Raw genomic sequence first — 288,358 nt, 5'->3', positions numbered from 1 at the left:
ACCGCTTTATCCACATTAGGGTCGCGGGGAGTGCTGGAGCCTATCCCAGCTGACTCGGGCGAAGGCAGGGGACACCCAGGACAGGTCGCCAGTCTGTCGCAGGGCTACATATACAGACAAACAATCACACTCGCATTCACACCTACGGGCAATTTAGAGTACTCAGTTAACCTCAGCATGTTTTTGGACTGTGGGAGGAAGCCGGAGTACCCGGAGAAAACCCACGCATGCACAGGGAGAACATGCAAACTCCATGCAGAAAGATCCCAGGCCCACCCCGGGATTCGAACCAGGGACCTTCTTGCCGCAAGGCGAAAGTGCTAACCACTACTCCACTGAGCAGCCCTGCATTAGATCAGTAGTATGGAATTCTAACACACATTTTATGAGTTTTCAGTGCAATGCTAATAGGACGTTGAATAAAAAAGTCCAGTTAATACAGTTCTTGGTGCTAGACAATTTGTTGTGTGTAGTGGTGTAAAAATTAGCTAATAAAGTTTGTAAATATTTACATTGTATTTGTGATGCACATATGATCTCCAAAACTGGTTCTTATCAGCAATTCAAATAAAGTGTTTCTGACTGTTTTTTTACCAAGTGGCATTATGCTGCAGACAGATGATTCCACCAAATGAGAGAGCTTAAAGAAAAGCTTTACAAATCCAGCACAGGTGTGTAGTTAGCTACAAGAATAATCACATAGCTTCACTCTGTTTGCATTTGAGAGTCCTCATCATAGACCAGCAAGGACGTGACGGGAACTTTTTACTCCTTAGACTGATGGGAGCTCCAGTTTGTTTCTCAAATGCCAGTCAGCATTTGTTCATATCGAAATCAATCCTGTCTCAGCTAAAAAAAAAAGCTCTTTTTTTTCCCCCAGCTGACAGCTTCTAGATCTGCCATAAGCACTTATCTGTAAGCGGCATTACAAACAAGACAAACCAAAGCAAATAAATCTACAGAAAATTACATTCTTCCCAGTCCTTGCACTTGAGCCAAACTTTTCTGTGAGCTGCTGATTGTCAGGGGACTTAGTGTATGCTGTCTGGCTGCAGCTGTTCCCCACCCAGGGGATTTCAGGTCTAATCTGTCAGGTGCATGCCCAAGCATTTCTTTATCAACTTTATCAATAACGGTGCAGCATTGCCGGGGCAACAGGGAGAGGGGTGGCCAATAGCCAATCCTTTGCTCTGGAGCAGACAATAATTACTCAGCCTCTCCGGCATTGGGAGGGGCTTTAATATTGCTATCATCTATGACAAAAAAAAAAAAATACCCCCAACAAACATCCATTTATTTATCTCCGTTATACAAATAAATCTTGTTGTCTAGTTTTGCAGGTTCAACGTTACTAGGTAAAAGATCTATACCATAACAAGCATGCAAGAGTGAGTTTTCCATCACCTTGCTTCAAAAACATAAAACTCCTGAACCTGTTTCTAAAACAAAAAAATAAGGAAAAGACTTGTTTTTGTGATGATGATTAATGATGATTATTTTTCTGTTTTGTGACTTCAATGCGCTATTGAAAATGGAAAAATAAGTTGTTCTTGCTCTAAGTGGACACACCCACAGGCCTTTATGTTGAAATCAATTTCACATTAATCTTAATATTTGTCTCCAGCAAACAAAGCAACAACATCAAAGCCTCATCTATTTCAATATGCTCTCGGTCAAAACAATGCTGACAGTCCACTGCATTTTTCCACTTCGAAGAGGGGGATTTGAGGCCATCATTCTAGTTTTACCACTCGTGCTGTAATGTCTCTTTGCCGGCATCTTGATTTGAGATGAAATAAATTTTGTGGAAGCCTGAACAACCTGGGTTTGTCTGTCTGTGTCTCGCTCTCCCATTTGCACCTCTCCAGATCCTTTTTAAGAGTGCGAGTGTGGGGAATTTAAACATTTTGGCTTGGTGGGAAACTCTAAAAAAATTGGCTATTAAAATAAACTCCCAGGTCCTTCAGTGATCAGTTTTTTAAAGATTTATATAACACAACTGCATTAGGACTGTATAAATGATTGCAAGAATTTACAAGGAAATCAGTGAATTTCAAAAGAGCAAGCAAGCTGAACAGTTAGCAAAGTGGCAAACTTTCAGAACTGCTTTTTATTTCTGCCTAAAATTCTCTTCAATTGACGGAAATGATGTGCATCCTTGAAAATAAAGTGCCAGGGGGAGAACATAGGAAAATAGAAAGCAAACTTCGGAAGCTGACTGACAAGCACCAGCATATTCCCACATTTCTAACTTGTTACCCTCCAGGTTGTGATTATCGAGTATACAACAGAAGCAAGAGCGCCACTGTGCAAAATCTCTTAAATGTCAAATGATCTCAAATTGCAACACCTCTCAATAGTTACGCTATTTCCGAGTTTACAAGTGGTGTAGTGGAGTAGCATTTTGTGTCATGAAAAACTGACTTTTTGATTTTTTTAGAGACACTATATTGAAAATGCAAGCCTAAAAGTAAAATCTAAATACATGCATTGCTTCATGCACTAATAGAATTGCCAAATGAACATTTAAAAAACCTGATTGTGAGACTTCACAAAGATGGAGGGAGGGTTGGAAGATGGGTGAACAAGTAAAAGTCACTCAAAACAGCTGTAGCTGAAATGACGGGGTGTAGAATGAGCCGTACCAATAATCAGAGCCACACCATGACACCATGGACACCAACGACTTTCACAGTCTGCTTAGGAATAAAAAGATGGACAAATACCTTTGACTTGCCATGGGTGTTATAGATGGAAACTGGATTTTATGTGACTGTGTGAAAGACATCGGATAGCATGAACCTCTACAGATGCCATCCAAGTAGTCCAACTAAACTGCAAGATAAAACGTTGCTAAAACCCTGATGGATATTGGAGGCGCATTCTCCTGTCGGATGAGACCAAGATTAATCTGTTTAGTTCAGTTGGGGTCATGAACCTGGCCAGGACTGCCACAGTGAATGGACATTCCCCACAGTGAAGCACAGAGGTAGCAGTGTGATGTTGCGGGGCTCCATGAGTGCAAAAGGTGTTGGAGATGACATTTATCGATCGCACCATGAATGATTGTGGATATACCAAAATACTGGCTGACAAAATGACTCCCAGTCTACAGACGTTTGGCAGAGAAGAAATATTTCAGCACGATAGCGATCCAAAGCACACTGCCAAAATCACACAAGAGTTTCTTGTGAAAACGGTGAAAACTGTGACCTGGACAAGTATGTCGCTGGACTGGAATCCAATACAACATCTTTGGGGTGTTTTACAGAGAAAGGTCGAGCAACACAACCCCTCCAGCAAACAGACGGCAAAAAATAGTCCCCGAGCAAAGGCAGAGCATCTCTTCAGAAATCTCTCCTTGCAGAGGAGGATTGGATCCGTCTTTCTTCCAACTTCTGACTCCCTACTGTGGAGCCTGTATTTTTAATAAAGCAAATCTAAACTGTGAGATTTTCAATTTTGCATAAACACCCTACTGTTCAACTTAGAAATAATGCCTTTACTAATTTAGTAGTGATACGCTTTTGAATTATTCAAGATTTAACTGATATTGCACAGGAAGGCATTCACTTCTATTGTAAACTGTATGTCACCAGGCATTCAGTGCTGCTTTACTTACAAAGGGCACACAGATTCACTTTCTTGTTACACTTCTTTGGTGCGATCAAAACTTCAGTTTGCTTTTAGTATACAATTCTAAACAATATTCTTCCAGTCCATGTTAAACCCCCAACATTCACACAAACAAATGCAATCTGGCTCAATCACTCGTGGAATCCAAACAATAATGTGATACCTGTTTGAACAGGCATTGTGTCTGCACAAGACATCTGCCATCCTTGGAGGAGAATGTGATCCTGTGAGAAAAGAGCCTCATTTCAGTGCTTCAGATATGACACAGTGCATGAAAGATATTTTTCACGGAAGCCCGTTCATCTCTGCATATGTAACCTTTCCCTGAGATGCTAGACTATGTTGAGTGTGAGGCAAGAGGAAATCTTTAGAAAATGGAATGAATGCATCGACATAAAATCTCGTGGGACGGTAAAAGGAAAATCAATGACAATAGATGTCAGCCGAACTGCAAATTGTATGCTATCATGTGTATTTAACTGTTGTTTCATATACCACGACTTCATGGTGCAATTAATGCTTAGCGATAGAGAATCAATACAAATATGATGTGGATAAAACTTCCTATCCACACGTTTTTTGTAATGAGATGCTGTATGCATCAGTGATTTGCAATGTTTGACTCCTGCTCCTGCTTGGCTGTTGTATAGTATTAAAATAAAACAGAGGCACAAACTCAAGCCAGAATTTTAGTGTTGCTTACCAGTTATGTGCTACTACGTGTTGATGATCTTTTTATGGTCGATCATCCTAAAAATGCAATATTTTTCAATCAATATATTCATAATCACGCAAACTGCATTTGCAAATAGGAAAACAAGAGATATTGCAAGATCAAGAAGAAATCTTATAAATACCCATGAAAGGTTTTGCTTATCCTCTTCTATCTTTTGTCGCTTAAGTATAGCCAAGTGTGAATAAATTAGCCCCCTGTATCCATGTTGGAGAAAACTGCCATAAATTGATGTACTGGTTTTGCCACATCCATGATGCATCACATACGAGGTCCTGTTTAGAGCATCGATGAACTCTGAGGAAATGTGTCTGTAATTTATGACTCAATAACAAGGGACTTCTATTCATATCAGCTCTTTTGATCTATTGCTTGTAGATGATTGGATTGGCTATAATGGGAATAGACAGAGCAGAGTCAAGCATGAACACACGCTGTCATGATGACAAAAAGCAGTGTACCAGTAAAAAGGATTTTTTTTTTCTTCTCTCATAGTGACCAATGACAGACTAACAATTCATAAATAAGGGCTAATTTGTTTCAGGTTACAAGACAAACTTGTTATCTCCTCTGTTAGCTCTTTGGGAATAAATGGAGAGTGTTTTTTTTTTTTTTTTTTAACAAATGATTTGGAGAGCAGCAAGATGATTTGATCAGAAATTGGAGCAGCGCAGACAAAAGGAGGGGAAAAGCACACGAAAAGGACACGAGGCAATGGGCTGGCTGCTATCTCACTCTCCAGCTGCATGCTCAGGAAACTCTCTGGAACACAAAGGTAGGATAGCGGATGGTGAACAGCCCGAGGAAGCGTTACACCCAAATGCATCCCAGTTGCCATATGAATTATTCCAGCTCCACTGTTTTCACAGGGTTTGGAAAACAACAAAAAGACTTTAAAGCAGGCCTGAAAGATGAGTGGATGCATACTTGGATAAAGGATGTGGGGAAAAGTGAAGTACAATAACTCCAGTGGGCTACAAACATGAACACAGCACTCAGTCATTGGAATGAAGGGCAGAGAAGAGAGAGAAGCCTTCCGTCCCAGTGTCCCAGGTTATTTATTTTTTCATTGACACATGACTGATGCATCACAGAGAATAGAAAAATACCAAACATGTGTGGGTGAGATGGTGCAAATTCTAAAGGGACTGCAAAAAATGTGACAAAGAACAGAATTCATACACTACAGTTTTCACAGTTATACATTATGCTTTGGGTCAGAGACCTTCAGGCGAACAGAAGTAAGTATACAGACGCTATTTGCAACTACTATCTATATATAAATATACTGGTGGTTAGCACTTTCGCCTTGCAGCTAGAAGATCCCCGGTTTGCATCCCCCGCCGGGATCTTTCTGCATAGAGTTTGCATGTTCTCCCTGTGCATGCGTGGGTTTTCTCCGGGTGCTCCGGCTTCCTCCCACAGTCCAAAAACACGCTGAGGTTAATTGATGATTCTAGACTGTCAGTGTGTGTGTGATTGTTTTTCTCCATACGTAGCCGTGTGATAGACTGGCTACCTGTCCTGACTCTAGCCCCATAATGACAATTAAGCGGTATAAAGATAATGGATGGATGGATACATAAATATAGGAAAAGGTGGGAGACAAAGAATAAGAAAGACATTGCTGAAACAGAAAAAAAAAATGCAATTATTAACTCCTGATCTCACGGTTTGCATCCATTCTCTTCCATATATGTTGTAAAACTGCAATGCCCAGTGAGTTTCTTGTACAAGCTATGCAGAGAGGTTTGACACTGGGACTTGTTACCTGGATGTTTCTTTGTACATAACTGCCCACAAGTGCTCCCCTGATCCGTTTGCCTGAACAAAGGTCCGCCTGTACGGGTGGAAAGAAAACGTGCACATCCAAGTGTGTTCATGGTATCCTTTGTATTCTGACATGATAATCCTTACCACACCTTGCAAAGCTTTTCAGCCGGGTGGATACATTAGGGCCGTTGCCTCCGTTCTTTAGCTCAGCTGTGGTTAAGACGGGTTTAGATCTGTGCTGTTTGGGTCAAAGTCACGTGCTCAGTCATCACTGAATCCTCAGAAGCTGCAGTTTAAATCGCACCTGGTTTAGTGCGAGTCTCCTGTGTGTAAACGTGTAACTCAAGTCTGCTGCAGATGTAGTTTAACTGAGGTCTAAGTTCATGCAGGTTTGTATAAAGACAGATTCACAGCGTTTTCATAAACTTCTTAAAATCTTTTAAAATAAGTCAGTGAAAATCGAATTCTCTTGTGCCTTGCCAACATGTCAATATGTTCTTTTTAAATATGCATTAGTGAACACATCTTGAGTGAAATAAGTAGCCAACATCAAGGCTGAGCTTTTCGACCCTGAAACTATATCCTACTGACGACAGTGTCAAAATTGTAGATTTAGACTTATATGCTTTAACAATTAACAAACCTAAAGAACCAATCATGTAATTTTTTGGAGGGTGGATCTTTCTGTATCAATATCTTTCAGAATCAGGTTCGTGTTTGAACAGGTGTGACTGAATTAGTCCACTATTACAACCCACGTGTGGCATTTTGAGAAGTTCTACAGTGTCTGAGCAGAGTCATGAGGTGAGCTGGTGTGCTCGAGCTGCAGTGCGTGGGAGGGGATGGAGGAAAATCGAAGGCAGTGAAATATTGTTTCCAGAGAGGAAACAAACACAGATGAATATTAGAGGCTTCAGCTCAATACTATATTCAAGTGAAACACTTGTATAATTGTATAACACTCACTTTCTTCATATTTCATTTCTGATGTCAAGGTTACAAAGTATTATTTATGAAGTGCTACCTGCAAGGTGAAGTTTATGAGTAGAAGTTTATAAGTAATGCATGAGCCATGTAAACAAATACACGTGCCTTATGTATCTTTAGGTCAGTTCTCACTGCTGTATACAAATTATTGATGGTGCAGAGTGAAAGGAAACGCGGGGGGGGGGGGCTGCTGTGATGTTCCTCAGACTGAAGCATTTGGAACAATATTACTCATTGGTTGTGATAATCAGCTACCACATCATGCTCTCTCAACATGATGCTTTCAGAATGAGGAGACAGTTTCTCATTCATGTGATTCATCAGTGGGACTAAATTCTACATCAGCGCTGCATCATGTTTTCACATCTCCTTCACGGCTGAAAATCTCAGTGATCATGCACACAGCACAGATCGTGGTGTGCAGTCATGTTCACTTGTCCTGAGTAATTTCACAATAACACAGGAACATGTACAACAGAGGAAACATCACTCAACACAATGTACCTTACAGTAATACCATTAACAGTGATAATTCCGTTTTAGCACATAAGGAAGCCTTCAAACTTATAATTTCTTCCCAGTGCACTACACAATGCCGAGGTTCTTTGACGCGTTTGTGTTCGGTAACTCAGACAACCAGTTTAGCTGCAGTTGAACCTGAGCTCATTTCAATGCAGCAATTAAATTTGACCTTGTGGCTGCCTTTTAATCCCCTGCAAGCTCTGGATTTTCTGGACCCGTTCAAAACCGCAGCCGAGCTTAGTAAAAGAGCAGCAGGCTCCTCTATTTTTTTTTTCCTTCAATACGCCGGAAATGTGTGCAGAAAATAGATGAAGTGCGTCGTATGCATATTCAACATGCATGTGCATTCACAGGGTAAAATACAGCGGAACAATATTTTACAAGGGAAAATTAGTATGCTGACGAATCACTCAGGTTAAAATGTAGGTGTGTAAATCCATTAGCAATGTAAATGCAATTAAGGAATAGTCAAGATGTTTTTATCAAGTGGAAAGTGACAATGACTATTCAAAATCTAGGAAGCTACAGGTCATTAGTAATGTGTGAATTTGTGCGCTGAGAGAAGCGAGTAAATCATGATGTTTGTTTGAATTGGCAGTTCTGTGTAGGTGCACCTGTTTTTTTTTCTGCAACCTTGAACTGCATCTTGTGCCACTAAAAGTTAAATAACACATATTCCATCAGTGGAGATGGTGTTTGCTCAATGGGATGATTAAATTTATGCCACGTGATGAAGCATGTGTATTTTCAGAGATCCTGAAGAGAGAACAGATCATAACCCCTGTCCGTATCCATAGATGGGCTGTTGCAATGCATGTGGATGTCTCAGTTATTAATTTCTTGTGTTATTTTGTCCAGGCTCCTTGCATGTCAAGTAAGTACACCTTGAACTTAGAATTTTTTTAACCAAAACATTTATTCTAAGTTCAGTAATAATAAACCTTCAGTGTTTTTGGCCTCAGATTTTTCTTTTTTGGTTATTGTTATTGTTGTTATTATATAATTTTTACATTTTCCACGAGTGTGTGAGGGTCCACATGATGCAAATTTCATTATCTCACCATGTCCTTGAGAGTCCATGCAGACGTCTCCACACATTCTGCAGAGCAGAATTTGTGCTCAAATGGACTACACTATTAACAAAGTACAATAGTGTGCACGCTCAACATTAGTGTGTATTCATGGAATATGTAGGTACAACCTACTGTGCACACATACATGCAACAGAGTGTCCAAATCAGGCTTCCCCAGGCTTGAAAGTAGCATAATCACAACAACTACATGTCAGTGGGTGTCCAGAAAGAGTAATTGAGGCCTAACAAGCATAAAGTGGCTTTACTGCTGTTCACTAAATAGCTCCATTGTATGTGCTATTTGTGTGCTAGGCCATAATGTGCAATGTTCAAAAAAATAATGTTATACAAGGAAAAACACAAAGAACTTTGTGCAATTTGTGTTTGAATTACTTCTGCCCAAGAGCTAAATGGCTAAACAATCAAAGTTAAAAAAAAAAAAGAAGATTTCTTGTGATTGCGTGTTTTTTTCTTTCTTTTTTTAAAAGCCCATGAAGACATAAACTTAAAAACAAAATAGACAGAAAACACAAAACTACACACAGTAAGAGGAATGACTTAGATCCAGAGAGAGATAAGGAGTATTAAGGAATTTGTTTTGCTGAAGAGCAATGTCTCCAAAGCCTGACAAAAAGCAATCTGATGCCATGTCATCTGAGTCTGACCGAGTCATAATCGGGGCAATTTAAACAAATATTCATATCAACAACAGGCACAGGTGTCTGTTAGAAAGTGCTCAAACTGCTATCAAGCCATCACGTGTGCTACTATACCTGCATTTTTAATTCCCCTCATCTACAGGCCCAGAGATAAATGCGTTTATAATTATAAGGCTCTCAGTCAAATTGTTCTTTTTATTCTGCAGTCTTTTGTTGTTTGAAAAGCGTACTTTAGATAACCCTTCAGGGTCATGATGAATCTAATACAAATGGCAGCAGTTTGACAAAAACTCAGATACAAGTCAGGTGGCAGATTGAAATCACAAAGCAAAGGGAGCAAAATATATGCAGAAGAGCCAAAGAATATATACAAAAGACAAAACATTATAACCGCTCACAGATGTAGTGAATAATGTTCATTATCTGATAATAACAGCTCATGCCAATGTCTGGGTTATGCAGGAGAAGAGGAAAGGTGTATAGATCAGAATGAGAACTGCAGTACCATTATGGCGAGATGACTGTCAGAGCCCCTCCAAAACAGCTAGATAGAGCTGGGCGATAAATCGAATTAATTTGATTAATTCACGTTTTTAAAACCTGACGATTTGAAAATTTGCCAAATTGTAAAATCGAGGCGAGCTTAAATATATAACAATACAGATTCTTCTTCTGCCTTTCACGACTTGTGCACTGGCGTTTGCTTCCGCCTCTCATCTCCTTCCGCCAAAACACTCACACCCCCCTCATGGCGGACACAACAGCAGACGAAGAGTTGGTCGCGAGAAAAGGGCCTCATGTTACATCGATTATATGGAAGTGGTTCGGCTTTGACAAGACTGACACAGATCGAACTACAGTCATGTGCAAGGTTTTCAAAGGTACTGTGAAAACGAAGAGTAGCAGCCCAACTAACCTCTTTCAGTCCCTCTGGCAGAGGCATCCTAAAGAATGGGAAGAGTGCTCACAGCTACAGGAGTGCAGCATGGCTAGCACTAGCCATAGCAAACAGACCGCAAAGAAACAACAAAAATCGATTAAAATCGTAATCGTCCAAGATGACTAAAAAAATAAAAAAATAAAAAATCGAGATTTTATTTTTTTGGCCATATCACCCAGCCCTACAGCTAGACTACATGTCATCAGAGGTCTAAGGACAGTGAACTGGCAACAGGTGTTTTGAGAGATGTTCTGGAACAGGTCAGGGCCATGTTTCCCAAAAGCCTCATTAAACAAGGATGAGCTTAGCCTACAGACTTAATGTATGGCCTTTTCTCACAGAACCAAACAACGGCACCACTGCTGTCTGAAATACTTTTTTTAAGGGCTTGTGCTGTGCCACAATGGTTTGGTACTGCAAAAACTCAGTGCACTGGACAAAGTTCATATTAGTTGAAGTTTGGCTGCTGTGCACTGTGATGAATATCCATGTGGACATCCATCCATCCATCCATTATCTATACACTCCGTAACTCTCATTAGGTTTGTGGGGGGGCTTGAGTCTGTCCCAGCTGACTTAGGGACAGTTCACCAGTCTGTCACAAGGCTGCATACACAGACAAGCAATCACAGTTGCATTCACACCTACAGACAATTTAGAGTCACCAATTAACCTCAGCATGTTTTTGGACTGTAGGAGGAAGCCGAAGTACTTGGAGAAAACCTATGCATGCACAGGCAGAACGTGCAAACTCCACGCAGAAAGATGGACGAAGAGGGAAGAATGAAGAGCACTGTGAAGGAAAGGTTCGCTTTCCTCTTCAACAGCGAGGTGCTCAGCGACGTGCATTTTCTGGTGGGCAAAGGGATGGGGGTTCAGAGGGTACTGGTGCACAGGTTGGTTCAGGCTGTGGGGAGTGCAGTGTTTGATGTCACATTCAACGGAGGGATGGCGACCACAGCCATGGAGCTCGAGCTTCCTGATGTCGAAATAGCTGCCTTTCTGTCTTTGCTGAAGTTTCTCTAATCTGATGACGGAACAAACCAGAGATCTTCTAGCTGCGAGGCTAAAGTGCGAACCACCGCACCACCTTGCAGCCCCCATGTGGACAAGTGAAGGCAAAATTCAGAGAAACTCTGAATTCCCTGAATCATATGATACAAGTTTGCTTTTGTAGCAATATCTCTGGAGGTCTTGGCTTAGTTTTATGTGTCTCCTAAATATATCTATAGACCTAATGGAATTTCTTAATTGAGGTAAAGAAGTATAGTTTTCATTTAAAACTAAATTTTATATTCACTCACTATTGTAGAATAATGCCACCTGTTTTGTTCTGCCCTTTGCGACTTCCACGAGCAGTACGATGAGCACAAACAGTGTTCTAATGAGGCATTACAATATACATATGGTCATGGTAGATGACATACTTTTCAGAAAAAAAAGTCCTAATCTGCAGCAGCTCATCTTCCACCTCGCAGGTCTTAATGGATGTGTTGCTACCATTTTGGTCTCTGGTACCACAGGGAGCATTCAGAGGTGTCAGAGAGTCCGTGCTTCAGGCTGGTCAGAGCAGTTTTGAAGCACAGAAGACCAACAGCTAATGAGGCAGGTGTGATCATAATGTTTTGGCTGATCAGTTAATTCAGCCATGCAGATGAGATGGTTCTGCATGATTGAATTAATCAGCTCTCAGGCTGGGTAACAGGGTCTGATACTCTCATATAGTTTCCAAAGCACACCTTTACTGAGGTTGAATTTAATGAAACTTTCTGGGAATTATTGGTAGTGTGTGAGGATCCTTTGTCTGACTTTTGCTTTCAGTTATTTTATATTTTAGACACCTGCAGAGGAGATGTGAATGTGAGTGCCCTGTGCTCTATTTGTCTTTGCAACTTTACTACTTGCTGTTAGTCATATCCTGGGGGAAATTATTCAACACTATTAAGAGCTTTATTTTTGTGAAGTATTAAAACAAAGACTGCAAAGCTATATTTTCTTCAAAGCTTAGGTTTATTGAGGTTAGAGTGAGAAATACTTTTAATACTCATCCTGATTCAACAAATATCAAATATCCTGCACTTTATCTGCATTTTACAATGATAAATATCTTATGAATAAGTGAACTTATCAACATAAAATAAAAGTCACCTCGCAGACAAATCACAAAAATTCAAAAACATACAATCCTGCAAGTGATCTATGCAAGAAGTCCTAAAATTTAAGCCCAACATTCATCGTCTCCAGGAGCCAAAAGACACAAAGACATTAGCACCATTTTAACTTCTTTTGCAATGAGCTTAACAATAAATTTGATCCAAAATGTTAAAATGATTGAAGTGTAATGTCATGGTGAGCCAGGGAACAATCTGGCTCATGGGGCCTTACAAAATGTTTCAGACAGAAGAATGCATGCAAATTTACCACAATTTCTTTCGAAACGGAAAAATCCAATTCAAGATTACAGTCACAAGCCTTTGTCCAAAAAATTATTCTTCAACCTCAACTATCTTGGAGCTGAGCCAGCCGGTCCCTTATGTTAACTCCCCCTGATATGTTTTCTCAGGCAGAACATATACCCCAAGGCTGTGTGTGACCCCGAACAACCTCTACCAAACAACTGCACACTGCACTATTAAAAACAAAAGACCCCCAGTTGAAGTGCCGTCTTTCTATACATTGTTTTGCCTTGAGGGAGCCTCAGATCACGGACTAAACTCTTGGATTTAAAGTGCATGGATACAAATTAAAAAACAGCCACTGTAACTGAAAACTGAAGCAATGAAACACAAGAAAAAAAGGATAATACCATTAGCATTAGCATGCTAACATGCTTGCAGTGATAACATTCTCATGTGTAACAGGTGTAGATTGGTATTTTAGCATGCCAACACTCATTAATTTGTCCGGCTAAGTTTCATGGCAGTGTCTTTAGTTATGCAATGATCTGTTTATAAGTGAAATCATCCTAAAGACCATTAATTTCTGTACTAAATATAATATAACGGCACCTCATGCAACAATTGTCAAGAAGTTTTAGTCCAAATTACAAATACCAACTTTATGTCGATGCCAGAAACAACTTTAGAAGATCACCAAAGTCATCAGAACTCCCTCACTGAGGACCATGGATGTCTATATAAAATTACACTGGAGTGTGTCCAATACTTGAGTTGAGATATTTCAGTCTGGACCAAACTAGCAGACCAGCACACTGACCAGATGGCATTTCCATCCATAGAGACACTGCACTGGCATGGATTAAAAAGTCACAGCAAGTCATTAAAGTGGAGTATATGTAATTTCCTTACACATTTTCTGCTCGCAGTGGGTGAAGGAATCGTATAGCTGTGTTGACAAGTTGTGAATCTCAGTTAACCACTAAGACTGAATAAAAGGAGAAAGTGCTGAGTGACTGCACGGAGGTGAGATCTAGAAGTGTCGTATGATATCAGCACTCAGGGAAAAAGCTATAGGGGTGCTGGATACAAACACCAGGATTTTGAATTAGATATTACCAGCTCAAGGCAACTGGTGGAAGAAATGGAAGTAGAAAAGTTGTGATGATTTGTTCAAGTTAAATCTTGAAAGGCTTAAGAATATTTTGGGAGCCCGGCTAAGCAAAGGGAAGCACAGATGGGAGGTGACAAGAAGTTGGACAAAGTGCCAGAGGGGGTTCCTGATCCCTCGGGGGATGTTGTGCAATACAGGCCATGTACAAAATGTGGTTGTTTGGGATTAAACAGTCTTGGATGTCTGGGTATGAGTCACGGCAGAGTTGTCACTGAGAATACAAGCAGTTTCAAAGCAAGCGAGAAACCAAGAACTCACAGTAGCATCTAATAAAAACAATACTGTTTTTCATATTGTAGGAAGGTCCAATTATAGCATCGTATAATGGGCACCCTCAAAAGCACACTGGATGGGATTCATTGGGTTTATTCAGTGGGGTAGGAAATATGAAGATATGAGAGATTTCACTGATTGGGGAGAGTTTAGATGAGGTCTGAAAGTGAAGTTGAGGAGAGAAATGTACTTGCTGTAATGTCATACTGTGCAGAGGTCTGTGAAAATATTCAAGTTATAGGGCGCTTTTTGAGTTGGTGGAGCTGCAGAGACTTCAAAGGACTAGAAAGCAGTAAAGCAATTAAGTTCTCATATGCAGTTTGGTTTTCGCTACAAAATCATGAACCTTTTATTCTGTAGACTCCACTGTACAGCCCTCTACATGCAGGACATTGTCTTTCAGCAAAAGATACGATTTAATAGGATGATGGACAACGTCATATTATCTAATCTTATTTGTGTTCAGTGTAATCCATTACTTGGTTCAGTGGAGAATCAATAAGAAATAATTGCATGGACTTATAATGATGTTTTGTCATTTGTGCTCCAGGCAGTTATATTCTTGGAGATAAGGCTCATTGGTTACATGGAGGTTCATTGGCACTAGTCATTACACTTGTAATGGTTTTGATCCAGCAATGTCACTGATGCTGCAGACACCAAACAAACACCAGCTTTCACAAGATTGTCTCATCATGCAAAGTCTTCTTTGGAATGTTCCCCGCTTATAAAGTTAACATTGGGTTTAATCCCCTGGTTTCCTGAATGCCATGCCAGAGCAGGATAAGATGACATGGCTGTCTGGCTGGAAGACAGCTCGCAGACGCCTCTCATGTCAGTTTGTCACAGCGAGTTTGATGGCGCTTCAGGTGACAGGTAGGCAGTCTGGGAGGAGTGAGAACTGCCTCTTCTAAAGTGGCTTTGCAGCCATGGTGACACTCTGAGCTGATCTACAGCTTCGGATCTTTACCCCGCTTTATCTTCTAACCTTTGCATCTTTTGGATTTACTAACAAACTGTTTTCTGTCCATTTTAAATACTCATTTGATTCTTTATTCATCTCTTTGCTCAGAGCAATTCTCTTTTTTCACCCTCACACAGTTAAAACTGTCCTCCAGCCTGTTTTGTGGGCCACTGAACCTGTGCGCTGGAGCAGTTGTGGGTTTATGGCCTTGCTCAAAGACACCTCAGTGGTGGCAAGTGTTTCTCTTTAACCACCCACTTTTATTCTGCCAGTACAAGGACTGAAACAACCATCCCTGCGGCCACACGCCTGCATCTGTAACCCTTCGGTCAGAGTGTACAGCATATGAGAGCACAGTGAACACTAAGAATTTCCACGGTTAAAAAAAATAAATACATTCAGGTCAAACCAAGAAATTATACATAGAAAATGTTATATGATAGGACTCCTACATTCGCACACACTAATGTACAAAACAGTAGCACACATGAAATAAATAAATGATTTATGCCCTGCTGCTGCAGCTTATACTACTGAGGCTGGTTATTTTCTAAGGGTCTGAAGTATTATCAAGAATAACTGGGTTGAAAAATGACAGCTTTTTCTCCATCCATTTTCTAAAACATACCATCACACTCACTTTGCTGTGGGACTAGGTTTTTTTTTTTTTATGTGTACCTTGTAAATTTTGCATAAGAAAGCCTCAGATGGAGAGAATAAGCATGTCATCACATTTCTTCCTATACAATAATGTTTCTGAGACTTTTCTTCTCCTATACACTTCGTTAATTTACTTAGAATGGAGCAGAGCGGAACGGAGTGACTAGATCATGCCACTTCATGAGCACGGAGACCTTTTTGTCGAAGTCTTGTGAGACGATGAAAACAAGCCGATTCAGTGAGCTATACCGACTGACAAGGCAGTGATTTTTGCAGACTTGAGGAGTCATTAAAGTTGCTCCCAAAACTGAAGCTTTGTTTGCCTATGCTCATTATTCTTTGTCTGGAAGACGGCGGTATAAACAGAGCTCCGAAGACGGTTCTGTTTATTCACTACAGCTGGGTCACTACTTCAGTCACAACATGCTCATCAGGATATTTAACTCCACAGACTGGTCAACCGGAGAAACCAAAACGGTGTCTTTGGTCTGTGTTGGAACAAACATTTCAAATGAATTAATGAAAGGGAAGGAATTCAAAGCAATTGTCAGTGGACAAAGCCTAAATAAACAGAACTGAATCAAGTGAATACACATTTTAAGCTCATGAAATTCTACAAGAGGAAGTTCGTTTGTGATTTCTGCACCACATCTCACATGGACCACACAGTTGTTTGATTCTAGCTGCCGTCTATGTGACTGGAGGCTTCGGGTAAGAAACATGAGACTCCACAATGACAGCCCAGCAACCATTTGTTCGTGTCCATTGTGTGCGTCACTAATCTTTTATTAATGTTCATGTATATTCAAGTATGGGTGGCAGCTTCAGTATTTACTGCACCTCCATAAGATTAGTCTCATTAAAGACGGAATGCTGACCTTGGTATAACACAAATGGATCTTTAAGAGACAGGCTCTTCCATCACAGTGAAATGGAGCACTCCCCATCTCACAATACTGCTATTAAGTTTCATCAAGGCTCATTACATGCTGACTCTATGTCATCTCCTGTGCGCTGTAAAACCCCTCCTTGCAAACACACAGTGCCACAATAACATCACACATCCGTGCCATTGTTGCTGCTGAGTGCCTCCTCCAGCAGAAGGTAATTCTTTTTGAGGTCTCCTGTATAGATAAATGTACAGCCAAATATCCTCTGTCAGGGCATATGACCTGCATAGTGTAACTGTGCATGACATCTGTTTTTAAAGTGTCCTCAAGAATGCACTTTTGAAAACATTCAATCTCTAACATCTGCAGTACAGTGTTAGTGTCACAGTGCAATAATCAGAAACCAACACCGAGGTTTAATCTTTCTTTGTTCGTAATCGAATACAAGGTAAAATTGCGCCCCATTCACTCTCTGATTGATGCCATAAGAGAATTATATTCCTTGACTGGTGCATTCAAGGGGGACTAGCAGAGCAGCACATTGGTGAGGGAGGCTGAAATAGAGAGAGAGAGGGTGAGTGAGGGAGACAGGCAGGATGGTGGGCAGACACAGCAGCATGCTTATATGATCTTGACCCAGCAGTCGATAGGGAAGGGCGGTGAAACCTGATTACAGACAGCCCACATCCCAGCCTGCTGATTTCATTTCCCTCACTCCGTTCAGTCGGGTAAAAGACAGAGGTGTGATGTTCTGCACCAGTACACTGCACTGGCTTGATTAAACTTTAAGCTCTTTTTGCTCAGGTGTGATGCCGGCCGATGTACACATCTGTTTCGCCGTCAGGTATTACCCCATTTCTATTTCACACGAACGAAACAAAGGGTGCGCGTCTTTGTTCCTTCTGTGGCCCTTAATTTGTACTTGATCTCCCTTGTGAAAGAACTGAATGTGCTGTATGTTTTGAAAATGTCCATGTGACACTGGGAACTAGAGAATCAGTGGCTTAATAGATATAGTAAAAGGATCCTTTGTAAGTGCAGGCTGTCACAGAACTCTATTCACCTGAATGGAGCTGAACAAGGTGATGAAACAAGATGAAGTCAAACAGTGTTTGAAGGTGGTGGGATGGACATCCAGCTGCCTGATGAGGTTTGAATTAAAGCCCATCACATCACATAAAGAGCACTTCGCACACCTAAACTGTCTACCTAGTGTCACCTCCGGCTCTTTTTCCCCTCGGCTGCACACACAACTTACATTTGTCTAAGCAGCCTGTCACTGCCATTGTCTTTGCATCCAGGACTTCCATATGTGCTAATTATTCACATTCCTCTATGCAGAAAAGCCCCTCACAGTCGGCGGTAGATAAAAGAGCTTTGCACCCCCACAAAGACAATCTTATTGAAACTCAATGTTTTTAATTATTCTCGCACTAATCAACAGGACATCAGTGAACTGCACATTTGCATGAGCCACAAGAAAAACATGCTCAAACCAGTAAAAACACAACATCTCCATGAAGGAGGTTTTCAGCCCAATATACAATGAGCCATCTGTGCAATACAATTTCAGTAAAAGACAGTCTACACACATCAACGTTACGGACAGTAACTAAAGTGCCCACTTCTTATGAGCCATCAAATCAGTGAGTGAATAAAATTAATGCGAGACCATCTAAATTTATATGCAAAATTCATCTCCCCATATTTTTCCACTCACTGACAAAACTCATTTTAATACCCATCCTTCTCTCCTTTTAACAGGCAAAATGCTTTCACATATGGCAGCACATTTCTCCAAGTATGAGTCTAACTCTCTGTGCCTCCACAATGAACAGTTTTGTTCCATTCTCTACAATTTACCAATCTCCCCCGCTGGCCTTATTTGAGTGCTTTTACAATTTGGTCCTGTATTAGTGGAATTTACAATTTCTTCAGATAACGCCGTGGGTTTGCTCAGCTGAGGCTTTTGCTTTTTTTCCATTACCGAAATGCCATCATCACGTTACTGTCATTGTGTCGTCTCACTGGCCTCGTGCAGGAGGACATTCGATTTTACTCTTTTCCTTAAAACGAGACTATACAATTTGAAATAACACTATAATCCTCTGAAAAACGAGCACTTGAATTAAAAGGTGAAAAAACACGGTGTATTTCAAATCAGTGCCTACAATATTCTTTGATGCTGCAGCTTTACTTAGTTTGGTGTGACCGGTAAAATTGTGGATGATGCTTATAATTCTATTTGTTCTTCAGTTGCAAACATTTTTGCATGAAATAGATTTTAAAAAAATGTAAGAGGAATCCTGGAAAAAAAGAGAACAAATTCAACATAGAGTAATCTTGGATTTGACACAATGGCTGTTGCTAAGTAGAAACTGTGTGATCTTATTTTAAATGAAGAAAAGGAAACATTGTGTAATTGTCCACATCTACCACAGATACAATCTTAGTTCATGTTACAGCCTTGTGCCAAAGAAACAACAAAGCAATCTTACAAATTTCAGGTGAAGTGCAGCATCAGAGAAAACATGAAGCACTTGGTCCCCCCTCCAAATTGCTTTTTATTTACTGAAATTACTCAAAACAGCTCTCCGAGTTTAAACTATGCGTTTCAAATTTGGTTTTATTCAGAAGTTAAAGAAGACAGAGGCTACAAAAATTCTAAGCTGGAACTGGCAGACTTTCAGATTTTTTTGCAGTAATGTAACAAACAGTCAGGTCCTTAAGGGTTTGGACAGTGATACAACTGTCATCATTTTTCTTCTATAATTTAAGTGCAGACTTTCAGCTTTAATGTGAGATGTTTGGCATAAATATTGCATTCAAGAATTACAGGCATTTCTTTACATAGTCCCACCATTTTCAAAGTAATTGGACACTTGACTGGTAGACAGTTTCATGGCCAGGTGTGGTGTCTTTCCTCATTATTTCATGACAAATTAAAGAGATAACCTGTCTAAAGCCGATTCAAAGTGTTAGATTTGCATTTGGTAGCTGTTCATCAAAACTATATGCAGTCCAAAGAGGTGTCGAAGCAAGTGATGGAGGACATCATTAGGCTGAAAAACAAAACAGACCTATCAGAGAGAATGCAGAAACTTTAGCACTATCCAAGTCTTTCTAAGAAGGAATCCGCCATTGAGTTCAGCAGCAACAAAATAGAAAGAAGACCACTGAAGACACCTAATGTGGACGCTTGCAGAATTCTTTCCTTAGTGGGAAAAAAAAAAGTCCCTTCACAACATCTAGCCAAGCCAAGAACATCGCCAGGGAAGGTAGCTGTATCACTATCAAAGTCTGAAATCAAGAAACTCCTTGAATGTGAATGAGGGAAACCAGCAGCGGAAAGGTCAGATTCAACTAGCAACAAAACATCTAAAAAAGCATTCCCAGTTCTGAAACAAGATTGAAACCAAGATGAACTTGTAGCAGAATGAAAAGACTGTGGAGAAGGACAGCAAGGTCTCAAGGTCGAAAGCAGACCAAATCATCTGTCAAACATGGTGTTTATTGATGATGTGACTGCTGACTGAGGCGGCAGGATGAATTCTGAAGCATACAGAGCTATACTTTCTGCTCAGACTCAGTCGAACGCTGCAAAACTGATAGGACAGCGATTCACAGCACAGATGGATAATGACCCAAAACATACAGCTAAAGATACCCAAAAGCTTATTAAGGCAAAGAAATGGAATATTCTTTAACAGCTGGGTCAGTCACCCGACCTCAGCCAAACTAAGCACGATTTCCACTTCCTAAAGACAAAACTGAAAGCAGACACTCACTAAAAAGCAGCAGCTGAAGGGGACTGCAGCAAAGACCTGGCAAAGCATCTCAAGCATTTGGTGCCGTCCTTGGGTTCCAGACTTTGGGCAGTTATTGACTGCAAAGGATTTGCATCTAAGTATTAAAAATAATCCTTATATTTATAATCATGCTAGTTTGGTGAATTACTTTTGAGCCTGTGAAAACAGACGGACTCCGTAAAAAATGGCTTTAATTGGCTCATGTCATGTTTGACTTATCCTGCTAAAATGATTAAGGCAACAGCGTAACAATGCCACTGAGGCACAAACTCTACAGGAACCCCTATTAAACCTGTATTTTAAAAAATATGGAAAACTGCACAGAAATTCGACAGTTTTTTTTTGTTTTTTGTTTTTTTTGCCTGAGCTTGGCTTCAAAAACTGACACCTTCAACTTACACACCAGTATTGTCGTTGTCTTAGCTTCGTGCACTTTCTTTGACTCCAGCTACAGAATATTGTGACATCTACTCAACAACCAGATCCAAAACAGCACACACACTCCATCAGCTCAGAGTAGCTTGGCTGCTTCTGTCTCTTTTCTCAGGAAGCTGCGGCATCCTCAAGGAAAGGCGTTATTTAAATTTAAACATTAAATTCCACATAAATGCTGAGTACACATTGTTTTAGAAACACAATAAAATATGATCTTCACTTGGTTATCATGCTGCTAATATTTATGCTTGTCATGGCAAAGGCCAGCAGCTTTTGTGACAGTTACAGCGATACAAATAGCAATACAAATTATGTAATAATGTAATATCTTTTGATACACTGTCGTCATCTGCTGGATGGGACCAGAGGAGACGGCTAATGAGGTAAAGTGAAATAAACAGACTGAATAAAGTCTGAGCTCAAAGTATTCTAGTTTTATTTCTCTTGTAATAATAAGACATACATTGGACTTAATGGAATACTTTATATCTTTAAAGGGTGAAATAGGGTGACTAAAAGACGAAAGAAATATAAACTGGAAAACCCTCATTTGTGTGAGGTGTTGATGGGCTGCTCAGTCAATCACTCATAGAGGACATTTTTACTGCATTTTCTGAACTCCAGTATCAAGCAGTATAACAATAATTTTAGGTAATGTAAAAAAAAAAGCCTAAAAGTGATATATTTACCTCTGTTTTTGTGGCTAGATGGGCGCTGCACATGCTTCTTCCATTGACCAGCTGCCTGGTATAGATATGGTACAGTTCCAAAGTCTTTCTGGCCCATGGTTGCACAGTACTTTGCTTGCCAAACCCATCTAAAACACAGTAATTATAACATTGTGTCTCATATGGAACGATTACTGAGTGAGTGTCAATGCAAAGTAGCTTGGAAAATGTGTGCTAATTTGATGGACCACAGTCTTGTAATTTTGAGGCACAGCAGAAAACAGAACGGCGGTGTGAAGAGTTCCTGTGGAGAGACTGGCGTCCTGCCACTGATTTTTCTGTTCGTTTTGTTCTCAATATTGAAGGCTCGACAGCATGAACACACAATAGCATGCAAAACTAAAACTGGAGACGGCTTGTGAAAGTGAGAGCGGGGTTTGCAGCATGTTTTAGACGCTCGCTAAGCAAGTTTTCCATCAATAATCGATCAATGATCACTGCATAAAGTTTGCATTGTGAGCTTGTCAAGACAGAGCATTACTCTGGAGAGAATAGTGTTGTTCTGCCAGGCGCTTTAGTTCAAACTAAAAATCTATTGGAAGGACTGCTATTACATTTATTTATTCATTTAGTTATAATGATGTTTGCAACTTTATCCAACATCTGATTTCTAACCGAAATATATGGCTGAGCGAGCATCAACTTCAACAAAACAAAATCTTCAAGAACACACAGCAGTTACAGAAGTTAAAAAAGTGCGATTTTCTGACCTAGAGAGATTAAAAACATAACACCAAGCTGAATCTGCATAACAGGGCATTGGTCAAACAAATAATTTACTGAAAATGCCCTTTGTGTTACTGTAATTTTCTCTGAGAGTCTGGTTGTTGAGAAAATGGGTTTCTTCAATTCCTACTTTAGATAATTACCCAGGGTGAATGGCAGCCACTCCAACACCTCTGTCAAACTCGGAGGCTACTAATGAGGAGAGCACCACACTTTCACCCGGAATATATTAGCATTCCATATGAGGACACTGTCAGCCTCTGTTCCCAACTATCCACCACCACTGTCCTTAGAAAAGTATTTTTTCTTCCTCGTCTCTCATTTCACCTAATTCTTTGCATATTCGTCATTAGATGTGCAATTTCAGACTGCCAGTCCAAGCAGTGTCTAGCATGGTTTGAGGCTAAAATCAATACAGAAGTACCCTAAAGATGACACAAAGAAAAGCCTTGGCTCCAAATGACTCACATTCAAAAAGCGGCAACTTCTCTCTTGAGTTAGGTCATAAGTCATTTTTGAAATGAGTCACAGTCACAACACCTGAATATAGGCAGTCTTTCATTTTGGAAAATTATTGTTCTGTTAAGAACATTTGAAGGTTCATAGAAGGTTTTGATGTTTGCCCATGTGATTGCTAATTAACCAGCTTGGTTCACAGTTTGCTCGCCTGCCGCTCATTTCCAGGCTACACTGGCACTGTGGATCTGGTTAAGAAGTTAGCCTTACAAGACTCACAGGAATCTGTCGACAATATGTTGGTCAACTTAATGTTTGTATTTGACACCTGCCCTGTTAGCACAACGTAGCTAATGTTAGCCCATGTGAGAATCAGTCAGTGTTTCAGTAAGCTAGGAGTGACTTTGATGCTGGAACTCTTGTGCTTGTTTCTCGGTCATGAAATACACAACCCTGTTCCACAAAATTGTGTCCCAGCGATGTTGCATTCTCAGTTACTTTTTGAAAGAAACTAAATATTTTAGACTTCTAGTTTGAAAAGCATAAGTTGGCACAGGCCTTAATACCCAGCAATCCTGCATTTGTGTCCCATGCAGAAACATAATTCTTAGACTTAAGCTCCATTTTTACTTGCAGTCTGGTAAGATTTTCGCACCAAAAATAAATAGGAATATACTTTCACAATGAGAAGCACATGTTAGAAGTTGGAGGCACCAAGCTTACTCTGTTAGGCTTGTATCATGGTTTGAATTGAAATATGACCTTGCAATACATTTTTGAAGCTTCTCCTCAAAGAGTTTGATTTACCAGAGGAAGGAGTCTTGCTCCATCTGAAATATGATTGTTTGACTGAAAAGGACCAACAGTAAAGCAATAAATAACCAGCAAAGATTTGTTTATTTGAAATGTAGTTGTGGCACATCAGGGACAAAGATGATCTGGCAGAAAGTATATTTCCCCCAAAACGTAATTGAGTTTGTTGTACTGGCTTGTAAATTTATGGAGATAAGCTTGAACTTACACCCTACACTCAAACTGGTTCCAGTACAAACTGAAATAATTTTCATGTACAATCTATGCTCCAGTCATGTTCTTCATAGATGGCGGCAATTGTCCTCATCCTGCAGCATGTTTACTGTGGACTTCTGTAGCACTGGCTAACAATCAGAAGGAAATTACCCTTCGGCACTGTATATTTTGTTAATACAGCTGCTGAAAGTTTTTTTTTCTCAGTCAAATCAGTGTGCAGCCAGTACAGATCTGAAAAGCGTACAAATACGTGAGGATCATTTTCAGGAGTTCTCAATTTTTACTTCCACTCGAAGCTGTTGTAAGCAATGTAAACAAGCACAATCTATAAAAGAAGGGCGATGTCATTACTAGCATTATGAAATGATCCTTGGCTGAAATGTAACACATCAACCCGCAATGCCATGGTTGCCTTGGAGACTGGACAGTTATTATTAATCTGAAAGGTCCAGAAATCAAAAGCTTTAACAGCTAAGCCGCACCAACAAGGGATATTGTGTACTGAACAAAAGACTTTGTTGGAAAAACAAGCAAGCACTTATTTTTTATATTTATTATCGAGCAATCACTTTAAAAAAAAAAGCATAATTTGCTACTTTCGCTGCAAAAAATTCCATCATCCATGCAGTGCTACGTCCCCCACAGTCAGAATTTAGCCTCAATTATCTGTGACAGACTGATTTTGATCAGTCAGAGTATTTAGCTAGTCATTTTTGGAAAGGGAACAACTAAAGAATTATCGAGAAAATGTATTATTATATTGTACCACAGTAATGGATTTTTTGCATGCTCTCTATGTTCTGCTGCTAGCTATATTAAGAAATAAGATTATCAAAACAATCGTATGCTTTGGGACAAAGTGCCTCATCATTCCCTTTATTTTTCTCCTTTTTTTTTATAGCTGCCCTATATGTGTTCCACTTTCTGGTTTTTCAAAGGAATAAAAAGGACAATGGAAGAGCAGACCTTCGGTTGCTTTTGTGTGCAGCTGTCACGGTTCAGGTCTGGACCACAGGATAAAGGGCCCAAATGCAGACACACAGGCAGCGAAACGACTTGAATTGTGGAAATGATGACTATGACAAATGTTTATAGGTGGATGTGCACAGGTTTGGATGCAAGTCTTGAAAACAAAAAGAGGCATGGCGATGACACAAAGGCAATGCGGCAAACAGGACAATCAGGCATGGAGCAAGTGGAGAGGGCTGGTTGGAGGGAATGACTGGGGAGTGAGGACCAGGTGTAGTGGGTGTGGAAGGCAGGTGAATGGGGAAGAGAGAGGTGGGGGAGAGGTCAGGTGGAAGGGCGAGCAGGAAACTTCAGCAGCCCGAGGACTTAGGAGCGGCAGAGGATGAAGGCTCATACAGAGGAGGAAGATAGGTTGCTTGGGCATGCTGCCAGGAAACTGAGGATATTGAAGTCTTAGGTGGATAATGACCGGAAGGCAGGGCAAATAGGCGGGGTTGGTGTGGAGGACGACAGGTGGCAGGGAAAATGGGCAGAACCACTCTGGATGGCAGCCAGGAGATTGCACAGGAAGGCCACAGTGGAAGGTATCCAAGAGACGAGAATTGTGACAGGAGTTGTTTCAGTATCCATATTACCATATCATATAGAAAGCTAGAAAAAGATTTAGTATGTTCCAGTGCATAGCATGTCAAATTTAGTGTGCCAAAAATGCCAGAATGCCCTGCTGCATCTGGTTGGATTTGACAGTGTGGAAGCCAACATGCTGTTCTGGCCATTCCTCCGCACAGTTACATCATGGTGTCTTGTGCGAGTATAAACAAGATTGAGTTGATAAAAGTGCACAGTGGATTACAGTTCATTTCACACTGCAGCCTGCAACAGTCACAGTTTAAGGTGCAATATTATGACTAAGTAGTATGTCCCAGTTGTATGCGTACTGCATGAAACACTGCGTACTCGATCCTATTTCTTATGTAAGCATGTTGGCCCATTTTATTTGCATAGTTATTAAATGAACCAGGTACAGACTTAAAGATTTACTTGTACTGTTGACCATATGAATTTTCTAGTGATTGTTGGAGGCATTTAAGCACACCGAGCTGACTTTTAATCATTATACAGATTGACTCTGCAGTGTGGGCCAAACTAGACAGCGTACTTACAGAATATATTTGAATAAATGTGTAATATCAACACCTTTTGAATTTTCTTTTGAAATTAGAGAAATACACCGAGAGAAAATAATTCAGACAAATTACAGTTCATCTACATAAAACACTCTTTTTCAGTCAGGGATGAAAACACGATGAGTTTATCTTCTATAAAGGCCAAGGACTAATCCATGACCATTATTTAACCGGAAACACCTTCAGTCGTGCTGAATGCATCTACTATGCATAACAGAGAACTCAAAGGCCTATGTGACAAGGATAAATTGCTTCCAGGGAAAGAAGTAGAAGTGTTTGGGCCATTGAGAGTCTGCAGAGTCACCAAGAGTTGATGCCGTGACACATTATTATTTAAAAAATACATACTGTGTGGGTTCAGACAAAACCCAGGGTCATTCCTTTCACTCTTAGCTGCACTTCAAGTACATGGCTGTTTAGAGATTTTAAAGTCTTTGTCAAACAGTGAAAATCACTCTTTTGTTGCATTCATTAATGGAAGTTGCAAGTGTTGTATATGCATAATTGTCCCTGGAAATATGTGTGTGTTGACAGTTCCTACAAACTCACTTTACAAGGTTTTCTCCAGCACCACAATATATAACTACATATTCTCTACAGAAAAATAACTGGCTTTAAATTATTAGCAGTCGTACTTGATTTGATCCAGACATCCTTGGTGAGCGCTGGACTTCCTACTGTGTCATTAAGTTGTCATCATGGCATATTTTCTCTTCATTATTAGGTGCCAACTTAGTCAGTTTTTACAGGAAGCAATTATTGTAATGCCATATTACTTTATGTTGTCATAACTACAAGATTAAATAGTTATTTTTCATCTGTTATATAATGAAAGGCTGCAGCAGATGTTTACTATGTCAAAGGCTTCTTGACCAAATGCAACCATAGATGTTACAAAGTATCCGATTGAACACATTACAAAATAAGACACCTCCTACATTTAGCCCGGTGTAGTAACTTGTTAGTTTGAAACAAGGCTGTACAAACCTTTCACACAATCCTGACCTGAATAATGACCTCTGTCTTCCTTCAACTCACCAGTTTGCTTCCCAACTCCCACCGGAGTGGTGAAAAGAAATTTATTTTTTCAAAGGCGACAGAGGAAACCATCCATGCAGTAGTTATACCAGACCAAGGTGACCATATTATTCGTCTCTGTGCTCCCTTCTAGAAGCAGCATGTCAGGATTATAGACACATTATAGGTTCAGTCTCTCTGCAGGCTCAAACCTCTTTCAAATTCATACACATGGCAAACTCTCCAAAGGTAGATGGAGCCATGTGAGCGTGACTGATGGGAGCGCAACCAGCCATAAGGGGCACACTCTGGCAAAAAACAAATTCCCCTCTTCTGCTATCATCCAATAGGAAAAAACAATAATGCAGGCAGGAGAAGGTTAGCCCTGACACACTCGAGTTGTCTCTGGTGAGGGAATGAGAGCAGTTTGAAGAGCAGAACCTCAGCGGAGCCGTCTCCGACCTGGGGCTTCTCGCTGTGTGTGTTGCGAGTGTCCGGGCTCAGATGTGTGTTTGGTGGGAGGTGAAGAGAACACGCAGGCGACACCAGCGAGGTTTGTGGGAGCACAGAGTAAATGATAACCACCAGAGACCGGAACGGTGTGGATAGAAGAAGATCACAGTTTTCGTTTCAGAAAGCACCTTAAATTTATCTCCCGAATTTGGACTTGCGCTTTCAGGGCCAGCTGTGGCAGGAACAGGAACTGTGAACACCTCGACACAAATTTGCAAAAAAACGAAAGTCAGAAAGCAGGCAGTGGGGACAAATGCAGGAAAAGACAGGCTGAGTTTTCCTGCAGCTGAGAAGACTTCTTCCATCCACCGTTTTATGGGCTTGAGGCTGCTTGGCTGAGGGTTTGCTGTCAGTATAGTATTAACAGCACTCTGAATTGTTAGCAATTTAAATCTATGGTAGGTTTTACAACGCACATCAAACATTACACTCCCACATAAATAGATAATTGCGGCTAGAAAAGCGGATATATCCAAAGCAGCTGACTCCACTGTATATTTGGCATCAATTCATTATGTGGCTAAAAATCTGTTTCTGAAGTGAACTACTGTTATGGTGTGGCTCAAGGGATTGATTACATGTAATTTCATAGTGCGCTTAATAATGTTAGAGTCTAGTGACCTTGCAGAGCCAGTGCAAGCAGTTCTGGCATGACACATACGCAGCTGAATTGTGAAGGCCAACAGCACAATTACAAAGACTCGGCATGTGGATTCAGCATCTGTGACTTTCTGAACCAAACATTCCTCCGCATGCCACTGCTCTGTATATCCACATCCTCACATCACACCTGCCTCTCCAACTACTCTCATTAGAGCTGACATGATTAATCAATAAATTGCTCCGTTGTCAATTATTATGTTTTGAAAACCAATTAATAAGAGGAGTCCCTGATTCTACAATGATTCTTAAATGTGCATATTTCCTAGTTTCTTTGATTGTCTAAGGTAGTAAACTAAATATGTCTTGTTAGTGGACAAAACTAAATGTCTGAGGAAGTCATTTCAACATTTTATAGACTAAATAACTAATCGATTGATCTAGAAAATCACTGACAGATTAACTGACAGTGACAATAATCAGTAGTCGCAGCCCTGCTACTCATAACATAATCAGTATCTTGCTAATCCCTCTCAACTGCCTGTCTGTTTTGCTTTTGTGTCTCAGGTTTGCAAACAGGACTGAGTTAAAGTATTGGTGCACAAATCAAGATTTAAAGTGCAAGTGCAAGATACAATCCCTGTGTGGATGCTCCTCAGTCAGGTGTTAAAAAGTGGCACATCAAAACTCATCTTTCCAGTCTTGCAAAATAGAGAGTCCTACAATGTCATAATGTTCACATACCATGCCTCCTTTAATGGAGTGATTTTGTGTTTTTGGGTGGAAATGAATTAAAAGTTAATTGTGCAATAAACCACAAGAACTTGCTCTACTTTGTGACCCTCAAGCTCTCTGTTCCCACAAAGGTCAACCATTGTCAGGACGGAGTTCATCAAAGTTGAAGCTGACACGAGACGTTCACGCAGATTCACTTTGTCCCTGTGAGTGAATGCACTCAAATTGGCAATTCTATTAAACTAATAGGCCATTTAACCGTTTTGCATGCTGACCATGCCTTTAATGAGCATCTCCAAACAAGGAACCTTGTATGGAAGAAATTCATTATTGTTTAATCACCCGAAGCCCAAACTCAGGCCTGGTGCAGACGGGTATAATCTTAAAAAATAAATAAATAAGCCCAGACTTCAGGCCAACTTCTGCTAAAAAAACAAAACAAAAAAAGAATTCTTCTTGATGTAGTCTCATGGCACAAATGTGCATACAACAAAAATATGAATTTATACCACCAAAATGTTACCAAAGCCACAATAAAGTCGCCTTCACGTCATCAGCATTTCACTTTCCGTACTAATATGTACAAGGAGTTTTTCAAGGTAAACTGGAAATGTTCACTTCAATACTGTGTTTCAGTTCCACCACATTCCTTTGGGTATTGTATGTCAAAGAAATAAACACATTTGCAGTACTGATCCCTTGTTAAAATAGCTTGACCTTGTTTCATAAAGAGGTGAAAGGGAAAAGCCAGCGTGAAAGGGAAGCGGTTACTACAAAGCAACCGTTTCAGTGCATCAGTATATGAGGATCACGGGTCAAGGTTAATCAACCTTGTTGTCGTGTGCATGTTCTGGGATCAGCCGCTCGAGGCCACAACAACAACAACAACAACAACAACAACAACAACAACAACAACCTGGTAGCCTTGCATAAGCGCCTGAGGCAGGGGGAGGATGGATCAACAGGAGTGAGGGTAAGGGGCAAGGACAAAGCCATTAAGTGTCGATTCGTCCCCCTACGTTCATCCATAGCTGCATATAAGTACATCAGGTTGTTATTGACTCAGTCTAAATTGACTTGGTAATTTTCTGAGAACCGCAGCACCAACAAGGAATAATAATGAAGGGAAGACAGAAGACAGACTGGGAAAGCAGAAAAAAGGAAAGGAAGGACAAAACTTATCAATAAGCAATTAATTCTAATAGGCAGTTTGGAGTTTGGCGTATGCAATATTAATCTCAAGTGCAACATCTGCATTGAAGCGTGTGATAGTCATCACCTCTGAAATAATCTCTTCTTTACTGTGTTTGAAGTTAGATTAATTTTGGTCAATGTAGTGTGAAATAATGACTAATAAACACATAATTCAGCTAAATAGAATGAAATTAACAGCTTTAAGCAGCAGTTAGTTGCTTTAATCTTTGGGTTCATATAGAAAGAAAATGGAGCTGATTACCAACCTGTAAAAGCCTTTTTTATGCAGTTATTTGAAAAAACACTGACTGCATTGTCGAGCTAGGATTATAACACGGGGAATATGTTTTATTTATTCAAAAGCTGTGGAGGAGATTCACTTTGAATTGGCCAGAGGCTGTGTATCCCTCCTGATATGGTAATCTCATCATCATTCTTTCATGCTAGATTCATTATTTAAATATTTCATGTTTGCTTGTTTGTCTTCGACTGCTTATACAGTACGACTATGACGAGATCTGCACTTGAGTTCAAGGAACAGACTCTTTAGCCACTTAAAGTTCAGCCACCACTTCATCGCATTTGTAAAAATGTATGTGTGTATAATGGGCTCTAAATGTTATTGTACAATGAGAGAAGTACATCATTTTAATTAGCTCATCTTTGCTGTGTAATAGTTGCTCTTTTATTTCTGTTCTACACCACTGATAGCTCATTAATTGACCTTTTTTTTTTGCTATAGCTGTGCCATTTAATTAGAAGTTACAGTATGTGGGAAAGAAAAGATTTTATCAATATCAAATAATTCTCAGTGTGCAAAGTGGATGCAAACATCAGCAAATGCTGACTGGGTCGACTAAAGCCTGTGGAAACTCTTCCAGAATGACAAACCCCCCATTCATAACGGGTCAGTGAATGATTTGATGAGTGTGAAAAGTATATGAATCATATGCAATGACCTTCTTAGGCACCAGATCTCAACCCAGTTAGACACCTATGGGAGATTTTGGACTGATGTGTTAAACAGCTCTCCACCACTACCATCAAAACATCAAATGAGGGAATATTTTTCAGGAAAAAAAAAAAAGATTCTCATCCCTCGAGTGGAGTTCCAGAGACTTGAAGAAACATTGCAGCCCAAAAACTTACTGAGACACTTTGTGTTGGTTTTCCCTTTCATTTGTCACCACTCTGTTGCTAGTTCACATATATGGATAGTTAGCATGTGCCAGATTTATGGCTGCTTCCACTCCCACTGCTTTTTTCTCCCTGCCCTGTGCACAAGTACAAAAGTGCAGAAGACTCTCTGGAATTAAGCTGCACGGATCAATATTGGTCACTTTTGCTAGTTTCTGATTTAAAAACATAGATCTATGTATGTTCATTTTTCTTGCACATCCAAAACAGGCCACTAGTGAAGCATTTGGAGATATTTGCTGAATCTGACCAAAAAGTGTTATTATATTTATACATTCTAATCACATACTCCACCTTTAAGAAGAAGGTTAAATACACAGTAATATATGAGAAATATACTGCAAATATAAATTCTATGATTGTATTTCTACTAGTTGTTGTATTTTTACTTTAATTTTCATTACAGTTTCTTATGGTACCCGTTTATTGTCTCGGTGAGCCACACAATGCATACTAGTAGGGTTGTATTGCCTGCTTTTCATTCCATAAAATTGAGGTCTAGGCTATTTTATACAAATGAAGAGTTTTGAGTGTCATCCAACACCTCTGGAAACATCTGAGAACTTTAAAAGCAAATGTTGTTATTCTAAAATGAAGACGAATTCAGCAACTGTGTAAATTATTTCTGACTTCAAATGTTTTCAGAAACACATTTCATTGAACTGTTTATGCACTAAAAGAGAAAGTTTCCGAGCAAGCCGCCATGTTGGTTAAGTTTAATGAGGTTTATGGAGCAATGAGGAATATTAAAAGATCATTTAAACAAAAAAAAAGAGAAATTCTTACTTTTTAAATAAATGTCTTAATTTCCAGTGCAAGGTAAGTGGAAGTACAGAAGAATAATACTAATTTTAAAATCAGGGGAAGTGTATTAGGCATGCAATTACAAACCACTTAGCCTCCTACTTGTATTTTCTAACATTCCAGGTAATGAAAAATGTAGGCTCAAGTAATTATTTACACTCGTAACACTTTGGCTTCCATTAAGGAATGTCATTTTATTTTATTTTTTATTTAGAGCAGCTTAAACCATCACTGATGACGGTAAAATAATTTGTTCAATGCTCCTGGATCTCACAAGGCTATCTGATACATTAAATCTTGATATTCCCATTTATTGACTTTCCAAATATATTTTCTACAATAAAATTCCCCATGGTTTAAATCTGACCTGCACAACCATCTTTTTGTACTGAAAAGACTTTCTGTTCTTGGTCCGGTTCTGCTCCTTTCTGTCTTGGAACACTAATTTCAGCTGTATGCAGATGACACAGTTATACTGTATATGTGTCTGGCAGAGCTACTTTGAGAGTTTCCACACAGCTGTTACATCAGTTACAGTCTATAGTAGTGCAGTTTGATGTTTTGAAAACTCATGTCTCACTCTCAACATGAAGAAAACTCTCAGTTTGCCCTTTTCCCCCTGGGGCTTGATCATCGATTAAATCCAAAGATTAACAGGCAATGTACTGAACAGGTTCCAGAGGTGAAATATCTCAGATTTATGTTATGTTAGATTTTTCAGGGAATTTTGTTAGAATGATCTCACTCACTTGGTTTTTTTTTCTCACTACACTAAAGCTCCAGAGAAATGACGAGAGCAAAGAGCAATCTTCAGCTCACTGCAGATTTATTGCCTCAACAAGGAACACAATACATCAATCTGCTCGAGTTCAACTTGATGTTACAATTAAAATACAGTTCTTTTATACAGATTTGGAAGCTACTGTGTGCATCATACAAACCATCACTTCTGACAGACCTCAAGACCTCTCAGGCTTTACATGCAACACTGTGCTGAATCTGTTCAAAGCTTTTCCTGTCTGCTACTCACATAAAGTGCAGCCCTGTCACACAGCTGTGAAAGGGTCACGGTGACCCATCTACGCATTGAAAAGCACAAGAAAAAAACCCTTCACTTAAAGGTTATTCCGTCTCAAATCAAATTGTCATTTATATGCTTGTGTGGCGGATTTTGTTTGGAGAATTTATGTTCTTAATAACAAAAAATACTGATGCATTTTTTAAACCTTATGATCTACTGAAGCATCAAGTCAGATTTTATAGAAAAAACTTTTCTATAAACTTAGAAGTCAAATTAATTCAGATGACAGTACTTTTTTTGCAATATAACAAGTCCTTGGTCATCTGCTTGCATTGTATGATGCCAGAATCAGCTGCTGACACAAATTTTTTGCAGAATCCACAGCTTTCAGTTTTCTCCTCTGGATGATGAAGTGGCCTTTTTCATGCCCAAATCTCTCAAAGTAAAAGCTTGTGAGCCTCTTCTGCCTCCCAACCCTCTGTCTGCTGATGGTGCACTTGTTGTGGGACACTCACAAGAGAAGAAGTGCATTTGGTTTTCTTCTCTTAATGATGAAGTGGCTGCTTTGCTGCTCCTCAGTCTGCTGGTTGAAATTTAACTGTCTCCAAGTCTTTCACTCCAGCATGGACATACTGCACAATGATGAGAGAAAAATACACCAATTTGCTAAACAATCCTTCTCTGGATGATAACACTGATCCAAACTGTCTCCGTCAGCCTCAGAAGGTTCCCTTCCTTCTAGTCCTACACCTGCTGCTTCACATGGGGACACTCGCGAAAACAAGCACCCATGGTTTTCTTCTCTGGGTGATGAAGTGGCCTGTTGGATGTCCAAATCTATCAGTGTAACAGCTTATGGGAATCAACTGCCTCTGAGAGCTTCACCTACTGATGCCGAGATGGACATGTGCCACACTGGTGAGAAGAAATACCCAGATCTGACAACAATCAGACTTCCCTCTCTGGACTGTAATGACACTGGTCCAAAGTGTCTCCAGCTGTTGCCTCGAGAGCTTCTCTGCCTTCACCTCTTCTGGCTCTGCTTCACACGGAAGACCCTCTTCAGAACAAGTACCCACATGTGGAAAAGATGGGGTTGCCACTTCTGGATAATGAGGTGACTGATTTGATGTCCTCAAAACTACTGACTGCCATTCTTTTTCCTCCAAGTCCAAATCCTGATGGAATTTCAAACCTTGTAAACAAGAAATACCTTGATTTATCTGCAGTTCATAATTCTGGTCTTGAGTCGATGATAATGAAATAAATTAGAAAGCATGTGCTTGTTTATTTTTTAAAAAGTGAAGTTTGTGAAAAATAAATTAAGAAGTCAACATTATAAACAGGGATTCACAAAACTTCACTTGTGAGTTATTCCATCGCACATTATCAGAGGCTTCATGTCTGACCATTTCTAATTTGCTTGAAATGTTTTTTTTTATTATAAACTATGAATAAATGAAATGGTATCTGAGAAAATTTAGATATATGGACCACTTTCTGATATATTTTTGCTTTTAAATTACATGCTACACAAGATAATATTACACAAAACTACACGACAAGCCTGCTCCAAAACAATTTTTATGACTACAAAGTGGTCCAAATAGCTAAAATACGCCCTGGTAAACATATGTACACTACCATTCAAAAGTTTGGGGTCATCCAGACAATTTCATGTTTTCCATGAAAACTCACACTTTTATTCATGTGCTAACATAACTGCACAAGGGTTTTCTAATCATCACTTAGCTTTTCAACACCATTAGCTAACACAATGTAGCATTAGAACACAGGAGTGATGGTTGCTGGAAATGTTCCTCTGTACCTCTATGGAGATATTCCATTAAAAATCAGCTGTTTCCATCTAGAATAGACATTCACCACATTATTAATGTCTAGATTGTATTTCTGATTAATTCAATGTTATCGTCATTGAAAAAAAAAAGATTTTCTTTCAAAACTAAGGACATTTCTAAATAACCCTAAACTTAGATCAATCTGTTAATCTTAGATTGATCTATATATTCTTGTTCTAGTGGTACAACTTATCATAGCATGACAAAATATTTTTTAAGTTACGTTTAGATAAACCCCAAGCACAGCAACTAACCTGCAGAACTTAGAATGATTTCTGACAGGCAGGTTAAACTCAACATGTGACGGGGCTCAGTTACATTCATGAATGATCTGCGGCTCTTAGTTTATATTTTGTGCTGTCTCATGTATTTTGCTGTTGAGGTTTACGGGCATCGCAAAGCATCCGAGGCTACAAATTGTTGTGTGTGATGTCGGTTCATGAGACATACTTGTTCATAAAAAAAGAAATAGCAAATAAAATGCTGACTGTTACATAGAAATGCCAGTTTTTGATATTTCTGCAGCCATTGGAGGCTAGACGAATTTTAAATTTAGATACAGAAATTACATTTGAAAAAAATTTTAAGCTGCATATCTTTTCTGCTGCGTGCTTTTCACAGAACTCGGTGTCAACATTGTCCTCGACAGAATGTACAATCTGTCCAAACTCTCCACAGTGAGGTCTGTGTGCAAAGGGAAAATACACTGTGTATATGTGATTTGCATTTTCTACCTTCTAGCTTAGATGGTGAGCTGAACAAAAATATATTAGTTTGGTCTTACATCCTGAAGAATTTCAGATATACATTTTTCTTTGTGCACATTTCCGAACCAAAGCATTTACTGCCATTCTACCAACTAATGTGCGTGTTTGTGTGTCTGCCTCCATACACGTGCATGCATGTGTGTGGTCTTACCTATTGTAGCTGTCTGCACCAAGAAACTAGCTGTCACATCTGATCAGGAAGCATATCACTCATGTTTTCCAGATTTAATTAGTAGAGCCTGGGCAAAGCTGCCCTTGGGAAGCCAGTTTTCCTTTTTCTTAATTGCTGCATTAATTAGATCAGAAAAGCACATTGTGTTCACCCACTTCAAAGCTGACATTACTGAAGCATCTTATGATTGTAGGCGTGTCTCTGCATGTAAATATGAAGGATAAGAAGAAAATAATTACACCTTCAAGAGGGCGGGGGACTCGGGTCAGAGGGGAAAACCAAAGTCTAATCTACAAGTTCCTCAGCAGCTACAGGTGACACGTTTAAATTATCATACATGTTCCATTAGGAGTCGATCTTGCGTCTGTTCTGTACCTCAATAAGACATTGCAAAGGCAAACCAACCGTATGTTATGATTCTGTTTCATTTGAGTTGTTCAGCATTCACAGGTCTACACGTTTGCCATATCTAATCATGCTCCAAAACCCAAACAGAATATTGAAAAGGGGATTACACTCCGTGAACCCACAGAGATAACAGCTCACACTTTGCTTGGGCCCATTACAGCCAGATGATAAAAGCCCACAAAAGTGCCAGGTGAAACCAGCTGGCTGCACACGCAGATCCTGCACGCAGATTTCTGTTTAGCTTTTAACAAGTCAGTTAAATTTCCTGTGCACCATCTTCAGCACAAGTCCTTGCTATAAAATAACCTCCTGTCAACCAGATTGTCTTCTCCTGTGATGTACATGTGTAATAATACTGCTGCTGCAGGTTTCCAAGGTAAAGAAATCATATTCCTTAGTGCTAAGTTCAGTTAAAAAAAAAAATCCATGCCATCACTTTATGACTACAACTGAAGACTGAGCTTTACACAGTAACACCTGAGAATGCTTTAATTAAGAATTTTAGAGTTACCGCATTGTAACATCATTTGTTCTTTCAATTCAATGCTGTATTTACAGGACATTTTGTTTCTTGCGATGATGCTTCATATGAGGTTTTTTTTTCCAGTTTTGTTGTTTAGTCAGATTTTGACTAAGCCTGCAGCTCTGTTTTCCAAGGGAGGTCCAGAGGAACAGTTGCTGCAGCCTGAAGTAGTAGAAGACCTCTAGCACTGCTTCAGGGCAGCAAAATTCAGTCTGCAACAATGACTGTATATAAAGAAGGACGTGACCCACAGGTTTGCTCAAGAGCAGTTATGAAGCTCAGTTTCATGAGTCTGGTTGTTGCCACCTTAGCAATGTCTGGTTTCTTGCTCATCAAAAAATGGCCAAAGAGGTGAAGGGTGAGTGGACCTGAGGTGAGGTATGCAAACATCTCTGACCCATGGACTGTCCTACATGGACTCAAGGTGGCCACATTCTTACTTATACAGAATTTTAAGCCTTAATAAAATGGGTGACTTGTATAAAAAGCTCTTGTACAGCTGTCAGGAATGTGGAAATTAGCTATAGAGACCAAAAGCATTTTTGTACCATGTTGTAAACATATTTTTTCTGGTGAAAAGTTAGCTATTTTAACATGACGGTCTATGGGGATTGATTGGCTTTTGCAGTGAGCCCCAAGTGGCCACTTGAGGAACTGCAGATTTTGACAGTTCACATTGGCTTCATTTTTCAGCCTTCATATCCATCTTAATTAAATGACTGCCCCGTTGTTCTTCTAGGGATATCACAATGCACCAGTTGAAGATGACCTACTACATAATATATTTTTCAGGTAGGAGGAAAGCGCAAGTGGATTTTTATAATGTGCTCATGTTTGTTATCTCTTCTGAGTACTCGACTTTATTCTAATGCTTTTCCTGCTTCTTTTCTTCCCCTGTATTAAATATGGGTAAAATGGAGGCTTAAGACATGCCTCAGTGCTCTCACAGCCTTATCACTCATCCTGGAGCAAATTAAGCTCATTATAATCCATTAGTGAGTGTCTTAGGGTTCCCTGTAGGCTGAGAGGAAGCATCTCTCATCTCAAACCTCAGTGAAAGGCTGGTAGCCTTCAGAAATATCATAAAGCCTAATATTTTCTGAAATTGCTGGTGAGGCTGTGGGAGCAGTGTCACTAGACTGCAAAAAGCATCATCTATTGAATAGCGGGACCAGATGGATGATAAGAGTTACAAGCACGTGGTTAAGTCTATTGTGTGTACAGGCCTGTCTTAGACTTAAGAACTGGAAAGTAACAATTTTGCACCTCGACATCCACACATATAGTGGATAAGAGAGTCGCCTCTCTGATGTGTTGTGGACTTACATGTAAAACATGAGCTCCGAGCTGTCCTTCACACATACCCTTATAATTGACTCAATTAGCAATCCTCGCTGTCCCAATTCTCAAGCCCAGGGACTTGAGGGAAATATGTTCAAGTTATTCCATCTAAACCTTTGCCCGCCTACAAAGGCAGACTGCCTGAAAACTGCCAAGAAATTAGTCCCAGTGCTGCGATCAAGCTACAACTCAGCTGGAGAGAATAAGTGGAGATCCAACAGTCTTGTCATGTTCTATTTTGTACTCTCCTACCCTCCTCTTCTCACACTTCTCTCACTCGTTTTAAAGTGCCATGCCCGTAGCTGTCCAATGCAATGCCTCATTATCAAGTTCACCCCCTATCTCCATCTCCACTGTCAGTGTATTCATCACACAGCAGGCCCTACTCCCTGTTAACACGGATGTAAAATTGCAGAAATATGGCTCAAACTCTGCCTTACTGCTAAATTGCCTTCCACAAGTTATTGGAGATCAGTGCTTTCCTCAGGTATGGAGACAAACTCCAGCCATTTTGTAACAAAAGATTGGCACAAAAAAACCATACATAACAATGTAAAATCAAAACTCACACCAAATACTTGAAAGGACACAGTGGCTGGGAGAATTTCAATTGTGATATTTGCTGAGAGATCATTAAACATTCATTATGCAAGGTGATTTTTAACTGTGGCCTACAGGTTAGACTGTTAAAACTGCCTTAAAAAAGGACCAGTTGAGTTAAGATAAATAAAATAAAAAATTCTGGGCAATTTTCTTTGCAACAAGTCCTTCTTCAGTCTGAAAAATACAGTATTTAATACCAAGCACTGATTTAAGTAAGTCATCGCTCACCCTCCTTTTGCCTCGTAGTCGCCTATAGACACTATGCAATAACACGTGTGTATGTGTGCGTATCTCTATAACAAAACAACAAGATACGAGCTGTTTCTAGCTTCCATCATCATGGACAATGTGGGATCACTGGACAATGAAATGGATGAAGCAATGGCCCTGGTGAGGAATCAAAGAGACTTTGATGAGCGTACCGTTACATGTTTCACAGAAACATGATGATTGTTACCACTGACAACTTAGAAACGGTTCAGGCAGACAGGAATAAACCTGACAGTGGCAAACAAAGAGGCAGGTGGTTGACTTCTTCTATTAACAACAAATGGCAACCCTGTCTCCAAGAAATTACATTCCTATACATCTAAACTGCCTTTGTGATAACGTTTTGAGGGAAACGTATTTTCTGCCGGATATATTTCAAAATGAAATTACGTTTCCCTCAAACTGAAATTGAGAATGCAGTTTAGTTGTATAGAAAACCTAATTTTGTGGAGACAGCATTGCAAGGGGTGCCACCCCGGTCATATTCCGAAAAAGATATGGCATGGGGCTACACTTTCAGTTTTCACATGCTCTCTCGATTGTTCCTTAGATAACTCACCTTTATTAAATTGGTAACTGCAGGGGATATTATCCAGTCCGCTACTGCAGGACTCCAGACTATGCATTTCGTGTTTTTTTATATCCTTGTAAAAGTTTTTACAACTTTCACATATATGAGCAGCTTTGTAAAAAGCAATTTCTCTGTCGTATTTTAAGCGTAGCCTTGATTATAAAGACACCAGTCAGTATCTGGTGCAGAAAATGACACTGTCCTCTATAAGAAAGCATAGCAGTGTAAGGTTTTGTTCAGGCTAAAACTGACAATACCGATCTGATTGTCTCCTCCAGTTAACCTCTCAGTGCATCTTCTGCGATGTGTCTGAGGAATCAGTCGCCTCTGAAAATACTTTGGAATTTCTGTTGATTTGCATGGAGCTCCATCAGCCATCATTTTTAGCATCATTTTCTATGCAGATGACACCTATTTATAGTTGTATGTTTCAAATGACAAAATGTTTACTCTGCTGATACTTTTGTGTGTCAATGGGCACCGGAAATTCTGTTCTAAGAGATGAGATGAAGAGTTTATTACTGGCCAGGAACATGGGTTTTATTGGTAAAAGAAATGTGTTTCTTATGCTCATTGGAGAAATTTGTCCAGGATAACAACATTTCTCTTTATTATTAATGTTCTTCATAATTTTTTACCCTGGACTATCATATTAAAAAACAACACTCAACTCGACTAGTTGTTGATATTAGTTGTTTCCATAGTGTTGGTATCAATGAATAAGCAAAAAAGTCACATGTAAAATATAAATAATTTCTGCAACTGGCATTCATAAAACACTTTTACCTTTCAATAACCAGAAAGTTCTTCATTTACAAAGCTTTCTATAAGAGATTTGCAAAAACATCCTTTTCAAACACGCTGTATGATTCTTTCTTCTGATCATCTTTAACTCTTGTGATGCTTAACGGTGTGAAGCCCTACTTGATATCTCTAAAAGAAACAATAACAGGGAATAAGTGCTGACTAAGTTTATCTTCATTAACTTATATAGTGAAATGAAAGGTCAGACATTACAAATGAAGCCTGATTCGCTATACTGTGAATTTATATTTCAGAAGCCATCTCTGTAAATCATGTCTGGACATGTTCATTATACAGGAGTGTGACAAGTTAGAACAAACTATGGCCTCACCCAACAGATTTATCAAAGGATTTGCATGAGTTGCATTAAAGACAGTGGTCGAAGGGTATGACTGAAACATATTTGCTTCATTTGTGTTTTAATGAATAGTATAATAAGCCTTCTTTTATGATCTTTTAATCTTTCTCCTTTCTAGAAATCAATAGTCATTTTATGATTAATGGTCATATCAAAGGAGTGTATGGGCTCTACGGAAAGTCAATGCGCCTTGCAAGGCTGACTTTGTAGCAACGCTCCTGAATGTGATTATGCTCAAATCAAAGGTTATAAACATGCATCACCACATGGCTCCTTATCTCTCAGCGGAGAATAACTTAAGCCTCAGATGAAACATTGCTCTCATGCATCAGGATCTGGGAGCAACATGATGTAAGTCCACAGTCACAGTTCTTTTGGACTGTATGTCACTCATCTTGTTTTTATTATAGTTGAATTTGATAGTTTAAAGAACTTGGTTTGTTTTTATTCGGCTGTCTCAATAACATGCCACTGGCAATGTTTTTTTAAAAAAAAAAAAAAAAAGGTCCCTTATCACAGTCATGTACCAGCCTGTGTGTCACTTATATTTAGTTGCTACAGTCACCCTGTATGACCTGCATGGTTTTCCTTTCGTTTATAACTAGGTTGTGCAGCTGTTTCAGTTCAAGACTCACAAACTATGATCAAAACATGGAAACACACAGAGGAGTGACAGGGAAGGAGTCCAAGCTACCTCTCTATTACATGCCATGACCGTAATGGCTTACCTAAGATGTTGACACACTCTGATTGGTGCAAATATAGGATCCAGTGTCTTTTAAAGTTTTAGCCATGCTCGGAACTAAAACTGGATGTCTTGGCCTCTACTGCTTTTGTTGTTGACATCCTTTGCCCCTTGTGTGCGTGTGTGTGTGTGTGTGTGTGTGTATTTTAACGTGACACCATTAAAATAGTAGCAATAATAATAAGTAATAATTTGAGAGAGGTCACGTAATTAGTATTCATTCAATGGTAATGAGAAATAGCTGAGACATTTTCACTGAATCACAATGGTAGGTCTTAGATATTATATTCTGAATCACAAAGCTGCCAGCATGTGCACAGATTTCCATCACAAGTGAACAACTATTTAAATAAAGAAAAACAATAAAGCAGTAGGGAACATATTGTTATATCTGGCTGTTTTTCCTTCCCTTCTCTGTTCTTGCACCGATGGTTTAAAGGTCTTTGATAATAACAGGTATGAACACCCTTTCAGAAAGCAAAAACAATGGGGGCAGTTGACTGCGGGTTTTTAATTAGATTCCATTAGCTAAATAATTGCATCAGGAATGCTCATAATGAACTCTAATTACTTGTGGAGGCCTAAATGAGAAAATCAGTGGCGGGCAGTGGTGGGTAAGGGAGAGTTCAGGCATGCTGCAGGTGACTCTCCTTGGGGAAATTTCCGGGACAAATGACTCAAGGTTCATGTTCACTTCTCCATATTCTGACCGGGAAAATGCGCAACCACTGGCTGAAACTATGCAGCATTGTTGTGCTGTTTCACTTGTTTATAATGCCTGTCTATGCCGCTTTTCTGTTTGTGTGTGGAAAGGTAATTCACAGGATTCTACTGTTTTCTTCTTTTATATATTGTCAATCATTTCATTCCTCAACACTACTTCGAGGTCTCCCTGACTCTTCGGCTGTATCCTACGGCTAAATGCCCTGCGGCGCTCCCAGGTTGGCTAGCTCCTTCCATCTCCTCAAGCTCTGTGTCTTTGTGTACTTTCTGCCTTGTTATGCTGTCAGAACAGGAGATTAGTCATTCAATCAGGCTGAAGAGGAGTCTTTTTGCAGATAAGACCCATGCTGAAGGAGCTCCTTCTCCACACCGCTCCATATGTCGCTTGAGATTGGCTCCCTGCTTATCGACACACGACATTTGCATCTTTCCTACTATTTCTTCTCCTTTCTCTCACTATCTCTTCGTCCCTCCCTGAACTATCAGAATTACACAGTTATTTTCCTCCCCTCTCCAACTGCTTCTCATTCCGCTCCCATCCAGCTATCTTCAACAAATGCCCTGTCAAATTTTGCTTTTATCTAGTATTAGGGGTTGGAGATATGAATGGATGTTCGCTTCTCTTTATTTACAGCCAGTACAGTCAATTAAATCTGTTTCATATTCAGAAACTGAAAAACTGAAAAGACATAAGAGCAAAATTCTCGAGCCTGCAGCCATGCATGGCCCCCCTCTGCATATTACAGGCAGCCATTTTTGCCTAAGTGACTGCTCAGCAGGCCTCAGTTATGCATGACAGAATAGAATGACAGATAGAAATACATGTGCAACTTGCATGGAAACAAACGGTTTCAACAGCAAAAATCAGAGGGCATTTTAAAGGCGTTTCTAAAAAGACATTTTTCTCATGTGATGTTCTTCTGTATATATGGAGTCACACAAGTAAGCGTGTGTGTATCTTCGCCCTGTCAGCTTGTTTGCCACAGAAAAAGCTGACTAACTCAGAATTAAGCGACTGAAGTCAACCCATAAAGTAGCATCTGCTGTCAGGCCACCATCAAACCGCCATGATTGACACGGCAGCTTTTCAAGCACTCCATTGTGCTTTCTAGATTCCTGTCATCATCCGCACATGACATGATAGCTTTCACCAGCCAGCACCAGCTAGGCAACTAACTCATTTTGTTTGCAAATGAAAATAAAATTGGTGGCTCTAGTCGGGGGGAACATAAATTAGACGGTTTTTATTGGCGATCATAAATAGCAGTTGATAGCAGACGTGCCTCCATCATCCCACACCAAACGAAGATATCTTGCAAATCAAAGGCAACGGAAGCCACAGCCAACACTTGCGTCTGTTCACATCTACTTCTCACCCACTCACGGATATTCATTAGGCTTGTATCTTGGCGAGATAAACATTACCTATAAATACAGAAACAGTGGCAAATATATATATACACTTTTCAGGGATCATATTTTTTCTCTAAACCTTCCATGGTGCATTATGGAAATAAAGCTCCTATGGGATTCATGTGCAGCTTTCCCTTGAGGATGGAAACTGGTCCAAGCTAAGGATTCCTAAGACAAGGCACCTGATGTTGCTTTCTAATTGCATTTAGACCTGTACATTCTCATTCTAGGGACAACTGACCAACATCACACGCATGAACCTTGCTCTTCCCTTTTCTGCTGTTCTACCTCCATCCAATATTCCTCTTGGACCTACTGCTTACCTTCTGGTCGTGCCTCTCTCTCTCCCTGGGCTGTGTGACATGAAATATGATGCCATGTGCAGAGAAAGGCCCAAACAGGGCAATTTGTCAGAGTTAGAGATGTACAGGAGTAAGGACGGAGAGTACAGCCTGAACAGCCTCCTCAATGGACCAGACTACTGTAGGTAATCAGTGGTAGCAGCATATAATTTCTGTTTGTTAGCCTGCATCTCAAAAATGACTCCTCCATTACAGAAACGTGGCGGGGCATACATGCACAATACAGAACCGCAGACATGCGTGCACATAAATTCATCCTCTGTCAATCTCGCTTGCATTTACCATTCACCTCGCTCTTCTTCTGCCTCTTTCTCTCTCACACTTGCTGCTTTCTCTCTTCATCGCCCAGTGTTTCTTTGTTTACTTCCCTTGCCCTATCTCCCGAACCCTTTCTGTTTTCCCTTCTGAGTCGCTCTCCTTCTAATCTTTATTTCCCTCGCATCCGCTGTCTGCGCTGCCAGTTCAGAGAACACAAAGACACCAGTCTGCCTAAACAAAACACAAGTAGCCTAAAGACCACTGCAGCCCCAGTGTGCTTTATTGCTGACATGTAAAATGAGTCCATATTCTCCCCACTCTCATCAAAATAAGCCCAAAGCAAGAATAACAGACAAAGTGACCTGTTTGTTCTTCTTCAGCCTCTTAGCATAACCTCTCTGTGACTTGCATCAACAATACTATGGATTATTTGGCTGCATTTGCCAAGTCTGCAAAGCTGACAGTATAAGAATGAGTAGAGGACAAAGGGATGAGGATAGCTGCAAAGGAATCTACTGTCATACTAGCAGCTCTGCAAAGCCGTACAGTACAGTAGTAAAATGCTATCATAAGCATGGTAACATTCTCACTGCAGGTGTGTTTCCACAACACATTTTATGTGCAATTTCAAGAATTGCAGGAGAAAAACAAGTAGTGAAATTGAAAAACCTTCCCTGGTTTCGGAAAATAAAAGTTAGTTGATTTTTTTAGCTTTTCAGAAAAGAGTGTATGCGCATCATGGGTGATTGAAATTCCTTTTTCAAATAAGTTCTCACCTAGCAAACTTTAAATCTACATGACTGATCAGCTGCTTCTGTTTCTTTTGTTATCTTCACCTCCAGACAGCATGAAACGTGGCCGATTCCAGCTAACGTGACAGAATAATTACAAGTTCTCTGACTGAAAAACAATTCTTGAATGGTTCTAACAGTTTTTCTCTCTTTGATGACCACACTTGGGTTTCTGTCTTCTTCTTCAACGCTTTTTGAAAGTTGGAAAACAACTGGTTTTGTTTCCGACTTCATCTACTCTGTTTATTACCATTATGCACAACGTAGCCTATATCGCTACCTTCTAACACTATGAAGCCCAGTTTACTCACTTCTAAGCAGCTGCAGAAAAGCCTATTCTTATTTTGTGTGACATTTTAAAAATTTCTTTCAAATTCACCTGAAAATTAAATGGAAACATGGCCAATATGGCAATGACACACTAATGCTTAGCAGGTAATGTTTATTATTGCCACCATCCTAGTTTATATGTTAGCATGCTAAAATCTGCTAACTGTGCTCCACACTACCTATAGCTGAGGCTAATGGGAATTTGATTACTTTTCTAATTACTACTAATTGTGTCTTAGCTTGGATGATTAAATTCTGTTTTTGTACATCTGGAGTGCAGTAGCTGTGACATCGGCATGGAACTTGGCTGCATGTCCTCTGCTGGTGTGAATGTTTTTTTTAGAGTATTGAAAAAAAGGTCATGTCTTCATTCTTCTTCACAACTAGAATGCAGCTTGCTTTTTTTTTTAATTTGACACATCATCCATACATACATACATATGACCTGGTTGTTACCACAGCAACTAATGCAAATACCTTAACATCCAATTTGGCTTGATAGCTTGCAAATTGCAATATGGACAGTCAGTCTTAAAGGTCAAATTTGAGAAACAAATCGGATTTGCCAGAAGCAAAGTGGCAGTAATTTGTCTAATATTCATGAAATTATATAATAAGAAACATGGTGACAAGCCGGCTACTGTAAATTCTTTAAATCAAGTACAGAAATTATATTGTAATTGGAATGTGATAATTATTCTGCGGCTTTAGTGCTAAAATGCAATAAATAATGTTTAGCATGCATTTTTGAAGATATACAGCAAAGTCTTCACCCTTTACAATCAAATTCCACATGCTTACTACCAGCCATGAGTATTCCCATGTTTATAGCATTCTGGACACAGCTTTTATGCAATATTATGTAATTTAGGGTTTTGTATCTGCACTGAGCGCTGATAGAGGGCAATTAGGCATGAAACCTGGTCGTAAGCAAGACAAATTAGTCGGGGAAAGGAAAATGTGATCCTGAATATCATCACCCATTTAATTTAATGGCACCTTCCTGTTAATCGTATTTAATTTGCCACAATGTCTTACTTATGTCTGACGAATCGTATGGACGCTCGCAATTAAAGCTGACAATATTATGTTCAAGAAAGCGTCAGTTGGTCATGTGCAGCCTGCACCGGGATAAGATGTGCACGGCCAATTGATAGTTCATGTGTGAACTCCATCCAAACATATTCATCCATCAAAGTCAGTCGCGGCGGAAAGGCCCAACCACCGAAAGGGCACTTTTGTATGGATTTTGTGCTGTTGTGGAAGGAAACTGGCTAATGAATCTCAATGACTTGCAATTACAGCTGCTGTAGTTACATGCCAGAAACTGCCAGGCATGTCGAGAAGACAGGCGAGCTGCCGTTACTGCAACAGGAGTCCTTCCCCAGGTGTTCTGCTGCGTTGTGTGGAGAGGCTTCTTATTAAAATCCCATCTCAACTATGCGGAGTACGGATCCTGGAGGTGTCTGTACAAACTACGTGAAAATTTAATCAGCGGTGTCTGTCCAAAGTGACGGCACTTACCCTTTGAAAGCGTCATATATTATTTATTCATGTATGCTGCACCACAGATGTCCTGCTGACCTTTGAATTGCCCGCCACTTGATCGTTTCATTTGAATATACTCAACTGACAAAGAAAATACGACTTAGCTTCACGCAGTACTGTTGAATTTTTATAGCACTAAATATATATGTCATACAGGATTTTTACCAGTTGCAGTCAAATTGCATTGTTGCTTGTTTGCACAGCTTTGCTTGTGCGCTAACATGGGAATTTGATGCTCTCAGTCAGGGAGAGTATAAATAAGGTTTAAAATTTATGCTAAACAGTACCTGGACTAACTACTTGGTGTGCCAGCGCTGCAGATAAGGATTGCACATGTTCATACATCAAAGAATCTCTTCCTCGTAATGGCTGCCTACTCATTAATGTCCACAACATGTAAAACATCCAAACTCAGCCTATATCACTAATGAGGCGAGAAACTGTCATTGGATGAAGATTGCGAGTGATCCTATATTCTGTTGCAAGATCACAACAACTGTATTTCATCTTCAGGATATATGCAGCACTGGAAAAAGAAAAACTCACATACACATTAAACTAGTCCGCTTCCATGGATGCGAGTTAAGCTAAATTGTCTTTTTTAATAAAATAGCTCCCAGCTAAGCTGGAGGTCAAGCAGGAATAATTCAGTAACATCTCAGCACACATAAAATAAGGGTCTGGAATTTCCAACGTACTTAATTAAAAGTTCAACTAGATTTCATTTCAATTGCAACGCAGTTCAGTTGTGTCTTTTACTTTGTTTGTTCTTGTCGATATCAGAAGGCTGTACTACGTAGCAAGTCATGATCATGCACTGCTGCTTCTGTCAACAAACTGTTATAATGGAGAACAGTGAGAAAAAACACTGACAATTGTAAAAAAGCGCTGCTACTGCAAATGACGAAAGGCAGAAATGCTTGTAGAAAACTATTAAACGTGCATAATGTATTTATTTTATCGATCAATGCAGCTAAACATTTCTATATAATAGAAAAAGGCATCAAACTGTAAACTTCATATATGTAAACATGATATTGTATTGAAGTGCATTTAATCTGACACTGTCTCATAATGCAAGATATCATTTTAATTTTTGGTCAAATCAAAGTGAAATCAAAGTTCCTGACTGAACATTCTCTGTAATAAACACCAATAGAATAATCAGTTTTCTAATCTGTGTTCTTTCAGCTGCAGTTCCAGAGGTGTAAATGAACCAAACATAAAATCACTTCTTTTTTTTCTTTTTTTTTTTTTACGATTACTGCATCACCAACTAAATACATGTCAGGTTCCCGTGGCAACATGATGGGTATATTGTGTGATACTGTAACTACACGGCTTCATTCAGTGATATCAGTAACACACAGCTCGACAGGTTTGCAGATTAACCATATATCGTCAGCTGAGAATCTGTGTTGCTCGTAGAGAATCGTCAAGAAAAATATTTCAAAAAGGAGGTGCTTATTAAAGCCAATTTAAATCACAACTCTCAACATAACCTGCACCAGGTTAGCTCTGCAGCATCAGTTACCATGGTGATGTAGCAGGTTATGAGAGAGCTACCGTTGTGATACTGAAAACTCTGACTTTTAAACATACCTCATTTTGTAGCATAGCCCTCCGACACTGAACTGCTCAGTTTCCTGTCTACACCAAAGAATTGTGGGTAATGAAGTTTTTACAGTCACATATTTTCAAATCTCCAAATGCCAACATGTAGTGTCACAATGAGACTGCTTCAAAGGAAGAAAATGCAGATGTTTCAAATCTATCACCTCACGTATAAATCCAATCTCACTATTTGCAGGAATCTATTTTCCAGAAAACACACGCCTGTCAAGACTACCGGTGAGTCAACACAGACTGGAGGGGCAGCAAAGTATATGCTGTGCGCACCCATAATGCATATTTACTTCACACGGCCAATCACAAGCACACACTTGGTGACTTGACAAATTGTCCGGCTCCTGCGCTGGAGGATCAGGGACCTATTTTCGTTGCACACGTGTCATTTATCAAATATTCCTTGTTGATATGCTGTATGTCTGCAAGCGGGATACATCCACCAGACTAGCACCACGCAGCTATGAAATTTTGCCATCTGTGTTACATATTGTCAAGGCGGTGACAGAAATGGATTCTGATGGGACATACTGGGTACAGAGCACATCACAAAACTGTATCTTTGAGAGATCGTACTGCGTCACTGCTATCCACAAACCCACAACTCTGCATGAGGACTATGAGGTCCTTTATCTTTCTTGTAAATCATAATATCTGTTGCTAAATCATAACCTTCTCTCTGAAATATGTTTTGTTGCTCTTTACGCTCATTCACACATGCAACACAAGATGAATTGTCAAGACAAGGGGTAAAATGACAAGGTATGCTTTGCAAGAACCCAGAATATAAACCATAAAACAAGTTTAAAATTTATTGATGTGTTTAGTGACCTCTCTCAATGCAATCAAGGTGCACAGCATTTTCAGTGTGAATGTGTGTAGTTGAATAACTGATGACATTTCTGTCAGAGCTTGTTTGAGCTAGCCAAGGTTCGAGACAGGAGAGAACAGAGCAGAGACATAGAAAGGGTTTGGTGGAATGGAAATACAGAGAAAGTTGGTGAAATGACTGAAAAAGGTCAGAAGGAGAAGCAGAGGGAATGAGAACAAGAATGAATGAGGGGGGGGGACAAGAAAGAAAAAAAAAGATTCACCAGGATCTGCACAGGCCCAGCAGCAGCTGTCACTAGACTTGTGCCACTCCCCGCAGCGCCACGACTGAGCCCAATGAGGAATAATGAGCTTTAGAAATCCACAAAGGTCACTCACTGTAAAGATCTCCCTCCTCACTCCAGCCCAATCAGAAAGGCCACCACCAGAGCTCAAAAAGAAAATTCTATAGTTAGGAGATGGGGTGAAAAAGTGGGAGGAAAAAATCCCTAAAAAGGGGGAAAGCAGAGCCAAGCACTCTAAAGAGGATCTTCACCTTTATTTGACAACCTGAGAGCAGAGGAGCAGCAGGGGGCTACACTGGAAAGATGAGAGGAGAGAAATGAAGAGGGAAAGAGGAAAAGAGGCAATGAAAAAGGAGGGAAGGAAAACATTAAGGATGGCACTGGGAGATTGTGCACGAAAAGAAAGGCAGAGATTGTTGAAGTGAGACAGTGTAAGACCTTGGTGGTGCAGACAGAGAGGGAGAGATGATAGGATTGGAATCATTAGAGAAAGAGCAGTGCAAGTGTGAAAATATGCTATAAAGCATAAAATGTGTGAAAGAAACCAATATCAGTGAAGACACACAGAGCTCCTTTAATCCTAGGTAAGAGTTCTGTCCTTCCACTCCTTTACCCCATCTGTACTCGATGGGAATTGGAAAAGAAAAAGGGAGGAAGGAATGAATATATTATCTTTATCCTGCAATAAATCATTCAGGGACATATGGCACTTAATTGTCCCACTTGAACTTTACGACAGTTGAACTATTCAGTGCTATAATAATGCAATAGATTTTAAAGCCCCTATATGCAATTAATGTGCAGCACTCTTTCTGCACAACTCTGAGGGTTTATATGCTTTGCATTCCAATTGCAGCTGATGCAGTCTGCATTTGAAAGCACAAAACTTGGGCTGCAATTCCAGTATAGACTAAGTGTAAAACTGTGCACATTCCCGCATTTTGTATGGAAAAATAAGACGTTTTAAGAGTTGTGGGATGAAGACAAAATCACATAACACACCTGAAAATATCAGCTACATTTAAAGAAATAGTTTGACATTTTGGGAAATGTGCTTTGACTCGAGATTTGTCCTCGTGCAGAGTCAGATCAGATCAGTTCCACTTTCTTGTCTACATGCTGAGTTCTGTATCAAGAAACAGATCAAGTTTAGCTCATCACAAAGGTCAGAATACGGCTGGCACCAGGCTAGCTGTTTCCTACACTTCCATTCTTTATGCTAAGCTAAGCTATTTGGCTGTTGATTCCAGCTTTATAATCAAAGTATAGATATGACTTTGGAACCAATCTGACCATCTGAACTATTAGCAAAGAAATGACAAAACTTTTTTTCCCGCCTCAATTGGACCAAAATGTTTTTGTAGGTTAGCAGTTAGCCATACAGGGGTCCAACTCAGTGCAAATATGCATATCTGCACCATTTCATATGTAGAGCGAAGTCCTTGACCAAGGCCAATGTGCTTGCTCATAATTACAAGTGATCCAGGCTGCATCTTGATTTAATGGATTCTTCCTTTCACCCATGCTCCTCATTTCCAAGTTTCATGAAATTCAGTGAGGTAGTCTTAGCATAATCTTACTGGCAGACATACAAATGCTTCAGTTGTGCCTTGGCAGAGAATAACACCTCAGACAGGTGTAACCACATTTCTTGTGTACCTGCTCTTGCCTGCGGGCACATGTCTGGCATCTAATAGGGGGCATCTCGCTTTTACAGAGTAGTGTCCATGCAGTCAGAAACAACAATTTGAAATCCGTGCAGCACAGCTGTAAATGGCGAAACATGCGGGTCGACGTGATTCCACTGTTTGTCCAATTCTCATTAAGCTGTTTAATTTAGCCTCTATTTAGACAGCATTAAGTATTAATGTCTGGAAGAAATCTGAGGTGTCCAGAAAAGCTGCCACGTTCATGCAAATTGGAAACTCAAACAGCCTGGTGAGTGAATCCATTCAGTCGAGGATAGGGAGGGTTCATACTGAAGACTGAGTAAAGGAGAGAGATGCCAGTCATTTATTGTACTGCCCATTTGAAATGTTTGTCTCAAGGTTAGTCATCCATGATGCTGCCAAACCACAGCAAGGGAAGAAAATATTGTGGAAGATTTTCCCAGATTATCTCCAACAAATACTCAACGGACCTCTACACATTGCCAACACTTCATCACACTAATGCTCATGGAAATTCTGAGGGTGTACAGTACTGTAGTCACAGTTCAGTGACTTTACTCCTATATACATACAACATGTGTTGTTTGCACCTTTTAAATCAATGCAATTAAAGTCTCCATTCTTCAGAAGGTTAGTGAGATTTCAAACCTTTGAAATGTGACATGCGGCAAAACAAAAAGCAATTTTTCCTCCTCCGTCAAGTGCTCAGTTTGAAAATGACAAGAGTACAATAGACAAAATCCCACCAAATATTTCTCTTGCTGCTGTATCTGTGAAATAGCTCAACAGGAACATTCAAAACAATGGTGCAGCTGTGCAGAAGGCCTCGTGATGAATCACTGCTCCTGGTTTGATCTCAATCCATTTGTCACTGTTCATCTTTAAAGTACACTCATTGCTAAGTTTGAATGTTATACTATTAGCAAAGTAAAGCCTTCATTTACCAGGGGTCACACTTGAAATTGCTTTATGTAGTGAAAACATTAGTATTATAGTGAATGAAACTTAACTCGCAGCTCTAGTCAGTGTCAGTATTTGTTGGGTGAGCTCTTTTTTTATTTCATTTAGTATGTTTTTTTGTAGTACAGTGCATTTTTAGTATATTACTATTCACTACTAGATCATTTAACTTAATTATTTTGATTAATGTCCCTTCTATTGTGGTATTGTAACAACCAATGTTGTAGAATACTGCCCATGATGACGGCAGTATTGCATGTTTGTACAACTAAACAGTGACCAAACAGGTTAGATAGACTGAACAGAAGACAAGCTTGTGCTTTGGTGATCAAAAAAAAAAAAAAAATCTAAAGTCCTAAATGTCCGAATTGTAATTAGAAGGTGAGAACACAGACATACTGCAGACCTTGTTTTCTCAGCTCAAGTCTGACGCAGTTGAGTCCAAGTCTCAGTTATACAGCTCTGGTTTGAACATATCAGAGAGCTGACAGGATTCTTCAATAAACTCAGGCTAAAGTTTTCGGTGAAAAAAATCACACTTTATTTAGTGTGTTGCGCCTGCAAACACGCCTCTTCCCCAGAGATCTTTTGTAAACCGGACCAAACAGAGACAAGGTAAAGGTAATCTAAAGTACACACACAGTTCTTCTCATAAAGAAACTGCCTGTAAAGAAACACAAACGATTCCATCGGCCAGCTGTTTACATAGCCGTATATTGCCATTAAAAATAACACTCGTTATTGCAGGTGGGAGGATGACTACAGCTCACATTTTGACCTCAAGCATGACATCAGCATTAGATAAGTTTAAATTTCTAACCCCGCTTGCTGTGGCCATTTAACCTGCTCTGCTGAACAAAGCTGCTTTGATTCAACTTGCTTCAAGTGCCTTTGTTCCTCTGCCTCCTCCAGAGAGTGTGGTATCTGCTTATCAGCTGATTCATCATGGACGTATTTAGGGTGAGTATATGACTGTTTCAGATGATGATGGTTCCTTTCATCATACTCCAAAGTTGCTGTGCGCTTTTTCAGAGAAATGCTGTCAGCGAAATACTAGCACTACTATTTCTTCCAAGAGAAGGGGACAGGATTGTCATTTTGATTTCCCATATTGCAATTTCGCTATTTTGGTATATTCTGTACACACCACATCTATTGCATTTTCAGTTTGTTTGATTGCCTCCTCTGCTGTTCCTCCAGAGGTTTATTTTTTTTCCTCATTTTTTCCTTTTAAACATCTTTTTTTTTTCTCATCCAAAGTGACAATCTCAGAAAAGGGGGTGTCATATACTGCGAACAGCATAACGCTGTTGGAGGCAAATTTGTGATTTGTAAGATTGGGCTGCAGAAATATACTGAATGAAGAGACATGAATTCACTGATGAAGGAGCAGTGGTAGTGACAGGCGAGGACACCATTTCTGACAGAGCAGAGGTGTGTCACATTTAACTTAAGGGAAATGGCACCATTTGTGCATCATTTTACCAAAACAAAAAGCTATAAAAATAGGCATCAAACATGGTACAGTCCCATCTGATTTGGCCTTTAGTACATTATCTGTCTCTTTGCTGAAATTACAGACTGTACAGCTTCTTGCTCAAACATCTGCGGCTTCATTTTTTTCTACCTACATTGATTGAGTCTTACTGAATCCCTTGTACACAGAAAAAAAAAATCAATCAATCAATCTAGTTTCACCACAGAATGTGTTATCAGGGTCAGGGCTCTTAGTATGCAATATTTGGATGGGTTTAATACACACAATTCTGTACATAGTTTACATTAGAGGTTAAGTCCGGGAATGAAAGACAAAGTGAGGGTATACAACCTGATTAGCTAGAAAGACACTGATGAGGTGAAGGAACCGAGAGCAGAGGGGGGAAATAATAATGAGTTAGACGGCCGAGTATGAGGATGCCCACTGATATATGCTGAGGCATGTACTGTCCTCCAGTTGAGTCCAGGATGACTTTTTGCTATGGCACACTGCAGCATTCCTAATGATTCAAACAACAGAAGTGCTTAGATCATCACAAGTGTACTTTTACACAACACACTCATCCAAAGTTCGCGCTGGCTAAAAACACCCACAACACCCACAGACCACATGAGTCGACGCAACACTGACACGCAGGTTTAAAAAAAAAAGATCCCCTTTGAATGAAATGTCAGCAGATGAAATGAGGGATCTTGGCGCAACAATTTTAAATTACTTTACTTCAAATCTCTCCAGAGGCAAGCCCGTAAGTCAAGCTTGTGCAGCTTCAACAGCCATTAATTTCTGACTGGTAAAAGAGAGAAATGGTAGGATTAGAGATCATTTCTCATATTTTCTAATAAATGATGATAATTTTCAGTACGTGTAGACTGGTGGAAAAGGAAGACATCCAGCTTTAATGCATCTTTGCAAGTCTACCACATTAAAACCCTGATGAGCATCAGCCCTCCAGATGGTTTTCCTTTACTTGGTTTGTTTGGGTTTGCGATATGTTCACCGTTAAGCCATCTGATTGCCCAGGAAGCCACTCTGGAGAGTTTTTCTTGATCAATACAGTTGTTTTCTTTCTGTCTTTACTTTTCTTTTTTTCTGTGAGACAGCTGCATGATTTCAGAGCTCATCATGGAGCTCATGTAAATTCAGTTTCAGTGCGGATTGTCGGGTTAAAGGTTCCTTTTTGTTGAATCCTTGTTAGGCTTTATTTATTCAGGAGCTCCGCTTAGGATCAAGATCTCTTTTACAAAGAAGACCAGGGAACAAAGAAGAGACAAGTCAATCAGGCAAAACAATTGTCACATATCACAAAACAGTTGTAAATACTCTTGAAAAATCAGTGAGTACTTAAGAAATGGTCACAACAATATGTGCGTTTAACTTCTAAACACTTGGGTTTGTTTTCCGGTACATAGGTATAATGTTTTCTTTTAATTAATTCTTTTTTTCCCATACAAAGGAGAACCAGCTGTTGTACTATTATGTTCTTACTTGATTAACACAAGTTGTGGCAAGATGCACACATTTAATGCCCACATCTCCACGAAAGAATCGCAAAAAGAGCAATGTGGTTGACAGAGTTAACACCAGAACTGTGAGCATACCGCCCACCACATGTGTCCAGAGCATATAGTCACACTGATCAGTCAATGAAGAGGAACTAAGTAGAAATGCAGTAATGCAGTTCTTTACTAAATCAATACAACACCTTCTTTACCTTTGTGATCATGCATAAACAACATGCATAGTTGTCTTCAAGTAGAACATAGCCGGACATACAGTTACCTTAATAAATGTAACAGCCTTTTTTATTTGTACTTTACACGTGCCTTTTTTAAAAAAAAATACAATGTCTCTTAGAGGTCGTATTTACTTTCGTTTACCATCATCAGCACCACCACAGAAGGTGGGGTGAAGTCATGTATCTGGAAAAGGTGGCATGCAATGCAAATTGGAATTAGAACAACAGCGAGAGTTCCCAGGATCAAGCTAAAACACAGAGCAAGCAGCATGTAGACGAAATCAATTTTCAATGTGACCGAGTCATGTTTCTACTATGAAAATTATATTGCAGATGATGTAATGTTTTCTGTATTTTACATGTGGTGGTTTGGTAGTTTGCAAGTCAGAAAACATTGGGAGGAAAGTTGCTTTTTATGCCCCATGACACGTGAAAGGTGGGGTTATATTCAGCTATGTTCAAGTAAATGTTGGGAGCCGCAGAAATGAATGTAATTTTATTCTAGTGAAATTCAAAGCTGGCCAGTTCTCACAAACCAAACACATGCAAATACACATCAAGTCCTCACCTGCACACTCCTATAAACACACACATTAGTTTAACTGCAAAAAGAAAGAGCAGACACGTGTAGGGTAATTACAGCAGCATGCGGGAACATCTGCATGCATTATCACCTTGGAGTCATTCATCAAACACTCAGAGCGGTTCCAAAATACGCCGTATTTGTAACACACACAAACATAGACACACAGCATGCATAACTACAGACACACATCCTCTCACTAAGCAGTTCGAGGGGAAGGAAGGAGATGGGTGCAAACCAACTCTTGCCAGGTCAAGAAAGTAGATTCAAATTTTGGGAGGAAGGACTGTGAAAAATGGAGCAGTTATCGGAGGAAAAGAAGAACATTAGCGACTGGACACTGCAGCTCTTAGCCTCAGGAGTGATCACAGCCACCACACTGAGATAAGCCTGGGAGAGGTCAATAAGGAAAACCATTAGCTGACAAATGACCACCACTATAATGCCATTATAAACTAGGCCTACAGGAATCAGAGGGCACATATCAAGACATGAAAAGGAGCAACAACAGGCCCGCACATTAAAACTAATGCTTCCCATTGATAATCTCCTGCTTCTTACTATGAAATCATCATTAAGTTGCACTGCTCAGATATAAATGTGGCATTTAGGTCATTCTGGTGCTTTAATTTATGCTTGAGAACTCTACACAGGTCAACCAGTCCTCACTTATGGGATGTGTATGAGGCAGTGTCTGGGAAAATTATTTTCTCCCCTCGCTTTCTGCGTCTTTCGGTTTGCGTCATGATAAATATCAGGGGAGGCAAATAAAATCCTGAAAAACGGCTTCCGTCTGGATAAACCCGATGGGATCTTCCCGTTATTCAGGGCACCTCTGTGGCCTTGTTTACACATTCTGCCCGCTCACCGACAGCCCCGATCGAGAACTAATGCTGTCATTTGCACCTATTGTTCACACTCCCCACACCTCGCCTCCTCCATCCATATGTCCTGTCCCCTCGTGTTGCGGTTTTCCTCACAGCCTCTAGCCTCTCGGTATCTCCTCCTCCCAACCTGCCTCCTTTCCCAACCTTCCTTCACTGACTTTTAAATGAGGAAAGCACCCAATGGATATATCACTAACTCCATTAAGCAGAAACTGTTAGCCTTAAGGTACAAACTATGAGTATGTGCCTAGCGTGTGTGTGTGCACATGTGTGTGTGCATGCTTGTTTGTGTGTGGGAAAGAAGGGGAGAGAAGGCAGAAAAGGGCAAAGACGGGAGGTAATGAGTGTGCAATGGTGTGTGTGTGTGTGTGTGTGTGAGTGGATGCATGTGTGGGCGGGCTGCAGTCACATACCACTGAGGTCAAATTTGCATAGACTTGAACATAAGCACCCACATTCCCCTTTTCCATTCATCTAAGGTGGAATAGCCATTAAATTAATGACCTGGTCTCTCCACCTGCACGTGTGTGTGTACAGTAGGACTAGGTGTGTGTGTGCGTGTGTGAATAATGCATGTGGGTGGGTAGAAGCAAAACAAGCACCTCAAATAATGTAAATTATGATATGAATGATGAGTAGGGATAAAAGAAAAACAGACAAAGGTAAGTCCGCCTTTAAAACGAAAAGAAAAAAAGTCAAAATGAGCAACATATGATTTATGGAACACTTCACAAAAGCCCTGGGTCTGGCTTTTTAACATGAATGAATCATGTTTATCTGTCAGCACAGACACACCCCATTAGTTACGGGTGCGGGACTGGATGATAATCCGTTTCATGTGTTTTTCTTCTGTCTCCTGGGAAATCCTGCCTACATATCACTTTGAGAATCTTCAAGAAGCTTGAACATTACGGATCAGTGGCAGGCAACAAGGTGGAAAGTCCCACTATTCACTCCTCTACTACCCCATGCATAACAAATCAATATTAGTGCCACCAACTTGTTATCTCAATGGTGGTGTATGATGTAACAGAGGATGCACTAAAGGTAGAAGAGATGCATTGTCGTACATTAATGGGGATTTAATTTGAGATATTTCCAAAACCACACTCGTTGAACCAAAAAAAATATATTTTCTTGGAGCTCAACTGTAGCTAGTATTCATATAAATGAGGAAAGCCAGTCAAGCTAAACTGTTTGGACTTTGGAGGTACATTTTGTTTGTCTACACCCCCAACATATACTGATAGCAACTGCCCTGCAACATCTGGTGTCAATACCAATGTGAGGAGCAAAAATCCTTATTCTTTTGTTTTATTTTCAGTTTCCATACAGTAAAGACTGAGTGTGTCATTTGGAGATTTTTTTTAAAATCTCTTTTAACCACACAAACAGCTTAATCCATGCTCTTTTTTGAGTATGTCCTCTTCAGAAGGTCATAAAACACCCACGGGTGAGCAGGCTACAGACAAACTTTTAAGTGGATGATGATTTTAAAACTTCTTTCTTTTGGTTAAAAAAACAAGTCTGAGTATGATGGTAGACTCTATGTGCCCTGATAAAATAATAACTGATGTATGAAAGTCAGCTCAATGCATTTGGACACTTCTACGTGTATTGCATTACAGTTTAGTTCAATATGTATCTATTCTGTGCATTGTCTAATTTTCATTAAGCCGCCTCCTTCCATTCAAAAATGTTGCTTTACTGTCATGTTTAGCCTCCACTCTGCAAAACGGTGTGTGTGCAAAGTTTGACTCTCAAAAGGGAAAAGTTTCCTTGTGCTCACTTTAATTCCGAGTTAAATATTACAACAACTACAAGCATAATTTTTGCAATATCACAGCTTGTTTGCAAGTCAAACACAGTCCGGTGTGCAACTTTCAGAATGGGAATTTGACACCTCCATTAAAAATGGACCTCAGCAGGAGAGGGAATGAGCAATATTTTTTCATATGTCCTGGATTATTCAGCGAGCGATGAACAAGAAGATCTTTTTAATGAGGAAAAGCCATATCAGGCACAAATTGTTCCAGGTAGAGACATAGCAATATAGCAACTAAACCACTCAACTTCCCACTTTATTCCCTCCATGGTATGCTACTTTCTATGACAGTATTTACAGTTTTACTAAGGGAGGGAAAGAAATAAAGAATATGGGAAAAAGTTGTTTGCTTCTTCTTCTTCTTTCCAAACCTTTAGGGCCCCTTAGTCTGTCAAGCAAATGGGAGGGCAGAACATCGGTTCCACTTACAAACCGACTGAAGCACAACGCAGCTATGTCCAATTATGGGAGGAGCAAATTAAAAGTGCAAATTGCGGTGTAAAAATTTCAGAGTCAAATTTAAATGTAAAACTTGAAGCCAGGGTGCGTGGAGCATTCTAATGAAGCAATTGAAGAGGATTAATATGTTGGGTAATTGCCGGATCTCTTTTTTCTCTCTAAAGCCCTTTTTAATCAACAGTTAACTAATTACTAAACTCAGGGTTGTTTTGAAGAAAAAAAGCTTGTTGGTTTCAATGAGATGTGTGGACAGAGAGATAAGAAAGAAATGGTCTTCCCTGCTGTCCATTTTTTAAATGTATGGTTTTGATATAACAATAACAGAAGGAATCTCTGAAGAATGCAAGAGTGGGGACGAAGCTGCAAATTCTGTGGCTCTGACAACAGCTTAACAACACCTCAGACACAATAAATATATCTACAATCCCTGGTTTGTTACAGGGCCTCCGTCCAGCTCTGAGCCCCCTAAATCATTAAAAAGACTTTTCCCCCTCAATGGCAACCCTGTGCAAAAGTGTCCTATTACCATGCCCGCGGATCTCATGAAACTCTGCAACAATTTCTAAATCAATCTTCTTATCCTGTTCAGTGTTCCCAGTGCTGTAATGTCAAATTTATTTCATATCAGGCTTTGAAACCAACAAAACACCGGATGGAAGCGACGGTACGGTTTCAGATTAAAGAGCAGCAACAGCTACGTTATGTAGCTGGGCATTATTTCCTGCTGACAGTGCATCTCCGACATCTGAATAATAAAAACATGTTCCTGTTAAATAATTTGTACAATCAGTAGCAGTGATGAAGAAAACAAGTCCTGCTTATTGCTTAAAGTCAACAACACAAAACTGTGTGAAACAGAACTTTGGTAAAGAAGTTAAAAATGAGATCAGATGAGTACCATATGAGTCAGAGGCGAGTAGAATCTTAAAGAAATATAAATTATATAGGACCTGAATCCATATAGGATTCAGATTCTAACAATACTTTCTAATGCCACTTCTTCAACTTAATCTCATGCGGTCCTAACCTTTGATGTCATGCTGTTTCTTCCCTGCCAACCAAAGGGCCTTTTTAACAGAAGATATTTTTGTCTTGGCGTAGTATGGAGCAGGTTATTATGCTATTAATATTAATTATGACATCATCCTAGGTGGCCATAGTGAGTCAGAATGCACAATAGTATCAAGCGTGAACACTTATGTATGCTTATACTTTTCGATTTCCACATGTCAAAAACACTTTAAAGTTGATGTGTTAATACTCATTTGCTGTGTTTAATGCTTTGGATTTTGTCGGCCCAATTGTCGAGCAGCATTTTTAAAGATTTTTTGCTACTGTATTTCTAATTCAAGTCACCTGGTGTTTATTTCAGTGGTTCTTCAAATTCCTAATATAATGTAAATAGTCGATGTTACAGCAACAAGTGGTAAAAAAAAAAAGAAAAAAAGAAAAGAAAATTGATTATTTGACTGTTAATGCGGCTGACTATTGGATCAGGAAGTTATCCATCCATCCATCCATCCATGATCTACACACCGCTTAATCCTCATTACGGTCACGGGGGTGCTGGCACCTATCCCAGCTGACTTAAATCTAAGGCAGGGGACACTGTGGACAGGTCACCAATCTATCACAGGGCTACAAAGAGAGACAAACAAGCCCACTCACACCTACAGACAATGTAGAATGACCAATTAACATCAGGATGTTTTTAGAAGACCCAGAGTACCCACGCATGCACAGGAAGAACTTGCAAACTCCATGCAGAAAGATTCCAGGCCGATACACGAACTGGGGATCTTCTAGCTGCACTGAGCCGCTGTGCAGCCCGATAAGGAGTTGCAGTTGTTGCAAAATTTGAATTGTTATTTGTTACTAGGACTGAAGAATTTGTGGGAAATGACTAACTGTGATTTCTGACAAGCTATTCTGACTGTACAATGTACATCCTACATGGTATCCTTGATGATTTTCTAATTGCACTGTTTCAAATCACGATTTTGATTTTAAATTGATCAACTATTCGGCCCCATTTGCTACAAAACTATTTTCTTTTCATGTTAACAGCTAGTCTTCCATTAAAAGCTACCTGAAAATGTATGCCAGGATTGCAAAATTTAGCAACTCCGACATCTCTCACCTCTCCATGACTCGAGTTGAACAAGTGTTCCAAATTATGTCTTTTTCTCTGGTTTGTATTATGACGTTCAAAGCATAATTCAATTGCCCTTTTAAAAACAGCCTCATAGGTACCATATGCTGCTCACACACCCAGAGGCTCACCACCATCCTCACCGCTCTAAATCAGAACATGTAAATACATTTCTTTAAATAGAGTTGCCCACACGTGTGCTTGGCTGCGTCCCCCCCATTCACATCATGCTGCAAAAAGCCGGAAGTACGGACTTCCCATTGTGACAGCTTGAAAGCATTCCTGTGCTTTACTCCCTGGAGCAACCACATGAAATTATCATTAATGCATGATTTTTATGTATAAAATCAAATCTAAATGAGCTACATATTTTTTGATTATTTGGCTGAGAGTGAACATGACAGATGATTGTGACTCGCTCAGACTGCCAACATTTCTTTCCTTCCCCATACTGTTGGGAACAGACATGCTTTCATTTTCGAGCCAAAAACACCATTTCACAATAACTGTCCACTCACCCATTAGTTGGTCGTTAACTTGTTAATGCTTCTGTGACATCTATATGTGAGCGTGTTGTTTTGGGCATTGTTCAACATATACTTCTTCGATGCTAATGATGCGACGCTCCATTTGGCGAGCTGTGTGTACTATAAGAGGGTAATGACGTGGACCAGGAGTGACATGGTGCTGCTCATTTTTTACATTTTTTTGCGATGGAAATGGCTTAAACATGAGGTCATTTTAAAAAGCCACTGACTCTGGATGCTATTAGCATGCTGCACTTCCAGACAGAATCATCACCGCCTGGGATATCCATCTTCAAAGCGACAGGCCTGTTAGTGTAGTGCATTAAAGTTTGTAGACTTTCTTTAAAGTTCACGGTCACATTTTTTACAGTCCACTCTTGTCCACTGTTTACAGTATAAATAATTAGTTTGTAAGATTCTATTTATTTCAACGTATACTTGCATAAGTTGGCAGCAAACGAGAAAATTGTCACAAAAAAATCATTGCAGTAGAGGCTTTTAATATCCTAACTTCAATCCCCAGTGTAAGCAAGTCTTGTTTAATTTACTATATTAATACTGGTCTGTAACGCTTGACATTTTAAAATGTGCACCTGACGGCTTTGCCACTACGTCTTTTGAATTTTTTTGCATGAAAATTCCGGGCTGCCTTAACATTCTCACTTGCTCATACCGTATGTGAGAGTTTTCCTTGTAACTAGAATAATGACCGTACTTCATGCAGAGTACAGCATTCCCTGTTTTCACAATGCTAACAGAAAGCTACCCACCTCTGATTTGACTGCCCACGCATGTAGTGGACACACAGGATGAAGGCTATCTAGAGGGCAATGAGTTCAATAGATTAATGAAAATCAAACATTGCTTTGCTAATGTTAAACAGTATTATGAGTACGTACTGGACAAAAGGTAAGACTGTGAATGCCTTGATTTAAAGTTAGAGTGCAGAAGTTTTACACATAAATTCAAGTCAATGTAAACGACTTCATACAAAGCTGGTTAAGCTTATCAGTGAGAGGTAAATCTCTCCGTATACACCAGAGCTTTAATTCCGGGGTGAACTTCCCATGCTAGCACACTGATAGAGACGTTTTAAGGATGTCAAGGAACTATAATTAGCATGTCAGATGTAAATAGGGGAGCAACTGTAGCAACAGGAAAGGCGATAGCTGTGGTTGCATATCGAGTAGAGACAACGACAAAAAGGAGCAAAAGTTGAAAGGTCTGTACGACGAAGCAGGATTTGGGGCGAGCAGTTAGCTTTAGGTTTAGCACTGGCTTTTCAGGACTTTCTACTGGAGTTAGGGCTGGGCAATATGGCAAAAAAATAAAATCTCGATTTTTTTAGTCATCTTGGACGATTACGATTTTAATTGATTTTTGTTGTTTCTTTGCGATCTGTTTGCTATGGCTAGTGCTAGCCATGCTGCACTCCCGTAGCTGCGGGCACTCTTCCCATTCTTTAGGATGCCTCTGCCGGAGGTGCTGAAAGAGGTTAGTTGTGCTGCTACTCTTCGTTTTCACAGTACTTTTGCAAACCTTGCACATGACTGTAGTTTGCTCTGTGTCAGTCTTGTCAAAGCTGAACCACTTCCATATAATCGATGTAACATCAGTCTTGTCAAAGCTGAACCACTTCCAAATAATCGATGTAACATGAGGCCCTTTTCTCGCGACCAATTCTTCGCCTACTGTTGTGTCCGCCATGAGGGGGGTGTGAGTGTTTTCGGCGGAAGGAGATGAGAGGCGGAAGCAAACGCCAGTGCACAAGTCGTAAAAGGCAGAAGAAGAATCTGTATTGTTATATATATTTAAGCTCGCCTCGATTTATGATTTGGCAAATTTTCAAATTGTCAGGTTTTAAAAAGGCGAATTAATCAAATTAATTCGATTTATCGCCCAGCCCTAACTGGAGTATGTCCCCATGCTGATCACCTAACCTGCTGTTCAAGATAACCCATCAACACGTAACAAAGCAACACTTTTCAGTCCTCTTGGAACCATTACTGAGCTTGGTGTGCAGATAGTGAGAGGGTCTCTGAGGAGGGCAACACTTTACACAGCTGCAATTTGAAAGCAATTTCATTGTTCTACGGGCCTTCGTATATCCATATAATCCTAAACCTGAGACTGATAAAGCACTGAAGCCTTCTACTTCTTGCCTTTGTAAGATTTGCAGTAAGCCTACTTATCAGTTTGAATGATGTTTTTATATTTGTTCTTTACTCCCAAAACCATCTTACACTGTCAGGCAGAATATAAGAATAAGGTGAAAACTGGCTTACACACTAGAAAAACATCACATCAAATGTAAGATTTCCAACTTCATCCTCCACATCACCATGAAAATAGCTTTAGTTTTAATGTTGAATAAGAAACCTATATCTGAGTGAGCAGCTTATACATAATTAAAATGGACTCATGCCTTATATACACATAAAATGATATAAACTGAAAACAAAGCTGGCTTGTAAGGGATTTAGGAAAATCTTTGTTGGGTTTCATGTATATTTCATCGAGTCAAAACCAAAGCTCTAAATTAGTCAGGGTAATCTGCATAATTAATAATGCTGTAGGTTCTTAACCATAATATTTATGTTAGTTAGGTTCCATAATTTATAATGCTGTAGAGCTTTAGCTGAATTAATATTAGTTTAGGTTATTCCCCATAACAGAAAACACATCTCAGCAGTAATATGTATTATAGTCAAAGTGTATTCTGTTCTTTTTGTATTGTTTTAATCCCCAATATGTAAACTACTCAGGTAAAAATCACACCATAAATAACACCACAGGATCTTCGCCCTGTCATTAAGTATTTGTTAGGTTACTCTGAAAATGACGTACTGGAAAGCATTTTGACACAATGGGATTGGGATTCATTTGTTTGATTGGAAAGCACTTTGTAACTCTGTTTTCTGGCAAAAATAAAGCAATTATTTTTTTCTATTATTATTACTATTTTTTATTCTATTCTTTTTTTAGTAATATTCAAGACAGGGATATTGATAAGTGTAAAAGCTCCATTTGTATCCAGCTTTTCCTCCTGGTTATAGTTACAGCAGCACAATAGTACGCCTGTGTTGCTTTTATTGTGCAGTATAGTTTTAAAGCTGCCTTGGATATGTTAAACTAGTACAGGCCTTAGGAAGGGTCAGGTTTTGTGTAAACAATTTCACTAGCAGAAGAGGGTGATAAAAGTTTTGGACTGGAAAAATGAAAAATTGAACATTTTTGTGATTCATATAAATAATAAATAATAATAATAAAACACAGTTGCTGAATAAAAATAGTGCCCTTTCTTTTTCAAAGCTTTCTTATGTTTACTGTTTTGTTTTTTAGAGCTTACACTTGTACACATAGTTACCAACTGACAACAACACTTCAAAAAAGGCTGTATTAGCAGACTGGTGCAGAACTAGAAACTTCTAATGTGTTGAAATCAACTCTGATAGAATTCATTTGAGCAAAGTTGTCCAAAATATGATTAGAAATAACCAAAACAACTGTGTATTTATTTCTGCATTCCACAGAATATATTGAGCTAACTAAAAGATGTTTTGCCACACCTCTATGAGTCACAAGCATGTGAACATTTTCACTTCGAGCAACAATGTTGCGACCGAAACATCATACAGTATAAACAGAGCTGTTATGCATACATGTAACAGAGTTTTGTCAGGATAGAAAAGACTCTTATGCCAGGAAATTTTGTGACGACGTGGCGGTTGTGCAGCGCTCATTAGTTTGTCAGATAACGCATTCCCTGCGGGGATGTGGCAGCCGCCTCCTGCATCGCTAAGTGAAGCGCTGACAGCTGTGACATCAAATCACTGTTTGAAAGCGTAACTCATCGCTCCGACATTGTGTCATCATAAAAAGGAGGCCATACCTGCTAGTGTCGGTGCAACGAGCCTCACATCGTGACAGCCAGCTGCACCAATCTGCAGCATGAAAGGGGTGGGTGGCAGGTGGGGGCCACGGGATCTGTGGCATTGAGAGAGGGAGAGATGAGAATGAGTGGTAAGATGCACAGGGAATAGAAGCAGAAAATGTGGGAGGGCAAAGGGGAGTTTGAAGTATTGCATGGAGAAGACAAAGACATTAATAGAAAGAAAAACAGGACTGGCGAAAAAAGGAAGGGGTTAAAGCAGAGAAAACAAATGGATGAGAAGACATCATGTCTGTGTTTTGAACAGACTGGCAATAATCTCATTTAAACTAATTCCATTTGCAATTAATATTCCATCCATGTTCATTTTCATTGTGAACAGGACAGGACCACCATATCATGACAGTCAAACACTTTGTCCGATTGTCGGCTTAGGCAGGCATTCAAAAGGAGCTGGCTGTGTTCTGGTAAACACAGACCGTAGCAAATCTTACCCAAATCAGCCAGATGGCTGCAATGCAAATTGTTTCCTTAACAGAGATGTAACAGTTTACTTCACAGTATTTTTGATGTTTAGCTTTATCCTACTGAAAAGGGAGTGGCAAGAAAGTGCTTTCTAATGTTAAAAATAAATAAATAAATAAAAAATATTAACCCTTTAGCAAGCCAGCAGCTCTTTTAGGGTCAGCTTTCTGTCAGCTCAGAACCACTGCCAAGCTAAAAACCGATTTTATCTCCCAAGGAATCTGGAAACTGTTATTCATGCATCCATTAGCTCGTGGCTACACTTCTGTATATGGGCTCGACACAGTCCAACCTTAACCGAATACAATTAGTTTGAATGCAGCTTCCAGGCTCTTAACTGGTAAAAGGAAACACTGCACATCACCCCAGTTCTGGCTCATTTGCATTGGCTTCCAGTGAAATACAGAACTGAGACTTAAATTTCACTATTTGTTTATGAGTCCCTGATAGTTTAGCTCCTCGATACATTAAAAACACATTAATGCTTTTCTGTCCCAAGGCCGCTTGGGTCATCTTCACAGTTACTCCTCTCAATTCTCAATACACGTCTCAAAACCAAAAGTTAGTCTCCCCCCACAATGAATTCTGTAACCCTGCTGGCAACTTTAAATCAAAATAAAACCCTGTTCTTTTAAACATTGCTTTTAGTTCTTGCTTAAAGCTGCTGTCCGGAGTTTGAATCGCCAGCGTCTCCCAAAACACTGGTGGTCCCACCCCTCCCTCCCTCTGATTTCGCCCCTTTATTTGTACACGCGCGCAGTACATGAGAGGAGTGCCCGGAGTGCTGCAGCATCTTGCCTGTTTTGCTGTTTTCCCCTCTTCTACATTTAGTACATTTAGTAATAATAAAGGAATTACGTTAGAATGCTGTATTGAGTCTAACTTGTCCTAATACCAAAATAACATGAATCTGCTAGGACGAACTAGTAAAGTTTCAATATGCTGATTACACTCGTGTATCCTCTCGATGACGTTGTTTATCAAACTTAGTGCATTTAACGCGTGTATATGTGTTACATTGTTATTTATTTCTATTCTAGAGTTCAGAATTGCATGACTCCTCTGACGTAAGAGTATGTCCCAGACGCCCCAACATCTTCCTCCAGAGGTCGGGCATCTAAACGAAGCCGTCAGGCGGGCTATGGAGGCCCTGGTCAGGAGCGACGCGAGCACCCCGAGCCAAAAAACGTCCTGCAGTCTCTTGGCCTGACAAGCCGTGGGATTGGTAACTTTTCTGGAAGTTGCTGATCCCTGATGCTCTCTCCTCCACAAGCAAACAAATGTGCGCGCGGTTTGCGTAGTGCGTAGCTCGCCCACCTCTGCATGGGTCTCTGCTTGCTGTGCGCGTAACCGTCTGATTGACAGCATGACAAAGCTGAAGCTCGAACTTGATTGGTCGGCAGCGACCGGCGCTTTTTGGAAAAACATGGGGGTCTATGAGAGGAAGGCGGAGCTCAGGAATAAATTTTCATATCGCGTTATACTAACTTTATATTATAGTATCGAACTAGACCAGGGGTCGGCAACCCGCGGCTCCAGAGCCGCATGCGGCTCTTTCAGCCCTCTGTTGTGGCTCCCTGTAACTTTGGAAAATACATTGTTCTGCCTTTCAGGCGCGTTTCAATGCATTTTAATATAGAGAATTTTTATTGTGAAATTACCGCTCTTACTTTGACGTGTCACTCCACCGGATGTGCTGTGCCTGTGACATGAGAGCGCAAAGCTGATGCAGAGAGACAACACAGAGCTTCAGATTCTCACACGTTTCATGCCTTATTTTTGGTTTTACTCCTGGAGAAGCAACGCCTGTAGTTTCACATCGTTTTGTACTCAAGAATGGCAAGGCCTGTATATTAAAGCTCCACTCCAAGAAAGACACGTCTTGTCTTTGAGTCAAAAGTACTCATGATAGGGTAATACACGTTACTCGCAAGAACACAGCTCGATGTTCACATCCAGCCAGCAGGTCAGAGAGTCAGAGGAGTGTCGTCTTGGAAAAATAGGGCAGCGACTTACCGGAGAAAAATTATTAGCTTAAGATAAATAGATTTTACAAGTTAAATAGACATTCGCAAAATATTGAGTTCCAGCTAACATTACGTAACATATGAGGTCCAGGAGCAAAAATGACATTAACCAAGTAAGATAAATATTAGTGGAAGGACACAATTAAAAAAATGAATCTATCTATTTAGAGGCTTTGTAATTAATTAATCACGACTGATTAACAAGGGCATAGAGGTAAAAAAAAAAAAAGCGATATATGCAGTGTTGTCTTCATTTTAAATGCCAAAAGGATTTTGCGGCTCCCGGTGTTTTCTGTGTGAAACGGGTCGAAATGGCTCTTTGAGTGTTAAAGGTTGCCGACCCCTGAACTAGACTAACACATTTAAGCTTTGTTAAAAAATGATACATAAATTGAAAACAAACGGAAACTCCGGACAGCAGCTTTAAGCTGGCCCAGTTGTGGCGAATCTTTCAGTTTCAGTTGCCTGATTTCACTCAGTTTTCAGTTGTATTATTTTATTCTAGCCAATATGCTTTACTTTAGCTATCCTGCTAATATGGCCATCTCAACACATCTTCCTCCATGCATTTAAACACATTAATGCTTTTTGTAAACTTTACATCTTCCCCTCCCTTAGTTCCAGTTTTGTCATCTCTCTCAGCACCTATCTGGAGGTCTGTCTCTGAAGCTGCAGAGGTCTGATCTGCAGCTACATGCTCCCACCAGTCACTCCAGTGTTTATGTTCCCTGGTTTGTTGTTTATTTATCTCGACTTTCCCTCATTCTCTCCGTTGACCCTGACCCCAACCTGTCGAGGCAGATGGCTGCCCTCTGAGCCTGGATCTTCCTGAACTTATTAAAAGGGCCACAAATACTGACACAACTGTGCTCGCTTGTTGGAATCTCGGGAGTTGGTGGGTTCTCATGTGTAGTTTATAGGCTCCTTAATTTAAAAATAAAATTAATGAAGCAAACCCCCCCCAATGATAATACTATAGGGCTCTAATCTTAATATTAGGCAGTCTTTTTTCTGTACTGTAAAGCACATCAGCTCAACAGCTATTAGTTTGAATGTGTTATATACACTGCCGTTTCAAAATTTTGGGGTCACTTAGAAATGTCCTTATTTACTGAAAGAAAAGAACTTTTTTTTTTCAATGAAGATAACATTAATCAGTAAATAACTATTCTAGCTGGAAAACGACTGATTTTAATAGAATATCTACATAGGGGTACAGAGAGCCATGTCCAGCAACCATCACTTAATGCTACATTGCGTGAGCTAATTATGCTGAAAGGCTAATTGATGATTAGAAAACCATTGAGCAATTATGTTATCACATGAATAAAAGGTTGAGTTTTCATAGAAACATGAAATTGTCTGGGTGACCCCCAAACTTTTGGCAGTAGTGTAAAACAGTAACTTAATTTTCACGTGTCATACTGATTCAGAAAAAGCTAAAACTGTGGGTATAACCAATGTACATATCTGCATTTATGTCCAACAGCTTGTATTGGACATGTAGCTTTCAAATAGAACTAGTTTAAAACGAAGTCAGCAGAGGGACTTGACAGGCGGGAAGTCGTCCTCAAGGCTCCGAGTGTGTAGTATATCTTCTTTTCCCTGCGTCACAGGAAAGCGTGAAGCTGACATGTCTGAATGGTTACAAAACAGCAGGAGGGCCCAGGCAATAGTATACCCTTGGTGCTTTGCAGACTCCCCCCGCCTAAGTTCCAGCAGGACACATGCTGAGTTGATTCAGCCAACTCAAATACTGGCTTCAAATTTGAAGTCAAGAGTAAGACACCCTCTGTTGACTGACTTTGATTTTCCGGCATACCGACAGTGTCGCACATAAAGTCAAAAAACATTATTTTCTGCAGATGAATTTGCAGCGTTATCCTGATTCAACAGACCTACTGGGCAAACTCATCTGCAGCTGCCCTCGAGAAAAACCGCACTGCCGGTTCCTCGGTATAACAACATTTCCCCACATCTCCCTTCTGTGCCTAATGCATACAATTCTCTGTGAGCACGTTGCTCATAAACGGTGTTAAACCATGCAACAAGTTTTGCTCTCACACACAACAAATTGTGTACAGGTGGTGTAATAATGAATCTACTTGATCAATAAAGAGGCTGCTTGCAGAGGCATTAGATCCTTTAACATAACGACTGATCCACATGCAACAAACAGTTTTAAAGTCAGGTCCGTGCTCATCCAAATCCTGCTGAGGATTTCACTGCAAATTGACGTGGTTCCTTTTACAATGTCCCTGCCTGAGCACTGACACAGTCTCAATAAATCAAGGCAATCACAAGGAGCTATGGGGAAGACTTTGCCGTAAATCCCACTGGGATCAATAAATGTACAGCTTCTAAATGCATCTGTCCACACTACCTGTCTCTCTCTGCTTCACGTTATCTGTCTTATGACTGCTTTCTTTGTTGTCTCGTTCTCTAGCTTTTTCTTGATTTAAAAACACCCCCACGGCAGCATTTATTCTATCTGTAATTCCACCACTGTAAATGTTCTTCTGGTTTTCTCCATGACTGTGCCAGACATCAAATGGAATTCAGGAACAGTGAAATCATTGACACAGAGAATACTGCAAAATTACACGTACATGCTTGTGACTCTCCATAACCACTTGTTGCTTTGACACTGTACTCAGTGCTGTGTTCAGAATTTTTTAGAGCAAGCTGTGCACAGTTCGGAGCATTCTGAATAAACTCTCATTTGAGAGGTTACACAAAATGAATCAGCATCCATCACAAATTTTGCCTTCAGATTCTTTCGCTCATTGCATGTGCATGGAATCTAATATTTTTTAAATTACACACTGAAATGTGGATTGAACAAACCATCAGCTGATAAACTGTTTATAAGAAAGTTCAGAATACTCATGAACAAGGAGACGTGCACATTCAACTGTGGATTGCAATGCAGTTCACATCTTAACTGGGATAAGAATTTGTAGAGGTTCTGCACATGTGCACTAAAGTGCATCATCTGACACAAAAGCTGTGCAGTGGGCTTTTAACATCCTTCTCAGGTTCAGCTCTGTGCATTCTGATTTGACACTATTCAGATCTCTCACCCTCACCAGCAAAATGCTTGAAACCTGAGCATCATGTCTCGTCTAACTGCCATTAACGCCCTGTACAGGTCACCTCTGGCCTTGACTACAACTTTCTTGCAGGGTTTCGCAAGTCACTGACAAAATGCTCACCTGTCTGGTTTTCCTTACTTAAGTTGGAGCTGTGTCATTCACTGTAATTCACTCCTGTACAACAACTAGTCTATCCAACACTGCAAGGCAGGGAATCTAGAGTCTTTCCGTCATGGTCTCACTAAAAGAAAGAAAATGACTGACATGCACTTGAGTTTTGGGAAATCACAGCCCACCACTGAAGCAAAATCACGAGTAGTCCAGAGATTCCAGTGGGGGATAAAAAAAAAAAAAAACGTCTTTTTGAACAAAGTATTGACAGGGTGCGTAGGAAGATGCCTCTGTGTGTGTGCGTGTGTGGGGGTTTGCATGTGTGCATTCTGGGAGGAAGAGAAGCAAACAACACATGAAACTAATGCAAACAACTAAATAAGAAAAAAAAAACACACTCTTTCAAGGTTTCAGTGCCATGTGCAGCATTGCCACAAGGTGGGACTGTGAGGCACACTGGTGCCAGAAAAACCCCCACAAAGAAACCACAAATTCATCGAAGGCAGCACAATTCAACAATGAAATTTCAGCTATGTGACTCAAGAGTATGATAATACCTACAGTGTTTGGATAAAACAGAAGTACAGACGATGCAACAAATCTGAATGTGCAGCTACAGCCAGCTTGTAATGTGCTTGATTAAATGTGGATATAATTATACAACAAGGTTTCAAATGCAAATTGGCAGTTTGAATGTAGAACACAGGCTTTATAAGGTGGTGGCCAACATGCAAACCTTCCCTTGCTATCATTTGGACCAACTTAGCATGGCTCGCTGTGGTGGAAATGAGAGAAGCAAGTATCACCAGAAAATGGGAATGTATGTGAACTATATGAAGTTGTGACTTAAAATAGCCGAATGGTTTTAAGCAGCAAAGATAAAGGAAGTAGCACCAATTCTGGAACTCAACTAGCTGCAGGTAAACATCAACATCCTCCACCACTTAACATTTCCATACACTCTGTTGAAAAGATGGAATGTTCCATTCTGAGAGGGGTGGGTGGAATAGTCCAAGTAGTAATGGCCTCCCTTTGTCTTCAAAAAGTCTTAAAACCTGTCTCCTCCAGGAGTACTAACTCACATTAAATGCACTTTCCCTTCTCTCTTTATTTCTACCTCTTGATCCCTCTCTGGAGGATTCTATAAAAACTGTCATTTGCAAGGCACTTATGTTAAGACTGTACCTCATTTGTAAGTCACTTTGGAGAATTTAACATTAATTCAGTCCGAGTCACTTTGACGATAAAAGCAAAGATACTTAACACTCTGTGATTTCTGCCCCCATATCCTGAAGTTAATGATTTGATAATTAGTCATCAGCTGTCATGGGTTTTGTAAGCTCATCTCATGTGTGTTTTCCTTTTTCCACATGTCTCCCTCTAGTTTTAGTCTTTGGTACATTCCATGTCACTTTTTAGATCTACCTGTTTTTTACTTTTTCTTCCTACACACCTTCTTTTTGATTGTCTGCCTCACCCTCATTGGTCTCACCTGTGTCTTGCCGTTTTGTCTGTTTTTGTGACTGCTTGTGTGCCTGATCCTGTCACCTGCCTATGGACTGTGGCTGTTCAGCTTCCTGTTTTTGTCCCTATAAGCATTCCCATATTTCTGCATTTTAGTATTCATTCCGATTTTGGAACGACTTGGTTTCCTCTGGATTATCATTTTGGACTTGCCTGGATCTCCAGCCATTCGTGTTCCAGTCTTGCCTCCCTGCCAGTTTTTGAATGCTATGTCAGCTGTCTGCCGACAATCACAATTGCGATCCAACTACAAATCCAATGTTGCAGACTTTATCGGGAATTATCAATCAGGAATCATACAGGAACAACTGATTAAATTACAGGGGTGTTTTTGAGTCCCATCAATTCCTACCGCCCGCTACATATTTCGATAACGAGATTCGGTATTTGTACATAACGTACACATGCATAACATGCACCTGTGCTCAGCGCAAGGTCAATTTGTTTGTGGGCACATCTATATTGAATACCCACATACTACGTTGCCATGATTTCTGCCACAAATTTTTTCAAGATTTCCTTGGCAGGGTGCTTTTGTTTTTTAACTTTATTTTATCTGCCTGTCCACTGTGTTTGGATCCTTCTTTGATCTAAATATGGCAATTGGCTACAAAATGTATGATAAAAATGTGATTTCAGGCAGTTTTCTGTTTATATCAGTGACTTAAAATAACTTGTCATCACAGTTTTACCTTTTAATTCATTGTGTAGAGAATTCAAACGCTGACAGATGATTGTAGTCAGTATGAATTAAAGGGGTATACAAACTGCTTCTTGCATCTCACAATATGTGGCCTTGTAGCGGATCTAAAAAGAAAAAAAAAACAAGCAATGAAGCTTTTTTTACTCCTCTTATTAGAAATAAATTGTCCCTTTAGGTAGCAGAGCTCCCCTGAGCAACATTCCTTTATGGAGATGACCACTGCCGTGCTGAAATATCCCAGACAGTTTAAGCGCCTCCAGTCTTGCACTGTGAATCACTACAGTCAGCATTTACCACAATATCCTGCTGTGGGGCCAACTGCCAAGCACATTTTTCACCATATCGATGATATTGTGTGTTCCCATAAGAGGTAAATGCAGGTGCTTTGGTACTCACTACCTCAATGCCCAGAGGTATAACAGCCATGCTGCTGCAATATTTAAATACCCATACGTTGTAAAATGCGCTTTACTGCCAGTTGACATTGTTTCACCCGGGCCTGCTGTGCATTTAATGCCGGTGGTGGTGCAGTGCTTATGATGACCAGCAGGTGGAGAAGTTTTATGAAGCGTTGGATCCTCCAGCCCCCACCCCTGTCCCTCCTCTGCCTCATGCTGCTCCTGAAGTGAGGAGTTCCTGCATAAACTTCATTCCACTCCACAGAGGGATAACATATGTGGGAGACCAAGTAGAGGCAGAACAGAGTAGTGAGAGAGTAGACAAAGGAGTTCTGGACTGGACTTATTTCCTGTTGTTGGATTATTTCTGTCCAGTCAGGGTCTTTATGTGTTTGCATCTCTGCATAAAAGTATACAAGGATGAAAGTTTGATGTGTATATATGATTGGAGCTACTTGTAGACATGGATACATCCTTTGCTGTGAGCTCTCTTTTCCTGGTCCTGCTCTCTCTTCATCTGCACTTCCACCTTCATGTTAGGGCCGCGATGGACTCCTGCTATGATGATGAGGGTGGACCAAGCCGCTGTATGCCCAAGTTTGAGAATGTCGCCTTCAATCGCACCGTGGTGGCATCAAACGTGTGTGGTTCCCCACCTGAGGACTACTGCATGCAGACCGGCTCAACGCGCTCGTGCCACAACTGTGATGCATCAGATCCAGAACTGAACCACAATACCAGCTTCCTGACAGACTTTCACAGGAATGAGGAGCCCACGTGGTGGCAGAGCCAGTCCATGTACTATGGTGTCCAACATCCCAATTCTGTAAACATCACCCTCCATCTGGGTAAGAGCACTGCAGCACATCATTAGCTCAGTCTGACCTCTGAATTCTTGGGCTTGACTTCCTTCAATTTGTAGTGTAGCCTGTGGTCAGGAAGAGTGATGTAGGTCAAGCATGTGTGTGTTCAGCTTTCAATTATTGTCTCTGCTGCTATGGTGTGTTTAATGTGCGATTTCAGTGAAAACACATTTTTATTGGGTTTTGTGGTTGTTTGAAACTTAGAAATGTAAAGTAAATGCTGTTGAGGTATAAAGACTTCTGCCATTCCTTGAGCCCTCCCACAACTAGAAAGCATCCCAATTTTACAAGCCAGTAAGAGTTTTAGTCAGCTGCTGCCAGTGGCTCAAACTTTGCAAAATTCTGCCCCCTCACTGCCCACTGCATGTGAGGTGAGCTATTGCGAAAGAGCAGCTGCCTTACAATCAGAAAGGTTTATTCGCTTCCTAGAGCTGCTTCTGTGATATGTAAAATGCAAAACACACCAAATATTGTGCTGCTGGCTACAGGAGTGAACTCAAGAGTCTTTATATACTCACAGAATCTGAAGATCTTAAGACCCAGAGGATTGTTTTAGCTATTGATTGTGACCAAAACACCATTGCACACGCTATGACCACAGCAAATGTTAGCACACTACTTAACTGATGTGCCTAACATTATGAAAAACTTCGATCATTTGCGCTCAGGTCAAAGCTCTTTGGAAAAGGTAATGCTGAGGGACTTTCAGAGATGTTGGAAACTTGAAATCGAAACTAATGAATAAGGACTGGGTGAGATATTGTGATTCCATGTTACCTGTTGCCCTTCAGTGCAATCTAAACTCAACCAGTGTCCATCCTGTTGGTTTCTCTCATGCTCTCTGTGCTCACAAATACTCCATTTTAATACAACCAAACTCCCAATAAAGCTGTTCTCATTTGCACATTTATCTGTTTCTGTTGTCAGACAACAGAACAAGTATGAAACTGTGACTGAAATAGAGCTCATTAAGACTACATGTTTACTGGCAGCTACCTCAGAAACATTTCACAGCTGTGGCTCTATGGTGATAAAACACTGCTTTCATCACTGAAATGTAATCTGACAAACTCTGTGCTGTGAATTTGGTGACATTTCCTCAGACAGATGAAAATCTCTCTGAAAATCTTGGTCCCACGCACATTTGTTTTACGTTGCAGTCAGCAGATAGGTGTTTTGCTCCCCACTGTCAGTCACAGATGCAGAGAGAGTCTTCTTCATGTAGGGGTAGTGGACAGCGGCATCTCACCCGCAGACAATATAGTCTGACTCGCCAGATATAGGTTGTGGGTAAAAGCTTGCATTTCAGGTCACTTTCCGTCCCCTCCACTATCTACATGTTAGTGTTTTCAGAATCTACTTCACTATGCTGAAGGTTTCCATCGTGCAATAAGGTAGGTGTGCTAATTTTGGTTTTGTTTGTGAATTCTATATTGATCCTGCTTGCAAATTTTCCACCAAAACAATTCCACATTTGACGCCACCCAAGAGGACTTGAATTGGACCATTCTATAGATCACTGTGTCGATGCTAGAATGTGATCTGGCTGTGCGAGAGTACAGACATAGGCGTTCCACATTCACAGTACAGTGAACCGTCTCTGCAGCATTTTCAGCTGACAAATTGAAAGCCACAATCTGGGGACATGTGAGACTTTCATTAATTTGCTGAAGAGGAGCACAATATTGCCACTTTAAAGTGCTTGAAAGCCTTTCATGAGCAATGCATTTGTTGTGTCCAGATCTGAATATTAGCAGTAGATTTAGCACTCCGCTGACTGCAGATGAGTTCCAGTATTAAGAGCCTAGTGATGGAATCTCATTTCAATGTATGTTCGTTTTTCTCACACAAGCTGAAATTATATGTCATCAGCTTTTCATTTTCCTTTTTTCTCTGCTACAGGAACCTTGATTGTTATTTTGTGTACTGTGAGTCCAATAATTGTGAAATGCTTAATATAAAACAGATGCACCCTCGACTCTGAACAGTCTTCATAAAAACACTTTGGCCCAGACATAGCTCAGACTTGGAGTATTTGTGGGTGCATAGTTACAAGGGCATGTCGGAGAATTTATTGGTATTTACAGAGGATAAGAAGGACACACAGATGCATCTGACGTACCCAGACAGAAACTGAGCGGTGGTACAAAGCTTGCCCACGTTCCCTTTCATTCAGCCCACATCCTGCCAGAGTATTGATGATGAATCCATCCAAATGTGGCTGCCACGGTGACCTCAGAACTCAAGTTAAAGATACATTCTTAACATATGTCAACCACCACAGCATACAGCTTTCATAAAAAGACATCTCTAATATAATTTGGTCCAGGCCGTGGCCACAAATCTGTTATGTAACCATTGTAACTTGATCTCCACACTGTCACACTGTGTCATTACAAATTCAGCATAATCTTCTGCTACAGGTTAAAAGCAATGTTTTCACTTCAGCAAGTATCCTGTAAAAGCGAACATAAATGAAACAGGAGGCACCTAATATGTTGAGAGAATTTCCAAGCAATAAGTAGCTTATAACCTGCAGAGAAGCCCTGAGTTTGACAGGAGTAGGACGATGATAAGAAGACCAACTGAAGTTAGCCGGGCATTTACATAAAATGCATTTGGAATTCAAAAGATACACTTACTTTTCAGGGAGGTAAATCTCATTAACCCCCCAGCCAGAGTCATTTTTGGATAGCCAGAGACTTGGTCAGCAAGTCCACTGTCACTTGAAATTATGTTAATTTCCTCTTCACTTTGATGAAAGTTTTCACAGAACTTTTGGAGAGAAATGTCTCAGATATACATATTCAGCAAAATGTTGCTTTTGGAGTTTTTGAAATGCAGTCAAATGATTATTGCAAACAAAGGAAATACAATTAATTATCTGAAGAACAAGCAACCTGTCTTGCCAGAATCAGTATTATACCTGATGGCACTGAACTGAGAGAATTTGGGAGAGGGAGAGTTCATAGGCTTTGTTAGAGGAGAGGAGGGGGCTTGAAAAGTTATGCAAGTAAAACATCTGAGTCGACTATTTCATGGTTTGGATAAGGGGGATTAGTCTGAGTTAAGATTAGATAAGATAAATATTTGACATTAGGGTTTTAGTCAGAGCAAAATGAGAAAACCGACATCTTAAATGGCAAAACTTGACTTGATTTGTGCTCAGAAAGAAAGCCGAGGGCTCCTAGTTCAAAGCAAATATGTAACCATGCACCACTTTTACTGCATTTCTGTGTTAATAGCATGGAAAAAGTAATACAGGTTTTTTTTTAAGATTACCCCCTTCATGCACTCTTTTCCTTTGAGAAAATGCATTTGACTCACTTTGTGTGCCCCGTGTAGATATTTGCATTTTAAGACATTTCTCATTACAAAAAAATTTTATGGGACCAGCTTGAGCCATTAACATCATTATCCCATTACCATGCTGTGCAAAGCTGTTGAAATGAGTAACACACCACATTTGTCACTATAACTGAATTAAATTGTGGTGATTAATGTTACAAAGAATTAATACAAATCTTTTTATGCAGTTACCTTTTTCATTTCCATTTATTTGCTAAGCTGTGTTTGTGAGTCTATAACAGAGGCCTCTTATCAACAAGCTTCTACACAGAGGAATTTTGAGAGCCCTGGAACAATATTGCTGTGCACCCCCTTTTATTATTAAACTAATTTTAATTACTACTTTCTTGTAAAAAGCTAAATTTAATTTATTCTCACTTAGAACACAAGGATTAAAAAAACGCATTTCATTTGTGCTTTAATCCATGCACTTGTAGGTTTTACTCTTTTATCCGCAAATCAAATGCAAATAGTCCAAATACCCAGGTATAATGCCAAATCAAGAGAAGCCAGATGTGATTTTTCTATTGTGTGCCATGAATAGCCGATAATGGTCCTGAAAATATAAATGGCCCTGAATATAATAATTCTTAGCATTTAGTTATGAATTCAAATCAACATGTGAATGTAAAACGTCTAGTTACAAAGACTTTGGGAGAGTTGACACTTTGAAGTCATTCAAGTTGGTTTGTATCATAATTTTGCCCAATACGTCCAGGAAGAGGCTTTAGTGCGCCACACCCCACCACATGATAGGTGGACTGAAAAAATAATGTCAGTGACTTTATTCATATAGCACCTTTCAAAAACAAAGTTAAGTGGTTTATAATAAAAACAAACTTTGCAAATATGTCAGATCCAAAACTTAAAATATCACACGATAAAATAGTTGCAACAAATACCAACCATTAACAATAAGCCATGCGATCAAAGTGAGAGCATATTAGGTCTGCCTCCCTGAACTCTTTAGGCAAGGAGCTCCACAGCTGCAAAGGCACAGACAATAAAGGCCTATTAACCTTTTAGTGGCAGGTTGAAGCTTTACAACTGTTAGTGCGTCCCTGCTGGATGATCTCAGGCAGCGATAAGGCTAATAGGGATGTTAGCATATCACAGATAGAGTCAGGAGCTTGATCGTTCAAAGCTTTAAAAACAAGCAGTATGTTCTCAAAATCAATTCGGAAACTCACCGTAACCATTAAATTACAGCTAGAATTGAGGTAATATGGAAGCTTCTATTGATGTTAAAAGCTTGGCAGATGCATTTTGACTTAACTCCAGGCTTTGGATGTTTCCGTTGCTGATACTAGAATAAAGTGATTTACAACAGCCAAGTCTGGAGGAGATAAAAGCATAGCTGACCTTTTCTAAGCCTGCAGAGGAGAGAAATGACCTGATCTCGGTTAGCTGTCTCAGTTTAGCAAAGCAAGACTGCACTTTAGTCACCTGGACATGAAAAGACAACTCAGTCCTTTCACTGACATTGAGGTTGCGAGCTTCTTTACCAACATTACTTGATGAAGGACCCAGACTAGAGGTGAGATTGCTAATGATGGTGAATGAATGAATAGATTCAAATTTCTATTAAACCTCTCCATCTGTGAATATAAGCCTGTTTGTAACAGCACCAGACATGGGTTACATCATAGAGCATACTTTGGATATAAATGGTATTAGGCTGATTGATCCATTTGTCAATTCTATGGATTTTTTTTGCATACTGGCAACTCTGAGCAATTCATTTTGAGTTATGTCTGCCTACCTGGCAAATGTAAGTTGAATCTTCTGCTCTACTTTAAACTCTACTTGGGTCTCTCCAAGGTAGAGATCTGGCTCTGCTAAATGCTAATGTTCGTACTAAAGTCACTAACTCAGTTTCTATCTCCTTCATAATAGCATGTGGGACTTTTAGGGCTTTTAGCTGATAACGGCGAAAACAGTGTGCAGTAACCAGGATCAATGCTGTGACTGAAACAAATCGAGACATCCTGGCTTTAATCACAAAATGGCAGACCTTAGCCATGGAGAACACATGAGCTCCACGGTGAATTTATTTGGCTTTGATGTCCAAAGTAGAACCTTCTGTTGGCATTGGTTTTTACAGAAGCTTTATTTAAAATGATATTCGACCAAGTTCTTTCTGTACCCTTCCCTTACTTTACCATTATTTAACTCATTAACATTTCTTTTTTTTATCTATTCATGAAATTAAACTATTTTGAGTTTATAAATGTACATATGAACATCATATTTAGCAAGTTGATTGATAATTTAGATTTAATCTTAGATTTTAGTATATTCCATTTTTGCCTAAATTAAACACTTTTTGGTGAAAAAAAAATGTCATTTGCAACTAGCTGTTATAGTTTTAATCAAGATTTGGTCAACATTTGGCCTAAAAAATGTTTTGTGACCTTATCAAGAGATCAAATACAATAAAAATGATATATACAATTTGCTTAATTTAAGTGTTAATGTCAATTAAAACATCATCAAGAATATATTTAAATAACATAATAGAAAGATACAAGTAAAAAGATATATGCATAAATTACACCAATGAAACTATTCTAAAAGATTAGGGTCAGCACCATCAAATTCAAAAGATAATAATTATGTTGCTGTGTCCATTAGAATTTTAGTTGTCCAAACATTAGATTAAAACTACACTCTATAACAAAATTTAAGCTCAAGAACTTGAAATAGTAGAAAAATTACAGTTTTCCCCTGAGCTTTCACTAAAATGTTCTGATGTATCTTATCTCTAAGATAAGCAAAGTCCTACAACCAACTTATAAGATGACCTCCATGGTGCATCGTCTTGTCGGCAACCAGGTGTCACTCAAATAAACAAAAAAAGCCCTCAGAGAGCGCAGTACTCCGTCAAGGCTGCTCAGTCGTTGTATCATTTCCAATGGATGGCATCTTTTAAGAAATTTGTGGTCCGCAGCGGTTGATTTGTAGTAGGATTGCAATCATGTGACCCTCAGCAGGCAGCTGACGTAGTGTTTACTTGTTATCATAGTTACAGTGACACCGTACCGCTATCTCACAGTGATAGAGAAATCTTTAACAAATCCATGGATCCAGACTATAAGCCACATCACTGCCAAAATCTAATCATTTGGTCCTTGTGTCATTTCAGACCTTCCCAGAAAATGTCATCGAAATCCGTTATTGAGCAATGTTGCAAATGGACAGACAGACAAACCAATGCCGAACATCACATAACTCTGCTGCGTTCCTTGGTAGAGTAAAAATAACACATAAAGCATAAAGTATGAGCTCGACAAAGCCATGAAGTTCTATAGAGTCAGGTGATAATTGTCTATGGCTTTGCTACAATGAGTAACTTGATTCACTCCTATTTTAAAGCTACAGATTGATATTGAATAAGGGTTAGGATTGGTGTAACTACATCCTGTATGAGTGTGTGTTTTGATTTCCAGCAATCAGCGAGGAAAGGCCGCCTGTGTTCGAAACTCGAAATTTCCTTGGCACGTCGGCTCTCCTCCTGCCTCCTCGGCAGTTGGGTGGAGGGGTAGGTGGGCGCTCCCTGTCAAAAAAAAAAGCGGCGCTTCAAAGGAACAAGAGACGGGGACAAAATGATGACAGAAGTTGAAAATGTCAGCGCTCTGACCGCAGACGAATGGTTATGTCACGTGTTCCGAAGGCAGGAAGTGCCTCTATCAAATGGAGAATATTGATTTCCAATAGCAAGCAGATGTCTGGCTGTGTTTTGAGGCTTTGTTGTTCATATTCTCCGGTTAGTTCTTTTCCTGGAGATAGGTGGCAACGCTGCTGTTGCTGCTGCAAAGCTATGTTCTGTGCTGTCTGGAGGGTTTGTTATTCTTCAAACATTCCCAACACCCACAAGGCTGTCTCCTTTAGACTAAATTGACCTTTGCTCCCTATTCCACTACCTACCAAACATGTGTTTTTCTATTCTCAGTGCCCTTTGATGTGTCTCGTCCGTGCTTCGCATTCTTAAGTGAACGATGATTAAGTTTTCACAACACACAGTTTTATGTAACTGAATATCCCTAAATGTTGTATGCGTGGCATCCTTTTGGTTCGTATGAGAGCTCTGTGATCCATCTGGGTTGCTGGTGGGGGGGTGCGCCGTCGACGTTACTGTTTTCTTTATCCTCTCCAAACAAAACACGCTCTCTCTGAAGGGAATACAGGAAAATGCAGGGATGATAAACACAGCAGTCGGATGCGGGGACACACATTGCAGCCAGGTCAGAGTGGGTCTGTGGATGAGCAGGAGGAGAAAGAGGGGGAGCCGGGCTGCTTCAAGGGGAGTAAACAAAACATAATGAGGAAGAAGGGGTGGGGGGGAAAAAAAAAAGGAAAATGCCGGGCGGTTTGCTGGTAAGGAATTGGGGTCAGGTTTTTCCCACAAAAGACTCGGTGAGAGACACACACATTCTATCAGCACACATTGATGTCTGCAGCTGGTTCTCATTCAGCGGCGTCAAAGAAAAGCAACATCCTGTCTCCGATGTAAAACAATGATAAAAGTCTGCCAGAGTTGCCATGACACTCTCACAGCCAGATTGTTGGCCCACGTAGGAGACATAATTCTCCGTAAGAGAGAGAGAAATCATTTCTCGACGCGGAGATGTAGTATGATTGGAAGACAAATCCACTCATCTGTTTATTTGCTGATCACAAACCTCCCAGCTTGCCGACATTGTAAATAGTCTCCAGTACTTGTGGTGAGTTTAGTCTCAGTCTGGGCCGACAAGAGCAGCTGTGTTAAGTTGACACGGATGACTCAGAGCAGGTCAGACGCTGCACTTCTGCAGCTCTCAGCTCTTATTCTTAGCAGTCGGTGCTGAAATAATCATTTTCTCCAACATTGAAAGCTTTGGTTTTATCTGTGATGGTTCTTGATCACCTCTGTAAAGTCCCAGCAAGCTCAGTTTCCGAGCATAATTTCCAAACTGTGAAAATAAATGTGTATAATCTATCACTGGGTGCATTTTCTGTACATTTTTGTTATATGTTCCCTTGCTTAGTTAACCTCCCATAACTCTGCTCCCCTCCTCTTTGCCCATGCAACCTAATGAATGCACACTGTTGTGCCCACATAAACTAATGAACACATTAATGCACTCCTGAAAGAGGGTGAATCACGATTCATTAAACAGTAAGCATGAAAACGTACAAAGATCCTTTCCAATTAGTCTGCATTTCATTACAGGGGTTTATCCAACAAATGTTTCATCTTCTACTTCTTTTATGTTTTTTTTTCCTCGGTCCCAGCAGGGCTGAGCTCACCTCATGCAGGGAGTAAATGAAAGTTAAATGATCTTAGGGCTCCTAAAGGAAAGATACTATTAGAGATTTCTGTAGAGAGAAGAAACAACGATGCTTAGTTCTGAGTTGGCAGGAGAAAAGCAACAGATGTCATTATGGCTGTACCAGTGAATGGTGTCCCTCTATGAATGTGCGGAGCAGCTGAGACTTAATATCTAATGATGTAGCGGAAAAAATACCCACGAGTGCTCTGAAGAAACCTGTTAAGAGACTTTCTACGTGCTTCTTCTTGTTCTGGTCTCAGTGGGACTTCAATTTGTGTTGCCCAGTTTCTTAAGTTTCACAACATTTCTGAATGTGCCTTCATGCTCAGGAAGTATTTGACATGGTTCCAAGATTATCACTGTCAGTAAACCGTCAAGGGGAAATGGCAGCACTCAATCAAAGAGAGCCACTGATTCTGTATTTTACATTCAGATTAGGGAAGATGTCAGATTTTCTGCAAAACCAAGCCAGCACACCAGCTGTACCAATAATAAAACAGGAACCACCCTAAAGAAAAAAAAATCCCATTAATTCCAGCCTTCTGACAGTGCAGTATATGCAAACAAGAGCGTGCAATATGGCAAAATACGTTCTTTCCTAACCTTTCCTCTCATTTAATTAAAAATGTGCCTGGTAGACTCATCCTCTTACTTATTATGCACCTTCAAAAATTACATTTCTTCAGTCACAGTGCAACACCAATTACAACCAACTTAGCTGGATCTGCTAAATCCCCCAACACCAACTCTAATGGAAATCTGCATATATCTCCTCATTTGTTTTGGAGCCACCAGATGCAGAGATTGTGCTCTGAAAACACATTTGCCTTTTTCGCAGATTGAGGCTGATTCATGGGGAATACAAATCCTCCTCCTCTCTCTTCTCTTCCCTGTTTCGAAAAATACAGATAAAACCCCGTAGACCGTTTAAATATGTTGTTCAGTCAACATGTTTAATTCTATGGCCCGCTCCACCCCCTCCTGACACTCATTAGTGTTCTGTTTGACCAATCACTCTGGTATTGATTAGATTGGCTGCTTTTCTGTCGTTGCATCAGACTCCATTCCAGCCAGGGATTTGACTACACAGTCGACTTTTCCCTTTTGTGATTTTGCATTTATTGGCTTATTCTGTCCTACATTTAATATAAGAATAAACACTTTTTCGCCTCTTTCCCTTTGACCTAAGTTTCACTCCAGGGGCCCATTATGATCTGGATATTGAGAAAATAATCCTGGGTGTTTTTCTACTCCTGTAGGAATGACTTTCATTTACCCTGCATAGAGGCACAGGAAATTAAGTCTATCTCCTGTTGTTTTCCGTATTTCTATAATGCAATTATGTTCATCCTTTTTTTTCTTTACTCTTGGGCCCTAAACCATCACCCCACAGTATTTATCTCTGCCATAACAACTCTAATCTAACTGTAAAACTGCATTGGAACCAGTTCCTATACTAATTCTTTTAACGATTCCATTCAAAGCTAATCATATCTGTTTTCCACAGGGAAGGCCTTCGAGATAACCTATATACGATTGAAATTCTACACCAGTCGGCCGGAGAGCTTCGCCGTCTACAAGCGCACGGAGGAGAACGGGGACTGGTTACCTTACCAGTATTACAGTGGCTCTTGTAGCAAGACCTACGGGAAGGACGCGAAAGGTTATGTCCGCCCTGGGGATGATGAAAGGACTGCTTTATGTACAGATGAGTTCAGTGACATCTCTCCCCTCACCGGTGGAAACGTGGCTTTCTCCACTCTGGAAGGTCGACCCAGTGCGTACAACTTTGACCAAAGTCTGGTTTTGCAGGTGAGGATGCTTATTTTTGTGTGTGCATGATGTCATTCTTTTTTTCCTCCCCTATATTTAAATTGAATTAAACGTGCTTTTGCAGGAACTTCACATCTAACTAGAAAGCGAGCTCCCACACTTAATCGAATCATACAGATTCTGACTGTAGCAAAGGGAAGAAACAATCTGTTTTGAAAAAGTAATTAACACAAGGAAAAATATTCCTCAGAAGAGACAAATGTTTTATACAGATTAAACATGAAAAAGCATTTAACTGTTTGCTGCTTTCGGATGGATTACATTTCAAAAGCGTGATCACAGTCCACAAAGGATGCTAGGTGCTCCCCGGTGTTAGCTTTTTCAGATTTTCTTTGAGGAAATGAACGTGCCTAAATGCAAGAAAGCTTCATTGTTATTCCCTAGACACAAGGGCTGCTCTCATGGCACAGAAAGCCTGTTACCGGTGCTGTGTAACCTGCTGTAAAGTTTAAAACAGCCCGTGATCCTCCAGGCCACCCCCTAAAGTCTTGATTTTATCTTCCAAACTCCACCAGTGCACACACTTTTACACAAACAAACATCCTGTAGCCATACATGTATATGCATGCCTTCGAGCCTTTTTCAAAGCAGCTGAAGTGAATCTAATGTTATGTTTAGCTCTGATTAACATTGATGAAGCCTTGAGAGGGCTGTGCTGAATTAATGGCAGCCTCTTGAGGGCGAGTCTGGGAGGGGTGGGCACAGTAAAGCGTGGCTTAAAATGAGTAAATAAAGCACTTAATGCAGCCACTCCTTTTCCTTAGACAGGGCTGTGAGCATACGTGCACGCGCCTGTCCGGTCCGTGCATGTGCTCCATATTGCTGCTTAAGTTGAAAAACTTTCAGAGACTTTTCCCTATTAATTATTCCTGAGGATCTCTGCTGTCCGGTGCTTTTATCTGTGCCTATACATGCCATGAGGGAAAGTTAAATATTGTATGCAAGTACTGTATTATTTACAGGTCTCAGCTTTGCTTACAGTGACTTGTAATGGACCTAATATACAGTAAAGGTAATCCTGTCTCGTCAGTTTAAGTTATTTGATCAGAGAAGAGTTCCTACAGGACTACCTACTGACTTTATGCGACATGCATTAAGAACACCGTTACAGATGGAATACATGTAGCCAGAAATAGCAGATCATGATATAAAATCACAGGAGTCACATCCAGAAACCTATAATACAATATATTCTAGTGATATTTAATTTTCTTTAGCAGAGCTTCAAAATCTTTGTGTTCACACGGATCACCTTGAATTGATGCGGAGACGTATCTGTATGAGTTGAAATTGTTTTAACTTGAGCAAAAAAAAAATCATGTGAGACCTGGGGGGTTTATAAATCGGCTACAGAAACTTACAGAGAAGAGCGGAACAAGCTGAGAAAGTGGAAAGGAAGCTGGCAATGAAAGGAAGAAATGGAGTTTCTGATGAGTTATGTGTTCGGCTGAGCTGAACACAAACACACATAGACAGACCCCCACAGATACAGTTGGTGTGTCTGTTGCTAAGAACATTGTTTAGCCAAAACTTTAGGATCTAGAGGGTTAGGAGGCCGGGTCAAAGCCTTGGGCTCTGTTTTGTGTTCCTCGAGACATTCCTGAGCAGTTTCTGGGACACACTGTCCTGCTAGGAAAGGCTTTGGGTTTGTGCTTGGTTTCTAACAATGTCAAGGTGGTTGATTTGTGTCAAAGCAACATCCGTATGAATGCCAGGACTCGAGGTTTCCCAGCAGAACCGTGACTTTTATTAGGAATCCAGTGCTCTGCAGCCTTAGTGAGGTCACGTGAGTGTTTGCGCATAGCCATGAAAAAATATTAATCACACTTGTCTCTTGACACTTGTTTTGGATATGGCAGTTTCAGTTGTCACACCCATACATTGTGGCAGGAGGTCACCTCGTCCACCTTCACCTCCGTTATGACTTAATTTACCAGAGCTCTGGTGTCACATCTGTTTGATGGCAGTGGTCCAGCATGATTCCACTTCCAAAGAGCGACAGATCCAGATCAGGATGTTTGATTGATGAAAGTGGCGTAAGTCACAAGATCTTCCAAGAGCCTGGAGTTAGGCTCACATCTGGGACAATTCCATGAGATTTTTTGGTCAAAGTTTTGCTTTCATTTGCCTTTTGAGTTGCTGTTTAAAAATGACTTGAGTAGGTTTGGAAAAGATCACAGTTTGAATTAAAATGTGTTATAAGCATATTACAATGTTCTATTTTGAAGTTTGCACCTGACATTTTTCATGCACTTCACCTGACTGCGAGAAGTAATCAGAATTACCTTCTGTTTATCAGTGATCAAAACGGATAGTAGCTCAGTTTCTAGCTCACTAACGTGTGCAGAATCAGGTGTGCCAGGGTGCATATTGTATTACAAGATCAGATTTTGTGGAAATACAACAATATCAAGTACGTGCTCGATTAACATTTTATTTTAAAAATCGCATCCGGAGTGATACTCTCGAAAGAATTGACTTTTACACAGCAGATATGGTTGCATCTTCTCATAATTGCCTACTTATCGGAAAGAACTGCACGTTCCACTCACTTGACACTGAGGGAATTGCAGTGATGGCAAAAACAGGTATTTAGCTACCAGACTAAAGACAAAACAATCATAAACAACCCAAGCAGGACTTAATAAGCAAACCTTTCTTAACTCTTCTTATTTTCAAGTCCCTCTACCACAGCCAAAATCTGATTCACAGCATGTGGACACCATGTCAGCCACCCACTGGCCGAATTTTTGTCATTCTGTATGCAGTTTCTTTCTACTGTTCCCTAAGGCGACTGTATGTTGCTATTTTTACTCCCCATCTTCACAATAACAACAAAAATCCCTACCATGGAGTGGACATGCATCTGCAACAATCATGTCACTTATTTTAGAGGGGGCGAGAGGTTGCGATGATCAGTCCACAGTCATGGCCCACTCTAGCCATGTGCAAATCCTCTTCCAAACAATAATAAAAATAGCATGTTCTTCTGTCTGACCTTTCGAAGAATTAGCATGAAAATATGTCTGGTAGTCACTACCCCCTCTGTAAAGAAAACTGTCCTCCTCCACATCATTAAATGAGAAGAGTAAGTGTGGATATGTGGAGGATATGCAGTGTAACCTTGCATAACCACAACCTGCTCCAGCCTCGATTAAGGAAACTATCCTCCAAAACTTAAGAAAGTTGAGAATGTATGTTTCTCAGCCTGCCACTGTATTCAGTTTGCTGCATATAAGTATTACAAATCAATTTAAAGGTGCAGCAGCACAGCCAAAGCCCAGTATTTCTTGTTTTGAAACTCATTTGTGAAGCGAATCTCTGAATGCAACACCTAATAACAAACTGCTGAAGTAAACCAGAGCCAAAGCTTGGTGCAACTGAATCATGTTTGATTCATTCCTGTAAATAACAAAAATGTTTTGCAAGGGTTGGTTTTGAAACATTATAAATCGAAGTTACTTACATCTTCAAATCATGAACTTGCCATTTTACCTTCAACTGCTAATTCTAATTACTAGATGACCTTTTGCTGAAGCATCAATGAAATGTTTGCACTTCATTTTTTTATTTTATTTTACCTTTATTTTACCAAGAAGTCCCTTGAGATTAAAAATTTCTTTTCTAAGGGAGACCTGGCCAAGACAGCACACCATTTCAGAGAATGGAAAATGCTCACGGTATATAAAAACATTCAGATATATTAATATAAAAAGAAATATTGGAAGAGGTTCAAACAAAAACAAAAGGAGGAAAAACAGATCAGGAAAAGCAGTTACACACATGGATTACATTTTCCTTGAGCAAGTTTTTGAATTGATTTAGGGAGACAAAATCACTGAGCTTTAAAGTGTTTTGGACATTGTTCCATGAACAAGGTGCATTATGGGAGAAAGCTACTCTGCCAAGCTCACAGTGAATCCTGGGTACCTATAGTGGCCATCTAGCAGAGAGGGAGTCACAGAAGTTCTTCATGGGTGAAAGAAATGTACCAAAACACAATGGAAGTTTGCCCAGTAATGCTTTCTAAACCAGCTAAACCAGCGTAGCTGCTATGAAGGCTAGGAAATCAGATCGTACACAACACAGTGGTGGGTATGTAGAGTTAGTGATAAAGCATAAGGAACTGTGAAATACAGGGTCCAGCTGCAACAATTAAGTAGAGGCAGCATGCGTGTACACTCACCAAAAATATAAACGCAACACTTTTGTTTTTGCTCCCATTTTTTATGACATGAACTCAAAGATCTAAAACTTTTTCCACATACACAATATCACCATTTCTCTAAAAATATTGTTCACAAATCTGTCTAAATCTGTGATAGTGAGCACTTCTCCTTTGCTGAGATAATCCATCCCACCTCACAGGTGTGCCTTATCAAGATGCTGATTAGACACCATGATTAGTGCACAGGTGTGCCTTAGACTGCCCACAATAAAAGACCACTCTGAAAGGTGCAGTTTTGTTTTATTGAAGGCGGGGCGGGGGGGGGCTCAGAAAACCAGTCAGTATCTGGTGTGACCACCATTTACCTCATGCAGTGCAACACATCTCCTTCGCATAGAGTTGATCGGGTTGTCGACGATGGCCTGTGGAATGTTGGTCCACTCCTCTGTTGTTTTTCTGATTGTTAGATTTAAGCAGGCCTTATTACACTAAAAGAAACCCAGAATGATCCTCAACTGCTTTGCTAAGTTCTCGATGTGTTGTTTAAAAGACAATCGCCACCCGAAGTACAAATACTGGTATTATTTCTTTAAGTTACAAAAAGATTTGAAGAAAATAAGATATTTACTTTTGTTAGAAATTTAAGCCTCCCAAACAGGTTTAAGATGCAAATAAAGTGATTTGGGGAAAAAAGTGTAATGCAGCTGACACACCATGAGGACTACATTTGGAATCTTTGCCTAAACACACACATCTCAACGCCATCCCCCAAACACACACACGTTTATTTTTTCCGCCGGATGCTGTTTCCTCATAAAACCTCCCCTCTCATCAACACTGAACGGGTGATGCCGCCACAGCCTCCTGTAGAGCAGAAAGAGGCAGCGTTCCTCAAGAGTGATCCCATTTTAAATGTGGAAAAGATTGAGGGGAGACAGCACTGGTGAAGCCACATCAACTCTCAAACATACGCTAAGCTGCACTGAGCAGCAGGATAAGGGCATTTTCTCCTCATCTCTGCTATGTGAGGTTCCTTGCATCTGCAGCAAGTGAAAATAGAAACGAAATGCACTATTGGATTAGCTTTAGTCTTGTTATGGGTTTGGCACATTGTGTGGCAGGCTACTGTCAGTAAGACGACAAACAACCGCATGAGAGAGGAATGGGCACGCAGGACTGGATTTGGCCCCAGAGATTCTACTCCATCTGTCCTGCTAGGACAACAATGAAAGGGGAGTGAATGGAAAAAAAAATGTCTGTGGCTTAGCAATAGCCTCTTAAGTCACAGTCAGAAAAGACTTCTCTGGATGTTTCCTCAAGTACAAGGATCCTCTCCCTCCACTCTGTTATTCCCTGCTTCATCTCCTTTTTCCCCCACTCAATGTGTATTACTCTGCTTCACCTCTTGCACTGGTGGTTCTCCAATTTTTTGCGTGAGAACAGCTTTAAAATGCTTCTAAGAAAACGTAGCCGTGGCCTGGTTTTCTAGTTTAGAGATTATTAAACTGTCCTTTTCTGATTAATCCCTTCACACTCGCCATCTACCACTGTGCTATTTCAGCCTTTCTATCTATCTGTTATATAATTTCGTACTCTGGCAGGCTGGGACAATAGCAAGCTGTGTAGATTTGTAAGACGGAGGAATGACTTGGCTCTCTTGAAGTTTCGTGAAGTGAGCATCATGTTTTCAGTTGGGAATGCATGCTTCATGCATTAACACAGAGAGACGCACTTTTTCTCGCCATGAAAGGATTATGTGGGATTAAGGAATTAAGGGACTAAGGATTATATGGAGGAGGAATGGGAAACAGGTAGTCTGAGATCAACAATGGTGTGATGGAAGGAAGGCACATTGTGCTCAGGATGGTGGAAGTCTGCCTTTATTTCTAATGACCAAAGTCATTAGAAATTGAGCACAAAATTGTTATTCTGAACCGAAAAAGGTTTAGAATAGCATCTCAGAAGAAAAAAACACGTTATCTTCACACCTGTTGAACTGTTGATAGACATCAGCTAATTCAGATTAGAGTATTAAAGGCATTAGAGGAGATTTAATTTCCTATGACTTTGAACGTAGCATGCACATGCGCACATACAACCTCTCCCTCACCCCCCTCTAACCTCCCCCCTCTTAACATTTATGAAGAAACGCCCCCCTCCAGAAACTTGCGTAGGACTCGTGAAGTTGTCTTTTACGGCTGGGTCCCCCTGGATCTTTATCTGCCATTATGTAAAAAAAGATGAGCATAACAAGTCGCCAGCTAACTACGAAGCTATACCAAAGCAACACATACAGAAAACACGTAAGTCCAAGGCGTACGTAATCTACGTAACTAGGCCTGAGCCGGAAGATTTTTGATTGACAGGAAAGGGAGCAAACCAAACGCCTCGGTCCGAGCGCATTGATTGGCTGATGTTTTTCAGGTCCTGCCATGTCCACAGTTTTTTTTTTTTTTTTTATTCTTTCAGAAACCATACATACAAGTCCACTAAAGGTCAGTATATTCATTTTATGTGAATCAGACAAATTAAACAAAAAAAAAACATTGTCCATAATGCCTTTAAATGGATCTGAAACCACTTCCCTTGTAGAAACACACCAGTGCCTTCTGGTTTCTGAGCATGGCAGTACTGTTCCAATGACTGATGTCTATTGAACTGGTTTTGTTGATTTTTATAGTTTCAAGGACTAATCCAAGAAGGTATTCAGTGTGTTTACCTTGAAATATTTGATTCTGAGCTGCGTCCACAGGTTTATCTTGCTCTCATCTCTCTCTGCCCAGGTCAGCAGTGTCACTTTCACAGTCTGAAAGTGGACAGCAACAGCAGCTTTTCATTCTGGTGTCTGTTCCTCCGTCAGCATCTATACGATTACTGTATATGTGGAACCACTGTGGGGGGAAAAAAATCAAGTTAGAAAAAATCAGTAATTGCATTAGTATGTGAGGAAAAGTTCAACAGTGTTCAGTATTTTAAAAAAATAACCAGGGATGCATTAATTTGGGAGTCAGCGCTAACGTTCTATCGCATTCAGTTCTGTTTTAGTGATGAGAAGATGTCTCTTCGAATCTGTAATCTCAGGACATCAAATCTGTCCTGAGGAAAAATTTAAATTGAATTATATAAATTGCTGCTAAAGTGTTGAATAATTTATTTGCTGTGTACAACGTAATTACGATTGCTTTAAAATCTCCATATCAGATTCCGTATATTCAGAAGGGAAAAGTGCTCTTAATAGAATATAATTTGGAACATCAAGAAGTAATGTTACTGGCAACATAAAAGCCTTGGTATCATTGATATACTAACTGCATCACATTTGAGAACAAGAAAATCACTCCGAGAGCTCAGTACTCCACCAAGGCTGCTCAGTCGTTGCATCATTTCCGACAGGTGAAATCTTTTACAAAATATTATCTTGCTGTGAGCACAGGTGAGTGTTAAGCATGCGTACGTTATGTATGTGACCTATATGTAGCGAATTGATGGCACTCAGAAATGTATGTACAAGGGACAATATAATCAATTGTTCCTTGTATCATTTCCAATAGATAAGTCCCAATAAGTCAACAGCAGTCGATTTGTAGAAGGATCGTGATCGTCAGAAGGCAGCTGCGGCAGCGTTCACTGGTTGTCATATCGTTACAGACGCTATGCCGCTATCACGCAATGATACGGAAATCTATAACAAATTCGTGGATCCAGACTAATAGCTGTGTCACTACCAACATCTAATCAAGTGGTCCTTGTGCCATTTTTGACCTCTCCTGAAAATTTCAACCAAATCTGTTGGTCTGTTTTTGAGTAACGTAACTCCGCCGTGTTCCTTGGAGTAATTATGGAAACAGACATCAAAATTCGTATTACTGAACATATTGGTTGATTATTGCTGAATACAAATTATCATTAAGGTAATGATCGCTGCTGTGGAGATATGCATTAGCTATGCAAAAGCAGGTTATGATATAATGTTTCTCCAATTAAACAGACCAATCATGTCTTTATTTGTACTGCCAAATGAGTGTTTGTCTCTGCAGGTGTGCTGCTTCCACTACAACCAGTTAAGCATCTGATTGCTCCCGTACCTACTGTACTTCATGTGCAAAAACACAAGATGGAGTTCATTCGTTTCTCTTTATCTATAAATGTAGACTTTTTTCTCCATCTGTCACAATTATGAAAATATTTTCTAACAACTTGATCAACTGTAATTTCTCGTTAACCTCCTGAACCTTAAGATGTTTCTATTTAAACGGCCAGGCCTTGTAATGATGTATGGTTTTTGGTGGGTGGAGGATCACTGTAGAGGCCTTAGTTATATTAAAACATGACTACTAACGGTGCTGCTGGCTGTATTTCGAAATGCTTTGGACGACATCGACCCACTGATTATAAAGCTGTGGAGGGATCAATATAGGCTAAGAATACATAGATTGGGTGGCAAATCTCTCAACCAGACCTGCCAAACACCCTCTCTCCTTCATTCCACCTCTCCCTCTCTGCCTTCCCTTTAAACAAGATGAGAAGACCCATAATTGACCGTGATCTGTTCTCCCATTAGAATAAAAGGCGGATCAATTGCACCATTTCTTTCATTAAATCTCCCATTCCTCCCCTATTTTAAGGGCGACGGGACAGATGGGTGTAGCGAGCAGAGAGAAAGACATGTCAGCCACCCTCTCTGCTGCGAAATCAGAGCCGGTGGGACGCAGAAAGAGTATTCTCTTCCACACAGTGAATCATCAAAATAAAGATGGCGGGGCATAGTCATCTTTAATGGTGACTTGCTGGTTCCTGCTTGAGCTGCTAATGCTATAAAACGAGAGGAAAACGGGCAGCTCAGTTGAAAGTGCTGAGGATGAGAGAAACACTCCAAAATGGCTCTCAAAATAGCACTCTTTATTGAATATAAAATGAAAGGTATAGAAAGGATGGAGGAAATTGCAACATGATGGGAAATAGCTTTTAGCAATGATAAAAAAGGAGGCTTCTTCCCTCCTTTACTGTAAATAGTGACTTGTTTTGTTCTTTTATTGCTTGCAGGATATAGATGAGTATCAATACTGCTTTCTAGGAAATCCTGGATACCTAATGTATGTTAGAAACATATTAAAAACAATAAGACAATTAACAGAGGACGGGTACAGTCTGTTGACTACTCGGTTCCCTTGGCAACATGTCCGTGTAGCCCTGTAGCACCATAATACTGCAGGATGCTGTTGAACTCATTTTTAGCTGCAGAGATTTCCACGACATGTGCATCCCACCACTCTAGAGCCTTTACTGCTGACGCTGTGAGGCCACAAGAGACTGAAGGTGAGGCCAACCTAACAGATCTGTAATAGAGGCCACGATGTGACAAACAGCTTTTAAGATGACTGTCGAGTTATTTCTTCTCACTATGTTGTCAGTACTTCCTGACTCACCACAATGACGAGGTTTTCACATATTGAGCATAATATGTCAACATATACTGAATGGATTGGCACAAAATTTTGCAAAAACAATATTTCCCAGACAATGAATCCTAATGACTTCAGTGATCTCTGAATCTCAGCACACTGCCATTATCAGGTCAACGTTGTGATTCGTCCGGTGTGTTGGATTTCAGCCAAAAAACCAATGGCCCATCAGCCTCTGCGGTACTTTTTGTCTAATGGAAATTAGGAAATATTAGCTGAAAGGCTGAACCCGCAACCGCTTGCAGGGCTTCAGTATTGTATATCCAGTTTTATTAAGTGAACATCTGCTGTCATCTGTATGTTGGGTAATCTTGCAAAATAGCACGTCGCCAGAAATTATTCGCTCTGAAGAAGTGCTTCATCTCCAGATGCCTCTTCTTTAATTCAAATTTTCAGGGAATATGATTACGTTGAGGTATGCAGGTGATACCGGCTGACTGGGAAGTTTCTGTGTGGTTATCATGGGATGAGGATGAAAATAAATGCCCCATTTAGCACCCCGAACTGCACATCGTAGCTGTTATGAGCTGACCTTTTCTTAAGTTGTGCAGCGGTAAAAGCAGGCAGCTTAATTCTTTAAAAATGCAAGCCCTAAATAGCTCTTATGCAAACACAGCAGAGGCTGGGGGAAAAAAAAAATTCAATCTCATGATTGTAATCAGTGATTAGCCTCTGTGAAAACATATCTATAAAACAAGCCCCACACTCTGTTTTGGTGACTGTCGCTGCTCAGACAGAATGCCTTTTTCATAACAGAGATGCAATCAGAGTGAATGCCCCAAGCAAACACTGCCCAGTTTCTTTCCGAATTGTTTTTACAATATTGTATTTCGATAGACATGTGCAGTGATCCAGCTAATGCAGTAAAATCATACCCTACAGGGACAAAATAGGCCATAGCCCACCATATTTTGCCCATCTTACTGACAGTGTTTGTATGCCAAACTATCAGAACAGTTTCCAAGAGAAGAGAAGCACTGTAAATACAGTAGCAGTGATAACAGAATAAGCCTCCACGTGTAGTTGCACATACAGTACATTAAATCAAGACTGTGGAGAAAAAAAAAAGCACTTCTCTTATAAGCTTTCAAAATGCTTCAGCGATGGATAATGGTGGTGACAGCTCACTCCAGGAATCTTTTCTTTTCTTTTCTTGCAAGGAAATAAAGACTGTGTATTTTTGTCAGGGGTTAAACCCACACTCTTTACATACAGATTGTCAACAGAGCATAAAATGATCCCTGTTCCTCTGTGTGCCATGTCACTGTGCCGTTTCCTCTGCATATGGCTCATACAGCGCTATGCATATTTCATGAGGCTTAAAACAGGAATTGCATCCTGCCTGTTTTATTAGCATTTTAATCCCTTTGCAGATTTGCTGCTTGTGCCTGAGTCTGACGAGAGCGTACTTTCAATACAGAGACTTCACACGCTTCATCTGCTGCTTTTAAAATATATCTCCTTGCCATTATTCAAAGAGGTCAAAGCTAAATTACATGAAAATGAAAAAAAAAAAGCAAGAAATCAGTGCTGATACATAAATGCGCAGGTGTTTCTGACTCTCATGTACATCTCATCTGAATAAATATGGTGTTGTTTGCTATTCCCGTGATCTAATGTGTGGCGCTTTTATTGCCGAATGAGATTTCTATTTGAAATAAACAACACTCACCTCCTAACATGGCATTTAGATGTTTTCTCTAAAGTAATGGCTTACTTCAAAGGGAGCTCTGTTGTCAAGTTTGTAAAGCCCTCTTTTTTTCAATAATCACGCAGAAGATGAAAGCTGCTGTATGAATTCAAATTTAATTTGTTCAGTCATCCATTAAAACGGTTTGTCTGTCTCCCCTGCCACCAGTCCATCCCCTCTCTCTCCCTCCCTCTCTCACCGTCTCCCTGCCTCGCTCGCCCGCTCGCTCTAGAAAGCTGTGTGGCAAATTGGAGCTCCAGCATTGAATGGCAATGAGTAAAAGGGGGGAAAAATACATATTGAGGGCACAGTGAACTTAAGCAATTAAATTAAAAAGTTATTAACTTCGGAATGAGGGACACTGCTCTCTTTCCTGTCACTGCCTGCAGCTGGAGGCTTCAGAGTTCAAGGAAACACACTGAAACAGGAATAGAAGAGAGGAGATGGGGAAAGAGAGTGGCATGTAGAGGGGAAAAAAGGGAGTGATAAGGGAGAAGAGACAAGAGAGATTTTAGAGGTGAGGGTGAAGGTTAAAACCCCCGAAGCAGAGATGTCCTTTAAAGTGCTGTGTGGTGTCGTCGCTAACTTTGCTGTGTGTGGCCCTAATGCATATCTGTGTGTGTGTGAACCTGCTCATTTGATCATTACACGGTTATTGTCTTAAGCAAAGGACTGGCTCGTTGCCACTCTCGACGCTTTAACCTATTCCTAAGTCAGCATCATTGTAGCATTCTGAGCCCAAATTCCGAGGGAGTGAGAATCAAAGTTAATTAAGCTTTTGCTGCGGTTTGCACAAATAATAAGTAATGGGCTGACTACTAATTAACCCTAAGAAACTGCTTCCTTTCAGTGCAGTAAGTGATGGTTGGAACCATGTGTGCTTTTTCTTACACAATTAACAGTGTCCCGCCAAGCATAACTAATAACTCTTCCATATGATAACGGTCTCATGCTTTCTGGTAAATGGAACGCTCTTTTTGCGCATAAGAATTTTTAAATAGGAATGCATTTGAAACGTTTTAGCATCTATGTGAATGTTGAGCAGGAGGTTGGACATGAAAGCAGAATCATCCATAATTAAGGTAAATTTGTCAACAGAAACAGAAAAGACATAATGCACAAAAACACACAACAAATATCCTAGTTGTGGCCAACACTTCTGTTCATGAAAACAGCCTCACAGACCCACTAGCTTGGTGTCAGAGTCTAGACTTTAGTTTTTAGTCAATGAACGTTAATCTTTTCGAGGCAAAATCATGACAAAGAAATCTATTACTCACCATAGAAAATCTCTAACACACTATAAATTGGATCCTGTGTAACAGAGTCGACCACGCTGACCTCTGCCCCTTTGCAGCTTGTCTCCATTTATGTGGCGCTTATGTAATTCTTTCACTGACAGTGCACGGAGGGATTTTTTTTGTCCCTTATGAGGACATTGTGGAGACGCCACAGTTATTTCATTATATTTTCTGCGCATATTGCAGAGAATGAGAATCATATCTGATCCCCCTGTGCTTCGCAGCTCCTCTCATAAGCCATGGGTGAAAATTATGTCATATCCAGGTAGCGTAGCGCAAAATGAAGAATGAGCATCGGTTCTCTCTGTGCATCAGGGTCATTCTGCGTCATCCAAATCCCATTAGCCGGTAGAGCCATGTCAAGCAGGGGCAAAGTCGATAAGCATGTGCTGGAACAATGGCATGCCAGCCAACTGCACTCAGTTCTGTAATACTGTAGTAATGGTTACCACCAAGTAGTAGCTCTTATGGGCCTCACAAGGCTGCCAAGGCACTGAACCTTCTGGAAATCCTGCTAAAGGCAGAGTGCAGAAAGGTGGCTGAAAAGGAAAATAAAGAGTCAAGGGATACAGCAGAGAAGGGCATTTCAGCTAAGACCACTAGAAGGAAGAATGAGTTGACCTGCAGAGTGCTGCTGAAAATGAGCCACCAGTTGGCCTATTAAAATTTTAAAAATATTCCCTCTTGAAAAAACCCTCCTAATTAGTGATTTTTATGTGCCACCATTTGCACATTGCCGGCTTCTCCCTGAGTAGCCTTCCTGTTCGAGTTTACGTACAAAGCAAACCCACAGGTGGCACCCAGGTCCAGTAGTCATGCTGTCACCATTCACGTAAGGGTTAAACCATTCAGGAACACATGTGCAGCACATTCACACCAGATGTTCAGAGACGAGGCTGCGACCTCTTGATGCCACAGCAGTATGTCTGTTAGAAGTGTCGGCACCGAGCAACGCAGGTGGCCTAAACCCCAGGATCGTCTCCTTTGAAACAGGAGGATGGCAGTTGCGCTGACAGAACAAGAAGCGGCTCCTCTAAAGATAATTTAGCTCTAAATTCTTCCTGCAGTGCTGCTGAGGCTATTTTGAGCTGAGAAAGATCATGGGAGGTACCTGTGAGAAGAACCTCGGGGGGTTCAATAGTGTCATCATAGTTTCATTTCTTGCTATCTACCAATTAAACCATTTTCTTTGTAAGTCGAACAAAGAGTAATACTCAGGTGTATTGTTTTACATGGGAACCATTAGTAGGAAAAGGAATGGAAATTTGCTCAGTGATCATTTGGTATTAATGTGCAGATTCAGATAAATTCTGCAGTTGAAAGGACTGTAACTAGTTTTCATGCTTTTCAATGTGCACATCATTTAATTGCCAATAGTTTTGAACTTAGTGCAGCCAGTCTAATTCATTTCATGTAGATTTCTGTGATTTGGTTCCTTATAACATCCTTGCGGGCTCTTTGTGTGACGATGAATGAGGAGATAAACAATCACAAACTAGCAGCCACTGTCAAAGCACTGTTTCATTTGTCAAAATGGCCATGCGTTCCTGTATGAACTCCAGGAAACAGGACTGTTTGTTCTCTGTGGTGTACTTTCTGACTCAGGCAAGTTTTAATTCTCTGCAAGTTGACCATCACTATACAGCAGCATGAAACCAATAGCTGCCTGGGGGAGGTAGGAAATCAATCTAAAAAGAAAGTTTACAGCCATGCCAGTGGCCTTACGAAGACATCTTATAGCAGTGCATTGACATAAATGCAAAGTAGATATATTCAGTCGGAAACGTACTATTATTTAACGATAGGGATGAGTCAATGGGAGCAGCTCCCTCACCACGATCTAATACACACACCAGTGTGTATCTCTTATCCCCCCTTGAATCGCAAATAAAATTGAGCACATTAGCATACCGACATGTGCTAAATAGCAGTACATACAATGTGGAGCTGCAGCTGATTGGAATGTTTTTTTTGTCTTGCAGGTTTGGTTATAAACCAAAGAACTGGATAAATGGAAATTTTAACAATTTATCCTGAAACTATTCACCAAGTTCCATGTCAGCTCAACAGTTTCTGAGACGTTTCATTTACATGTCAACCTGAAAATCATAGCAAATTCAGCATCACAAACGCCATCCCACTGTAAATCATTTTACGTTTATTTAGCTTAGAATCGTGAATTTCCCTGCTACTTTAACAATGTGAGTTAACTGCACTTGGGTTGATTAATTACTTTGAAGTTATATCAGGAGTTATCAAAGTAAAACTATTTGAATTAAATTAACTGAACTTGAGAAAGCAAGTTTAATCAACTTAAAATATTAACTTGGATCAACTCGACACGTAGACGATAGTTAAAGACTTGATTTCTTTTTTCATTTTCTAAGTGTAATAAGTTTCTTCTTCATTTAACTTTTAGAACTTTCAGACTGAGCTGTTGAAGCCATTTGTGTCAGTACAATCTGTGAAGCTGCTCCCAGTTAGAGTGGATAAATTAGAAGTTTATAAATGTAGAGGCTGAATACAATATTAACCTTATTCGTGCTTAGAATTGTTTTGATTGCTACAAAACAAGACAACCCAGACCTAATTTAACATGTATTAAAGATGCATAGCAAAATTTTACCAAGTCTTAAACTAAAAATGAAAACAAGTGTCTTTGGGGAGTTCTGTGTATCCTGTAAAGTCTGTTTGTATTGTAGCTTTGTTGAATATGTCAGAATGCCTCAAGTTCTAAGAAGTTGCATTTTTAAAAATAGAAATGTGGTCTAAAAAATATATATTTAAAGTTAAATGACCTAGAAATAAGGAAAAACTCATAAAACAAATGTATTACGTTGTATAAATCACATATTTACTTCAAGTAAACTAGACAATATAAGCTGATTTGACTAAATTCCTTAATGAATTTTTACAGTGCAGAATATGTTCCCATTTTACAAACAGTCAAAACTGTCAGCATGCAGGTGGCACAGAAGAAAACGCAGGGAACCATCATTCTCAGTAGGACTCATCCTCTGCAGAGCATCAATGCCTGGAGCACATTTTCCATTATCTAGAGCCTTGTTGCTACAAAGAATATGTTGTGCTTTAGAAATTGATAACAAGGTAAACCAAACATGATTTGTAAAGTGTACACAGTTTGTGCTTAACAGTCGAAAACAGGCAAACATCGAGTCTGTCTCGACAGGCGCCATCTGACAAAGACACACTGTAGTACGAGGAAGAACATGAATGAATGAACTCATCACACGTGTTTTTAGTCTGAAGCCCATCCGCTCCCGTCTCCTTGTCTCCTATTGCCACACTTCAAAGGCGTCTCTGGGGAGAAGCTTCAAAATGTACAGCATTACAGGCTTTCTCAGGACTGCCACAGAGTCCCAAACCAGCCAAGAAACAGACAGAAAGTTTCCATCCAGCTATTTGTTTTAAAGTTGGTTCTGTTCACGGGTAAGAGATGTCATTTGTTCTCTCTTTACCTGGCCTGACTTTTATCTTCCACCCCACTATTGCACTTCCCGTTTGCTTTTCTACTGTTTGTGTTATCCCTCTTCACTTTCTTCTCCCACTCTTGCTTCATCCTGTCTTTACCTTTGCAGTAGGCTCAAACAGAGGAGCTTAAATCATATCAGGGCGGGAGCTTTGCCAAGTGCCATCCATTATACCGTAGCAGTGCTGCAGTGTTGTCTCTTTTCTCATGTTTTTTTCATATTTCAGCTTTTGTCTCCATTAATCCCCTTATTTCTTCACCCTTCTTCCTGACATTAACTCAATTTCTTACACCATACTCATTATCTCCCCATTACATCGGCTCCCTCCCCTGCCGTCACCCCTGTCCTCTTGATCCCCCAAACTTTTCATTCCAGCTTTCTTTACTCTGTCAGCTTGTGCTGTCTCACACGTCCTTGCCCCTTTTGCTTCTCTCAACAGAAGCCAAGTTTGCGTTCTACTCCTTCTTACTTCCTGTCTGCTCCCTTGTGTCCCAAGAGTGGCAGGAGCCGGCACGCTGCCCCCCTGCCATTCTGCTTCGTTCTACTTTTTAAAATCAGTGACATCAAGAGGTGTTTTTTTACTGTTTTTCTTTATTTATTTTGGTCTCACCTTGTTGGTTTTTTAGTCTCCCTCACCTGTTTTTTTTCCTCCTTTCTGTTTCTAGGAATGGGTGACAGCAACCGACCTGCTCATCTCTTTGGACAGGCTCAACACCTTCGGAGACGAGTTTTTCAAGGACGCTAAAGTGTTGCGCTCGTACTTCTACGCCATCTCTGATTTCTCTGTGGGTGGCAGGTAAGAGACACCAGGAAATGCGCCCTCCAGAACAATGTCACCTTAGCCTAGCCGCGCTAGACAACCCACGGCAACGAATTTAATTCTCTGCCAGGGTGGGTCTAGTTACCCTCCATAAGGCTCGAGGTCGGATGCTCCTAAAACTGGCCGGACGAATCACCATGAAGTGTAGAGTCAGAAGGCGGGCGTAACTAAGTGACGACAGAGGCCCGACGATTCTGACAGAAACAACCGGAAACAACTAGCCGAGCCATGCTAAACAACCCACGGCAACAAATTTAATTCTCTGCCAGGGTCGACAACAAAAACGACAGTCGTTGAGCTCCATTAGCACCGACTCTGAATAGTCTTTCTGTTAACATGTCTGTAATATACTTGAGTTTCACCCATTGACTGTATAAATAAGGCTTCACCAAACTGCCGCATCCTCTGATTTCCGGTGCTCTAGGAGCCTATTCGTGGTGCTGATTGGTTGTATACCTACCCAATTGCTGCAGAGGGATTTGATAGACAACCTTTTAGTCCGCCTCCCTCCCTGTCGAGCGTGCCTAGACCCTTGCGTCTTCAGAGCATGGGTCTAGCGCGGCTAGGCTAATGTCACCTCACATTCTTTCTGAAATGTTAAACATCAGTCACTGGTGTTGCCTGAATAATTTAGAATTTCAAGCTTCAGCATGTGCCATGTCAGTGCATTTATACAATATTGACTGACTTTGCCAAATTGTTTTGGAGGAAACACAATTGCCGCCTGAGGATGGAGTTGTGGGTGGTAGGGATGGATGGATGTCCACAATATTGCATGTTTATAGATTCAGCTTTTCTTGAATTAAAAAACAAAACCACCATAGTTTGATTAAATATTTATTGATTTTCGTTGTGCCCCAAATTATGCACTGCCCATTCAAAAAGACGTTGCAGACTCTAATATTTCGTTGGACCACCTTACGCTCTGAGAGTGGCCCACATTCACTGTTGCAATGTTTCAATAAGCTATTTAATAAGCTACCAATTCTGACATCATGCTTCACTTTGCCTGTGTTCGCAAACAGAAGACAAAATGTCAAAGACAGAAGCTGTCCATGCTAATGTTAACGCTGTCAGACTCCAATGATGAACACAGCATGTCATCATTTTTTTGGGACAAGCGGTGTACTTTTAGTTTATGTTGACTTTTACGATACTCATCCAATATGTTTTTCCAATCTGCATTTAGTATGAATATTTTGCTTTTGCAAGGAACATTTTACAGACAGGGCTGCACAATGGCTGTGACTTTGCATGTTCTCCATGTGCTTATGTTGGGTTTTTTCTGGGTACTCCGGCTTCCTTCCACAGTCCAAAAAAGTGTTGAGGTTAATGGGTGATTCTAAATTGTCCATCGGTGCGACTGTGAGTGTTCTTGTTTGTCTCTATATGTAGCCCTGTGATAGACTGTGACCTGCCCAGGGTGTCTCCTGTCTTGCCCTCAGTCAGCTGGGACAGACTCCAGGACCTTCATGACCCTAATGAGGATAAAGTGTATAGATAATGGATGGATGGATTTTGCAGAAACATAAAAGACACATGTCATCTGGGTAGTCATGTCTTTTCTTCGAAACATATTTGATAATTCAGATTTGTTGTCTATGAACCTATCTTTCAGGACACAGGGTTGTATAACAGAGATGGATAGTGTGTGTGTGTGCATTTATGTATGTGTGTGTGTGTGTGTGTGTGTGTGTGTGTGTGTGTGTGTGTGTGTGTGTGTGTGTGTGTGTGTGTGTGTGTGTGTGTGTGTGTGCATGTATATGTGTGTGTGTGCAAAACAAGACAAGCAGTCAACACCTTATCCTGGGCTGCTTCGTGTCTGTCAAACTGCCATCAGATGAAAGTAAACCAAGATAATCCCCCTTCCTCCTTCCACTTCTTTTGCTTTATTACTCACAGTAATGAGACAGGACATGGCACCAAGGACCAGGCTGCACCTTGGCACTGCAGATAGAAGTGGACGATTAAGTAGTTGAGATGAAGCCTTCAGAAAGAATATAAACTTGATCTGACACCTGTCATAAACACTCAGCATCACTGCAGGGCCATGACAAATTATCCACCAGTGTCACAACACCTGGGGGAGAGACCCGCATGACAACATGTTAGCCTTATACCAGCGCCTTCTGTACAAGTCCACATGCCCTTTCACACCACAGCGCCACACATCCAGTCAGATGCTGTAAAAGATTCATTGTGATTTTTTTTTTTTTACCATATATCAATGCAATCGTAACCGACGGTAGACCGCAGCCTCAAGGTTAGAGAATGAAGCTCGTGACCAAAAGGTCACCGGTTCAAACCTTGGATTCAGCTGGAAAAGCAGCACTTTCCACTCCTTCATTAGAGCAAAGCCCTTAACCTAAGCTGCTCCAGTTGTCAGCAGGTCACATTGCGGTGTACAAGGTAGCTTCCAGCTATGAATGTGTCTAACAGTGTGAGCGTGGTCATGAAAGGGAGACTATCTCGGCTTCAGCTGCCCTAAAGAAATGTAGCTTATAAAAATATGCGAGAATCACAGCGATAACAGCCCACATATGTGAAAAAGGCCTTCTTATCCTTTCGTCCTCATGTTACACAAGGACTCATCGCTCTCTAAAAAGCGCATACTGTACACTTCAGGCCAACTGCCTCATAACATATTCAGTTAGAATTATCACACCTCACGTCTAGCGGAGGTCTCATGTGTGGATTGGAGGCACTTTGGAGTTACTAGCTTGTTGTCGTCTCAGCAACAACAGGAATAACTGGGTCTGAGCCTCGGGCAAGCACGCATCTGGTTCCGGGACAGCTGGCTAAATTTGACAGAGCTTGCCACTCAGCGACAAGTCCCTGTCCCCTACCGCAAGCACTCGACAAAACCAGCGACACTTCCAGGAAATAGTGCACACACAGGAAAGGGTAGCTGCCAACATGCTTGAAAGGAAATGATGGGCTTTCCACAAGCAGAGGGAAAAGATGTTAACAGATATTTATGGCCTCGGACATAATCGCAGGCTTATCTCGTAAATATTATGATCTGTTTGTGAAAGTTGTTAAAGACAAAACAGATATCGATATGATGAAATGTGAGCATGCAGAGACATACTATACAAACACTAAAGATATGACACCAGCCTGTTGCAAGGGATGGTGAGAGTGTATTAGCAATGGCACATTAACACAGTTGAAAAGTGCAGTTGCTGGAGTGGAATAAAAACCCTAGCTCATCTCAGACCATGTTTATTCCGGTGAAAGATAATAGGAAGTGACAACTCCTTACGGTGGAAATACCTTCTCACTTCCCCCCTGCCTTCGATTCCATTCACCGTGTGCATAGCTGTGTCTACACTTTGTCAGTGAGGGGAGCGTAGAGAGAGAAGGAGTATAAGAAAGCTTGTACTCGCAGACTTTACTTAACCACCCATGTTTCCTTCAGATGTAAGTGCAACGGTCATGCCAGCGAGTGCGTTGAGGGGGAACACGGAGGCCTGGTCTGCGCCTGCCAACATCACACAGCGGGAGCCGACTGCCAGAGATGTCACCCCTTTTACCAGGACAGACCCTGGGCCAGGGCCACCGGGGACTCCGCCAACGAGTGTCTGAGTGAGTACCTCGGTTGTGAGGGCGCTGTCATGAGTCCACTGGGTGCAGCCTTCTGGAAAATCCACAGGACAGTGTTAAATTCAAGTGACAAGCCCAGATTGTCTAAGGTCCCATACAACACATCAGTGTGCCACCTTACATCAAATCTCCAGCCTGTTTTTGTCTTCTGATGTCCTCAAATGCAGCTTTTGCACGAGAATGTCTGCTTAATCATGGAAAACAATTTGTCAAAATCAAATCTTCATAGAATTCCAGTGATTTTCATTATGCCGTATATTGTACATTTGAAGAGTTCATTTGCAAAAACAGGTAACTCTGTTTTCAGAAAACTCATTTTTTTATTGTTTACTTGAGATAACAATAATAATAATAATAATAACATTAATAATTTATTTTTTCTCTATTTTGTCATGTATTTTTCTACTGAGTCAAGTCCAATCAACTTCAGTTTGATATTATCTCAACTAAACAATAAAAAAAAAAGTTTTCTGAAAATTTATCAAAGCAGAGTTATCTGTTTTTGCAAATGAACTCTTCATTTGTTTACCACCACAGCTGAGTTATTACTTTTTGAGCAGTAATGAAAACAAACTTAGTGGCTGCATTACAGCAGCGACGAATTTACAAAACAAAATAGTGGTGTTGTGAAGCCTTTAAATATGCTCACAAGTATTGCTGACGACTGCTACGTGGAAGATGTGCGTGTGTTTGATTTGGCTCACATGCACGCATGTTTGCAGGCGTTGTCCCATGGGTGCTTCTGTATGTTAGCTGAGTATTATCAGGGTCCGTTCAACACACCATGCACTTTCCCAGCATGCTGTCGAGGACGGATTGTAATTGGCTGAGGGATAAAAACCATAAAGGAGAGTGGATTGCAAATTGTTTTTTTTGTTGTTTTTTTTGCTGAATTCTATTAAGCAGCAAGCTTGTTTTAATTACTCTTACTCTTGGTTCCAAGCAGATGGCGTCTTAAATAGACTACTGCACCCAACTTAATCAATGCTGTATATTAATAAACACGGCATATAAAAGTGGCACAGCATGTGGAAGCGTAAAAACAGAACGCTCAGTGTAATTACACATCTCTATCTGGCACAAAGCTCATTTTGACTGAGTTTCGCCCACCAACACTTTGCTGTTTCATGCCACGCACCACACCAGGCATCGTAATATTCTCAGTGTTTGGACATAACGTAACAAAGGACATACATTCATTTACTAGCGATTATAATCGACAAGAAATTAGACTTACTGAACACACCAAGTATTGAAATAGAACTTATAAACAGTAGAAATGAAGCTGTTTTAATCTATTTTTAATGAGATAATAATTGGTTTTTACACCTCATACGTACACAGTTCTTTTCAGTTGGGTATCACACAGATTAGAAAGGTGTCAATCCCAGTGTGTGGGTGTTGAAAATAATACAATTGTAAGATTCGGTATCCATGTTGGGTATAAACAATCTTTCATATCCTGCCTCCACCTTTAAAGCAGCTTTTTTAAAAACCTCTTTTGGTGCGTTGTTGTACCATAAGGACAGCAAAGAGTACATATAGTTATTTTGAAGACAAAAACAAGCTGAGCTGTCAGAGGTTAAAGGTCTGAAACAGTTTATTACATCTGTATGCTGATGCTGATTGCACAAGGCTTGATGTACATGTTTTTGTTGTGATGCAGTTTTTGACCTGGAAACAATCCCGGAGACATAAAATATAAAACACAGCGCCATGCGGGTCATTTATGATGTGCGACATATTAGCTTGTAACCCACCACCTGAACTGATACCTCGATTTTTTTTTCCTGTATTTATTCATGATAGTACCTGGGTAACACCTTTATCCTCTTTATGTATCTTACAACACCACACTCAGAGCCAGGCTTCACCATCTGTCTAAACATATGTTTCCAATCCACTGTGGAATTTTTTACCCATCCGTCATTCGTTAGCTTCACACGCCGGTCCTTGAAGAACTACATGTGGTTGAAGCCAACTCGGCTCACACTGGGCAGGAGACAGGGTCCATCCTGGACAGGTCACCAGCCAATCATGTGGCAGCTCCGGTCAATCACCTGACACGAGGCAGAGAACCACTCACACTGAAAGTCGCCACTCAACTTAACCCGCATGTCATTGGATGCTGGGTGGAAACGGAGGAGGCAGTTGTGGCATAGAATATGCATGATTTAGTTTAAGGGCTGGTGACACATGGTGGTGCTGTTTGTCACACGCAGCACCTGGAATTGTTTTACATTCTCACTCCCTATCTGTACCCCTGTTAAAATACAAGGTGTGAAAGCAGGGTTTGCATCTGGTGTGAAAAATTGTCATTCTTCAACGATCTATTTAAATACATCGAAAGGATTTGGTTTCAGCAATGTAAACACACCATTAACACAGCTTTGAAGATAAGAAAAAAAGTGGAAATGCGCAGCTACTATTGCCACATTATTTACATAATGGATGTGGTCAGCATCGAAAGTCTTGAAAAATGATCACCTTAACTTGCAGTAACACTGAAGCTTGACTTGACTAAAAATTCCAAAAACTGTTCAGAAGGAGTTTTTTATCGAGTGGTTTTATAAGGTACGTAGACTTTCTGTCTTACACTATTTTGACACTCTGTTCAGCAGACCTACATATATGCATGAGCACATTTTCAAGGCAACACAGTTCAATTTGTCCTCCCCTTTGTTTTCCACACATCTCTATCTGGACATAATGAAAAGCCTTCAACTTCAGCAGTCGCTCTTGCGTATATGTAAACTCTTTATAGGCAACTAGTGCCACTCAACAGTCAACTTGGTAACACCCATGGGCAGTTATTTTGGGCTAACACGGCCAAGATCTTTTTATTATTTGCAGTAATTGAAACGAGAAAGAGAAATAACTGTAAATTTAACGGCTACCGAGGCATAAGAATGGCATGTATAGAATAACAAGTAAAAATCTGATAAATACACTTGAAAATTTGGTTGCTTTGCCCCCAAATACGGTTTCAAACATGTTTTTCCCAACAGCTTAATGTGCACGGTTTCTCGTTACACTAACTTCAGTGCACCAACACGATTGGCTGGATGCTTCCTGGTTGCTTTTTAGGGGGCGTATATCATACAACCACTATATCTAGCATTAAAGAATTCTCCAATAGATTTATATTCAGGATTCTTTAGGTAGCGAGTCTCTCCTTTATAACATCTCTGACTTGTAGTATTACCGTTTCCTCTCTGTATGCTAAGCTATGCTAACTGAGTGCTGGTAGTTGCTTAATGTTTTGCATACAGACTTTTTTCAAAACTATTGATCTTTTCAGATTTGGAGCACTATTTAGCATATTTTGTGCATCTTTAATACTGTCCATACGTGTATTTTTTTTTCCAATGCAGCACACAGAAATACTCAAACGATCAAAACTGATCTCCATATATTAAAGAAAATCGTATAAAGTTGTCATCGTTGTAAGATGATAAAACATTTTGCACTGCTGCAACAGCTGAAAACACACGTTATTGTTATATGCTGTACATGATGCACTCTGGCAAGCAATTTGCAGCACTGATTCAATTTATTGTCGGATAAAATAAAGGCATTTTTAAAGGCGGCAGCGAGTCAGATGCAGTGACATTACACAAAGCATCTAGTGTTTTCACAAACAGTCTTTTAGCACGGAGAATAAATGATAATGAATTTGTGACCTTTTGAGGCTCAGAAAACCATGAAAGATAACAATTAGACAATAATTAAGATAAAACCTGAACTTTACAGAATAAACACAAAGTGACACACAGTTAATAAGCTGCTTATTTTCTGTGTTCATGTCTTTTGCCTCTTTCTCTTCAGATGTAAATCCTCTGTCGTTTCCTGCACTAAATCATACTGACAGGATGTGAAATTTAGATTTATGCTTTTCAAATGTTCATCTCACTGACTCATATCACACATGGTCATCCTGGGAAATCCAGTCACTGTACAGTTTGTTAAATGTGTTTATATCTCCGTCGCTGTGGTATGTGTTTGGTGTGAGTGTTGATCTGCATCAGCTGGGAGGCTTGAAATAGCACAGGACACCAATTCAGCGTGTCACAGTAACCCAGTGGTGACACTCAGTCTGATGTGTTAGTTTAATGTTTTGATCAATTCGGTGATTTAGTTCAGTTCTCCCACACACAATGACGTAACATCCAACCTGTCACACATGCAGTTTGATCACTTTGTGCTTCTTTACTAAATGCAATCTCACCATTCATTTGCTCATCGTAGCATTAGCAACGTCAACACTGAGTCTTTATGAATAGAGAGGTCCAAATGAATGATTGGTTGATAAAAAACGAGATATGTTGTCTGTTTTACACATAAAAAGCATCTGTAATTTTCTAATGGTACATATTCTGTGTTTACAAAAAAAAATACAGTGACAAGTCAATTGTGGCTACAGTAAGGGAATATCTGCATTAGAAAGAAATGGCAGACAGCTTGAGATTCACAACCTCTTTCAAAAACAAAAAGCAAGGAAAACAGTGACAAGATTGTGCGATTATTACTGCTATCTCTGCTGTTGTTATTGCGTGAATAGGAGTTGCATGAGGTAAATGGAAGCTTCAGGGGGCCTTTGATGAGTGTTTCAATATCGTGTCTCCGTGTGTTTATTAGCAATTTCACTTTCAGGATCGCTCGTCTAAATTTGATATTTGCCTGCTGATTTTATTTTCTTCGCGGTCTTAAAATAGGTGTGTAGAATTATGCAAAGTGTTGTGTAAGTGTTGACTAAGGACAAAATACTAACTGCTAGAAGGTATCTAAGATAATATCATGCAATATTTAACATGAGGTAGTAGAGTGCACTAGGTAGAATATAATAGGGTGAATAATTTAACAGAATTAGCAGTGGGAAATTAAAGCGGCAGTGTAAAGGATAACTTGCAAGTGACAGTGTAAAAAATTAGTATTAATTTTGCACATGTATGTGTTAAACAGTCTCATAGCAGTGGGATAGAAGCTGTCCTCGAGTCTCATTACATGTTTGAGGATATTCCTGAGCCGCTTACCAGAGAGCAGAAAGGAGAAAAGCAGTCGTGCACTGTGGCTAGACTTTGTTTTTCGGAGGCATCGTGGAGCGCAAATGTCCTTGATGATCTTTCGTGCTGTTTTAGCCACCCTTTGTAAAGCTTTCTTGTCCTGTGCTGTGCTGCTGACATGTACCAGGATATAATTCAGCCTGTGAAGATGGACTCTACATCACATTTGTAGAAACTGGTGCGGACTGGAGTGGACTTTCCTCTGAGGGCTGAGGAAGTGAAGTCAGCAGTGGGCCTTTTTAATAGCAGCTGCTGTGCGCTCTGTCCTCTTGAGGTCATCGCTGAGTTTGACTAGGAAGAATTTAAAGTTGCCTACTGTCTCTACAGCGTCCCCACAGATGTAGATGGGGGCATAAGCTTCATACTGTTCTGTAAAGTCATTGAAAAGCTCCTGAGGTTTACTGGCATGAGTCGTCCTGATGTGACTCCTCTCTGCCGTCTCATCATTATTGGTGATCGACCTGTGATGATGGTGTCGTCAGCAAACTTCATGATGGTATTGGAGCTGTATCTGGCCACACAGTTCATTTTGTTAACAGAGCACAGCAGAAAATCACCCTGTGGGTGCTGCCTTTGAGGATCAGCAGGGAGAAGTTGTGTCTTCCAGTTAGCACCTGTTGGGAAAGAAATCTCAGATCCATTTGCACTAAAATCCAGATCTAGCAGTTTTTGAACCAGCTTGAATGAGATAACAGTGTTAGATGCAGAGCTGTAGGCCACATATAAAAGCCTGGCATGGCAGTTTTATTCTCCAGATGGGCCAGAGTGGTGTGAAGTGTGTGAGATGTGGTATCCTCAGTGGATCTACTGAGGCGGGAGGCAAACTGTAATGGGTCCAAGCTGTCTGGGATGTTGTCCTTAATTTGTCCCAGCCTGTGCTGCACTGTGAAGCATTGCTTGCTTTTTAGAAGGAAACCTTACCTGCAAAGTCATTACAAAAGTCTGTGTTGAACCAGAAGAACCTTATGTTCTTTGAGCAGATGAAATTAAAGTTGAGCTATCAGCAGCGTTTGATTAAAAGAACATCTTCCCAGCTCTTACGCAAGGAGGTGGAAATATTCTGCTTTGGGTTTGTGTGGCAGCCAGTGGCATAAGAAACGTTGCAGAATGAATGGATTCCATTAAAAATGAGCAAATTCTGGATTCACGTATCATGTAGTTTGTCAAAGTGAAACCGGCTGGCTTCTACAACAGGACAATACCCCACTAAAAAAGATTTCTGGATCATCTGTATTGCCCCCTGACATTAAGATATTGATAATGCGCTGTTAGATCTCAGCCTAAATGTATCTCAGAAGTGACTGGAGGCTGTGTGCAGGGAACAGCATTTTTAAGCTGTGATTTCTGCCAACGTGAGCGATCACAAAACAACCGACGTCTTGTTGCACTTTCTGCCGTTACTGTTTGCTTTTTTGTATTTTGTTAAATAAAAGTAATAAAAGGTGCATTAACAATTGAATAAATGATCGAACAAATGCCTGCTTGCAGCAGGGTTTGTATTTCTTTCTCGTCACTTCTTAAGTCTCCAAATATTCAGTTTACCTAGGGGTGCCCAAACCTTTGCACGAAAGTGCACAAACATTTAGTGTATTAGATGTAACTTACTGTGCCAAATGTGTTATGTTGCTAATTTATTTTTTTGCATGAGGTGCAATACCTTTTATCAGGCAAAAATTCAGTAATTGAAACTGTCAGAACAAGACTTAATAGATATTTATCAGCCATATGGAATTGTGAAACAACAATGCACACTTTCTTTTCTCTCTCTCTCAGAGAGACAGTGTTGGTGTTACATTGTGATATATTTTCCATCCAAAAATATCAGTCTGCACCTCCATCAGCTGTCACCAATTCCTACACTGAAACGCTAAACGGAGAGTAAACTGATCATTTAAGCATCGATCACTAATGTTTGCTACATTTACTACACAGCCATAGTAACAGTAACACTACAGGCTGAAGGGTTTTGTAATTTATCACCTTATTTGTCTGTGTGATTTGTGTAGATTGTATCACAAAAACATCACATCAGTGTTTCAGTTCTATTTTTTGTTTACCATTTGCATGCATCAGTTTTTCTGATGTTCTATATTTGATTAAAAAAATGTGAAAGATATAGATAAAAAGACATGATCTACCCTTCTTTTTTCAGTCTCATAGCATGTTTTAGTTTCAAATGGGCATTTCATAATTTTACATGACTTCCTCTTCAATCCAAACTAGGTCCGGTCTAGTATAAGGTATGCTCTGTACTGATTTTTAAAAAAAGCATCCTCAGTAGTGTGGGGTAAGTCTGAAACCTGCTGATTTCCTCGCAAAATGCAAATTGGCACCTGCCAACATCCTTCCGCTTCATTTACTGCTGAGTTCTTTCCACCTCAGCTGTCACATGATTGAGTCCACATGATCCACATTACGGTCACCCTCCATGTAGTGAAGTGTGTGGAAACTCCGCTACTTGAAGGCCACAGGGACAGGTGTGGGGACATCAGCAGAGAAAACACTTTGCTTCTTTTCTTTGCTTCTCATTCACCAAAGGCACCAGAACCCCTGTGATTAATGAACAACCCGCTGCACATCCTGCACCACAGCTGCCCAATTACAGGTATTCCTGTGAAACTGTTATATATTTTTGGTGGATGAGGTAGCCGACTGTGATTTGGAACCTTCTCTATAACATACTGATGTAACTGCAGGGAAATTAATTTAGCAGAGGAAAGTGTGGCGACATTGGCTTGCACTGTCACCTCACAGCAAGAGGCTTCAGGGTTTGAACCTGCTGGCCAGTTGGGCCTGTCTGTGCTGAATTTGCATGTTCTCTCTGTACCTGTGAGGGTTTTCTCCAGCTTCCTCCCAGAGTCCAAGGACATGCATGGTAGGTTAACCGCTGATTCTAAATCGGCCATAGATGTGAGTATGCATGGTTGTCTGCATCTTTGTGTTCGCCCTGTGATGAACTGGTGACATATACAGGGTGTAGTTCTCCCTCCTCTTGCCTATTGTCAGCTGGGACAGTCTCCAACACCCCACAACCCTCTGCAGGATGAAGCGGGTATTGCTAATAGAAAGATGGAAAGTAAGAAAATAGACACACAGGCTTCAAAAAAATCACACATAACATTTTAAATTCCCACAATATACACTGTAAAATGGAAACCGTACTAGAAGTTTTACAAGTTGCAGTCATTTGTCCTACTTTAAAGGCCAAATCAATTAATCAAATCCTGCAATGTCATATTTCGCCTAAAATGATAGTAGCTCATGTGAAGTAACTTGAAAGCCTGAAATTTTATGTCATTATTTTATTAAGTATAGACACTTGTATGACTTAAAACTACAGTTTGTGTATGTACAAGAAACGTCATGGATACCTTTACAAGGAAAACTGAAATGAACTTTGAAATTATTGCATTTTAATTTGATGAAACAGTTGCAAGCTGTTTTCTTAGATTCAGCAATGCATACGGAGTGTTATGTTCATTAACAGTTAATGAACACGTACAAGAAACTATTCATGCATTCAGTTAACTCAGTTTTGAAACTCGATGGCTTCTAGGCTCAGATATCTTAATGTGGCAGTCCATTTTTTTCATTTTTCATAGAATTATAACCCTAATATAATCACACTTGTCCAACATACCCTTAAAGGAAGAAGTTTGGGAAATATGCTTTGTTGCTGAGATAGATACGAGAGCACTACCACTCTGTGCATGTGAAATACAAAGCTTCAGCCAGAGGACTTTTAGCTTAGCTTCATATAAAGACCGAAACCAGCAGGAGACTTTGACTGACTCTGTCCCAAGGTAAAATAAAAACACTAAAGCTGGCTAATCAACACATCGAGTTTGTTTAATCAATACACAAGTCAAACTGTGAAAAATGTCACTTTGATGCAGTGAACTGCAGCTTCATATTTAGCCTACAGACATGAGAGAGGAATCAGCGTTTCATCTGACTCTTGACAAGAAAGCAAGTAAGTGTATTTCCTAGAACCATTTCTATAATATAGGAAGTCAGCTACAGTAAAGTAAATTATGACTCCTTGCTATATTAAAGCTAAAAACACATTAAAGATTAAAACATGTATAAAATGACCTGTCTCAGTTTTGCATGCATTACTGCGCTGACTCTAAAGCACATTCTTTAGACATTAGTGAAAAGGAGATAGTGAGAGTTGGAGAAATTTTAAGGATGAAACAGAGTCTTGAGCACTCGTCTGGTTTGCAGCGGTGTTGATGGGTTGATCAAGACGATCACAACTTGTACTAAATGGCTGAACTGGCTGTGTGTCAAGTCGAGATCCTGTTTGTTCATAACAGTACGCTAAAGGTCATACAGAAATACAGTATGTACAACATGACCCCTCCTCGGCCGCTTTATCACTGCTGTTTTTCTTCTCTCGTGGGTAGAGCGACGTCTCATTCATCCAACAAATTAGATGTAAAAATGAGAAATCATTGTGCTGCAGGGGTTGTGGTCCCTCTCTCCACTGTGCTCTGCAACAAATTATTCATCTAAAGAGCACAAGACAATAAGAGTGTGCTCTGCATTACCTCTCATGCAGGTGAAAAGGGGCGGCAACTTCCTTTACCCTTCCAAAACCAAGAATTGCTGCAAAAAGATGACTGACACAAGACAGGGCTGCGTGATGAAAAATATTACCATAATATGTTAACCAGTTTCAATGATTAGGTCGATGTACATATATATAATGCAACCAGCTAGGAAGGACATCATATTTATCATGGGTATTAGAGCTCAACGATACACATATTGTGTTTGTGTGAGAAACACAGTAACACCGAATGTAAATGTATTTATTCATTTACGTCACATATTGGCAGTGATATTTACATGTATGTACCACTTAGTGATACTTAATAAAAACATATGTGAGAAGCACATGTATGATTTACAGAGTAACTGATCTAATGCATATCCCAGGTTTTGTAATCATAGAAAAGACAAAGTGACTGCTGCTGCTAAACCAACATTGGAGGACTCACTGATCACTTTATTAGGTATACCTTGTTAGTAAAGGCTTGGATCCCCTTTTGCCTTCAGAACTCTTTCTTCATGGCATACTTTCAACAAACTGTTAAACATTCCTCAAAGATTTCGGTCCATATTGACATGACAGCATCACACAGTTGCATTTCACCACCAGCAGCGGCCTGAACCATTGATACAAGGCAGGATGGATCCTTGCTTTCATGTTGTTTGTGCCAAATTCTGACCCGACCATCTGAATGTCGCAGCTGAAATCGTGACTCATCAGATCACGCAACATTTTTCCAATCCTCTATCGTGCAGTTTTGGTGAGTCCATACGAACTATAACCTCAGTTTCCTGTTCTTAGCTGACAGGAGTGGCACCCGGTGTGTTCTTGAGCCGCTGTAGCTCATCTTCTTCAACGTTGGGTGTGTTGTGCATTCAGAGATGGTATTCTGCATTCCTTGGTTGTAACCAGTGGTTCTTTGAGTTACTGTTGCCTTTCTATCATCTCCAACCAGTCGGCCCATTCTCTTCTGACCTCTCACATCAACAAGGCACTTTTGTCCACTCACTGGATATTTTGTCTTTTTCAGACCATTCTCTGTAAACCCGAGAGATGGTTGTGCATGAAAATCCCAGTAGATCAGCAGTTTCTGAAATAGTCAGACCATCTTGTCTGGCACAAACAGCTATGCCACGTTCAAAGTCACTTAAATCCCCTTTCTTCCCCATTCTCGGTTTGAACCTGGGCAGGTTGTCTCGACCACGTCTACATGTTTATATGCACTGAATTGTGACTGCCTGATTCAGTGGCTCTGGACGTCACTAGAGCAGCAACATGTCAGACCAAAGCAAAAAGGTGCACCCTCAACACACCCCCTTTCCTTTGCCTTTCCTCTTCAAAGGTTGTGTACATGAGAACCAATAAAAATGATTTAACCACAACTATTGCCCAATGCTAGCATTGTAAAATACACTGAATGGCCATAGTGTGATTATGTTTTTTACTCACTGTTTTGTTAGAGTGTAGGCTCCAATGCTAGAGGGTTAAGTGTAGGCAATTATCACTCTTTGGTTGACATTTTCACAATGATAACTCCATGTTAGAAATTTAGCTAGGTTCAGGCACCAAAAATACTAAGTAATTTTGGTGCCTGTGTTGTAGCATTTTAAGACTGAACAAATGATAAAGTTGGATGAATAGAATGCGCAAATCAAATTTTAGAGCAAACGATGAGATTGAAAGACCTAATGTGTCAACTGAGGTTATGCATACATTAAATAATCCTGTGGAAAGCGGCAACCCAACGGAAGCCCATGATGTCCATATAAGACCGGAAGTGCAAGCCCTCTCTTCGTTTGCACTCGTGAGTTGAAATTAAGGTCATGCTGAGCTAAGTAGAAATAATGCTAACCTATCATATACATCATGTATCATATACATCCTGATTGGGTTTTAAGACGACGGGTTGTGGCTTTCCAGAATGGAAGAGGAGTGTTTACATGAAATTTGCACAAGTATGAAAGAGTGTTAAAAGCTTGAGATTTGGCTCATGTTTGTTCTTACGGCTCTGAAGACTGCTTGAACACTCTTTCTTGAGAACATTTTGAGGACTCCAACTTTTGATCCAGAATTGATTCTTGACTATATGTTTGACAAAGCTGCCTGATCATCACTAGCCCTTAGCAGGCAGACTGAGTCACAACACCTGATCTTAAAGTTTAGGAAAAGGCCTTGTTTTTGGTTAAAATTTGATCCTTAAATTTTATGTTGAAAGTTTGTTGTCTGCTTTGGGGTTTATCAGAGTGATGTATCCTGCCCCATCTAATATATAATCAGATGGCTGAAAAGGTGCAACAGAAAATGATTAACAAATTTCTTTTGTGTTCATAATCTAATCCAAGTGATTTACTGTGTAGTATCTGCCAATCCAATACCATCTTCCCAGATAATGTACATTCGAAGTGTGATAATTTAGTTGCAGTTCCTGGTTACACATTGGCAAGCAGAGAGCATTGTGAGGGTTTAGCTGGTAAAGGGCCACCATGACAAAGCTTTGTGTGACACTTAATGACCTCCAGTCAGACCTCATTGGAACAAGTCAGGATTGGTGAGAACATTGTTTCTATATTCCAGCCCGATCTCACGAGGATTCGTGAAACTGTCACGTAAGTTTTAGTTTCGGTTTCGTGCGCACCAACACGATTTCGTCATGTTTTTCGTGCCGCTCACCACGAAATGCGCACCAATGTATTTTAAACGGCGGACTTTTCGTGCCACTCAGAACGTATTTCAAAAGAATGTGTATATTATATTTTTAATGTAAAACCGTGGCGAATCCAACGCTATATTTTGCATGACATCGTTCCTAAACATAACCCTAACCATAACCTAACCATAACCTAACCATAAGCCGGTGGTACACTTACCAATTTGCATAGGAATTTCAAGAATGTCCGGCGGCCGGCGGCCGCAAACGCGATCACACAAGCAGTATACGCCGATGGACAGCTTAGATCGTCATGAATCCGCCGGTATAAACCACTTTCAGATGTGATTACCACAGCGAAAAACATTTCGTGGTGAGCGGCACGAAAAACATGACGAAATCGTGTTGGTGCGCACGAAACCGAAACTAAAACTTACGTGACAGTTTCACGAATCCCCGTGAGACCGGGTTGCAACATATTCAAGTGGCATATGTAGCAGAGTTGCTGTTGAGGTGCAGATCATGTACTTAATTTGTGCTCTTTAATAATCAGTTATTTACTGATAATGTTCCATTTATGAGGATATTATTCAAAATTCGCATCTCCAGTGTTCAGTCACAACTTTTGCTCTTAATTTGCAAATGATACCTGTTATGTCCCCAGACTTCCACATTTTCACATTTACAGTGTGGTCACCCTTTCTCAGTCTCTGAATAAACACAGGGAGGGACTCGTATGCACCAACATGCACTAACATACACATGCAGCCTGTCCAGCTGCCAAAACATTGAACAGAGAAGCTTGGATTACAACACACACAGAGAAGTGTGATTTCATTCTCTGTTTAGGGCACTGTTGCTCCATTATGTCTTTCTGTAGCAATTGATCATTCGCTGTTAAATTGATGCTACACATATGTATAAAATCTCACATGTTGCACCTTTAATGAATTAAATACTCGCCAGTTTATCATCATTAATGACTTTTTTTTTTAAATTATAATTTTATTTACTTAAGTTCACATTTCATTGTTATTTTTTTGCATCTTTTCTCAACTGTACACATGTTTTTCTTGTGTTACTTGGTGGGTAGTTCAGGAAAGATTCACATCATAGTCCCTGGTTCGCTTCTTTTGATTTAAAGAGCAAAGCCTGTCTTTGATCAACATCTGCTGACATCCAGATTGATCCTGACAAAAAATATTTTTATTATCAAAAGGATAGTACTACTAATGAGTCTGAAGTCAACCTTGATATCAAAATATCGCATCTTTTTATTGCGCTTTGATTCTAATGATTTCACATAGTGCTGTTGTGCCATACAGAAAGAGTTCATTCTGGGCTGCGAGGGGTTGTTAAGACCAAAAGAGAAAAAGAAGAACACAGCTTTTACTGTGTGTCCAGACTAATTTCTCAGAGACAAAGCCCCAAGGAGCAATATGAGGGCAATGTCTATGCCTATATAGGCATGGTATGCAAATGAAAGAGTCCTTGGGAACCTTTAGCAAGACTCTGAAGTGCTGCAGGACTGACCTCTCAAGTGAAGTTAGTGTCACTGGCCTATAGTCTTACTGAAAGCACTGGACCGTCCATTTTCTCACAGGGTCAATGCAGGAGGTTATCTCTACTGAAGACCTCCACTTAGAGTAAAGTCACACACAGAAGGGTGATTCAGATATGTGAGAATGAGGGCAGAGCTTGGCCTTCAGTTTGACATCATACTGACCTCTCTTATCACCTGCCACCTTTTTTTGTGCTGCATGCACTTTGAAGGAATAAGGTAGGAGTGAACTGAGGAAGCACAAGGTGCAGGATATTGCTACAAGATGTTGTGGAGGACACAAAACCAAACCACCATGCTTACTGGTTTCACTTAAGTACATATAAAGTTAAAATGTTCTCTCTTGTCCTTTGGTCTCTTTTGGTTTTTCTGTATTTAAGCCAGACCACAGTCTTTCACCAGTCATATTCTGTGAGTCATGGAAACCTTTAGTTCCTACAACCAGACTCTTTTAGCAAGTGAAACTCAACATATTGTCATTCAATATGTTCTGACCTGCCAAGTATATTTACCAGAAAATGTCTCCATATATGTTGAAAACAGAATTGCATACACTTGCTGCTGCATTGGATTATTTTCTATCTAACTCAGTAGTCAAAATTAGATGTTATTTTTGTAAATGGCAACATGGTTGAAATTTGGATTCATTTTTGTACTTGGGCTTTTTGTACCAACTGAAAATTAAATTTGCACCTCCGAATAGCATTGAAATTTACAGGGCACTGAGTTTAGTAGGCTGAACTCATCATCCAGCAACTCATAATTGGTGACATTTATTACAATTAAATTCTAACCACTATTCAGTCACAGATCTGAGATAAAGGATTTAAGTTCATCCGTCGTTCATCTGAATGAAATTGTTCAAGCTTACCTATTTCTACTGACAAAACAAGACCCAAGCATTATTTTTCTTCCTGCTAATTTTCTACTTTTCTGACAATTGCACTTCTTTTCTTTTGTCCAGTCTCACAATGCACAACATCCAGCAGGTTCATGTACCCCATCCTTAAGTCACGCTAAACTCGGTGTCCGACAAACTCGGGTCTTTTGAAATAAAAAAAAACATAACTTATATTGTAGGCCTGCAGATTTAGACACCAAAGGTTATCCAAGAATGTATGAGGCATAATGTTTGAGGAGGTGGCATCATCAATCACAGGGAAAACTTGTGCTCTAAGATGGAGCAGGGAGCAAAGAGTCCCTTTCTTCCATGCATAAAGGCTCTACGGTGGCAGTGATGCACAGACTGTGTGATCTCTGCTGCAGGAATGAGGAACCTGCATGTTGAAGAGGTGACTGTGGGTGGGCAGAACTATAAATGTGGTCAAGATGGCCAAAGACAGGAAAACTGTGCAGAATTCTTTGTGTTAAACTTGTTGAAAATAGCTTTAAGTGATTTGCTCTGTCCTTGGTACCATTTTCCTGTGCTGTATACGGACTCTGCTGGAGTAATCTTTATCCCAGCACCTTCAGACTGTTCTGCAGCACTTCTTTTTCATTCCCTAATCTGGATGGAAATCATGCCGCTGAATTTTAACATGCTTATGATAATGTGCTTAATGGTTTGATGTCTTTATATTTAAGAAAGTAGGTTAACGCAGTCAACCACATCAACTTCAAAGGCAGTTAAATAAAAGAGAAAATCTACATGTAGAATTTTGAAGTTGGGATTGATCCCAAATCATTTACAGTTGCATATTCACTATCAGTGCAGATACTGTGATCAAACCAAATGACTAACCAAAAGCTGATTGTTAGTCATTTAGCATATGAAGTAGCTTTGATGTAACCTGTTGATGGATCTGACATTATATCATTGAAACATACTTGCTTTGGTCTACGGTACGTAAATAAATCTCTTCACGTTTTATTAAATGCCAGAGCCTACATGGATTTGGATCACAATCAGAGAAGCGACAGAGGCTGGGAACTGTCCTTCCACCTGGCTATCAGCTAGCCTGATCAGCAGTGGCAGCACTACTAGCTGGCACAACGAAAACAGAGTGGATGGGAGGTGACAAGTAAAGACGTCTGGTATTTGTGCTCTGGATGCCCAACAGTGCAAATCAAAATTGAGTCTTGCTGGGGCAAGTTTCTATACCGGAGGTGGGGTTGAGGGGGACAGTTTTGTCAGACTCTGCTGCACCATGGGCAGTGGCATTGCACATCTTATAACAAGGGGCTCAGCATTTGTCAAAAGGTGCCTGTTGTGCTCAAAAATATGCTCATAGCGGTGCAAAAGCTATTGGTTCCTGCTATATCTTTTCACTGCACTTGTCAGCACCACAATGTCAGGATGGATCCTGAAAACTACAATCACAAATACTTTTATATCAACAAATTGTCCAGTTACCTTGTGTAAAATAAAGAGGTCACTGAATGATGAACCCAAACAGAATTATTCTCAAGTCTTCGGCTCATTCTGTGCTCTGAAGAGCTTTGTGGCATCTTTTAACTATTCATTTCATTTTCAGACATCGCAGGATGTTCACCTATTCTTTACATATTATCCATAGGAAGTGTAGTTATATTCTTTTTCTAATTATTCAGCTGTTAGAATGACTCGTACTTGTTACACTCAGCACCACTCCGTCAAAAGTGGCTTTCAAAAGCTGCCACATCTGCAAGTTACACCCTCTGTGTTTTTGTATGTAAGACCAGAAAACAGGACATTCTGGTTAAAAGCAGCTTGCAGTTTGGAGTTTGAATAATTACTGGACACTAACTCTTTAGCTTCAGGGGCTGCGCATTTATGAAGTCCCAGACAAACTGTACGGACGCGGGTTCCCACACAATCATTTTCAAAATCAGCAAGATTCCATGTGGCAGTGGAGCTGGTCAGCTAAGAAGATGCAACATGTAAATGAGGCAACTTTATTTTCAGTAGATCTTATTACAGGGGGTAGTTTGTCCACTGAACTCTGAGACATTAAATTAACATCACTACAATAAACAAGTCATCAGCGATTAATGTCTGAATAAATGTGTTGCTAATATAGTGTAATCAATTTTAAGGTCCTCTATTGTGCCCCTTTTCAGCAAATTATTCGAAATCTCATGTCCCCAGAATGTGTCATTCAAGTATTAAGCTCTAAATAATGTCAAAGTGGTTCATTTTACCATGTTGGTGTAATCCTTGGTTTTTGCATCTGTTGCTTTCGATGCAGCTGCTGTAACTCCCTTGTTCAGGAAAAAGACTCTCTCTATGTGTGAGATTGACAGCACAGAGCAAAACCATTCATCATGGCAGCCAAAACAGACATGAACGAGACTTTCTGTCGCTCTCTCGCTTTCTCTCTGAGTGATCATTTTCCAACCCTTGTTTTTGACTTGTGCATGATGAGATTGTCAAACAAGGTTTTAGCTACACAATCAGTAGTCTGGCGGTGCAGAAGAGCAGCTTGGAAATGGGTCTGAAGTGACAGCTGGTAAAAATGTATAGGGTTTCAGTCAGTATTTCAAACTCATTCTGTTGTCTGACAACAGAAACAGGAAAATATGTAAATGAGAACACCTTTATTGGGCATTGAGCTGTTTTAAAATGCAGTACACTGTACATGAACACAGTCAGGAGAAGAAGCAAACACAAGTTGAAATTGTGCAACAAGTGACAAAAATACGCTGTATCCTAGCCTGTCCTTGTTTACTGGGTTCAAAATGATATAGTTTCAACCATTTCTGAATGCTCTTCAGCATTGCAAAGTCCACAGGGCTCTGGCCAGTCAAAGCTGATCATAATGTTAGCCACATTAGCTGCACAGAATCCTGAAACTGAGGGTTTTCCTGTGATTGTGGTGACATTGCCATCAATAATGAATGTTCCTCAGATGCTGGGAGTGCGTGGAGATGCTTGTGTTCACTCTTACAGCTAACAGCAGAACATTTGGAGAACATTTGGTGTACTTTGCTCATGTCTGATACTTTTTAGAGATAGTAGAAGCTGTTTTATATAGTAAATAAACCAGCTCATCTCAAAAGCAGCTGGATCACAGTTGTTTTTTGGTTTTTGCCGGTATGCAGCAGCTCAGTAAGATTCTAACCGGCTTGTAAAACTAGGAAGTTAACAAATGGTGGCATGGAAATTGGCAGAAATGAATGCCATAGCTCAATAGCTATTACTTTTTGCCTGCAAGGTTAAAACAACAACAAAATCCAATGAATGGGTGTACACCATATGGGACCTTTATTATCTGTTATCTTTAATCAAATTGCAAATCACATTATCGACACTTTACTAAATAATGCAGATAGATGCTTAAACAAAAGACAGAAAAAGCTAAAGATTAGCTAACTGAAGAAACTGTGGAACATTTTGTACAACCAGATATTGCCCACATGTCAAAGCAGAGACCAAAGCAGAGCAATAAGGAGGATGAATATTGGATTCACAGTATAACCTGTCAGGTGGCCAAAAAAGGAGTTTATGATTTTCATTTCATGCCAAAGTATAGTAAAAAAAAAAAAAAAAAAAAGTACGAATGCAAGTTTTACCGGTAATTGTTTTATTTGATGATGAGCTTGTTCGTGGTTAGTTCACCAATTTCTAATAAATGTGAGATCAGTCCTTTTAGATAACAGATGCAGGCTTTTCAAAGAGCGTGAGCCTTTATTTATTCCTAATAATTTCATTGATGAAGCATAAGTTGCCGCCAAAGGAAAAGTCTTTATTAAATCTTTATTAAGTTCTGCACCACCACCCCCAAGTTCATAACATGTGAAAGCAACTGGTGAAATGAACTGAATTCTGCTGAGACTACTTATTAAAAGGAAAGCGTAATCATATGGTTATTTCCAGCACAACTGAGAGCTTGATTCATAATAAAATGGGCAATTTCACCTAAGTCCCCCCTCAGGGTAACTAGTAAACTAAGAAGGGATTTGATGTGAGGGGTATGAGAGCTGTGATGGTGTGTTATCAGCTGAGTAATTTGCTCTTGTATAAACATGAATTACCGTTATCTAAGTGCCCCCTGACAGCCGATTGGCTCCTCATTAGGCCTGTGTGAAATGAGATTAGCAACGAGCCTCTAAATTATGATCCAATCCCAGAACACATAATCTCTCACACATATACCCTCTGTGTGCCTCCTGCCTTCATCTATTTCTACCGTGTCTTTTATTTTTACATTGTTGCCTTCTCCGTCTGCCTCTTCCCCTGTGGCTCCTCTTTCCTCGTTCTTCACATCTCCCCTCACTTGACCTCTCGCCTTTTCTCTGTCTTGCTTTCCCTCGCTCTCAGAGTGCAACTGCAGTGGGCGATCGGAGGAGTGCGTGTTTGACGTGGAGCAGTACCGCAGCACCGGCAGTGGGGGGCGCTGCCTGAGCTGCAGAGACAACACCGACGGGCCCCATTGTGAGGGCTGCAGAGATAACCACTACCGGAAATCTCCAGAAGAGCCCTGCCTCCCCTGCAATTGCAATATCAATGGTAAACTGCAGATAGAGAGACCTTAATTGTTCTGATAATAACTAAAACCCTAATTATAATCCACGCCAAAATCATTACTCACTACTTTTGTTTTCTCTTGCATGAGGAAAATTTAATTATGGTTAGACTGGAATGCTGTTCTACCACAATAAGGCACCACATGCAGTATTTAGCCACAGATGAAAAAGGACTTGCAAGATTCATTTTTAGAGATTACATGGCCAGTGTTTTTAAAACATTAATAGCACTGCATTAATATTTACCCATCGACTTTTCAACTGCCTAACCTTGTCTAAGAGTTGAATCTTTTCGAATTTATAATTTATGCAGACTTGTTCATCTCATGTCTTGCACATCTCTTCAGATTGAACATCGCCTTAGTTCCCAAAATGATCATTAAAGAAACCCCTAAGTACTCACCCGTGCTTTTGTGAATTGATCCACTTGATTCACAGCTAAACAGGTTTCAATGAAGACTTTCACTTCTCCTTAAGCAAAGTCGCATTTTAGATGGAGGGACATTAAATGTTTGGGCTTCTAATTCTGTCATCATCGAGGTAAAGAGAGGGAGAAATGAACAAAAACATCTGCTGTCCCTCCCTGTGCATATAAATAGTTTGAGGTGATTGCACAGAGCTGCTGGAGTCCATTATATTGATCAAAGGTTATAGCTGACTCCATCAGGCTTCCTTTTTTTATTCTCTTTCTGCCCCAGCTGGTCTTTTTCTCCATTAACTAAAGCTACACAATACCAGCTACAGCGCCTATGGAAGCTTATACCCTGCACTTCCAGGCTTATCTCTGGGGTTTGTCAACAGGAATTCAATAACAGGTATCCCCATCATTATAAATTATTAATGATATATTGATCCATCTCATGTAATTACCTATCTTCATGGATTCTGAAGAGTTGTGTATTCTTCACTGTTTTCCATCCTCTAAGCGCACCCTGTGCATTCTCTTTTCTGCTTTGTTCCCACATGATCTATCGGCTGTTCCTCCCAGGCTCGGTGAGTCTGCAGTGTGATGTCGAGGGAAAGTGTGCGTGTCGAGTTGGCGTGACAGGGGGGAAGTGTGACACATGTCAGGCTGGCTTTCACTCGCTCGGCCCTGGTGGCTGCAGGTGGGCAACACACGTCACAGACAGATGCACAGACACATTCACATATGAGAGACGCATCACGTGCAATATGATGGAAAATATACACTTAAAAATATAAATGCAACACTTTTGTTTTTGCTCCCATTTTTTATGAGATGAACTCAAAGATCTAAAACTTTTTCAACATACACAATATCACCATTTCTCTCAAATATTGTTCACAAATCTGTCTAAATCTGTGATAGTGAGCACTTCTCCTTTGCTGAGATAATCCATCCCACCTCACAGGTGTGCCATATCAAGATGCTGATTAGACACCATGATTAGTGCACAGGTGTGCCTTAGACTGCCCACAATAAAAGGCCACTCTGAAAGGTGTAGTTTTATCACAGCAAAATGCCACAGATGTGGCAAGATTTGAGGGAGCGTGCAATTGGCATGCTGACAGCAGGAATGTCAACCAGAGCTGTTGCTCATATATTGAACGTTCATTTCTCTACCATAAGCCGTCTCCAAAGGCGTTTCAGAGAATTTGGCAGTACATCCAACCAGCCTCACAACCAAAGACCACGTGTAACCACACCAGCCCAGGACCTCCACAACCAAAGAATTTTTGCACGGACTGTCAGAAGCCCCCACCCCCCACAATAAACCAAAACTACACCTTTCAGAGTGGCCTTTTATTGTGGGCAGTCTAAGGCACACCTGTGCACTAATCATGGTGTCTAATCAGCATCTTGATATGGCACACCTGTGAGGTGGGATGGATTATCTCAGCAAAGGAGAAGTGCTCACTATCACAGATTTAGACAGATTTGTGAACAATCTTTGAGAGAAATGATGATATTTTGTATGTGGAAAAAGTTTTAGATCTTTGAGTTCATCTCATACAAAATGGGAGCAAAAACAAAAGTGTTGTGTTTGTATTTTTGTTGAGTTTATGTAAAAAGGAACCTTTTGTGCTGACCAGACCAACAAGAATTTTTTAAAAAAGGATATTATTAAGTCAGGAATAACACACAGAGACTTTCTGTAACCATCTGAACCCTAAAACCTAACAACTGGTGCAAAAGGTGCATTTAAAAAAAAATAAAAAAAATTTGCAGCAAAATTGGACCAAAAAATCCTTTCTCATCTTTATTCTGCATAAAGTGAAAAAAAAATCTGCACTCTCATCTTATTTTGTATGCGGCTTGTTTGCCTGTGAATGTGCTTAAAATGTATAGTTTTATTGTATTAAGACAAAAACTTACTGCCTAATTAGTAACTGGATGTGACATAGAAAACCCTAAAGAGTCAGAGATCAGTTTCTGCGAATTATTAAACATTCTGGCTGAGTTATCACGGAGTTGGACAGAACTAATATGTCACATAAAACTTACCACCTAATGTCAGAAATAAAGTATCATAAATAAATATCATAAATAATTCACACATACGGGCTCTGATGCTGCTATGATAATTGATAATCCTGATATAAGAATGAAGAACAGGACAGGAGATTTGTCAACTTAACCTTTATCAAGGCTCAACTTTTGCTGAAACCACAAAAGTCGGTCAGTATAGGTGACTTTAAAGTTGCACAGTGTTTGTTAAGCATGCTGAAAACTGTCTGCTCCGCTGCCATCTTTTGACTGCTTTGTGTCATGAAAAAACCAAGAGTTCTTTGCCCTGATACTGTCTCCTGGCTGTTTTGCAATCGAACAAACTGAGTTCACTCATGATTCCGTCTGCTGGGTGTTCTGGCTATAAAGGACAGGAAACTCCAGTTTTCTGTCTTCTGCTGGCCGCTCGAGGTAAAAACATGTTGAGAATTTTGTTTTGGTCCCATCTGCTGGATACATCAAAGCATAGCAGTAAGGATTCGATTCAAATCATGATAGAATAGAAATCATTTAATGTTATGCCATGACGAGTAAGTCACACATCTTGTGAGCTTCTACAGAATTATTCCTAAACATCCATGTAGCAGATGTTGAATACTAATCATTTGGACTGAGATGTGCGGAAATATTATCAATTCAGTCTTTTATGCTAATCGTTTTCTGAAAATCTGGTTGACTGTGCTGGATTGGTGTGGTCATTATTAACGCAGACTACTGGTTAACAGAAGCAAACCCATAATTTTCGACACCAGACAATTAAAATTGGGTACAAGGAAACAAGCAGTTTCATTTCAGTCAGTCACCTCTCTTGCAAAGCACCTAAACCAAATCATCAAATGTTGTTCTTTATAGGAATGGTTTGCTACAGCCATCAATGGATAACTGATTTTGCTGATAAATTGGTGCCATTGAAGAAGCTGATTGCTTCAGCCACAGCAAACTCAACCACCTCTCTACTGGACAGACAAAGCAGCTCTCGGCTGACTGGTTTGTCCCCCTGGAAACAGACCTTACATCAGCCTCGGCGCTTGTTAATCCCAAGTATGCCAAACATTTTCGCATGTACTTCTCAAAAAAAAAAAAATACAAACACTGTTCTTACTCAGCAGTATGATTTCCATAAACAACCTGCTGAAAGATGTATGCCTTCCTGTTACAACGGACTGGCTCTAGCAGTGTTTGCTTACCAGAAAGCTTCATATGTCACAAAAGTCCATCTAGTGGTTTTACACCTCTCATGCGTTTTACAACTTGACAGTGCAACCTTTTGTCATAAGTCATCATTAGCCAAGAGGACATGATGCCATTCTCTTCATTCTGTTGAGAGATGTAACACAGTTAATCCTGCCGACTGGCTCATGTTGCCCAGTCTATGGGAATTCGCATAACTGCTCTATCTTTTCAACTACTAGTTTGTCTCTGGATCCACTTGAACATTCTGACTTTACCCTTTTCAGTGGTGGTTTCTGTTATCACGTCTATGTGGTACAACTGCAGGCTAAGCAATTGTGACGCCCGCCCCGGAACACTTAGACTTTTATTCCATTGTGTCTTATGCATATCACGCCCATCTTCTGGCCAAGTAGCTGAGCTCAAGGCAATTACCTCTTATTGTAAGACATCCTCTGGCAGATTATGCGCTATATCAACTGAAATGATTCTGATTACACATAGTGGTTGCCACACTCGGGGAGACATTCAGGCCTACAGAGGATTCACTATAGTATCTACATTGTTTCTAAAGGTGACAATGTCGCTGATGAAGCTGCTAAGCAAGTTGCAATAGCTATATGTTACTCCTGGCACTTTCACAGTCATGTGATGTGGATGATCCATGGTGAGATCCTGTGATGCCTCTGGTGGATCTTGTCTTGGCCTAGCAGGCAGTTCCAAAGAGGAGAAATCTGAATAGTTTCGTCAAAGGGCTATTAAGGACCCCATGCTATTGTGTCAGGTAGCAAGCATTAGGGTCACCATATTTATTACCCATTCTAAGCTATCTTCTCGATGAATGTGGATATTGCAATCAACATAATCACAGAAAAAGCTGCACTGCACCAATAGGTCAAATTTCTTCACCAAACAACCAAGTCAATCATATGGTGATGGATTTCATTGACATGGGTAAAAGAAAGAAGTGTTAATCTAATTATATTCAGATGGTGGACTGAAGCTTGTCCAATAGCCAAAACAGATGCAACGTACATTACTAAGTGTAATGAGATAATACCAAGGTTTTACATACCTGAGAGCAACAGCTTAGCTTCAATGCATGAAACAGACTTAGATGTGTCTATCAATCACAATCAAAAGGGATGGCAGAAACAGCTAATGGCACAATAAAACATGAGCTTGCTCAAAACTGCAGCAAAACTAAGCTGGATTGGTTCACAGCTTTGCCACTAGCACTAATGAACATGTGTATGCAAACTGGCAGACCAATGCTTATATCCTACCTCACGGGCCCATACAGGACCTCTGCTAAAGCAGTTTAAAGCTGAGATGCAAAGTTATGTCTCATGACTGACTGCCATACACCAAGCCTTGTTCTTGCAGGTGAAGGGTGCCGCAGAACAACGATCAAGTGAAATCACTTCGGATGCCAGAGAAGTGGGACCCTTAGGCTGGGTGCTTTTCCAAAATGTGAAGTATCCCCTCAGAGTGCTTCATAATATGCATGAAATCTGGGGTAGAATTTGGTCAAAATGAAAGCAGGAGAGATTATCTTCATCTTCATAGACCAAGAAATTTGTTCCTTTTTTATACTCAAGAAGGATGAAGAAGGATGGTAAGACAGGCCGAGGAGAAACATTATAAGTCAATGGGCCAGATAAAAAAAGGAAATCATTTATTGGTACCATCTGTGGTGGCAAAGTCTATAATGATTATTGTCATCCTTTGTGTGTGGGGCATATTTGGATAGGTAGTGTCTACGGATACGGGTCCGTATCCGTAGCCCACAGGCTACGGGTACGGCACTTTCCATTTGCCAGACAGATACGGACCCGTACGCGAGTCTCGCGAGTCAAGAAGCTGCTAACCACTGCAAACTGTTGAAAGGTAAGCAAAGGTTAAGGTTAGGGTTAGTGTTAGGGTCAGGTTTAGGGTCCGTACCTGTCGTACCGATGCTACGGGTCCGTACAGCTAGCGTCTACCGGGAGTCACGTGACCAGATCTCGCATATCTGATTGGCAAATGGCAAGTGCCGTATCCGTAGTCCACAGGCTAAGGGTACGGGTCCGTACCTCTAGCAACAACCATTTGGATATGATAACCTTAGAGTAGAGTGGCAGCTTAGTTGTGGATTCCATTTCTTTAATATCAAAATCATATGGCAGTAGCCAGAAACAGTGAAATGAGCACAAAGCCATTTAAATACATAATGAATAAGGAATAATATTGTGTGATATTTACATTCACATACATATAGTCATTGATGCATACCATATATGTCGTTACTGAGGGAGTATGTGAGCAAACTGATCGTCACTATCATCCATCTGTCTCACAATTCAAAGCCAGGTTCTGGCTCAAATTGCACTTTATGTTTACTGCAGGTCTGTAATCTCCACATGTCTGTGCATCGCATTTCATTTGACAGGGACATGCAACTTGGTATTTTGCCCTCAATCATGCGTTACGTACCTGGGCTGAAGAGAGAGAACCCAAAGTAATGTCACTTTATCAGCTGAATTGCAGTATGATAGCAGCATTTAGTCATAGTATAGCTTCCTCATGAAAAGTCAGCAAAGAAATATCATCGTTACTCATTTGAATTTGTATTTCATGTAGGTCAGTAAGCAAAAGCAGAACAAAAACATTGTCACTGTAACTTTTATTCATGTCTACATGCCTGTTCACCATCAGCTCAGAGGTAAATGTTTGATTGCTAAAGCATAGCCTGTGAGTTTCCCCTCATTTGAGGTTTCACACAGTCAAACAGTGAATTAGGCCGTACGACTGTTTGCTCAGATCCCCTCTAGGTGACAGCTATGTTTCACGGTCATCTAAGATCAGCGGAGATAATGAAGACTTGTTGTTCAACAGCCAGGGGATGAGGTCTGACAGCGCAGGTAGAGAAGAGAGTCGATGTGACATTCGAAGGGAAATGTGGGAGCCAACAGGTTTATGCTTAATGCCTATACGTAAAATCTGTTTGCTATAGTCTGAATGTCCTTAAAAACCCTCGTTTGTTACAGACGTTCGTTGAACTTTCTTAGTCAAAGAGTGTAATGGATACAGACATTAAGGTGCAGTTGAGAAAGAGTGGGTCAGCGTGACCCGAGGCAGGGTATTTGGCTATGCTTAATCGAGCAGACAGGATGAGAGCTGCAGAGGTAGCGGCAGGATGAAATTCTGGAAATAGCGTGAGACACACAGATGTTTCACTCCCACACTGCATCCAGCAGCACAGTATTAGTGTGAGAACTGTCAAGGACACAAACACCACTTTTGTCAGAGTTACTGGAATCCTGTCTGAGATTGGTGAGTTCTGTCAAAACTGATGAACTTAGCTGGTGCACATAGATAGCAAATGTCTACATATTAGGGTTGTACACTATTCATACCATCAATTGATCCTGGTTTATTGTATCTGATTGGAGCAATAAATCTACCGTGAACTGAAGACTCTCTCTCTGCTGTCATTATTTCAATAAAAGTTGTAGTTTATCCCAAACAAGCAGCTGAATCCACAAGGGGACAATAGTAAATGCTTGGTTATATGACATACTGTAGTTCGTTATACTCAAATCTTGTATAACTGCCATCTAGATACAAATGCAATATCATTTTTAATACTGATGGATTAGATCACTGATGAAAGGGGTGTTTGTCATATAAAACCAAAAGTGACTGCAGTTGTCTTCAGCTCTGCAGAGTTTCTGAGTGTCTTTCAGCTCATTGTTTTGGTTTTCGTAGTTGTGGTTCAGTCTCACTGCTCTCATTAAGTCCTATTTAGTCACAGCAAGCAGCAGTATCCAGCTCAAAATCTCTGATATCCCTCATTTCACACTTCCCAATATGAAATGATGAACAAAGATGGTGCCAAACTGGTTAACATTGTGGAGCATTTAGCAGTTAAATAAACATATTTCCCTCAAGAACTTGTGGAAAACAAAACGGGCTAAAACCAGAGTGAAGTGGATCTTTATCTTTGCCTGAAACAAGGCAAGAATTTCAATGTTGCACGTCTGGTAAATATTAGTGATGTCCTGAGCCAATCCAATCAATTTGCTAAGCCACTTAGCTTACCAAATCCGTTATTTCTCCCCGTGCTTTCTCATTAGCGGAGATCAGTGTGCAAAACATTCCAGAAGCAGCTTCTCATTTTATCTGGCACTGATCATCACTTTCAAATGGCAGACACTGCCAGTAGTAGGTCCTGGCGGCTGATGCAAATCAGTCATTCCATGAATAACTTGAAGACAAGCCAAAATAAAACTTGCCCATTGTTGGGTGTGAATGTTCTCTGCAGTGCTCTGCCAAAGATTGCTTATGAAGTAAAAGTGCTTCAGTTGTCCCAACAACTCAAACAGATGAGGAGTCTTTTCTCTAGCTGATTGCACCACGTCACTTTTAGGAATCACATTCTTCCAGTTAAATGTTTTTCATTTCAACAATAATTCAGGCTTATAAATAATAATAATAATGCATTTTATTTATATAGAGCTTTTTAAAAACTCAAAGACACTTTACAGAGGTAGTTAAACATAATCAGAAACACAGAATACAGGATAAAACAGAAACAGTAGGGAAATACGATATAAAACAATATGGAAATAAGATATAAAACAATAAAAAAGTTGTGATAAGCTTAATAGCTTTGAAACACAGCCTTTGATCAAGTTGCTTGTGAAAGTGTGGCAATTGTTAAAAGGCTGCACCAGTTAATTCTGTGTGCCAGGCATGTTTAATCAGCAATAATGTAAATGTAAGTATCAGATTAGCCTCAGTATCAGCGATATTTAACGTTAAAGGACTGGGGTCAGGATCCGGTTCAAAATAATGTGATCAAGGGCATACTTAGCATATGGACAACTGAACTGAATTCATAATACCTTATTAAAGAATGCCAGTGAAGTGATTAAAGCTTGTGTCAGTTAGTATTGCTAAGAAAACAGCTCTGTTTGACATCCGCAATCCACTGTGTATTTTCAGAAAATTGGAAACCGAAAGTAATATAAGCATAAACTTAAAATACTTTGTTGATTTTCTTGATCTTGACCCATTCCAAAGCTGGCGTTTAAGTCAAAATCGTTCATGCCACCATTTCTTAGTGTTTTTTTTTTAAATAAGCTGTACATTTTCAGTCTTAACTTTCGGCGTAATAACATGAGCATAAATTGGTTTGACCAAGTGTTGGTTGCCCATCCAACCAACAGAACAACAGATCTGGTGTTTGAAGATCCCCTGGAACCAACCAGGAGACCATGCTGTCTTCTCCATTTGTTGCCATGGTGACCGGATCCAGCCTCTGCCTTCAGAAATTTAAAGGAACAGCTGCAGAGGCACTTTGCCGCAAAAACTTTTTTGCCATCGTCCAGTTTTAGGAAAGGTGACCGTCCCCTGCTTTTGTTGAGCAAAACATGACCTCATACTGCTCATTCATGTCGACTGACCAAAGAATCTGTGATCTCTTCTGACTGCCAGCTAGTATTTGTCCATAAGTTCTTTATTGATTGTGAATAATTCAACATATTCATGGCTTTTCAATTCATTTCATGATGTTGTTGGTGTTTGCATCAAAACACCTCAGTCACAAATAAATCTCAAAGTTGTCAGACTGTTGGCTGATTACAAATGCTCTCTCTTAACTGAGGTAGAAACCTGATAATGTACACAAGTCATGCATTCACTGAAATATTTACCTTCTTCTATATCCTTACTTAGTTCTGGTTTTGATAGTTCCAGTATGCTACACGGATAAGCACGGTGGTTGATATTGATTTTCAGATTGGTAGAATTGCTTTTATTCTTAAGGTATGAGACTGATTTACCTCTGAGACTTTTCACACTCGGAGTCTGAGTATTTTTTATGCATCCGTTGTTGCCGCTTTAAGATGCACTCACCGGCTGCATACATTTTGATGATGAAAAGTGCATTTCAACTTTGTCTGACCTGAGAGCTCTCATACTAAGTATGTGTGCATATGAGTCTGCATGGAAACATAAATGAAGGTGCGTAAGTTTGTGTGTGTGTGTGTGTGTGTGTGTGTGTGTGTGTGTGTGTGTGTGTGTGTGTGTGTGTGTGTGTGTGTGCGTGTGCGTGTGCGTGTATGTGTAATAGCGATATGTTGCCATATTTATATTCATAAGAAGTCTATCCAAGCTCTCCCTGACCCCCTCTACCCGCCAAAGGAATGCTAAGTTGTGATGGTGTGGAATCGCATATCAATGATTGTTTGGTGTTAATATTATTTTGTGCACCAAACTGTGGATACTATGAAAACAGACGGTGGACTGATTATAAAATTGGAAGATAGACATTCAGTTTAAGCTTGATCTGTATGACTTTAGCGCTTCTATATGAAATATTTATTTATTATAAAGGCAGTGTAATGACTGTATAATTTGAAATGGGCTGCTCATAGCGATGAACCCGCAGTGAATTTGTAGCTCTACAGGGATCTTTAATGTCTTTCAGCTACTTGTTTTGATTTTAAACTCCATAAATCAAGCAGAAATATTGAGTTAAAGCTGGTGAACACAGTGAAATATTTAGCAGCTGAATCGCATCATGTTTCTCTTAGGCGCTGGTGGAGACCAAACCAGAGGAAAAAGGACTAATATTAATTTGGCTGCCACAAACACACCTCCATATGAATACTATTTCCTTTATGCCTGAATAGATATTCAGTTTACTGCCCGTTTCTGCTGTTCCCCGGTATACAAAAGAGTTAGTTAATAGCTAATGGTTTAAAGGCATTAGAGGAGATTTAATTTCCTACGACTTTGAACGTAGCATGCACATGCGCACATACAACCGCTCCCTCACTCCCCTCTAACCTCCCCCCTCTTAACATTTACGAAGAAACGCCCCCCTCCAGAAACTTCCGTAGCACTCATGAAGTTGTCTTTTACGGCTGGGTCCCCCTGGATCTTTATCTGCCATTATGTAAAAAAAGATGAGCAAAACAAGTCGCCAGCTAACTACGAAGCTATACCGAAGCAACACATACAGAAAACACGTAAGTCCAAGGCGTACGTAATCTACGTAACTAGGCCTGAGCCGGAAGATTTTTGATTGACAGGAAAGGGAGCAAACCAAATGCCTCGGTCCGAGCGCGTTGATTGGCTGATGTTTTTCAGGTCCTGCCATGTCCACAGTTATTTTTTTTAATTTTTAATTTTTTTTAGAACCCATACATACAAGTCCACTAAAGGTCAGTATATTCATTTTATGTGAATCAGACAAATTAAACAAAAAAAAAACATCCTCCATAATGCCTTTAAAGGGAGGCTTACAATGAAAGCAGCTTTGAAGCCTATCATATTTATGCTAGCAAAAAATGTGTAAATGAAAGGTATACACTAATATCAGAGATTTGTTTACCAAATATGATGCTGTCAGTCAAAATGCTGCCAACGCACACATGCCGACATGTATGCCCACACACACTCTGCTGTCTCCCATCCATGCAGCAAACGCAGGCAGTTGAGTTGAGGTGTGAATTACCCAGACCACTAGAGCAGAAACAAGTAGAGGCGGCTTGCCTTGGGATAATTGAATTATTTGTAATAGCACGCCATTAAAAATAGATTCTGTGTTGCAGTCTCAAACGAAAGTAATCAATCAAAATATGTGATAAAGCAAAGAGTGATATAATCTGGGTCACCGCTGACCCAGACATCGACACACCAGCCTTAGCCAGCACTGGTAGAAGAGACACTAAAAGTTAGCTTCCGCAGTAGGGTGCCTCATGTGAGTTTGAGGTTGACAGTTGTATTGCAGCAATGTACACGACGCTGCAACCTATTTGTATATAAAAGAAATCAAAAATTAAAAAAATAGAGCTCTTTAAGTACCAGGTAAAAATAATAATGAAATAAAACAAAGAATGCGTCTTTTCCAAGTTTGAGCACTCCTGCAAACTCTTTCTATGTCTAAAGTGTCAGTGTTTTTCTATCCTGGCACAGTTAATAGTGTATATGGGTTCCTATGTAGCATCCAAAGGAATAAATTAGGCTTGTTAGACGTGTTCTCTGGACACGCAGTCAATCACACCACCCGAAACAATCTTCCACAGTCTTGCCGGACTGGGCCTGCTATGACTGAATCCTTCCCGAATCTTTAGTAAAGCTCTTGATTTGGTAGTTCCACATGATAAAAGAAAAAGCAAAAAAACTGGCTACAGAAATGGTGCAGGAGAGTGAAACGCCATATTCTTTTTCTATTTAAGGATATACTGTGATTACCATGAGGTGAAGAATCACATATTGTGACAGCAATTAGTGTTATATCATTAACAATGAAATATTTAGCACTGGAAAATGAATTATTTATCACCCTCTGTTATGCATCACTGTTTGTCATAAACATGGATTGGTAATTTTTAATGTGAATTTTAATGACCAAAATCAGTTCAAACACAATGTGGTTGTTTTATGACCAATTTAGTTATTATACCCTACCACACTGTATGTCTTTAATGTTAACAGGACACGTGCCTAAAAATGCTTCACCAAATTAATAACTGTTTAACACGCCAACGATTTGTATTAGCTGCTTATCAGTTATGGTCTTTTAAAACTCTGCAGTGATACAGTTGGCACCAAGATATGTTGAAACATTAGACAACATTTTCAGACCTTCAGCTCGTACTTATGACTGTCTGAACTCGAACAGCAAACATGGTATGTCTTCTCTTCTTAAGCCTGGATTATCCTCCTTCAGGCAAGCAGACAGACTCCATGGATGTATAGTTGTTACTATTGTGCTGCTTTTTTCTTGTCAGCCAGACTCTGCCTGGAGGATTCCATTTCATACATGCGCAGTAGGTAGTATCTACATATATGTAATACATACTGCCGAGTTTGCACAATATTGCTCTTGTAAGGTAGCTGTTTGGACTCTAACAGACTTTGGAAAATGACAAAATTTGCAACATGCAGATTCTGGTAGACAGTCACTTACTTGCAGCACACAAGGTACACCAGCCTGAAGACCCATGTATGGTTTTGACGGTTTCCTCCATACACATGACTCTTTTCTCTTTACAACATGCACAGCCTACACAAATGATCGCGAAGTCCCTCATATTGAACATAGAACCCCACATGGGGCTCCTGGGGCTTTTCTGCCTTAGTGGTACTCCACTAAGGAGTGGTTTCTCATTCACACATTCCCACACCAGTGGCGACAGGCAGCGGCGCTTGCCTTTGGGAGCACCTTTGGGTTCAGTGTCTTGTCCCAGAACACTTGATGGGCAGAGGATTGAACCGCCAACCTTGTGATTAGTGAACAACCCGCTCTGCTATCTGAGCCGCTGTGACCATAGATTGTGTAGTTGAACATGACTTTTTACAGAAAATATCCACCGGTTACAGTGCCGCGTTAATGTCATTATTTACAATGTGACTTGGTCGCAGTGGGTGGACAACACAGGACTCTGCTTGGGCACCGCCATTGCAAAGTATGTACAAACCAAAGCTCCTCCATTGTTACCTAAAACAACTCAGTTAATGAAGAATTAAAAGGTGTTGATGACAAAGAATCTCCTTGTAGAGTTTCTCCTCTAAATAGGGATTCATTTTAAGCATTTTTTATTGGTACAGTCAGCACACACAGATGACACAATTACAAGGTTTGGGCTGCACGCAGACATCTGCAAAGGGATCTATGCGAACCCTAACTGACCTAAGTAAATTATCAAATTTACATCAGATGTAACCTTGCCGACCATACGGACATGCAGATTTGGAAGGAAGCATGAATTGGCCTTTACGGTGGAACCTCTCGTCAATGAAGTTTCAACTCCCTGCAGTTTAATAGAAGTTGTCCCTGTCACATTCATAGGTGAAATCATAGCAAAAGAGCAGCTTATAATACGGATAAATGGAAGTACAGTTGGAAGTTGCATGACAACAGCACACAGATAACAGTTAATTATGTTTCCATTAGCAAGTAACATACAACTACACCTCTAAATGACGTATATACACCAATCAGGCATAATTTTATGACCCCCTGCCTAACATTGTGTTGGTCGCCTTCATGTTGCTAAAACTCCTCTGACCCAGAGGGACATGGACACAGGACTGCTAGGGATGTCCTGTGGCACTGAAAACTGTGGGTTTTGCAGACTGCAGGGTGGGACCTTCCTAGATCAGGGTTATCCTGGAACATCCCACATATGCTCAGTAGGATTTGGATCTGGAGAGTGTGGAACCCAGGTGAACACCTCAGCTCTGTCATGCTCCCTTGACTACTCTGATCAGTTTTTGTGGTGTGTCGGGGTGCATTATCTTGCTGAGGGTGGAAACCGGCATCAAGGACTGCTGTTGCCATTGGGGTTTGAGGGGTTGCTTGACCTGCAATGTTTAGGTGGGTGGTAAATGTCAAACATCCTCATGAATGTCAGGACTCAAAGTTTCCCAGTAGAACATTGCATTATAACAAGATGATCAATCCTAATCCTAATAACCACCTGTCAGTGGTCATAATGTTGTGGCTGATCAGTTTATATGTTTCATACAAGCCACATTTGCTGTCATTGATATTGCTTGGTCAGTCTTCAAATTTAACAGCAAGCATTTGTCACAAAATACGTGTGCTTTTTGAAGGACTTTTAGTCTCGACAAAATCACATTTAGACTGTTGATGAGTTGTCGGGGCAACCAAGGTTCAAGTCCCAGAACAAGCATCCATGTTGTTGAACTCTCCTTGAGCAAGACGCCCCACTGTTTCCAGACATGCAGTGGTGCAGCGGACCATCTGCGATGTGGAGGGGCAGAGCGAGCACATAAAGAATCCCTCACAGAGTTATCACTTTAAATTGCCCTTGTCTTTTCTTGCTTCTTGTGACTGAGTAGCATGTTTTCTTCTATAAGAACACCTCCGTTAAATGCTGTAGGTGTAAATACATCATCTTCCCATCACTTGTTTGTAGGCCATGTGAATGTGAGCCCAGCGGGAGTGTGGACAATTGCTCTCCTCTGAATGGACATTGTTACTGCAAACCAAACGTGGAGGGACAAAGCTGTGACAGGTGAGTCATGGGTTTGTTGCTTACATCACACATGTACATATGTAACCTCTGGTTACCAAGGCAACTTTTAAAACCCTGCACAATACAGCAGCTGAAGCCATCACCAGTGATTTGTCAGTTTATGTTACAGAATGTAGTATTTTAGAAATAGCTGATCATGGAAAATATTTTCCAAAATCTGAAGTAATAACTAAGCACATTACTCTCAGCAGCCGGGCCGGGTACAGAAAGAAAACAAAAGTGGGTTTTTTTTTATGAATTTGTTAAAAGATTATTGCAAGCTTTCAGGCTGTCCATCATTTTGGCTACTAGGACAGTGAACACGACGGTTACAATACGCCAATAACCAAGCCTGTGTTTCTCCCTGTCTGTTTCTATCCTGTTTCTCTAGGACACAGGATCAAACCGATAAACTCACTATGACATTAGCAACACACACAGCCCTGGGTTTCCAACTGCTGAATTATTCTGTGCTCCCTGTTTGTTGACTTTTTTTTTGCTGTTTTCACGGCTCGTTGAGCAAACCCCTCTCCTGTGTAATGTGACTTGTGTAATGGCTGATTTCTAGTGGTGTTCCTGTCCCACCCATATGCCAGTAAGTGTCTGTGGGTCAGAGTTTAGGGTCCTTGCAGCTGAGCTCCAGTCTGTCCCTTCTTCCTCCACACTGCTGAGCTGAAAACAACCTAAAGAGATAGTGAGAAAAACACTACTGCAAGAATGTGGTAAATAGCTGCAATCAGGTGTGTGTGTGCACCGTCTGCATGTTAATAACTGTTTATGCTCGAGGGTGTGTATGTGTGTGTGTGTATACCTACAGATGCAAGCCAGGATTTTTCAATCTACAACAAGTCAACCCAGCTGGCTGCCAGCCGTGTTTCTGCTTTGGCCACTCGCTGGCCTGCTCCTCGTCCAATCACTATGTTGCTGTCAACATCACCTCTGACTTCATTGAAGGTATTTTCTAAGGCTCTACATCCATTAATGAGGTTCCTTTGTAACTGTGGGAGCTTTATTACTCTGCTAATGGACAAACAACATTTATTTTTCTCCCTGCGCTCTGTTCATTTTGCTACTACCGAATTTGGTTGTGCTGTGTGGATTTAGTTGTGTTCTTTATTTGCAGTGTGATGAGCTCTTTAACTTTATTTAAACTGCTTTTTAGGGAAGACGTGTCTTGTGTTTAATGCACTAACAAAAAATAAAATCAGCTGTGGATAATAAAGCACAAAATCATCTGAGTACAACATCAAAAATTTCAACTCTGAGTGCAGAGGAGAGTAGCTATGATTCATATTTTCAAAATGTCTTTTGCTTTCAGATCAGGATGGCTGGTTGGGGGAGTTCTTCGGAGGGCAGGAGTACCCCCTGCTGTGGAAGGAAGGCGAGGTTTACCTGCTGCCTCTTACCGAGGAAGACATAGGCTTCTACAAAGCCCCTGGTGAGTCAGAGAGCAACATAATAGAGATTTGCAGTCACCCATCACGTTAGGTTGTTACTTCAGGCTCAATGAGTAGCTTACATTTCCCAGGGAGGTATTTCATATTGTTGGCAGTTATGTTGTTAGTTAATAAAACCCTCTGGTTGTTGCTCTTCCAGCAAATATGTACATTTTATTAGTGTTAGTAGAGCTTGTGTAATATCCATAGCTTGTTCCTGTTGTTTCTTAGTGAGATTAATCAGAGACTTTGGCAGCGGGTCATTCAGTGGTTATTCTGACACCATTTCTTCCAATCCCTTATCAGAGCCATTAGAAGATAAGGGAATAAGCTGGCCCAGCTACAGGACTTAGGGTCCATTTCTATCAGCCGCCCCAGCAGCAAAGGCCTGATGGAATTGGATGTCTTGGCCATGCTGGAGAGGCAACAAAGTGAAAATTGGCTTGGTTTCTTCTTGTCTCCGCTAAGTCGGTTCTAGGCATCAACTCGCAGCCCCTCCAGCCACCATGCAGTCCGCAGCCAGAAGCAAAACAGGAGCAATCCCATTAACTCTGCATCCTGGAGGTTTAATGCCCAAAACGCGCGATCACAGAGAACGGCTCCATTTGGAAGCATCTTTTTTTAGAGACGATGAAAAGCTGAGAGCTGAAAAGAGATGTGACAAAGCCTGGTGGTCAGGCATAATTTGTAAAATGTCATTATAAATGCATTAGTAAGTCATGGATGCGCAAGTTTGGCTTTGCAAGTGTGTGTGTCCATGTGACTTGTGCATAAGTCCATAATTAATGATTGCATGCTCCACCATATATACAGTATATATATGTGTGTGTGTCTAATTATAAATGTATATAGTTAACAGTGTATTTTAAAGTTGCTTTCTTGTTCACAGAGTCTACAGCAACGTCTCTGTAGGCCACAACACACAGATTAGTGGCCCAACTGGCCAAGAGCAGCTTTGTGACATCCTGCTTATCTACTTCGCGCAGTGCTTGTTTATGTTGTTTCTCCACATAATAAATGCACACATCTATTGCCTTGCCATCCCTATTAATGATCTCATTTTCTCTCCTTTTTTTTTCATAGTGGTGCATGTGTAGAGTCACTTTAAAGATTAGACCGGAGCGGCAGCAGCTTTGGAAACAGCTCCGGAATTCTCTCTCGCACTGCCACTGTCTCTGTTCTTTTTACTTTTAATTTGCGCTTTGCGCTGAAATCCCTCCACTGTGTTCTTCACCAAAGTCGGAGATAATTCTGAGTGACAACTCTACGTTGAACATCATACAAAACGCAATTTCTGTGATTGCCATGAATGTATTTGTCGCAGTAGTTTGCTTGAGCTGTCACATAAGGGACAGGGTTCAATCATCTGTTATTTTATTGAACTGGTAAAGAGAAAGACAGAACTGTTTGGGATTTGCATTGCTCACCCAGCTCCAAAAATATCAGCCATTGCACGGCCGAGGACAAAGACATCACAGATATTTTCCTCAATAGTGTTTGACAAGGAGTTGTTGGCCAGGCAGGGGTAGTTTCAGAAAGTATATGAAAGAAAACAGGGAAAAGAATTGTACTGCTCTCTATGATAATCAGGCCAGCATGACACAAACACCAGAAATGTCCCCCCGTTTTCACTGCATGAATACGTTTTCATTTTTGTAAACATCCTAAATTGCCCTCCCTTCTATTTTCCTTTCACTCCAAGTGTGGCAAGCAATAAATTAATGTAGGTGGGCATTTGTGAAGGTGTATGTGTGCATGCAATGAAGACACGCTTCCTGTGAAGCATTGCCGTTTTTTCCCCTCCTGATCCTGGACATCTGCTTGACAGTTGACACAGGCGGAGTTCAAGTCCCAGCGGTGACTCAACAGACTGAACACTTGAGCGCAGCTGCCAGGAACTATCATAGACAAACATGAAGTACCTCCCTAAACAGTTGCTTTGACCTGCCTCCAACAACCGTGGTCAGCACTCGAATCTGCTGGACAGTAACTGTGGCTGTCTTGGCTGAGCAGTGTTTCATGCTGAAGGGGACATCATCTAGCGTAAGTCCTTACAGCCATCTGTTGAGAAGCTTGCAATGTTGATCCTTTTCATATCTCCAGTACAGGCCAACCTGCTAAGCCTGAAGCAGCAGGGAGACTCAAAGTAAAGAGGAAAAGACGGAGGAAAGAAGCAAAGGAGGGCAGAATTTTAATGAAATAACCCTGTAGTAGGAGGAAAGAGAGCAGCATATGGTTGCTCTTGTGTTCAGTTGAGGAGTGAAAAAGAGAAAAAGGAGATCCATGAGAGCAGCCTCGGGCTACCTGTCATTCTGAGTCAAGCTGTAGTTGCAGCTGAGGGCCTCACTCAACCTGAGTGCTACCTGCAACCAAGTTTGCATGTAATTCAATCTGGTGGTCCCTGTCGTGTGGGGAAAATATGCAAAACAGAAAGGAGATGTAGCAAAAAGGAAATGAGAAAACCAAGTGGAGGGATAGAAAGAGGTAAGAGAGAGAATAAGAAACAGAGAATAAGGGGTAGAGGCAAAGTCAACGAACTTACAAGGTGAAGGAGTGATTGAGTGAGACTCAAGTGGGGAAATCAGAGTTCAGTTTGCTAGAAACAAACTGACGGTGTCTGAAGAAATCCCAGATGACAATCCTTGACGGCCTGCAAATGTTCTGTCTTTTGCATATTGTTTTAGTCTTTGTACTAGTAATCTTATATAAGGGAGCATAGTTTCTCGATTCAAATTTTCCAAAGTCATCATGGTAGCAGGAACAAAAAAATCTTAGAAACCTTATGTATCATTCACAGGGGACTACCTGGATCTTTTCACATAAAATGTACCTTTATTAACTCGCCCACACAAAGAGAGCACCTTGCATTTTAATGCAGTGCTATTTCTGGTAGAAACACACGCTAATAAAAGAACATCTTCTTAGGAAACTTGTCTGTGGCTTTCACAAGAGCCCTCATAGCTGACACCGGTCTTCTAAACTGATCCCTGCTCACCAGTGACCTTTAGGTTCCCTTATCTCCACACTCCACTCTATCCTCTTTTTTTTTTCCTTTCTGAAGAATATAAGGCAGATTTGATTCTTAAAAGCAAGACAGATCACCGCTGGCAGGATGTATTTGTAGTACACTTGTCTACGTATGCATTGGTTATGTAATGCATTTTGCTCCAACAGTGGCCTTGAATAGAAATGAAACTTTCCTTCCTTTTGTGTGATCAGCTTTCAGGTCACGTACATTGCACCTGCAGGCGGTGCAGTTTAGTGTTGGGCTCAGCGTCTTGATGGTATTGGACCCGTTTAAAAGTTTAGAGTTTGTCCATCCAGCCTTTGCCCCCACTCTGTCTGCATGTTGGTCGATGTTAGAGTCGCAGTGGGACTTGTGTTTGTGCGCGGCGGCAGTGATTTAATTGAAATGGAGTTGATTTAATTTGGTTGGAGCAAAGTCTAAACCCTCTGATTGATTGGGGGCTCCTTCACTATTCCCCAAAAGTTATATGGGCATCTATCACTTGTTGTGATGGCGGCTTTATGTGTTGCTGGCAGAGTGTCAACGGTGGCACAGTAAGTGGACTTCAGATCATTCTGACAGACTCATAGAAACAAAATGGAATTCCAGCAGCACAGACTGAAGCTCTGGTTCTTTACATTCTTTTTTTTTCCATTCAAGCATAATTTATTTGTAGTGACCCAAAGGTTTGAACTACTATTTTTACAACAATTAGTTTGTTGTTGTATTCTTCTGTTAATAGTTTTTTTTCTCTCCAGTTCCCAAAGCCCAATTTGGCATCTTGAAATGTCTTGTTTTATGTGACTAACAGTCCAAAACCTGAAGCCTTTCACAGCACAACAGAGACAAACAATAAATCCTCATACTACAGAAGCTGTGACGAGTGAATATTTGGTATTTTGGCCTCAAGCTAGATTCTGACATTTTAGGAAATACACTTAATTTCTCGGCAAGATTTAGACGATAAATTTCACTCCTGTTTTGTTGCTATGAAGCTGCAACCAGCAGGGGGTTAGCTTAGCTTAGCATGAGGACTGGCAACAGGGGGAGCCTGATTCCGTCCAAAGGTTAAAAAAGTCTGCCTATTGTCTCCTCTACACCTGATAAATGAACATATATCTGATTTATTTAGTGCACACAAACAATGGCTGTGTGCTGAAGCTGTGATAGCCTGGAGTCTTTATGGGTAAACTTCCATTAAACCTGTTGCTTTTACATGTTTCTTCCACAGTTATTGGTGTGAGCTCAGAAACTCTTGAGGTGGTTCTTTTTTCAAACATGTGAACAGGGCCAGGCTTGCTGTTTGTCACAGCTTTCAGCTTCTATGCCATTAAGTCGTTGCTGGCTTTTTCAGTCCATGGGACATTTTGTAGTTGCTTTTTGAGGACTTACCATTAGAATGAACCAAATGAAAAACAGGTTTGAAACTTTAACTTTGTATTTCTTCAATGACTTTACAAATGGGTAACTTTTTCTCAGTAGCATTTTTTCATTGTTCATGTTTGGACGGCTGGCCAGACTCCACAGGGCACTAATGGTACGGTTCAAGTACAAGCACAAAACACAGAAATGGAAAATTCAAGCCATTTTTCAACTTTTTGCTGAAAAGTCAAACTCTGATTCAACAACCCAAAAACAAGCAATTAAACATTCGACTGACTGAGATTTAATTTCAATTTTGGAAGCGATCAAAAATAAGTGCATGCTAAAAGTTTCCAGAAATTTCCATTTGGATTCATTTTGATGGTATGAACTGAACAAAGAAATGCTTTCCGACCGATTTCAACTCGCTATATAATGATCCAGAAAAATAATTAGCTTAAATTGGCATAAAAACTGCAAGCTAATAAATAGCACGAAGACTTATCAGTTATCAACAGTGATTGATTAATAATATGTTAAATTATAGTAGTTTAAGTACTGCGTTAAAAAGAAAATGTGAAGATAGCAACGTGTGCTCATATATTTATAGCCAGCACACAGTGGTATTTAGAGATTGCTAAACTTTTTAATCCGCTCCAATTTGTCATAGGAGATAAAGTAATGAATATAAATCCATTGCAATACACAGACAGCAGATCACACATTACACATGACTAATCCTTTCATTGTTTTTTATAGTGATTCATTACTGCGAGTGGGGCCCCTCTTCGATGGTCTATTAGGGTTGTGAGTAATTATGCTTTGGTACCTCTGTTCTCGCAGACAGAGAGAGAGAACTCCCAGGAACCACACGATGCAAATCAGACCCCAGCAGAATAATGGCCAGCGAGCTACATCTGAAACATAAGCACTCGCAACCATAAGGGAGCACTTTAGGAGAGAATATTAGCTTAGTCACACAATAGTATTACTGGGCTCATTACCCACAGTTATGCAAGGGATGTGCGATATATATTCCCTATTAATCATTTCAAAAGTAATATCTGTTGACTTTTATTTTCTGTGCACATGAGTTTCTTACATTATTCATTATTACAGTGCGTCACTCCCCAAACATACGCAATTACCTCTTGTCCGCTCCCCAAAAATAGTGGCCCTACTGGGGCTGTCCTCTAATGCAGCAATGATAATGTGCTGGAGGATGCTGCTCCTTTAATGCCTCTGGAGTAGTGTTTGCTTGAGTGACTGACTAGAGAGGCCACATTTAGTAAAATGAGAAATATACACCAAATTCCACTTTACTAAACTGTCCACAGATATTTTGCACAATGATATGGAGCTTCAAAACTGAAAAAAGGTGGTAAAAGGTCACCTCAAGAATCAAAAATATGTAACAGATCCATGAGTGATGGAGTGGAATATAACATTAGACATACATATATACAGTAGGTATACTATAAAAACAAAAAATAAAAAAAAGTAGTATTCAAGCAACTGTGCCTTGAAAACCCCTAAAATTGTATCTTTATGACCTGCTGCTTCAAATATTGCTGCTGTCTGTTTGATGCATTTGCACTTTTTATATTCAAATTTTTATTTATTTATTTTTTTAATTTTTTAATTGCACTTTATTTAATTCTAAATTTTTTTTTTTTTTGCCTTTTTAACTGTCTTAAATGTTTTTTATGCCTGAGGAACTCTGTACAAATTGTTGCGGGACCTCAATAAAATGACAATATAGCTGCTACTACTACAAAAAATAGGAAAATTGGAATTTTATGCAATTAAAATATGTTTTCAAGCCTTAAATTCAAACAGGACTGTGTGCATTTATTAGAATTTTTAATTCTAAGTTAAAAAAAAAACATTTAATATTATCTTTATATTATTATATATTACTGTTTTAATGAGTATTTTTTATTGTTATATCATAATCTTTATTTTTAAAATTTATTTTAACAACACATTTTCAATTTACTGTTCAGTGATTCACAGTTACACTTTTCAAATTTTTTTTTATGTTAGAACATATAAATCCACAATATTTATTTTGTAATTTTATTGAAGTGTAATGTATTTAAAAACACTAAAAAGAAAATCTGTAAAATAAACAGGAAAAAATCACGTCAGCTTGCAGCATACATCTGCACCAAAGCTCTGGTACATTCTTATAGAAGTGAATACCACTTTGTGAGTGAAAATGTAAATCTTAAAGTGGATTTATAACTTCAGGTTTCCACCGGGCTTTGGTGAGTCAGGCAGTGCAGCAACTTACCTCAAGTGAGCAACACTTTTTATATGTTTCTTTGCAATTAGGGCTAAACTTGTATGGTTCATCTCTCTTGAAGAAACATGCACTCCTTCGTAATTTCCCTGCTGATTCACTGTGTCTCCGTTTTGTGAGGAATGTCAATTAAAATGTAAATGAGCAAAATGTTTTACTAGAAATGTAAAAGCAGAAGGGTGAAGCCTGCCTAAAATGTGATCTTTCAACTTTAGTGTGTTGTAATCAGTGATGGTTCTGAAATGTTCTGATTTTTTACTCAAGTAAAAATATACAGTACTGTACATCAATGTAAAAATAAAAAGTCCTGCAGGAAAAATAACCCATTAAGTGAAAGTACGTATAGCTCCAGTTACAGTGTACACTAAAGTAAAACGGTTTGGCCCCTCTGATTGATATATTATATACAACAGTGATAGATAAATAATAGTGAAGCTTCGGTGCGTCAGCAGCCGGTTTCTGTTGTAGCTGCTGCTGCTGGAGCCGGTTTGATCTGTCAGTTTCGAGATGATTAATGGGCGAGAAAAGTAGAAAAACCAAACATCTGATACACAAATGTGCTTTCAGTTTTTGGACTTTTTCTCTTATCTTTAATTTTGATGAAGCTAAAGGAGCATTTGATCATTTTATCGAAATGAAACCATGTGAGATGTTTCAAGGGAAAAATTGCAATTTGGCAGAGCTGTTAAAAACTCATCTGAAATGTGAGCCCGACTACACGCCGCTTTTTGTAACACATGAGAAGCCAAAACGGTTGGAAACCACTGGTTTAATCTTTAACAGTGTGTTGTATTTGAAAAGCTTGTTATATTAAATCTTTATCTTTAAAGTAACTAAAGCTGTCAGATAAATGTAGTGGAGCAGAAGGTGCAAAATTTCCCTCTGAAATGTAGTGGAGATGAATATAAAGTAACAGAAAATACAAAATCTCAAGTTCGAGTACCTCAAAATTGTACACAAGTACAGCAGTTGAGTAATTTTATTTAGTTCCTTTCCACCATTAACTGTCATTTTAACTTTTTCATTTTTCAAAAGTATTTCAAATTACAAATCAATTATAAATTTATGATTTATTTATAATAATATACTTATAAATGAAATATAATTGTATAGTAATGACATCTTGAATATTATATTGCATTAGAAATTGTGTTATCTACAAAGTACTGTAAGTGACATTTCAGTTTTGGCCTGGAATACCAATTCAGCTAAGGTAAAAAAAAATAAAAATCTGGAATGCAGCGCTGATATTTACTGAGTGCCATTGAGTGTGTTATAAGCTTAGAAGCTACGTAGCCTGTCAGTCATTCTGGTCACCTGTGACAGTGATTTGTACGACTGGAAGAGAGTTTGGAGGTGTTTCTGCTCGTTGAAAATGGGGAGTTAGTCTGTTGCGAGACCCAGAAAAACAAGAGGCTTTAGAGAGCCAGCTATAAATGCAGTGGACTTTTTGTTTTGGTGTTGGCTACAGCCTAAACTAACCTGTGCATTGGTTGCTAATACATTTTCAACAACACTGAAGGGATGCTGCAGTATTTTGGCCTAAAGGAACGTCTATTTTATTTCACCAAGTATTCTACATCATTGATACATATCTGGCATTTGAAACGAGTCAGCCAAATTTCAGACAGCTGAGATCATTTAAATTGGCAATCAACCTGTCGTGATCGTGTCTATAAAAGATGGATGTCACAACTGTTAACCCGTCATTTGTGCGCTCACATTTAGAAACCTTGAGTTTGGGATTTGACTGCTGCTATTGTGAAGCGATGCCCTAAAACATATCCTACCTTATAATCTGTTTCCCTCTAAATGGAGCAATGTTTCATCATGTTTTAGCGTTTTAAAATGCAGGTTTAAGACCCTTCTGCATTGGTTTTACCTTTCAGACTTGAAGGCTTTTTTATACAGTCTGTGCCCAGAATTGAGAGTCAACGACTTTAAGTGGAACTACAGTAAAATATTGCTTATGAAAGCTGAAAGCAAACAGCTCTGAAATGCAGGCATTGCTTATCTCCAGTCACCACATCATATTGAGTCATTTATGTTGTTTGGGTCTAAATTTGCACTGATCTGAGTGGTGGATCAGACTCACAAGTGTGTATTGATCGGTTGTTTCATTTAGATTTCTCATCCTTTCCATATCGGTTGTTTTTGCACTGGTTAAGAGCTTTAGACGTGGGAGGAATTCCTGTCTAATTGGGGATGGATTCAATCTAAGCTTCCTTTCTTTCCAGACTGACAGATTTTTTTTTATTTCTAGTCATCAATACGTATTGATTGTGAAACTACACTAAGATGTGAGACGGCTCATTTCAAACGAGAAGATGTTTTGTCATCGGTGGCGGCAGATGGTTGCGAAGCCCCTCCCCCTGCTCCTGATTGGCTGTAATTATCTGCTTCTATTGATTCTCACGTCACACTCACATGAATGATGCCTTATTGGGCCCGGAACAGAAAGTGCTATTGATTAGTGGTGTAAGTGAAGCCTTTCCCCTTTCATCACTGCCTCTTTTTCATTTCCTACAAATACCGATCTTGCAGCTGAATGACAAAAACAACTAAGACAGTGTGTGTTGCGCCTCATTCATGTATCCTCACGTGAAAATTGTTTAAAACCTAACAACTGTGATGGAGGAAGGATGTGTTGCTTTGTTGTTGCAGAGAAAAAAAAAATTTTAAAAGCTGCTGCGGCTCGGCTTTTGAGATTCTCCAGATGTGTGAAATCTTGCAGCTTATTAGAAAGAAAAGGGATTGTTAGCTAAAGAATATTGTTTAATTTAACTTCCTTACATTTGGGCTGCAGAGAAACGAAGTGTCACTGCAGGACTGCTAATAAAACAATCTACTGTATGATAAAATTGAAATTGAAAGAGATTTGCAAAGAAAATAACATCATTTACTTGCCTGTAAAAACACAGTTTTTGCTTAGAAAAGTAATTAGAAATTTCTTTAATTAACTGGTTATTTTAACTCTCTGCTGAGTGACACTTTACCAACAGCAGCCAAGCACCTTAATTCAGGGTGTCAGAAGTCAGGTCAAATGTAGGTCAAATAACAAAAACTGACTGATACGGTGCAGAAGTGACAGTGACGGGGGTCTGTAGATGTAAGGGCACGACACAGACAATAAAAGTTGGCTCCTGGTTGAGCACATATTAGATGATCAGACAGCAGAGGCCACTCGCAAGCAAAATCACCCACTCACGTCCACGGCCCTCTCAAGCCCCAGAAGAGCTCAGGATGTACTTCACACACGATTACGCTCAGAAACAAGATGGCAACCAAGCATGCAACCTGTCAGCTTTGCCCACTCACTCATCCTAAACTGGTAGAGAATTGCAGGATAGTTGTTTTTTTTTAAAAGAAATTGTTATGATTTGTTCATTTTTAGAGCAGAACTGACGCAAAAACCTTTTTGCGGTAGCTTGCGCCGCTTGTATTTTTAACATTTTTTGAACATTTAACATTGAGGCAGGGCCCAACTTTTGCCTGTTTTCATATACGAGAAGGAGAACTCCTGTGTTTCTCCCTCCTTTAGCCAATTTTTGAGGGTAGGTGGAGGAGCGGTGGGTGTCTTGTGGTAGCTAAAATCTTTGAAGTGCTCCTAATGTGATATATGGAGCCAAAGATGAGAGGATGGGTAATTACACATAGACTCCTGCAGGGCTCCATGTGAGCTCAAAAGGCTGCACCGCACTGCCCTCATGTATATGCACACAAACTGAAAGAGAAGGGAACTGGCAGAGTTTTTTAAAAATGCACACGAAAATAAATCAGCTTCCACCACGCTTTGCACACACAATTCCACCCCTGTGTTTACTACACTGACGGCAGAGAGCTGGCTCAGACTTCAATTATAAAGCTGACTCTACTCCAACCTTTCCTCCTTCCTTCTGCTAGAGAAATTCCTGGGTTTCCAAGTCCACAGCTACGGCCAGCTTCTCTCCATCACCTTCACCTCGGAGACCCCCGAGCTGCTCCCCGGCCACGTCACCCTGCTCCTCCAAGGCGCTGGAACCACCCTGTCTGCCGACCTTTCACCCCAACCGCTGCTCGACCATGACCCCGGCCTCACACCGCGCCGCTCTTTCATTGTCAGGTACAAGAATGCAGGCATGAGCCTGTCAGTTTGTAAGTGTGCGCACGTGTTGTTGTGGTTGTTTTTCATACCGCTGTTGAACCTGAGCCTCTACGGGAAATGCCGAAGCCTTTGCCTTCGTGTTTGTTTTTCTCTGTGCATCTCCCTGTTGCCTGACTTGTTCATATATATGGAGTCCGCAGAGTACAGACTATCCAGGACACCTCATGTACTGATTACAGCTCACCCACGTTGACTTTCCTGTCATGGTCCCAACAGAATATTGGGACATGAATGCAGTGATGAGCCAGCTCCCTCTTGCGCTGGCTGTCATGTAGATCTGGCAGGTACAGAGCAGCGGCATTACATTTCCATTTTTACATTTTTATACATTCAGCAGATGGTCTTAACTGGAGTGACATGAAAAATGTGCAGCAGTGGAGAGGCATCAAAAATTCAAGAAATGGATACTGAAGGAGGGCAGCAGTCATACGTACGCTCAACTGATAGAATTCTTATGACCCTGAAATGATTGCGAAATGGAGGTGAATATTGACAACAGATAATAAAAACAGTTAAATGCACAGTTAGAGCAAAATTCATGTGAAGGATGATGAGTAAATACAGGAAAGTTGAGAGAGAGAGCTGGGAATGGAGAGAGAGAGGGGGGCATATGAGGTACTTTTTTTAGTTGAAGAGGTTCGGAAAAGAAAGTCTGATGTTCTGACTAAAGTGGGGAGGTCACTCCACTATTAAGCTCCAGGAGGCGGAGGAGGGGGTTTTAGCTAGAAGGATGACCAGGTCGCAGCGAGGAAAGGAGAGCTAAGTGGATTATAACGACAACATGCAGAGCTCTAGATGGAGTGGAGGGAGGGTCCATGGCCTGGAGGTACCGTATGCAGGCAGTGGTCCCTTCTGCAGCATAATATGCCAGCACTAAGGCCTGAAATTAGATATAAGCAGCCACAGAAAGGCAGCGGATGAAAATGAAAACATTATCGATCTCCATGAAGAAGACTGGGCTGTTGAAGGAAGCAAGGAAAAAGTAGAATACAAGTAGCAGTGCTTAAACATTAGGGATGTAAACAAACATGAATTTGATGTCTGGATATGATCAGTTAATAATAGATGTGCAGAAACAAACAGCATACAGATTTTTACCTCTCACCAGATTTGTTGGGCAACGCAGGGTGAAGTTGGACTCGTGTTCCATAAGTGTGACAGAAAACCGATAAACTGAAGTTTCCCCAGAGTTAAATGTTGTTATTTAAATGCTTGTCAACAGCTTTCTTGTCTTTATCATGAAGCCATTTTCCACTGCTGGAGCTGGTGGTCCGTTTCAAGGGCAGAACATTTATGACTGCAAGACTTGTCTCTCTAGAATCTCTCTCAGAGCCATTCTTTGGGAGATTAAAGTTCCTATTCCGTGTTAGGTGCTTCTGAGCGGCCCTGATAAACTGTTGTACAGAGTTCAACACTGATTAGTTAAACCTGGAGAGGACAATAAGCACAGTTTCATATGCCATCTCGATGCTCTTGCGGAGTAGCGAGCACACAGCAAACCCTCGATTGTTCTACTCTCTGCATTCTCATAGAATTGCAGCTATCTCTGGTGTTAGTATTTGTTATTGATTTGGTCCAATGTGAGGTAAGGGTTTGAGTTGACGCTGTTGAACACAACGATGGAAACAGAAAGACTCAAAGAGTTGTTTCTGTTAGCACTGACTTCCCCTGGCTGCCAGCAGTGGAACGCTGCAGATAGACATTGCACATAGACTTTGCATTAATCTTTGCCTTCACCGATCATGACAACCAGGTGTTGTTCCCATTTAACTAAACAGAATTCCTAATTATGCTTCGAGGGGAGTATAATTTTGTTTTGGAATGAATGTAATTGTAACCTGTAACACTGTGGGGAAAGTGACCAGTTTGGAAATCGTGACAAAGTCCATGTTTGGTGATAGGAGAGGTGGTCAATGGCAGAAATCAGCAAGACCAAGGTTTGTGTGTCATCATGGAATTAGATTTTGTTTACTTTCATTTTTAATTTGCTTTCTGATGAGATTTAGCAACAAAAAACTTTTTTTCCCCCATTTTTTGTGGTAAAATGCCAAACTTTCAGTGCATGTTTGAAGCTTACTTTTCTTTTGGGGTTGCCAAGATAACAAGCCCTGCCCCATCTAATATACGATTGGCTGGCTAAAATGAAGTGACAATACAGCAGTAAAATAAATGCCAAGATCTGCTGATTAGAAACATGTTTGTGACAAGTTCCAACCAGGCGTAAACTAACCGCGACGTCACCCGTTGGTTTCAACGCCGAGAAAATGAAGCCCGGATTTTGCTACTTCCTGGTCGCCGTTTTAGATTTTTTGGAGCCAGTGATGTAAAAAGCGTCATCAAACCGGCTGGACCGGAGAGCAACTAGGGGCAGGATTGGCTGAAGACTCTCTTATCCCGCCCACATTTTACCGCAGAGGCTTCTGTTGCTGTCTATCAAGTATAGCCACGCCCCCTGGCTCCGCCAACTTTAACGATTTATTTAAAATTCAGTATTGATTTATTTTAAGATCGGCCACCTGATCTCTCATTTTGACCATGAAAACTAACGGGAAAACAATTCCTGAGCTGTAGAAAATCAGTCTATCAAATTGTATTTTTTCCAAAAATGAATTGGGGTCTATGGAGCAAAAGCTTTTTGGAGCCAACCCTAGCGGACGGCGTGATATTGCAAGTTTTTGACACTTCCGGGTTGGCTTCAATTCTGGAGCCAGATGCTACGTCCATCTTTATATACAGTCTACGGTTCGAACCAAAATCTGAAAGAAAATCTGTTTCTTTCAAAATGAAACTGAAAATGCAGCTTAATTAAATGTCATTTGGGAGGACTCGGTTGGATTGTACACACATATATTGTTCAGACCTCTTTTTTTAATTTTTGAAGATGCTATTTAAATGTAAATGTAAGTTTAGGTCATTAGTTAGAAAATGCTTCAGTATTTTTTTGTTGGCCGCTCTAGCTTTACATATGAAGAGCCTAAATGTCCATGTAAAAACAAAACATGTTGACAATTTCAGCAACTTAATGTGCAGACACATGGCATTTACATTATGAATTTGTATGCAGATGCATTTGTGGCATGAATAGATACCTTTTCATCCATAATAAACATCCAGTATATGAGCTAAAATGTTAAAACTGTAGGTGAGACAAATAAAAGGAAGGTGCGGGTTGTGTCAGCGAAAAGCTAAACGCCTTATAAAAACCAAGTATAGCTCGAGATAACATGCACAGAACGAGCTGTGTAGGTACAGAGAAGTGTGAAATCACAGTTCTATTCGCATCATCGGGAAGTGTAGAGGTTTATCGCTTGGACGTTTGACTAAAGGGAATCACAGTGTGTGTTTGTGAGCTCTCCAGGCTGTACCGAACTCCGCAGAAACATGCATGAGTTCTGCATGGGGAGCTGTTGCCCACGTGCCTCAATTTGGCTCAGTGATGTTCCAACTTAATGGCAAAGTGAAGTTTGAATTAAATATTTTGTCCATATTTTTTATCTATGAGTGTCTGAGTTAAAACAGCTCTGACCTACCACTGCACTTTGCTGTTAACAGCTGCAGTTTTAAATGTCTGAGTAGTTTCACTCACTCAGGTACTGTTTAATGCATATGGTTGCCTCCCACTCCTACATGCACATTCAGTCATTTTGCAATCAGACCCCTTTTTGTACAAAAAAATGTACATACATATTATAAATTGAGACCATTTTCAAACATTGTTGACTATTGCGGCAGTATTATGGTAAATCTAAGTATTACTTAGACCTTGCAGGCAGGTTCTTATTATAATTAGAGGAAACAGTACCTCTTTGAATGCTGCAGCAATCAGAGGTTTGCTGTTGTGATAAAGATAGCTGCAATCAAAATCAAGCTGTGTCACAGCTCCTGTCACACAGAGCTGATGGTGTTTACATTACGTGGAGCTGGCAGTCTGCTGCTTCTGTTTTCTTGGTCTCTCTGTTAGATTATGTGATGTTGTAATAATGTCAGTTGCAATAATTTGTTTGTGCTGTAGACACTTGATATGCATCTCTATTTGGAAACCGAGACAAAGCACTGATTGAGTTTTCCCATGCCAGCCTTCATTTGGTTTTTACTGCCTTATGACCTCAGCAGGTTTGTGTTAATCGAGTCCATGATGACACATTTTTTTTTTGTCTTTGTTTTGTTTTCTGTCTTCCAGCTAATTCAGGATGCACTCCAGCTAAAGGATGGTCTTATCTTACTATTATACGCACATGTTGTTATGAGTTGTGAAAGTAATTGATCCCTTTCACTAGTCCTTCTGTTCCTGCTGGCTGATCCTTTCATTATGGAATTCAAATAAATGTGATGGGAGACTAAATCCAGAGTCTTTGTTCTGTGCAGTAAAGCATTATAAAAGTCAATTGGGCTAAGAAATGGACATCAGTAGTCTGAATTTGACAAATAAAGTGGGTGTCTTTTAAAGTCATTGTCCCATACAATGATGGAGAGACAGAATCTCCAAGAGGGGACGGGGAACTTTTAATCGTGCCATAATATTTTATAGAGCCCAAATGGAGAAGTTTCAAACATGTTGTAAAAGGGTTGTATTTTAACTTAAATCATGATATTTTTCTAAATCCTGCCACATAGCTTTAGTGCCCAAAGCCAAACAAGCAGTGAGTGAAAATCAAAAGTAAGAGTGAAAATAAAACTGAAAATACTCCTCCTTTCTCAATTGGCTTTTGTGGCTCTTTCTAACAGAAAGTTATTTCAATTACATCAGAAATACAATCTTGAAAAAAAAAGTTTCTACATTTGAGAATACAGTTTAGATACATACGTGAGCACAGTCATAGACTGATGACACTACTATCGATTGGATTACAATTCTGTCTGCGATCAGGTATGAAATGTCCCAGGAAAGTAAAGGCTTGATTTAAGGCACAAAAGAAGACATGAAGAGGACAATACTTTTGCTTTCCCTGGTAGCTGTCAGTACTGTTCTTCCAGTTACCTGAAGAACCAGAGTAACTGTGGGATCTCTCTTAGCAAAGACAGAAAGGAGGGAAAATGACAGAAAACTGCAATAAAACCAGACGAGCGAACCTCAAACAGGCATTCACTCCGTGGAGAGAGCTGAGAATCGACACTGAATTGGTGCTTTGTTTTGGCTAGGTCAGTCATTTAGAAAACCTGCCGACTTGTTAATACAGTCGGATGCTTTACTCTACCATATATCATAGCATTGAGATTGTTTTGGACAGTAGCTGAGCCATTTGTAGGAGCCATGTTCTTCCTTAATTCTCAAGCAGTGTTAATCATTTAGTGTCCTGTGTTGTTGCTAATTGCTTGGTTCTGAGGATGAAGGAGTACAATCCAAACTTTGCAACAGCGGCCCCAACAGGGGTTCCACTTGGCAAAGCTTGGAAAGGAAAAATTGAAATGTTGTCTGTTGCCACTTTAATACAGAACCAGACAGAAAATGTGAATCTGCCCTGAGCTGGTAAGCTGTCAGCTTACATAAAAGGCAGACGATGCTTTGTAATTTATTCCCAAAAAGACGAGCCTCCTCTCAACTCTCAGGATCTTTCTGTGTTCTCAGACCGGTCCAGTTTGTTGGTGGTGCTGACCTTTATCTATTTGTGGGATTGGGCCACTGCCCCTTCTTTTGCTGAACTTCTTCACTATATCTTTTCTCTTACATTAGACTTTCTGTAGTTCTCATTACTCCACCTTGCTCCCTAGCAAGACTCCCTGTCGCCCTTCACGGCAAAGTGGTCAGTGCGGAGGCAGGAGTGACCGGAGGAGGCGGACTGGGACCGAAGAGGTGATCCCTGGTGTGACGGCCTGTGGGGAAGCAGGAGTCTAATCAGCGACATTGTTGTGGAGGGATCTCATTAGGCCTGTCAACCTGTGCTGGTGAATACAGCTGGCCTGGTCTCCACAATGAACCTGTTCAAAAACAGGCTTAAGTCATTCACTCTATTTTTGTTCTCTTCCCCCACTTGGCCTGCCGTCTCGTAGCCAGTAATCCTTCTCATCCCACTCAGCACCTCCTTCACACTGTTTTGTTGCAATTTGTCTTCAATTCTGCCCCTGTGTTTCTATCTTTAATTCTCCTCCTCAGCACCCACAGACCAACTTAACTTCCTCCCTGTAGCCAGCCCTGGAAGCCCTCTTTCTTAAGAAGGGATTTAATTTTCTTTGTTTTCCGGGGCTTGTTTAAAGTGAAGCAGAGAAAACAGCAAACTGTTTAATGGAATTGAAAGGTCCACATGGAAATTGACATGCTATGCAGCTGGGGAGCCCTGCATTGTCCTCTCTGTGTGCTCCACGGACCATGTTCCAGTCTATTAGCTCAAAACAGTCGTGTAGAGCCGCTGTATACGTCTGGGATCACGCTTCTGCAATCTCAGTAACAATGGGCAGCTGCCTGTTGGCTGCTGCTGAAAGACATCTGCAAAAGCAGTCATATGTTAGATTTTAAAGAAAGTGAAGGAAGAGGTACAGTAGCTTACAGTATTCTCAGTAAGAGAGCTGCTCTGGTTCAGAAGGGACATGATTAAATCATGAGCTGAAAGCCGGCCAGATTCCTCAGTGATTTGATAGATGCCGTAAAGTGGAAACCTGCAGTATTTGGTTTGGTCACGATGACGGCTTTGCACAACAGTTGCTTGTCTAAAATCCACTATGATTGTTGGCAGTTTAGCCAGTATACATTTAATATTGACTGTGGTGGGCGAAAACTGAATTTGACAGGTGAGACTTATTGAAATTGGTGCGGCGGGTGAAAACAGAGAGGCGCACTTTAACTGGAGCGTGAGATGATAGGGAAGAGAGGGGAAGAGCAGCAGAGTGTGTTTCTGGCAAGGTAGCAGTAGTATGAGAAAATACACTTGTCGCTGTATCAGTGCACTGTAGAATTGGCTTTTTGTAGAACGTCCATAACATACAGTATATCGCTTTGATTTAACTGCTACATGAGCTGGAAGGGGAATCTCTCGATTTACCAATCTGTCTTTGTTCCAGCTCTCACATATGGCCACGAGCTCTGGATAGTGGCCAAAAGATTGAGATTGCGGGTACAGTCAGCCAAAATGGGTTTCCTCAATGGGATGTCATCAGATATCCAGAGGGAGCTTCGGTGGTTTAGGCCTCTGATTAAGATACCTCCTGGACGCCTCCCATTGAAGGATTTCCAGGTATGTCCAAGTGGGAGGAGAACCTGGGGTGGACCCAGAACTCACTGGAGGAATCACATATCTCAGCTGGCCTGGGAATACTCTTGGATTCCCAAGAAGGAGCTGGAAAGCATTGCTGGGGAGAGGGAAGTCTGGAATGTCCTGTTTAATCTGCTGCCACCATATAGACAAAACCGGATAGTGTGATGGATTGGATAGTTGGGCAGACATTGGCAGAATGTAAACTCTACTCAGTCTGCTTTATTGTTAGCATGGATCCATCACGTGGGCCAGTTTTGGTGCAGGAATTCATGGTATCCCAGTAACCTTGCAGGTGATGCCCTAAATGTTTCCTCCACCACATGAATGTGACATTTGTAGTTATGTCTTGACCTGTATTTGATGGATTGTCATGAACTTTGGTACTGACATTCATGTTGCCCTCAGGTTGGGCTTTATTATCGTCATTCGGCATCATGTTGACTACAAAATTAAAATGAATACACTTAAATACAAACGTTTGTATGTTCGCATGTTAAACTATGTGAACATGGTCAATCTTATATCCACTTACCATCTGTATATTGGCTTTGCCTTTGTGGGCATTTTATGCTCGCTGAGTCTTTGCAGCTGTAGATTCTTCGTCTCTGGTTTGTTAAACTTTCTCCAAAACAACCAGTTTTAAAAACAACAGAAATCTGAAATTGTGATCACTCTAATTCTACAAGTTGTCGGTTTAGGGAAGGTTAGGTGCTATCTCTTGGTGGACGTCCGGGCAAATTGACTAAATGCCATTGCCAGAAGGAAAATCTGTTTTCAGCACTGGTATCTGGCACAAACTCATGCCGCTTAGAAATACAGGGCAGATGGAAAAATAAACTGTTGTTCATAAAGTATAAGTATCTCCAATATGTAACTTCCTGTAACATCACAAAGGCTAATTAACTGCCAGGTTGTATCCTTAATGATGATGGCCTTTGTGTAGGAAATGTTGGCTGTAAACTGCCACCATCCTGAGCTGCCAAGGTCTGCCCAACTAAAGTAGTCCAACATCTACTTTAAATTGCATCCTCAGCATGCCATTAGTACCCTACAATATGTTTGGCAGTGTTCAGTTGTTTAGTGGAATAATCAGGGGTACTTCCTTAACTCATGTACATCTGTTCACATATTTTTTATCTGATTTACCAGTTGTCCATCAAAACTGCAATCACAGACTATTAGACTGCTTGGATGCTGGAGAAACATGCTGCAGATGCACAACCACCTGATGAATTTAAGTCCAATTTTAAGCTCTATGTTTGGTCTCCTCTACCTCCTAAAGGAAATAACTTGCTCTCTAGCTGATAATCAGTTTTGCTTAAAGCCATTTCCTGTTTTGGTTGAAAGCAACAATCCAATTTAAAGTTGCAATTAGTCTTGATCATTAATCATGTCCCAATTTTATCACTGGCTTTTACACTTCAGTGACCTCTACTGATATAAGACCGCCCTTTGGTTGACAAATATTCAACTTAAGTCTTCAATAATTTGGGTATGTGTGGAATTTTACTAAGGGGCGGAAGCGTAGGTTCACCCTAGTCTTCAAAGAGCACGTTCTTTCCTCACATTGTACAAAAAAATAATAATAACGATCGTTTGGCCAAAATTAGCTTAAGTAGAAAAAAGCCCCATTACATGTAAAAAAATTAAAACTCTTATATGATACTGTGATTTTTCTATAATTAAAATGCCTTTTATACTCTTAATTTTTCACAAGATAATATTTATTTGACTTTTCAAAGTGTAACGAAACACATTTACATGTGTGAAGATAATATAAAACAATAATAACTTGCATGTATGTAATTTTAAAGATGCACTGATGAAAACACATTCAGTATTTTTCTTCTGACAATGTATGCAATTATATGAGATATCTGCCATTTATTTCACTGTTGGTTTATGGTAAACAAAAATTTAATTTGTATTAAAATGAAATGTTTCTATTCCTAATTCAAAGACTACTTCCATACTTTCATGAAAAAATCAATTGGAAATATTTGTGAAATTCTAAAAAAAAATTGGAATATAGTTTAACAGTCAAATTCTTATTTGTAGCAGTTCTATACTTTTTCATTTTTAGCATTATTTTACATTAGATGTAAAAATTCACAGTTTGTTTTTGTATTTTTTTTATATTTTTGTGTCTTTCAAAAAAATATGTTGAAAAAATGTGATAATAAGAAGGAAAACTTCCTCAAAATCACAGATATTTTAACAGTGCAGCTTGTTTCTTTCGGTCCTTTCCAACACTTATGTGCCTTGCTCTTGTGTTTGTGCACCAATAATGACTTCCCCCTCAGCAGTGAGAGCTCTGGCTAAAGGGACTCTTTGGTGCTCTCTCTGAAATGCACTCGAGCTCGGGGACACAGTCTGCCACTGCCAGTAGAAGTTCTCCACAGATCTCATTAGATTTCTCAGGTACATGCTTACATGCACTCCGCTGCATGATCTATAGCATTCCCTCATGCGCCCTCTGCCTCTCTTGGTCTTTCCCCGTCACACACACATGAAAACACACAAAAAAATTTAGCATTTTTCAACAATCACATTCAAAACAAGCATTGAAACTAATCATGTCCCCTAAATGGGAATGCGTGTTTTAAAGTCTTTTGCCGAAGGCGTGTGAAAGCATAAATAAACATGAGCATAAACACACACACACACACACACACACACACACACACACACACACACACACACACACACACACACACACACACACACACACACACACTTGGCATCTATTTTGACTGACAGCATCTGCATTGATAGATGGTAAATATGTTAACCTGTTAAGTGGTTTTGTGTTCCCACCCGATGCAGAGATCATTTCAGAATCAGATGAAGGAGAAATGCATGGAGGTTTTGGGGATTCAAGCGGAGGGAATTGATGAGAGGAGGAGGTGAATGGCTTATATAAGGTAGCATCCACACTTCTCTCTGATGTTCCCTCCGTTCACTGTCGGTTCCCTTGAAACCAGTAGGCGGGGAGGTTTTATTGCCTTGCTTGTAGCTGAATGTGTACGTCTGGAGGATGTAAGCATAATATCTATGCTGTTAGGACCGACTCGGATGCAAAGCGTCTTTACAATCAACTTATAAATGTTCTACGTACACTGAGTCAGTAGAAGTCAGCTGTTCAGCATTTTAACTGCCAAAAGTGGTCTTCCAGGCATTCTGTGAATGCCTGTGAAACGTATGAGCCACTTTGCAGCAGTAAGCACAGCATCAGTTGCATGCAGGCGCCAGGTCCATCTGGCACCGGCCTCGTTTCTGTCATGTTTTGAAAATCCTCCGACTTTGATCATAGATCAGGGCAGGCTAGATATATTGAACAGAAAGCAGAGTTTTCTCCCAAATGGAAAGAAAACAAACTTTTGCTACAGGTGACTGAGCAAAGCAAGGAGAAACATAGCATTACTGCGAGCCTGGGTAAACCTCTGATTTATTCATGATACATTAACCCACACAGCCGTGAGGCCAAAAACTCCAGTATCCACCTTCTACAGGATAACGAGGCTGCATGGAAATGAAGAAATATTTGATTTAATTAGATTACAAATGTAGGGGAATTTGCTTTGTACATAAACTTAAGGTTAGCTGAAAAAATTCCTGCTAATTTATCAGGATTCTAAAGGTGCCATTTGTGATGTAAACAGTGATCTAACTGTTGACTGAAAACTGTGAGGTGTATAGAACAAGCAAAACTTCAAAATGATATTCAGTGTTACCTATACACAAGTTTTATTCAAGCTTAACCACATCATAGGCTGCATAAGGTTCATTATTGCAACCCTTGAATCTAAATAGCATCAATTAATCCATAACATAATGATAAATCTATACAGCGACATCGGTCAATTCATAAGATAGCCTCATCCATAGTTTGACCTTATGTATTAACCCTCTGAGCCTCAGTTTCTAGACGTTTTTTGTTCCTGTTACATTTTTACAGTTTTAATCGTATAAATGGCAAAAAAACACTTTTTTTTATTATTTATTTTATAAAGAATGAATAACCTGGAATCAGCATGTACAGCATGTTTTACAAATGCCCACAGATGTTACTTAAAGTGGAAAAAAACATTTGGCTCTCCTTACCGTTGGAATTTTGCTATTTTTTGATTAACTTCCATTCATGCCTCCTATCTGCTCTGCATAAACACGACCTGCAGGTCAGCCTGATTCAGCCAAAAAGTCCCTGAATTTTTGACATTAAATTGTCACCTGTAACTGAATCACCAATAACATTCTAATTGCATTGCAGAACACAGAAATTTAATTTTTTTTACAGAACTTAATTAGAGCAAAGGCTTTATTTGTGGCATTTTTTTAAAAGGAAAAATATAAAATAAGGTGATATTTCAATGAAATATCCCAGTTTTAAGCTTAGAATTGGTTCCGTTTTCTGATCTAATGGCACAGATGAAAAGTTCGAGGACGGTCGGAGAGCTTTTACAATTTCTGGCTCTGATGAATGGTGCAATTTTCTTTAATGATAACATGCCTTTCAAACCAGCTGGTTTTGGGAGTTCAGAGGGTTAATGATATTAATATAAAATGTGATTAAAATGTGTTTTTAATTACGGCAGATTTGCGCTATTAGATTGGACTAATAACATGACCCCATGCATGTTTTATTTATGTATCTCATTTATATCTTCACAGTCCCTTACACACTGGCGTGGTCCCTTATCATTTCTCTGTTGCTCATGTCTTGCTCTCCTGATCACCTTACGTCTCTATTGGTCCTCTCTCTCTTTCTCTCTTTCTCTCTCTCTCTCGAGGTACTTGTGCGTGGCTGCATTGTGTTTGCATGTCTCTCCGTGTGTGTGTGTCCACTATTCTTTCGGGCTTTTCCCTCCTGATGATCTGCTCTCATCCTCCGTGGAGCGGGCTTAATTACAGTGTGGCTCTCCGTGCTCTGCTTGGTGCTGATTAAAAGGGACACTGACACTCCATAGGGAAAGCATGACTGGGAGTTTGTTCACTTTCATGCGCACTCTGCTTATCGCTGTCTGACCAGCTCCATTACCATGGCTTTGAGGCCCAGTTTGTAATTGCCTCTCTTTATTACTGTGCCTACATGTCAGGCCAGAGAACAAGGACCCGCCGCATCAAGAGAGAGTGTGTGGCAAACACACACATGTACATGGTGTAAATTCTAAAACCCTCATCATCCGCAAACTAAAGCATTCAGAAAGTGAGTCAGTGATGTACGGAGAACAATTGACCTAATAAAATTGAGGCCATTGAATACCCACACATGAAAGGTCTGACACTGGCTGATATGGTTAACAAACTAAAGGTTCACCCTTTATTCATTTATAGCTCTTGTTCATTATTACAAGGCTCATATTTTATAATCAGGTGCCACCATAAAAAAAAAATGCCCCTTTTAAATGTGGTTTATAAGTTGTAACAAATGCTTTTGTCAGTATTTAAACAAGCAGCATTGCCAGCTAGGCACAGTGATACTTGTGTGTTATTGTGCTGGTGTTAAACAGGTACAATGTTATATAATGTGCCCACCATCTTAATTTACTACTAAAAACAGCATAGTGATGAGGCTGATAGGGTTGTCATTAGTTTGGCAGATATTTAGTCTTAAGACAAACCTCGGGCTTTTTTAGTTTGTGAAAACACTATTTAACTTTCATTTCCTTCCTCAGCACACCCACGTTCTTTTGTCTTTTTAGCTAGCTCTTCCATTTGTCACAAAGATCACAAAGAACCCCAACTTCATCTGGAGTCTAAATTAACCCTCCGAGCCCCTCGGACGTACACAGCATCCAAATTCACATCCCTTCTTCTTCTCACTTGGATTGTTCTCAAAGTATTTACTGCAGTGAGATGTAGCGCATATCAAATGAAACTGCATGACTTGACTTTTCTAACATTGATAGTTGATAGTCAGTGTTGGATTTACATCAGATTTTATTATAGCTACACTCTGTGCCCAGCTTTGCGTCCATGTCCACGGTCATTACACGGGTTTAAACTATCACAAACTCATCATTCAATAAATATGTTTTTACATAAATATAAACTAGATTATGAGGAGTAATTTTATCACTGTCCAACATGTGTCCAGCATAGGGTTGGCATTAAATCTCACTTTGTATAAAATATATACGCAAAATAATGGATTTGCTTTTAATGGCAATGAGTTGTGGTCGAGGGGACACAAAGTGGCCATTAGGACCCCCTTCTTCCTGGAAGGGCAAATAAACATTTACGTGTTTTTTTTTACTTTGCCAAAGAATGCAGCAGAGTTATGGGACAATTGGCGTATGTTTGTCCATCAATTTGTCTGTTAAAGAAAACTGACTCACAGAGTTGAAAGAAACTTTCAGGGAAGGTCAGGAATGACACAAGGACCAACTGATTAGATTTTGGCAGTGATGCGGCTTATAGTCTGGAACCACGGATTTGTTAAAGATTTCTGTATCATTGCAAGATAGCAGCATGGCGTCACTGCAACCATGCCAACAAGTAAACACTACATCAGCTGCTGCTGACAATCACATGATCGCGATCCTACTACAAATTGACCATTGTGGACTTATTGGGACTTAGTGATCATACAAGGAACAGTTGATTAATTTATGGGGGTGTTTCCAAGTCCCATAAATTCCCACTGCCCGTCACGCAATTCGGTATCCATAAATAACGCACACATGCTTAACACACACCTGTACACACGACAGGGTAATTTTGTATTAAAGATTTCATCCATCGGAAAAGATACAGCAACTGAACAGCCTTGGTGGAGTCCTGCGCTCTCAGAGTGCTTCCTTGTTATCTCTATGATGTGCTACTGTAAGTGAATGCTTCATTTTCTGTGCAGGACTCAACTTATCTTTTCCCAATTTGGATGTTAGTATCCTGACATCATGATTCTCATATTGTCAGACAAAAGTAAATTTAAAAGTTTGTATATTGCCAACATATTATAGTGGTACACATGTAAAAACTTCATTTCATATTAGAATTTTTTTCTTAGTATGTTATTAAGGTTGGTTGTTGCTAGAGGTACGGACCCGTACCCGTAGCCTGTGGACTACGGATACGGCACTTGCCATTTGCCAATCAGATACGCGAGATCTGGTCACGTGACTCCCGGTAGACGCTAGCGGTACGGACCCGTAGCATCGGTACTACAGGTACGGACCCTAAAACTAACCCTAACCTTAACCTTTGCTTACCTTTCAACAGTTTGCAGTGGTTAGCAGCTTCTTGACTCGTGAGACTCGCGTACGGGTCCGTATCTGTCTGGCAAATGGAAAGTGCCGTATCCGTAGCCCACAGGCTACAGGTACGGGTCCGTATCTGTAGACACTACCATTAAGGTTAAGGTTAGTAATAAAATCTGCATGATTGAGATGGTGTGTTTTGCCTCGGACAAAAGTAAGATACGCACTGTAAAATATTAACATTTTAAAATTTTTGTTGAGTTTTTTTGGGGGGGTTTTCTGAAAAAAATCTACATTTTCCTTGTAATCCGTTAAATTACAGATAACTACTCACAACATCACAGAAAAAAACGTATTAATCTTTTTTTAAGGCCAAATTTGTGAACAACATCGACATCAATCTGTATTTTTACTAATTTTATTTCATTCTTATGTAGATTTTTTTTACTGTATTCAAATCAGCAAAAAAAATGGACTAAAAGAAAATGATATTTGCATTATTTGAAAGAAAAGCTAGTCACAAACAAGGACAGAATGTAAATATTTTTAGCTGTTATTTTACAGATTTTCTCTGTTCTTTACATTGCAAATAATATCTTGTAAAATCACTGAAAAAAGCATTAATCTACATAGATACATAGATCATATCTGCTTCAAAAATGTGTTTGTATTTTTACAAACAGTAATTTTTTATTTTACAGTGCATGACTGTAAAACCCCAACTGTGTTTTAATCAGCTAAAATAATCAGCTTTTTTGTTTGCACAGTACTCCACTGTTTTTCATTTCTTTCATGCATATTCGCTACCAGATTTTCCCACTTTCATTTTAAGATTTGCAGCAATAATGACTAACCTTATAATGACCAAAATAAGAGCTTAAAAATAAAGGTAGTGAAATTACCCAGAAAATAGCCTCAAGCTCATATGATTAAATGCCATTTATTAACATATTAAACGACACTTACAGCTGAAAACAATACATTTTTATTTATTGGGCGCCGTTTTGCAGCTCCAAAGTGGTTGGCATATATGAGAAAGCGTTACCTCTCAGTCTCTCCTACAGCTATATGTGATTATATGAATGTGTGACTTCATGCTGCTGCACCTCACCTTTGGGACCTTCACACAAGAGTGAGAAAAAAGCATCACATCACCTGTGTGGAGCTGACACAGCATCTGTCATCAAAATGGAAAGAAGGCACGATACCAGGAGTAAAACAGGCAGATGTCAGCTGTGCTGCCTGCCTCTGCAGAACATCCTTCAGCAGATGGCAAAGCTCAATGATCAAGACCCTGCCTGAATATGTGTTGAAGTCAGCACATTTACATTTTTTTTCTTTGCACTGTATGTGCCTCCTGCTAGTGATACAGATCATCAAAAAAAAATCAGGCATACACGTGGCAGGGAAGGGTCGATTTCTTAGCCGAAGAGAGTAATTGAATCTAACAACCAATCTAGTTGTTAATACAGCCGGACAAACAAATTGACTCTGTATTGTCTTCTGATTTTGCGCCGCACAAATGCAACGCCCAACTGTTTCTGGTGTCTAATTATAGTTTGTTCATGCACTGCATTAATTTATGATGTGTTTTCTGTCCTCTCATTTCACAGGCTTCATGAAAATGAGAGGCGATTTAAACCTCCGCTGTCGGCCTTTGAGTTCCAGCATCTTCTCTCCAAACTGACAGCTCTCAAAATCAGCAATGCCGGAGGACACAACTGTAAGTGTGTGTTTGTGCACTGACATTTGACATAGCCGATGCATTGCAACTGACTGCTTCACATACATACCATAAAAGCTTGTTTGTGACAGCAAAATATACAAAATGTACATTATGTAATATTGTCGGTGGATGTTTGGCCATTTCCAGACGATATCAGCGACATTTGAAGTGCTCAAGTGAGTCCAGAAATTAAAAATAACCAAAATGCATTTTAATTAGGCACAAATTGTTGAAGCTGCAGCAAAGATAGTTGCTAAAACAATGTCAGTGCTGAGGGAATAGTTCAACCGTTCCATATCTGGCTCAGCAATAAAGAAAAAATGGGGGGGGGGACATTTATTCCCAGATGTTTGTAACTAGTTCTTGAAATCCATCTGTTATTGTTTTTTTTTTTAGCATGTCCTTCCTCGCTTTCTGTCTGATAGTCTGCATTGTAATGAACAGGCGAGATCTGAGAGGCATTACGGTGGATTAGAGCACCGAGAAGACAGAACAGCTGGCCAAAATCACCAGCTCTCTCACACTTAGTTACACCATTTTAATTAGTTGTTCGGTGCAGCCGTCGTGACACACACTCTTGTGTAGTGCCACACAAGCCGGTGCGCGCACGAGCAGCAGAGGCACAGTCATGCATATTCCATCAAGTTGCTTTCCATACCCACCCACCCACATGAACGCGAAAGTCAAGCACGCTGCATCTATTGTACATTTCGGGGGAGGGAGAAACTCTGTTAATGATTTGTGTTGGGTCTCAAGCTCATTCTCAGCGTTCCGAGTGCCTTATTGCCGCAGGCTGCGCAGCAAACTTTAATATCAAAACCCCATAAAGCTGTCCTCTCGTCTTTCTCCTCTCTCGCTCTAACATTCTCCTTTGCTCTTTAAATTTGTTTCTGCACCACAGAGCGTCTCTTATAACAGAGCTGTATTATTTTAATGACAGTATTGTCTTTAGGCTGTAAAGACAGGCTTTGACAGCAGTGACAGTAAAGACCTTTCATTTTCTCCACCGCAACAATTGAGTTTTGAACCGAGAGCATGGCCATATTGAAAATTTATGATAAATCAATGTCTTAATGGCTCAATGTACACGTACCAAAAAAGAGCTAAATTGTCACAGTAGGCCGTTCACAGCAAGTAAAAAATCTTAACTTGTCTGACAGGGTTTCTTGGAAAAAGGATTGATGGAGAGAACTTGCACAGCATGACTTGAAATGAAACCTTTTTTAATTAGCTGAAATATAGGCTCCAGTATCTGAAAACTGCTTTTAATTGCACATTTCCCCTGTTGAATGAGCTAATAGAATTCGGGAGCGAGTGGAGAGTGAAGGGTAGAGGCTAAGGCGAGCCGTGGAGAGGGAAGAGGACAGGGTTTGCCAACTGATTATTCCTCAGAGGTGCAAATGAACTAGGTTTCATCACCGCTCAAGGAATGGTCGGATCATGACTTGTTAGAAGTCAAGGTCCGTCCTCTCCTCTGGTTCTTCCACTTTCTCACCCCTCACTGTTCCAATCATTATGCAGTCGCACATTCACACTTGGTTTAATTTTTATTTGACAAGTTCTACATAGTTGTACGTGCAATGCATCTTTTATTTCTGTGAAAACACAATATTTTTCATTGGTTAAAAGGCTTATATGAAAAACCTGCCTGTGTTCATATCAAATGCTGGAAGGTCTGGATAGCCAAAATTGTTTGGACAAGAAAAAGAAGCACACTTAAAGATGGAAGTTTTCAAACAGTTACTCAATTTTTTTAAAGTCTTGACTGTTTTTTTTAAACACATCTTGCTTGTTTTGTTAAATTACTGGTAATTGCTAGTAAAGTCACTGAAAAAAAGTATGAATCTACACATTAACCTTTAAGAACACAGACCAAAATTGTAAATATCATCCACAATAAAAAAAATAAATGTGCAAATAATCATTCTTTTACATTTGACCATATAACTACACTACATTTGGGGTTTTTAATGAGCAAAAATATCTCTGTTGTTGAGATATTTGCATTTTTTTAAGAAAAAAATATTTTTAAGGACTGAAAAAATGTAAAATGCTTTTTCAATCTGTTATTCTACAATTTTTTTTTTAATTTTTTAATTAACCTTAAAACTACACTATTTTTTCTCAGTTTTGATAAGCCAAAAAAAATCACTATTTTACAGATATGTGCATTTTTAAAACAAAGATTATGGTTTTATAAGGGTTGAAAAAAAGGTAAATACTTGTTTTAAACTGTTACTCTACTGATTTTTACCTTTTATTACAGATATCTAGTAAAATCACAGAAAATGTCGTTTCTTTTCATATTGACTGAAAGAAAACCATTGAAACTGTATATTAAAAAATGCAGTTTTTAAAAAGTACATTAAAAATCAGTATTTTTTTAATAGTAATTGCAATATGTCATTGTAAACTCACCACAGTTTTGCTCAATTCGGTGAAAGATATAAGTATTTTACAGACATTTGTCATTGTTTTTACAGCGTTTTTTTTATTTTACAAGTTCTTTATAGTCAAACGTGCAATGCATGTTCTATCTATCTATCTCTCTATCTATCCATCTATATCTGTGTCTTCACTGGGAGCAGACACAGTAATGGACCAGGAACAAAAGTAATTTTGTGTTCCATAGCTGCGGTTCAGAGACTATCCGGTGAGAGGGATTCGGTTCAGGATGGCCTGCCCACATCACTATTCATGAGAGGAGAGAGGGATGTTGAAACCCCACAGGAACTGCACGTTTGACATACCTCCACCAAGTCTCCTGTCTCCTTTTCTTCTCGTCTTGCTCTGCTGCAGTGATTTATTCATTTGCTGTATCAAAGAGTCCCTGGATGACGAGTGTAGCGTGTGTGGGCACGTGCAGCCGCTCGTGTATATGTGTGTGTTAGCAAGTGAGCTTTAAGTGTGGCATTTATTGGCATGCGGATGGATGAATCTGGTATTGTCAGCGTGTGTGTGTGTGTGTGTGTGTGTGTGTGTGTGTGTGTGTGTGTGTGTGTGTGTGTGTGTGTGTGTGTGTGTGTGTGTGTGTGTGTGTGTGTGTGTGTGTGTGTGTGTGTGTGTGTGTGTGTGTGTGTGTGTCGGACTGTAAAGTGTAAACACAGGGCAGAAGCTGTAATGAGACGGGGTTGAGGGAGAGACAGCACTGCAACCATTGCTAATAACCTGCTGCTTTACAAGATGCACAACCCCGTCAACACACACATTTGCACACATGCCTCATTGTGGAGAAAACCATGCATCCCAAAACCTTTAACAGGCATCTGAGACAGCAATTAGCAGCTTATTACTAGCCATCGTATGCATCAGTTGTATCACCATCTTCCTCCTTTTCCTTTTCCAGACACGTCGCAGCTTGCCGGGGTGACTCTGACCTCAGCCTTCAGCTCCTCCAGTCCAGCCAGTCCTCCGGTCCCATGGGTGGAATCTTGTTCCTGTCCCCCGGGGTTTGTCGGCCAGTTTTGTGAGCAGTGCGCCCCAGGATTCACCCGGGAAGACCCCAGCAGAGGGCCCCTCTCAACATGCGTGCCGTGCAACTGCCACAACCACGGCACCTGTCATCCAGAGACAGGTAAGGAATGAACCATTCATGTTATTTTTGGTATATACACAACTGTTCAAGTGATAAATCTAGAAAAGCGTCAGGACGGCTTAATGACTTTGGTGCCACTTCACTGACAACTAATCAACAGCATTTCTGTTTCAGTGACTCCAGCTGCAGTAGGAAAGCCTAAAAAAGCCTGAAATATTAAATTCATAAATCAAGTGCAGAGCATTTTATATTTAAAAAAAAGAACTCCACCAGTTTCACAGTGCTTGCCACTTTCAATGTACTAGTTATGGGGAGTGCTCCACAGCCTGTCAAAACAACTGTATAATGTCCTCTGAGGCTCCGGAGGATCGTGGTTACATTTGAGAAAATATCTCAAGTGATATCACTTGAGAATGTCAGCATAGACTTGGAGACTGCAGATATGTAACAGACAGCCTGAGTTGCAAAGTTGGGGAATGGAGTTTGGAAGATGTGTGCCCTCACCAGTCAGCCGAGGTCTGAAGCCCAGCGTTTGTCATTTCAGAGTGAACAAAACTGTGAGTTTTGCGCCTGTAAATAGCGCTCGCATCAACAAGCAAATCGTTATTACAGCTGGGACAGTGATTTTTCACTTTCGCTCTGATTTGTCTGACTTGGTGTCTGCAAACCAAACAAACATGGATGCCTCACATCAAAACAATAAGCGAGTGAAGATTATTAAACCCATATAGAGTAAATATAATGCTATGTGTAGTGATATACAGTCGCTTTTTGAATTGTCTGTCTGTGTATACATGCATCTGTCTTATTCTCATTTTGACTCACCAGATGTCAAGTTCAGGTATAACCCTGTCATTTCTGTTCTGCTGTTTCGGCTCCAGTATCTGCATTTTCAAAATTATCCTTGCTACAGGAAACTGCAACCTCTACATTAGCATCCCGCATACTAAAAGTTTAACTTAAATCATGCAATAACGCAGGGTTGTTTGCTTTTCTCTGTGAATTCGTCATCTTAATGGTCCATGTAAGCAAATCTTCCACCAAAACAGTTCCCTCCACCATTGTTTGGCAGAGGCACCAGCATTGCATCCTGGGCTTAGCAACACTCAAGAAGACCAATAAGTTAAGGAAATATCAATATACCAGAGAAATGTTTGGCCCCTGACAGCAGAATGATGATGAGGTGCAGTCACACCATTCTGCAGTGATGACCCAGCACTGTGCAGATAGGATTGGATTTCTTTAACTTTGGCAGAAACGTCCACTTGAGCTCAACCATGACCTGATTAAATGTTGGCGTTCAGAAGTTACTGAGGATGTTTATTACATCTGGTGCAAACATTCACTTGGACTCAATGATGAATGATTATATTTTTGGGGGGTAAAAGGTCAGTGTGACTTCACAAAGCGCATTTTTTGATGATTTGATAGATTTCAAAGATTTGATACATTAATTATGAAAGGTTCCATACATATGTCATCAAATATAACAAATGTGAAAACAAAGATTAAATCTGCTAAAATGTAGAAGTGATGAAGTTTTATAATCAAAAGGTCAGCTTCACTTTGACACCGTAGAGTTCTGCAGAAACACTCTGCTGGCTGTTATTCAACACCGTATCTCAGGAACAGAAGGGGAGATTGTGACCATATTTCACTCTGGTCAGATACTGAATTGGTGACGCTCATCTCAGGTGCCCAACTGAACCTGTTCTGTGCTGCTGGAATGAAGATGTGTGTGCAGCATTCACATTTTAGGCTTTTAAGTTGTCTATTGTCATGACTACAACTTTTTCATCGCTATGAGTCTGTACAGAAATGGATGTAAATTGCAACTTGACTGACTGGCGGAGGCTTGCAAACACAAAACGATAATTCCAGGTTGCCGTTTGTCTCTTGAAAGTCCCCCCAACTTTCTGTTTTAGGAAGGAATGTAAATACAAACTGTTTTCACAGACTGAATTCCATAGCAACACACGATAGTCTCACATTTTCACAGACTGATTCAAAACCCACCTTTCATAAGCCAATGCTCAATATTTCCAGTATAGGTACAGAATGTAAAAAAACCCACTGTGCTTGTTGTTTATTTGAACAGCACTTCAGCAATGATACTCATCCAAGTTGCTAGTTATGAAATGAAGCCATTCTGAGGCTTTCAGCCAGTGTTACAAGAGATGAGGGATCATCAGAGGTTGTTGAGACAATATTTTCTGTCACTGTGTCTTTGAGAGAGCGCAGGGAACAGAGAGAGATGCAGGCTGTTTGAGTGAAGCATTTTTCTGTGTCTTTCTAGAACTGACATTCAGTCATCATCGCTTCAAGGGAACGTAACTCAGTCATCCCTCAGGAGCATTGGCAAGCTATCACTCAAACTGAGAACTGGATGGCTGTACTAATACAGCAATATCCTCATTTCACACAACTAATCTTTATAATAACAGCAAAAAATAGAAGTCTGTATTTAATGTGCCTGACATCTTTATGGGAGATAATAACAGCAGCTGCAGTATTCTTTTAGATTCATATCCTAAACGCAACGTCCCGTAAATGACAGAAGTAAAACAGCAGCTGTTGAGTGTGTAAACAAGTCAACCTCTATGCAGTTATTTATACGTGTGTGTGTGTGTGTGTGTGTGTGTGTGTGTGTGTGTGTGTGTGTGTGTGTGTGTGTGTGTGTGTGTGTGTGTGTGTGTGTGTGTGTGTGTGTGTGTGTGTGTGTGTGTGTGTGTGTGTGTGTACTACGCACACTCTTGCTTTTTCTCCCTGAGTCTTTTCCACACTATCTCACTCTCGCAGCTTTAAACAACTCTCTCCATCTCACCAAGAGCAGACAACTATCCCATCCAAGGTCCCACCCTCCATCTTTTATCTTTCCTCAATCTCTCTCTTCCTCTCTTACCCATCTCCCCTCCTACCCTCCGACTTAAAGTCTGACCTAGTTAAGAGACGCCTGAAGCTTTGGCTCAGAGTGTGTGTTGTGTTTGTGACTGTGCGTGCTTATATGACATGTTTGTGTGCATGTCTGAGGTCCGGAAGCGAGTCTGGTATCACTGCCTGCCTTCCTCTCCCCTAATTAGACTTGTTAACCGCCTCTTGGCTAATGATGTCTAATTTGCTTGCAGATTTCCTGCGTCTCTTATGTCTCTCCTCAATCTGGATGTCTCCCTCTCGCTCTCACGTACGCTTGTTCTCTCTGCCTCTTCTTGTTCACCAGATTCCCTAGTCAGCCTCTCACTGTCTTCTGCTTCCTTTTCCCTCTCAGTTAAGACTGCACCTGCTCTCCCCAGTCACCTTGACTTTGTTTTTTTTTTCTTCTTTGCGTCCTTGACTCCCTTCTGTGCAGTTTTCTCAACTTTCCACTGCCTGCCTTTCATAGGTATATTTCCTGATATAGCAGTCGTTTCATGCAGGGTTTAATTTGTAGATGTTTTATTGTCAAACATGATTTAGTGCCAACAACCAGACAACACATGTGAGAGATAATGCCGTGAGATTTAATTTGCCTGTTCTGTAGATTGAAATAATGACAGTATCAGAAGATCGGAGAACACAAATGTGCTGTGAGTTAGAAAAAAAAAGTATTATTCACTAACCCTCTGAACCCCAATAACTGCCTGCAAGTTTCAAAAGAGTGTTATCCATAATAAATATCTCCAAAATTACAACATTTATTAATCAGGAGGTGTAAAACGCATAGAATCATCAGATTTTTAACTTTCGAACTTTCGAAAATTACTGTGAACTAATTTTCTGTATTTTCTCAGGAAAATAATATCGAAAGTTATGATGATATCTCAACAAAATCTCTTGTTTACATGTCTCATTAAATAATCTGACCAAAATAAAGTATCTGCTTTAACCTGATATTGCAAAAAAAAATACAAAATTCTACCCAAGCAAGCATGAACTAAACTGAACTGCAGGCACTGAGTGGATAGGGGACAAGGATGGAAACAAATTAAAAAACTCAGCTTACTTTTTTTATTTGTTTCCACCATTAAACTTTCTTATTTTACACAAATTACATTTATGCTTCTCGCCATGGCTGTGCAGTTTCAACAGAGATGGTGGACTTTATATTGCAATTAAATAGCTCAGTGAGTAAAAATGGGACAGAAGCCAAAACAAAAAACAGAATTTTTTTAAAAAAAAAAGCCCAGAAAATGAATTCACATGGTTAAGAAACCTTATTCTATCTGTCTCATAACTAACCAGATTCTGTAAAAATAAATATATATATATTCTGTGGTCTGCAATGCAACCAGGAAGCCATCAGTGACTCAGCTACAATCGACAGTCGCTTAACAAAATATTGTGAACTTTTGCGCTGAACTGGGCTGAACTCAAAGTTGTGTTTATGCAAAGCAGATCTGAGCCACAAATGAAAGAATATTTAAAATGTAAGTGATAAAATTAGATTATGTAGAAGCATCTTTTTCAGAATCTATAACACCTGTGGGCACTCATGCTGCACATGTTGATCCCAGGATTTTTTGTAAAACCATTAATCAAAGAAATTCTACTTTTTTATGATTTATGGCATTCTAACTTTGTTATGATACATGAGCAGCATTTCTGAGTTCTCTGTACTTCTAGCCATGGCTGTGCTGTTTTAGGACTTTATATTGTGATGAAAAATGAGCCCACAGTGAGTAAAAATGTGACGGGAGCAAAAACACAGCCAGAAACTGCGACGGGTTCAGAAGGTCAGGAAACCTGTTTAACTGCTTAACATCAAAGTGGGTTTGGTTCACACTCAGCAGGTAGAGCTTTGCAGCAATTAAATAGCCTTTTAATAAGTCTGACAGGCCCCTGACGAGATGTGAACATTTTTCTCTGCATTTTCACACACACACACACACACACACACACACACACACACACACACACACACACACACACACACACACACACACACACACACACACACACACACACACACACGCACACGCTTTTCATAGTGTTTAAAAATATTTACATGGCACAAGCTCCGTGAAAGTGATAAATGAGTGTTAAATATGGAACACAACGTGTCCTCTGAGTCATGGATCAAAAATGTCATGTGTGTTGTACCCTTTGGACTGACGCACTTGTGCTAGACAGCTTTAGCTGACTATCTGAAAAAGAAGCCAGTTAAAATTATCCTTTCTTTTCATACGGATGATGATGGCATGTCATGTTCTGAAGGCCTGCTGGCTAGAAAAAAAAGAGAAAAAAAAGAGCCGAGCACACGTCAGACGCTCAACGTGAATCCATAAGTTCAGGTCAAGGGGAACTATCAAAGTAAGTTGATTAGACATACCCTGTTCATCATTTGTCACCAGGAGGGCGGGCCAACCTGCTGTTTCTTCTATCAGAATCTTAATTGCTGTATAATTACCTAACGACTTGTATCATCACGCAGGGTGTGCCCACAGACAAAACTGGGATGGAGTTTATTCACGGGCTGCCGAGGGAAGCCAGAGCCAATGGTGCTTCATAATCATGATTTATTAACACTCTCTGGGTCGTGTCGCTTCTATTTGCTGTAGCGCAACACAACAGATTGGAAATGTTAATATTTGTGGTGGAGCAAGCAAATTGCGAACTCTGCCGAGCTCTCGCGCTGCAGGGCTGATGAAGTCAAACATATGTCCTTCAGATGCAAGAGAAAACCTGCGTACTGCAAGTGCTTCCAAAGTTCTAAACCCGCTTTCACTACCTCTGGACTGGACATGCTTCTATACAGTATGTACACTCTGATAATTGCATATAGACCATCCATTAAATTGAACAGAGGCCATAATTTATAAGCTCAAGGGGAGACGTGGAGTAGGGAGGGTGATGATGATAATGTATAGATAAAATGAGGACACTCAATTTTCTCTGCAGCCCGTACTGGTGGGGAGTGCTCATTAATCACCTAAACAAATAAAACAGACGATGCTCTCGACACTCCGCTGGATATCGAGCATTAGGGTGTTGCATTAGAGCTCCTCCGTTAGCGCCACTTGCTAATAGACCTGTGTTAATCTTCCATGGTGGACCACGCTTCTGCTTCACATCTTCAGAGAACAATACCATCTAAAGGGAGGGTGTCTGAATATAAAAGCAGCCACGTCCGCCTCAAGTGAATTCAGAATTCCTTTAGAGGGGGCACTCGTCAAAGTCAAACAAGAGGACTGCTTAAGTGGTGAAAATAGCCGTGTAATGCAATCTAAAAAGTGTAGAATAGCTGTTTCCTGAAGATTTATTCTTGTATCAGTGTTTTCTGAGCTGGAAAACTTCCTAATTTTCATGAAAGTTGGCCCTGTCTAAACTAATTTCATCAAGGCAAAGGTCGAAACCTTTTCAAATCAGTGATCTCTGACAGTGTGACTGGAAAACAAGACGGGCAGACAGAGTGTGCACATTGTTTATCTTTCTGTTTATTTTTGTGTAATATAAATGCGCCGCTTGTGACTCGATAAGTAAAGCACGCCGAATGGGATCAGCAGGAGAAATTACATGGGAAGATTCATTGTAACTGACTACGTCTGACTTTTTTTTTTTTCGCTCTTTCTCACTTCCTCTTCCCCTCACTGTCGCTCCTCTTATCCCATCACGCCAATACAGGCCAGGCATCTTAGGGCTTAGTCTGCAACAAATACAACCCACCAGAGAGATTAAGGGGCTGAATAAACCAGCGCCGGAGCCAGCTTCACTCTATATCAGTTCTTCTGCCTCAACTTTCTCCCAAAGATTTTTCTAACTAATGACCTTAGAGAGCTGAAGATGGCATTTAAGCAGGCATTTGGGAAATGCATGCTCGGGCTTCCTCTGTCTCATTGCAAAGTGGCCCTTTGTCTGTAAACACTGACTCTTCCATTTTAACTTTGCATTCTAATAAGTATTACAATGAGCAGCATGTTTGGTCATTGCTTCATCTGTACCCTAATTGATGCAATGAGACAGGTACTCTGCACGATGGCCTTTATGAGCCCGGCTACAATGCATTTCGCAGCAGGAGCCCCTGGTGGTTCCTTCCCTTTCGCAGACCAAGACAAAATAAAAAGCGTCCCTTTGCCGACCTCCTCCACCAGACTGCAGTGGGCGTGACATTTAGCTATGCAAAACCGCTGCGCATTATTCAAAAATTTGGCCCAGCACAAATGTCAAAGTGAGAAGCAAGCATATGCTGTTATGAAACACAGCAAAGAACAGAAAGACCTTTTTTTTTTTTTTTTTACATTCTGGGGATTTAGAGCAGATGCACAACCTGCAACCAGGTACTGGTGGTCTGCAGAATATAGCCAACTGGAGCTGGCTTTAACATAGCCAGAAGATTAGAGCCGGATCTAAAATAAGTGCAGAAAACATGATGTTTAACTTTAAATCTATAGATTTGGAAAATGATCCTGTTGCAGTTAGTTTGTGGATGAACAGCATCACTTTATAGACACCAATGAAGATCACTGAGGCTACATTCGTGACGCAGCCAAAATTAGATTCATGTGTGACTTTTGATAATAATGCAAACAGCACAAATCACATGGAATGTGACCTTTCTGTTTTGATTTGGGTAGTTTAGATATCTGCTCTTAAATCAGGTGGATATATTTTCTTAGTGTACAGTCCAATCAGAATTCATGCAACTTTTAGATTTGCAGCTGGAGTCTTGTGTTCAATACAAACCAGCCTGTCCTCAAACAAAAAACGACCACATAGGTCGTCTGTATACGCTCGTATTACGACCCAGTGTTACGTTTTGACGTTAAGCGACCTCTAGCGGTTGAGTAAATATCGACACTCTGGAGTTGCAGGTGAAACGTCACTATGAACAAAGTTTTATCTAACACTATCCCTGTCCCTATCCCTAACCCTAACCTTAACCATAACCCTAAACCCGTGTTGGGAAAGTGAGGAAAAAGCCGTTTTGTGACGGAAAAGCCGTTTCGTGAATTAAATCCCGTAATGCGTTCCTTTTCCCCATAGGGGCACTAACGTAAATACGCTGTCACGGGTCGTATTCCGGTGCACGGTGCATACGACCGAAGCAGTCGTATGAATTTGAGGACTTGTTGATACAAACATAAAAGGCAGCAAAGGGGGTAGTCAGTGAGGGGTTAGATTCATTCAAGTGTTTGAGGTAATATTTCTGTATCTGTAAAACATGAGGGGTCATGACATAACCTTAAGTGCTTCAGTAGAAGGTAACCGGTCATAAAGATACTTTTGCCTCTTGTTAATGAGGCTTCTTCAGTTCCAATTGGCTGAAAGGGAATTCCAGGTAAATGTAGTCACCCAAAACTAGAAACCCTAATCCTCAGTGGACTCCATATTTATTTCCATGCCAAAATATATACGGCATGAATCTGATGTTGACCCCAATCTAAACATAATGTGAACAACCAAACAATTTAAATCTGATCCAAGTAATAGATCTTAGTGAGCATGTGTGAACATAGCTTTAGATTTAACTGAACCTTCCTCCACAGATACTCAATTTGAGTACATTAGTGCAGCACAAAATAAAAACGCACAGAAAGCTTTTTGTTCATGAGATGGGACAAATGGGTTGTACGGAAAATGTGCTTTTAATCTACTTCATGTGTGATTTCCTGTTAATTATATGTCATGGACAAGAGGAGGAAATTAATCAGATGTGACATTTCATCATGTAGATAATACATTGCAACTTTATGCCAGATTAACCTATCTATTATTGTTGTCTTTTCTATGGTGGCTATTTTGTAGCAGTAATTATGTAGGAATATGATTTGGTCTGGAGACAATCAGGAGGACATCGAGAAAGATCAGTCGGGGCATCCAAACCATGAAACTCCTCTCTGCAGTTGGTATCGTGTTTCCATGGTTTGGACTTTTTAAAATGTTTTCTGTTTTCCACTGATTTAAAAAATATCAACAAGAGTAATGCTGGGTTGAACCAAACGGAATAAAATCATGATTTACTCAAAATTATGCCCCGTCAAGCCTTAAAAGTAGCTTAAAATTAAGAAAGATTAGTTTTACACCGAAGTTTAGTTTCATTTTGAAACTGATCGAGTGTTAACTTTAAACTTACACTTAGGGAAGTTTGGCTTTTATTATGGCTCCTTTGTAGATGGATGGAGCAAAAATAATCAAGTTTTTCTATGTTAAAGTAAACTTAATGAAGTGATTCAATCTAGCTGAGTTTTACTCTGCTGCTGAATTCCTCTTAAGTTGCCGGTTCAGTGTGAAAATGTTATGGAGCTGAACAGAAATACTGGACCAACTGTCAAACATGTCAGTGGCAGAAATGCAGCTGCACCACCAACGCTGCTGGTGCTGCTCCTGCTCCTGGTGGCCCGGAGATTTTTCTGCCACTAGATGTTTTCAGATGAGGATAGGAAGCTGGCCTACACAACTGCACCATCTGCCAAACCGTCAGCAGAGTGTTTAGGGCAATGGCAAGTCTGAAGAACCAGCACATCCGGTTCTCTCCACCTAGGAGTGTAAGTCAGCAGTCTTTGCTTTCTTTTGCTAGGTCCCAACAGCAAGCGAATGAGTTTTCCATGTATATTTTGTTTATTTTACTTTGGGTAAACTCGCATATTGATTAATCAGTAAACTTGGATTGACTAAGACAGAGTTGACAGAATTAAATCTAATTTTAACTTTTGTTTTTCAAAAATCTGATTAGAACTAATCTTAGATTTAATTTATTTTAGTTGGTGCAACCAAACATCTTACTTTGGTTTGGCCACAAACCAGTTTCAGCCTAATGAGCACATTAAATGGAAAGTAAAATAGCCTTACTTTTAAACCGACAGCTCAATAAGGAAAGTATGGTTTTACTTTACCGTCATGTTTCGACTGCATCTGCAGTCTTCTTCAGAGCGTTTTTTATTGTATTTTAGTCTAATATTATTGAGCTGTTGGTTTAAAAGTAATGCTATTTTATAGTAAGAAACTACAAATTAACATAATCCAATTAAATGGAAAGTGATAACCAAAATATGTCTGTGGGTTTGTTTGATTTATAAACCCTTGATGACACATACAGCTAACTCGACTCTTACTTTTCTTGTTACACTTAATACGAACACTTTTAAATCTGTATGTTACCGTTTACTGTTGCACTAGAACACCAAGTCAGATTCCTTGTATATGAAAACCTACTTGGCAACAAGAAAAGCACTCAGAGAGTGCAGTACTCCGCCAAGGCTGCTCAGTCATTGTATTATTTCCACAGCGGTGGATTTATAGTAGGATCACAGTCATGTGATCGTCAGCAGGCAGCTGACGTAGCGTTCACTTGTCATAGTTACAGTGCTGCTATTTCACAATGATACAGAAATCTTTAACAAATCCATGGATCCAGAATATAAGCCGCATCACTGCCAAAATCTAATCAATTGGTCCTTGTGTCATTTCTGACATTCTCTGAAAATTTCATCCAAATCCATAGCTCCATTTTTGAGTAATGTTGCACAGATAAACAGACAAACGTACACTGACCGTCACATGACATGTAGCACTCCTTAGCAGAGAATTAAAATGATTCTGATTCTGAATTGTTACAGTTCTTTCATGGCTTTACATTTGGAGTTGCTGAGAAAATTCACAGAAAATAACCCTGTAGTGCTACTAGAAGAAAACATAAATGGCTTTGAATCTGAACCAGAGGGGTGAATTAACCAAATGATGGAGCAAAATCCAAAGAAAAAGGGTAGATTACCTGAAATCTAACAGAAAATTCTTCCCTTTGCTGTTAATGAATTAAATAACGGAGCAAAAATATTCACACACAGTCAATGTAGTGCAATTATTTAGCATCAATTTTAGCTCTTCTATAACAACTAGGTGATCTGGGGCTTTAGTGAGACGACATTAGCTGATGTTTGTTCCCCGTGCCCATCCCTGATATTTGGGTGCCGTGGTCACAACAATCTGGCTGACAGCCTCGGTACACAAAACAGGAATTGATGCATTTATTTTCTACAGTCACAGCGTGACAAAACATATTTCCCCGGTCATCCGTATTGCGCATATTATGTATGGGGTTGGACTGAATATACTGCCCCTCCTTTTATTTTTTTTTCTCCTTCGGCGCCCTCCCTCCCTCTCTCCTCTGCAGCAGTCCACTCATTCAGACCCCACTGACAAGCCACATCTGCAGCAGCAGGCACTAGCAGCATATCTGTGTTAAATTAGAGAACAACATGGCCATCAAACAGTCCCACAGCAGATTTAGCCCAGCTTCTACCCTTGAGGCCTCGGAGCTGCAGACAAAATTTCCTTTCACCGTCGCTCCCTTTCTGTTTTATTTCCCTCCCTCCTTCATTAAAACAGGGTGTTCACATGCATTAGTAAATAGATTTCCTTCGCCCAAAGCTTTTTAATGTTCCAGTGGGCTAAGGAGACAAGCCTCCCGGAAAATATGGAGGTCTTGAAAAGCTCATCCATGCTGTTATTTTGCTTATATTATATGAGAAAGAAAAACGGAGAGAGAAAAAAAGCAACCTAATGTTTTTGCCTCGATTATTTTGTTCTGTGCATTTGTGCAAGCGGAAAGCAGCCCAAACGCTCCCTTAATTCGCAGCGCCACATGTTGCTTTGCATCCACAATATGTGTTTTTATTTGTATATCTGTCCTCACTCATCTTTCAAGGCCCCACATGTTGCCCTTCTTTCTCACAAAGACCTCCCAAGACGGCGCAATATGGCACTCGTTGATCTTTAGAAACTCAATTTGGTCAGAAAATAAACCTGAAGCTTTTGGAGGCAAGAATGTAATAACAGAAGCGAGGCGAGCGCTGATCTCCTCCTAAACAAAAACATATTTAAAATCCACCTCTCCTTGTTTTTTTTTTTTTTCCACTGCTCGCTTTTCTGCCTCCATCTGGTGTTAAAGCTATTACGGGCCACCGCAAACAGCGATAACCACCATCTTTGGAGGAGCTACTCATCGCACTTTGTTTAAGAGGAACACTGAATGACACTGAAGTAGAAACACAGAGCATGAGAGAAATGCGGACAGAAAAAAAATAAAGCATTTGGCAAAGCTGCCTGTCTTCCATTTGTTCAACAGTGGCGGTCTGCGTCCCTACAGCTCCCACCCACTGATGTATTCCAATGTATTCTCATCCTCCACAAGTGGCTACATTAATGAAGTGCATTAGTCCAGGGTGTGTATGTATTCCTGTGGAGAGAATACAATGAGGAGCACAGCGGAGGGAAGAGGTGCAAGTAGAATAAGCAGTGGCAGAAAGGAGCTCTTTGGAGTGTGATGTGCCTATGATGGAGGGCTCCTCTTCAAAAAAAAGGAAAAAAAAAAACATCAGGCTGCTTGTTTCCCATACAGAAATATTGCTTTGCCATCACCGAACAGACAAGCAGAGTTCAGGCAGCGAGCGGAGCACTGAAGTGCAGTGCTCCATAGCTGAAAGGGGAGGAGAACGAGAGGGTGAGAGCAGAATAGCGGGATTGTGTGGATTTGTCAAAGGGACTCAAAGTGGTGCAGCTCTGAGGGGAGCTTCACAGAAATCCCAATTCATTAAGGCTGAATGGACGGTCATTGATTCATTGATAAAAATTGTTCTTCGGGGATGCTATGAAGTAATAGTGATTAGCATGACAACGAGGGATGGGGTGGCGGGTCACGTGAGCAGCGATTCCTGCCATTCAGCGACATTTTGTGATGCATGCCGTTAGCTTTTCCGAGGAGCCGATGGAATGATAATAGTGTCGAGGAGGCCCTCAGCGGACTCGGCTGCCTCATATCACGCTCAGTCATCTTCACACCCAGTAAAGTCAGCACATTTCTGCTGCCATTAAATTTACTATGGCTCATTGGGGATTGACACTGCACACCATCAGTGTCATTGTAATGCCTTGTGAAATTCAAGAAAGATTCACTTCTTTATGCTGGGAACAATCATTATTGCTAAATAGTCTGCCTAAATGACGAGCATTACATGCTTGAAAGTTATGTATTATTCACCTCACCTCGCCAAAGAACTAATCATTTTCACCCAGAAGTCTACACTTCATCAGGCAACGGGGTAATTGTTCCCCCTAATGGTTATGTGATCAGTTTAGCCTCACAGTCGTTATTCTATCTCATACACTTACAGGTTTGCAGTTAACAGGGGTTTTATTTAGCGATGGGAGACCCCAGTTGCAGTGACCACCCATAACTGGAGGCAAGATTTTCTTTACTCCAATATTCAGTGGTGTGAGCTGATTTCAAAATGCACAGCAAAGAGCTTCTCGCTGAATCACACCGTGGGCTATGAGCGAGTGACAGGAAATTTTAATGAGGTGCTCTGTAAAATCACACGACTGCAGATTATTTACCATGCATCGAGATCTTATTGGTGTTCTCTTGAAAATCAATAATTGTTATCAACCCCTGGCCAAAGTCATTGGAGAAACTTTGGGATTTAAAGAAAAAAGATTCACATTATTTTAAGCTGTGAAATATCCAGACATCCGGTGAATGCTAAAAGCACGAAACACCACGCGGTGCAGCGAGAATAAATATATTTTGGCACTAACACACTGAGACCCAAATGTGGGATGTTTTTTTTTTTTTTTTTTTTTTTTACTGAAAAAATGCATAAACATTGTCATTAAAATTCAATGAACGTCTGCTCATTGCGATTTAATGATAAATATGACTTTGTAAGCATCTTCGGATTTTGCTTTTTTTCCGTGGTTTTCCAAGAATGTTAACGGTTATTATTTTATGGTGCTCTGTAAGCTTTAGCCAGTCGGTGATTAAATTAGAATGCCACATTATATTATGTCAAATCTTCACTGTTTCACTTCACAAGTTGCTGTTGCAAAAATTCTGCAAGCACAGAGTTGGTTTGGAGGGTGTATGTGGGTCCTATCATCTCGGTGTGTGACGCTGGAGCCACTGCAGGTCACTGAACTGGGGTTGTTTTACTCCGAGCTTTGCCGCTTTGCTGCCATACTGCACACTGACACACTAGTTTCTTCGCTGCTGTGGTTATTTTCTCTGATTATCATGTCGTATCATTCAGTGATGCCTGTAGCTTAATGGATTTGAAATGTAGCATGAGGGCTGAAAATGTATTCAGAAAAGCGAGTAGAATTCATTAGGGGTTTTGGTCTATACGCGGGTACATCAACACATGTTGCACGTGAACAAATCCTTTAAAGTGGTTTAAAGCTGCAAGTTATTTTTCTAAGGCTTCCAAAACAACAGTTTGTTTTTAGGACATCATAGAATTGGTAATCTCTCCCACTTGGTGGGGGAATTGCTTTACTTCTTGAAGGTCTTTCGGACTGCATTTGGCTCATACATTTCCCAAAGCAATTATAGTCGGGGTGAATTTAGTTGTCTTCTGCTCTCCACGGTGGACTGTGGGGAATCTTTTTCTTTTTTTCCTCACAGAATTGGGCGGTGGATTGGAGCGTTTGTGTGGCGTAGCTGCAGTTATGGTCAGAGACACAGCGTCCTCTGCTGGCGATGAGGAGAATCTCACCTTCTCTGCTCTGTTTGTGTGAAAACCCAGTCCAAGCAGGTGCTCATGAGCTGTACAGATGCGTAATTGTTCCACTCCTCTCTGTGTTTCAGGTGTGTGCGAGTGCTCAGACTTCACCGCTGGGGTGACCTGCGAGGTGTGCCTGAATGGTTACTATGGCAACGCTTTGACTGGCACGCCTGCTGATTGTCAGCCTTGCCCTTGCCCAGACCAGACCAGCTGTGCCCAAATTGCGGAGACAGGACAGGTGATCTGCACCAACTGCCCTGCAGGACAGACAGGTGACACAAGCTACCTACAATTTAAAATAATTCTTTATGGACAGTAAACACAGCAGATGATGAACTTTCTGTCAAAAAAAGCAATGAGAACATTTCCACAAGACAGCTTGCTACTGAAAAGACCGTGGCGTCACATCAGCTCATTTGCTCGGTCTGTCATTCTGCAATGCCACCTGTGATTCAGACACATCCGATATCCGTTTTTAAATTAATTATAACCGACTCCGAGGCGACATGAGGGTGACCTCCCGCAGTGTTCTAGCTCAGTCATTCATCAAACCCCTGCCCACCTCTTTCACCTTTCCCCTTGCGTAGGGATGCGCTGTCAGATGTGTGAAGATGGTTACTATGGTGACCCCCTGGGACAGTCTGGACCAGCACGGCCATGTGTGAGATGCGACTGCAATGGCAACGTGGATTTCAATGCGGTGGGTATATGTGACCGCATCACTGGGAGATGTCTGAAGTGCCTGGGACACACAGAGGGTGAACACTGCCAACGCTGTCAGCGTGGTTTCTACGGCAACGCCTTGGACCAGGCAGCTAGACAGAAGTGCAAGCGTGAGTAACTAAGGAGGGATGGAGCATCAGTCCATTAATTATTAATTATCGTGTTTATAGTTTATTGTGAAATGAAAAAGAGGCTCATCGGGGAGTGGCACTGTGGACCATCAGTGTCATTGTGAAATTCAGCAAAGCTTCCCTCTCTTTTGCTAAGAACAATCATTATTACTTAACACTCAGTTTAAAACACGAACATTACAAGCTTAAAATGTATGCATTATCACCTCCCTTCACCTAAGAACTGATCATTTCTACCCAGAAGTCACTTCATCAGGCAACAATCTAATTGTTCCTTCTTATGGTTATGTGATCAATTTAGCTGTGTAACTCTTACTATATGTCACATACAGTACTTGACTTATAGGTTAACAGGGATTTATATAGTGATGTAAGGCACTAGTCTCCATAATTGGAGGAAAATATGACTTTACAACTGGTCAGAGATGCCAGTCTGAGTAAATGAGGCTGTGATCTGAATATTTATTTAATAAATTAGAATTTTGTTTAGAATTTATTGCAAAATGAAAAAAAAAACTAAATATGTTATTCTTGTAAGATACTGTAAAAGTCCCCCTGCACTTAACAATGTGTTTGGCTCATTTAGTTCACTTGGATGTTTTCTTTTCAATGTGCAGCGTGATCAATGTGCAAATGTAAAATCTCTGGTGCACTGCATTGAGTAGCATTGTATGTGTAGTAATACAGCAATTAAAGTCTGAGAACAAAAATGTATGCAAACTTATAGATTCTAGATGGTGCAATAGAAGCAAAGGAGAGAATGTAATTACATGATTTTTAAATTAACAATTCTTTTTTTCATGAAAATAAATCCTAATTATTATTCATATCTAATTATTTTTACATTACAACATGCCTGGAGAGGAAGTCTTGACTCTACATGCTGTTAGAATTCCCATTAGGATTCAGACTGCTCTGTTTACAGCAGAATAGTAATGGACATATTCCATTAAAGATTACGTGACTACGGGTTGAGCTTTTAAAGGAGAGTAGAAATAGTCCATTCAAATCAATTTCCATTCAGGAGTTCACATTCGACAGGTGTAGCTCTCTTGAGTCATGAAAGGCAGAGTTGTAAATGGGGCGAACAAATGGCTGTGGGTCAGAGAGATAGCCCAGGAAAATAAGGAGAGAGTCATTGGGTTGGGAGAATTAAAATGGTCTCAGTGAATAAAACTTAAATGAAGTTGCAAAGGCAGACAGAGACCTAAAGTGTAATAGCTGTGATGTGTTCATCCTTTGGTTTTCTTATCCTTTTCTTAGACTCTGGCTCTACCACTAATCCCTGGTTGAATTTCTGTACAGACCAATGTCTCTGAGGGATCCAGAGTCTCCCTGCTATTGTCTGAATTTCTTCTCATTTTCCCCTCAGCATTCAAATTAGTTCAAATTAATTTAAAAAAAAATCCCTGATGGCACGGGATACATCATTATTTTAACAGATAAATTGCTTTATTTGTTCCCTATAGCCTGCAGTTGCAGTTCTGCTGGAACCTCTGGATATGTAAATGAATGCCACCCTCAGACAGGAAATTGCCTTTGCCTCAGTCATGTGACTGGACGGGACTGCAGTTATTGTGAAGTCGGTTTCTTCAACCTCCAGCCAGGCTTTGGATGTGAAAGGTAAACAGATCCCCAGTGTAATTCAAAGCAGATCTGCATGAAAAGCTACAATACCTGGGTTTAGAAACTGAATCTTTCATTAAAATATTATTTCTCTGCCTGCCTCAGGTGCAAATGTAATCCAATTGGCTCGTCGTCACCGGCGTGCCATCCAATCACAGGGCAGTGCGTGTGTCGTGCAGGAGTGGAGGGGAGACTGTGTGATTCTTGCCGTGTGGGCTTCTTTGGATTCTCGTCACGAGGTTGCAGAGGTACAGGACTTTACTTGAGGCACCGCAACAGCACTATGTGCCATCCTCTAATCCTCTAATACATCCTCTAATACATGAAGGCATTTCTGACTCTTTAAATGTTTATCTCTGTTTCTGCGCTGCACTTCCATCTCCCTTGTGTTTCCATCCCGCCTGTCCCAGCCTGTAACTGTGACCCAATGGGCTCCATTTCCATGCAGTGTCACAGTAACGGTACCTGCCACTGTCGACAGGGCTTCGTGGGTTACAAGTGTGACAAATGTGAGCTGAACTATTTCCACAACAGAGCCACACACCAGTGTGAGGAATGTCCAGTTTGCTATGGCCTTGTCAAGAAACAGGTGAGTTTACGGTCGGACACCCAAAATCAGGAATTTTCTAATTCTGAACACATGGCTTTAAAGGGCCACTATGTCAGATTTAGTGACATCTAACAGTGAGGCCATAAATTGCAGTCAGACATGTAGGAGAACCTACAGTGACCGCCACTTCAACAAAAAAACATGACAACCCTCTCGAGAGCCGATAATCGTCTTTTGCTACTATATAAACATGATGGTACAATATGGTAGGATCCACTTCCTCTGTATATATATAAATGTCTCACTCTAAGCTAACAAAAATACAGCAATTTGTAGCTACAGGTGATTATGCACTAATGAAAACACAATTATGATTAATGTATTTCTTTTCTGCTAATCAGTCCTTTAAACATGCATTTTACATTACTTTAGTAACTACTAAAGAGCAAAAATAAGTAGTTTCCTTAGGAACACACTTTTTCAAAGGCATTTAACTCTCTAAATCCCAAGCATTTTCTATATTTTTTCTGCTTCTGTCACATTTTTACTCACAGTGGGGTCATTTTTCACTGAATATAAGGTCCTGCACCACAGCAAAACAGCACAACCATGGCTAGAGGCAGCGGAAACCCAAAAAATGTATTTTATGTCGTATAAAAAGTTATACTATGAAGAATAACAAGAAGAAGAAAAAGAAAGTTGAGTTTCTTTGATTATTCTACCAAAATGTAAAACATACAAATTAAATTAAATTTAAAAAAATGGTATTGTCCTGCAGAACATTTTTCAAAGTGCCCACAGGTGTTAGCAATACTGAGGGGAAAATTAGTTTTTATAATTGCTCAGTTCAGCTAAATATTTCCAGATTTTTTGCGACATAACTGTTGGTCACAGTTGATATACTCTTGACTTCAAAGTTGCTCCAAAGATTGCAGATTTTTTTAATGTTGTACAGTATCTTGTGATTGAAAATAATTCATTTTTGGGGACATTTTATGTAAGACATGTAGAGGACATTGATTATGTTGCAGTATTGTGGTTTCAGGCATAGATTTGGTTAATCTTTCCTGACACATTCAAACATCACATATGTGTAATTCAAGAACTGTTGTATAGTTGTGGACTTAATGATTCTTTCCGTTTTTGTAGTTTCTTGGTCTGATAAATGTTGTTTTTGGGCAATATCTTTAAAATAACATGCCTCATTCAGAATGTAGCGCTTCCAGCAGCAGCTAATGTTAGCAAGCCAATGAGATGGCCTAGCATACAAATATGACACGTTCTCTGGAGTTAACAGCTAGGAGGCATGTCTCCTCTTTCAGTGCTTTGGTCATGCATTTAAAGTTGTATTTCTTTCTACCCCATTTTAGCTTTATTTATGGTGTCTGCCAGGGAATCATTTTAAAAAGTTTTTTCGTATTAACAGCTAACTATTTCATAGTTTTCATTAGCTTTTTGCTAACTCTCTGGTGTTTGTTGCTGGGCAGTTGAATGGTGGGATTTTTAGCTAAAAACTGATAAAAGTGGTGCTGTAAAAAAGCAACACTGCAAGCTGGAAGCTTATATGCAGTATAAAAATTAAATCTGCTTCAACTTGTAGATGCAGATATAGGTGGTCAATAACAGCATTAAACCACAGCAATAGAGAGACTGTAGGCTTCAAATATGTCTTATATATAAGGCTTATATAGTCTCTCAGGCTTTACATTATTTTCATTCTTGACTAACTTGTCAGTTCTAAAGAAATAATCACCTAAGTGTATAAAATACTGAAAGACATTAATTACAAGCTCACAGTGTCTGAAATGATGTCTGACCAGTTGGTGAAAAGATATTTATTTAAATGTTCCACATGCAAAGCGCAAGTAATAGCAGTTTAATATATATACAGTGTAAAGTATCATAATTCATTTTGAAAATCTAATGTGGAATGATGTAGCATTATACAAAACACTATTCAAGTCTTACAGTTGTTGTGCAACAAAAAGTAAATGTACTTCTGGCCCTGCATTGAATCTTTATTGTCATCTTTCTCCATTATCCTCTATGTTCCTTTATAGGTTTGTACATAAAGATGTGTGTGCAGCAGACATACAAGGATTATATGCACATCTTGCTGGACTAATTTATATGAATATTTTGTATGCTTACACAGTGTTCTCTGGCTCTTATTGTTCTGAGGTACAATTTGTTCCTGAAATGGCAAAGTCCCCCCAGTACATTGTGTCTTTGTAGACCCTCATGACAGACATATGGCCCTTTTGTGTTTGTAGATTGCCAGTAAGTAGTGGATGTGCAGTGAAACAGAAAGAGACATTTGCCCTAATGATCTCCTGTGCTGCTTCTTTCTGTCCCTTTAGATTTGTTGCAACCTGTATGCTAAGGTGCCGCGTCCCCGGATCAGGCTTCCAAGGCCAATCCAATACCGCTGACACATTCCGCCTTTTCTCTGTACATATTCTTGTTCCGGCTAAAGTGGCTGTATGTTCTCTCCAGACCGGCTTGTACCTGTGTGAATGCCCGCTGTGATTTCCCCAGTGTTAGCAATTCAGTGAACATCCCAACCCTTGTCTGCTCTGAACACCTGCAATTACTCTCACTGTCCTCAGTCTCCCCCAGCTCTCCCTTCCTGTCTCTCACCCTCTCTGTCTCTCTGCACACATCTTACTCTGGCTTAAGCACAGGAAGAGGGGGGAAAAAAACGTTAACAAGCAAAAAGAGAGAAAGACTGGAAAGGACAGAGATGTGTGATTAATGATGAAGAGGAATATTAAAAAAAGAAAGTGGAAAACAGAAGAAGGAAGGATAGAATAGCATTGAAAAGCACACAGCATATGGGACTTCCTTGAGGAGTAGATGCAAATTATTTTCATCAAAGTATTAAAAACAATCCTCATATTTAGAATTATGGTAGTTTGTCGAATTGCTTTTGATTTTGTCCTGATTACTTCATTTTAAATTGATTGCAGTGGAGACCGATTCCATGACATTCCAATTGTGCCACTTTGCTGTTACCTATATATCCGGCTCTATTTCAGCCAACAGCATGCACCCAATTGTCAAATACATGTTTGTACACACGCAACATGCCTCCTGGTTTGAAAGTAGACCCGATCACCGCCAAGTTACAGGCTCTTTTTTTAAAGTCTCGTCCATTTACCTGCCAGGGTCGACAAATTGGTGCCAATCACTGCACTTTCATTCCATCTGCAGACCTGCACTTCTATTCTCCAAGAAGTCTAATCTGGTTATCTCTTTAAAACCGTTTTCCTCTGCCGCATGCTATGCAGAGAATAGTGAGCAATATGAAAAGCGTATTCTATCCTTATCTGGTTGTTGATATTCATTTATTCATTGCTTTTGTTGAAATACTACATTTTGATGTTTGGGTGCACCAAGAATCAGACTCCTACCTCAACACCTGCATCTGAATAAATAAATACAGATTTGAATGGATTGATATTTTTTGTGGTGTTTATAGATGTCGGCCTGTCTTTTTTGGTCATCCAGAATCTTTTTTTTTTCCTTTTAAATTTACCTCGACACCTTCAGTGACAAATTATGATGCTGTTACAGGCAGAAAAGCTCCGGACTCGGCTGCAGGATTTGGAGAAGCTCCTGGCTCACTTTGATTGCCGGGGTAGATTTGGGAAGCAGCACCACCTGCTGAAGTATCACATGGCCTGGCTTTCTGAGCATGAGCACCAGAGGGAGGATACTTTACCCAATGCTCTGGAGGATTTTCTGGCCTTCCAAGGTAACACCACACAAAAGTCAAGATAATTCCACTCGGCCCGTCACTCCTTTTAATCTTCCCTATGCGGTCGTGGCACCTCAAGACACACTTGGCAGCCTTTACTTTGTGGAACACGAAACCCGCTCGTCTGCCATTGTAAATGTTGTGTCACATTTTGGCTGTGAGACGATAACATGCCATATCAGCACATGCAAGACCGGCGAGCACGGCTAAGAAATTTGACTTAAAACCACCCCCCAGCATCCCGCGAATGGGCTTCTGCTCCGTCTGCGTCTCCTCAGTGTGACGCTGTTCCAGATACAACGCAACACAAAGCGATTAAATCAGGAAGCAGGCAACAATACAAACCTCTCCCAATTACTTTAACACAATGCTGATATATCCTCATTATCTTTGGAGGGGAAAAGGCTTATAGGCTCAGCTGCACAGGCCAAATGGAGACAAATCATAACAATATAGAACAAGGCGGCGTGTGACCAACTTAATCCCTATTTATATGACAGGCGGTGCATCTCTAATCCCTGGTTTATTATGATTATAGTTGCAATCATGATAACAGTTGTCTAACAGTCCCCCTCCCAACATCCACACCACGTACACACATAGTCACCAGCCTTGCTCTTTAAGACACTGGGTGGCCCAGTAATGAGTTAATGAGTATGTGGGAGTGACGGCCTCACTGTGTGGGCAACAGAGGCAGAACAGCACGCACTGGGGCACCGACACACACACTTATTACCTCTCATTTCATGACGTGAAGCCAAAGAGACAAGCAAAATATGTCGCAAAATGAAGCAGCAAACCAGACATATTGTGCTAATTGTGCTCAGCTCCACATTGACAATGCTAGAGGCGCCACAGAATACAAAGTGAGACCCACAAAGGTGCTAGCATCTGGACAGAAATCCATAAGGTTTCGTGTTTTTCTTTCTGAGCGCATATACGCAAGAAGGATGAGAGTCCTCGTATGAATTAGCACAGCAAATGAGAGATGTGAAAATGAGAGATGTGTCAAAACGCAGCTCACCGACTACAAAGAGTTGGAGAGACTAATATTCTTACTGAAATAATCTGTGAAAGAGTTAATGTGGTTTTATTTGCTTTGTTCTTGCAGAGGCACGGGAGGCCTTCATAAAACAATTTTCCTTGCTGGAAGCTTCTACAGGCTCACTTTTAGCCCAGCTGCATGGCATTACATCCACTTTGAACTGCAGCATCAGCAAGACAGAGGAAGATGGGAAGGAGAGGAGGAAGGATGAAAGCGGCAGGGGTGTGTGTCAAACCTTCACAGAAACTCTGCTGATGATCACAGCATCTCAGAAGCAGCTGAAGCAGGCAACACTGGACTTGGATAGCATGGTAGGCCACTCAAACTTACCTAGTCCTCACCGTAGTGTATACAGTAGGGTACAAAAGTCTGGGACCACATTAAAAATCTCTAATAGCTTCATGCAAACTTGGAAATAATTGCAAAGTTTGAAGATTAAGTAACATTGTGATGGTGAAACACATAGCATCAGAACTACATGAAAAGATCAGAATTCCGACAGTTATTTTAAGCAAAGACTGTCCTCCTTAGTGTCCAATCATGGCTCAACTGAAGGTCTCTAAGGGGTCTCTAAGGATCACTCGTATCCGTAGCACAACCAGGCAGACCAAAAGTGACCACACAATCATAAAATCCATATATCAAGCTTTCAGTGGGAGATACAAAAGCAGCTTCATCACAGATAGAGAATTTGCTAAATAAAGAACACAAGGCTGCCTAGTAGTGGTCTCAGAGGACGAGCTGCATCTCTGAGCATTTCTCAGGAGGGGAAACAAGGCCAAACACTTGGGGTGAGCTGAGACATCTCAGCATTTCACAGTGGATGAGTGGAAAAAATTCTATTTACTGACGAATTCAAGTTGAGCCTCACAGCAGTAACAGAAGGAAAATTGCAGTGAATCGACCTCCTGTAACCAAGGAGCAGTAGCCCTCTATTCTTCGCGAGCATTCCACACGTTCTGGTTTACATCTTCGTGGACAACAATTCAGACTAAAGCAGGAAAACAAGCACAAACTCACGCCACAGTTTGCATAAACTACTCAGAAACCAAAGAAGACTTTCATCCACAGTCACCTGATGTCAGTCGTACTGAACATTCACTGACAAAGTTTAAGATTCACAAAAAGCTTTTTGGAACTGTGTCCAACCATAATGGGATCACATGGGGTGACATCTCAAGTGTTGTGGTCATTAAGACAAAAATGAAGACAAACCAAAGATATATTGTACTTGGAATAAAATTTTTTGGAATAAAGTGGAAACAAATATAAAATAGTGGTAACTTAACTAGAGTTCTCAGATTTTTGGGCCCACTGTATACTACATAAAATGCTCTGAAAGCTAAAATGTACTAGTTTGTCTATTCCACGAACATTCTGATACTGCATGTAATATGATTGATTTCTTGTCCTTATTGTGCGATGCTGCTGTTTACAACGGTTGGTGCTGCTTCTTTGTAGAGATCCACAAAGATTCCCCAAAGCAAAACAATCTTTCTTTACCCCCCTGCTCTCCTACGACCACCCATCTCCGTCTGAGCGGCAAACTCTTGCCTCCAAATGAAAAATCCAGCGCACGTTTGATGGACGCTGAAATTAACAAGTTGTTCTTCACCCACCGGGAGGCTTTTCACTGTCTCTCCACGACGCTTGCAGAAATCTATTATGGATACTCCCACCATGTTATTTAGGTTTGGGGAGATGAGTGAGCTTGTTTTGCCAATATATACATAGCTCTTTATTTCTGTGTGTGTGTGCGTGTGTGTGTGCAGACACACTGTACTTCCACAGTCCTTATCACTTGGCTAAGCCTGAAGCAGCAGCAATTTAATTCCTTATTAATAAGCAGAGCAGCTGCCCAAAATGAAGAAAAAATGCTTGTGTGTCAGGTGTTGATGCAGTTTTTCCATTTTATTTGCATTTTCTGAAATTAAATGTCACCCTGGGAAGGATTCCGTATTCAACAGTATAAGCATTCCATTTATCAGTACAGAACTTAATTCTGTATTTTTTTCCATATGCCCAGGCTTTAAACCTTTTTGATTACAAACATTTAAGTGGCAAGGTTCATGTATAACTTTTATTGTTCCTAAAAAAACCCAAATGCCCATTTTGAAGTCGAACCATGACAGTTTATCTGGATCTCTTTTTTTTTTCATTTCAACTCAGTTTTATTTTAATAAAGCTAAATAATTATGTAAGTCGTTTCAGGGCACTTACTATAGTGAGGCGAGGAGAAGACATTACAATACCTAACAATTAACCTTTGAACAACCTCACTAGGGAAAAGAAACTCACTTTTATGAGGAAGAAACCTCCTTGCAGAGGTCAGTCATGACCAGTAAGGATACGCAGATAACCAGCAAATACAGACTAACTACTTGAGAGAGAAGGCAGAAGCTCATGGCATGCAATAGTGGAATGAATCTGTTGAGACTAGAGGAGAGGTGCTCAGTGCATCAAAAAGGAAAGTTTCTGTGATACTAGAGAGGGTCCACATGTGGAGTTGCTTCCACAGGAGAGGAGTCTGATGGCTGGAGTCTATGCCTCCAATTCTGTTACTGGAAACTCTATGAGCCACGTCTGCACTTCTGAGAGTGAAGCACTCAATATTTTGACAATTTTGCACAGGTGAAAGAAGGCTCCACTTTATATGTGAGGTAAGGACATAAAATAACTTCAAGCTGCCGTAAAGTGGTGCTGAAGGCCAAGGCAATGTCATCCAGAGTAATATGTTAGAAAATCTGTTTCTCGGGTTGAATGCAATACTTTCAGTTTTGTCTGAATTTAGGAAAAGAAAATGATCGGTCATCGAGGCCTATATGTCCTTAAAACTTGCTTCAAGTTTGGCTAACTGAGTTGTTTCATCTGTCTTCATAGATAAATATAGCTGAGTGTCATCTGCATAACAATGGACATCTACGTAGAGTTTCCAAGTAATGCTGCCAAACAGAAGCATCTGTTAGATTAAATTAGTAATCCTAGAACAGGACCTAGTGGAATGCCATAACTAACTCGTGTGTGGAAGAAGAACCAATTTTCCCAATTATATACAGTGCAATGTAATTTCTACTCTAAACTGTTTAGACAAACATTTATGTGCAAATGGTCACATAATTGACAGCTATTTTCAAGAATTTTTAGAAATACAGGGTGGTTTAGACAAAGACCCATGTCAGCCTCCAACAACTGGGTCAAGAGTAGGCTCTTAATGTAGAGGTTTAATTACGGAAACCTTTACATACTGCTGTATGAAGCCTGATAATGAAGATAGATTGACCTGATCTAATGTGTAGATGTTACTTCAGCGTCCTACAGCAATCTAGTTGGAATGGGAAGACAGTTTGATGGTTTAGATGAAGCAGGTGTAGAAATTATCTCTGAGTGATCTATAGGAGAGAAGTAAATAATTAATTATATTTGATGACACGTGTCAGCTGTAGGTGGGAAGTGATTATTACAGCTACTTTTTACAGCTTTCACACTGATCGAAAATTTCTCGAGAAACAAACACCTTCGTGTCTAAAAAAAAAATTAAAATTCAGCAGTCAGCTGAAGTGTGAAAAATCCTTTGGTTAGCGCTATATGGAGACTGGAGTTGATTTGATTTAAATACACATGTCAAAACAGTTGGGAATCGCTACCTTCTGGGATCTCTCACACCTGCTCACTGCCACGTTGCTTTCCCTCTCTCACTTATTCACAGATCTTTCCTTTTGAGGTGGCGCCAGGACCGAACAAATGGAACATTATGGTCAATGACTCACAGGTCTTAATGAAAAGGTAGGTCTAGTCAATGTGTTTTAACTGATCGATCAAAAACAAAGCCCATTATAGTCATCTATGGAACGTCATGTCCTCACTCACTTGTTGTGGTTAGGCTAGTCGATGCTCTCAGTGCTCAGAGTACATAGCGCTATTATGTGCTGGTTACAGGAATCTGAACTAGAAATCCAGTGAGGGGAAGTCATCAATGCTGAAATCTATTTCATCTCTCCTTGGGCAGCTGTAATGGTCTATTATTCTATGTTACTTGCTTTCTCGCCCCCTTTTCTCCACTTTCTCTCACTGTTTCGACCTTTTTTTCTTCCCTCGCAGCCACAGAGAAACAGCAGACCACATCGAGGCCGTAGCCAGCAGAGCAGTAAGAGCCTCAAAGCGGACTTTCAGCTTCTTGATAGATCTACTGCAGGACAACTCCACAGAGGAGTACATCAGGAACCTAACAGAGCAGTGAGCACACAAAAAAGAACCCAAACAACACGCCCATGCAGACCAGCACAAGCAGAAAGAATACTCACATAAGCATTCTTTATTGCAAAAGCCCAACAAGCTGTATGAGTCCCTGGATTATTGTGCTTTGGCAGTATATTCCTAACAAAGTACACCTATCCCTATACTACAGCTCAAGGTCCTCTTCTCCACAGCCGCCTTTTAAAGCACGCTGGAGTTAAGGAGTAAGACATTTAGCCACAGGGGGACAGCTTCTCTCCACTGTAAGCCTATTGCTTTCTTGGATTTGCCGCACGCTCGCTGCATCTCCTAGCGTGTGATTGCTCTGAGGATTATCCTGAATGCTAGACAGAATGATGCAAAAAGCCCTCCGGTGGCCATGATGAGAGCAAGAAGCGAGGAGCTCAAAATTGATTACCCCCTTCTAACAGTAGTCAGCTAGATTCAGAAGAGTTCTGTTCATCGCTGGAGCGCTGCTGCACGTCAGTGTGTGCGTGTCACTTTATAGGATGTGAAGTGAGCAGTTTATGCACAGATGGGAGGCATAAAATTGCATTTCCCGCACATATTTCCCCATGTGTTGGTACTTAAGCAGATCAGGGGCATTTTATAGGCGGGAAGCTATCCAATCAGAAAATGACAAAAGTATTCAACCTGTCTCTAACAATAGGCTCGTACTAAGTCTCAACAATATTGAGACTGTTCTGTTGTGTTTATGTTTTAAGGCAATAAAGTTAAAAAAAAATATTGAGACTGTTCTCATCTTGGGACTCTTATTTAAAATTGCATACTTTTGCTAACAATCAACCTCTGTGTTTATGTTCAGTTGCAGAAAAAAAGTGACACATTATCTACTCAAGCACCATTGTTAAGTTCAGTTATGATGTTTCGCTTTTTACTCCACTACACATATTTAACAGCTGCAATTAATTTTCATATTAAGGCTTCACATAAAGGCCTTTGTTGAGCCGTTGAAATATAGTGCATTGTTGAGCAGTAGCATAACACCAAGCAGTGGTTCATTGCCCTCTCTGGCTGGAAGATTAAAGGCGGTTTCTAATCTGAACATATACCCTGGACCATCGAGCACTGATCTCACTGGGTCTTAGAGTACAAGTGTATGCCACTACGGCAAGGTGAACCGCTATATCACCTAAGATGAGTACTAACAACATTTTTTGAAGGTGTTCAGTTACTCCTGAATGATTAAAGCAGTGGTTTCTGTTATGCCCCTGATAAAGGGGAGAAACAGCAGTGATTTAGTGTAGTTTCCTCAACACGCACTTTACTGCAATGAACTTCAAACATTCATGCAGACACATTCTCAATCCTCATATTGACACCATAGAACTATTGAAACTGAAACAACATAAAAACAACCATACTAAAATAACATTAACAAATGTACGTACACCCCCTGTCAAAAGTTTAAGGACACTTTCTCATTCAAATAAAGTAGAACCTGTCCTACAACTTTTGACAGGGGGTGTATCTACCAAATTTGGTACACATATGCAGGCTGAACAAAAAAGTCAGTGACAGCCACATTCCAAACCCAACAGGAAGTGAGCTATTTTGCGTTGAATGTCAGATTATCCCCATTTTAAATTTTTTTCTAGAGTGAACTCCTTCCCTTTGACCAATACTATCTAACTGTATTTAAAGCAGTTAAAACTCATCTTTGACCAGCTAAATAGTACGTATACATTGCCGTGTAGCTTTCATTTGTTAGTGAATATTTTTACACTGTCGTCATGTACATTCCTTTTGGAGGTGTTGAGGAAAAACACAGACAAAAAACCTTGCAAAGCACAATCTTCCAACATTCCAGTATTCTAGAAAAACTGTGAAAAAGACTGGTGTTTAGCAGCCATGTTTACTTGTTGTGCACACATGCACAAAAATAGGCTGACATATACATTATTTTTCTCTAATAATGCTCTGTGGAGACAAAACAGATTGGATGTCATTACTAAAAATGACACTTGAGCATCGACTGCATGGTGCCTAACACCTTTCATGAATTCATCATGGTTTCTTTGCACAATGTTACCTTCTCTTCTTTCCTCTTTACTCACCTTTAATAAGCCATATTGCCTCTTTTGAAAACTTGGATTGATTGCCATATGGCACAGTGGGACACGTTCTACATTTGTCTCACCTGAAATATTTAATTGAAGGTGCCGAGTGACGCACGGTATGTGTGAAGCCCTAATGATTCCACAGCATCTTGACACTAACAAATCACACAAATAGAAGACAACTTGGTTCAAAGTGAAACTTCTATTTAAAGTGGCTGTTGCTTTACATTTCCCTACATTGTTCCCTTCTGTCTTACTCAGAATAACACAAATGCAGCAGCAGAAGGAAAACCTGAGAGTGCAGCTGAATGATACTGTTGCCAAACAGCAGGCCCTGGAGGAAGAAGCTGCTGGTTTAAAGCTTGCTCTGGGTAACATCACATCATCCTTACATCAGCTGGGCATGACGGATGCCAGTCCATCACCAGAGGCTGACCAAACACACTCCAACCAGACACATCCAGCCAACTACACAGCAGAGGTCAGCTGAGACATTACCTGCAGTGTACAAGTGGAAATTGAAGCAATATTATATTGCATAGGAGACCACTGAGTGAATCATTTTCTAATTCGTCTAATTAGAACTGTGCTAATAGCTGCGCTTATTATATAAGAAACCGCTCTGGTTCATTTAACTAAGCTCCTATAGAGACATAGGTATTTTTCAAAGAGTGGGAAGTTAAATGCACTTCATTTTTTTCTTGATTTAACACTTGGCAAGCAGTGAGGGACATTGAGTAGTCACAGGAGAGGAGATTCTGACGGATTCTGCTGCTCATGGGGCACATGTTGTTCCAGAGTGGGGTGATTAACCACTGCAGCATCTCTGAGCGCACCAAACGCTGTAAAATGACACAGAAATGGGCTGATGTGACTCCTGTTATTTTCCATAGGAGGGAAAGTGATCGAGAAAGCAACAATAAAAAAAGGCTTGTTCTAACCACCACTTTGTGTTTAGCGGGGTGAGAACCTGGTGAAACAGACGGAGGAGCTGGACCAGCAAATTCAGGGCAAGCACAATCTCATCAGTAAAATCCGAGAGGAGATGGAGCCTTTATTCCAGGCAGCCAATAAGAGCTCGGAGACCTTGGATGACATCAACAAGGTAGTCTACAACTTTGGTCTACACTGAAATCTCCAAAACAGCTATTTTGCACAAACATTTGTGGTCCTGAGAGGATCAACACTGCTGTCTGCGGTCATTCTCTGGCTTTATCTTTAACTCTCGGATGTATTTTTCTGACATTTTGTAACAATGTTCATTCTGTCCTCATTATTACTTGCAATTAATTTTGTCATTTCTTCACTTTATATGGTGCGATCATCAGATCAAAGTTTCAGCTTATCCCACTTTATACTACCAACAATTTCCTGCAAACTGATGACACTGACATCAGCCACAGTTCTAATTTGTATTATGCGTTATTGACAGTAGCAGAGGCTGACGATTTTTCTAGGGGCAGCCAGGTTCCTGATGTTAGAGTACCAAAATGTCTCATTAATTTCCCTTTTCAGCCAGTCTCCGTTGACCAAATAGTCGTTGTGTTGATTGTTTACTCTTATCATTGCTTATGCAGGAGACACTGCCATGTAAAATTACTTGGGAATAAACATACAATGTAATATCAAGCTTTTTCATGTAATCTTCGGTTGATTAAAAATCAACCAGTTGCTAAAGCTTTGCTTTTTTAATTACTCATGAAGCTTATAAGATAATTACTTAAACATCAAACCCCTAAAACTAATCAAGCTTAGACTGGCACTGCTCTCCAACCACTAACCAGAGTCAAATCAATTTATTGTATTCACAAAAGATGCTCATCTAGAACACTGGCGGAATCAGTCAAACTTTGTTGTTATCTGGTCAATACTACTGATGAAATGTTTTTACTGTCAGAGATGCAAAGCAGAGATTTAATACAGCTTCAGCGACCAAGAAGTTGTGATCACCAACAGAAAAAAAAAACAGTGGTTGCTGCATGACAGGTGGCATAGAGACAGAGATATAGTTCTTCATCAAATGTGACAGATGCAAAGACAGGGATACTTTACGAACTTAGACTTGTTAATTCCAAACTTCACAGAACTAGAAGACAATAAAAACAAGCAATTTTGACAGGAAAGTGACATGCAGCATATGTAGCTGCATATGTAGCTACATGTCACACGCTGAGATACGTATAATTAAAACAACACTGCATATGGCAATTATACATGTACATGTGACTCACACATGCAAAAGTGTCCTTGTTCAGCTAGGAAGACCCAGCGAGTACAGACGTTACAATCCAGCCTTTTATTTCTTTCTTTTGGCTGCAGATTCTGGATCAGTCTTTTATTGTTCAGCAGTGTGTAAGACTTGTTCCCAGAGCTCTTTAAAATAAGTTTCAGTCTCTGCAAGACCTTCAAATCATGCATTCTTTTCCTAATCTAAACGTGTCCAGGCGCATTCTTTATTTACATGTAAAGTGGCATTTTTACACTTTCTATACACTTTTAAGTCTAGTACTGTGAGTCTTTGCATTGCTACAAAATCAATATGAATAAGTTCTGATTTGTCAGAACTGCATTTGGTGGTGTTTATGCTGTTAAAATACATACTGTATATATGGGAAAAAATTACCATAAACAAATACTGAGACAAAAGAAGTTCTTCCATAAATATTGTAGATATTAGATACAACTCCAGTTCTATGACTACACACGTGGACAAAATTGTTGGTACCCCTCAGTTAAAGAAGGAAAAACCCACAATTCTCACTGAAATCACTTGAAACTCACAAAAGTAACAATAAATAAAAATGTATTGAAAATTAAATAATCAAAATCAGCCATCACTTTTGAATTGTTGATTAACATAATTATTTAAAAAAACAAACTAATGAAATAGGGCTGGACAAAAATGATGGTACCCATAACTTAATATTTTGTTGCACAACCTTTTGAGGCAATCACTGCAATTAAACGATTTCTGTATTTGTCAATGAGCGTTCTGCAGCTGTCAACAGGTATTTTGGCCCACTCCTCATGAGCAAACAGCTCCAGTTGTCTCAGGTTTGATGGGTGTCTTCTCCAAATGGCATGTTTCAGCTCCTTCCACATATGTTCAATGGGATTCAGATCTGGGCTCATAGAAGGCCACTTTAGAATAGTCCAACGCTTTTCTCTCAGCCATTCTTGGGTGTTTTTGGCTGTGTGTTTTGGATCGTTGTCCTGTTGGAAGACCCATGACCTGCGACTGAGACCAAGCTTTCTGACACTAGGCAGCACATTTCTCTCCAGAATGCCTTGATAGTCTTCAGATTTCATCGTACCTTGCACACTTTCAAGACACCCTGTGCCAGATGCAGCAAAGCAGCCCCAAAACATTACTGAGCCTCCTCCATGTTTCACCGTAGGGACAGTGTTCTTTTCTTCGTATGCTTGGTTTTTGAGTCTATGAACATAGAGTTGATGTGCCTTACCAAAAAGCTCCAGTTTGGTCTCATCTGTCCAAAGGACATTCTCCCACAAGCTTTGTGGCTTGTCAACATGCATTTTTGCAAATTCCAGTCTGGCTTTTTTATGAGTTTTTTTCAGCAGTGGTGTCCTCCTTGGTCGTCTCCCATGAAGTCCACTTTGGCTCAAACAACGACGAATGGTGCGATCTGACACTGATGTACCTTGGCCTTGGAGTTCACCTTTAATTTCTTTGGAGGTTGCTCTGGGCTCTTTGGATACAATTCCAACGATTCCGTCTCTTCAATTTGTCATCAATTTTCCTCTTGCGGCCACGTCCAGGGAGGTTGGCTACTGTCCCGTGGGTCTCGAACTTCTGAATAATATGAGCCACTGTTGTCACAGGAACTTCAAGCTGTTTAGAGATGGTCTTATAGCCTTTACCTTTAAGATGTTTGTCTATAATTTTTTTTCGGATGTCCTGGGACAATTCTCTCCTTCGCTTTCTGTTGTCCATGTTCAGTGTGGTACACACCTTTTCACCAAACAGCAGGGTGACTACTTGTCTCCCTTTAAATAGGCAGACTGACTGATTATGAGTTTGGAAACACCTGTGATGTCAATTAAATGACACACCTGAGTTAATCATGTCACTCTGGTCAAATAGTTTTCAATCTTTTATAGAGGTACCATCATTTTTGTCCAGGCCTGTTTCATTAGTTTGTTTTTTTAAATAATTATGTTCATCAACAATTCAAAAGTAATGGCTGTTTTTGATTATTTAATTTTCAATACATTTTTATTTATTGTTACTTTTGTGAGTTTCAAGTGATTTCAGTGAGAATTGTGGGTTTTTCCTTCTTTAACTGAGGGGTACCAACAATTTTGTCCACGTGTGTATATGTGTGGCTACCTAATTAGCTCCACTATTGGTTGTGTGGCTCATGATAGTAAGCTGTAATCTTAAGTAAAGATGGTGAACAAGGTAAATATCAAACCTGTTGACGACAGCATAGTAGCATTATCACAGTGAGCCTGATATTAGCATTTCACTCCAAGCACCACTGTGCTCAAGTATGGCATGGCTATAGACTCAGCACACCCTGTTAATTGGCCGTATGCTGCCCTCCTACCAGTTTACGCTGCATTAAAGCTTTTTATAAGCCTTGTTGCATGCCTTCAATACACTTGGCTTCACTGACACAATGTTTCATCCCACTTGTATCTCTCTGAAGCTGCAAGCTCATGCTCTAGAGGCAAAGGTTGCGGCTTTGTCATCCGTAGTGACAGGGAAAGAGGTGGAATCAGAAGCCATCGCCCTGCACAAACAGCTCGAAAGTGAGTCTCCGCCTCTGTGTGTGTATATATACATATATCTGTCTCCAGTTATTGTTTTTGTTGAATGTCCAACTGAATTATTTTACTCAAATTGAAATGTCAAGCACTGAGATGAAAAAAATCATTAGGAGCAACAGACTCAAGTATGACTATAATAAAAATGTCATCGCTGTTGTAATGTTTTGACCTATTTGTCATGCATTAGGAGGGGGGTGGAACGCAGCTTATGTGGGAAATGTAATGAAGTGGAGTGTTTTGAGCATTTTTGTTGCCTAAACTTCACGATTGAAATATCGACTGTTTGTGATACGTGAAGGGAATCTTAATTTTTTTTTTTTTTCAGCTTGGACTGTCATTGACAGAATAGTAGAGTCACACAGAATAAGCAGTGAATGAATAATGAAAACAACATTCAGCCAGTGAACAATGATCCATTTGAGTCTATTTTTATTTTTTTGTTATTTTGGATTGATGCAACCTTGATTGCATCTTGATCCTGAAAGCTTTCCTCCCATTCTCCATGCAGACATGGTGGCAGAGTGGCCTCGTCGGCGGACCCAGACCAAGGCTGCAATGAAGAAGGAGAAACCCTTGCAGGAAAAGGTCCTAGTTGATGTCAGGAAGAGGGTTTCACAGATTGAGAAGATGCTAAAACCAGCTCTGGAAAACTCCAGCCTCTCAAGCAACATCACAAAGGAAGCAGAGCAAACAGCACACGCTGTTGCAAAGGTATACGTGGATTGCCATCGAACTTGACGCACGTTCTCTATAGAATGACTGTGGTAATTGCTTGGATTTTTACCTGTTACCTCTATGAAGTTCACATCCTTGGCTGTCTTGACATCTGTTCAGAATCATGTTGTCTTCAATTCACAGTTAAGCAGCACTTGCAGCATCTTTAGTGTCTGTAATGTTATTTAGTTCTGACTTACACAGAATGTCGCACATTTAAACAGCAGAATGTGTGTGCATAGTTTAGTTATGAGAGGTGTTTAAATTAAATCCTTGAAGTTTTAATGAACCACAAGACAGTACTGGTGGCTTTTAGTGAGTGTAGTACTGCACGGAGCTTTGAATATAAATTAAAGAACGCATAGCTCACTCCTCTGTGTTGTGAGATCAGGGGGATGAGGATTACATCAATAAATCACACTTTGAACGCTTTATTCACAAATACAATGCAGGTATCCTTGCCAAAATCCAGGCATATACACTTGTGAACAAAAATTTGCATAGATATGCGAAAACCACATTTATCATGACAGTCTTTAGTTTCCAATGAATCCTTTAACTCTTGATTTTCTATGATGGATTCATTGAAACGTGTCATAAAAAGCAATGATGCAGAATGTGACAAAAGCATCATGAAGAATGTGGAGGAAATCCTCCTTCTTCATTATTCTATTTACTTTGAGTAAAGCAGCAAAACAGTGACAGAGAATAATACTACCACCACCATGCTTGACAGTAGGTATGGTGTTCTTAAGGCCTCACCTTGTGATTCACCACATCAATGAGTTACATATAATTGTTTATAAAGTGAGAATATAAGTGTGACGCTGATGAGAAGTAAATGACAGCAGAAGCTACTTAATGGAGAGAAAAAAAAGGCAAGAAGGGGGAAGTAGAGGTGGGATGGAGGGTGGCGCATGCTAAATGAGAATTCACAAGTGTGCAAGGCAGATAGTCATTTATATGACAGTAAGAGGAGTGTTAGAGGCGAACCTCTATTTCAACGCTGAAATTCTCAGCCATGGCAGTAAGTGCTTTTTTGGCTCAAAGCAAACATATAAGCACATCAAAATAACACATGGGCACATTAACAATTTCAACAACAGATTTTTATTTATTTTTTTTACCAGAGGGGACATTAACTTTTCATCTAGTGCCATGATCAGGTCATATTCCTGATTTGTTCAAAACGGTGGCTTATGAGCACATTGTTGCATGACTAATAACAATCCCATCAACCTCAGCTGTGCTTTAATGCTCATTTGTAAATGTTAGCAAACAGATAAATAAATGTGTGAACATGACAAACATTACCCACACATTAGCATCCTCACTGTGAACATGTTTGAATTGTTAAACTCAGATAGGTCTGCTGTACCTCTGTGCATCCCAGATCTGCCAGCACTGCTACAGACTTTTAGTTCTGCTGTGGAAAAATAAACATATTTCCAGTAATCAGAGGGTCATCTGCTAGATTTTCATAACTGCATTTGTCCTTTTTTTATGCACAGGACTCCAAAGCCATTCTGAGCCAGGCCAAGCATACCAGGACTGCATCTGGACACCTTAGCTCACATATAGACTCTGCTTTACAACAGCTGTCTGCACAGGAGCTGCTAACTGACAAGGCAACATCCCAGATCACTTCAGAGGTATTTAACACAGCCATTCACACATTTGCACAGCAAAATCTGTGCATGTTGATCTGCTCTTCCGGTGTGTGCAGCTGAGAGGACTGTTTCTAGGGTATGTCTTCTTATTCCTAGCCTGAGGTGTCCCTGACTGGCATAAAGGAAGACATGGAGGCAGCCAAGCTCCAGCTAGAGACCTATTCTCTTACACTAACTGAGCTAATCAGCAAGATTGGTAAGTCACTCTCCAGATGATTTTCATCGTAGCTACTTTTTAGTCGTCTATGTCTATAAAACCCATTAATCTTCATTATACCTTAAATGTCATATCACTGAAGAGCTCTGTGCCTTTTAATGCCTCATTTAACATGGAAATATTTCTCAGATTTTTATCCTGACGGTAAAGCAAGAATAGCGGCTGCTCACAAGGCCAAGCCGCGGGTTCTTTCTGGATAAATTTAAGTGTATTTAAAAAAGGCAGATATATGTTTCTGACCTAGTATTAAATGTGCTATTCAGTCACACTTCCTCTTGTATAATGAAATGTGCAATTTATATAATTAACCAGAAAGGCACGGATTTGGCACTTATGGTCAATATGTTAAAGATGTTTGAGAGGCTAACGACCACATCGCTGTAATTAGGTCACCATGTAGGCAGATACACGATTTGAAGCACCGATATAGGAGTCACAGTCTGAAAAACAGATCTTTCTCTATGGTTTCTTCTTTCTCCATCTGTCCTTTCTCTTGCTTATGCTCGTGAGCAGATGGGAGCGTGCCACTGGAGCGATTTGACCGGATCCTGAACGAGACAGCGCGTCGTCTGAGCATGCTCCGCGGGAGCGTGGAGAGCCCAACGCTGGGCTCCAAGATTCAGAAGCTGGATTCGGCTGCTAAAGAACAGCAGAAGCGGCTGTCCCTTATTGAACAGGACATACAGGAGATCAGGGAGGAGAGAGACAGTCTCAGGGACATTGCCTTAAACCTGCCCAAGTCCTGCCCCCAGGCCACAGGAGTGGGCAAAGGCTAGGTACTGTAGATGACAAGGATTGCATCATTGATAAGACAGCTAAACATCACAAAAGTCTCCATGGATTTTGTTGAAAAAAAAGGAGCTGTGGTCATTTTTTATTCAACTTCAAAAAAACTCGGTGATATCATTTCATATTTTCCCCCTCTATCTACTTTCTGCCCCAAGCTGCAATTTATTTCACCAGCACATTCCACTGACATGCACACATTTCAACCAAAAGCCTCAGACTTCTCCACTGTTTCCCATGATTTATGCCTAATCTTCCTCCTCCTTCTTGTTTTTTCTTTCTTTCTTTCTTTTTCTTCTCTCTCTTTTTTACCAGCAACATCCGAACTTCAATTTCACCGTGAATAATAATCAGTCGTTCTGAACTGCTGGAGTGCACTGTCAGGTTTAAAATAATGCTGATTTTCCTTTGTGGGGGTAAAAGGTGTGTCTGAGTGCTTCTTCAGACTGACACATTCATTTACACTTGAGCTCTTTTTCATCAGCACGGCTTAATTAACAATTAGTCGTCTTGGCCTCAGTGGGGTTCAGGTCGGGCTTCAACAGCACACAACCTGTTGTCAGGATTATTACTGCGCCTACCTCTTGGTTTTTGTGGTTTCTGCATTCTTCTGTCTCTCTGTGGCACTATCAAACAGGCAAACATCCATTGTCTTATAGTCGAGACTGGTCTTACTGCTAAAATTTCAAAGCAACTGATTGTTGTATGTATGAGTTCACAAGTCTTGTCAGTATTTACAATTAAATAATCTACTGACAAGATTTGTGAAGAGATGTTATACTAAATGTATGTAATCTGATCTAATCAAGGATCAAATCTAGACAAGTGCTCTCATTGTGTCCCATTCACATATCTGCTTCTACTTGTAATAATTCTAACCATATTGTGAGTATGTACGGCCTTCACACAGAAAACCATTATACAGTAAAATATTCAACAAAGGGCCATTATGCATAATGTATCTATTTTTTAGTGGACACTACTGTACAACGGTTTCATATTGTACTACATTGCACAATAGAAGAGCTACACAGAGATGAGAAAATTCTTGTAAGCAATGTGGAAACACAGCAAGGAACACTCAGAAGACAAAAACAATAAAATAGGTATTCAACCTTTGGAAGACATGCTTGCTATTTGTGATTTTTTTTTTGAATTTAATCTGACAGAATTTAAAGTGATGCTCCACAATCCTAGAGCCGGTGGTTGTTGACAGAGGTCAGCCCACCCAGGTCCTCACCTCTGCCTGCCACCCAGGTTGCATCGCACCCATTCTGAAATGAGTTTTTCTCAGTAGGGTGGCTGAGCTCAGTCTTTGAGATGGACTGAGGAGCTTGGACGTTCAGAGGGAGGCTCTGAGTGAGTCTCTGCTCCTTCACTTCAGGGAAGCCAGCGGAGGTGTTTCAGGCATCTGATTAGGATGCCTGCAAGGTGCCTTCCTTTGGAGGCTTTCTAGGTATATCTAACTAGGACAAGACCCCAGAGTGGATCCAGAACTCACCGGAGGAATTAGCATCTCATCTGACCTGGGAAGTGGGAACACCTCGAGATCCCCCCGGGAGGAGCTGGAAAATGTTACAGAGGAGAGGTACAGTACGTCTGGAATGACCTGCTTAGCCTGCTGCCACCCAAACCTAACAGTGGACAAGCATAAGAAAATGGATGACTAGAGGTTGAAGTGACATTTATAAAGAGCCAAAGTGAAAATAGAACCCAGTTGTAACAAAGAATACAAATCCAGCCTTGCAGCCTCTTAGCAGGATAGAGTGTTTCCATAAACTGTTTATAAAAGATGGATACAGCCACTATAATGTCATCCATTACCTATATACTGCTTGAAGCACCCATTTTAGTACTTTACGAAACCAGACAGGACAAGATGATGAGAAAAGTGTATGTCTAACTGAGAACTCAAGACACTATGCATGCCCATATGGTATCATCTCCTCACTCAACAGGTAGCCAGGCCCCAAAGCATCCCCTGATTTATTGTCTATTTTACTCTAAATAACCATAATTTAAAAAGCTGTCCTGCTGTATGGAAGGACATTTGAAACTGAGACTATAAACTCATGAGGAAAATGTTTACTGATGTAACGAATTTGTTGAGAAGAATGGTCATTTTCCCGTACATTTCTACACAGTTGAACATACACTGTATTTACAACCAAAGAAGTCAACCAATCCTGGCCATTAGAGAGAATAGGAGTTTATATCACTTCCACACTGGTTTCACTTTTCAGACCCGGAGGTGACGTCCATCTTTCTATGCCGTTTGTGGGTGTATTTGCTCCATATTTACATAAGCAAGATTGCTTTTTGTTTATGCAACGTTTATGTTTTTAGCCACTATCTTAGTTTTTAGCCATCACCCATGAACAAATTGGGGTTGTAAGTAGTTCAGACACAGCAGAAAAAGAACACTGTCAAAGTTTTTTGATACTGGCAACTACTACAAAAGCAGAATAATTACTTTAGAAGACAGCATAGGTGTGATTTATGGGTGGGTCACCTGTTTTGTTTCCTTGGGAGATGTTGGAAATATGTCTTAGACGATGGACGGTAAACTTCAGGAACATGCTTCAAATGCGACTAGAACAGAGGCTCAAACAAGATGTTATGACTCCAGCCCTCTTTTAGTAAGCATTTCTTTTGAGTACAAAACAGTAAAGTGTATTCATCTTCTTGTGTATTGACAAAACAGTGCCATGTCACTCTCATATCCATATGCTTAATATGAAGCTACAGAGACCAACTGGTTAGCTTAGCTATTGCATAAAGATAGAACATGAGGAAACCGCTAACCTGCCAGTACCACTAATGAGATCTTATCAACATAAACATGGTATATCTTGTTAGTTTAATCCTACACAGTTACAACAGCAGCTTGGTTTTCATCTAAATGAAGATATAACATGCCAATGAACTTAAGTCTGATCCTGCTGTTAGTTCCTATGCAACCAAAGCTAATCGGTTTCTGAAAATTTTGTAGTTATATTCATTACTAAAATGATCAAGTATTAACATCTCAACAAGAAAGCAAGCGCCATTCTGTGAATTTGTCTGTAATTCCACTGTGCAGTTAAATCAATCTGAGGTTAATATTCACTTTATTTTGTAATGTTCTCCCATTGGCAAACTATAGGAGCACAGCTAAGATTTAACCCAGTGTTATGCAGCGGCAATACTAGTTCACTCACTGTTTGGCCAGCCTAAATATTTTATAATTGTAGTCAGAAATCTGCTTTTGACACACAAGGTCAAAGAAGCTAGAGGCATGTCCTTCTGTAACTTTCTCTCAAGATCATCAATTTTTGAGATTTTGATTTCAGCAAACCCTGGCAAAATATCTCACTTAGAAACATGGATCAATATCTAAGTTTTGATGGGATGGAGGAAAGCAGAACATTCATGAATATCCATTATGGGGATAAATGCAGCTCAGACTTGGGAATGAACGGCAGTCTTTTTCAATCAGTTTAGCTGTAAAGTGAAGCTAAGTGTCATTAGCATATGAAAATGAAACCTAAATGTGTGAGTGCTGAAGGTAACATGGAGACAGAGGATATAGTACTGAGTTATTAAAGTTTTTCCTTATTCAAAATATTCTTACACTGAATCATATGGTAGTGAATACTGCCTGTCTTAGCTCATCTTATCTCCAGTAGTGTCAAGGCTCTCACCATGTTTCCATTCTCTTTGCCTCTGTGTTTAGCTTTCTGTAGGGCTTCCCGTCCTTGACTATAAAAACACCAAAAAACGACTGAAGCGCTGTCAAGAGATGCCAAAACAACAGGCAGTGTTATAACCCTAAAGCCATGTTGGCCCATCAGAAAAAAATGGTGCTACTTGTGCTGCTGGATTGTCAGCAATGGTGCATGTAGGAAAAAGGGAATTGTGTGTGCTGACTGATGGTAACCCCTCTAAGATCTGTAGTGTGAAGTAAGAGTAATAGGATAGCAAAGTATGTTGAGTCCAGTGCCAGAGTTTTCAATGTCACAGAGGTGTTTGGGATTTTTTACATGGCTAGATCTTCATGATAACTGATGCTAGAAAGCTAATCCGCTGTTATATCTGTGAAAGGTGCTGTATAAGTACATTTTACTTACTTACTCTATTCAGACACTGAGATTTAAATCGAGTCTGGAAAGTGGCACACTTTCCCCACTTTCTTTTTCTGACCACATTCTCTCTGAATGGAAGATTCTCAGCTGAGGGAATACGTCGAGCTGTGCCATACTGCAGGCAAATTGCACGTGTCTATTAGTTGCCTTGAGAATCTGCATGCAATCAGTAGGTTATGCAGAAAGTGCTTCAATATGTTTTTACGCTTGGACCTAGTTTGCTGTTTTACATTGCTGATACTGCAGCTAATAGAACAGATAAAAGAATAGATCAGTGTATAGGTATCCTTCTTAATTTCACTTTGATTTAGCCAAAGATTGAAGTGGCAGACATGAATATACTTCCTAAATATCATGTTGAAAAGTATAAAATTTAAAGTTAAAAGGCTCTAAACCATCTTGATAGATATAAACAGCAGGGATGAGAGTGCACTGAGTGGTAAAATAAATGTATTAACTTCCGCAGTTAATCATTTTTCACCAACATTCCTCTCTTCCTTTATTTGCTGTAACAGTGTTTTTTACCATAATTAATTTTCACATTCTTCCCAGCTCTCCATTATGATAGCCTGCTTCTTTAGGCAGAACTGGGCAGCATACAATTGGTCCATTTTTTCTGGAAGACGAGACAAATGATGCGTCAAACATCCCCTTTCTTGAGACAGAGCCTGATGAAGAATATTCGGGTTAACTCAGAAAGTTGATAACCAAACTGCATTCCTGAACGTTTTCACCCTGGAAGGAGTGTTCCAAAAAGTCAATTTTCAGTCTGAAACTGTGATTGCACATGGACAAAAGGCCAAAACACCAAACAGACAAAGCTTAAAAATGCCTGTGTGAGTGCAGACACAACCTGGGTCTATCTGATTCTGTGTGATTCTCTTCATGCTCATCAAGTTGTGCTGTGCTCAGATTCTCCCTTGTGTGCCGTCATTCTCCACTCTCCAGTCCAACACATACATCCTCTACACCTTTTCCAAGGACTCCAGTTATCTACAATAAACCTTTTCACCTTCTGTTCTGTGTCTGTGTTTCTGCATTTGGATCCTGTTTCTGCAAAAAAAAGATAAGAATAACTGTGCTCAGGTCGTAGCACCACTTATTAAACAATCAAAACCTGACAGATTTTAAAGATTTCGGGTGATGACGACACCTATTTCTGCACAGGGAAGGCATCAAAAGCAGCTCATATACACTCCCTGGCCACTTTGTAAGGTATACCTTGCTAGTAAAAGGTTGGACCCCCTTTTGCCTTCAGTTCAAGTGCCTTAATTCTTTGTGGCATACTTTCAACAAGATGCTGGAAACATTCCGCAGAGATTTTGGTCCATATTGTCATGATGGCATCACACAGTTGCTGCAGATTTGTCCACTGCACTTCTATGATACAAATCACCTTTTCCACCACATCCCGAAAGTGCTCTATTGGATTGATATCTGGTGACTGTGGAGACCTGTGGAGCACAGCGAACTCATTGTCATGTTCAAGAAACCAGTTTGAGATGATTTGAGCTTTGTGACATGGAGCATTATCCTGCTGGAAGTAGAAGATGGTACACTGTGGTCATGAAGAGATGGATATGATGCTTAGTTTGTACTAAGGGGCCCAAAGTGTGCCAAGCAAATATCCACCACATCATTACACCACCGCCACAAGCCCGAACCGTTGATACAAAGCAGGATGGATCCATGCTTTCATGTTGTTTACACCACATTCTGACCATCTGAATGTCGCAGCTGAAATGAAGACTCATCAGACCAGGCAATGTATTTCCAATCTTCTGTTGTCCAGTTTTGGTGAGCCTCAGTTTCCTGCTTTTAGCCGACAGGAGTGGCACCTGGTGTGGTCTTCTGCTGCTGTAGCTCATCTTCTTCAAGGTCCAGCGTGTTCTGCATTCAGAGATGGTGTTCTGCATTCCTTGGTTGTAACAAGTGGTCCTTTGAGTTACTGTTGCCTATCTGTCATCTACAACCAGTCTGCCCATTCTCATCTGACCTCTCACATCAACAAGGCATTTTCATCCACACAACTGCCACTCACTGGATATTTTCTCTTTTCGGATCATTCGCTGTAAACCCTAGAGATGGCTGTGTATGAAAATCCCAGTAGATCAGAAGTTTCTGAAATACTCAGACCAGCCCATCTGGCACCAACAACCATGCCACATTCAAAGTCACTTAAATCCCCTTTGTTCCCCATTCTGATGCTTGGTTTGAACTTCAGCAAGTTGTCTTGATCACGTAAACATGCCATGTGATTGGCCATTAAGCTACTACAAGCATTTGAACAGGTACACTTAATAAAATGACCGGTAAGTGTGGATTTAATTAATTACCATCTCCCCTTATCAGCATTAAAATCAGCTCAGGACACCTTGTTTCAGTTTTTCCTGCATGTAACAATTTAAAGTAAAGAAGCTACATGACTGTGAATCATTATTTGAGAATAGAAAAACTGTTTTTACCATAAGATGTATGAAGGGAAGTTTGTAACAGCTGTGTTTTTTATTTTTTTAAAAAGAGGGGAAAATCTCAACCAAAGAACTGTGTGAAGCAAACGTGTTTGTTTCAGAGAATCACACAGTTTATAAAAAAGTTTTCTGCTTTTGATGCATCATTAAGAGACATGTTTGCACTTATCAAAAATAACCCCATTTTTGCAAACTCTCACTTTTGCGACTCCAAAGCATCCTTCACACGTAATGCGTATCTCTCACCATTCTGTGGTGGAGGAAGGTGAAAGTTTGTGTCTGTCAAAAAGTAGGAGCGTGGCGTTATTTCATTATCACAGTGTGTACACTCACTGTTTGCTGTTTGTCTTGGGTTTGCGCAGAAAACATTCAAGTTGCGTTTTTCAGTTGTGTGTCTGAAACAACATGCTTCTATTTTTAGCAAACCAGCTTCAAAAAAGTTTCTCCCTCAGAGAAAAGCTATGCCAATCAAGATGAGCTGGTCAGGGACCACTGGAACACAATGTTACATTAGTCGGAGGGGATAAAATGTGTTTCATTAAGAGCTATTATGAGCCACGAAGAGGTACTGCCCAACATGGGTTCAATAATCCAAGAGCCAAACAGGAACTGTCAGTGTTCAGCTACAAGTGCAGGTAAGGTAATCACCAGACGGGGCACATGTACCTTCACATTCGTATCCTTGTGTGTCAGGATGCATGCTGGCAGACATATGTTGGATGGTAATGGAACCATGTGCAGAGAATAGATAACCTGAATGAAAAACAATGTCTCTTTTTAACTCCTTCCCCCCCCCCAAAAAAAACACATCGATGTCAAATTAGCTGCATTAAAATCCACAAAAAGCAAATAAATCCACAAGAACCGATGCCTGACAAGTTCTGCACAGGCGACACAAGCGCAAATCCCCAACATCAAAGTTGGTTACTGACACACCCCCCACTGTGCTTCCCGTCCCACTTCAAGGACACTAAATATGTTCATGCATGCCTGAAACTGCCATCAAACCCAACCGCTTAACCCTAAACCCCGCCAAGCTTCATGCACCGTCAGAGAGAGCAGAACCACAAGAGCTCCTTTCCTCGTCCCTTTTGTTTGCTTCGGTATCGAGCAATCAAGCAGCGGCTCTGTATGCGAGCACGCTGTCAGTACGGCGCGCAGATTAAACAGGCTCATAACAAGGAAATAAAATAAATGCCAGACATGTCAGAGATCACAGGTTGCACAAATAGCTGCAGAGAGGGCTGCCGCTATATCTGTGACTCACCTTTTGAAGTCATGTAAACAAATGCAAATACATGCTCTCCGGCTGACATCAGTATACTGTGATTTGTATAAAAATACAGAGAAATTTAACATAGCGTCAAGTAGGTTCTCTGATTCTTGCTTCACATTTTTGTATTCATGAGTTTTATCATAATGCTACCATATGTTCCACATGTACTCAACACATGCTACGGCAAATTTGCTGCACTTAATGAGTGGCACTAAGTCTGTGCCAAATGCTCCTACATGTGTGCAGAATATATATGAAATCATTCAGTGTATTCAAGTTATCCTGTCAGTAGTCGTATCAGCGAAGAAGAAGTCAGACTTGGGCGTGACAAGATTGAAAACAGACCTACTTCTTGCATTGCAACAAGTGGAATCATTCGAGTTAAAACTAAAAAGAAAAGGCTTTTGCATGACGAAATAATTGTAACCTCATTTACAACCGCACCACATGCCACGCTTTCTGTATGTATCCTGCATTTCCCACCGAAGCAGAACATACTGCAGGTCCTGGTGGGAATTGTTAGGCTTTAGATGAACTGTGAAAGCTGTGGCATTGTTGCGTGTGTGTGTTCAACAGAGAATAAACTTGTTTAAAAAAAAAAGAACTGGCAGATGAGGGGTTAAATCAACATATCAAAAAGAAGCATGCACGATATTTTATTTTGTAAACACATTATATATGGGGGGACAATGATTTCATTGGGGAATCTAAAAGGCAGAAGTGCACATGGATGATTAATGAGAAAGCTACTTTGTAATTTGTCGCCTGTATGTTAGAAAAGCAACGCTATTTTTGGCTGATCTTATGCAACGAGCACAACAAATTGTCAGTGCCAACTTGCAAAATTTATAAACTGTGTTTATTTACACATCAAACTGACACTCTGCCACTAATTTGTCGTCATATTTCTGACCATTTAGCAAACTTAAGCACAATGTTCACCAGGTAAATGATAGGATGATTAACAAGAAATGGGGTAAAAGAAAAGAAGTGTGAAGTGTAACCATGACGACAAACCTACACCGACACATCGAAAATAAAACTGATTTGTTTTCATTGTATCTAACAATGAAATAAAACATTTTTAATTAATGATCTGCCAAATTGCCGGCTACTCATTGAATATATCAGTAAAAATGTCTCATTTTATTCTGTTATTCATCCATGTGAGGCACTGCCTGCTCATATTCTACGTTTGCCTCGCTGGCCTAATGGTGGAATTTGAGCAGGGGATGTCAGATATGTGCCACACCAGGTAGTGATTTAAAAATACATGAAAAAAAAAATCTTGACTGAAGGGAGGTCCACAGAGATATGCTCAGTCAGGAGCCTGGAGGTTTGATTTGACTGCGGCAGAGACAGGGCTGACAAAAACTGACTTCAGTGTAAAGAGATTTGTAAAAAATTTAACGGGAAGAAATTGAGGTTTTTAGAACAGTCTGCAGATCTCCATCCAGGAGAAATTATTTTAGTTTAGATGTGAGATATAAAATCAGAGATAACTAGGATGCAGTATGTGTTTGTGTTTGAGGACCTCTGTCTTATTCTTGTTTAGCCTCAGAACATTTTACCTTCCAGAATTGAATATCCTGAAAGCAGTCCTCTGTTTCACATAAGTCGGCAGCTGTGTGTTATCAGTGAATGTTGAAGAATAGATCCCAGTGAGCACATATCAAATATTAATTCTGTTCTGAAATGAAGTGCTGCTCCACAGGACAGGAGCAGGGAGGAAAGTTTGAACAGAACATTATCTGCCTCATAAATAGGAGGCACACTATGACACATGCTTGTGGCACTGCGTCAGAAGAGTGCATTGCAATGTGTCAAAAGTGGCAACAGAGGTCAAATGCTATAATCTGGGACAATTAGCAGAATCCACAGTCATCAGAAGTTCATTAGACGCCCCGCAGAGCGCTGATTCAGTGCTACACTGCAGGCTAGTTTGTCCACAACATTATTTTTGGTTTAAGGAACAATTCTCGGTGATATCTATCCAGTTTTAGTTGAAAATGAAAGTAATTTTTCAGTCCTCCAAGAGTTGAAATGTAGCACTTGAAGTATAATCCACTGGCCAAGGTTTACTGCTGCTGTTCCTTCTGTAGCTCGATTTCTATATTACGCTCTGCGTGTTTTTCTACCTCGAGATATTTCCACAATCAGAAAGGCTGAGAAAACCATCACAAGGACAGGTGTGTAATGCAAAATATGATGGAGGAGTATTCAGGTGTGAGTCACCAAATATCTCCAATATGCTCTGCAAATTGACAGTCGGCTCATGGACAACAGCAGACCGGAATTTGTGTTGAAAAAGGAAGCAAACTGAGAGAGACAGAGGGAATGAAAACTGAAGCTGAGTTGTTTTTCTCTCGGACGTGTAAGTGCAGTTTACGTTATCCAGCATTTATTAGCCGAACTATTGCTGTCAGGGGCCTGAATAACTCCACTACCTCGGAAAAAGAGCCCAGGCAGTGCTGTGAAGATCTCAGCCTTAAAAAGACAAAAGCCCAGCTGCTTCTTTATGTGTTTGACACAGCTAACGGGCAGGTTTGCAGCAGTGTTTCGTGACCGAGGACTTCTTGTGTGTTGTCTTCTGTATGCAATGCTGTAAATACCACGAGTTCAAAGAGTACACTTCAACTAGTACTTTAGGAAGAACAGAAACAACCTTCCATCACCTGCATTTATGTGACAGGCATAACCATGAGAATGATTTTTCATTCAGGGTGATAAAGGGGCAGATTTTCGCCTCAGCATGCAGCACTCAATTGTACGCAATCCAGGTGCTACCTATCACCAAAACCATACAAATATTATTCACCCACTGGTGGGCATTTAGCAGGTAAAGAGCCAGACATTTCCTACGGAAGTTGGTGAACCAAGACAGCTAAAACAAGAGCGGTCAGATGTTTTCACCAGAAGACACAACTTCAAATTAACATTAACACATCTCTGCATCAGCTGGAGGATAGCACATTTAAAACGTGAGAACAGTGTTGTCTTTACAGCTCTCAAGTTAGATTCCCCAATCAGCGCAGGGATAAAAATTAAAACGCTCAATGCGAGATCAAAGCAATTAAAAAGATTTCATCTCCAAGTCAGTCTAAATAGCTGAAAATTTATTTTTATTGTTTTGTGTTGGGGAAAACTTGGGGGTGTAAAGTCATGTGCAGGTGTTAATATATGAAGATGTTTACTTCTGTCGTTTCTAAAGCTGTTGGCTGCAGAAGTAAACTGTGACATATCTGCATGTAAAGAAAATAGAGATGATTAAAAGTCAATGTCAATCACAGACCATAGACTGTCTTTGTTACAGACGCAGAGAGAGTCTTCTTCCTGAAGGAAGCATGGTCAGCAGCAGACACTGAAACATGTTTATAGCAGGATTAAAGCCGTGGTAAAATGAACCACTGTTGCAGTAGTTGAGCTGAAAAGATGTAATTTAATTCTGCTGACATGAGATACTTTGATAAATTTTCTGAAAAGCAACATATTATGGAACCTTTAAATCCTCCATAAGGTCTAACAGCCCCTTGCACACAACACACAAAACACAACAGATGTTCCTGCAATATGGAAGCTGAGTTTTTGGATGTTCAATTATGCAGTTGAAATAAGTTACCGGGGTGATAGTTTTGACTTGGCCTTCTTCTCCCCCACTGTGCTTTGCCCCGACATGCCACTCTCTCCAGCTGCTCGGGCACACCAGGCAAATAAAGAAGGGATACACACGAGGTGAATAAAAAGGGTAATACCCACTTCAAACAGCACTTCCCGCTAATCCCTACATGCTCTCAACCTTCACACAGTGAAAGTATACCGCTGACACCTGGATACTGGCAGTATCCACTCAGCCAGCCTTTCCGGAACCGACTTCACTACTGAGGTGTCGAAAGAGACTGGAAAGAGGAGAGATTATTCACTCAGGAAAAAAGAAAGGACTTAGTATCTGTCTGCACTTTTACCCTGCGTATGTCCTCCTCCACAGATACAAGTGCTTTAAACAACCAGTGTCCCAACCAATGAGGTAGCACTGTTGCCTATCAGCTGCTGAATGCGAACTACAAAGGATCCAACCTTGCTCAGTTCTCTGCTCAGTGGTCTGTATTGATGCACATTCATATGGGAGGTGACACGTGACTGGAACTGTCCTTTCTCCATATCTTAAGCGAAACCTTGGCAGCTTCGAAAACATATCGAGTGCGCTGATCAAATTAAAAAGCAATATTGTTTAAAATTTAAAAATAGTATTTTCATAGTATTTTTTCTTCATTATCTAGCAGACTCTGAAAGGATTTTATCCAAGGCTAGGCTACTGTCTGGGCAAAGTGGATGACTGCCCAATACAGCCCCAGGCTCACTACGTGGTTTGTGGATCTTATCAAACTTGTTGAACTTGTTGCAGATTTATCAGAAGTTTCTGCCATTGAAATAGAATATTAACAGTGGCGGAGCTTCCATTTCTTGTGGTCTCGTCTTATACAGTGTCAAAATCGAATTTAATTTAAATCTTTTGATCAGTTTTGTCTGTTTCAAGCAATGAATACAAAACGTGAAGCAGCTAGCAGTTATTTTATTGCCAGTAATTCAGACTAATTATTTATTCCATCATAATTGATTTTAAGGTGCAAGATGTCAGAAAATATTTTTTAGAAACTTACTTGTTCCCCCAGAAACCAAAAAAGCAACATATCCATAATTCTAGCTGCTGGAGCTCAACATGTGCTCATGGCTGTTTATATTTTAGCACTTTCAGACATTTACTAGTCATTTATTTAAGATGTTCTTTTCTATAAATGAAACTTTTACTTTTGGAAAGTCTAGTATTGATCACGACTTTATGCTGCAGCCCTCATAACATAAACAGGAGGTAGTCTGGGATGTTTTGGACTCTTTTTGACTTAAGAGGGTTTTTTTTTTTTTTTGCTTGGTTGTGTTTTTTTGTGAATTTGGGTGAATTAATGTTGAAGAATTGACTAAGCAAACTCTCTTGAGTTAATTATCCAATCCTTTTAGAAGAGTACACTGACCTGTATGATAGGGGCAGGCTAGCAATGAGGTTTTGCCCACAGGTTCAATGTTGGTCCATGGTTTTATGAGACGGCATATGCACAACCAATATGTACAGTGTTTTTGTGTGCATATTGGAGTACAAACTAGAAAAACTTTTTTTTGAAAACAACAACAAAACAAAGGTCAGGACTGTGCAGGGAGCATACAGGGTTCATCTTTCTTCATTTTATTAAAACTTACATTGTTTGCCAATTATTTGATTATTTGGAGATTTGTATGAGCAGAGAATTACATGATCAAAAGTTCAATAAACTATGATTTTTCACTAAGAAGCTAGCCAGATCTTCTATAATGACTTTCATGCAGCAGTTGTTAATCTTCCATAATAATATATAATAGCACTGAAAGTACAGCACTCATGAGCAGTAAAAGCATGCATTTGCACATACAGTTGTATGAAGCAAAAGAAACTTCATCCCAGAGAAACTTTTGACTTCATTGTCACTCCCTAAAGAGATTCAAATCACTGGTGCTTTATCTAGAACCCCTGATTCTAGTTTCATGAATTTGATGGTGTGAATAAAATTTTCTAATTTTCTTCATGTGGCTAATTTGTTTTTTTTATGTACTCAAATTATACAAGCGACTACTAGGAATTAATTATATTTCTTTATGCTCTTTGGATAGATCACCTTTGTTATTCCTCTGCCAAGGTGCGCGGTGGAGTTATGTGACGACTGGCGAACGTTTGTCCTTCTGTTTGTCTGTCTTTCTGTGCGCAATATTACTCAAAAACAGACTAACGGATTTGGATGAAATTATCAGGGAAGGTCAGAAATGACACAAGGACCACCTGATTAGATTTTGGCACTGATTTGTTAAAGATTTCCGCATCATTGCGAGATAGCGGCACGGCATCACTGTAACCATGACAACTAGCGAACACTACATCAGCTGCCTGCTGACGATCACATGATTGCGATCCTGCCACAAATCGAGCGCTGCGGACTTATCTGTCAGAAATCATACAACAACTGAGCAGCCTTGGTGGAGTACTGCTTTCTCTGAGTGCTTTTCTTGTTAAACACTGTTTCAAGAGGACCAAGTGTTTGCTTGTAGAAATAAATCAAAAGAGCCAACAATTTCTACTTATTTTTTCACAAAAATGAACCTTGGGCTTCATTTTTATCTTTAGCTTTGTTCATTGTTTAATGCATTGGACAGTGCTGGTGTTTTGTGGTTCACACGCTGTTTCCAAGGGACAATGAAACAAATTCATACAAGCACATACAAGGTCAGTTTGGCTGTTGCATTGATCAAGGTTATGACACATTACACTGGTTAAATTACTAATAAGTGTATAATCAAGGTCACAAATTAAACAAACACGCTTTTATCTGATTCAAAAGACAAATCAGAGAAATGCGTGTACAACCGGTGCAGATTTAGCCACCGTGTCCAGTTAAGCTACAGGGGTCATCAGCTTTGGTAAACTATCCTTCCTGGCTCCAGACATGAGCCCTGCTGTGTTTATTCCGGGCACGATTCTCTTTACAGACTTCTCATCTGATACCTCTTTCCCTCAGGTGTCCCTAACAGGAGCTCATGTTGCTCCAAGGGTCATTGAGGCTCATGTGCACGCTCCACCATGATAAGGCTGCAATTCAAAAAGCAGATGATTAAAAAGGTTGTTTAGTCACAAGTGATTTTAAGAAGGATCGCAAGATTGACATTGCTTAATTGCACCGGATGCAGAAATACAAACTCTGCATGATGATGCACAGGAAGCACAAAGTAAAGCTCTCAATTTACACGTTAGTTTTAAGTTTCACACTCAAATACTATAATCCGCTTTGAGAAGTGACCAAGTAGCACAGGCAGATAAAATGAGATTCACCAAGAGAACGTGCAATTTCACCACTCAACCAAGAGCTCCAGCTGCTGCTTCGTCACGCTGGCCCTCATTTATCAGTGCATTCATAAAAGTGTGTGATGAATGTGCCAATGTGCAAGCTGATATGGTAACAATAGCTTCGTGTCTGTCCAATATTTGGTGATGTTTCCATCAAAGCCCTGTGTTTAGAACACCCACAGAGACATTTCCCATATGGGAAATCCTGTCAACGAGGCAGGAAAAATTAGTTCTCTGAGGCAGAGATGGAGACATAATAAATGATGTTGAACCAGAATAAACAATTATTATTTAGTAGCTGACATAATGGGGTTTTCAGGGCTGGTCTGCTGTTCCCATTGCTTTGTTTTAGGCTTGACAACCAAAAAAAGGGAATAAAGGATGGATAGATGGATACATGGATGGAGGGATGAGTCATTGTGAACCGAGAGGTTCGATAACATGACAGCACATTTATGAGCTCATTGATAAGTAGTAAGAGCAGAATTAGAGATAATCATTATTCATGCTGTAAAATGATTACATGATCCAATCAAAATGCAGTTAATGAATATTGGTAGCACTAATAATTGCTTTCAAGCGGCGCATCAGTCATCGTTTTGCAGCTAATTGCAATATAATAAAAATAACAGCAAGGCCTATTTGTTAATTTCCCAAATTGTTTACTGACACTGAATGGTTTAATGAACATTACAACTATAATGCAGGTCAATATACCTAATTATCTATTTTGTATTTACCATGTATCTATTGCCACTTTTGATTTAGTTAGTTATGAGCACCATACCTAAATATCAAAGGATTTAAGTAGCACTTTTAATTTAATTCAAGTTTCCCTCTCTTACTTAAACTTGCAGCCCTTAAAATGCTTAGCTGCTTTCCCTTTGTTCAGCCTATATTCACCTTGGTATAGGCTGGATGAGGATTTTCAGTTGTTTTTTAAGCAAGATTTTGGCTTTATTGTCTGACATCCATCTTTGTAAGCTCAACAGCTCAGCACGACAATAAGTCTTTTACTCTATCAACCATAAATGCTTCGGAGACTATCGGCTGAGTGCTTCAGCATTTGCTGGCCTTTATGCTCATTATGATTTACTAGTTTTGCAGCAAAATCACTGACTTTTATTTGAATGTTTACCTCCTTGGGATTCAACGTGACCACGCATTAATCTACCTGGATTTCGCTACAGGGACCTGAGATATATACGAGGATGATACTTGTGGTTGTTTGTGCCGGTATCAAGTTTATTGTTGGGGTCCTTTTCGGGTGTTTCGTGACAGATTTCATTGTGTTTTTCAGATGTGTGCAGTGTAAACGTGGAGACACTGAGAGGCTACAGCTGTGTGAATCAATGCTGCCCTCATGTGGCCGGTTTGACAGTGTGTCACAAAAGACACAAAGCGTTGCTCGTTTCAGTTTGTTTCCATCTTGCCTTTGGTCAGAGGGACTTGATATGTTTGATTAGGGTGTTTTTTGATCCAAATGATGGCACATCAGCTCTGCATTTTGTTTAACCTCTCATGATTAAAAAGCGTTGTCTTGTCTAAGCTGCCTTGTTGCCTTGTATTGTTTGCTGTCAACTGGTTTGATTACCATGGGAATATCCACCACCATCCTGTCCCTCCCGACTGTCTCACTATCTGCTACCATTTACTTCTCATTTTCTCCATCAGATTCCTTCCCCTTGCTTCATAGACTCTGATGAAACCTTTTTTTCACCTCAGTTCCCTGCAGCCATTCAAAGACACCCTCCAAGAATGCAATTACCCTTTAAACCTTGACCTAATTCACTTACAGCCTCTTTCAGCCACTGACTCTGAATTAGCATCTCCTTCTGTACAGGTGCCTGAAAGCTAATTTCCGCCCTGATGCTTGCCGTCTGCCCCCCCCAGCTCCCTCTCTCCCACTCCGCTGCCAGATCGTCAAGTTTGATTGTCTTAAACTTGTATGACATCGAACTGCAGAAACTTTCTATTTCTTTTCCAGCATTTGAATGTACCACAGCAAAACAACTTTTTCATTACTCCTCGCCGAAATGCCTGTCAGATTCAATATGTCTGTTCCACATAAACGCTCTGCTCTCTGCTCACGCTGCTAGAGCGCTTTCATTCTCCGTTGCCCTCCCCCTCAGTTACTTTTGACACTCTGACCCACCAGTTGTTCATCGTTGACCTGGCGATCTCAGGAGACAGAACAACACCATGGGGCATGTGAGCCTCACTATTTGTGGAAATTGTATCATATTGAGGCTAATGTATTACTCCAGCAAGCCTGGCGCTGTTCTGTCAATACATATAATGAGAATTACAACAGCAACAGCACATAGGTCTGTTTCTTGATAGTCGCACTGATTTGCCACAACATTAAAGCCACTGATAGGTGAAGTGAATAACATTGATTATCACCTGTCAAAGAATGAGATGCGTTTGGCAGCAAGCGCACAGTCAGTTCTTGAAGCTGACGTGTTGAAAGCAGGAAAAATGAGGACACATAAAGATCTGAGCCACTCTGACAAGTGCCAAACTGTGATGGTTAAGCGACAGGGTCACAGCAGCTCCAAAACAGCAGTGGTCCGAGGAGGGACTACCGATGATCCAGCAACATGACCAGCTCTGATTCCTGGCATACATATGAACTTTTGGCACATACCACCTACCTGAGTATTGCTCTGGATGTTGTGCACCCCTTCACGCCAATGGTATCACCTGATGGTAGCAGCCACATTGCAGACATTGTTCAGGAACGGCTGGAGGAACAAGACAAAGAGTTCAAGGTGTTGGCATGGTCTTCGAATTCCCACATCTCAATCCAATCGAGCATCTGTGAGATGCACTGGAAAAACATATCCAAGGAGATGCCACCTCACAACTTGCAGGACATAAAATATCTGCAGCTAAAGTCTTAGAGCCTCATACCAGAGCACCTTCAAGGTCTTGTGGCGCGCTTATTGTAGCAGTTCTTCTAGTGACATGAATAGATCTACACAACAGACAGGTGGTTTTAGTGTTGTGGTTGATTGGTGTGTATCCCCACAATCTGTGACATCCACAAATCCCAAGCGCATCTGCTCGAGCTTAACATGCAAGTTTTTTTATAAAAGAATTTAAAATATTCAGCTTAATTCTCAAAAGGAGGAAATATACAAATATTGGTCTGCTAATATGTTGAACACAGTAAATATCCCAACTAAACATCAGCATGTTAGAATTGTCACTGTAAGCACATTATCCCAAAGCCATACAACACACAGTTCCTTACAATATTGGCTGCATACAAGCTTTCACACTCCTGCTCCTTTTTCATTTTACGGATCAGTTTTCTGTGTTTTTGCAATTCATGAAAAGATTAAATTTGGTTTGACTATACTTCATTTGGTCACTGTTCCAGTGTGCTGCACTCTGTGATTAGAATTAGTATTTACTGTAATATGAAACTGGAACAAAACTTTATGTAGTTGGACAACGATAGAGCTCTCTGGCACAGAGGACAATATAACATAGAGTTGTTAACAGAAGTTTAGACACACTTTTAAAGACCATGTATATTGGGGCAGTCTTGAGTTTCGAGTGACTCCTACAGCTTAATTTTCTGTCATGGAATCCTTGAAATGTATATGTCTTTGCCACAAAATCAAGCATTCATTTCAGGGTTTTTTTTCTATAAAGTTATCATAGGTCCTCTGAAAATATGACAGAATCTGATGGGTCAGAAATACACATACAGCAAAGCTAGTATTTGACTAAACATTCCTTGGCCATTTTCTCCTCAGTGAGGTGCTTTTGGTGGCCATTCACAAGTTTCTGGCTGTATCTTTGAGAATAGTGAAGTTAAAAAAAAATTGAATTTCTGGTTGGTGATTTTAGGTTTTCCTGAAGAACATGGAGTGAATCCTCCTGTTTTATTATTCCATTTGCTTTGTGTAAAGCCCCAGTTAGACTGGCAGCAAAACAGCCCCATAGTATAATACTGCCACCACCATGCTTGACGGTACTTTGGGTGTCCTTAGGGTTAAACGTTTCAACTTCCCTCCAACAGACATATATCTTGTCATTTTGCCAAAATACTTTAACTTTTGTTTCACCTGACCACAGATCTTTCCTTCAGAAGGCTTTTTCTTTGTCCGTGTGATCAACAGCAAACTTCTGTTGAGCCTTAAAGTGGCTGTGTATTCCAGCAGCTTCTAGTTTATTGCAGATCTTTTTTTTCGGTGATTCTTTGTTGACTCTTGACCATCCTGACCAGCTGTCCCTTCGCTGCTGGTGAAAGCTTGTGTTTTCTCCCTGACTGTTGCAGTGACACAACTGTACTGTGGATTTTATGCTTACAAACAGTTGTCTGCACAGATGACTTTGGGATCTGAAGCTGCTTTGATATGGCTTTGAGAGACTTTCTTGACTCGTTCAAGTCAATGCTTCGCTTTTTCAGATCTTTGCTGAGCTCAGAGAAGTCAGTAGATGAAGTCAATCATGATTGCTCACGAGAAGTTAAGAGGCTATTCCATTATGAAAATTTGAATAACACAAGTTTTTACATCACCAAAGTATATATATCATGTTGCTGGATACATAGTTTTTACAGCTTCCATTCATACATTAGCTTAATCTTTGATAGGATCACGTTCAGCTGGATATTTCAAACTCTGTACATTTCCTTAATTTTATGACATTAGACACATTTACCTTTACCTTTAGACAGTTACATTCTCTACCAGCTATTGTAACTTAGAATCACCTTATCACTGACATCAGTCTTTCTTTTGGTTGTATTTTCAAAAAAAAGGACACCCATTTCTGAGTATCAACAAAAATACTAGAAAGTCTGAAAAATCACTGGGAGGGCATCACATTATAAAATGAAAGTGCTTTGCAGTCTTTTCAATTTAATACCAGACTGTGGTCTTGCCAAGGTCATAATTTATTTAAAACCAAGCAGCCCTATGATCTAACACTGAATTAATGAATGTAAAAAAATCACACAGTAGAGCTCCCAGAGTAGTCTCACAGATTAATATGATGCAGTCTAGTCTCTCTAGCTGTTATAAAGGAAGACGGGCAGACCTTTTCATGTAAATCAGACCAGTGAGTGTTAAAATTGTCTCCTCTAATAAAGCTCAAGACGCTGAGGTAAACTGAGTAAACTGACTTTCAAGCATCCTGGCATTAAACACTCTAAACACGTTTTGCCAGTTATGTAAATGTTGTGTTTGGGTGTACAGCCGCAGAGAAAAAGGATAAAACTCTGGGCTTTTCTGTCCGACGGAGTCTAAAATGAAGCATCATGTGAATCTAAATGTCTTCATTGTAACAAACAGGCATGTCAACTGGTATAACGCATTTCCATAAACCTAGTTCTATTGTGTTTCCGTAAAGTCTGATTTGGACAAAAGCAATCCATTCAGAAGCGCAGTGACTCCTGATGAAGGCCTTGCCCACAGCTAGCTTTTTATTCTGCGCGCGTTATTCACAGGAGCAAAACCATTTACAGAAATAATAGTGCTGGTGCTATGTGTGGGTACTGAATCACCATATGCAAATTAGTGCCATCGAATTAATCAGGTGAGACTTTGCCACTTCAAAATGTTTCGCCTTCAAAACTAACACGGATGCCCTAAAAGTGTGAATTAACAGTGACAAGTCAAGCTTATCTGAGAAGGGCTAATAGAGCGGAGTAGCCCGCAGTTACACTCGAAAAGGCTTTCACAATGCCTACATCGCAATTAACGAACATGACACCCGTAAAGACACTGGAGCTGAGAGCCCTGTTTAAAAAAAATTGTAATAAACCTTGGGAGCAGCTGCAAATGAAAAATGACCAACTAGCAGACTCATCAAATGTGCAGTGGTAAGACAGTTTTACTGGGAAAAGTTACATTTACACAGAGATAAGCAACATGCTACATGAAAATAATGTATAGCCTAATGTATTTTCACTAATAGCCTGTAGGTCTACGGGCTATAATTTTAATTTACTATGCTACTCTATTTTATACACATGACAGCTATTGAAGTGTGATTTCTCCTCTGTTGCTCTGAGGATTCTTGCTTTTTCCCCCATTAAAGTTCTTCCTTTTCTGATTTGAGGATGTTTTATTCTGTACAGTTTGCAAAATCTGCTGTGCAATGTGTGTATTATTCTACTATGATAGCATTTTTTGCTTCTTTTCCTCCTAATAAATGCCCAGCCAATGACACAGCATCTTTGTTCGTGTTATCGTCTGGTTGTGCCCACTGAGATATCTTAGCCTCAACGTTAAAACCACCTGCCTACTGTTGTGTAGGTCTCCAGCTCTGACCTGTCAGACTGTGGACCTCTGGGTGCGTCTTGTGGCGTTTAGCACCCAGACGTTGGCAGTGGATCCTTCGGGTCCTGTGGTTTGTGGGATGGGGCCTTCATGGAAGAGGCTTCTTCCACTGCATTACTCGGCTGCTTGATCAATCTGAGATCTGGGGTGCAAGTTTGACACAGCGATGCAAAACCTAAAACACCAATTAGAGATAATGGGTCTCTCAACAGTGGTTGTCAATGTGTTAACCAGGTTTGCTTCATCAGGCTTTGTGCACGAATTCCTTAAAAGGGGTGTTTGATGCTTCATTTGAGTCTGCCTCTGCTCTAAATGAGCCAGTGGTTTTCCGCCTGCTTCAGTCTAGAGGAACAGGTTGTTATGAAGGAGAGCTATGAAGAATATAAAACATTTATCTCTGCAAAAAGTGCAGTTACTGCAAATGATGCAAGAGATGAATGCTGGTGGAAAACTGTCAGCCGTGTAAGTTAATATATCTTTATTTTTTTACCACTATCATGCCTGGTGCTTTTTTCTAACATGACAGCTGCACATCAGAGTTGGTCAACTTTAAACTTCATTTCAAACATGATACTCAAGAAGCCAATTTAGGTCTGACTCTGTCCTATGATCAAGGGAAGATGGAAGTCACTTTAGTTCACAGCCAAATCAATGCTGATGCTACTGATAGAATATTGTCTATGATGAATGCCAATATATTTCTAAGCTGTGTTTTACTGGCTTCAACAGACTTGGTCGCAAATCAGGACCAAACATAAAGGCACATTTCTGCATCACCAACTGAATATATGTAAGTTCTCCCTGGCAAAACGATGCATACAATTTTTAACTGCATGACATTTGTGGGATTACTTACTGTTCATCCGGCTCGGCAGGTTTGCAAATGTAATGTTTTCCCTCAGCAGAGAATCTATATAACTCAGGAAAAGAACATCTTACAATCAATTTAAACCCCAAACTCTGAACAGAACTTCCTCCAGAGCAGGTTAGCTGGTTACTTAAGTTACTTTTGTTACTCACTCGGACTAAAAGGGACTTTCGGGTCAATATAGGTCACAAACCATATATATTGCTTCGTAGTACACACCTCTGGGGAGTTCAGAAGCCATGTTAACACCTTGGGCTCTTGGTTGTGTTCCTCTAGCATTTTCTGACCAGTTTTTACATTGTGATGGGGGAACATAGTCCCTTTATGGGAGGCAACTGCTGTCAGGAAGTGTTGTTGCCATTGGAGGGTCTGCAAGAAGTCTCAAATTCTCATCAGAAAATGTTAGAATGTGTTTTTGTCTTAGATGTACAAATTGTACTTCTCTCTGTTCTGGTGAATAGCTATGCTTTATCTGATAAGAGCAGAATTACTTTCAGCTTAGTTGTACATCATAATATGTTGTCTGACCGGAGCTATTATACTGTAAATGCTAATGTGATTTTTATCACTGACATCTGCTTTGTACCTTGAAATACAATTGCATACCAACCTTGCAGCCTTTATGCAAATCTGTCATCAGCAAATTACTTTGTCAAGTTGTTTTACGGATTTGATGGACATGAATTCCACCATAATTAAGTGCAACAATGAACTGTATGTGCTTGTCTAGTGTTAAGGTACACGTCATGGTGCAATAAACAAATGAGGCAGGAACAGATTTTAGATTAGTTTGATTTAATGATACAAATAAGGCAAACTGTAAAAGTGAAACTGAGAAACCAAGCATGGAATATAGGGCAATTATGAATGACATATTTTACACATACAGTATGCTGCATACAAGTGTGCATTTCAGTGGCTTGGTAGCAATCCTGAATCACCTGAAAACCAGATAAACACACAACAAACCAAGCAAATAGTAGTGATCGGTGCCAGCTGGCTCATCAATAGTTTTCCAAATCACAGTGTAAAAAAATGTTTTTATCTACTATCATTTCCACAAAAAAATCCATTTATTGTGCTCCTAGTTATCATTAGTTTTGGAACAAATCTAATAGTTTAGCTTTGCAGCATTTGTAATCAAGCAAAAAACAAAAACGACCAAAGAAACAATGATAAGAAACTGAGTGGCGGCTCCAATCAACACGCAAATGAAATGAATGCATTTACAACAACTGACCACAAGGGGGCGATAAACTACAGTTAATGATTATAGTACAATTGGATACCATTATCTCTGACAAATGGTGCAAAGTTTGATGAGGGCCAGTAATTTAGTAGTTACTGAATTTTATTAGAATTAAAAGACAAAAACAGTTGTATACATGTAACTTTTGTTTTGTTTGATTTTGACCTGTATCTTGTCAGATACAGTAAAATATTGTTTTTCCAGCAGGGCAACAAATTTGTGCTTGCCTTTGCTAAAAGCTCTGTCTCTTAGACACTGTTACCGACATAGCTGTTATCTTCAGGGAAGCTACAGTGTATGCAAACTGATGAAATGCTGTATGAAGTCAATATGATGTGCTAATAGATGGTAGTGAGTATGCTGGAAACTTATACTATTGTTGATTAATGTGCTGGTTTAATCCTTTAAGAGCTGGGCCAGATATATAAATTAATAAAAGGTTATTCATTCAATAAATGTCCTTATCATTCTTGCATTACTTACATAGCTATTGTTACATTTTGAATACAAGAAAAGCACTCAAAGTACAGTACTCTGTATCATTTCCAATAAGTACGCAGGTGGATTTGTAGTAGGATCGCAATCATGTGATCGTCAGCACGCAGCTGATGTAGTGTTCACTTGTTACAGTAACGCCGTGCCGCCATCTCACAATGATACAGAAATCTTTAACAAATCCGTGGACCGAGACTATAAGCCGCATCACTGCCAAAATCTAATCAGGTGGTCCTTGTGTCATTTCTGACCTTCCCTGAAAATTTCATCCAAATCTGTTATTCAGTTTTTGAGTAATGTTGCGCACAGACTGACAAACAGACAAACTTACGCCGATCGTCACATAACTCCGCAGTAATTATGCATTATACAGTTTTAAAGTTTTTTTTAGGACATAACGTTTATTAAGCAACCTGTGAAAACATATAGTAATCGAGGATTTAATCGTACATTCCATGATTCTGAAAGACCAATTGAAAGTGTGTATTAATCTTTATTTCTTATGTCTTCATGAAAGCCAAACTCCCACCCTTTAAGGTTTGGGCAATTTCCGCCCGAAATTTCTACTGAGATTTACAGAAAGTAAATTGAATGCTGTTCTTGAACTGTTTGGAGTACATGCATGGTTGGGGTCTCATTTGAAAGCTGACAACCTGAATTTTCACCCAGTGCAGTCAGAATTACTCTAGGTGCTACTGGCACAGAGTATTTCATGTTGGCACACACTGAATTAGGATGAATTTTTTTCTCGCCTACATTTTTTCCCTAATAAAACACCTGAAAATCAGTGTGGCAGCACTGTAAGAGCTTGAAAACACAATATTGCAAAAGCCTGGGGTCTTACATAGTTCAGGTCAAAATTTCAGAGCAATACTACAAGAAATGAGTGTTTCACACATGTATTTGTACTGATATGCTCCGCCCCTGTCAATGTTGGATACACTCTTTATACACTGTGCACACTCTCTACAGAATGGTATAAATTCATTTTCACTTCATTTTCACTTCATTTTCATTCCAAAAACTCATAAAGAACTCAAAAAATCACTTCAGATAGGCTTCAGTGTCGATCACACACACAGATTGAGAAGAATACAGAGAAACAGCAGGTGGAGCCCGGAGCTCACGAATGAAATATCATATAAAGCCGCTGGCAGAGGCGGGATTTATATTCAAGCCATTCAGCAAGCTCATTGGCTACCAGGCCTGTCAATCTAACGGTTCCTCCGGCGTGATTTGCTGAGAAACAAGTCAATCAAGTGATGTAATCGATATCTGTCAGACTCGGCCATGGTTGGCTAAATCGCCGAAGTAGGCGGAAACGAGTCACCTGATTGGTTGAAGTTCGGTTTGAAACGGAGGAGAAGTCTCCAGTATCCATTTTGAATCGCGAACAAAGGGAATTCGACCGTGTATGATAAAGTTATAATAGAAAGATGCAGTGAATATGAAACGCACAGCGCCACCACGCGCCGCGTGCACGCGCACGGAGCCGATCGTTTTCTGGATTTTTTACCTATTTCGAGACATGTTTTGGCCAAAGTATTATACTGGATTGTTTCCTCTGGATGGCTAAGCTTGGGTTCTGGCCGGTTTTTGTGGATTATCTTCTTTTATGACCAGAAACGAGCGTCCAAACTGCGTCGACAGGTGAGCTGTGCACGTTTACATGACTTGTTTGTTGGATAAATGTGTTTATATTACCCGCTGTGGTAATCACATCTGAAAGTGGTTTATACCGGCGGATTCATGAGAATCTCAGCTTTCTATGTGTGTATAGTGTTTGTATAATCGTGTTTGCAGTGTCCTTCTATTTTAAAAAAAGCGTATACCGATAAAAAAAACGGCCCGCCCGCGGGCCGGCGTACTTTAACAGGTTTTAAGAAGCATAACACCTCATCTTGAGAGGCCATTAGAGGTGTAATGTTTCAGACTGTTGAAGAAATCTTTACTGGACTGATGGATTTGGACAAAGTATGTGACTAATCAACATACATGATGAGAATAAATGCACAAAGCATCATGTCACAAGATTGCAGGCCCTGAGAAATTATGTTAATTGTGTGTTGTCAAATTATAAAGATTGGCGCATAGCTGTCCTACTTTCTGTGTGTTGAGCTGTGTTTCTGTCCTTTTAATTACCTGTAAGTCACAGATATTAGCAGTTTTCTGTTAATTGGGTGTATTTATGGCTGTGTGTTGTCTGGGTCACGCCCTTATGATGAGCAGTTTCCTCCTAATGCCACATGATGGCGAGAGCGAGCAAGAAGTGTCCTAATTTACTCCTCACGACCCGTGGTGTACTCCAGCATCACTGGCTGATGAGGATGTAGTGTGTTGCGCAGTGATAGAGGAATTAGAATGTTTTAGCCTTCAAAATAAGAGCTTTTATTAACATTGGGAAACCATGGGACGCACAAGCCATCTTTAGTATGTATGAATCTATTAATTAATATTCCAGTTGAAAGGGATTGCTGAAAGAAAAAAAAATTATGGTACTGTCAGGCTCAAAAATTGATTGTGACTTGCTATAACAGAGAAAATGCAGCCAAGCTGCGCTGAACGATTACGCAAACCACCTCTCCATGTGGCCTCTGATATCTGATAGAAAGTATGAACAAACACTGATGTTAAAAACTCATTATTTGCATAAATTCTGAAAGCAAAACTAAACAGTAAGGAGGATATTGGTCCTATGGCATGCAGACAGCCAGCATTTTGCAAAATTCAGTGTAAGTCAGATTTCAAATTGATATTTAAATCAGTAAAGTAAACTTGTAGAATAAATAGTATTGCAGATTCTAAATCTTGCTAGGGAAATTTATGTAATAAATAATACAGTAGGAGTCATCAATGTTTAAATGAGTAAAGTCAATTCATATTACATTGCAGTGGGACCTAACCATGATATTAACTTGTAATATGAAAATTAGTGTAGTGCATTAGTATATCAAATAGCAGTGCAGGGTCCTAATCTTAGTATGTAAACTAGAGAAGTAAATGTATATATCAATTATTTTGTGGGGTTTAATCTTGATATTTAAATTAGCAAAGTGAATCTTTTTTATAGTATTTTGGGGTCCTGTTAAGTGAATTTGTTGTGTGAATCTCATTCCTCTGCTGGAAAGCACTTAGCTCAGTGTCTGTTATTTTAAATGTTCTATATAAATAGCACTGTGTGACTTGATTCGACACAGTATCATATAGAACAAAGCTGATTGCTATATTATTTACTGCATTTCAATAACCTGCACGCTGTGTAAAGGATTGGTAGTTTATTTCGAAAGTGCTAACCGGATGCTCTTTATGCCAGTGCAGTTCAACTGACACCGGTGCTGAGTGGCCCATTGAGCCCAGTCTGTTAATAGGAGTATCGCCACGGCGGACAGTAGCGGAAGGCTTTTGGCTCGGATATTTTTGAATTTTCTGGCTTTATAAAAACAGACACAAACTCCGGGATGCCTTCAAATGTTCAAGGTAATCAATACCACAGTAGCAGACTGCTCTGTCCTCGTTCCCGGGCATCTTCTTATGTGTGTCGCTAGCTAAAGCTTAACGTTACAATAGAGCATCAGAGGCCGACCCGGCTACCGTCCAAGCTAAGCCTGTGAAAATAAACAGCTCTCTGCTATATTAACCTATTTTTTTATTGTTGTTTTTCAGGTGGGAAAGCCTTTGGGCTGCTAAAGGAGCAGCAAAGGCAAAAACTGGAAGAAATAAACAAGGTACGCATGTTCTCTTTATGTCTCCAACGGCGCCTGACAGCAATTTGAATGTAATGAGCTCGCGCACACTTGACTTGGCATTAGCCTTGTTTTTGAACGCAACATAGAGGATTCCCGGCACTGGGATTGAGCTGTATCAGTGGAGCTGTGAATAATTAATGCCACAAATGCCATTCGCATGCATAGGCGCTGACCATAGCGATGCTGCTGATGCATTTTATCGATTCCCCCGTCTGCAGTCCTGAGGCACTTGTTGAACGGCTGCATGCCCCCACACATTTCTGTTATTGAGGGACTCGGTGTTTCCCTCTGACCTGATTTCATCGATGTGCAGCAGGGAGCATGTGAAGCCGTCACCCTGGCTGCTCTACTCCGCTCTCCGGCTGGAAACAGGTGTCTGAAAGAGCCCTTTGTTTCACATCAGGGTCTCGTTTCGTCAGATAGCCGCAGCAGTCTCCTCAGATTAACCGGACGCCTGTATAATCTCCGTTTCCCTGCTTTGCTTTGGCTGTCATCAGCTGCGGCCACGCGAGAAAGAGGTCGCTCCAAGTGCAGAACACTCGCTGCTCCAGTTATCTGGTGCTTCTTCATTTGTTCTGCAGAGGAATGGGAACAGAAGTGACCCCTGTTCCCTAAGCTCCTTGGTCTAAAAATAACAGCTGTCCTGCGGTTAAATCCAGGGTTTGTTTGTACAATGTCATCTATTTCGCTCTTGTATTAACATGGGTGCATTTGCATTATTGGATCCTGCGATGATGAAAGTTCATTTTTATGGATCTGGAGGTTATCCTTCTATCAACACATGTAGATCAAACAACCATTGTTAAAGCAAAAAGACAGATTCTACCTTCTTTAACAGGGCTGAGGCTAGTGATGATTTTCATTAGCGATTAATATGCCATTTATTTTGTCCATTTATCATAAAATGGACATCACTATTTCCTTTAGCACACGGTGAGCTTATTAAATATCTTGTTTTATCAGACCAGCTATCCAAAACCCCAAAACATTTGCTTTAGACAAGGAAAGGCATCAAAACCTCACAAGTTTTGGAAACTTTTCCTTGATTAATGATAAGTCTTATCAATAATAAGTCCCTGAATAATCATTAAAGTGGCGGACTGTTTATTTCCTTTCAAATACCTAAACTCTAATATAGTATCTTGGAGTTTTGCATTGTTTTTCACTATTTTCTGAAACTAAACAAAAGCATATAACATCAACATGTGATACTTTATTCATTTTCAGTCTTTATCGCGCGGTGAAAAACACATGATCATGAAACAACCAAGTGGTAGATTGGAAAATGAAATTGAACTTGTTCTTTTTAAGTCATAAAAGAAGACCAGTTGCATATGTTTATATGTTTGCTTAGTGTGTCTTGGTGTACTATGGACCAAACAAGGCGCTTACAAGAACGCATTTGCCACAAAGTTCTGTGCTCCGTATCACAATTTTAACAAGATTGGTCTGAGTCTGCACTATGTTTCCTGAAATTCAGCTTGGCAGTTTTTGTCAAATAGCACTGATTACATATCTTCACCAAGGTGTGAGCTAATTGGCTGACAATTTGCCACCGCATTTACAGCCTTAGATCTGAATGTTGAGCCTGATAAACAGATTTTATCCCTTGTAATACTGGCCATGCACTTGCTCAAATATACTTGCATGCTTGTCTGGTGACTGGAAGGACATTCCTGTCTGAGAGCTGCAGGAGTGATTCAGCACTGCTGAGTCAGGCATCCCTGATAAACATCCAGTTGCGGCGTTTATCTCTTTACCCTTAATTACGAGCTTGACAGACGTATAGAGGTCAACAGAGAACAACCTCACTCTTCTTGCTCTCCCTTCTTTCAGTGAGGATAGGAGGTCACTCCCACACGGCATATTGCGTCATTATATTTCATCAGAGAAGCTCCCTTCAGGCTCCTTTACACCCCTGTGAGGTGTCCCAGTTAATGAACACAATGATAAGTAAAGGCAGTCCAGGGAGAATAACATGCTAAGACTGTGAGTCATCACTCTGAAGTCTAAATTTTTGACATGATCGGATTAATAGACTTAGTGTATATGTGTGGGCTTTTGTGTATTGGATAGCACTCCTGAAATTTCTCAAGAAAGGGCTCACAACTTTCAGGTTTCAGTTTGATCAAAGCCTGTAAAAGCTGCTTTTATCTGATCACCTTGAGTTTCTTTCTCCTTCTCAGGAATACATGGAAGACCAGAAATACAGGGATGAAGATGACCTGCCTGAAAAATTGGAAGGTTTCAAAAGTGAGTCAATCCAGTTTTGTGCTCAGTTGTGTTAGTATCTTCCTTTGTGTGGCTGTCTTTTTGAGTGCGTGTTCATTTTTCCTGGCTTTTGTCTTACCCTGGCAGGCTGCACACGCACATCGGCCCTGAGTTTTCAGCGTTTTGTTTTTCTCTGTGGGAAAGACAGACTGCTGTGATTTCAAAAAGATTTGCAAGGCCAAGTCCTCAGTGGCCTGTGAGGAATGTGCTGGGGCGTTCCTCTGCTTGTTGTTACAATATTCAGAACTTTGCTGGGTATAACTCATAGCTCCCAGGAACAGAATTATAAATAAATATTGCTACAAGCTAATTAGAGGAACAGAAAGTGAATGATGTACGATAAAACTCCTCCCTATTCTTCAGATGTTACACATACAATGCATTTGATACATGTAAAGTATCTTTTTTTTAATATATCTGGCGTATTCTGAACAGAATAACATATGGCTGTTTGTTCTAATAAGAGTCTTGAAATGAGAAAAATATATTAGAGTGTCCTACTTACATTGTTAGATTGCTGGAGGAAATGGAGCAGCAGTATATAAACAGAAAGAGGATCCAACACTCAGGTCCTGGGAGGTTTGCTGTTTTTTCTGTCGTTTCCATACTGTCCCAGTGACCCAGAGGTCAGCATCTCCTGACATGGCTTTTAACTGTCAGTCAAATCACAGTAATGCCAATATAGTCATACAGGAAGTCCTTTTATTAATCATTATTAGATAACTGGGTAATCTTATATTTTATACTGTCTTATTAGTTGTTAGTTTGTCACTACGATGCTCATGAAGTACAACTTTATAGATTTTAATGGTCATGGGGTGGTCTTATGGGATAATAATTACTTAAAGCTTCCATTAGCAAAAGAAACGATCACACGTTTGTAGAAGGTAAGATTAGATTATTTATGTTGCTTTCACACAGCAACAAGAGCAACAGGAAAACCTCCCCTCATCCTGCTGCTGATCTTTCAGTTGAATATTCTAAATTAGCATTCTCTGAATAGCCACAATATTAAGACCGCCTGTCCGATATTGTGTAGGTTCTCCAATTTTTGCTGCAAGAACAGCTTTAACCTGAAGGATCACTGACAGAGGACCACCAGGGGTCTCCTGTTGTCTGTCATCAGTAAATTGCCGGTGGGTTTTTGGTTCCTGTCGGTTGCGAGATGTTGGCTTCTGTAGATGAGGCTTGTTTAAGTGCACACTGGGGTTATTTTATCAGATCGGGATTTAGGGAGTTTTGAGAACCTGGAACTCTTTGTCATGTTCCTTAAGCCGTTCCTGAGCATTGTTTGAGATGTGACAGGGAGGTGATCAGGGAGTACCATTAGACATTACTTGCTTAGGTGGGTGGTTTCCCAGCAAAGGATTGCTTTATAGAAAGATCATCAATGTTGATCACGTCACCCAGCAGTGGTTTTGATTGTGTGGTTTATCTGCCTATTTGAAGTGGTTTGTTAACAAGTGAAACAAGGTCCAAATCACACTGTATTGCACCTCTTTTTTAAATCGGGTGACTTAAATCTTTCTGTGTTAGCACAAGTTTTGTTGTAAATTAAATACCATGGTGCCAACATTTTGTTAACACTTTGTAGTTCTCTCATTTTGCTGCTTGTAGGTACATCTTCAGTCATAATAACCCTCCCAGCAAGCCCTTTATGGGACATTGTGAGGCTCGTTCTGCTAAGATTTTTTTGGAATTGTAACAAGCAGGAAAAATGTTGTCACACTGTTAGGGCTTAACAGTTTCTCAAAAATGTTCAAATGAAAGTTGTAGGAGCCACATTTTTTTTTTATCAAGGTGAAATCAGTCACAACATATTAGTATTAAAAGATGTGTAATGATGCTACAGAGATGCCCCAGCTCATAAATCATCTTCTCCAATGGGGAAGGTTTTGGTGCAGACTGCCCCAAAATCATGTCATCATTTTGTATGGTTTCAGTGGAAAAATAATGCACAAATATCCCAATATAATTGTTTGTTTTTGCATCCTTCAGCCCTACACATTGTTTTTTTTTATCCTTTCTCTTCTGTTTAAGAGAAGATCATGCTCTCACTTTTTTTTAACCCTTGTTAGTTCATATTTTTGCAAATTGACATCAGTAAAATTATGCTGAATTAGCCTTGAGAAGTTACTGTTTGCAATGTGTCCTCAAGTTGCAAGGAAGGAGTGAAAGAGTGAAAAGAGCACTATAGTCTGCTGTTCTAAAACATGTACGTGTGGAAAGTTTACTTCTTGACAATGTTGATGTCATTGTGTAATGGCTGAAAAAGTGAGATAACTTCAGTAAAATTTGTTCTGTCATAACAGTTTAGAAACATTTGCAGACAGTATGTTTACTATACCTGTGGTTTAAGTGTTTCATAACTCAGTAATAACTGCAGTAGTCTCAAATAGATCAATACGACGGAGAACGGAAATCAAGTTGTTTATGGAAGCCTGTATTCCAGCTCAGACCTGCCTTGAGGGTCAGTACCTTATATAGCGATGGGAACATTCTTGGGTTATCTATCTGTTGGCCAAAGTGGCAGAGGAAGTCTCTGGAGCTATCCACTTCAGCTATTTTATCTGTTTTCTTGAAATGGAAAACCCCTCCAGATGATAGCTGCCTGAGTGTTTGGTGGATAAGCACATGAACAGATTCAATTAAATACATATCCAAATTACATCGCACACCTCTCTATGAATGGGAGAGAGAAGTAGACAATAATCATAAACTCTGTGCTCAGAGTTTAATGGCACTGTCATTTTGTCTGTTGCTGAAGGAATCTGGGTCAGGAGGAAACACTGAAGACTTGAGTTTTGTTTAGTTGAGCCATTTTCTGTGACTGCAGATGATCAACAGGCTGCACTACGACCAGTGGCGCACTCAAAAACTGCTTTGTGTGTGTGTCTGTGTGAGTGTATGTGTGTGTGTTTGGAGGCCCACTCCTCAGAGTTTACGAACAGGGTTACCATTGTCCTGTCCCACTCCCCATGGGTTCACACAGTTAACACAGTCCCCTCTCTCTCTCCCTCCCAATACACACACAAAGCTTCCATTGTGGGACAGAAATAGCAAGTGTAATCCGACTAAAGTGGTCTTCTAGAGAAAAGAGAATGGAGGAAATTTGGGAAAAAGCGGGAAAATATCTGCATTTGTTGTTGCACAGAAGCAGCCACCTTAGTTAAATTCTACCAGTGTGCTTTCATAAACCAATGCAAATGCAATGGTTACTGTTTACTTTTACTACTAGTATTAGTTTGGACTATTCTCACTGTTACAGATTGAGGCTGAACAATTGATTTCACATTGAAACAATACAATTAGCAACTTGCAAGGACTGTAATTTATGATATATCTGATGCAATGTGTCCTACCAGGGGTTTAAACGTTGTCAATTGTTTTACAGATTCATGTTGTCATTCTTGTGTGACAGTCACACTTTTGATGGTTTTAATGTGCTCCATCACATATTTTCAAATCCATTACACTCTTAAAACTGACTGAAGCTTGACTTTAAAAAGTTATATCCTAAATTAAATCACAATATTTGTCAGAAAAATTGCAGATAAGTATTGTCCCGATATTGTTTTGTCTGAGAACGAAGTGTTTCTAAGAGAAAAATAACATTAAAAATAGACTTGACAGTCAGTAGTTCAACATGTCAAGCCAACTTATTGATTTCAGATCATTTCAACTTGCCACTCAGCACTAATTGATATTCCAGGTAGCTAACAGGTATGCTGCTTCAGGAATAGTTCTGCATGTTTTTACTTTCTAACCAAGAGTTACAAAAGAATCAAGCTGTCAGAATTCTCTTATTAACCGATTAGCTAATTTGGTATTGGAAATTATTTCAAAATGCTGTCATTATCTTTTTTCTGGCTTCTGATATCTGAGGATTTGATCTTTTTCTTTGTCACATATCTCAGTAAACTGAATATCTTTTCTGCATTTATAGTAGAAAATGACTGAAAGCATGATTGTAATATTACTGTCAAATTTGTCTAACAGTTTCTTTAACCAGATGAAAGATGGCTATTTCCAGCTACTGTCTTTATGCCATGCTCAGATAACAGATTTCTGGCTCCAACTTTGCTTTGTAGATAGCTAAGAGTGCTATTGACCTTTTTCTTTTTCATGAAGTTGAAGAAAAATGGGTTTTATCTAACAGTTTCTTAATGTTAAATGACTCCTTATATGTATGTTGCTCTGTGCTTAAAGAAAAAACATTTTGTGTCACAGAAAACAAGCTACAAGACAAATGGTGAATAGTACTTTTACAACCATTTTTACTGTAAACTAAGTAGTTACATAGTTCAGAGAAGAGCGTTCAGCACTTTAAAATGTCTTCAGCATTTAATATTGTTTGTATCTGTTGAGAATTTGTATGAGAGTGGGAAGTGTTTGGCAACCGTCTGCAGTTTCTCTGCAAGTTGCCAGGCTAATAGGATCACATTTAATTCAAGTGCATTACTATGAGGGATACCTCTGTATCTGGGCTTTGCAATTTTCAGTCAAAACATCTTTGTTCTCCTTCCTGATTGCTGTGTTTGAACCTAAAGTGCTCTTTAAACTTCCTGACCCTCTCACTATTAATGTGCCTCACATGTCAGCTCCACTCAGCTTCTCTTTGCCTGCTTCTCCCAAGACAGACACACTAAACGCACACACAAAAACCCAGCAGTCATTATCAGCTGTTTGTGTCTATCCTTTTGCCAGGTCAGCTGTCAGCAGAGTAAGATGTTGAGATCACTAGACAGAGTGTGGTAACTGTCTTGCTGACATGTGCCTGGCTATCAGTATTTAAAATGTTGAACAAGCGAATGTGGTGTGTGTGAGGTGAGAGTGAATCACAACTGTTAGTAAAACTGTCCTGTGTGTGCATTTGTTTTGCAGATAAATACGCAGAGTTTGACCTGAACGACCAAGGCGAGATTGGTGAGTAATAAGTAGCACTAAAACACCAGCTGCACCCAAGTTAACAACTGTTAGCTGACCTATGCACAGTGTCAACAAGAAGGAACAGTAATTAATACTGTGTGTGTGTTGTCTGGCTGCTGTGAGGACAGGGCTCCAACTGGCTCATGTGTCATGGTTGTGTCCTGTATGTAAAGTGAGACCATAACCCACAGTAGTAGATTGAAAGGACTTGAGTTTTTGAGCAGATGTGAGGCAAACTGCAATGTCAGACAGTAGAAGTGGGGTGTGTCTGCGAGTCTGGAAAGAAACTGTTCAATTTCCTGTAGAGCAGGTTGTGAGGGTTTTTACAGTCACTTCGGCAGAATATTTCTAAAGGTGCTTGTTCGATCCCTCGGGTAGGTCTGTAATGTTTTAACAATTAATTAATGGATTTCCATGAAACTGGGCATAAACATGGCCAGAATATGAACTTTAATTACTTTTCTGGCAAGCTCTTGAATCAGGTCACAATTTTGAGTTTTCCAATAGCTTGTTTTATAGCCTATTACTTTCAGAATGAAAAAGTTTATGTCAACCTCAACTTTGCTCTGTACTGGGTGGTAATTAGAAAGTGCTAGCATGCTAACACACTTATTCACATTCAAACAAGGTAAATGCATACAGGTCAACTCCTTCAGATACCCAAGACGATGCACACTACAGTCAGACATCAAGGTGGCAGCAGCCAGTGCACATGATGCAAAAGAGCGTCTGAAATCATAAATGTATCAAAGAGAGAATCGGCTACAGATGACAATGTTTGTACATCCCACATCCACCCACTACACCAAATGTGGTTAAGGCTAAGGTTATGCTTTGCAGTTTCATAGCACAATCTGCTAATGGCTGTAGAAGGCCTGACTAAACTTACACCGCGCATATGTGTATGTTGGTTTAGAATTTAGATGATTTTATATATAGTGAATTGATGTATATATCAGATTTAAAATAATGGAAAATCTTTGTAATTTACAGACATTTCATAGAAACTCACATTTCTGTAAACATTTTACCAGACAAAGATCAGTGCAAATAAACAAGTCAGTAACATCCCTTTACATTTCATTTTGTTAGCTACACTGGTGTACGAATACAGTGCACATTTCTGAATATTTTTTGCAGTGATAGATAGGTATTGTGGTTTTCATACAGTAGCAAACCAATACATAACTAGAAAAGCACTCTGAGAGCGCATACCTCTGCCAGGCCATCTGTCTGTCTGTCTCTCTGTCTCTCTCTCTCTCAATTGTACAGAGTCCTTCAAAAAAATCCTGGATCCAAACGGTGATCCGGATCACCTCCAAAATCTAATCGATTGTTACTTTTGCTCTTCCAGACATCCTGTAAAATTTTGGTGAAAATCCGTCCATTACTTTTTGAGTTATGCTGTTAACAGACAAACAGACAAATGGACAAACTCCGGTGATTACATAACCTCCTGGCGGAGGTAAAAATGATTCATATTCTCCCACCTGCATGAATCTGATCACTAACTGCACCTTGTCTCAGATCTGATGGGTCTGAAGCGGATGATGGAGAAGCTGGGGGTGCCCAAGACCCACTTGGAGTTGAAAAAAATGATTGTCGAAGTCACAGGCGGCAGCAGCAGCAACACCATCAACTACAGGGACTTTGTCAAGATGATGCTGGGAAAGCGCTCGGCTGTGCTGAAACTGTAAGTAAAATCTTGTGTCTTTGCGTTGTAGAAGAATTTAAATTTTGTTTTTATGGATACACAGATTGTCTGCAAACCATCTGCTTCTTTATTGTGTGTGTTATGTGTCTGAGAGGGAAGATGTGTATTGTGTGCTGTCAGCCAATTGTTTTGTTCTTCAGCAGGGGGTTCAGGGATGATTAGCAATGATGTCACTACCCACATGCTGCATTAGTTGTTACTCGCCATGGCAACCAAACCCTTCTCTATAGCCTATCCATAGTCAACTCATCCTTATCTTTAGCTGTGCTCATGCGCTTAGGTAACAGATTATAGGCTGATTAACCACTGACCATCACGGAGAGCTGTCAAAAATGCCCAAACTTATCAGATTTTTTGAGAAAATTGGTCTTTTACAATAGAAATCATGCATTTTAAATGTAGAATTGTAATTTTTGAGTGTTCCCTGATGAGTAAAGTGTGATATTGACGTCTGTTTTGAAATGGTGTGGCCACGGTAAGCCTTCTAAAAGCCTTTTAATGCAGTCTTTCACTGGGTCAGCCTGCGGGAGCCAGGACCAGTGTGGGTGCTGCATGTCGGCTTCACTGGACTAAGCTGGCTGGACCCTTTAGTAGACAAATCTCATAATCCCAAAAACACCCAGCAGAGAAAATGCATAACTTTAACTCCTTTGCCCTCAACCATTTTTCAAAAGCATATTCCTCAGGCTGCTATTTATAAACGTCTCATTCTCGCCTGCTTTTCCTGTCCAGTTAGTAAGATAATCTCTGTAGTCCAGGAAAAGCTAATGCTGGTGTTGTTTTCACCCAGAGAATGGCACTTCAGTGTTTGTTTTGTTTTGGACAAGGCTTAAACAGAACTCAGTAAGGTTCATTTTACTCCACAAATGTTTGAATCATTATTTTGAGTAGTGAAGTTTTTTATGGCAGTAAACTTCTATTGGATGCTACAACACTTTAGGATGTATGTGATATGGACTTACCTGTGTATTATTTTCTTTGATGGAAAAAGAATTGGTAGTTACATTCTGTGCATTTATCAAATAGTATACAAAGAGTTTCTATGCGGTTCTTTGTAATGTATGTTTTTATTCTCAACTCCAACCGGCAGCCTGCTGGTCCTGCTGATAACAGCAAAGGTCTACAACAACTCTCTTGTGTGCTGATGTTTTTGTCTTTAGTAAGAGGGAGAAATGGAGGGTACAAAACTGCTTTAGAAAAGCATTCATTCAAAGCATTTGGCAGGACAACAATTGATTTCGTAGCAGTTAGAGGAAAATGATTGAGGTCAGGCTCCACAATTGGGCTCAGTCGGCATTAGACGAACACAAAGTACAGAAGGATACAGCCATTGTAGTTTGTTTCCCTAAGATGTTTGAATGGCAGATGAGTCTTATAGTATTTGGTTAACTGGTAGCAACAGCAGAGATTGTTATTTTGCAGTTTGTTGTTCTTAGGCTTTTCATAAATCATTTTTTTTTGTTAGTCAGCCAAACTTGAGCATGTGCTGAATTAAATGATCACAGGAGTACTACATACTGATATCGCATCGTTCTGTGTATTAGTGTGTCCATGCATTTTGTATATGTCAATATAATTACACTACGGTCGGCCAGTCAGTTTGTCTAGCTGAGCTCTGTTGTTTCATCAGATTAGTCAGACACAGTAATGTGTTATAGTCCTACCATCATCTTCATTCTGAATTGAATCACTGTCACAGAAACTTTATTCACATCCACAGTCGTTCACTTATTTACACAAACAGCATTTATAGTATTGATCACTGAATCAGCAGTCGCTGTTGGTGAATAGTGATTTGACTGTCTCCTTTTAGCATTGGGGCAGACCAGGTTGTCACAAAGTGTGATGAAAAACAAGAGTGATTATCAGAGATATTTGAATCTCTAAGTGCCGGTTTCGTTGTTGGGATCATTGCTCCTTATGGGCTTAGTGGAGCTTTGCAGAGTTTTCCAAAAAAGGAAATTTAAGACAGGCATTCGCTCTGAATAGCTCCTGTCAGATCACTCACTCTGCAGTGTACAGTCTAAACCGCCATTCCTCTGAGTCCTTGTGTGGTTTCTTTTCATTCCTTTCATTTATTGCACAACTGCTTCATTCCTTGACTGTAACTGTGGTGCTCTGTACCCTACAGTTTATACTTTAATTTTCACCACAATCACTTTCTTCATCTACCTTCTATCATCCTACTTTACATTTAAATTGACATTTTGTTGTCTTTATGCCTCTCTCCAGGGTGCTGAAAACATAAAGCCAAAGCTCAATGTCTATTTGTAACTGTTTAAGTTAATTTCAGTTGACACGATTAGTGGAATAATTGATTTTTAAAACGGAAAATGTCTTTTTGGAGAAAAAATTACCTTGTTCTGCTTTCTAATTTGAAGAAAGTTGCTGCTTTTCTTTGTACCGTCATAGGAATTTAATCCTTCTGTGGGATTAGGGCTGGCTTCGTCATACAAAAGAAGCTATTTGAGGACGCGAGTCCATTTTTCTTTTCTGAAATTTCACGCATCCAGCATTTACTTTCTGGTAACAGAGAAAATCATTGCTACATGAACTGATTGTGATCAGTGTTTTGGTCAAACACGCCCAAAAACCAATGTAAAGCCGGTAATTTGCTGCATTTATACTTTATTGTCGGACATCAGTATGAAATAGCCAATGCCAAATCTGGCTATGTTTATATTTTGCACTAAATGCTGGCTGGGACATGCACATGTATATAGCCTTTCATATTTGATTGCTTGGCATGTAGTAGTCACACCAATGTCATCCTGTGCTACTGCTACAAATACTACATTTCACCAAAGCACTTGTGAAATTTGCCTTAGTATTAAGCCAGAATCACCTTAACAACCCACGAACACACAAGCAGCTCCAGCAAATCACCCACAACTCTCCACCTGCTACATAACAACCTCATTATGCCCCAGCAATTACCTAGCAACTCTAACTACACAGCGACCAGCAAGCAAGTCCTCAGTGAAAACCTCTCATTTTCTTGCAAAACAGACATGTGCAGTCGTTTTTTGATTTGTTCTTCTTTTTAAATATCAGAAAACACTCTGACTTTTGAGTGACCTCTTATAGGTTACTAATTCATCTATCATTTCACATAGGCCTTTGTGCATTCATATGTGCATATCAAGCAAAATACCTTGAATATTGCCATTTTATTTAATTGATCTTATACTTCTCTGTCCACAGGGTTCTTATTTTTGAAGACAAAGCCAATGGCTCCCCCTGCAAGCCAGAAGGACCTCCTCCAAAGCGGGACATCGCTAGCCTGCCTTAAGTGTAGATGTCAGCCTCCAGACTGCTAGTAGAGCAGAGGGACCATCAGTGGTTGCGTGGAATAACGTGGAGTGTCGTAATAATGTGGGACCCGTGATCGAGGATGTTATTTTGTGAATATGTACGATGTGTGCAAGGTTTCTGTTATTTGGAAGACTGAGCCCAACACTCACTAAATGATGTTTGACTGTGAATATTATTATTCATCATTTTATTTCCTTAATTAAGATGTAGCAGTGGTAGATGTACACGTAATCCCCTCGATAAATTCAAATTTTGTAGTAGGTATTTCGTGGTTATATTTTAAGGGAAGACTCCAAACTCTCCACTAAGTTGCTTTTCCTTCTGTGTTTGTTTCCGTTTTTGAGACGCATTCAGTTCAACAGCGTAAGAGTAGGACTTTTTTGGAGAAGCACAAGGAAAAGAAGCAGTTTTTTCCGACACATTTTTGCACTGTCCTCAGCATGGATTCCTGCCAGGCTTATCTTAGTCAACGTCTCGCTTTAGATCAGGTGCCAGAGATTACAGGGCCAGCTCATTTCCTCTGGGACATCAGCCCCTTGAAGCTGAAACGCTGATCTGGAATCAGTAAGCTAAGTTATCAGGAGCCACCTCATGATGTGATAACTTTATCTGGAGATGAGTGTACTGCTTTGCGTTTTGAATATCCACTCACACGTAGTTAAGAGAAGTGTAAGAGATCATCTTGACCGCGGGACTTTCAGTGTCAGTACGTGGCTTGAAGCACAGCGCATTTGGGTCGGTTTCAGATCTGTGAGGTTACGCATCTGTTCATTTTGGAAGGAGTGTGATTTACAGGCACACAAGCAGAACAAATGTACATATTTTACTCCACACAGTACAATCATATTCTTTCCAAGTGCCTCAACGTACAGATACTGTAGACGCTGTAGAGTTAAACACGCAGTTTGGAGAAGAGAGTGCACAAAAGTGTTAAGCAGTGTAAGCAGTCCTCTCAGCTTATTAACTCCAGAAAACCATGAAATAACATTTGTTGGTATTTAAGATGGTTTTAATGATGTTTGTTGAATTGCATTGATTACTTTTTGTTATTGGTTTCCACAGAATCCCGAGTGAGTGAAATTCACGAGTAGTATTTTTTAAAATGTGTCGTGTGTTTTATCCCCTTTTTCTAACCATTGTTTTATACGTCACTGCAAGCATTTAATCTGTTTGTTGGGTGATTTATGTTGGATTTATCTTTCTCCCACATATTGTTTCATCAACCAGCCATTCATGTTTCTTTCACTGTCAGTAATTTGTGCCTCTTTTTCTCCTGTGTAAATTTTCCTATAACTCACTATTTAATGTCAAATTGGTACTTCTACACCTAACATGTTTTATTCAGTCATGTTACTTTGTTTTCAGTCTTGTAGGAATCTTGCGTATTTTAGTGTTAAGATGCACATTGTTTGCAGACACCAAAGGAATTAAAATTCTTCTCACACTGGCCTGCTATGTTTTGAATTGTTCAGAGGTAGAAGAGATCCTGCATGAACAAGTGGCATTTTGAGTTTGGGTGAAAAATGACAGGTTTAACAATGTGAATATGATGTTTGGTGCAGTAATATTTACTGTATGTGTTCCTTTAGACATTATAATGCAAGCTGACCCACCCTCACTTTACAAAGAGCTCCACAGTCATAAAGATTAGCTTGGGAAGTTTACAATTGAGAGTCCTCGTGTTGTAAAAGATCACGTTGCGACACGTCTTTGGCTGTCTGTGCAGATAAATGTTTAGGTGAAACTAATGCATTATCACTTTTGCAACTCGATGTCTGCATTTCATTTCATCTTCCATTCCGTTTCTGTATGAAGATATAAAAACAAACTGTGTGAATCTTTGACTGTCGTTGCTAGTTGAGTCACTGTTTCAGAGTAAAAATGCTTTCATTCCATATTTTTATGTACTTGCGTGCAAACGTACACTTGAGCAATAAAATGTTTTCATGAGAAAGTAAACGGCTGTGGGTGCAAACTGTCCCTTAAATGGCTTTGAATGTGTGTCTCATTCTGTGTGGTGTGTAGGGGCTGTTCACATTGTTGCTTGGGTGTGGAGGATAATAAGCAATGCTTTAACAAGCGCGATAACAGGCGGGCCCGGGATTATAATAAGCACCTCTGTAATTAAAAAGATAACCACTGTTGCATGTAATAAACTGCTTGGAGCTTATGTAGGCACAATGGAGGACGAAGAGTTGGACAGTGCCGGGATTCTCATGTAGGAGAAAAAACATCCTGGTAATGGCAGTGACACTGACCGTGGGGCTGCTGTTTGGTTCAACTATTAGCAGCAGATTTATTTTGCGACTTTTGCTGCATTTCTTGTTTTCAGGCCTCAGTTATAAAGCATGTCAGTCTCACTCTCTTCTCTGCGCATTGTTCCATACTTCACTGTCTCACACCAACCATTTATTTCTGTATATGGCATCAGTCACTTTGCTTCTGCTATGTGCTCAAAAGATTTAGCAAACACACACCGCCTTACAGTCGTAGATTCATTTTTGTTTGTGTGATTTGTCTTGCCTGTTATGACTGGAGCGGTTATCCTTCACGGTGATGAAAACTTAATGGCTCGCTGTCATGGAAATACGTGTAATCCTGCAGTGCATGTCCCCAGCAGTATCTCCTCTCCTGCACCGACATTGCCATCTGCTGGATGCTCAAAGCACAAATGCAATATTTGGCTAACAATAAAGCGGAGGTAAAGCTGCCTTAAATTGATTTATAAGAAATTAAGGTTTCTGCATTTGTAATCTGAGCAATTGTAAATTCAAAAATCAGGATTTCTTTCTACAGCAACTAAATTCCCCCAAAAATGATGTTTTGTTTTGCTTTATTAAGACCATCAGCAGAGAAGTATAAGTAAGGTCCATTTTCCACGCATTTTGAGACAGATTAAATGTGTTTCATCTGTCTCAAAATGCTAACAGCTGGTGGTATAACAGAATACTGAACAAAAATATAAATACTGCATGTAATGTTTTTATTAAATTCTCTCCATTATTTTTCAAGTATTAGTTATTCCCACACATGGGATCTGTATAACAGACTGGAAGTAATGGAACAACCAAGTATGCACTATATTGGAAATGGCAATGGACAGATTGAGAGTGAGGCCACAGAAGAGAAATCACAAGCGAGGGATGAGTCACACATCTGTGACGCATGCAGGTAATGACGTCGGTGCTGCTTGTGGGATCCGCTCTTTCCTAAAGGAATCGCACAAGTTGGCAGACATTCTTAAGGACAGGATCACATCAGACACATCCATCCAGGCTGATTGTTGTATCATGCCGTCCGAAATGAGTTCTTAGATGACAAATGGGGGCAGTGTGAACATTCAAGTGCCTGGTTTTGACCCTAACTGCCATGCTAGCTGCCAACAGCTCAGTCTCATCTTTCTTTTGTCACGTGTGGCATTGTGTCATTTGAATAAAGTTGCATTTTAAGGTGGACTTTTACCGTCACAGGTCAAAAGAGTGTCCATGTACGGGTCACATTGTCTGATCATCGTCCTTTAAAGCCACACTTGACCAAGGTGTGGATTATCTCAGTGGTTCAGACTTTGTGACACATTGCGCAGCTAAAGTGAATGTTTTTCTAACCAGAACTATAGACATTAGATTTTTAATTTATTCTCTAAGTCAGAAAATAAAACCATTTGTATGTTAAGTTAGTGTATTTGTTTAAGACAGATGATAATCAAATTAACATGTAAGAGCTTTGGTGTCAACTAAACAATACAATTGTTAAAGAGTTACTCTCATTAGGTTTCCACAATTATCTAAATATGACATGCTCAAATTTCAGACTACCTGTCAAAACACAGTTCTTCTCTTCTCATTTCAAGCAGCTCAATTTGACATTCGCAACTAAAAATAAAAGAAAATCACGTTCGACAAACCACACCTGCGAGGCTGACATGTGACCACAAGATGTCGCTGCTGAGAAGAATTAGAATTTTCACATCCATCTCTGTATGATGAGAGATGGCAGTTATTATATGGAGCCAGACAACCAATAATCTAGGACTGAAATGATGATTTGATTACCCAGCTGACAAAAGATCAAAAAGGAAGCAAATCTGATCATAAATGAATCACATAAATCATATTGTCTGTGCTACCAACTCACAAAATATACATGTCTAATAATTTTTTTCATCTAAAATTCAACAATGTGGATTTTTTAAGGTATGTTGTCCAGAATAAAAGAGAGTATTTTAATATTTTCATTAAGATTCAGAGAGTAAAAAAGCCAATTATTTTTCAATATTTTATACTCTACAAAATGAATAAGTCATGAAAATAACAGTACTAATACTAAAACACTGATTGTAGCCTCACTGTATTTCTAAGATAGATTAATTAGATTTTTTATTTAGGATTCCTGTATGTAATTTGTTAAAATGCAGACAATCTTGAAACTATCTGACACACAGGACAACACAGGATTGCTCGACAAAAAAACACAGCAAGAAGGGAGACCTGTCATAGATCAGAAATTTACCATTAATCAAATTAAGTGTATCCAGATAATATGTTGCAAACCTGGAGATTTTGGGGCCCCTGGACAGTTGCCCACTTCTCCTGGGTGGTCCAGCCTTGTCCTCAAATGTCCAAGTGATAAACAGAAGCACGAACAGAGCCCAGCATAATTTACTCTGTGTACTGTATGTGCACTGAACTCCAGCATTTCTGGAGCTCCACAACATTGAAACTGTATAAAACTTTTCTTGCATCTTTTCAGCCTCTGAGCGCATACAGAGCACTGCATTCACAATACTGCAAGTGTCACTGACAAGGACTTTTGGTACCAACTGTTAATTCTTACCAGACTCCTCAAGGGAGTCATGGAAACTGTTCACCAGCCATTCTCTCTTTAATAATCAGTCAACGACTGAGTGAAACCTGTATTTGTTCAGCCTGTACTTTGGGTTATGCTTTGTGTTTGCAAAAACTAAGAATAAAAATCTTTAAAGTTACTTAATATGTTGCTCCTAATATTCTTCTTTGTGATGATGTGCGACCTCCAGAGTCTTTAGCTGGATTTAACACAATGTATTCACAGATTTGGTCATGCATCACCGTCAATGAGCAGTTCTTCTCATCCTCACTAGTTCATTGTTATTCAGTGCGTGTCTATGAGGATTCTCAGTCTTTTTAGGGCATGAGATACAGTAGGAGTGGCTCTGTTCAGACTTCACCAAGCTTCTTAGAAGAGACGAAAGTTTGTCTTTAACTAACTTCGTTGGGAGATATTAACAGCCCACTAAGATGCTTCTGCAAGCAAACACACACACACACACGCATACAGAACCGTGGGCGTTTCTCAGCTGTCAGAGAAAATCTGTCAAATTCTGAAAGACGTTCATTTGAAAACTTAAATAATAGACTGACAGCTATTTTCTCAAAGAGATGACGGGTATGTGGATTGCAGATTTACATGTGAAACGCCACCATGGGAATCAGTTGAATTCAGTTAACTTTTCTATGTTGTAGCTTTAATTAATAGATTTTTCCTCAAATCTTGCTCCCATAATCATTTCATGCAATACTTTTAGTCTCTGAAAACATACAAGTAGCCTCTCTGCTCCTAATGTTATCAAATGTTCACCTTCCTTCGCCCTCCCAGCTCTTGAATAGTTTCCCACAATGTACAGAAGAGAAAATGACATGACAAACTGTATATCCAACTCATAAATACGAGCCCTAAACTGCATTTAATAGTGTACTCACGACACTGCAGTACTAAATAGTATAATTGGAAGGAATTACATGACTCAATAAACAACAAAGCAACATAATTAAACATGATGTACAGGCGATGATTCATTTTTTAAATTCACGCCTCTATGTACCATTAGTCTGGAGTTTGTGCAGCATGAATGATAGATCAGCAGTCATGGTTCAGCAGAGTTTGCTGGTTCTTTCTTGAAACAGCGCTACCGTTCTGCTCTCAAACCGCCTGCACACCATCCGAGTAAACAAAGACTCTTTTGTTTTAGAAAAATGTTTGCATCCTAACATGCGTGCTTTAAGTGTATACCCCACATGAGCTGATTTCTGCCTCATGGGGTAAACAGGAGGAAATACTGTACGTACAGTGAGACGTGTGCTCGTTTCAGTGACACACTGAGCTGGAATACAAAAGTTGTTTAGATCCTGATCATCAGGGTAGATACTGGCTATTTAAAACCATTTTCAGTTGTTATGTGACCACAGAATTACGTTCTTATGAAACCTCATGCATAATACAATGCATTCTGACAATGCATTTTATCACTCCAGTGGCATTTTACCAGTTATAGTCAAATTTTGTCTGCTGTGTCTGAGCCAGAGTTCATACTAGAGTGCATGACTGAGGAAAAATAGGACCCATATATGGCACCACAGTGCTGACTTGAGCCACTGTTCCCATAGTGCTTGGAGCACACCACGCTGGTTTCTTACGTTTAGCTTTATCTGTCTGGCAACGTTCTGGAAATCATCCGTGTTTGAAGCTGACATCCAGTTCTGTTACATACATTAAATTTTGCCCTACATTTGTAATTTCTCACTATAAAGTCTCATCCCTGTGCTTTGCTTTGCTTTGAGCTCTTGATAAAGCTGTCTTAATCATGTCCACTCTTAATTACTTTTTATCCCCCTGCAGCTTTGCATTCATCGGTTGGCTGATTTTGCTGAGTTTTGTCTTTTACTCTTTTACTTTTACAGTTCTTCCTCTTTCTTGTCATACAATTGCCTTCACAGGTGTTTAGACTCAAGTATTCTTCATTACTTTGCATTTAATCTATGCATTTTTTCTGCACTGTTGCATGTTACTTGCTTTATGTCTTCACTCTCTCAGTTAGGCTTTTGTCCTCTCTCTCTCTCTCTCTCTCTGCCTCTCTGCAGATATTTCTGGCTCTCTAGCTTCACAGGTCTGGTCTGCAGTCCAGTGTTTAGTATCTCTTGTTTCTCGTCAGTTTTTCTCTGCTTTCCTTTTCTTCCTTCCCTTTGCAGACAGCCTCCCACCCTGAGCCTGGTTCAGCTAGAGGTTTTTCCCTGTTAAAAAGTATATTTGAAGTTCCTAACATTAACATTTCAGTTGATTGAGGTAGTTTGTATTATATATTATACTGTATGGTCTTAACCTTAAGAATTAATTTAGTCAGTGAAATCCATGTTTGATGTCAATTTCTGGGATTTTTACTATAACACATATATGATTTTGGTAAAGCAAAAAATAAATATTGCCAAAAAGTCTTAACTTTGCTATATTTCACTTCTTGGATAAATTCATAAAGCCGCTCTTAGTTTAAAACAGACACACACACACAAAGACCTGGCCATTACAGAGTTGCAAAAGCTTATAAACCAATCATGACAACAACAGACACAAGACAAAAGTAAATTTCTTTAAAGCAACCAGTGGATTAAGATATACAACACAAAATCCAGATTAAGAGTAGCAATTGCAGTCTTCAGTTATACATATTTTGGTCAGAGCTTTGAACTCTGGTATCAGGAGACAAAATCATTAAGCTGTAGTGTGTTTTCAAGGTTATTCCAGGACAAGGGTGCAAAACCGGGTAAGGCCGCTCTATGAAGTACACAGCAAATCCTGGGCGCTCTGTATGGCAGTCATTTAGATGAGTGAAAATTTCCACAGCTGATGGAGTTTATCCAGGATCTCTTTGTAAATAAAAATCTACCAGGGCTGCTGTCTCCTAGGGCCGAACAAACCATACCATGAAGTACACAGTGATCTGTACTGGACAACGACTTGGATATAAAATGTATTTGATGATACACAGAGTCTAGGCAGTGACGAGTGCAGCCAGCACCAAGCATGTAGATAATGTGCCCATAGTCTAAAATTGAGAACAAAGCCACTTTTCACTACTCAAAGAGGAAGCCTATCATCTTCCCAAACAGCCAGGTAGGAAGATATTTGTTCTGTGAAGTTCCAACTAAAAGTCTGAATGGCAGCCATATGTGAGATCTGAGAGAAATAAATTACATTTAGATGTATTTCATAAATTTGACCTGACTTGACTCTGTGGCATAGATTTAAAAGCAATCATACACTGTACAAGCAAGTTTATTTGCTTAGCACCTTATCATACACAGAGGTTATTTAAAGTGCTTTACGGGCAAATGGGGGAAAAGGAAAGCAATGAGACAATTACAAATAATTGAATTAATTTAATTTAATTTTCAAGATTTATTTTTTAGAAAAGTTCAATAAAATGCACACAGACTGGGAATTTTCAAACACAAAAACGATAAGTCCACGACTAATTGACTTTTTCGCTCAGATGTCGGATTTTCCTGGGAGCATGTGAAGGCAGCATCTTACGTCTCCTGTCGTTTTGACGAATGGCGCAGGAGCCGGGGCGCCTCCCACCTTCCGAGCTGAGCGGAGCCGCTAGAGTGGAGACGCACGCAGCGGAGTTCGGTCCGTCTCTGCTCGCAGCTAGCAAACCCCGCAGCAAGGCCACTGCGGGAAGATGGCGACGGAAAAAACGAAACATGAAGGAAGAGTTAAAATTGGACATTACATTCTCGGAGACACGCTCGGAGTGGGGACGTTCGGAAAGGTTAAAGGTCTGTGCGACTGTCTTTGCGTTTGTTCATCCTGCCAGCCGAAAGATGGTGGCAGCGGGAGCTTTTAGCTTAGCCGCTAAGTTAGCATTGCTTGGAAAGCTAACTTGTCGCAACGCTAGGAAGGTAACACACTTGTTGTCCTGCTGTTACCTCTACTTGCTTGTGACAAACGTTACTTTTTTCGAGACTGCTGCAGCAATTGCAATAATCAACAACACAGCGCAAGTTGTACGAGATTAGCTATTATTTGAACAGAAGTATTTCAGTTAGCGTCTGTTCCGTTGTGAGCTAGCCAGTGAGCCACAAGTCGCTTGTCAAGACAGACACCGGGAAGTAGACCCTACTGACGGGTGTTAGCACTAGCTGGCTGCACATTAATAGGGAGCTTTTAGCCATCTCTCTTCTTCGTTTATAATATAGTATAAGTAATTCTGTAGCTAGTCACTCATTTGAGCCTGAGTTTCCCTCCTGATGATTTAAATTTGGCATGTATTAGTAGATATATAACTGCTTTTAAATGTGCATGGAAGCAGAATTAGGTAAAACCTAGCCGAATCTACGCCCAGTGTTCCCAGTTCAGAGGGCGGTATGATTAGTCGCCCATGTCAATATACAGCTGGACTTGTAGTAACATGTAATGGACTGAACTGTTCCATGAAAACTGCCATGTTTGACGTTGCAGTGCTTTTTGACTTCTGAAGACATGTAATAAAGCTCACATTTACCCAAATTAAGTGAACCAGCTAGTCCCTTCCTAAAGAAACACTCAGAACAACCACTAGCTCTGTTTACAGTCAGTGAATTCCCAGTGAGTCATCTCTTTGCACTCAGCTTTCTGTTGTTGTTCTTGTTATTGAAAGGAAAAGGAAAGGACTAGAGTGCTTTATGATTATGACCTTGATTATTGAATATTTAATAGTTCACTGCCACCACAAATAGTAAATCAAAAGCAGCCTCAAACTCTTGTGTGCAAATGTGCTGTATTCCCATGATGATTTAGATGTCCTTTTTTTTCTCGCAATGGAAAATTAAGTTTAGGTTGTGTTTGCATTCTTTGTCCTGTCTGAGCTTTTTCTGTGCTGATGCATAGCAGTAGGTTGTGAAATCCATACGGCATCAGTTTTACCAGATTATCCATCAAAAGTAGACAGCTGAACTACCTGAAGATGAACAAATATTTTTTGCATTAGGTTACACTAACATATCAGTCCTCAGCCAACACTTTATATCTTACCGTCAACATGACACTCCACTTAATATATATTATTATTAGCAATAGACATGGTATCTATTTTTATGCTAAAGGGGTTACTGATAGTGACAAACCAACAGAGTATTAACTCTGGAATTCAGCTCATTTTCCAGAGCATTCTAGGATAAATTGGGTTATTGTTTTGGTTTTCTTGCCTGCAGCTTTCTTATTTTGGTTCACTGCCTGGTTCTCTCAGCATTGTTTCCAGATGTTGGAGGAAACTGATGGCATTAAAAGTCCATACTATATCTGTGCACTTACCACCAAAAATGTAGAGACTACAAATAACCAGATACTTCCATCTGGAGTTGCTGTAGCGCTCCATGCAGACGTAAACGGAATATTGAGCTGACATTCATACAGAAGATGGTAGCATGACTCTTATTAAATGTTGTTGCTCTCTGTCTGCTAGGTGTATACAAGTTACTGTTTGCAATATCATGTTTATGATTATATTTAGATGTAGTAATCATTTTTGGAGTACTGCATCCAGTTGTCCAAAAGCAGTCATGTTAATACAAGCTTACAGTGGAGATTTTTTTTTTAAATTTTATTTTGTGGTACAAGGTTTTCTCTACTTTGGAACACTAGTTTTGCATTATTCTGTAATTTCTGGTCATTTCGTTGTTGTATTTTTCATTGTTTGTATGCCCTTGATTTGTAATTAGGGTATGGTATTACTCATGCACTCTCCTCTTGTTTACCCTGCAGTGGGCCAACATGAGCTCACCAAGCACCAAGTGGCGGTGAAAATCTTGAACAGGCAGAAGATCCGCAGTTTGGATGTGGTGGGAAAGATTCGCCGGGAGATCCAGAACCTCAAGCTTTTCAGGCACCCTCACATAATTAAACTGTAAGTCCTAGATTACACCCTGCTCACTGTTCTGTAATCCTCCTGCCGCCACGTTAATGCCACCCACTGAGCTATTTTCAGGCTTTAATAGTGTGTTTTAGAATACATTCATCTGGGACAATATCTGTCTGACCCATTCTCCTCTCACATCAGTCATCTGCTTATTGTACAATATTGCCTGTTTTGTTTATCCCCTCTTTTAACCTTTCACTTAAGTGTACAAAGGCCATTATCTTTGTCATGCCTTGCCATGTGACCTGTTCTTAACATTAGTGGTCACTAAATGTGGTTTCATTATGTAGTCATTTGGTTCTCTCGACCACTCGTGTTTTAGCAGAAAAGAATAGTCACTATTATCTTTCCTATTTTAAATTCCTTGCTGACAACATCTGTATATGTTGAAACAGGTAGATGAGTCATTGTTTAACATTACTGTCTGAATTTAATGTAGCACTTTCCAAGCCAGCTGTTGTTGGTTCAGTGCACAGGTACATCAAGCAGCGATGGTGACAACTACTCGGCTTGACAAAGTATTTTTATGTAGCTGTACAATAATGCCAAAGTTGCTAGAAGAAGCACCAATCTAAAAATATTGTTAGAAAATTACTGGGAAACTTCCTGCCCAGCAAGTGAATGTACACAGGCACAAGGCCACTCGTACAGGGTCGTTACACTGTCCAGGAGGCGTGGCTAATTGCCTGAAATGCCAGTTCCATGTCATGCATGCACAAGAATGTAAACTGCGTGTGTGAGAGAGGGGGAGAGATCCCATCTTTGGCAGGGTGCACAAACCACTGGGGCAAAGTGCATAGCATTGCCTGTCTAGTCTGAATAATGACAAACAGAGCTTTGTTCATTCTACAGGATGTTTGTAGCAGTTTTGACATACAAGATGTACAATTAGTCAACCTATGTAACATCTGCAGAAACTTGGGTAAACTTTGAGACTGGACCACAATCAGCACTGTCTTTACCCTTTAGACTGAGAAGGCAGTTGTGGGGTGAAAGGATGAAAGCTGTTAGATGTTTTCCTAAAGTATCTCAACACTATTTCATTATTTCTTTCTTCCTCTATGTCTCTGCTTTAAAGCTTGTGTATTCGGGTCTGCAGAATTTACATAGAGGAATTTTGCTTATCTTGTTAGCTTATTCTCTTGCTTGATGTTGATTATGTTAACCACAGAGACAACTGTGGTAACAGCATAGCTACACAGTCTTTGTAGTGTCAACAGATGTAGATATGATGAATGTCCCAATTGAATTAGAAGGATCAGCAATGACGAATAACACGTTAAGTGGTGATCTCAAGATTTTTATTTAACTAAATGTCTGTTACGTCATTATCTGTGGTCAAATGATGTAACAAAGTGATGACTGAGCCGTTAGCCCACTGAGGAAAGCATTGCGATATTGCTATATTTGCAGTACAGTGAACTGGGTGTCTGTGGCAACATTCCCAGAAAAAGTGCAGTATGAAGTTACTACTAATGCAAATAAGGCATTTTGTCCTACTGCTGCTTTGCATTTTAAAACATTTAACTGGCGAAACATGATATTACTTTTATGATCAAGTAATCACAGGAAATGCTGTGTGTTTGTTTCTAAGTTAAGCGTTTGCACGGATCACTTTGAAGTATTGCAGGGAGTAATGCCACATAAAGGAGCAGCAACAGTCAGCTGTTAGATGTTGCAGGCGACAGGCTCTAACTTCTCAGTGAAGGAGCAAACTCCTCTCACTGTGCAGCATAAAATCACATCATTATATATTAGCAGCATGTGATAATTTGGGTGTTTGTCATTTCTTCTCCTGCAGTTTTTCACTGTTATGTTAATCTTTCTCTGTTCTGTCACTTTAATTACCCACTGAGGCCATATCGTAAAGCATTCTATAGTTAGTTTTTATTTTTTCGTTGACAAATGAAAGAAAACGATTCAGTACGATACAAAAACAGAAGTTTACCAACTTCTGAATGAAAGGGAGCAGAAAGGAGAATAAACTGATGTCATCTGCCCCTTTATATCAAACAGTCGCTTTACAATATAGGTTACTGTTCTCCAGATGCTGTTTCCAGGTACTCTGTGGCTGCCTCTTAACTTTGCTGCTCGCTTCGCCTTAGCTACTGTGAAAGTAGCTAATGACCTGATTTGTGGCTCTGCTTCCTGTTCAGTTTTTGCACATTGTGCCTCTGCTTGAGAGACGTGATAAAGTTAATCTTACTCTAGTAAGATTTTGTCGTACTCCACATTGCATCAGCCACAAGCCTGACAGCGAGGGTCCTAGTGACATCCTTAGCCTAGCACAATCAACAAAATAAATTCCAGCTGCACTGACGCCAACAAATGAATTATTCAGATATTGACAGTGTTATGGAAGAAATGGGCATGCTGGTGGAAGATTCCAGTGTTTGTCTCAGCTTCAGTGATATTTGCTTTGCATTGGTCCCTGTCTGTGAAGAGTAATCTTCAGTGTTGATTGACTATTACTTATAGTGTGTAACCAACAGACTTCAGAGTGACAATAGTCAGAGAGAAGCAGTTTCAATAGAGCCAAGTTTTTAAATTTAATGTATCGATAATTGGTTAATAAAAATAACACTACTGATAATAGGAAAGATGCCAGTTACCTGCCCTGGTAATCAGCAAGGTCGATTATCGGTCAGTCCCTTCTATTGATGATTAAGGAAACAATAACTGATTGTCTTTCACCTTCCTTATATCAAGCAATGGACAGGAAGATCTCTGTTCATGGTTGTAGGTAACTGTGCTCCCTAATTTAGAGCAACCAGTTTGCAACCTCTTTTGCAGCTGCTAGTCCCAACAGGTGCGTTGTGCAATGTAGCAAAAGTCTACATTTCCTCGTTTTGAAGAAAGCTTTGTGTGTTTCCACCTACTGAGTCAATAAGTATTCAGTGACTGGCTTGTTTACCTGCATTACTCTCCATGTATGCAAAGTCCATCAGCTGCTGTCTCTGAAGGATGAAATTCACTTGTGAATGGATGTAAATGACTGTAATGGTTAACAATCTCTCCTATTTTTAATGAGTCTTTCATCCACAGGTAGCTAAACCAGATTTTTTTTCATGTTTGTAATAATAGAGAGAAAAGGAGAGAACAGGACATCTCTTTTAAACTGTCATCAGTCTCCATTTCTGTGTTTAAGTCACACTGTAGTGGTTCTCATTTACATATTTTTTTGTGTCTCTTAGATATCAATGTAGTGTTGAATTTCGGTTGTTCTGCACATAAAATCTCTATTTCATGATCACAACATGAACGACAGAATGACCAAAAAATACAGTATAGAAATAGTGGCCGTGTTATAAAATAGGCTCCGTTAACAGTTGAAGAGAGTGATGACAGAGACGGTATGACAGATGTGACATTATTGTTACTATTTCATGAAGTTGTACACTTGTTTCAGAAATGACACAGTGATACCCCTATTTGACTCTACTGACCAGGGTAAAAATGGTTTGGACACGATTCTGCTTTGATGAACAAGAATTGCTTCTAGAAATATGGTTTTTTTTTTTTTTTTAATGTGCTGACATTCAGCTATTTTTTTGTACTTTGCACAGTATTTGAGAGCCGTAGGTCACGTTGGGTTCTGTGCTTGTTTGGGTGTGACATGAAGAACACAAACTTATGTCTTCAGGCTGCTTTTGATGTCTCTGTGTTCCACAGTTAAATCTAATTGCAAAGTTAATGAGTCGACTAAGCTAAAAGCACACATTCTCAGGAACTGCAGATGTAAATTCCTGTGCAACTAAATAACTCTGGCCCAGTGATTGTGTTGTGCATGGTTCCTGTTAAATATGCTGATAAACTAATGTGTTTTTCTTTTAGCAAATGATGAAATAGTAGCTTACAACTAAGCTGTCTTAATAGTTTTATGTTTGCTAACATGTTGCTGGCCCACATGATTTCAATTTTGTGTTACTTTCTGTGTAGGTATCAGGTTATAAGCACCCCTACAGACATCTTCATGGTGATGGAGTACGTCTCAGGAGGAGAGCTCTTCGACTACATCTGCAAAAATGGAAAGGTAGTACTCTGTAGTACTTCCAACAGCCTTGTGTATTGATGTCTCACGCTTTCTTTCATTCTCTTCATCTTCTGACTGGTCACAGATGTTGCATCTTTTATTATTAGTGAAATAAGAAAAGCATAAAATAGCATTAGGTGCCTTTTGAAATTGTCACCTTGTGGTGAAGATACAGTAGCTTTCAAGTGTCTGATCCACAAATCGACAGTGGCTGGAAAAGATATCAAAACACAACATGAAGCACTGCTTAGTCGGCGGAGAAGTGCGAACTGAGTCACAGAGAAGATCACACCTAATGGATGATTTCTGCTTTGACAGTTGGATGAAAAGGAAAGTCGACGACTGTTCCAGCAGATTATTTCAGCAGTAGACTACTGCCACAGGCACATGGTGGTACATCGAGACCTCAAGCCAGAAAATGTGCTGCTTGATGCGCACATGAATGCCAAGATCGCAGACTTTGGTATGTATTTCTCAGCCCTAAACCTAAGTCTAATAACACTCATTTCAGTATGGTAATTCGGACACCAAGACATTCTGTGAAGTCTGTGATGATTCGTAGTGCATTAGTGGACTATGAGAAAATGCACAAAAGCAAACGGACAGTTTAATGCTATTCCAGTGATTAACTGTTGCCGACATTAGTGTATGAGGAAATATGGCAACATGTCAGTGAAGGCTAGGAAAAAGAAAACTGATTGCTGGTAAACAATCTGGATTTCAAAATGTCAAAAAAAGAAAAGTCAGCTTTGCAAATCGTATATAGGAAGGAAATATGTTTAACTTATCTGTTAAGCCTCGAGGAATAGATGCATGCATTGTGGTAAATAAACACTAGATGTAAATCTGACTGTTTATTTTTACAAGAAAACCTGTTCATCTTGTTATGCACACATAAAAAAAAAAACTTGTTTTCAAACTAAGACGTTCATCTTGGTGCACTCAGGCAAATTTCTGAATGTTGTTGTCTTATCGTAAGCTACTCCACCTTAGCAAGCTTTTTCCTAATTGTTTTGAGTCCTTAATGAACATATTTGTGTTTTGTTGCTGCTCTGTTTTCTCTCTGACTCATTTTTCCCCTTGCTGCATTTTAATATAATTTTCTCCATTCCGGGAGACTGAGCTAGAGTTGCAGTGACTGTAGAAGCTCAAAACACTGGAAATAATAATTCTACTTCGTCATTTATCTTACAGGGACTAAAACATTCCCTCTTTATCTGCACAGCACCATGTTCTAAGATAAATTGTGGCAGCATGTTCAAAGTGTCTTAGACTTCATGTATGACAGGTAATTGCTTAAGTAAGGGACTTTTAGTTTAATCTAAAGCCAAAGTAGGACCAGCTCTAAAGCTCCAACCCATGTTTTTGTGCAGTAAGTACTTATTATGTTTAATCTATAAGAATTTGAAATCAGTGTGTATGCTGTGTAATAATGTAAAATGCTGTACAGGTTTGTCGAACATGATGTCAGATGGAGAGTTCCTGAGAACAAGTTGTGGTTCTCCAAACTATGCTGCTCCTGAGGTCATTTCAGGAAGGTAATGACTGACAGCACTTTGACCATTCTTCCATTATGATAGTATATGATGTTGTTGAATCAACCAACCCTAATGGAACATGACTTTCATGCTTGTTTCTTCTTTTTTTTTCTTGCTTTTCCTCAGGTTATATGCTGGTCCAGAGGTGGATATCTGGAGTAGTGGAGTCATTCTCTATGCCTTGTTATGTGGGACACTCCCCTTTGATGACGATCACGTGCCAACACTCTTTAAAAAGATCTGCGATGGGATCTTTTTCACCCCGCAGTATCTGAACCCCTCAGTAATAAGTCTCCTTAAGCACATGCTGCAGGTGGACCCAATGAAAAGAGCCACCATAAAAGAGATCCGGTAAGCCTGATGAGATAATGTACAAATACTGCTATAACCAACTCGTCTTTCTTGTCTAGATTAGGAATCAGATCATATGTTGCATTCATGGTGTGTGATTTGTTTAACTATTTCCTCCTACAGAGAAGATGAGTGGTTCAAACAAGACCTACCCAAGTACTTGTTCCCTGAGGACCCCTCCTATAGCAACAACATGATAGACGACGAGGCGCTGAAGGAGGTTTGTGAGAAGTTCGAGTGCACAGAGGAGGAGGTCCTGGCCTGCATATATAGCCGTAACCATCAGGATCCACTGGCCGTCGCCTACCATCTTATCATTGACAATCGCCGCATCATGAGTGAAGCCAAGGACTTCTACCTGGCATCGAGCCCTCCTGACTCTTTTCTAGATGACCAGCACCTGACTTCGTCTGGTGCGACTGTGGCCGGCGTTATCAAGCCCCACCCTGAGCGCGTACCCTTTCTCGTGGCGGAGACTCCTCCCAGGCCTCGCCACACACTGGATGAACTGAACCCCCAGAAGTCCAAGCACCAGGGTGTTAGAAGGGCCAAGTGGCACCTGGGTATCCGCAGTCAGAGTAGACCCAATGATATCATGTCAGAAGTGTGTCGTGCCATGAAACAGCTCGACTATGAGTGGAAGGTAAGGAAGAAAATCTATGAGAGAGGGTATTAGAAAATAAGCCTGAGATGTTCCTATACTTGTCTTCTGTCTGCTCTGTGTAAACACATCCTGCAGTTCAGCCCTGAGTTTTAGTCATGAGTGTTGGCTGTAGCTGAGTCACTAATGGCTTCATGGTTGCACCAAGGAGTCCATTATGTTTTGTGTTTTTCATACAATCTAGTTAGCACAAAAATGTAAATTCAGTGATTGTTTTTGTTTTTACAATTTCTGGTTGCAACAACTGGTTTCAAGTTAAAATGCAATGAAAACAAATGAGGTCACATATTTAAACCAATTAACATTGGCTTCAAATTGTCAACTACATAGGAACTTTTGATATTAGAGTACATTCAAGGAAGAAGCTTTATACAATTATTAATCCATTCCCCTTCATTACCTGTCCAGGTTGTGAATCCATATTATCTACGTGTGAGAAGGAAGAATCCTATTACTGGGATGCAAACCAAAATGAGCCTTCAACTCTACCAGGTGGACAGTAGAACCTACCTCCTTGACTTCCGTAGCATAGATGGTAAGTTTTACCGACACTATTCAGTTGAGCTAGGTTGTAGAATAATCAGCATCAGGATCATCCCTTAGCTGCACAATCACACTGTTGGGCTACAGCAACAGGGTTATGTAGCTGACATATGTAAGACCTAAACAAATTGTAAAAAAAACAACAACACACACTTAGGTGGAAATATTAAAAAAAGAACAATTACGAGGAGAGTCAGATGTCTTTAATGGTTAATGTGAAATTAGGTCAAAAGCAGTGACACTAAAGCAGTGGTTGAAAATTATATGTATGACGCTGAATAAACAACAGAACTGTGTTTGTTGGAACTTATAAAGGTGGTCTGTGTGGATGAAGGCTGAAAACAGAAACCTTTATCCATTCCACAGAGCATACCAAAATCTGCACGCTAGAACTGCTAGCATTGCCAAGCTTGCTATCAAACATGACTAACATTAGATGAATGGTTTGATAAGTATCTGCAAGTGATCGAAACCAAAAAAATAACTAAAAATCTCTTTGTCATCCTGACGTAAAGTTGTACGTCTGTTCCATTTACTAAGATGTCTGTGAAAAACTGAATAGTGAATGATTTTGTTTGCATTACATATTGTTCTTCCTTTGGGTCTTTTGAGTTCATCCTGATGGTTCAGCTCGTCTTGTAACATTTACAGTCAGTTTTGTAGAGTTTAAAACCTCCCAATAGGGCTATTGTAGTCAGCTCTGTATTCAGTTCCTTGTATCTACGTAGTGTTTGTCTGGATTCTGTCCAGTGGCCTCAGTTGAGACTTCATAAATGATTGACTTGAAGTTGAGGGCTTGGGAAGTGTGCGTAGGTGCTTGGCGGTACCTCAAAGGAAAATGTGAGATTGGAGTGTTGTTGTGGGCTGTTGATGTAGCACAGGCATGCTGTATAAAGGGTATGAGACAGCATTTTGACTTTAAAATACACCCAAGTCAGCCACGGTGTTTATGTTTAGCTGAAGTTATCACTGATAACTTAGTCAGAAATGCTGAAAATCTTATGCTGATTGTGTTGCTGTCTTCAGCAAAGGAAATGTCAGATTTTAAAACATTTGTAGTGGCATGTAATGTTTTCATGGTCTCACCTGCTACAGTTATATATTGTATAATTAGAATTACTTGCCACTTTCTTGTACTGCCCACTGGGTGCAGATACAGTTTCCTGAGCTATCAGAGAGCTAGCTTTACCAAAAGCCTGGTACCTGTAGCAATAGCAGCCTTTAACAAGGTGACCTGTTGAGCAAACAACACGTCTTGGTTTCATGCTGTTCTGCCTCTCGCTGTTGTAAATTGTACATACAAGTGAGGTACTGTGCTGTGAGAAAGAATTTCCTCCTGTGGATTATGAAGTCTTATTAAGAACAAATGTATAGATATTTATAGTTTATTTTTATCAGTACTTCTAGTCATAACAATAGTTTTCTAATTAACTATTTAACATGACATTTAACATTTAACACAACTACAAAGCGAGCTTGATGTGTTACCGGCGTATGTTGACCTAAGGTCAGAGTTTTCAGTGTCGTTAAGGTGGTTCTCTTTTAACCGGCTAGATCGCCATGTTCACTATTGCCGCACAGCTGACCTCCAGAGGTTATTTTTAGAATTCAGCTTTAAAAAGCACCATTCTCCCTGAGCCAGACAGATTCTCAGTTGATGGAGTATACTCTATCTGCAAACCTGTTAAGCTGTACAACATTAATAATGCTGGATGAAGTCGTGCAGTTACAGTAGAGAAAGTGTATGCATTATGTTGCCATGGAAACGTAGAGTTTTTCAGCTGTTGATCCAGAAAATGCATTAATGAATATTCATAATTTGCAGCCAAGTTTGTTTCACACTACTGTTGTCGCAGCTAATATTAATCTGATTACTTTATTGGTGTGTGCCAGAGACAATATTTAATCAGTTTGGCCACAATCTAAAGTAATTTCCACATATTCTTCACAATGGGACAGTTTCTGACCTAAATACACACCGTCTGTGTCATAATTAAATATAATAAGTTAAACGGCTCTAATATGCAGCTGCATTGAGAGAGCACTAAGTGGTAAAAATATGAACTTAGATAAGCATTTTTAGCCCAGCATTGCTCTTTTGAATCATGTGGAGTAGCAGCGCTTTTGACCGTAATAAGCTTTTGTTTTCCTCATAGCTCTTCATTCTAACAACATGTTGAACTTGCCTTAAGTATTCAGCTCACGATCAATCCATTTTGTGTAGAAGAGGAGTGAAATGACACATCCAACGTGTCCCTTTTAGCTGGAACTTTCACAGGGACTGAGGAAGAAAACCTGGTTAACAAAGAAAGTTGTTAACTACTGTCATGATACCACAAAGAAACACAGCTAACACAAAGAAAGTCTGGCTATGTTGAACATGTTTTCCAGAACACTCCATTGGTTACAATAGTGTTTGCTACAGGTTTAATGGTACTGACTGAAACTGAACAAAAAAAGACTGAACAGTGCTCTTGCACAAACTATTTTGACAGCCTTCAAATAGAAATGCAACAATAACGCAAATCAGAAGATAACCAATAATTCAATTAGGCATAATGTAAGGACTTACTAAACAGAAAAAGGTAAGTTACAACTACAAGAAACTATGGCTTCATAAGTCCTTTTTTGAAAGAAAAGCCGTTGTAATTGTTGCCTGTAACTAAACAATGCCAGGCAAATGACATACTTGCAGACAAGTACTGTCTGAAGCAACAACAGGGAAATAAAAATTACACCAGGAAAAGCAGCAGCACTCAGCGCTGCTCATGGCCAATTAACTCTGAAATTGGAATACAGAAATTTCCTACTCTGACATTGCTTTTAACGGAAAAATCAGAAGGGGGCACTGCAGTACATGGAATTCTGCAGCAAGGCAGAACAGTCAACAGCTTATAGTCAGGACTACAACAAGACTGTAAGCACTCAAGACCTTTGTAAATATTTCTAAAATATTATTTGGGGGAAAGTGAAATAGAAACTGCAAGCACCCTGCCTATTGATCTTGAATGAAATTGCAGATTTTTTTGTGTCGGTGTGAATTGTTTAAACAAAATTGTGTCTTTTGTTGTTCAGATGATATGTTGGAGACTAAATCTGGAACTGCTACCCCTCTCCGCTCTGGGTCTGTGGGCAACTACCGCACCACTATTAAGAACGACGTAGACGGGGCAGACGTCCCGGCTACGTCTAGCACTGTGCACCCCACCAAGGCTGCAGAAGGCTCCTTAGCTTCATCGTTGACCTCATCCATCGACTCAACGGGCGGGGGGGACAACGCTTCTGTCCCTCGACCAGGAAGCCACACCATCGAGTTCTTCGAGATGTGCGCCAACCTTATTAAACTACTTGCACGATAGCTTGCAAAACAATCGCTAGCCTTTTTTCCTCTCCGAGTGTCTTTATAGCAATAAGCATGCAACCGATTCATGGCTCAGTTCATCCTGGCTGAGGATGGAGTGATTGTTCCATGGCACTGATGCAGGTTGGTGTTCCCTGAGCTGAAGGGATGCACACTGAGCTGACTAGGGTATAAGGGGTTCTGAGGAAAGACGAATGACGAGCTACTTAATTAGCTAGGAGCGAACAACATATAGGAGAGGGTTTTTACGATTTCCTGATCAATTTAATAGCAAATGCCCCACATCCCATCTATACATATATGCGCGAGTGATTACACTGAATTTTCTGTACTGTAGCCAGTGAGCACTGCTTTCCAGTACAGAGAACGAGATCACGTTTTTGCCTGCATAGAAGGAAAGCCACACATTGAGGTTGGAAATTTGGGTGGCGGTTATAGGATGCAGGAAGCACTTTTGCACAAGTTTCTTTTATTTCCTGCTGCTCTTTTTTTCTCTCAGTGGGGATCAGCGAAGTGGTGCGGATGTACCGGGGCGCTGCACTGGCTATAACGAGGGTGGTCTCGCCCGTCACATTCATTGGACTCTGAAGAGGTGCAGTGACCCCTGTATTTCTGTCTTGTGTCAGGGACAACAGAATGCTTCATCAGATTTATGTTAGGTTTTCTTTTTTTTTGTGAATCTGAGTAAGGCGAATTTTTCATGGTTTTGTCCTTGTTGTACAAAATTGTTTGAATTTGTCTGTCCCCCACATTTTTATATATAAAGACATGAATCTATTTATCAGTGCGTTAAGTGGATGGAGTGTTGGTTCTAATAGAAATTGATTTTTTTTTTCTTTCTTGCATTAAGATCTATTGCTGGATGGTATATATTTTCATTTTTTTTACTGTTTTTTAAATCAATATCACAGTTTTGTTTCCTTCAATCACAACTATTCTGATACTTGATTGTTTTTCCAGATAACTATAACCTGCTTTTACCATGTAAGAGATACTTTGCCATGACAGTCAAAATCTAGAAATATATCATTTTCAATGTCGCGTATTAAAATGACAAAGTGATTTTGACTTTTTTTGTTATATTTTCGCTATTTCTTTATTTTTTAGATTAATGCATAGGATTTAAGTTTGGTTTCTGAGTGAAATGCCTTTTACCTACATTCATTTCGTAAAATTCATCACATGTATAGGCTCAGTTTGAAAAGGAGTAGCAGCAACTACATGCAGTGCATGGACAGTATTGGCAGGCGAATACATCCAAAATCTTATCATTTTTGAACATGTTAATGTTTTGAGTTTCCACACATTCCTTTGAAGGTTGACTTTAAACAAAAGTTTCACTTGTTTAAACCTGAAACAGACTTGTGAGCTTGGAATTCTAAAGCCCTGTCGGTAGATCACAATTCTGATGACAGGAGAAACACATAAGCATGAAGATGGTAATTGTGTGGCAAATTTATATTTGATAACAAAATGTCAGACAGAACATTACACTTGTAAGCTCACCAAGTCTTAGATATGTCTTTAATTCTAAATATGTGTCTCACTCCATTTCCTGTCCACGGTCTTAATGTTTTAAGTGGTGTCTGTTTGGCTGCCTTATTATCAGTACTGTTTTTCAGTTTTTCATGTCGGTAAAAGTTGCAATTCAGTGCTGGTCAGAATTCTTGGCACTTGTTGCAGTTTTAATGGTTATAATACACCAATGACAGTGTCTGTGTTGATTCACAGTTATTGTTAGTTAAAAAAATTATTCTAGACACTTGACATTACAGATAAAAACATCTAAACTGCTAAAATGTAAACATGTTGTTACTGAACTACTGTAGAGATCAGTAACTGCTACTGTTGGGTTTTCCTATTGCCATTATCTTTAATAATTTCAGTAGGAAAAGCCAAGCAAGCTTCAAAGGAAAATTTGTTTGTCATTTTGTCATCAGTCCATTAAATCAGGATTTTAAGAATTTTGCTTGTTCTCGTTGTAAAATCAGAAAGATGTGTTTTTTATTATAAAGTGTCAGCGGTGGCTGAAGTCTGGATTTCCAGTGTTTAGCTCTCCACAGCTTTAATATCTGAAATATGTCATTTGTATAAACAGTTTACATTTCAAAGATATAATTCAGCAAAAATTGCTATAAGTGACAATAATTGTGATCATCTTGTTTCTCTTGTCGTCCTGCTGGGGCAGGCTTGGACTGAAATATTAAGGTGATATTTGACCTCTATGTCTCAGTTTTAAACTAGAGTTATGGTGATCATAGTAAGAACACACGTACTGTGGTCTCGGAAAGATATTGTAAAACTAAACATTTGTAGTCTTAAAGGGCAGATGCAAGTTCTGTTTACAAAAGCGTCATGGCTTACATGATGGATTTTGTAAGAAAGATGAATGTGTGCAAAAAAAGTGAACTTTTTGCCAGCGTGTGGAGTCGTTTTCCTAGTGAACTGTTCTACTCAGTATCTGAACTGCTTCAAAGAAATATTGTTCTATTTTTGTTTGGTTTGTAAGGGGACCCTACCAGATTGACCAGTGTAAATCTGAATGGACAGTGTTGAATCATTTGTATACACAATTGCCTAATAAACTGCTAAATTGCACACAGTTCTGCTAAAGCTTGTCTTTGTTTATAATATTTTTTTCTAAATTGTCTTAATCTAAGTAGTCAGAAGTTTCAATTTTCATTTGTTCCATAGTATTTGGCCTTAAAGTGTATTTTTTCGGTGTGTATCTCACTCAAAATTATAGAAAAAGAAATCCAGTAGGATTGAATATTTTTGCTCTTGTTTGGGAGGAATAAGACATTATGAAAAAAATCTAAATCAAATATTTCATAGTATTAGATTAAAAGGATCGCTTCTGCGATATATTTTTTAAAAGCATAAATCCGTTTATTTTAAGGGTGTTTAAGATATAGATCTATGGTTTAAGAGGCGTCATACTCACTTTGAAAACATGGCTGGTGTTTCTTTAAAAAGTACTGTAAACATTTTCATTGTTTCCGGGTCCTGCTACATTCAATGGTTCTGAGTAGAATGGGACAAAAAAGGCGACAACAGAATTAGTCACATCAGACACAAAATGAAGCCGGCTACAAACACTGTATAGCTCATTTATAATTGGCCGAACAGTTTGCATTTGTGTTGTATTATTGCGTTATCTTTTCTTGTTTTGAACTATTATACACAGCGAGTTTGCAACCAAAAGCTTTGTGACTCATCTGTAGTTCTTTTCACTAAGCAGAAGACGTCGTCATGATCAGAAATTGTGTTGTGTATGGTTTAAACCATGCAACATGAACGCAGCACGGGTCACCAGATGTGGCTAACGATTAGCTTCTGTAAGCTTGTCCATTTCTGCTCACTGAAAGCCGCAAGTGCATGTAAGTATGCATCTTCTCCTACTGTCTGAAAGTAAAAATATGGGATGCATGCTGTCAAAACTGATTCAAATGCAATTTTGTGTGAGAAAACGCACTGAAGTGTTAAAAGTGTGATGATAAAGTTAGCTAAGTTACCATAGCTAACGTCAGCTAGCAACGATGTGATGGCGTTGTTTTTTGTTTACTAACTAGTGTTAAACCTGTAGTTGTTAAATAGCTAGCTAAACGTTCTATATCTGGATAAGAGATGCACTTAACTGTTGCAGGCTATCGCTAAAAGTCACCCATCCTGTCATAGCAACAGTATGCTCGAGTTGTTTGTTTTGTGATATTTCCAAGTACAAGTCCATGAACTTGTACTACTTTCAGTCCTGGTCAGTGCCCAGTGTCTGCAGTGATCCCTATGTCTCTGTATTATTTTAGTTGCTCTGTGTACTATTTGTTTTTACTGGTTGAATTAGCTTTAAAGGACCAATTCAACTCATATAATGCAGTTTGTTACTTGCAAAAAGTGACTCCAGCCCTAACACTGTGCCTGAAATTTGCTTAATGCATTAAAATACCATGAAAGAATAACATGAGAGTTTTGTTGTAAAGATTAAAGCCTACAGGATAATTGCAAGTTAAATGATTTCTGTATTTTGTATCTAAAACCAATCTCTAAGTCATGTTAGTGACAGTCTTAACATGGATATTAGATGTACCAAATATATACACCATAAACAACAGAAGCAATGCTATGACATTGCCTGTAGTTTAGAGCTGCAACTGCCCGATATTTTCAGTGTCAATTAATCTGTCCATCATTTTCTGGATAAATTGAATACTTGTTTGGTTGTTAAAATTTCAGAAAAAGGTGAAACATAGTAATCACTGCAACTGTTTGTCTTATTTTATCCACAAACCAAAGCTATTCAGCTGACTTTAGGCTTTTTTCTCCAAAAATATGAAAATTGTTAAATCAATAACCAAAATAGTTCTAGTATATTGTTATATGTCATGTCTGATTACACAACAAACTAAGCTATAAGCATTTCCTTGGTCAAAATCATTTAATCACTTATGAAAAGGTTTCATAAAGACGAACAAATTTGCTATCAGCACAGACATAAAGTTATGCATACATGGAGGTTAGGACTATTGAATCCAGATAAAAGCAGCTGTAGATGCAAATAACTGTGATTGTCTTTGGGTTTTGTGCCGGCCACCACCACACATTTCTCTTCGCTGCTTTTATAGGATGGCTTCATTTGGCTGGAAGAGGAAAGCTGGTGAAAAGGTGTCCAAATCAGCAGTGCAGCAGTTTGAGGCAGAGGCGGAGGCAGAGAAAATTGAGGATAAAAAACAGGATGAGGATGTGGACTGGCTGCACGCCATCAAACGACGACGGGAGATCCTGCTGGAGGACTGTGCTGCAAAAAGCAAGAGGCTGAAGGAGGAGGGTGCACTGCTGGCCGAGCACGGCAGGTGAGGGCACGCTCTCCCTGCACATTATGTCACCGGCAGCTTTTGAATCAACAAACTGAGATACACAAACATCCATTATTAGGTCATGTTTGTAACATCTTTCTGAAATTGCTAAAAGAGGACATAATAACTTCACAAACTTTTAGCTTAGGTCTTGGAGTTAGTTCATCCAGTGTTTGCTCAGGTGTTGCCTTGACAAAAGCAACCAGCAGGGAATGAAAAAGCTTTTTATGTAAGCTATTTCCTTTGAAAGACGCTGTCCATGCTGTGTGCCAGTTTTAGAGCAAATAGGATTACAACTTGAATCTCATATTTTACTGCGACACTAAAGGCTTCTTGTCTGTGTAATGCTTGATTTATAATGTGGGCCCACAAATCAAATTGCAAAGGCTGAATCCAACCTTCAATGGGTACGCCGGCATACTGTGCAGAGAAAGTTATTAAGCATCGCTAGAGCACCATCAGCAGGAACGCTTTTATCCTTCTCAGTTCCCGCTTTTGGTTAAAATGATGTCTTTTATCTGGAGAATTGTTTAAAGGAGCTCAACCTGGCCAGCAACAAAGACATGTGCTATTAGAAATTCTCCAGAGGAGGGCGCCATTGTACAGAGCACACAAACAGACTCCGTTCACACAGGTAAAAGGTTCCTCCCAGCTTGCCAGTAAAGATGAACATTCTCCACTGCCTGGCCAAAAAATAAAAGCTGCCACCTGGATTTAACTAAGCAAATAGGTAAGAGCGTTCCATCAGACAATTACTGTAGTGATGAATATGTTTCAGCTGCAGCAACTTATTTAAACCTGGCTGATGCAGTGAGGAGCTTCTCATTTCCTAAACAACCATGTTGGAAATCATAATCGTGGTCATGGAAAGGATGTTAATCTGTCTAAGAAGGGTCAAATTATTGGCATCAAGCAAAGAAAACAACTAAGGAGATTTCTGAAACTACTAAAATCAGGCTAAGAACCATCCAACGCATTATTAAAACCTGGAAGGATAGTGGTGAACCATCATCTTTGAGGAACAAATGCGATTGGAACAAACTCTTAGATGATCGTAGGAAGTCAACAAGTGAATTCACGGCTATGTTTAATTGTGAAAGTCAGAGCATTTCCTCATGCACAGTGCGAAGGGAACTCAAAGGATTGGGGCTAAACAGCTCTGTAGCTCTACGACAACCACTGATCAGTGAGGCTAATCAGAAAAAAGGCTTCAGTTTGCTCGATAGCATAAAGATCGGACTCTGGAGCAATGGAAGAAGGTCATGTGGTCTGCTGAGACCAGATTTGCCCTGTTCCAGAGTGATGGGTGCATCGGGGTAATAAGAGAGGCGGATGAAGTGATGCACTCATCATGCCTAGTGCCTGTAGGAGTTAGGGTTATGATCCGGGGTTGGTCAGGTTCAGCAACGTTATGTTCCCAAAGGAAGAGGTCAGCTGACTGCCTGAATATACTGAATGACCAAGTCTTTACATCAGTGGAGTTTTTCTTCCCTGATGGCATGGGCATGTTCCAAGATGACGATGCCAGGATTCATGGGGCTCACACTGAGAATGAGTGGATCAGTGAGCATGAAACGTCATTTTCACACATGGATCGGCCTCCACAGAGTCCAGACCTCGGCCCCACTGAGAATCCTTGGGATGTTCTGGAGAAGACTTTGTGCAGCGGTCTGACTCTCCCATCAGCAATATAAGATCTTGTTGAAAAATGAATGCAACCCTTCTGAAGATGGCATCAGTTAAAATGAATTAAAATTAAAGCTACAACTATAGTTTAACTTTTGAATATGGCAGAAACTGACCTCACAATCTGTATTCAATATTAGAAGGCGAAATAAAAACATGACAGTATGAAAATAGAAAGTGATATAAAACATGTTTATACCATAGCAACATCACAAATCAAGAGTCTACTCTAAACTCAACTCTTGTGCTCAGTTAGGGTTATGCTGAACAATGATAAGCATTATTATTATGAATACTGTTATTATTGCGTCACTTTGTGTTACTCAGACAGAAAACTTTGTGTACATCCAGTGCAAAATGCAGCTTTTTTAAATAAACATAGATGTCAGAAAAGAAAATAGGGCCTCCTTTAGGGACTGTTGTCTTATATTCCTTTCGTGATAATTGACCTTTTTAGCCAAATAATAATCACTTTGTGAAACCTCCGCCAGTGCAGAGGATATAATGTTGTTGCCCTTAGTGACTGCTTGTAATTATATTTACAAGAAGAAAGTGGATTTTGCTGGGGAAATGATGCCTTTCTGCTCCATAATGGCTGTTCAGAGGTTTGTCTGGTCTTGGAGTTCTTTTTTTCCTACTCTAACAACATTCACCTCTGATGTCAGTCTGACATTACAAAGGTTTACCGGTAGATGTTTCTGATGTAATTGAACAGCTCTTTTATTACCTGTTTGTGATCTTAATCTCCCATTTAGTCACATTAGATTGGAGGGTTTTTGAAGGTTTATAGCATTCTACCTTCAAGTCAAGATATATTTCATGAACTGTACATTTGTAGATGTATGGAATTTTTGAGGTTTTCTAACTACAGTCGATATTTATCCACATTTGGCAGTTAAAGGTCATCATTTTAGTTGAGCTTTTTGCTTCTTGAACTGCATAGATGAGTTTTCTAAACTTTCCTACAGGGTCTACATACACAGCAAGGTGTTTTTTGCAGCGAATAGTAGAATCTTTACGAGAATATCGGACTGGCCTGTCTTTGTTCTGTTGTTCTATATGCATGAATGAGCCCGGTGACACATTTCTTTATGAATAGCAACGATGAAAGAGAAAAAAATATTCCATTGTGTCACTGATGAAAGATTCAGCAGCTACTGAACCTTAAATTGGATTGGCAGTTCCCACCTTTGCACTGACACCCGCATGAACCCTTCCAAACTAAAAACAAAACATGGGAATTGATGCAGAAAAGAAATCTTCAACGCTTCTGAAAAACACGGGTGAAAAAATGCCATGTAGTCGTCGAGTTCCATCTTATATCTTTAACAGCTGTGTAGTTTTTGCAGTCGTGTGGGAGTTCTGTTGGCCAGTAAGTCACCATTACCATCATCCAAGTACTCGGCATAGTTTGCTGACTTTTTTGGCGCGCATTTGCCATGCTGATTCAGCTTTTTCTTCCTTGAACTGACCTCGCATTTTGAAATGTTCAAGATCTTTCGTGGTGTCATTGAGCCAGTTTAATGGTTTAAATATGATATAATAACAGTGAGCTAGAATTATGTTGGGTCTTTTTTTCCCAGCACTGAAACATACCAGAAATATTCAAATCTTCTTTCTCTGTTTTCAGACTATAAATGAGTGAGCGCCTACATCATTCAAACGAGTGCACACATCAAGTTATCAAAAATTTTGGTTGTTTCTGTCTCCTCCTACCCTGTCTGACTGGTGAATGGACTTCTGTTATCAGTAAAGGAGTCACTTTAAGCTGAAACGTCACTTGATGTTTTGCTTGTTACTTCATTTCCTCGTATGATTTTGCAGTGTTCTTTGCTTCATGCGATGGTAAGATTTCCACACTGCCCTAGTTCCATTTCCTCAGTCCTCTGTCTGTCTGTTCAATAGCAGTGGCGTCTTTTACGACTGCAATCCCAACTCTCGGTTTTATAACTGACCGGTGTTAATGTTCCCATTGTGTGGTTTTAATTGCTTTTGAATTTTTCAGGATATCCGTCTTCATAAAGTGATAAAAAGGTGTAGACATGACAGATATATTGTCAAACCCAGGCTTAACCTCATAGTCTTTGTCTTGATCAGGAAACCAGTCTTGAGTCAATATTGACTTGCAGAGAGTAGGAGCGTATTCATGTCAGTTCAGAGTAGTAAAAACAGTGAATATCTGCAGATCATAAAACGAAAGAGCAGTGACTACTGGTAGACAAATTTATGCAAAACAGTAATCTGCAGTGGCAGCAGCCGCTTGGAGAGAGGCTACAATGAAGGTTAATGTGACTTCTGCCCAAATTTCTGCAAATCCTGCTTATGTTGCTCTTAGGGCGGCATGATTCTGGATTTTTGCCGATATCCAATATGCTGATAATTTCCAGCTCATTTTGGCCCATTAGTGATGCTGTCATATGTGCATATTTTTCCACCTAGTTGCAGAGAACATAAGATATTTCCTGTGGTGGAATTAACTTAATAATATACATTTTCTTATTGTGATGACCCCATGGCAGATGCAGGTATATAATATAACACAGTGCTTTTCAAATATCCTCCTGAGAACCGAGGAAAAAAAGCGTCTTTCAAAATGTAACTTTTTTTGTATTTCCTGCCTTTTTGGAACGAAAACAACAACTCACAATTTCGAGTTTTCTAAAAAAAAAATTAGAGTTTACGTCATGCCCACTGTAGTTGACAAGAGAATGATTTTACTATGACAAAAACGGCGACACTTCGAAATCCAAATAGGCTGATAAGAAAACACGCCGATCCATTTTCTAATGAAACTTTAAGAAACTAAATTAAATAACAATAGTGTAAAATTTAAGAGGTTAAATTAAACATAGTTATAAACAACTATTTTGTATTACATTAATTGCTTTACATAGAAAATATATTAAATTGTTGTCATGTCCATTACAGCTGACATTTATAAAGAGGCTTTGATGTTAACTGAACCCCAATTCATAATTCCTGACCTGTTCAGAAACAAGAAAATATATGATTACCACAAGTAAAACAATGATAGCTGAACAATATTTGACTTAACTTTTCTCTTTTCCTGGCCGGCGAGTTTTGCTGAAGTCTCTATTTTGTCTCTCTGAAAACAAAGTTCCCATTTTCCCACCCAATCACAAGATATCATTGGAAACGTCAGAATGTCCTCTATTGAACACTTCAGGATTTAATAGGGTAGCTCAGAAAAGATATAGAACAAAAGCAAATGTCCAGTACAGAGGACATAAATGAAGGGGCCAGGTTTCAGGAAGATATACATATTCACATGTTCATCATAGGCCTGTGCTGATTGTTCATTTTGAAGCCTCTATTGATTGACATCAATGATGATGCTAATATTATCATGGCTAGTGTGATCATCTGAAAACAGAGTAGTGGACAATCTCAGTACCTCGCTAGCTCAGATAGGAAACTGACAGTTTGATTTGTGACTGGTCTATTCACTTCAGCAGAACTGCCTGTGTTTATTTGAGCCGGTTCGTCCTTTGTGTAGTTATTGTGGTTTTGTCGTTCTGTCAGACAGGTGTTGCGCAGTACGCTTGTGGCTTCATGGCATCCAGAGGTCCGTGTTGCATATTTTTCTGGGAGCCATTTGGCCTTTCTTTGTTTACAGTTCAGTAGGACAAAGATGAAATAAGCCATAGGTGTGCAAAACCTTAGTATACCTTAGCAAAACCTCACAGAAGTTTGTTTTTCTACTCACTTGTGAAGTTTTATACAACAATGAAAAAAAGCAGATCTGAACACATTTCCTGTCAGACCAGTGTCATATTTCAGTACTGAGCAACAACAAAATGATGAGAGAAAATGGCTTTTTGATTTCCTCTGAACCAACATGGGACCCTGATTCAGGTTAAATAAGGCATATCAGGGCATTGAAAGGCAATGAAACCAAGTGTCCAATTTCACTGCTTTATTTACGATTTTAATTGGTTGTGCTTTATCCGAAGATCTGAACCTCTAGTAAAAGTCAACACAAAGTCATGTTTCACTGGATGGAGAGCACCTTGTGTGTGTAGGACATTGATACCTCCGGGTAGATTTAAGTCATACCCACCAAATATTTATGTTCTATGATTAAATTAGATGCTATGTCATGTACCACTCTACAGTTTTCCCAGTTTACAGTGTAACTCTAGCAGCCAGGCTATGGTTCACTCCTTTCATGTGATGATTCTTTCAGTTTTCCCTGTTGGAAATTAACCACAGTGTGTGTGTTCTTTTTAGGCACTGGGAGGCCATCAAGAAGTGGGACGAGGCCATTCAGCTGACTCCAGACGATCCACTGCTGTATGAGATGAAGTCCCAGGTACACTATACATTATATTTTACTGTGAACATATTTTCTCACCATACTTGCCATGTTTGTCACTTTTGCTTTTTAAAAGATTTTTTTTTTTTTTAACCTAACTCCTCTGAAGTTCCTCTAGTTGCTGTGAATGACGTTCAGAACTACTAGATGTTGCTCGAGAGGCCAAAATAAATGGGAAGGTCAGCCACCGCCTTCAATAGTCAACCACTGACCACCGGAAAAGCTGTGTGCTTAAGAGCCAACAACAAAAATCTAGCCAACCGTTTGCTCACAGTAGCATTGTAAAATACACTGAATAGTTGTAAAGTTCTTGCCATCTGAGATGTTATCTTCACTTGACGTACCTCTCTGTAGCTCTGCTCCAGTAAAGGAGAAAACGTTTCAACAATCTAGCACCGAAATCTTGAGTGACAGTGGAACGTTTTTAAGAAGGAGCAGCAACAGAAATATCTTTTTTTATTATTTATTTATTTGTAAGTCTGCATTTTGTTCCTCATTAACAAAATCTGGTTCAACCGCTCACAGGTTTTACAGATTTTGATGTGTTGTGCTGCTGTTGGCTAAAATAGCCATGAGCCTGATTCAAACAGAGATGACGAGTGACATGGGGAAAGCCTTACAGTCTCATTTGTTTCTCACACCTTCACACTTTTCACTCCTCCCATCTATACTGACCTAGAAGATATCCTTTCAAAGCTGATTTCACTGATAATTTATTTTCACTTCTGTTGAAATTGCATCAGGAATAATTACAGTCACCAAATTCCTATACAGGCATGGAAGTGTTTGTAAATGTCTGCAGTTACCTGGTGAAGTTGGAGTGTCATACAGTCCAACAGCTGCCTGTAGAGTTGAGAGGTGTCATTTTATCTTGGGGTGGGACAGTATAACCGGGTTTTGTGTTCAGGTGATATAAAAAAAACTCAGAAGCAGCATACAGTTACAGTCAGCTTGTTTTATAACCACACTGACCACTTTGTCTGTTGCCACTTTGACATACTTTTAAACTTATTTGGTGACAGTGGCACAGTGATGACACCATTTAAGTCTGCAGTTTTTTCCTTTCTTAAAGTTCAGACTTTTCTCTCTGTTGTTTTGTTCCTTTCTCCTGATCCTTTCACTCTCGGTTCCCTTGGGTTGTCTTCTTTGTGTCTTTGAGCCATTTTTGGCCACCATTCCACAAGTGCAACTTCTCCTTTTCTTTCCCTCACATGGGTGTTTTTGACACTGTTTGACAAAACAGTGAAACTGGGGAAATCAAAGGGCGTGGTCAGATGAATGGAGCCCTCCCGGTTATTTCTTATTCATTTACTACAACTAACTCAATAAAATCTGTCCTTGTAGCTGTAGTCATTCATGTCACATGGAGTATTGTACGCCTGATATATGATCCATTATAGGATATTTGAGAAGGAAATCATTAGAGGAGCAAGTCTGAGGAAACGCCCCCACAGACGGTTTATTCCTTATGCCATGACTGACCTCGAGTATTACATAATCACAGATTGGCCTCAGACCATTTTTGCTTGAATTTAACAGCGATGTATTTGACTACACATGTACACCACATCTCCTATTCATAGCCATTACCAGTGTTAATGCTATTCACAATTATTAGGCTGAAAATAGGCTCATCAAATCCCCATTACTGGCCCAGATGATGGGGGTGGTTACGCTGATGCTGGGCATTTACCTCATCGTTTCTTCCAGTTTAATTCAATTAGTGTTGTACCAAATTCATCCGGCCCCCTGTCTGCGTGCAATTTTAGAAATCGGTCTAATTTGTAAAACTTTCAGCACATCTTCCTGGCTATCTAAACGATTTCAACCTATGCGGATCCTGCTAATAGTGGGAAGTGTTAATAGTTTTACAGCCCTTAAGCCGTTTTTGATTTTCAGTGTTGTGACTTTGTAGGTATTAGTGGCATCACTGGATGTTCCAGAGTATCAAGCTGAAGTATCAAGGCCGTAATTAAGATGCCAGATATCCTGTTTTGGGTGTAGTTTATGAAATTAATTCTATCATGCAGGGGTGCTATTATTGCGTCTCAATCTATTTTTGAAGTGTTACTGAGAGGGAAAGAGACACTGCTTTTTCTTTCAATTCAACTCTGTTAACTGTTTTTCTTTCGGCAAAAATGCCCCCAAAGAATATTGGTATAAACAGGTTAACGACAGCTATACTCACAACAAAATGCCTTTCATTTCAACACCAAGTTTCTCACAGTAAATAACTTACAGAAATTTGGCAATGCAGTTTTTCAGCCACTTTCAGAAAACTACTCTGGGGTGGACAGTACAAACCTGTCACCTCTGCCAACTGAGCCTACTGAAAGTGTTTTTTCTCAGATTGGTATGCAAATATAGGCTCAGAGGTATCAACTGTTTCCGACATGACAACAAAGCAAAATTCGAAACTATTACCGGAAAACTTTGTGCATTTGCAGCATCTGAATAAATGATGATTTACAAAACTCTGCAAGGTAGAAGAGGTTAATGAGTTCAGTTGGATGCTGTTACATGTGTGCACACATAAATGAACAAGTAAGTGAATTACAGAGAGAAATCTTGCGACTGTGCTATAGTTCTGCTCGGTGCTGCATGTTCTCAGGATGTATGAGTCACCTCTCTGCAGCTGCAGGGATGCTGCGATCGATTATTTACTTTGAAGATTAATATGGTGATTGTCCAATAATCTGAAGATGTTGAAAAAGATGAAAAATTCACACTGAGAAAATGGTCTTTTTTTGCTTAAAATGTTACATAAATGATTAACAAAATAAAGTATCCCTGTTGACTTTTTGGTGTCTAGCTGTGCTGCAGAGCGCTTTTTCTTTGTGTAGGTCCGTGTTTTGTTTATGATGATGATGAGGATGCGTGCACATGGACATGCTTAAAAATCGTCTGCATGTTTGTTGCATCCACAGGTGCTGACCATTCTGCAGGAAGTGTTTCCAGCTGTGAAAGCGGCAGAGATGGCCGTGAAGTTCCGCCCGTTGTGGTGGGAGAGCTGGCAGACTCTGGGCCGAGCACAGCTCAACCTTGGAGAGGTGGAACTGGTGAGTAGGGCTGGTAATACACTCCAAATACAAAGTACTACATGCATGCACACAAAGGATGTGAGTCCACTCGCAAGTGCAGAGCTGTAAACAAATGCAAGTAAAAGGAAGAATTTTTAAGTCACAATCCAGTGCATTGCTTGGTCATTTTGCATGTGCTAACACATCAAAATCCAAGTCAGGTATGTTGGCACAACCGATATGTCGGTAGACTCCACCAGCATTCACTCAGTCGCCTTACATAACGATTGGCAACTTCTTGCTCAATCAGTAATGATCTTCATTGGAATGATCCCATTTGTGTGTTTGATTTTGCAATAAACTTTGCCTGTTTACGTAGCTGCATGCACATCACTCATCTCAGTTTTGGAAAAGCTGTAAAGTTCGATGAATTATTTCTGTTTACTACTTCTTGTGAGCACTCTGCCTTTGAGACGAAGTCCTTCTTTCAATGCACACCCAAGCGCCTGGGGCTCAGACGATTGCTTAAATTGCCCCGGAACACGCTGGGACCTGTGGCTGTTTCAAAGCTGCAGATCACAGTTACACATTTTGCTGCTTTAGAGCCAAACAAACAGGGCTGAATGCAGAAAGCCTTCAGCGAGTGTCGCTCCTACATGCCCTGGAGCGAGAGACCTGTCCTACAGCACCGAAAACAACAATGGGAAGTGTTCAAAGTTACTTGAGCTAAAACTAAACCAAATATAGACACACCTCCTTGTATTATAAAGCTCTTGGGAAGGAAAGAAAAAAATGCACATCTATTTTTAGCCAGACTTGTTCGGTCGAGTTTTAAAGCGTCGTATGCACCGACATGTTTGAGTATTGCCTGTTTGTGCAAATGTGAATGCAGTGATTCCCCATTTTTGCTTTCATATATCTGTTCCTTCACTTCTGTAATTTCCATACCACTCTGTCTTATTGGAGGAAAATGGAAAGCACCCAACTGCAACAACAGATAGCACCGGATTTTGTTTTTTGTTGCTTCTCTTGATCTTTTAAAAATATTGGATATGGACACAGCAAGGCAGCTCTGATTTATTATCTCATTGTTGTTATTAGGTTTGTTTAGCCATGGTTTTTCTGCAGAAGTCAATTAATTTGCCTGCAGTGGCATTTGATAAGTTACAGGATTGCATTCAAAATGAAGAGCTGATGCTGCTGTAGCCTGTTCAAGATGAAACTTGATGTGTTGTTTTAGGCGCAGACAGATTCATTTGTCAGAAATCTATTACAGCTAACCTGTCATAGTCTTTGACAGCGGGGTTTTTTATGTAACAGGTGGGGAATGTTTATCATAGAATTGTAAGCAATGGGACATTTCATGAGAAGATTGTTACAAAAGGCGCCATTCATCGTGTCTTTGAAAGAATATTTTGTTGAACCACCGCCAGGTATTTTATTTTTATTTTCATGTTTTAACTATTATTCAAGACCATAGCTGATCCTTTCTTTACTTCAGTCCACTGTGTTAGCATTCTGGTGCTGTCCTCCTCTCTCTTTGTCATTAGCAAAGAACACTGTACAATAACATTCAGTTAGCAGCTTCTTCTTTTTCGCAGGTGCTGACTGTCGCTTTTCCTAAGTGTGAGTTTTAAACTTGACTTCTGCAAACTGTCTGTACTCAGCCAGAGCTTGTTTGTAAAGGACAAAACTGCACTCTGCAGCTATGCTGTATTATCACAGGTGGATTTGTACTGTGTTTTGTAGTTTTAACAAGTCCAACACACTAAAAAGGCTTCACTCAAATGTATGAGAGACTGATTAGGAAGGATTAATGAAATCAAAGCAGCAGAGGCAAAGATATCCTGACTTTTAACCCTCAGTATGAGGCATGTTTCAGAAATGCAGAACACCATAACAACTTCAAGTTCCTACAGAGCTTCAGAAAGCATAACTATTTTTACTGGTTGATTTGTATTCTGCTTTTAATTTAGCAGATTTCTCATTTTTCTGTCCCTCAACTTTAGAGCATGCTTGACAGGTTTCAGTCAGAATTGATTTACTAGCTCATCATGCACCTCAAATCACTTTTAGGGCTGCATTATTTTTCCATTTCACAGGCATCAAATGATTGCATCTCAAGACTCTTGTCTAGTCACATTGTCAGCCATTTTTATTTATGTTCAGTGAGTGGGGCTGTAATTTTCACAAGTGCACAGTCAGTGAAGAGATATTGATCTCTTATTAATGAAACAATCAGTCTGACGGTATTACAGCGTGAAAAATGTGAGGGTCTTGTTCACTGACATGCTGATGATGCACCCATCTGCTCATCAGTCGCTCTGATGGCATCATGATAACGTTCATACCTGAGTATTACAGCAAAGCCACAAACAGGCCTGGAAGAGTTCCGGCTAGCTATTCCTAAGCTCATGCCAATACTGTCTCTGCAGGCTGTCAGGTCCTTCCAGATTGCAATCCACATGTGCCCATCAGAGCGGTCTCTGTGGCAGGAAGACCTGACCTGGGCCTGGAGGTTACAGAAGCAGAATTTAGCAACCAAGGAGAAGATTCGGCAAGAAGAGGAGACCAAAAAACAGATTCTTAATGCACCTGAACTCAACCAGGACTATGACTTTGAGTCAGATGAAGTGCTAGCCGCCTGTGTGGCCGTCGCTGAGCGGCAGACTCGATACGAGGAGCTGAAGAGGACCGCCGTGGTCGTAGATGCTGAAGGGAATGTTAAAAATGTACTGATTGGAGAGGAGGGATCAGAGGACACAGTGGTGCCTTCAAAGGAACAGTTTGTCAAAGCAAGAGGACTTTGAACCGGTCTTAGCATCAACTGATTGTCCTGGATCCATTTGTAAAATGTGAATAGTTTTATTTATGAAACCACACTGATTTCATGCTGTAGCTTCACACACTCAGAGGAAAAGATGAGATGTGATTCTGGGAAAGGTTTATATGTGACAAAGAAAAATCTGTTGAGTTTTGTTCCTCTATGTTTTCCATCCCTTTTATTATTAGTTGTTGTAAATGCACATGTTCATCTGTTCTGAGTCATTAGACTGGTTCCAGACAGTCAAGAAGGCAGCCTCAAAGTCATTTTTCAATCAGTGACAGTCTCTTCATTACTCAACACACTCTTAGTCAGGATGCATTTAGACACAAATACAAAACCTTAACCTGTAGCAGCTTCTAGTGGACCCATTCACATGTGTGTCTCTTTGGAATATATTTAGATGGTAGCCATGTACTTTGTGGTTTTTAACACTTTAAAGCAAACAGAATCAACAGCTTCTTTATGTGTGATTTTACACTGAGTCCCATAAAATGTCATGAAATGTCATGTCAAGAAAAAGAGAGTCTTTTGGGGAAGTACGTTTGAGTGGTTGACGTGTGCAAAATTTCAGTGAAACTTGCTGCTGAAGGAGAGTGCATGCACAGCAGTTTGTCAATGAGTGAATAAACGTGAGTCAAAATTTGTGAAAATTCTCTGGATTTGTTGTGATCTTTTGGGCAGTTGAATGTTTTGTACTATTTTATGGTTGCATCATTTTTCCTAAGAAAGAACACTCCAAATGTGAGGAAGAGGAACCAACAAGAGTCTACAGCTACGTAGAGGTTAGTGTTAGTAGGTACACTGTTCACCATTATAGTTTAACCTGTTAGCATGTTAATATTTGGTAATTACACTGAATACAACACACAGCTGAGACTGATGGGGATTTCTTTAGTCTCGCAGGTATTTGGACAAAAACCAAATTGCTGACCACAATGAAAATTTGAATCGATTGGAAAAATGAGTTGAGATAAAACAGTTAATCTCCTGGGGACCATAAATGTCTCCTCGAACTTCCATGTCTTTTCATTCAATAATTGGTGAGACATTTAGATGAACAAAGTCATTAAATGTATCCTCTGGGGACCACAAATGTCCAGGATGAGTCAATAAACAATTTTGGGGATTTCATTTTGTCTGTACCAAATTAGTGGACTGATCCACTTTCATTTAAGTTCAAGACCTTAATGGGGAACTTCGTTTTTTTTCAACCTGGGGTCCGTTTTCATGTCATTTCATACATGTGAGTGATGGAGAAATGAATTTTCGACATAACTCCAGTATTTAGCCAGGCAGGCAGCTTTGCAGCTCAGCTAGCTAAAAGTATGGGGCAACTGGCCCCCCGCGTCAAAGTCCGCCCTAACATGCTTTTTCCCCCACACTGACCGGCTCGGATAGTCTCAACGAGTGTCCCACAACATACTAGAGATGAGAAGTGAACGAAAACCTCCACATTACTTGGGGATCGCTATTTGTTGTGGTCTGTATCCAAATCTTGGGACGCTAGCAAGCAAATCTCGTTCAGAAATTGTGCGATAGCTCGCGCCAAAACACCAGTAGGGGAAACAGCTGTTTGCCTCAGGTGAAGAGAGACGAGTGGAGCGATTTTGTGTTGGATTACCGAAGTTTTTACGTTGAAGTGCATCAACTTGAGTTTCAGGGTCCATTTGTAAAACGTTTAGCCACAACTTTAGCGTTTCCTTCTCCGAGTACGGTAGTCTGTGAAAGCTGCGCGAAGTGTAGCGCACCATTCTGTTGCCACAACTCGGAAATGCGCACTGACGACCCATTAGTTTTACCAGGTTTAGAAAAAACTAACTGTTCTGTAATCCGACACAAAATCGCTCCACTTGTCTCTCTTCACCTGAGGCAAACAGCTGTTTCCCCCACTGGTGTTTTGGTGCGAGCTATCGGGCGATTTCGGAACGAGATTTGTTTTCTAGCATCCCGAGATT

General features: G+C 40.0%; 4 protein-coding genes across 4 annotated transcripts; all 4 read left to right on the top strand.

The window, feature by feature from the left end:
- The first annotated feature begins 74,499 nt into the window (after positions 1 to 74,499).
- Positions 74,500 to 209,934, top strand: lamc3 (laminin, gamma 3). The gene is made up of 28 exons (XM_022214516.2): positions 74,500 to 75,106; positions 85,289 to 85,593; positions 102,392 to 102,522; positions 105,968 to 106,134; positions 125,221 to 125,409; positions 126,415 to 126,532; positions 140,007 to 140,105; positions 140,923 to 141,059; positions 141,424 to 141,543; positions 152,119 to 152,317; positions 168,359 to 168,468; positions 171,818 to 172,045; positions 186,561 to 186,749; positions 187,065 to 187,310; positions 188,801 to 188,954; positions 189,063 to 189,205; positions 189,368 to 189,546; positions 193,084 to 193,264; positions 194,379 to 194,623; positions 198,019 to 198,095; positions 198,411 to 198,545; positions 200,888 to 201,107; positions 201,585 to 201,731; positions 205,300 to 205,402; positions 205,929 to 206,131; positions 207,646 to 207,786; positions 207,901 to 208,000; positions 208,535 to 209,934. The coding sequence occupies exons 1-28, from the start codon at positions 74,722 to 74,724 to the stop codon at positions 208,795 to 208,797; spliced, it is 4,914 nt and encodes a 1,637-aa protein (XP_022070208.1). The 5' UTR covers positions 74,500 to 74,721; the 3' UTR covers positions 208,798 to 209,934.
- A 25,900-nt stretch (positions 209,935 to 235,834) lies between these two features.
- Positions 235,835 to 250,448, top strand: aif1l (allograft inflammatory factor 1-like). The gene is made up of 6 exons (XM_022198240.2): positions 235,835 to 235,991; positions 236,178 to 236,239; positions 238,447 to 238,513; positions 243,416 to 243,457; positions 244,988 to 245,153; positions 248,379 to 250,448. The coding sequence occupies exons 1-6, from the start codon at positions 235,973 to 235,975 to the stop codon at positions 248,464 to 248,466; spliced, it is 444 nt and encodes a 147-aa protein (XP_022053932.1). The 5' UTR covers positions 235,835 to 235,972; the 3' UTR covers positions 248,467 to 250,448.
- Positions 250,449 to 256,873: 6,425 nt separating this feature from the next.
- Positions 256,874 to 272,282, top strand: prkaa1 (protein kinase, AMP-activated, alpha 1 catalytic subunit). The gene is made up of 9 exons (XM_022198241.2): positions 256,874 to 257,080; positions 259,044 to 259,185; positions 263,137 to 263,230; positions 263,549 to 263,693; positions 264,681 to 264,768; positions 264,895 to 265,119; positions 265,243 to 265,762; positions 266,189 to 266,315; positions 269,399 to 272,282. Exons 1-9 carry the CDS (start codon positions 256,984 to 256,986, stop codon positions 269,680 to 269,682), a joined length of 1,722 nt encoding a protein of 573 aa, XP_022053933.1. The 5' UTR covers positions 256,874 to 256,983; the 3' UTR covers positions 269,683 to 272,282.
- Positions 272,283 to 272,932: 650 nt separating this feature from the next.
- On the top strand, positions 272,933 to 287,053 carry ttc33 (tetratricopeptide repeat domain 33). The gene is made up of 5 exons (XM_022198242.2): positions 272,933 to 273,064; positions 274,304 to 274,531; positions 280,472 to 280,553; positions 283,484 to 283,615; positions 286,012 to 287,053. Coding segments are annotated over exons 1-5 (819 nt in total). The 5' UTR covers positions 272,933 to 273,062; the 3' UTR covers positions 286,387 to 287,053.
- Positions 287,054 to 288,358: the final 1,305 nt, after the last annotated feature.

Source organism: Acanthochromis polyacanthus, chromosome 18 (assembly GCF_021347895.1).
Source record: "Acanthochromis polyacanthus isolate Apoly-LR-REF ecotype Palm Island chromosome 18, KAUST_Apoly_ChrSc, whole genome shotgun sequence".
NCBI lineage: Eukaryota > Metazoa > Chordata > Actinopteri > Pomacentridae > Acanthochromis > Acanthochromis polyacanthus.
The sequence above is the reverse complement of the archived record's forward strand: the minus strand, read 5'-3'. Positions and strand labels throughout refer to the sequence as shown.

Excerpts from the sequence above, each read along its gene's own strand:
- ttc33 (XM_022198242.2), top strand. Across the intron at positions 274,532-280,471 it reads CTGCTGGCCGAGCACGGCAG|GCACTGGGAGGCCATCAAGA; the intron begins GTGAGGGCACGC and ends TGTTCTTTTTAG. Across the intron at positions 283,616-286,011 it reads ACCTTGGAGAGGTGGAACTG|GCTGTCAGGTCCTTCCAGAT; the intron begins GTGAGTAGGGCT and ends CTGTCTCTGCAG.
- prkaa1 (XM_022198241.2), top strand. The coding sequence starts at position 256,984 with ATGGCGACGGAAAAAACGAAACATGAAGGAAGAGTTAAAATTGGACAT. Across the intron at positions 263,231-263,548 it reads ACATCTGCAAAAATGGAAAG|TTGGATGAAAAGGAAAGTCG; the intron begins GTAGTACTCTGT and ends CTGCTTTGACAG. Across the intron at positions 263,694-264,680 it reads TGCCAAGATCGCAGACTTTG|GTTTGTCGAACATGATGTCA; the intron begins GTATGTATTTCT and ends AATGCTGTACAG.
- lamc3 (XM_022214516.2), top strand. The coding sequence starts at position 74,722 with ATGGATACATCCTTTGCTGTGAGCTCTCTTTTCCTGGTCCTGCTCTCT. Across the intron at positions 125,410-126,414 it reads CTGCAATTGCAATATCAATG|GCTCGGTGAGTCTGCAGTGT; the intron begins GTAAACTGCAGA and ends TGTTCCTCCCAG. Across the intron at positions 126,533-140,006 it reads CTCGGCCCTGGTGGCTGCAG|GCCATGTGAATGTGAGCCCA; the intron begins GTGGGCAACACA and ends ACTTGTTTGTAG.
- aif1l (XM_022198240.2), top strand. Across the intron at positions 236,240-238,446 it reads AACTGGAAGAAATAAACAAG|GAATACATGGAAGACCAGAA; the intron begins GTACGCATGTTC and ends TCTCCTTCTCAG. Across the intron at positions 238,514-243,415 it reads AAAATTGGAAGGTTTCAAAA|ATAAATACGCAGAGTTTGAC; the intron begins GTGAGTCAATCC and ends TTTGTTTTGCAG.